This window comes from Erythrolamprus reginae, chromosome 3, assembly GCF_031021105.1.
Source record: "Erythrolamprus reginae isolate rEryReg1 chromosome 3, rEryReg1.hap1, whole genome shotgun sequence".
Lineage (NCBI taxonomy): Eukaryota > Metazoa > Chordata > Lepidosauria > Squamata > Dipsadidae > Erythrolamprus > Erythrolamprus reginae.
The window spans coordinates 227,203,741-227,492,098 of record NC_091952.1 but is presented as its reverse complement, the minus strand read 5'-3'; the positions used below and the strand labels follow the sequence as shown (position 1 = coordinate 227,492,098).

Sequence of the window (288,358 nt, the reverse complement as noted above, 5' to 3'; positions counted from 1 at the left end):
CGACTCCTAGTTAAAGCCTGGCGAAATTCCGGCAAGGATTACCACACGCAGATTGGCAGGTCCCTCAGCCACTGGGAGGGGCGCTCGCCGCGGCCTCGTTTTGGGCCTCTTGCGAAGAAAAAATAAAAATCCCTCCCCGGGACCCGCTTAACCCACCTCTCCTCCTCCTCCGCCTCCCTCCCTCCCGCTTCTTCGCCTCGTTGTCTGCCCGCCAGGCCGTCCGCCCGCCCGGCCTTCCCACCCGCTCTCTCGCGCCTGCTCCGTCGCATCCACCCTTGGGCTACCCCGGGCAAGCGCTCCGCCGCCCGGCTCTCCTCGCCCGCCAATGGGTCTAGAGACGCTTTTCTCGACACCGGCACTTCGTGCTTCTTCTGCCGGCGGGAAAAGGCCGGAGTTTTGAGGCAAGGGAGACAGAAGTGCCGGCGGATACTTAAAGAAGGCCCTCTTCGCTAATGGAAGGAGCATCTCGGTCCAATTTGAAGAAACACGTTAAAAACATAGAAGATTGACGGCAGAAAAAGACCTCATGGTCCATCTAGTCTGCCCTTATACTGTTTCCTGTATTTTATCTGAGGATGGATATACAGTATGTACATCTCAGACATGATTAAATTCAGTTACTGTGGGTTTACCAGCCACGTCTGCTGGAAGTTTGTTCCAAGCATCTACTACTCTTTCAGTAAAATTTGTACTGGATTTGTACTGTGTTTTTTGTTGTGAGCTGCTCCGAGTCTCCGGAGAGGGGTGGCATACAAATCTAATAAATAAATAAATAAAATAATATTTTTTCAATTCAATTTCAATTTATTAGATTTGTATGCCGCCCCTCTCCGAAGACTCAGGGCGGCTCACAACAATAATAAAAACAGTATAACAATGGAACAAATCTAATAATAAAATTATATTAAAAATACCCAACAATTTAAAAACCATACAGCACATATATACCAAACATAAAATATAAGAAAGCCTGGGGGAGATGTCTTAATTCCACCATGCCTGGCGATATAGGTGGGTCTTGAGTAACTTGCGAAAGACAAGGGTGGGGGCCGTTCTAATCTCCGGGGGGAGTTGATTCCAGAGGACCGGGGCTGCCACAGACAAGGCTCTTCCCCTAGGGCCTGCCAAACGACATTGTTTGGTCGATGGGACCCGGAGAAGGCCAACTGTGGGACCTAATTGGCCGCTGGGATTCGTGCGGTAGAAGGCGTTTCTGATCTTTCCCCCAACTAACCTCAGATTGTGCCCCCTTGTTCTTGTGTTCGCTTTCCTATTAAAAACACTTCCCTCCTTATTTAACTTTGGTTTGGCTGGGAGTGTTTATCCCATGCCCTATTGCAGAGGCATCTGTAGGGTTGAAGCTGTCCTGCGCTTTTTTGCTGGAGCATTTTTCATACACTGCTCTGAAAAAGTAACTTCCCCCTGTTTCTAGAGTGTATGCAGTCTTCGAGATGTGTGTTTTCTGCACATGTCTGCCAGTATTGGGTTCCTACCTGGAAGGGGGGGCATTCAGGTAGGGAAAATGGCGATGTACATGCAGCTCCAGGTGATTGGCGGGTGGGCGCACCCACCAGAGCGAGGTTTGGCTTCTGCGCATGCACAACGGAGCAAAATCTTGTGAGAGGACAAGTGCCCATTTGAGAGTTCAGCGATTTTGGGTGATTTTTTCCTTCTGCGCATGCATGAAAGCAGAAAAATGCGGAAATCTCACAAGTGCATGTATCGTATACGCAGAACCAAAATCTCACTCGGGCACATGTGCGCACCCGCCGAAGACGCAGAGCAGTGAGCAGAGCGCACTGGTAGCAGCAGGAGCCAGCAACCCTTCACTGATATCTGCCCAAGGGACCGTCTTCTGCCGCATACCTCACAGTGACAGGTTCGGGCCCACAGGGTTGGCTTTCTCCAAGTCCCGTCAACTAGATAGTGTCAGTTGGCGGGCCCACTTTTGAGGGCCTTCTCTGTGGTGGCTCCAGCTCTCTGGAACCAACTGCCCCCCAGAGGTCTATATTGCCCCCACCTTCCTAGCCTTCTGGAAAGCCGTGGAGACCTGGCTTTGCCGGCAAGATTAGGGCCGTTGAGCAATACCATCTAGCTCCAGCCAAGAGGAAATGACTGGTTTTACTTTTAGGGGTTTTAATTGTTTTGGATTGTTTTTAAATTGCACGCCACACAGAATCTGAAAGGAGTTGTGCAGCTTAGAAATCTCATAAATAAATAAATAAATAAATCTAATAAATAAAAGGTTGACCAAGCTTTCCATCCTTCCGAGGTGGGTAAAATGAGGACCAGAATTGGGGGTGGGCAGTATGATGGCTCTGTTAAAAAGTGCTATTGCTAACATGTTGTAAGCTGCCCTGAGTCTAAAGAGAAGGGCAGCAAATAAATAAATGAATAAAATGTGGCGGGACATTTCGTGCCCGTATAGGCTTTGCCAGCCACCTGCGGACATATCACCTACAGCCCACAACCCATCAGATGTCAAGATCCCCATTCGAACACGATGGACAAACATCATCATTAGTCTCCAAGAATAATCCCCACCCACCCAATAATGTGAATTCAAGTCAGTGTTGGCTGCTGGATAACTGCCTGCAGTGTCCTTGGCAAGGTTTTTGAGATGTGGTTTGCCATTGCTTCCTTGCTGGGGCAGAGAGAGAATGACTGGCCCAAGCTCACTTAGCTGACTTCCCACCTAAGACAAGATTCGAACTCATAGTCTCTCAGTTTCTATTCTGGTGCCTTCACCACCGTGTCAAACTGGTACTGACTCTGTTCCCTGATCACGGGCAATCTCCTGTAGGGAGTTAAGGAACTGCTTGACTACTGAAAACGGGCTTTTTTTGAGCCTATGGACTTTTTTCTTGTAATATTTGCACCTTTGGCTGATGTTCATCCATGTGTTCGAAGAGGACCTTGACATCTAATGGGTTGTGGGCTGTACGCAATGTGTCCGCAGGTGGCTGGTACAGGCACGAAATGTTCTGCCACATGTTGGGCAGAAATGTGTGGCCACCATTGTCGCAGCATTTGCAACTCTGGCTTTGCAGAGTGCTCGCTTCTCTTCTGCTATGAATGTTCTTCTGGCCTCAGATGTCTGGCAGCCTTGGTGGATCAGCATGCGCTATGTTTGGCTACCACCTTTGGCTACTATGATGGGTAAGCGTACAAGTCTGAATACTTCTCAGTATTAGTTGCTGGAGCAAAAACCAAGCTGGCTGTGCTATGGTTGTCATTTCCTATCAAATGCTTGGGGGTACACAATGGCTATTGTCTACCTCAGGGGTCCCCAAACTTTTTACACAGGGGGCCAGTTCACTGTCCCTTGGACTGTTGGAGGGCCGGACTATAAAAAAAACCCTATGAACAACCTCCCTATACACACTGCACATACTTTATTTTAAAGTAAAAAACAAAATGGGAACGTACTATTTAGAGGGGGGGGGAAAGAAGTCTGAAATTATATATGTTTATGTTTTGTTTTTAATTTTCTTTTGTTAACATCTGATTGGCTATACAAGGTTTTCTTGGCTTATAGAAAAATCTATAAAGAAAGAAGGAAGCACTTTTGCACAATGGTTAATAACTAAGAAATATAATTGGTGTTGTACTTTTTTGAGGAGGGAATTTAATTAAAAGAAAATGAATGTAACTGGATGACAAAATTAGAATTAAATTTTGCAACTTTTTGGATGATTGATATTAGTTACTAACAAAATACCACATTTTATTCATGGAAAATTAGATGTGCTCCTGTCACTCACCCATGGGCTGGATAAATGGCCTCAGCGGGCTGCATGCGGCCTGCAGGCCGTAGTTTGGGGACCGCTGTTCTACCTGATGTACTCAATATTATGCCCTTTGTGTAAATTAAACTGGGGCATCTTTTTGGCTTCTTCCAATTGGCATTTACATCAGGGGTGAGTTCTAACTTACTTTGCTGCCGGTTTGCTTTCTCCCATGTGGGCGCGTCTCATGAAGGTCCGCACATGTGCAATGCTACAAAGTAAAAAATTGTCTTCCCAAAAAGCTGAAAACAAGATGGAGCAGTCATTAGAGTGCAGTATTGCAAGCTACTTCTGCTGATCACCGGCTGCCAGCAGTTTCGCAGATCAAATCTCAGTAGGCTCAAGGTTGACTCAGCCTTCCATCCTTCCAAGGTCAGTAAAATGAGGACCCAGATTGTTGGGGGCAATATGCTTACTCTCTGTAAACTGCTTAGAAGGGGCTGTAAAGCACTATGAAGCTGTATATATAAGGCTAACTGCTATATGCTATACAGTGATCCCTCGATTTTCGCGGGGGTTGCGTTCCCAGACTGTCCGCGAAAGTCGAATTTCTGCGAAGTAGAGATGCGGAAGTAAAAACACCATTTTTGGCTATGGACAGGCCGCACAAGGAGACGGGCTTGAAATTGGGGGCGGGGAGTGATGAAAGTGTGGAGGCTGGCAAATATTGTTTTGAATGTCGACCGCCCCCACCCCCCAGCACCTCCGGCCCCCTTGCCACTACTCCCTGCCCGCCCGATCTGCCCCTCTCACCAGCTTTCTTGGGGCACGGGTCCTCCTGCAGCAATGCTGGTGGCTACGGCTTCTCATCCTCCTCATTCGGCCGCTAGCCGCTCTGAGTGCTTTGAGAATGCCTGCCCCACCCCTCTCGCAGTCCCTTAGCTGAGAGCGCTTTCGTCCCAGCTGTCAGCAAGGGGGCTGCAGGAGAGGCGGGGCAGGCGTTCTCACACAGAGAGAGCAACAGACAGAGTGAGATAGAAAGGTTAGAGGGAGAGAGAGATGGAGAAAGAGAGAGAGAGCAAGAGGGGGGAGAGTGGAAGGTAGAGAGAGAGAGAGAGAAATGATAGAAAAAAGGAGAGAAAAAAAGAGAAATGAGAAAATGATTGAAGCAGAGAATGACAGGAAAGAGAGAGAAAGAGAGAGAGAAGTGAGAGACTCTTGGTGATGACGTATGACGTCATCGGGTGGGGAAAACTGGTATAGAAAAAAAACTGCGGAGTATTTTTTTAATTAATATTTTTTTGAAAAACCGTGGTATGGCCGTTTCGTGAAATTTGTACCCGCGAAAATCGAGGGATCACTGTATATGCATGCACAGTGCCAGAAACTCACCTTCTGTGCTTGCGCAGAAGAAAAAACCCTGGGGGGGAAATTCCTTCGCAAATGTTTTTTAAATTAATTTTTTAAAAAAGAAAAAGATGGTGGCACCCATGGACTGGGACCAACCAAACCGGTTCCGTGACGCCATTGTGACATTGCCGGTATTTTGCTACCAGTTCGGGAAAACCGGTCCAAACCAGGGGAAACCCACCTCTGATTTACATCCTTAATACTGTCCCTAGAAAGTTGGTCAAATTCCAGAAGAAGCTATTATTGTGCCTTCGTCTATTGATCTAATTTCACAGAAGTGATGTGGAATCAAAGACAAAGCCTTTTACTGAAAATGACTCATTTTCTACTGCTCTATCATGACGTGAGTGGCATTTGTTTCTGGGGTGAACTTTTTCCTTTCTTCACTTTTTTTTCTAAATAAAAATTGAGATATCAGCTATATTAAATTAAATATTGACAGCCAGAGCAGACGTTATAAACACCCTGAATAAAAGGAAACCAAACTGATTAGAATTTTTTTATCTACAGCAATAAATCAGTTTCTGCCTATTTGGTTCCCATGGTATTGTATCGTAAAAAAATCCGAAAAGATATGACTTTAAATAAATGTTGCTATGCAATCCAAGGAGGAAGCATGTCCAACTCACAAATCATGGGGCACAAGGAGTCCTAAATAGTTAATTATGTGGCTCCACAAGAATGTAATATTTTTTTAAAATAAGGGAAATTTGCTGTTTGTGCACATTAATTACATTATGTATTTTATTAGCCAGGGTGGTGCAGCAGGTAGAGTGCTGTACTGCAGGGCACTGAAGTTGACTGTAGATCTGTAGGTCAGCAGTTCAAATCTCATCACCGGCTCAAGGTTGACTCAGCCTTCCATACTTCCGAGGTGGGTAAAATGAGGACCTGGAGTGTGGGTGCAATATGCTGGCTCTGTTAAATAGTGCTACTGATGTGTGTGTGTGTGTGTGTATGTATTGTGTGTGCATTACATTTTTGCTGATAATGACATTTTAAATAGTAGAATTATTAATGATGGTTATGACCTATAAAGCCCTTCATGGCATCAGACCGGAATATCTCTGGGACCGCCTTCTGCCGCACAAATCCCAGAGACCGTTTAGGTCCCACAGAGTTGGCCTTCTCCGGGTACCATCGTCGAAACAATGTCATCTGGCGGGACCCAGGGGAAGAGCCTTCTCTGTGGTGGCCCCTATCCTCTGGAATCAACTCCCCCTGGAGATTAGGATTGCCCCCACCCCCCTTGCCTTTTGCAAACTCCTCAAAATCCACCTCTGCTGTCAGGCACTGGGAAATTGATTCCCCCAGGCTGTTTCCCGTTTTACACAAGGTTTGTCTGAGATGTATGATTGTTTTTTATATGTAGGATTTAAATTGCTTTTTTATTGTTGGATTTGTATCATGTGTTACATTGTGAGCCGCTCCGAGTCTTCGGAGAGGGGCGGCATACAAATCGAATAAAACTAATCTAATCTAATCTAATCAATTACAGATTTTTAAAACAGCTGAAATTCAAGTTCCTGATTTCATAGTCGCTGTACTTGCCATGTGTCCACTCATGCTTTATTATTTATTTATTTATTTGTTTATTTATTTATTTATTTATTAGATTTCTATGCCCCCCCCTTCTCACAGCGACTCAGGGCAGCGTGGGAAAAAGACTCACTGAATTCAGCAGAACTTATTTTCACAAAGATATAGTAATATAACTGATTAGAAAGGTAGTGAAGTTTCTTTTTAAACCCATGAACAAGCTTTGAAATGTATTGGTCAGCAGCATCTAGAGCAGGGGTCTCCAACCTTAGCAACTTTAAGACTTGTGGACTTCATCTCCAAGATTCCTTAGCCAGCTTTGCTTGGAGTTGAAGTCCACAAGTCTTAAGGTTAGAGACACCTGATCTAAAGAACCATAAAGAGCAGGACTCAATGCCTTGCAACAACAGTAAAACCAGCACCACAAAAGTATTTGGCACTAGTCCACATTTGTTGTAGAAACCATCAATGGTTTTCTCTCCTCTGGAAATGGAAGAGAGCTAGAACTGGAATCACATGAAAAGCATTAAGAAATTATTAGTCCTCCTTCAGACCTTCAAAGAATCTCAACAAAGAACAAAGTGGGGGATAATTGATTTTTAGCAATTAGGAAAATCATTATCTTAAAGCCAGAAATTCAATTTCCTGTTGTGTATTATATATGTGCATGCACACAGGCATGTACTAGTAAAACAGGATTACAAATATGCATTTCAAAAATGATTAAACAGCCTAAATTTATTAGAACTCATGCTTTTACTTAATTGATCAATTACATGTCATCAAATTGTTTCAATTCCTAGCAACAGCATACAAATTGCAGTAGTTATTTCTTTTTAAAAAATATTTTGAAAACACATTTCTTTAGCTTATATAAGTGCCCACTCAACATGCTTCATAACACATCTCCTCTCCATGAGCATTTAAAATTGAATTAGTAATTGTGGAAAGGAAATATTCACTTAGCAAGACAAACATACCATGGACGTTTTCTGAATAGTAGCTCCCTAGATTTATTTTGCTCCAGGCAAGTTGGAACCAGAATACAATTAACTAATTGTTAATCCTGGAAAATGAAAGGAGTGTGTTTTTAAATGACTATCTGTATGGCAGATTGGCTCAGAAAGTTATTTGTGGTAGTTGGGGAGCTTTGATTCTTTTTCTGTGAGCTGCCCCGAGTCCTTGGAGAGGAGCGGCATACAAATACAATAAATAAAATAATAATATTACATAGGGGAAGGTTTAGTAGGGAAGGTTTGCCTATTTGCCGATGACTCTAAAGTGTGCAATAGGGTTGATATTCCTGGAGGCGTCTGTAATATGGTAAATGATTTAGCTTTACCAGATAAATGGTCAAAGCAATGGAAAGTGCAGTTTAATGTTTCCAAATGTAAAATAATGCACTTGGGGAAAAGGAATCCACAATCTGAGTATTGTATTGGCAGTTCTGTGTTAGCAAAAACTTCAGAAGAAAAGAATTTAGGGGTAGTGATTTCTGACAGTCTCAAAATGGGTGAACAGTGCAGTCAGGCAGTAGGGAAAGCAAGTAGGATGCTTGGCTGCATAGCAAGAGGTATAACAAGCAGGAAGAGGGAGATTATGATCCCGCTATATAGAGTGCTGGTGAGACCACATTTGGAATACTGTGTTCAGTTCTGGAGACCTCACCTACAAAAAGATATTGACAAAATTGAACGGGTCCAAAGACGGGCTACAAGAATGGTGGAAGTTCTTAAGCATAAAACGTATCAGGAAAGACTTAATGAACTCAATCTGTATAGTCTGGAGGACAGAAGGAAAAGGGGGGACATGACCGAAACATTTAAATATGTCAAAGGGTTAAATAAGGTCCAGGAGGGAAGTGTTTTTAATAGGAAAGTGAACACAAGAACAAGGGGACACAATCTGAAGTTAGTTGGGGGAAAGATCAAAAGCAACATGAGAAAATATTATTTTACTGAAAGAGTAGTAGATCCTTGGAACAAACTTCCAGCAGACATGATAGGTAAATCCACAGTAACTGAATTTAAACATGCCTGGGATAAACATACAGTGATCCCTCGAGTATCGCGAGGGTTACGTTCCAAGACCCCTCGCGATACTCGATTTTTCACGATATAGTGGTGCGGAAGTAAAAACACCATCTGCACATGCGTGCCCTTTTTCCATGGCCGCGCATGCGCAGATGGTGGAGTTTGCGTGGGCGGCGGGGAAGACCCAGGGAAGGTTTCTTCGGCCGCCCAGCAGCTGATCTGCTCAGCAGCGCCGCAGCAGCGAGGAGCCGAAGATCGGGGTTTCCCCTTTGCGTGGGCGGCAGGGAAGACCCAGGGAAGGTTTCTTCGGCCGCCCAGCAGCTGATCTGCTCGGCAGCGCCGCAGCAGCGAGGAGCCGAAGATCGGGGTTTCCCCGCCGCCCCTCTGTCTTTCATCATCTCCTTCAGATCCTCTATGGCAGTGTTGCCAAGGTTGGGAAACACTGCTCTATGGTCACCTGGTGTCCACCGTTTATAATGCCAGCCAATAGGTACTAAGGAAGTCCCTTCTCCTTTTTTCACTGATCACTTCCAGCATGATTGATTTTTCAGTTTGCATGACATGGCCAAAGTATGATAGCCTTTGGTGATCTTGGCTTCAATTGCCTTGGCTTGCAAAGTCCATTGTTGCTTAAGTGCATAATATGTTATGAATCTGTAGATAGATAACAATGCTTAGCTTCCATTGTAGCTGGAGCAGCCATCAAAGCCCCCACAGCTTTCTCCAAATGCTATCAAGTTCTTTATTAATATTGATTGTTTCCTGATTGTTTATTTCACCCCATGACAATTATTAAGTGTTGAATCTCATGATTGTTGACAAATGTATTTTCTTTTATGTACACTGAGAGCATATGCACCAAAGACAAATTCCTTGTGTGTCCAATCACACTTGGCCAATAAAGAATTCTATTGTAAAAAAAAGTTGTAATTTTTAATTGACTGAAAAAGAGTAAACATAAAAATAACATAATTGTACAATTTAGTTTTCTGTTGTCAATCTATATTATTTTAGTGTGCAACTCCTGGCATCAAGTGGCCCTTGTCTCTGTTCTGTCGGGCTCTCTGGTAGAATCCTCCCAAAAATTCACAGGTACAAATTTCAGACACACACACGTTTGAAAATTCAAAACAATGTTCTTTATAATGAAAATTCACTTAAACCAAGCCCTCTTTTGGTATAGCAAAGAGCACTCGTCTCCAAACAAACTGGTAATTTGTACAAGTCCCTTATCAGTTCTGTGATACTTAGCTTGCAGCTGTGAGGCAATTCACAGTCCTTCTTCTTTCACAAAGTGAAACACACTTTGCCCTGGTTTAGTTTCAAAGCGGGGGAAAAATCAGCACACAAAAGGTCAAAGTCAGTAAAGCAGTCAGGAAACACAATGATCAGATAATCCTCCTCAATGGCCAAACCCACAGGCTGCCATTTATAGCAGCCTCACTAATTACCACAGCCCTACCCAACCACAGGTGGCCTCATTTTCTTTGATAATAATCTCTCAGTTGTTGCTGCCTATGCATCGCTCTCCGCATGCGTGGCTGTATCATTAATTCTTGTTCTGAATCCAAGGAGGAGCTAGATAATTGATCTCCTTCTGAGCTGTCTGCCACACTCTCCTCCTCCCTGTCACTCATGTCTTCTTGGTCAGAGGAGCCTTCATCATCAGATTCCACCGAGGGGGCAAAACAGGCCTGCAGCATGTGGATGTGTGGACGTCTCCCCCACATCCACAGTCCTTGGGGCAGGAACTAACCACAACAGTCTCTAAATGTCTGCCTTAGAAAAACCTCACCCAATATCTGCCGAGGGCATACTTTTCACGTCTTTCTTTTTCTATTTTCCTTTTTCACATCTAAATCTATATAAGTTCTGTTTTGCATCTCAACAAAATTGTTAGATACATAGAGTGAGGGGCACCCTTTCTTCATATTTTAGCCCACTACCTTTTTAGCACAATCTATCCACTCTGAATGTGATCTCTCTCAACTAGAGACAATAGTCTATTTCAAGCTTTTTTGCTTTTTATTTTTGCATCCATTTGCCTTGTATCTGTCTCCCCGGTATGCATATCTACATAAATAAACATGTCAGCTATGGTGCTTTATGCATTTTTATGATTCTCAGATTGTGTTTTCAAAAGTAATCACAAAGTTTGAGGCATGGCTCAGAGCTCGCACTGCCTCTGCTGTTTTGAAATGTGTTGTCTTTTACTATTCAGCTCATTTCCTTTCTCTCTCTTTTTTTTACATGTACATATGCAGTAAATTTTCCTACTGTTACTGGATGAAACCCGTATGCTGAAGAGTGTCTCAGATGACATCTTTTTGAGATAAAGAGGCAGTTGCTACTTCTAACTACTAACTAAAAAGAAGGGAACTCTCAACGAAATGTTAGGCGGTGATGGTAATTATATTGATAGATATTACAATAGTATGTCCTGCAGAAGAAGCTATTCAAAGAAAATCAAAATGGTGGACACCATGGTTAGTGACTGAAGCCCTATTCCTTTTTAACATATATCACATGGATGTAAAATATGAGTGTTGGTTAGGTTTTCAGGTTGTATCTTCCATTTTAACACTGTTTACCACCCCCTGCTGACACCCACACTTATTTTCATATGGTATTTGTTTTGGAAATCAGATAAAATACTGTAATTATACAGTGTTCCCTCGATTTTCGCGGGTTCGAACTTAGTGAATAGCCTATACCACGGTTTTGCAAAAAATATTAATTAAAAAATACTTTGCGGGTTTTTTTCTATACCAGTTTTTCCCGCCCGATGATGTCATACATCATCACCAAACTAATATTTTTTGCAAATAAATAACAAAAAAATAATTATTGTTAATAAATAATTATGTTTATAAATATCAGGATCACTAAGTGTCTTATTCAATGGTGAGTACCAGTAATAATGGTGAGTAAATGGCTCTTAAGGGAATGGGAAATGGTAATTTAGGGGTTTAAAGTGTTAAGGGATGGCTTGTGATACTGTCCATAGCCAAAAATGGTGTATTTATTTCCGCATCTCTACTTCGCAGAAATTCGACTTTCGCGGGCGGTCTCAGAATGCATCCCCTGCGAAACTCGAGGGAACACTGTATCTTATTATTCTTTGCTCTATAATTTTTAAGCTCCTTGGACTGTTCCCTCATTTAATGAGCAAAATCAGAAGAGTAATTATTAGAATGACTTTGTAGCACAACAAATAAATTACAGTATAAAGATAGATATCACTTTTAAAAAATATTGTGTAAACGATGGAGGATTGCCATCTTGTAGTGACTTTATGCTTGGTGCCTAGATTCAGTGAAGTAATGATTGGTATGTTAGCAATGAAAGAGATAGACATGCAAATATATGCATGCACATCTCTTATATCAGCTTTCCTTCTTAAATTAAGAATGGAAATTTTTGCTAGGATTGCATTATTCGTAACAATCCATCTTGTTTTCCTGGTAATAACAACATAAAGGTGGTTGCCATCCCTTCCTTCAGGATATTTTTTTCATTGTCCTAGATTGGATATACAGTATACTAATTTGCTTAGCAATTCCAAATAAACCAAGGTCATCTAGTTGCTATTTTCTGAATGAAGGTTAACACAGGAGTATGTAAATGCATAAAGACTTCTGCCATTATAAGGATAACTAACCAGGTTTGTTTGTTTGCTTTCTTTTTGGACCTTCAGGTTGGTTTTGATTCCTGGCAATCGTCTGGACTGATTCCTGCAGTTTTCTTGGCAAAAATGTTCAAAAGCGCCTTCTTTCTAAACCCGATATACTTCCTCTAAATCTGAACTTTACTATTTCAACCAGCCCCTGGAGATGGATCTGGGACAATTTAGCCCATGGCCAAAATTTAACTTCCTATTTCTGATGTAAAGAAACAGTAACACGAATACTTCCCTCAAAATGGCATACACTGTAAATCAATATTTGAATAATGAATTATCACGTGGCTTCATTTAGGTTACTTCACAACTAAGTAACTTAGGCTGTATGTGATTCTAAAAGGCGCAAACCACATCAAGAAAGATCTACTGATGTGGTGACATAAAAGACAAGCGTCTGTACACCAGATTTGGTGCCTGAGTTGAAAGCTGTCTGATTTTGGATGTTTCTAATATTGTCTGCTTACTAAAACAAAAATAAAAGATTTTAAAAATCACATTATTGATACAATTTATGATTTGGGGGATTGTTGGTCGAAGGTGGGTTATAGTATGCTAGCTTGCAAGATAGTTTCTAAATTAAAAAACCCAAGTTGTGTAACATAATTTGAGCATGGTTGAGATAAAATGAGGTCGTGATTGAGTTTGTGGCATGCTGATCCAAATGCCAAAATAAACTGTACCAATTTTACCTCATAAATATTAAATTCAAGGCGATGAGAAAATATTAAACAAGATTCAATTAAAAACCTTGCAGATAGCTTCAAACACTTAGGAGGTTTGCCATTAGCCATAATTGAAGAGGGAAGGAAGTCCACAACCAAGTCATCTATACCAAAACTGTTGTCTTTCTGCTTGTGGTAAGACACTTTCTTCATAAATGTGACACCATTAAGAGTACATTCCTGCCACACTTCACCGATGGGGTTAGGTACATAAAGGAGAAAGCAATATTTTGTATATTCAGGTCCTAATTTATATAGGGCTAGAAATGTGAATATAAGCACCTTGTATTAGTTTGGAACAAAATGGCAGCTTATGTGACTCAGCAATTGGTGAGACAAACTGCTCTCTTTCCCAAGCTAGCCAAGATTTGATGAAAAGAAGGACTAGGGAAGATTTGGTAGTAGTGTTCCAATATCTCAGGAAGAAGAGAGAGTCAGGCTATTCTCCAAAGCATCTGAGAGTAGCACAAGAAGCAATGGGTGGAAACTAATCAAGGAGAGAAGCAACTTAGAAGTAAGAAGATATTTCCTGACAGTTAGAACAATTAATCAATGCAACAGCTTGCCTCCAGAAGTTGTAAGTGCTCCAACACTGGAAGTTTTTAAAAAGATGTTGGATAACTATTTGTCTGAAGTAGTGTAGGGTCTCCTGCCCAAGCACGGGGTTAGACTAGAAGACCTCTAAGGTCCCTTCCAACTCTGTTATTATTATTATTATGTGACTTTTGATAAATTGAAAGAATCTTCAAAGTTCTCCAGATCTGGGTTGGTGATATTCTGAATCTTGGAAAAAAAAGGTAAGTGAAGGAAGAAAAGTAAAACAATTGCCATGAAAATAATGACTGCCTGAGCAAAGTCCCATCATTGGCTATCTGCCACTCAACACCAGGTTTATTCTGGTATTCTATTTGCAAGCATAGTTCCCTCTAAGCTGAGCAGTGAGCAATCGCTCACTTAAAAATCATCATCAACTCAGAGTTTTCCAAACCTGCCCAGAAGCCGAGAGGGAAGGAGTGAGAGGGAAGGAGAGAGAGAGGAAGAGAGGAAGAGAGAGAAACAGAAAAAAGAGAGGAAGGAAAAGAGAAAGAAAAAGAATGGGAGTAAGGAAGTGAGAAAGAAAATCAAAATCTAGTTTGAAACTAGCCCAACTATTTAAGTGGCATTTTGATATTGATAGAGTTGCCCTATTATGAGCTCACTGTTATAGACACACAGTATTTATTTATTTATTTATTTATTTATTTACTTACTTACTTACTTACTTACTTACTTACTTACTTACTTACTTACTTATTTATTTATTATTTCTGTGCTGCCCAGTCCCGAAGGGACTGCCGCTCAGACACTATACTTTTCCGCCCACCCCCCCCCCCCCCAAAAAAAATTAGAGGGAACACTGTTTGCAAGTTCTGAATTGCAACAGTAATGAAATGTGTTTCCATTACATGTTTCTTAATATGTTCCAGCTGGTCATCATCCAGTGTCAAAACAAAAAGGCCATGCAAGCTCACAGGGTCACAAGGACTTTGATCTTAGCAGGACTTTGTAGTTGTGGAAAGAAATGGGAGAATATCAATAAAGGGCAGTGGGGCTGCAGAATGGAGAATGGTAAAGGAAAATAATCTTTCTGGGAGCAGAAAAGAAGCATTTTATTAAACATGAAAGAAGAGATAGGTATACGTCTCCTTGTTTTGTTTTTATGATGGTGACAATTGTCATCCCCCCCCCCCCCCAAATAAGGAAAAATGCCCAGCTGGTATTGAGAAAAGCCAGCATGCCTCAAAGAAAAAACTTGTATTGATAAACACAAAAACTCAACCATTTCATCCATGTATGCTAGTAAGGAAAATCAGAAAGGAAAGGAAAAGCTGATGCCATAAAATAAAGAAACATATTTCAACATCCTATCATTGCCATAAGGTCATGTTAAAGTAGCAGGACTGAGAAAAGATGCAATAGGGGGAAAAAAGCAAAATAAGACTTTATGCTATTCAGAGCACTGCAATGGCAGTTTAGGATCACAAATGAGTTGAAAACTAAAAAAATTTTTTTTCTAAAAAAGATCCTGCATTTCCAAAGGGGGAGAATAACAATTAGGTCATCTAGATCAGTGTTTCCCAACCTTGGCAACAGCATTCGCTGGCTGGGGAATTCTGGGAGTTGAAGTCCAGATATCTTCAAGTTGCCAAGGTTGGGAAACACTGATCTAGATTACAAATTCAAATCCAGAACTTCTGCCCCTGTGGAGATATTCACCCAGTGATCTTGCACTGTAAGAGAAATATTCAATAACTATCTGTAATGTGTGGTTCATAGACTTGTGAGCTCTGTTTAGCTTCAGCTCTCATCTAATTGTCAATATTTTCTTTTAGTGACCAAGCATGTATGAAAAACCATATTTGTAAGAAATGATTCACCATACTAAAATCTGGGGAAATGATGCCTTTCAGAGAGAGGGTAATAAACTCGGGGGAAAGAGAGAGAGACTCATTTTAGACAGGTGCTGAATTAGATGTAGCATCCCTGCTATATCTTCTTTTTAAGATATCAATTATTACAAAAACATACAAGAAATATAATTAAAATGGTGGGGTTTTATCTTCTGGTTTTGCTTTTCTTCATCCAATGATAGACTGTATTTTTAAAAAAATCATTGGCTGACAATTGCAGAGGTCATAGAAGTGACATGATGTAATCAGAGCAGGAAGTTGTAAACTATGGGTTCATTTTCTATCAAGTCAGGTGTAATTTCAATTTTAGGGAAAGGTTTGACAGGTGGTAGAGACTTACTTGATTTTCTCCCCTTGTTAAAAACAACAAAAAATTCACGTTTGCTCCTAAATTTTGTCAATGCACAATTGATGGCTGGGTTGCAAAAAAAAAGATGTTAAAGCAGGAATGAAATGTTCCCGGTTCACTCGTGCCTGTTGACTGTTGGAGAGCCAGTCGCAAAGGCAGTTCGAGGCTCTGCCTGCCCAACCCAGACGCCGTCACTTGGGTTCATTTACTCTCTATGCATGTGCAAAGCATTATTTTCATGCACAGAGGGTAAAAGAACCCAAATAGCAGTGTCTGGGCAGGTAACTTGAGTTAGAGTTTAAGTTTTGTCATTTTGAATTTGTTCATCCTTTTATCAATGATTCATAGTGTTATTTTATAGGTTTGTGGGATAATTGTTTGGGTGAAGGGTAAAAGGATCATGATGGAGTTGTATGTTGTCTTTTATCCAGCCAGATGTACCATTTATTCCACTCTTTGTAGAACTCTGATTCCTCTGTCCTATAGTTCAAAGGTCATTTTCATCAACTCAGCACATTAATGAGTTTTGTTAATGAAATTTAGGATAGATGGGGTGTGATTCAATTTCCAAGATTGGGTGAATGTTATTCTTGCAATAGTTAAAATGTTCAGCAGTAGGTATCTATCGTCTTTGTTTAATGGCTGTCTAATTATTCCTAGGAGGAATAATTCTGGTTTTAAGGGAATCGGTTTCTGTATAATTTGATCAGGGTATTTTTAATCTTTAGCCAAAAGGTTCTAACTTTGGGGCACGTCCACCAAAAGTGGTAGTAGGTCCCTATTTTTTGTTTGCATTTCCAACAGAAAGGAGTTGTAGTTGGAAACATTTTACATAGGTGGGCTGGAGAAAGCTGCTAATGGTAGAACATCTTATAGATGTTCTCTCTAAAGTTAGTGGCTATAGTTAGTTTGTAATTCTGGATCCAGATTTTATCCCATTCTGATAGATTTATTGTACAAAGTTTTGGGTCCAGGCTGTCACGCTGAGTATTGACAGCCCCAGAGACATTTAGAGACATTCAGAGTTATTCAGTAATTAAATAGTTAACTGTGTGTGTGCTTTATTAACTCCTCCTATTATGATGTAAAATCCTGCCACATCATTTATGCATCACATCCATCCTCCTGAGATTCTCCATTTTATATCGTTAGTTCTTTGTTAGCCGCCATCATGTGAAGATGTATTTTTATTTGCCTCTCATGGCATATTTTATTTTTTCTACTTTTATAATAAAAGAAACCTTGTTTGAATACAAATTCTCTCTTTCAATCCATTATTATGGTCCACACAGGCTGTAATTTATCGCCTATTTCTGACACAGGCAACCATATTTCCTTTAACCTGTTTTTCAAAAAGTTCATGTTGTAATAGAAATTTATAAAGGGTTGATATTATTTGTTTATCCGGACTGAGGATGATTTGATCTAAGATATTCAGTTTTTGAAAGGCTAGCATTGTTCTGTCTTTGTTGTATCTAGATTTGATTTGGAAGTATTGTAACCAGTCCAGATTAATACCTTTAAGATGTAGGGCCTCTTTAGAGCTTGGTTGGTTTTTTTCATCCAATAGGTCATCATAAGTTATCGCTTTACATGAGGGCAAGACATTTGGATAAGTTTCTGCTTCTCTCTATATATTGAAGTTTATCCCCCACAAGCCAATATGACCAGATACACAGTAACTCATGTAATACCTGGATAGGATAAAATGAGTTTGCCTAGATTGTTACCTGTTTGGGTCTCCAAGATGCAAACTACATTTCAGGCATACTTTAGCTATGGAGCAGCCAATTGTCTCAAAGCGCCATTTAATGTCATGACCAGATAATGTCATCTGGGCTTTGCTACCCAAAGGCCAGATCAGCCATGTACATTTGCCACAGCTAACTGTGGCAAGATCTAAGATGCAAGGACCTTTTGTCCTGAAACATTGACATTTCCAAACCCGTATGATGAAATACAAATGTTAAACCTATTGATTTTGGCTCAGGGGAAGGAAAACATAGCGGGACAGAAGCTACGGAGTGACTCAGAGAGCATTGGCAGCTGTGATTTCTGATTCAAGAGTGTTGCCCTCTGAAAACAGCATACTGGAATGTAGTGGAAACAGGACTTTTATTTGCTTGCTTGCTTGCTTGCTTCACTTTGGTTGAAAAGGGAAATGTCTGAATTTATTTTATTTTATTTATTTATTTATTAGATTTGTATGCCTCCCCTCCCCGAAGACTCGGGGCGGCTCACAGCAGTAATAAAAGCAATATAGTAGTGGAACAAATTTAATATTAAAAAACATATAAAACCTATCATTATTTTTAAAAAAACCAAACAGCACATTCATATCAAACATAAAACAAAGTATAAAAAAGCCTGGGGGAAAGGTGTCTTAACTCCCCCATGCCTGGCAGTATAAGTGAGTCTTGAGTAGTTTACGAAAGACAGGGAGGGTGGGGGCAGTTCTAATATACGGGGGGAGTTGGTTCCAGAGGGCCGGGGCCGCCACAGAGAAGGCTCTTCCCCCAGGGCCCACCAAACAACATTGTTTAGTCGACAGGACCCAGAGAAGGCCAACTCTGTGGGACCTTATCGGTCGCTGGGATTTGTGCAGTAGCAGGCAGTTCCAATGCCATGTAGGGCTTTAAAGGTCATGACCAACACTTTGAATAGTGACCAGAAACTGATCGGCAGCCAATGCAAGCCACGGAGTGTTGAAGGAACGTGGGCGAATCTTGGAAGCCCCATGATGGCTCTCGCGACTGTGTTCTGCACAATCTGAAGTTTCCGAACACTTTTCAAAGGTAGCCCCATGTAGAGAGCGTTGCAGTAATTGAACCTCGAGGTGATGAGGGCATGAGTGACTGTGAGCAATGACTCCCTGTCCAAACAGGAGGAATGTGAGCAACAGCTCTAAAAATATGAGAAGCAAACAGAAACATTTCACCATAAGAGTGTCTTCTTCAACGGAAAATGCCGCTTGATCCTTTATTTGTCAGGCACAGGAAATCAGATACCAGGATTGTTTAAATGAGTACACGTTTATCCCATGCTGTTTCTCAACAAGAATCTCAACTATTAATTGTCAAGGCAAATTGGCAGTAGATAAGACTGAACAGGACTCTTGAATGGCATTCAAGGAGTGTTGGACTTAGATCTCTTGTGGGCACGAGGAGACTCCAGACTGGTGACATGCTTGACCCCTCCCTCAGCTCAATCTGGTCATTTCCTCCAAAGATAAATAGCAGAAAAACAAAAGCCCAACAACCAATAGATTATAGGGAGAACTTAATACATGTACTTAATGTATTTTGGTATTGCATCCATATTTTGAAACATCTGAAACTAGTGCACACACGCAAAATAAAATCTGTAAGAGGAAAATGTATAATGATAGAATTACTATATATTTGTTAATTTAAACAATAACAAATTAACATTATGATCAGTTTAAACCATTCAATACATTATGATCAGTTTAAACCATTCTCCCCTTTCATGCATTACGCCTGGTGAAAAGGTGAATTTAACATCTTAAAAAAACGTTGACACCTTTCAACTCCAAGCTGTAGGAAGGGTGGGGGCGGCTGCAGTACCAGCAGCTTCGGGGGCCTCCTTTCCTCAGTGGTTTGTCTTCTTCCCTTTAAGCAGCTACACCAACTTTCTCCTTCCCGACGGCGGCAGCGGCTTTCCTTCAAGCAGCAGCAGCGCCAGGAACGTCACATGAGAAAGGGAAGCTGCTGATGTTCCCGGCGCTGCTGCTGCTCGAAGGAAAGCTGCCGCTGCCGCCGCCGGGAAGGAGAAAGTTGGTGTAGCTGCTTAAAGGGATCAAGACAAACCACTGAGCAAAGGAGCCCCCCTGAAACTGCCGGTATTGCAGCCGCCCCCACTCTTCCTACAGCTTGGAGCGCTTAGACTAGAGACTGGGAGGCTGTTTAGTGGGCGGCCAGGATGGGCGTGTCGGATTCCGACTCCCATTCCGTCTCACCCCGTCCCCTCAGATCTTGTAGCATTTCGGATAATAAACAAAATTTTCTGTGGCTGTTCGGTATCCGAATTTTTGTTCAGATACCGAAGCAAATTGTTGCCGAAAATTTTGTTCGGTATCCGAAATGTATGAGAGCCAAAGCGTTCGAGTACCGAGGTACCACTGTACTTGGAACACAGTGTCCTGTCCTCATCACCATGATATAAAAAATGCTGAGATCCTAGGAAGAATACAGAGAAACCATATGGTAAATGGTTGAGGATACTAGGCATATCTTGTCTAAAAAAGAGGATGATTAGAGGTGACATGATAGCAATCTTCTAGAATTTGAGGGACTGTCACAAAGAAGAAGAAATCAACCTCTTCTCCAAAGCACCCAAGGGCAAGAAGTAATGGGTAAAAGATCATTAAAGAGAAATCCAACCTAGAACTAATAAGAAATTTCCTGATAGTGAGAACAATTACTGTATTTTTGGAGTATAAGACATACCTTTTTCCTCCCTAAAAGAGGGTGAAAGTTTGGGTGCCTCTGAATGTAGCTCTTTAAGAAGCTTTTTCTTCAGGCCAAACCAGGTGCTAATGATCTTCCCAGCTCTTAGTGGCTTGCAAGCTCTTTCGTTGTTACTCTCTGTGAAGAATGTTTTCCAAGCTCTAGGTATTTGCAGTGGGGTTTTTTTCATTGCTTAACTTGCTCCGAATGTTTCTTTCCAGCCCTATCCAGGTTCTAACGATGTTCCCAGCTCTTACTGGCTTGCAAGCTCTTTCATTGTTACTCTCTCTAAATAAGGTTTTTTTAAAAGACCTAACCAGAGGATAAAATAATGTGCTGAAGGTGAACAGACTAAGGGTGCTAATCAGATGAATATCTAGTAGACAGATCCCCTCCCCCTATTTTCTTTATACAGTGGTACCTCGTCTTACGAACCCCTCTTCATACAAACCTTTTGTGATACGAACCTGGTGCTTAAGATTTTTTTGCCTCTTCTTCTGAACTATTTTCACCTTAAGTAGAGATTTGTTCATGCCAGATGATCATAATTAGATAACAAATGCTGGTATGTTTTCCATGAAAATTTGGATATCCAGTTACTGTGATGTATTTTTTTTACTTTGCTGGAATGTTATTTTCATTCACATAAATAACAACAGATAGTTTTGGAGAGATTCCTGCTTGAAGCAAAACCTGTGAGGCGTATATGTATTTTCCTGGCATTCTCCCAACTCTTTCCAAAGATAAAGTACATGTTGAACATCTGGTTCACACTATTAAAACCTTAATTAAAACTGAATTTCTTTTCCAGAATAACACCATCTGTCATAGCCCAAGCTCTTGCTTTCTAAACAGAGAACCATCTCTTCCCCCATCCCTTTATCCCATAGAACAATTCTCTAATTGTTTCTATCTGCAAAATATCTTTTCTTGAAGACCAAAATAGCAAGATAAGATCTTGCTGTTTTATTTTTTTGCTCGTTTCAAGGAGACATTGGATTTGATTTCGGAAAACCTAATTTTAATCATATTTATTGTATTCTGATGGCAAATTCTTAGGCCATTGTGAATAGATTTCTATTTTTCATTTTTTTAAAAATGGGGATCAGGAGCTAAATTACATTGGTGATTATCCTTTTAAATATTATATGTTTGCATGTGTCTCTCTGTGTATATATACACTGCATGCTTTTAGAAAGATATAGAAGACATTTTAAAAGTCTGCATGGCTTGAAAAAGAGATCTATAAGCTTACCCAGACAATTCACAGAAATGAAAAGATCACCATCTCCAATAATAACAAGTAATCTAAGAGCATATTTTCTTGATCAGTTCAACAAAGCCAAAATATTGCTCAAGCAGCCAACCTTTCTTTTTAGTGCTTCTGTTATCACCACAACACAATGAAAACACAGTTGGAATTTGAAGCAAATAGCCTGAAGAAATAATGTGAAGCTTTGTTGCTTTGTCAGTTTAATTCTACTTATAAATATTTTTAGTTATTTTATGTTTTTTATTGCCACTCCCATATTTCTTTTAGCTCTCTTTTCTCTCTTTAACTCCTTTTTTTTTACTATAGTCTCTATCTTTTTTTCCTTTTTGTTGTCTGATATTGCTTTCTTTTTTTCTATTTTTTTTCTTTCCTTCCCCTTTTAGCTTTCTTTTTGTTCCTTATCTTTCCCCTACCAGAGATTTTCCCCTTCTGCTTTGCTACCTTTTTCTGTATTTTCTATATTTCAATCATCCCTTTGTTGTGTTTTTTTCTTGTTGCTTGTTTCTTCTTTCCTCTGTTTCTTTCACTCTTCCAAAGTTCTCCAACTTTCCCTTGTTTGTTTGTCTGAACTGCATTTGTTATTTTTTCCATTATGTCTTCCCAGTTTCAGTTCTATAAGATCCGTATCTTGAAATATTCCTTTCGTTCCCACGCACTGCTTGTTTACAGTAGTCTTAATATCCTGGGTTATGCTTGACGGGAATAGGATCTCACTGAGAGAGCTGAAGTGAGGCTTCCCGGAGGTCGATGTAGGTAAGCAAGAAGCATTCATCTTAGAACAAAGTTAACTTTTATTAGAAAAAGTAAAAAAGGTTTTAATGCCGGAGCGGCATGAAAACATGTCTTCACATCTTAACAACTAAGAAAGAAGAGATGGCTGCCAGCGTCTCTTCCTGTGTAAGAAAGGAAGTGAGCAAAGCAGTATGACATCACAGAAAAGGAGGAGCTACGTTAACAAACAGAGTTAAGCATTTCACTACAGGATGTTTCTTAATGTCTTTGGAGGCTGTCAACCCACAGCGTGACAATGCTTTCCACATCTTCATTTCCACTTGGTATCATTTTGAAGCAAAGTTTAATCCACGTTATTTGTCCAACAAAAAGTTCCAGGAATTACACACTTTCTGCTTCAAATCAGGAATTCCTCTTCATTGCTGTGCACTCTCAGTTATATTTATCAATCCAGTATATATAATAGTCAATTTATATTAAGTCAAAGACAGCTTCCAGTTCAAATATCAATGTTTTTTTTCCTTCAAAATAGGGTATCATTCAAAAACCGCATCTTCTTTTAAATCTTCTACAAAAAAAATAAATCTTGTTGTTTTCCTCCTACTTTTCAAATGTCCCCCCCCCACACACAATTTTAGCATGTTTGACCTGCCACTAATCTTTAACTTCCTTATTTCTCCCACTTGGGGTTTTTTGGGTTGTTTTAAAAATCAAATAATCCATTTTATACCAGTTTGGAAATCACTCACTTTTCCTCCTGCTCAGTCTTATTAATTCTGGTCCTCCTTCAGCTTCATGGCAGCCATTTTTGCTGCCACAGCTCTGCTCAGCCATTGCCCTAGCTCAGTTTCAATGTGCATGTGTGTGCCGGCCAGCTGATTTTTGGCTCGCACAGAGGCTCTGGGAGGGCATTTTTGGCTTCCAGAGATCCTCTGTGGAGATGGGGAGGACGTTTCTACCCTCCCCTGGCTCCAGGGAAGCCTTTGGAGCCTGGGGAGGATGAAACATGAGTCTGCTGGGCCCACAGGGAGGGAAATGGGCCTTTTCTGGCTTCCAGAGGGCCTCCAGGGGGTGGGGGAAACTGTTTTTGCCCTCCCTAGGCATAGAATTATGGGTGTGGGCATTCACACATGCGTGATGGCACATGTTCACACTCTTTCGGCACCTGAGTGAAAAAAGGTTCGCCATCACTGGGCTAGGGGCTGGCCAGTTCAGGGAAGGGAGATGTGGCTCCCCTCTATCCTCCTGGCGGTCCCCCTTCACTTTGTCCCCTCTACGAGTAGGCTTAGGTCCAAATTCATACCCTCAGGTGCAGAGGGTTCAAAGCCAGCCGCAGAGGTTGTGGGCCCAGCTTCCAATTTCGCTGAGGGAGGAACTGGAAAAAAATACTATTTATCTGTTTTTAATATTCATGTTAGTGGCCCACAGGATTTAAAATGATGAATTTAGTGGTCCCTGAGGTCCGAAAGGTTGGTGACCCTTGCTTTAGGAGGAGCAATTGATGTGTCCCCCATCCCATCAATCATTGCACTTGAATTTGCCCTGTAGTAAACTGTTAGAATTGAACCTTTCCCTGGCCTTGTCACCAAAGCAGAGTACAGGCAGATCACGAAGAGAGAGAGAGAGCAAGTCTACTTTATGTTGCTTTCTAGACTGGAGGACAACATACCGGCTGCCTCAGTACGAACAAGGGATAACTTTCTGTGAGGCTAAACAAGATGAGGCAACGCTGATGGAAAGCCATTTGGCGTGTTTTATTTTGGCGCCAATAACTTCCCTTTTCATCTACCTTAAGGGAAATTGTCAGAGTTTAAGATCAGCAGCTAAACGCCGGTGCTGAAAAGGATAAGAGCAAACAAATCAAAGGTTAATCCAGACAAGAGAGAAATGTTCTCAATCCTGGAAAGGGCATCAGTCTGTGCTTGATTAGGTGATTATCCTTTGTTTAAATATCCAGCACTGTAGCTTGAATTTGAATGTTGAATACCTAGGTTTTTTGTTGTCCAAGATTCCATTTACAAAACTGCACACTTCCAAAAGATTTGAAACCAGACATATATAGCATTTGCCCTACTTTAACATGTTTAATGCTGGTGTTTATTTATTTGTTCATTTGTTGGTTTGTTTTGCCTAATTGTCTATCTCAAGTAGTTCTGAGGAAAAGGTTATTTGAAATTTAAGCTACTCCAAAAGGTTATATCCAGATTAGTGACCTAATTCATAGCCACTTATTTCTAACTATGATGATGCCAAAATGCCAAAATTTATAGTATGGTGTCTCATTTAAGGACATAAACGCAACTAGACGTACAGTCCTAGGTTTAGAAAGCTTAGAACTACATTGCCTTAAACACGACCTAAGCATAGCCCATAAAATCATCTGCTACAACGTCCTTCCTGTCAATGACTACTTCAGCTTCAACCACAACAATACATGAGCACACAACAGGTACAAACGTAAAGTAAACCACTCCAAACTCGACTGCAGGGAATACGATTTAGTAGCAGAGGAGCTAATGCATGGAACTCACCACTACCTGACTCTGTAGTATTAACACCTAACCTTCAAAACTTTACCCTTAGACTGTTGACCTTTCTCGATTCTTAAGAGGTCAGTAAGGGTCATGCATAAGTGCACCAGCATGCCTTCTGTCCTCTGTCCTAATGTTTCTCTCTTACTAGTATCACGTATATGAACATTGTTATGTCTTTGTATATTACCAATTCATACTTGACTAACTAACTAATTAACATAAATAAATAAATAAATAAATAAATAAATATCATGATGTTATAGCAATGTGATGTCACTCTCCCCTTATTCCCATTTCCTACAGATATCTACAATTTGATTCCCTTGTTCAAATAACTTTGCCTGGACACAAATCAAAATAAAACCCTATGTCGTATGGAGAAAAATTACTGCCTCTCAGATGTTCAACTACAAGTTTGGGCCTTCCTGATGACCTCAGATAACATGGTCAGTGGGGAAGATGGAAGCTATAGTTCAGTTTTTGTAGGGTATAGTGGTTAAGGTACCAGGCTAAAAACAGAGACCCCGTGAATTCTAGTCTCACCCTTGACCTGAAAGCCATTTGAGTGGACTGGTCACTCTCTCTCAAGCCAAACTCCTCACAGAGTTGTCTTTGTAGGGAAAATAGGAGGAGGGAGGAATATTAGATATGTTGTCTTCCTTATTTATAAAAATAATAAAGGCAGGAGGAAAAAAAATAAAATATGACCCAAGCAATCCACCCGGATTTTAAGATAATGGGACCTTGTAAGATGAAGTTCTGGATGATTTCTTCCAAGTCTTCCCAAAGAAAAGTTGTTGTCATTTGACCATTCAGAAAGGGTTATAATATCCATGCTGATTCGCTATTAAGCCTCAGTGGCACAGTGGTTAGAGTGCAGTACTGCAAGCTACTTCTGCTGATTACCGTCTGCCAGCAGTTTGTCAGATCAAATCTCAGTAGGCTCAAAATTGACTCATCCTTCCAAGGTCGGTAAAATGAGGACCCAGATTGTTGGAGGCAATTTGCTTACTCTCGGTAAACCACTTAGAAAGGGCTGTAAAACACTGTGAAACGGTATATAAATTTAAATGCTAAATGCTATTGGATTCTGTTTGTCACCTACCCTCCAATGCCATCTTGGTAAAGCTGAAGAAAAGAGATCGTGACTTGGGGACAATCAGACAAGCAAGGTTGGAGATGAAAGTTATTGAATGAGAAAGAAACTTGGGAAAGACCTGCCGTAATTAATCAGATGTTTAAAAGTAGCAATGGGAAGTTTATACCTTTAGACTTGTGGGAGTCTATTAATGCAGCTTTACAGTAAAGTAGATTTACCTTGTGTAGTCATGTATTCTGTCTGACTTACCTGGGAGGGCTGACAGTCTTATTGATTTTGAGTTTCTGAGGTTTAATATTTTAAGTATAATTAGATTTCATTGTAAGCCACCTGGAGCACTCTTTTTTACACTAAGTCAGGATAAAGTCTACCATTGTATCTGCAAGAGAGTGTGAAGCAACTTCCAACAGATAAATAAACTATATGCAGTATATATTTACACACATGGACACACACACACACACACACACACACACACAAACACACACACACACACACAGGTCCTGGTCCTTAAGGGTTTTCATCTAATGAGACCTAGGAAATATGTCTTTTATGTAGGATATTGACAAAATTGAATGGGTCCAAAGACGGGCTACAAGAATGGTGGAAGGTCTTAAGCATAAAACGTATCAGGAAAGACTTAATGAACTCAATCTGAAGGGCAGAAGGGAAAGGGGGGACATGATTGAAATATTTAAATATGTTAAAGGGTTAAATAAGGTTCAGGAGGGAAGTGTTTTTAATAGGAAAGTGAATATAAGAACAAGGGGACACAATCTGAAGTTAGTTGGGGGAAAGATCAAAAGCAACGTGAGAAAATATTATTTTACTGAAAGAGTAGTAGATCCTTGGAACAAACTTCCAGAAGACGTGGTTGGTAAATCCACAGTAACTGAATTTAAACATGCCTGGGATAAACATATATCCATTGTAAGATAAAATACAGGAAATAGTATAAGGGCAGACTAGATGGACCATGAGGTCTTTTTCTGCCGTCAGTCTTCTATGTTTCTATGATATTAAGAGTACCCTTTTTTTGCATTTATGTAACATCTGACAACCAAACCATGTGAGCAACTTCATGTACTGAACAATTTCTAGTACAACCAAATGTTATTTTCCCTGTTTTAGCAGTGGAAAGAAATGAAGGGCAAAGGAATCAGACATATGCCAATGCCAGGCTGTAATGACACTAATTTTAAATCCTGTGATTAATATAATTTTCCTTTTGCAACATGGTGGCAGGGCGGGGGAGATAATGTGTAGCAGTTAAACCTCATATGTCTTACTTGGTGATAAACACCATTTTGTTTCTGAAAACAGAAGAAAAATAATATCAGCATCTGTAACTTTTCTAAAAACAAAAAACACAAAACTTACATTCATATCTCTCTAGCTGTTCTCTGTTTGTAAAATCTATATTTATAAAGAAGAAACAGTGAGAACAGTATTAGTTTCAATGGGTTTCAACTAGCGTCAGTCCAGTTATGGAACCCAGAAAGAATTTCCTGCTACCCTGGGGTCTTATTAATTGAATAAAATAAATAAAAAGACTGAGAAACACAGGATTAAATTAAATCATACCACCATGCCTTTCAATGATGTCAGTGACTGATAGATTGCACAGGACTAAAAAGGTGAGACGTAGGAACAATTCAGTACCTTTTATTTCTCTCAATCAGAAAGCAATACAGAATGCTGGCAGGCTGCAGGGAAGCCACTTTTAAGGGCTTCCCTGTAGCCAGCTCGTTACTGACAGTTGTTTAATCTTCCTGCCGCTGGATGAACCAATCAGCAGCAGCTATGCAAATCTGGGTCACATACAGCCATACGTAACAGTGACTTTCCTTTGTATTGCAACTTTATGCTGTGGCTCTTCCTCCTGTCTTTCAAAGTTATTCTCCCATTAAATGGGGCAAAAAGATGTGTAAATATAAAATATGTACATGTAACCCTTTGCCTCCATTTTCTCTCTTTGAAAATCACTTTTGACCACCAGGATTCTTTCCATCCCATACATCCCATACAGTTGTAATGATAGCTTTTTAAATTAGAATTTTAAGGATTGTTTTTAATGTATTATTAATTGAATTGTTTATTACAGTTTTCTGTTTTTTGTATATGCTGTGATCCACCCCGAGTCCTCGGAAGAATACAAATCCAATTAAATCTAAATCTAATCTAATCTAATCCCATTCATGAAAGCTCTCCATGTTAGGGAAATAAGTATAATAGGTTTTTTCCCCACAGTTGTAAAGAAGGCAACAAGATTTGTGACGTAACAATCTATGTAGAAATGGAATGTTCTTTTGAGGAAATGCTGGTGGAACTTGCAAACATCAAATACTTATGAAATTTAAGACTATAAAAAGGTACCTTATCCAGTAGATTTCGCTTCCCATTGGTTAATCAGAGCCTATGAAAAGCTCAGGAGCAAGATACTAATGTGTGATGTTTTCCTTTCCAATAACTGGGAGAAGTATAGAGTAAATGGTACCAACAGTAATCCTGGGGGGGAATCATTGACCCCCTCAGAGAGGGTCCGCAACTTGGGCGTCCTCCTCGATCCACAGCTCACATTAGAGAACCACCTTTCAGCTGTGGCGAGGGGGGCGTTTGCCCAGGTTCGCCTGGTGCACCAGTTGCGGCCCTATCTGGACCGGGACTCATTACTCACAGTCACTCATGCCCTCATCACCTCGAGGTTCGACTACTGTAATGCTCTCTACATGGGGCTACCTTTGAAAAGTGTTCGGAAACTTCAGATCGTGCAGAATGCAGCTGCGAGAGCAGTCATGGTATGCCCATGTTTCACCATCACTCCGCAGTCTGCATTGGCTGCCGATCAGTTTCCGGTCACAATTCAAAGTGTTGGTTATGACCTTTAAAGCCCTTCATGGCACTGGACCAGAATATCTCCGAGACCGCCTTCTGCCGCACGAATCCCAGCGACCGATTCGGTCCCACAGAGTGGGCCTCCTCCGGGTCCCGTCAACTAAACAATGCCGGTTGGCGGGCCCCAGGGGGAGAGCCTTCTCTGTGGCGGCACCGGCCCTCTGGAACCAACTCCCCCCGGAGATCAGAACTGCCCCTACTCTTCCTGCCTTCCGTAAACTCCTCAAAACCCACCTTTGCCGTCAGGCATGGGGAAACTAAACATCTCCCCCTGGGCACGTTGAAGTTATATATGGTATGCCTGTATGTGTGTATGTTAGTATAGGGGATTTTCTTAAACTTATAATATTTTAATTAATTGGATTGTATTGGATTGTTTTTCACTTGTTGTGAGCCGCCCCGAGTCTTCGGAGAGGGGCGGCATACAAATCCAAATAATAAATAAATAAATAAATAAAATCAATACCCATGATGATTATTATTCTCCATCAAGTTGTCAAACCTCCTTTTGGCACAGCCAAATTGGTAGTCATTACTGACTCCTACTATAGTGAATTCCCAAATTCAGCTACGTACTCTATGTAGAAATACTTCACAAGGATTATTTTATAGTATCTCTTTTACAGGTAGTTTACCCAATAAATCTCTCCAGACCTTATATAGAGTTTTATTCATGTAACAGTTTTCTTTATCTACATCTCTTTCAGAAGTCTCTTTCTGTTGCTTTTTTCCTTTTTGAATTCCTTTATTCCTTAGAGAAAATGCTTTGAGGTATTATATTGCAAAAATATCAACAAAGAGAATCTATCACTCTTCACTTAGTTTTGTTGGACAATAAGGATTTTCCCTGGGAGAAAGAATATTGTCCCTATTCACTCTTCCAAATCATGCCAGTCTCTCTTTTTTCTTCTCCCCTCTACCCCCTTTTAATTTTTCTTCACCCATGGTGCTAATGCTCAAGGACAATTACTTAATGGTGTGGTTCTCTGCCCCTCCCACTTCTCTACACCTTTTTTGGGGGGGTGTTGTAAAATCTCAAATGCTTAGAAACCCATCAAGCAGTATTTTCCCCTGAAATGATAGGATGAAAATGGGTTATGTTTTATTTTTATTTTTATTTATTTATTAGATTTGTATTATTATTATTATTATTATTATTATTATTATTATTATTATTATTATTATTTATTGGATTTGTATGCCGCCCCTCTCCGCAGACTTGGGGCGGCTAACAACAATGATAAAAAACAACATGTAACAATCCAATTTAATAAAACAACTAAAAACCCTTATTATAAAAACCAAACATACACACAAACATACCATACATAACTTGTAATGGCCTAGGGGAAGGAATATCCTAACTCCCCCATGCCTGGCGACAAAGGTGGGTCTTCAGTAATTTGCGAAAGACAAGTAGGATGGGGGCCGTTCTAATCTCTGGGGGGAGTTGATTCCAGAGGGCTGGGGCCGCCACAGAGAAGGCTCTTCCCCTGGGGCCCGCCAAACGACATTGTTTGATCGACGGGACCCAGAGAAGGCCAACTCTGTGGGACCTTATCGGCCGCTGGGATTCATGGGGTAGAAGGCGGTTCTGGATGTATTCTGGCCCAATGCCATGTAGGGCTTTAAAGGTCATTACCAACACTTTGAATTGTGACCGGAAACCAATCGGCAGCCAGTGCAGGCCGCGGAGTGTTGCAGAAGCCCCTCTCCGCAGATATTTTCTTTTTGTCACTAAAATAGTATAAACTGCAGTTGGGATATTCTTACTATGATCATGCTATTAATATTATGACAGCTCATGGGGTATTATGTATGTATGTATGTATGTATGTATGTATGTATGTATGTATGTATGTATGTATGTATTATTTATTTGCTTGCTTGCTTGCTTGCTTGCTTGCTTGCTTGCTTGCTTGCTTGCTTGCTTGCTTGCTTGCTTGCTTGCTTGCTTGCTTGCTTGCTTGCTTGCTTGCTTGCTTGCTTGCTTGCTTGCTTGCTTGCTTATTTGACTTCTATGCCACCCAATCCCGAAGGACTATTCCTATCCTTGATAATATGGAAACAAAATTCAAACTGACTTTGTGCCATTTCATTTCTTGGTCTTTTATTAGCAGATATTTGGCATAGGTTAAATTCCTTGCAGGGGTCTCGGGTGCAAGTATCACTTTTAAATAGGCACGTTAAGAATTGTAAAGAAAAATAAAAAAAGGTGAAAATGATATTATGAAGGAAGAAAATGATGCAACTGTCTTGATGAAAGGAGCTAAAAATTATTTTATGCAAACGGTCCTTGAATTGTCCTACATTGAGATAGAATAGATAGAGTTCTTTATTGGCCAGGTGTGATTGGACACACAAGGAATTTGTGTTTGGTGCATATGCTCTCAGTGTACATAAAAGAAAATATACATTTGTCAAGAATCATGAGGTACAACACTTAATGATTGTCTCAGGGTACAAATAAGCAATGAGGAAACAATCAATATTGATAAAAATCTTAAGGACATAAGCAACAAGTTACAGTCGTACAGTGATAAGTGGGAGGAGGTAGGTGATAGGAATGATGGAAAAAAACTGGTAGTTATAGTAGTGCATACTTAGTAAATAGTTTGACAGGGTTGAGAGAATTATTTGTTTAGCAGAGTGATGGCATTTGGGGAAAAACTATTCTTGTGTCTAGCTGTCTTGGTGTGCAGTGCTCTGTAGTGAGGTTTTGAGGGTAGGAGTTGAAACAGTTTACGTCCAGGATGCATGGAGTCAGTAAATAATTTCACAGCCTTCTTTTTGACTTGTGCAGTATACAGGTCCTCAATGGAAGGCAGATTGGCAGCAATTGTTTTTTCTGCAGTTCTCATTATCCTCTGTGTCGGTTTTGTTGGGTTGCAGAACCAAACCCGACAGTTATAGAGGTGCAGATGACAGACTCAATGATTCCTCTGTAGAACTGTATCAGCAGCTCCTTGGGCAGTTGGAGCTTCTTGAGTTAGCGCAGAAAGAACATTCTTTGTTGTGCATTTTTGATGAGGTTTTTGATGTTAGGTGACCATTTTAGGTCTTGAGATATGATTGTACCAGGGGTGGGCTCCTGCCAGGACAGAGTGGAATGCAGTGGGGTAGTGAAAATGGAGCTCCACCTCAGAGCACCCGATTTGCACTGAAAAGTGATGGAAGAAAATGCAGGGTGAGCTGCATAAGCCATGCCCACAGTGTGGTAGTAAAAAGTTTGGTAGCCCTTCACTGGATAGTACCTAGAAATTTGAAAGTTTCTACTGGTGATACTGTGTTGTCTAGTATTGTGAGAGGTGGAAGGATGGGAGGGTTTCTCCTAACTTCTACCATCATTTCTACAGTTTTGAGTGTGTTAAGTTCTAGATTGTTCCGGTCCACCATGAGGTTATTTGTTCAACTTCCCGTCTGTATGCAGTTTCATCATTGTCTCGAATGAGTCCGATCACTGTTGTATCATCTGCAAACTTCAGTAGTTTAACAGATGGATCGTTTGAGATGCAGTCATTGATATATAGAGAGAAGAGAAGTGGTGAGAGTACACAGCCTTGTGGGGGGGGCTGTGCTAATTGTATAGGTATCTGATGTGATTTTTGCCTAGCTTCGCCTGATGCTTCTTGTCTGTTAGGAAGTTTGTGGTCCACTTACAGCTATGTTCAGGTATCACTAGTTGATTTAGTTTAGTTAAAGGAATGTCCAGTATGATGGTGTTGAATGCTGAACTAAAATTTATAAAGAGGAGGTTTTTGGAGATTCAAGATGCTGTACAAACATAGAAACATAGAAGACTGACGACAGAAAAAGACCTCATGGTCCATCTAGTCTGCCCTTATACTATTTCCTGTATTTTATCTTACAACGGATATATGTTTATCCCAGGCATGTTTAAATTCAGTGACTGTGGATTTACCAACCACGTCTGCTGGAAGTTTGTTCCAAGGATCTACTACTCTTTCAGTAAAATAATATTTTCTCATGTTGCTTTTGATCTTCCCCCAACTAACTTCAGATTGTGTCCTTCAGATTGTGTAGGATGTAGTGCAGAGCCATATTAATAGCACCATCTGTTGATCTATTTGCTCGGTATGCAAATTGCAGGGGATCTAAACAGTAGATCCATGACGGTTTTCCAGTGGGACATCACTAGCCTTTCAAAGGTTTTGTAGTCATTCAGTTCCTTGATGGAAGTCTTCAGCACATTTCTTAATTTAATAACTTTCCTTTGGAGAATGTTATTAAAAGCCTGATAGGTTTCGGCACATTTTGGTGATACAGTATTCTGAGATTAATTCGTGGCAAGAACCATTATATATATGAAAAGAAAATACTGTGGGCTTTAATCAAAATGGATAATTCCCAACCAGCCAGCCAACATAAATCTAACTGTAACTGTGGAAACATAGAGAATTTACATCTTGGTTTGGAAGATCTGATAACTGAAAGCACATATGTTCTCCACAGAGTTGCTGATTCCTGGAAATCCTTTCCCCATATTTTTTGATAGATCTAACTAGGCTCCATCCTGTTTTCCCCTGGTTTCCTGATCTTGCCTTTCTGTCTGTCAACATTTTAATCTCAGCTATGTTGTAAGACTGGAAGAAAATGTTCCGGTCATGTTGCTACATTTTAATTCTGTCTATCAGGGGTATATTTTTAGTTGGCAGGTACAAAAACGAGAAACATCTAATGAAGAGACATTCTCTTGATCTCAATATATTGGATAATTTCTGTCCCTCCTTCAATTTGTGATTCGGGGCAAAGGTGGCGGAGAGTGTGGTAGACTTTGGGGGTGGGTTCTACTTATCTCCCCACCAGTTCACATTGCGATGGAATTATATATTTCGTGTGTGTGCATCACTTCCCAGGAATGATCCTCTGCGCATGTGCAGTACTATTTTTAAAAAGCTGCTGTACATGCACAGAAGCAAAAACCAAGATGACGCCACCTATGTCGCCACCAAGAGAACTGGCTCGGGGCGTTGCAGGCCTGGGTTGCTGCTGGTTCCAGTGACCCACGTTGCCAAGTTACTACTGATTTTATAGAACCGGTCCGAACCAGGAGGAACCCACTTCCTGAATGAGACATTATATTTTGTGTCTTAGCAATAGCATTAGACTTATATACCGCTTCACAGTGCTTTACAGCCCTCTCTAAGTAGTTTACAGAGAGCAAGCATATTGCCCCCAACAATTTTAGATTCTCTACGGTTGACCTATCCAGATTCCTAAGAGGTCAGTAAGGGGCGAGTACAAGTGAACTAGAGTGCCTTCCATCCCCTGTCCTATTGCCCTCCTATATCTCCTATACCTTTCTTCTATTCCTATATCTCTTCTTCTATTCTTTCATTGATATGTTCTATTACTATATATTCTTTTCTATTCTTTCTTAGATATATCTTACTATGAGTATCTCCTCTATAACCTTCATCATGTATTTTACTATGTGTGTGTATATATATATATATACCCACTAAACCCCTCATTGTGTATTGGACAAAATAAATAAATAAATAAATAAAAATCTGGGTCCTCATTTTACCCATCTCAGAAGGATGGAAGGCTGAGTCAACCTTGATACTGGACAATCTGACTAATCTGAAAGAGGATTTTTTAAATTAAACCTACAAGAATAATTTGGAAAAAGATGCTACAATGGATATACAAAGGAAATTGGCTGATGTCTTAAACACTTAAAAAGGAAATATGAATAACAGACAAAAAGAGTTACCTGCATAATTTTCCTTTGTTGACTTTACAAAGCAGACTTGTTAAAATTTGAAGAATTTTGTGAAAAAGAAAAAGTTCTAGAACATTATTCGAAAGGATTAAAGTTCAAGATTATTAAAAATAATTTTAAAAAGGAATATGAGGTGGTTTATTTGTTCAAGGTTAAAATAGATATGTGGTTACCTCTAGTAACAGTTAATGAATTTTTAAGTACTGTATTATATTATAAGAGGCGTTTTTTAAAAAAACTTTATTGTATTTGTTATATTACAGGAGGTTTCCTCTTCCATGCTACAAACATAAGTCATGATACAATAGGATACCTTGAAATGTTGGCTTTCAGTTTACAACACTGAATTCAATTGGTAAGAAAATCAACAGAGTTGTTTTAAATCGCTGTTTGATGAGCACTGTTTTGGTGATGATTATATCTACATTAAGTTCTAAAGCTCCAGCACAGGTCAAGTTTATTTATTTTTAATTACGTAAAATGGATTATATCTGGTCAAGTGGATGTGTACAAAACAAGAAAAGCAAAATGATGATGATGATGAAGATGATGATGATGATGATGATGATGATGATGATAATAATAATAATAATAATAATAATTTATTAGATTTGTATGCCAACCCTCTCCGAAGACTATCACGCAGATAATCTACCCTAAAACAATCTAAAAACAATACAAAACTAAGCCGCCTTTCCCCAAAATACAATAGATCAACCACAGGCCTTGAACCAAAGATAGGTATGTTTTCTCATTCTTTACTTTACAACCATCTGCTGTATAAATCACAATATTTAATACCACTCCACCACCTTTCTTAATATGACAGAGATGTTTAATACATGTGCATGTTTTCATAAGAGCTCTTTATTTTTATTTAGGGGAGAAACTTCCATAAGGTTTTGGGGGATAAACTTCCTTACCTGACAAATATATATCCCTGTGTTTGGTTTTTTCTTACTTTATAATAAGCACTGTCAGTCTTATCTCCTCCTCCAATATCTCAGGGAGAATCTATCTCCAGATCATGCTCATATTATCTAATTTAGATTTAGTAAGCAGTTTCAAAGAAAAACTGTTAGCCTAATCAGAAAAATAAATAATGTGCTTCTATTTTGAACCAGAGCTTCACCTCCTACATATAAAATGCTGAAATTGTTTTTAAAAACCATTCTTGTTTAAACAGAATATTTAGTTTAGCTGACTTGGCAAAAGGAAATAACATGAACTCCCACTCCATTGGGGAAAGTGGAATAAATATATTATGTATAGATGCATCGTTTAATCTCCTGAAGGCAGTGAAGGTCATGTCTATGTTATTTGTTCAGTGAAACCAGGCATGCTTCCTTCCTTCTTTATTATTGGGTCTTTAATTCATCTGATGAATTAGATTTCATGCCTTTATGAACTAATGCTAAAGACAACTACTGGTACCTGTGCGTGCAGCTTAATGTGAGAAAGGTGACCCTATTCATTTATTAATTTGATTTATTTTCATGCGTTTCCATTGATAGCCAGACAGGAAAGGCAGTACACAGTGCATTACAAAAAATGAAGAACTAATATGCACAGAAGCCGAATCTTGTGTGAGGAAGCAAAAAGACCCGGAAACCGGACAAAACAAGGTAAGGCCTGCTCTGACTCTGCTCCCGTCCACTCGCCTGCAGAGGTCCGCTCATGGCAGCACTATCATGAGTGGCCTGACAGCTCCACCGTGAGCGGCAGTACTGTCTGCTCGCCCCTTCACAGCGCCACTGCCCGCCATGCCACAAATGGCCCACCCGGCCCTTACCTTGCTCTTCTGCGATCTCCTGCTCTGTGTTCTCCCATGTGCGCCAAGAGATGCCTGCGGTGCAGGAGGGAAGAAAGCAGGCCACGCGGATGAAGCTCGGGAATGCCTTTGTTGATATTGGGCCCAGCTGCCACTCTAGGCGCCGCAGCAAGATTCGGCTGCTGCACATGTGCAGCAGCCGAAATCTCATGCGGGCATCCTCGCGGCAGCAAGATTTGGGCAAAAATTGCCAAATTCTTTGCTTCTGCGCATGCAGAAAACCCGGTGTTCTGTCAGGCTCTCTGGTAGACTCCTCCCAAAAATTCACAGGTACAAATTTCAGACCCACACACGTTTGAAAATTCAAAACAATGTTCTTTATAATGGAAATTCACTTAAACTAAGCCCTCTTTTGGTATAGCAAAGAGCACTGTCTCCAAACAAACTGGTAATTTGTACAAGTCCCTTATCAGTTCTGTGATACTTAGCTTGCAGCTGTGAGGCAATTCACAGTCCTTCTTCTTTCACACAGTGAAACACACTTTGCTCTGGTTTAGTTTCAAAGAGGGGAAAAATCAGCACACAAAAAGTCAAAGTCAATAAACCAGTCATGAAACACAACAATCAGATAATCCTCCACAAAGGCCAAACTCACATGCTGCTATTTATAGCAGCCTCACTAATGACCACAGCCCCACCCAACCACAGGTGGCCTCATTTTCTTTGATAATAATCTCTCAGTTGTTGTTGCCTATGCATCGCTCTCCGCATGCGTGGCTGTATCATTAACTCTTGTTCTGAATCCAAGGAGGAGCTAGATAATTGATCTCCTTCTGAGCTGTCTGCCACACTCTCCTCCTCCCTGTCACTCATGTCTTCTTGGTCAGGGGAGCCTTCATCAGCAGATTCCACCAGGGGCAAAACAGGCCTGCAGCATGTGGATGTCTCCCCCACATCCACAGTCCTTGGGGCAGGAGCTGGGCCAGAGCTAACCACAACACCCGGTAATTTTTATCAGAATTGTGCCGGTTGTGTGCGCACAGCACATGCATGCTCAGCAGCAATGGAGAGAGGCTACATGCTCCATTTCCGCCACTGGGACAGCATTCCCCCCGTTCCAGCTCGTGGCCCACCCCTGATAGCAAGTATCTTTATGGAATTGGTGTTTTCCTTTCTGATTTGACCCTGGGTTTCTGGAGGGATTGGGGGGGGGGGGGTTACAAGAACTGTTGCTTTCTTTTTCTTCTTTTTAATTAATGGTACATTGTTTATCTAGCCACCTGTTCCAATTTATAATCTGACAGATGCGTTCTGAATTTGTTTTTAGTCTTCAAGGTTAAATGTATGCATTCATTAAGTTCAAACTTGGTCACTCTAGGCACACTACTGTAGTCTAAACTGCACTTAATACTACAGAGCATCTAAAGTATTAAGCTCTGGAACCTCAGCTCTGAAGCTGAGGTTCCAGACAAAGAAAGATTTCATCCAGTAGCAAACAGGGGTGGGTTCTAACTTACCTCGCTGCTGGTTCACTTTCTCACATATCGTGTGGGCACACACACACTGTGTGTATGTGCAAGCATGCACAATACCAAAATAAATCCCTCCCAAAAAAACTGAAAACAAGATGGCGACACATGTGCAGTGACGGGGACTTGGCTTCTGTGCAGAGAAAAAAACCAGAAAAATCCCCCCCCCCAAATAATTCAAAAAAGAGATGGCGTCATCCATGGACTGGCACTGATAGAACCAGTTCTGTGACATCATAGTGATGTCACCAGCAGTTTGCTACCGATTCGAGCAAACCGGTTTAAACTGGGAGGAAGCCACCCCAGGTAGCAACAGTAGTATTAGTTTTACAAGTAGCAGTAGAGTATTGAGGACGACAGTGGACATTTATATGCATATAATTATGTATCTTAGCGATCTAGAAAGTCCTGAAGGTTAAATTATTTAATACATGCTGTAGTAATTACTATACACCACCCTTAGTGTGCTCCTATGATTCTGTTTTTCATGGTTCCCTTAATGTATGTAGATTTCGCTGCAGGATTTCTCAACTGTTCTGTCGGGCTCTCTGGTAGACTCCTCCCAAAAATTCACAGGTACAAATTTCAGACACACACACGTTTGAAAATTCAAAACAATGTTCTTTATAATGAAAATTCGCTTAAACCAAGCCCTCTTTTGGTATAGCAAAGAGCACTTGTCTCCAAACAAACTGGTAATTTGTACAAGTCCCTTATCAGTTCTGTGATACTTAGCTTGCAGCTGTGAGGCAATTCACAGTCCTTCTTCTTTCACAAAGTGAAACACACTTTGCCCTGGTTTAGTTTCAAAGCGGGGAAAAATCAGCACACAAAAGGTCAAAGTCAGTAAAGCAGTCACGAAACACAATGATCAGATAATCCTCCACAATGGCCAAACCCACAGGCTGCTATTTATAGCAGCCTCACTAAGTACCACAGCCCCACCCAACCACAGGTGGCCTCATTTTCATTGATAATAATCTCTCAGTTGTTGTTGTCTATGCATCGCTCTCCGCATGCGTGGCTGTGTCATTAACTCTTGTTCTGAATCCAAGGAGGAGCTAGATAATTGATCTCCTTCTGAGCTGTCTGCCACACTCTCCTCCTCCCTGTCACTCATGTCTTCTTGGTCAGGGGAGCCTTCATCAGCAGATTCCACCAGGGGCAAAAGAGGCCTGCAGCATGTGGATGTCTCCCCCACATCCACAGTCCTTGGGGCAGGAGTTGGGCCAGAGCTAACCACAACATCAACATTTCAATAAAAGTTGTAGAACCAGTAGTAATTTGGTGACCCAGATCTACCATGCTCCCAAACTGGTTCTTTCGGTGGTGCCATAGATGCCGCCATCTTGTTTTTTGCTTCTGCGCATGTGCAACAGCTTTTTTTAGCATTGCGGACCTGCGTGGTACACCAATGAGTGAACTGGAAGCAAAGAAAGCCATTATTTTATGTATAGTTTAAGATCTGTTCTTTTTATTACGTAATGCTTTTCTTTCCCCTCCCCTTTATTCCTATTACCCTTCCCCACCCTTTTTAGCTATTTAAACTCAATAAACTCCTTTTTAACAAGGAAGCAAAGAAAACCAGAATCCACCCCTGCAATAAAGTCTATTAATGCCTCTATTTTTACTTAATTTCTCGGACTCTGACTCAGCTCTTTTATCTGGCCTTGCCCTGTTCTTATACTATGCTCAGCACTTGATCCAACAGACTTAAAAACCTCCTTCTGCTAGAGTTTGAAAATGTTTCTGGCCATTAAAAAATAAATAAATAAAACAGTTGTGGCAGGAATTGTACTGTAAAACAAGGAATAAGACATGCTAGGACAGAACTAAAATTGGTTCCATTTCATTTACATTTAAATTTAATTACAAATACAATTAAATATTTATTCTTGTAAGTCATCTGTGCTCTTGTAAATCCTCATATAAACAGAGAGGCATTGTTAATATTATTGAGTTGTGTACTTAATACTTTTTCACATCTGTCGTATGGAAAATTACCATTTTTTAATTGAATTGGTAGCTGTAATTGTAACTGGGGAGGTATTTAAAAGTATGGAAATTGCTTTACAAAAAGTACACATAACAATAGTATTTTGAAGACAGATTTATTCAAAGGCAGCCACCCTTTTTAATATGGCTAAAATAGAAATATTGAATTTGGATATTTAAAATATTGTCATTTGCCGTTAAAGTTATAAAAATATGACTACTGAGAGAGATAAATACATAAAGACTTTTAAAAGCCGGTATGCTTTTTTCTTCTTATATTTGATGTACTTTATACATCTAATAAGTCGACTGCTATTTATCCTTCCTCTTTTGTTAAACAGTTGGATTAATGGCTTCCAGAAGAGCAGCACATACAATTTCTAAAGAGAGCATGAAGCTCCAAAGCCAAGGTTATCCATCTCTAAAGCGGGAAGTGTTTAAACATTCCGTTCTGTTGTGCTGCAGTTGCAATATTCCATGCTCTCATTTAGCTAATTATCCTCTCATTGATACACACTTCCTAGTTCCCTTGTTGTTTTACAAGACATAGTGCTTTGTGGCATGCGGAGATAAGCTAAGACATTTGAAGTGGCTTCTGTCCCTATGGAGCCTAGAGTATTTTAACCAGCCTTCTCTAGGATGAAAAAGCATTGCTTTGCTTTCTTACATTTATTTATTTATTTATTTATTTGTTTGTTTGTTTGTTTGTTTGTTTAGTTAGTTAGTTGTTTGTTTCCTTGCTTCCTTCCTTGCTTCCTTGCTTCCTTGCTTCCTTCCTTGCTTCCTTCCTTGCTTCCTTCCTTGCTTCTTCCTTCCTTCCAGTCCATTTTGATTTCTGATGATTGCCTGGACAGCTTTTCTAACCAACATTTCTGAGGTGATTTGCCATTGCCTGCTCCCTAAGGCTCAAGGTCGCCCAGTTGACTTCATGCCTAAGGCCGGACAATCTTCTGGTTTCTAGCCTTCTTGCCTTAATCATTATGCTGCACGAGTCAAAAGGAGGGCAGTGAAAATATTTACTGACCCCTCGCATCCTAGACACAAATTGTTTCAACTCCTACCCTCAAAACGTTGCTACAGAGCACTGCACGCCAAGACAACTAGACACAAGGATAGTTTTTTCCCCGAACGCCATCACTGGACTAAACAAATAATTCCCTCAACACTGTCAAACTTTTTACTGTCTGTGCTTCTATTTCTACTAATTTTTTCTCATCATTCCTATCATCCTTTTCCTCCCGCTTAGGACTGTATGGCTGTAACTTATTGCTTGTATCCTAAGATTTATTAATATAGTGATCCCCCGAGTTTCGCGATCCCGATCATTGCGAATCACTATATCGCGATTTTTCCACCCGATGACGTCACTCCCTTCCTTTCTCATCTTTCTTTCTCTCTCTCTTTCTCTATCTTGCTTCTTCCTCTCTCACACTCTCTTCCTCCCTCTCTCATCTCTTTCTTTCCTTCTCTCTCTTTCTCTATCTCTCCCCCTCTTGCTCTCGAGCGGCGGGTGGCACCCAGGGAAGATTCCTTCGGCCGCCCACCAGCTGATCTGCTCGGCAGCGCGGCAGCAGCGAGGAGCCGAAGATGGGGTTTCCCCGTTGCGAGCGGCAAGCGAGCAGCCGGGCGGGGGCGGGCGAACGGGCAAGCGGCAAGCGATCTTGGGGTTTCCCCTTTGCCTGGGCAATGGGGAAACCCCATCTTCGGCTCCTCGCTGCTGCCGCGCTGCAAGCAAGCGGCAAGTGAGCGGCAAGCGAGCAGCCGGGCGGGCGGGGCGAACGGGCAAGCGGCAAGCGATCTTGGGGTTTCCCCTTTGCCTGGGCGGCGCCCAACAGCTGATCTGCTCCGCAGCGCGGCAGCAGCGAGGAGCCGAAGATGGGGTTTCCCCGTTGCCTGGGCAATGGGGAAACCCCATCTTCGGCTCCTCGCTGCTGCCGCGCTGCGGAGCAGATCAGCTGTTGGGCGGCCGAAGGGGTCTTCCCCGCCGCCCACACGCAAACTCCACCATCTGCGCATGTGCGGCCATGGAAAAAGGGGGCGCGCATGCGCAGATGGTGTTTTTACTTCCGTGCCGCTACATCGCGAGTTATCGATTATTGCGACGGGTCTTGGAACGGAACCCTCGCGATAATCGGGGGATCACTGTATTGATTGCTTCTTCATTGCTTTTTTGACCCCATAACAATCATTAAGTATTTTTCAACATGATTCTTGATAAATCTATATCTTCTTTTATGTACACTGAGAGCATATGCACCAAGACAAATTCCTTGTGTGTCCAATCACACTTGGCCAATAAAGAATTGTATTCTATTCTATTCTATTCCAAACTGACTTTGTCTTTTGATTTATTTGGCCGCCTAATTCAAAAGGACTATCATGAGTTGATACAACAGGCCACTTGACTTAGAAAAGAAACAAACAATTTGAATAGGTTTTTGCACTTAGTTCAGTTCATATGGTTCCTGTTTTTAACAATACCATTTTACAGATTGATTCCACATCTTCCTATGTTTCTAACTCTCAAACCTTTCTCTTTTTCTTCCAGTAGTTGACTGCTGGCCTATTTTGAATCCCATCAAGTGCTTATGGATTTTTAGAGTGTCATTCATATTGTACAGATGTGTGCCCTAGCTGATGGGGTTAGCTGTAGCTGAAATCTGTTCCAAGGAAACACATAAACCCAATGGAAATATATTTTAGATAAAACTGACAAATCAGAAGCAGTTGACCAAATAACTGTCTGGGATGGACTGCCATTTGTCTGTGATGGTGTAGGGTCTCCCGCACGAGCAGGGGGTTGGACTAGATGACCTGCAAGGTCCCTTCCAACTTTAATAAATAAAAGAAATAAATAAATCTGGAGGATCCTAGACCACAGTTAATGAAAATCCATATTTTTCACTTGGAATATAGTTTACTATTTGATCATTTGGATGTGATTAATAGATTTGTGCATTAAAGGGAGGAAAATGTTAAATGTGCAAATAACACATTTGCATTCCAGTTGGTCTTTTAACATTTTTCTGCTACAAAAGGGGATTTGAAAAAAATATGGATGCTAACAGAAAAATGGTTGGCATTGGCTACGGCAGTCTTTGTAAAATAGCCACTGATTTAATATGGTGGGCCAAAACAAGTTGAAAAGCTTCTCTCTCTCATTCTTACCATCAGCCAAGTAATATTTAGCCTCAAAAACAGGGTCTAATTAGACCTTCTACTTTAATTCATGATTCTAAGATGCCCTTGAGAGCTTGCATAATAAACGGGAGAAATATATGTCCAGGTTTAAAGCCGAATATTACCATAAACATAATGTGCTGGAAGGAAATGAGAAATATTTATTCAAGTTATATGTCTGCTCTGAATGGTAACTCTCAGGACAACTGTATTATTGGAAAGCACACTACCAAAATGAAACAAGCCTTTATCTGAATGGGAGGCTGGGAATTTTCCTCCTCAACTTGTGCCAAATATTTCTACAAATATATATATATTTGCAGAGCTGAAGGGATTGGATACTATAGCCTAGAGGATAATTCTCTGCCTTACAAGGCAAAGGTCCCTCCGGGTCCCATCGACCAAACAATGTCGTTTGGCGGGCTGCAGGGGAAGAGCCTTCTCTGTGGTGGCCCCGGCCCTCTGGAACCAACTCCCCCCGGAGATTAGAACGGCCCCCACCCTCCTTGTCTTTCGCAAGTTACTCAAGACCCACCTGTATCACCAGGCATGAGGGATACTAAGACATCTCCCCCAGGCTTTTTATATTTCATGTTTGGTATGTATGTGCTGTATGGTTTTTAAATTGTTGGGGTTTTTATATATTTTTATTATTAGATTTGTCCCATTGTTACACTGTTTCTTATTACTGTTGTGAGCTGCCCCGAGTCTTCAGAGAGGGGCGGCATACAAATCTAATAAATAATAATAATAATAATAATAATAATAATAATAATAATATTTGGCATTCCTGCCATTATTTTAAATTTCATTTAAAATAACCTTCTTTAAGTTTATGTCCATGAGATATGCAAGACTACTAATACCAGATTTCCCAGGTTAAGCAAACAGGCTGGATTTAATGGCACTAGGCTAAAAACCAGAATACTGTGAATTCTAATCCCACTTTAGGTATGAAAGTTGGTTGCGATACAAACTCAAAGTGACTCACCCGGAACCTGACTGTAGAAAATACAACTTTAGCAACAGTGGTTAATGACTGGAACTCACTACCTGACTCTGTGATTTTATCACAAAATCCCCAAAACTTTACCCTTAGATTGATTTCATCCAATTCCTAAGAGGTCAGTAAGGGGCATGCATAAATGTACCGGGGTGCCTACTGTGCCTGTCCTAATATTTCCTCTTATCAGTATCCATCTTTTGTATATAAGCAATGTTATATCTATGTATATTACAAATACATACTTGACAAATAAAATAAAGAAAAATAAACCATTTGTTACGAAGCAGTGTAGGATTTCCTGGCTAAGCAGGGGGTTGGACTACAAGACCTCCAAGATCCCTTCCAACTCTGTTATTCTATATTCTAATTCAATCTGATGCCTTTTAGATGTTACGCTTCAACTTCCCTATCTGGCCTTATTGATTAGGACATAGTGACCATTGCTGGCCAGATACAAGCACATCTGGAAAACATCAGGTCAGACCCACTTGGTGCATGCAATACTCTCTCCAAAATCATGGATCAACTTTTTTATCAGTTCTCTTTTGATGCCTGCATTAAATATTATGAAGAAGGTTAGCAATTTGCCACACACATTTTAACCGAGGATTAGTGTTTTTCTTTAACAAAGAGAACAAATAAATCCCTACCTAACAAGTCCCATTAGACCTTATTAAGCTACAAAGATTTAAATGAGTGGAGGGAGACAAAAGAGATTAATGGTTTGCAGCAAAGCCAGATTCAAAATATCCTGGAAAAAAAATAATATGCGCGACAAAAAATCTCAACGCAAATTAAGCTGAAGCCTTTAATTATTACCTGCTCCACGTTTGTTTGGCATCTGTAGCTATTTATACTGGATCAAAAAGGGAATTAATTTAATCACCATTAGAGTCAATGCAACAGTTGCATAGTGTTTGCTGCCAATAGATACTCCTTCAAGCCAGGCAGATAACTAATACTGGGAATGATATAGGTTAAAAACGCTCAACTTATATTGCCATTGCTAATGATGTTGTTATTAACACCAAAGTACTGTATTCACAAGATGTGTTGAACCACGGTCTGTTGAACAAACTGTTGTAGCCTGGTGGTTTATACTCAATGCTAAGCTCTTTAAGAGGGGGAGGATGATCTCTTGAGGTGGCTCTTACTTTAATGCTCTTACTTAGCTATTTTTAATAACCTCACTGTTCTTAATAATATTCTGTTTAAATATTTCTATTTTATTATTTTATTATATATTGCCCAGAATCACATTCCTTTAGATAGATGGCCATATAAATATGATTTATAAATACATGCATGTATAGCAGGATGGTGTTCTACTTAACCTTCCCCACCAGTTTGCATCATGATGTTTATACGTATACAGTGGTACCTCGACCACTTACAAATTAATTCGTTCTGTGACCAGGTTCTTAAGTAGAAAAGTTTGTAAGTAGAAGCAATTTTTCTTATAGAAATCAATGTAAAAGCAAATAATGCATATGATTGGGGCAACCACAGGGAAGGTGGAGGCCCTGTTTCCTCCCAGGAGATTCCTAGAGAGGCCCCATGGAGGCTTCTCCCCACCTTTTCCGGCCCTGTTTCCTCCCAGGAGATTCCTAGAGAGGCCCTATGGAGGCTTCTCCCCACCTTTTCTGGCCCTGTTTCCTCCCAGGAGATTCCTAGAGAGGCCCCATGGAGGCTTCTCCCCACCTTTTCCGGCCCTGTTTCCTCCCAGGAGATTCCTAGAGAGGCCCCATGGAGGCTTCTCCCCACCTTTTCCGGCCCTGTTTCCTCCCAGGAGATTCCTAGAGAGGCCGCATGGAGGCTTCTCCCCACCTTTTCCGGCCCTGTTTCCTCCAAGGAGATTCCTAGAGAGGCCCCACGGAGGCTTCTCCCTGCCTTTTCCAGCCCTGTTCCTCCCAGGAGATTCCTAGAGAGGCTGCATGGAGGCTTCTCCCCACCTTTTCCAGCCCTGTTTCCTCCCAGGAGATTCCTAGAGAGGCCCCACGGAGGCTTCTCCCTGCCTTTTCCAGCCCTGTTCCTCCCAGGAGATTCCTAGAGAGGCCCTATGGAGGCTTCTCCCCATCTTTTCTGGCCCTGTTTCCTCCCAGGAGATTCCTAGAGAGGCCCCATGGAGGCTTCTCCCCACCTTTTCCAGCCCTGTTTCCCCTCAGGAGATTCCTAGAGAGGCCCCACGGAGGCTTCTCCCTGCCTTTTCCGGTTACAGTTTCGGAGGCTCGGGTTTGTAAGTGGAAAATGGTTCTTGAGAAGAGGCAAAAAAATCTTGAACACCCAATTCTTATCTAGAAAAGTTAGTAAGTAGAGGCGTTCTTAGGTAGACTGTATATAAAGAATGACATTCTGTCCTTCCCTAGAAGATTTTTATATATTTTCTATAATGGTGAAGGCCTATAATGGTAGCTTAATGGGAGAAGCATTCCTGGCTATGATTTCCTAAGCACTAAGCTGAAATGTAAAAGACAAATGTGCACATTAGGAAATACTCCGTTTAAGCTTGCCTTAATCAATTAATCTACCATTTCCTTCTAAGTAGCAGTTCAATAAGGTCAGTATTATATCAGTTCCAAAACAGATGGTTAAATACCTAAGGAAACAAACAGATTAAGCCGGTAACCTGTTCTGATCTTAGTCTCATGGGGGCAGAACCAAGAAAAGGAACAGAAGCAATTGGAGAGTGGGGAAAAAGAGAATGGAAGTGAAAATTCAGTTGGAAATTGCAGTTGAAATTAGGGAGGTTATTATTGTGCATTTCCCTGCACTGCCTAGTCTGCAAAGCAGGAAAAAATGCACCTTTGATGTCAAGAATATTTTATTTCAATCACATAGATCTCAGCATGCTCAAAACCCCAAAACCAACTTAGAAAGGTTGTCTCAGCACTGTATGCCTTCATGTTTTGACAAAAAGGAGAAAATAAGATGATAAAATACTCTGAATTCAGTTCCGTTTAAACCCCCATCTGTAGAGAAATTTAATTGCTATATAAGCCCAGTTATTATAATATAATGTATGTGATTAATTTTAATTGGATTGTAATTGGGGTCACTGTTGGGTTTTGTCTTAGTATAGAATAGCTGTTTTCCAGTAGAGGGAATAGGCGAGTTCACCTGAGCATAAAAAAACTGGTGATGAATGAATGAATGTATGAAAAAAAACCCACCCTCACTTGAGAAACATTTCTATTTTGAAGTCACCCCAAAGGCAATGCTCTATAAATAATGTAAAATGAATATAATAATAAAAAGTCAAATAAAAAGCCCGTCAAGAAAATACATACAAAGAGGGGTCTAGGATAACTCACTGTGGACAACTCACCCCAGGACAAAAGTTACATAATGTCAAAGAAACGGCGGAATAGAATAATTATAGAAAGGATGCAAAAGGAGAGACAAAATAAAATGAGAATGACATTTTTTTTAAAAAAAAATTAAATTATTTTAAATAATTAAAATATAATTGTTGAATTGTCCCATGGTGCATTGCCCTACATTTTAGGCTTGGACAATCTGGAACTGCACTGCCTGTGGTCTGATCTAAGCATACAGTGATTTATTTATTTGTTTGTTTGTTTGTTTGTTTGTTTGTTTACTTACTTACTTACTTACTTACTTACTTACTTACTTACTTACTTACTTACTTATTTAATTTATTGGATTTGTATCCCTCCCCTCTCCGTGGACTCGGGGCGGCTAACAACAATAATTAAAACAGCATGTAAATCCAATACTACAACAACTAAAAAACCCTTATTTTAAAACCAATCATACCTACAAGCAAACATACCATGCATAAATTGTAAATGCCTAGGGGGAAAGAGTATCTCAGTTCCCCCATGCCTGACGGCAGAGGTGGGTTTTAAGGAGCTTACGAAAGGCGAGGAGGGTGGGAGTTGGTTCCAGAGGGCTGGGGCCGCCACAGAGAAGGCTCTTCCCCTGGGCCCCTCCAAACGACTTCTCCGGGACCGAGAGAAGGCCCATTCTGTGGGACCTTACTGGTCGCTGGGATTTGTGCAGCAGAAGGCGGTCCCTGAGATAATCCTTTGTTTTTTGCAGGGGATGTGTTCCAAGACCACCTGTGAAAAACGAATTTCTGTGAAGTAGAGGAAAGATATTTTTTTATGTATTTAATGAGTATTTGGACTTTTAAAACCCACCCTTTGCATTTAAACAGTCATTCTGTAATGTTTCTCAGCTGGAACTACATGTGATATCCTACCAGTTTCTTTAATAGAGTACAGTAGTACTGTAGAAGAATTTTATGAATTTTTAATGGATTTAAAATTTTCAATGCATTTAATGGATTTAAGGCCCCTTTGAAAACCTGTGAAGTAGCGAATCCGCGAAAGATGAACCGTGAAGTAGCGAGGGATTACTGTAGTATACGAAATTGTCGGCTACAATGTCTTACCCGTCAACAACTTCTTCAGCTTCAATCTCAATAATATATGGGCAAGTAATCAATACAAACTCAAGATAAACTGCTCCAAACTCGATTGCAGAAAATATGACTTCAGCAACACCTGGAATGCACTACACAACTCCATTGTTACATCCTCACAGCTTCAACCTTAAACTGTCTACTGCGGACCATGCCCAGTGAAGGGCTACCAACATTTTTACTACCACACTGTGGGCGTGGCTTATGCAGGACGCCCTGCATTTTCTTTCAACGTCTTTCAGTGCAAATTGTGTGTTCTGGGGTGGAGTTCCATTTTCACTACCCCACTGCATCCCCCCCCCCCCGTCCTGGCAGTAGCCCACCCCTTACCTTGCCTCATTCCTAAGAGGGTCGTTAAGAGAGAATGCATAAGCACACCAGCATGCCTATTGTCCCTGTCGTAGTCCCACTTGGTTGTATCTGTTTCCTTCATTCATACCTGCTATCTTGTACATGTTTGACCAAAAAATAAATAAAATAAATAAAATAATATAAAAAGTAAAGTAAATTGAAGTGAAGTGAAATGAAATGAAATGAAATAAAGGTGGGACTTGAACCCACGGTCTCCTATTTTCTAGCCTGGTGCCTTAACCATTGGATCAAGCTGACAAAATCTGTTGTTCAGTTTCAAGTCTCAGGAATCCCAAACTTCATGGCCAGTGATGAGAGATTTTGAGAGTTGTAGCTGAGCACCATTTTTGAGCGTTCCAAGTTATTTAGCCCTATTTTCAAGCATCCCAGAAATAATATGCTCCTGCTGTTTTAGCCCATAGGATTCACTTGGAACTATCCAAGATCTTGCTTTCTGCTGCTTTCAACACTAGAGTTCCTCCTTTGTCTTAGCTTTATAGTAATACTAGACTTCCCATATAAGCCCAGGTAAAAATTAGCACCAATGTGAAAGAAGGAACCCTTACCAAGATGCTCAAATAGCTGGCAGAAGGATGCTGCATCAGTGACAGGCAGCCTGTATGCAAACGGAACAATGAGTCTACAGAGAGGGGTGGCAAACAAATCTAATAAATAAATAAATAAATAAAAAATAAATAAATAAATAAATAAATAAAAATAAAAATAAAAATAGATAAAAATAAACAAAATAAAATAAAATAAAAATATTCCCTTCAGAGTTTCTTTCAGTAAACATGTGGGGGATTTAAGACATTCCAATAAGGTGTATGCATCCTTCAGTCTTAAAAGACCATAATTCCGTATAATAATAATAATAATAATAATAATAATAATAATAATAATAATAATAATAATTCCAATGGTTTTCAAATGATCTCAGCGAACATTTGAAAACCATTGGAATTGACAAAATCTCCATCTGTCAATTGCAAAAGGCCGCTTTACTGGGATTGGCAAACATAATTTGCCACTACATCACGCAGTCCTAGGTGCTTGGAAAGCGCCCGACTGGTGATGAAATACGAAATCCAGCATAGTGATCTCGTTTGCTGTGTTGTACTGACATGTATGCCGCCCCACTCCAAGGACTCGGAGCGGCTCACAACAGAATGCAATATCACAAATCCAATATTTTAAAAAAGCACATTAAAAACCCATTATTAAAACCATACATCTCAGTTGTAACTAGATGGGTGGGCATTGGATTTGGTATTATGTACTGTACTGTTTTTTATTATTGTTGTGAGCCGCCCCGAGTTTGCGGAGAGGGGCGGCATATAAATCCAATAAACCTAAACCTAACCTAACCTCAGTCATACCATACACAAATCTACAATAGCCTAAGGGTAACTCAGTTACCCCATGCCTGGCAACATACCTGGGTTTTAAGTAGTTTACGAAAGGCAAGGAGGGTGGGGGCGGTTCTAATCTCCGGGGGGAGTTGATTCCAGAGGGCCGTGGCCGCCACAGAGAAGGCTCTTCCCCTGGGTCCCGCCAGATGACATTGTTTACTCGACAGGACCCGGAGAAGGCCGACTCTGTGGGACCTTATCGGTCGCTGAGATTCGTGTGGCAGAAGACGGCCCCGAAGGTAATAATTCTGGATTCCCCAGAGCATGAAGCCTGGGTAGGTTAGTATGGAGGACAGACTGTTACCCAAGCAGCAGATCCTCCCTCTCCACATCTTTGAAATATTCCAATGGAATGGCAAAGGCCAATACAATCGGTTCCAGTTATGTCGCAGGAGTTATCAGAACATGGCTGTACACAGTCACGAACTGTCTCCGGGAATTTGGCTCCAGATTTTGTCTCAAGGTTTACTCCTGAAGCCTTTTCCAATGAGGGATATAGCCACAAGACAGTGGAGGTTTGCAGTCAGAGTTTCCCTTCTTCTAGTGGTTGACCAGGGCGTCTTTTGTGTCTTGCCATGCTCTTAGCTTGGACTTGCAGAGACTGCCTTCATGACCATTGACCTATTCGACCTATTCATCTGCTCAGTCCACGGGAATCTGTTTTCATATGCTCGGGATAGACAAGTCTCTATCTCACTGAAGGTCAATGACTCATCAGCTACTCTCAGCCTGGTTTGGCCAGCCTGTTGAAGCTGTTGCCTGGGATGTGGCCGCTGGGCATGCTACAGGTACTAGGAGCCACAGGTGAGAGCTGAATGACAGGTGGGGACCAAAGGTGAACAAGCTGCCCTAATTGAGCTACTGTACAAGGACACGACACGACTAAACAATGTCGTTTGGTGGGACCCAGGAGAAGAGCCTTCTCTGTGGTGGCCCTGACCCTCTGGAACCAGCTCCCCCGGACATCAGAACTGCCCCCACCCTCCTTGCTTTTCGTAAAGTTCTTAAGACCCATCTCTGCCATCAGGCATGGGGGAACTGAGACATCTCCCCCGGGCCTATGCAGTTTATACATGGTATGTTTGTGTGTATGTTTGCTTTTAATAATGGGGTTTTTAGTGTTTTTTAAATGATTAGGTCTGTTCTTACGTTGTCTTTGTTATTGTTGTGAGCCGCCCCGAGTCTACGGAGAGGGGCGGCATACAAATCTAATACTGTAAATAAAATAAAATAGATAATAAATAAATGCTCCTACACCAGAGGTGCGACCCTTCCCTGAGCACCCCATACACCCCTATAAGGCATATAACAATCAAATATCAACTAATCCAATAAATGCGTCTCCTTGTGTAAACCACTTAGTGTGAGCTTGTTATTAGGAAAGTATTTTCTATACTGATTTTTCCAAACTGTTAGGAAAGTTATGTATGACTTCAATTGTCAGATATCACTGTTTTATCTGTCAACCATATTGGTGTATAAATAATCTGATGTTAGTCAATACCAGATGGACCTAGAGCAATATCAAGCAACTGTTCAGTCATCTTTCCTTTTCTCTGACTGGTAATAGTTCTCAAGTGGCTTTTTAGATTGTCAGTTTCTTCATGAGAAGAAAATATTGGAATTTAATCATATTTCTGTCACATCCTTTCTTTTACAATTTCAGCCTGGGGGGGTGAAATTGTAAAATTTCATCCTGTAGCATTGCTTTCTTCAAAATAGCAAAGTATTTGGGAACTTACTCTTAGTGCACTTGTATTTGTTTAGTTAAGGGGTAGTTGGGGCATATTTGTGTGGACGACCTGTCTTTCATGCCGGCGATCTGAAGTATCCCTGAAGCATCCCTGACTTTCCACACTTCTGTAAATCAATTTTTATGCTTACTGTTCTGGTTTCTGGTAGAAGTTTAGTAATTACAAATAACTCTCATTAAATGCAACATTTCATGAATAAAGCAATTCCATTTATTTCTCTGCTCTCTTCTACTTCAACACATTTCCGACATCAATCAGTCGGTTATCTCTCTTCTAGCCGCATTCCTCACATTCCTTTTCCTGCTTAACTTAGACAAGATTTATTTCCTAACTACATAGCTATAAAAAACAGTCACACTGACTAAATACAATACAAAATACTTTGGCTTACATTAGCGTGGCGAGAAAACCCCCTCCATATTTCTTTTCGGCAACGTTGAAACTCCACCCTTCTTCTCCACTAGCCCCCTGACATGCCAATTACCTCACTACAATATTTAACCCATTCTTTCCTTAATATGTTCTTCCAGACCTTTGCTCTCTACGTTTCTGAATCCTTCTGAATTTAGGGTTAACCCAGCGAGCGTCTGATTCTCCCTCACTAGATCTTGAACTCATAGCCCCATCCTGTGGCTGGCCTCCCACCTGTTCTACTACTTGTAACGCCGGCCCCCCCACTACTTCATAAACACTATCTGAATCTGAGTCCTCAATATCTTCATCATCCTCCAACTGATCAAGAGCATGTACAACACTTACCACTTGATGAAGAATTTTGAAAGGCAACCTAGGCTCAGCTGCATTTCAAATTCTGTTTCCCTTTGCAGTATTTTTTTCACAAGCAAAGATTCACATTTCATGTCTGCTATCAAACTTTTCGTCTAGCCTTGACTTTTACTTGGGATCCCCCTACGTTGGAGTGCCATCTTCCTGGGCTGTATTTGCGGTCAAGGTCATTAAAAAAGTGCTGCCTTTCAAGTGAAACCACATTCAAAGAGCTTGTTTGCTATAATCCAGAAAATGCGGATTTCTATGGAGTGTAACCATGACTTTTCCTATAAACTGAAGTGTTGTTTGTTTAAGCTTTGTACCACTTCCAGGCTTTAAATATTATTATTAAAATATTAAATGTCCACATTTTCTATCGAGAGAGAGAATGGCTGATCTTTTTCATGCTACTACAAAAAATTAAAAAATAGCTCTATCGTCTCTTCTTAGTTATCATTATTCATATCTCCTTGCTTAGGAAGGTGAAGTTTCTATTTTAAGCAACTAAGGAATTAAATACAAAAGATGAGCAGAAGCTAAAAAGGATTGCTTTAAAACGTTCCCATCATTAAAAAAAAAAACCCTGCTATTCATTTTAAACACTCCTAAATGTTTGATGTAATTAGTGAATACTTTCAACAGCATTCTGCATGGCTTTGACTATGGACAGATAAAACATAATTCAAAAGAGTAATCTGCAAGTACTCGTGCCAAGAAATAAAGGCTGTTTTTTAAATTGCATAGAGTTTTTAAGGACAATAATGCGGTAGATGGTAACTGTCCCGCTTTTGATAATTATGTTTATATCCCAGCCTTCTTCATAGGATAGGATGGGATGGGATGGGATGGGATGGGATGGAATAGAATAGAATAGAATTCTTTATTGGCCAAGTGTGATTGGATACACAAGGAATTTTTCTTTAATTTGTCATATGCTCTCAGTGTACATGAAAGAAAAGATACATTTGTCAAGAATCATGAAGTACAACACTTAATGATTTTCATAGGGCAGGGGGTAGGCAAAGTTGGCTCTTCTATGACTAATGCACTTCAACTCCCAGAATTCCTGAGCCAATCATGCTAGCTCAGGAATTCTGGGAGTTGAAGTCCATATGTCATAGAAGAGCCAACTTTGCCTACCCCTGTCATAGGGGATAAATAAGCAATCAGGAAACAATCAATGTTAATATAAATTGTAAGGATACAAGCAACAAGTTACAGTCATACAGTTATAAGTGGAAGGAGATAGGAATGATGAGGAAAAAAATGTAGTCCCTCAGGCTATTACAATAATCTGAAATAAGAAATCCTTTAGCACAGGGATATCTAATTCTAATCCTCAGAATTCTGAAAGCTGAAGTCCAAAAGTCCTAAAGTTGTCAAAGTTTGACATCCCTGCTTTAAAGTAGTTAAAATGTAATATTCCACTTGTTTTATGGTTATCCTCGGGCAGGTTTTTGTAGCTACTATAATAGCTGAATAAATAACACCAATATTTTCTATTTCATCATAACCGAAAAAGCCTCTCAAATAATTTAGGTCAAATCCATGAGAACAGATGTTGTCCCATATTCAGCTCCAAAAAGAATTGATTGAGCCGTGACAAAAATCCTAAGAGTCTATTTTGGAATTTCCAGTTCCAATTTTTAGTCCTTTTAGGTCCAAAATCTAGCTCAATCTAATCCTCTGATGCATGCTCAAGTCTTCCAAATAGGAATGGTCTTTGAAAAATATAAAATTTTAATAATGGCATCTAGAACGGACAACTACTTATTTGATAGCTGTCAAAAGAGATTCAAGATAACCTCTCATCCAAAATAACTCTAATAAATCACAAGTATTGAATTTGTTCCAAATCTGATCATCATGTTGCCATTTAGGTTTCATTTCCTTGGGTTCCTGCCAGCTGTATTACAACTTTTAAGACAAGAAAAAGAGTCTTTGGATTCTGCCAGAAGTGTTTGATTGAAAATTATTGCCTTAATTGATAAAGTTTATTGTGTATCTGCTGACTTAATACTGCTGTGAAGCTTTTGGTGGTGTTTTAGCTTATTTTTGAGGTTCTTTTTAAATCATTTCTCACAGTATCTGAAATATTTCTCCGACGCTGTATATTCTTAACCTCTAATAATAAATAGTAAAAAAATAATACAATTAACAGATTTATCTTCCACAGAGAAAGTTAACTTGGGAGATAAAAGCTTTTTAAAAATAATTTTTATTTCTATCTATCTTCTAGAGAAATATACTTTGTAGATATAATAATTGTCAAATACTAAAGGACAGGTCCACAGTGCTCTGCTAGCAAAAATGAGGCACAGGGGCCACAGACGGTCCCCCAAATCCCATTTTTGCTAGCAAAGCCACCAGGTGAGCACCATGGGCCAGATTTAAGCTGGATCCAGCCCATAGGCCTTGACATAGATCTTTTGATTTGAGAGATCCTTTCCAAGAGCATATTTAAAATGTCAGCTCCACTCCTTCTGATATTAATGTCTTAACATTCATCTCATATATTCTGTAAATGCGGAGGCCATTCTATTATTGGTTGGTAGTAGTTCTCTGTGACAGGATCTGGTTCAGTTGCAAAATACAGTTCCAGTTTTAAATCATTATCTCAAGTGGATCCCCATGATAAAAACAATCTAGATAACCTTTGTTCTTTAACTAATATGTTTTCTGTTTTTTAGCACAAAATAACCAAAGGTCATAGAGTAATAGAAGGTGATATATATGATTTTATTAAATTACCAAACCACTGTCACATTTAGGGAAAATGTTCAACTTGAAAGGTGGATGGAATGGATTAGACCCAGAATTTGGTCAAAAAATAAAACTGTAAACAAGAGAGATATTTACAGAACAGATATTGAATAAATGTTTGCTTAAGATTACAATTATTAGCTAACATTTTTTCCTTCCAGCCTGAGTGCTGTTAATGATTATTGAGTCTGTTTTGGAAAAAAAATGATAAGAAAAGATTATTTTGACCCATGTTAAGCCCCGATGTCAAAAATTATTAACCAGATTCATGTAGGATGATCCCCAAGGGATCCGGCATGGGTAGCATGTAGCTTTGGTACAGCTGGATAATTATTATTAGTTTATATGGCTCTAATTTGCAGCTCAGCAGCAAATTTATGATCAAACATAAATGGATAGCCATTAATGGAATCTAATTTACTGCAGTTTTGTAATCTGCATTTCAATTCTTAAAGAGAGTCTGAATTAAGTGTGAGAAAACCATGAAATCGTGTTCCAAAATATTAAATGCAGATGGCCTGTTGCTGAGTCCTTGGCTGAGAATTCGTGTTATGACAGAGTTGCTGATGCCAGTTCCCAGAAGCAGCTCTGCCATCACGCAAGATGACATAGCCTCCTTAGACAAATTTTAGAGCAAGGGTGGGCAACCCTTTCAACATCTTTCAATTTGACTGGAAAAAACGGCTAACAACAATTTGGTCAAGTATGTATTGGTAGTGTACAAAGAAATAACACTGTTTATATACAGTCAGTACTAATAAGAGAGAAACTAAGGACATGTAAGGTAGGCACGCTGGTGCACTTATGCACGCCCTTTACTGGTCTCTAAGGAATTGGGTGAGGTCAACAGTGGATAGGATAAGGGTAAAGTTTTGGGGGTTTGGTGAGTCTAGTAGTGAGTGCCATGCATTAACAACTTGGTTTCTATAGTTTGGAGCAGTTCACTTTGAGTTTGTATCTGTTATGTGCTTGTAGTATTGTTGTAGTTGAAGCTGAAGTAGTTGTTACGACCCCTTAAACATGATCTAAGTATTGCCCACAAGATCATATGCTGCAACATCCTGCCTGTCAACAACTACTTCAGCTTCAACCGCAATAACACAAGAGCACGCAACAGGTTCAAACTTAATATCAACCGCTCCAAACTTGACTGTAAAAAATATGACTTTAGCAATCGAGTTGTTGAAGCATGGAACTCATTACCAGACTCCGTGGTGTCAATCCCCAACCCCCAACATTTTTCCCTTAGACTTTCCACGGTTGACTTCTCCAGATTCCTTAGAGGTCAGTAAGGGGCGAGCACAAGTGCACTAGTGCGCCTTCCGCCCCCTGTCCAATTGTCTCTCCTATATTTTATATATCTTTTCTCCCATCCATATATCCTTCCTCTACTCTTCATTGATGTATTCTATTCTCATATCTCTTCTTCTATCCCTTCCCTGATATTTATTACTACATGTTTTTATTCTCCTTAACTTTCAATTTGTATTGGACAAAATAAATAAAAAAATAAATAAATAAAAAAATAAAAATAAAAAAAATAAAAAAAAATAAAAAAATTAAAAAAAATAAAAAAATAAAAATGAATGAATGAATGAATGAATGAATGAATGAATGAATGAATGAATGAATGAATAAATGAATGAATAAATAAATAAATAAATAAATAAATAAATAAATAAATAAATAGGAAGGACGTTGTAGCAGATGATTTTATGGGCTATGCTTAGGTCGTGTTTAAGGCGACAAAGCTCCAAGTTTTCTAAGCCTAGGATTTCAAGTCTGGTTGTGTATGGTATTCCGTATAGAGGAGTGGAGAACTCTTCTCATAAAGTATTTCTGGATGCTTTCTGATGTTTTTATGTCCAAAATGTAGTGTGGGTTCCAAACATGCTTCCTTTGTCCCCCATGCGAACACTTTCCTTTAGACAGGTCACCATAGAGGAGCTGTTTAGGATGCGATGGTCTGGCATCCTAGCAACATGGCCTGCCCAGCGTGTCTGGGCTTTCATCAGCAGGGTGGGAATTGTTGGCAGGCCTGCTTTGGACAGGCAGGCCTCAGTGTCAGGCACCTTAACCTTAAATTGCTTCTTCTTACAAACTTTTCTACTTAAGAATCTGGTCATGGAACGAATTAAGTTCCCACAGAGTTGGCCTTCTCTGGGTCCCGTCAACTAAACAATGCCATCTGGTGGGGCCCAGGGGAAGAGCCTTCTCTGTGGCAGCCCCAGCCCTCTGGAATCAACTCCCCCCGGAGATTCAAATTGCCCCCACCCTCTCCATCTTCCGCAAGATAATAAAGACCCACTTATGTCGCAAGACATGGGGGGACTGTTTCCCCCCCATTTTGCTGATTATAGCACTTGAGAATGGTATGATTGTGTAGTACTGATTGTTTTTTAATATTAAGGGATTTTAACTTCAGTTTTATTAATATTAGATTTGTACCACTGTTTATTGTATTTTATTATTGTTGTGAGCTGCCCCAAGTCTTTGGAGAGGGGCAGCATACAAATCTAATAAATTATTATTATTATTATTATTATTATTATTATTATTATTATTATTATTATTATTATTATGTCACTACAACACAGCAAACGAGATCACTATGCTGGATTTCGTATTTCATCACCAGTCGGGCACTTCCCAAGCACCTAAGACTGCGTGATGTAGCAGCGAATTATGTTTGCCGATCCCAGTAAAGAGGCCTTCTGCAATTGACAGATGGAGATTTTGTCAATTCCGATGGTTTTCAAATGTCCGCTGAGATCCTTTGGCACTGCACCCAGCGTGCCAAGTACTTATAATTATTAATTATTATAAATTGTTGTTATTGCTATTGCTATTGTTATTGTTATTGTTATTAACCTGCCACCAGATTCTCAGGATTTTACACAGGCAGGTCATGTGGAAGTGGTTCAATTGCCTAGCATGTCTCCTGTATACAGTCCAAGTCTCTGGCATACAAAACAGGGTAGTTAGCACTATTACTCAGTAGATTTTGAGCTTTGTAGCAAGGCTTATTCCACGTTGGTTCCACATGTTGGAATAATTAATAAATAACACTTAATGTCACCCATTGTATGCACCAAAGACCAATTCCTTGTGCATCCAGTCACACTTGGCCAATAAAGAATTCTATTCTATTCTATTCTATTCTATTCTACTCTACTCTACTCTACACTACTCTACTCTACTCTACTCTATTCTAACAACTTATGATCTTCTGCCTTCTTAAGGAATTGATATTCAGCTACTAGAGCTGCTGACCTCCAAGCCCTGCCCTCTTAAATCATCCGTGAACAGATTTCTCTGATATACAGTACATGTTTTTTTCCCCTTATGAGCCCATCTCTTGATACACCGAGCCATCCTAATAAAGAACAGTTTTGTCCCTCGGCTTTGGTATCGAGGCAACTCTGCCCTTGAAATTCAAAGCAAGTTTTAAACTAAATCCTCACTTACACAAACCAGGCATGAAGCAAAATAAGTTTATAAGCCATCTAACAAGGCTGGCATCTGGAAAACCAATTCCTTCATAAAACTGTCATGGTGATTTGAAAAGCCCCTTTTACAATAAAAGGGACAAACGCCTAATTCACTACGCCGAGAAGGTTTTACTAAGCCAGCCAAAATTTGCGAGGACGTTCCCTTTCAATTATAATAGAACACAGATGCTTTAAGCAGACCCTCTTACAAGTCTAACAGCTCTAATTCCTAGGCAGAATCCTTCTCAGGGGCTAGGAACAATCCTTGTAACAAGCAGACGGAGTCCACCCAATTTGAATTGCGTCTCAACACAGAGAAATGTACTTTGGGAATGAATGAAGTGCCAAGGCTTGCTTGAACACTACCAATAATATTGAGAAGGAACACTGAGAAGAGAACATCCACTATTCCCATGATAGAAGAATGACAACACCATTAGGCTCCCTAGAGTGGCATAGAGTGTGTTGACACTTTCTCAGTGGGCCTGGGTATTTCTCCCCTTGCGTTCTTTTTTTCCTCCTTGAAAGGAAACAAAGGGGCAGAGTTCGGGGCTTGAAAATGTGTACACAGAGAGGTGCTCAGTTTTGCTAGTTGAAAAATGTGTATATGCAAACAAGGAGAAAGGACCATGTGCCCCAGAGTCTATTCCTGGATCATGGGTACCCAAGGGAGAGATAAAAGGGGACAAAAGATGACTCACGAAGGATGGAATTGTCGCACAGATGCTGTGACACAGTTACATCAACTCTATTGATGCAAAGTCAAATCATACTATTTGAACAAAGAGATCAGCACACCTATGTCAATATTTTGGCTTCATTGAGGTTTGGCCCAGTTAGCATATGGCCATTAACCTAATTCTACACAGATACCAAGCAGAATGCTTGGCTGCATAGCTAGAGGTATAACAAGCAGGAAGAGGGAGATTGTGATCCTGCTGTATAGAGCGCTGGTGATACCACATTTGGAATGCTGTGTTCGGTTCTGGAGACCTCACCTACAAAAAGATATTGATGAACTTGAACGTGTCAAAGACGGGCTACCAAAATGGTGGTTTTCCCTGAATGCCATCACTCTGCTAAACAAATAATTCCCGCAACACTATCAAACTACTTACTCAGTCTTGTCATCATCCCATCACCCATCTCCTCTCAGTAATGACTGTAACTTTGTTGCCTGTATCCTTACGATTTATATTGATTGGTTCCTAATATGATTTGATTTCTTATTTGTACCCAGACTATCATTAAGTCTTGCACCTTATTATTCGTGATGATCTCATCTTTTCTTTTATGGACACTGAGAGCATATGCTACGGAGAGGGGCGGCATACAAATTTAATAAATAAATAATAAATAAATATGCACCTAGACAAATTCCTTATGCGTCCAATCGCAATTGGCCAATAAAAATTCTAGCATTTCATGGTTCTACTTATTTATTATGACAATCATAAATTTGTACTCTGCACTTTAGCAGCAGCTCGGTGAGGATTGTTGCTGTGCTAGGATGAAGCTAATTTTGAGACAATCAGTTTCCTTTCCTTAAAACCCAACAAATGGGAATGAACCTTTATGTTATATCTCTCATTCTAGAGTCCTGTGTCATGGCTGGATCAAGAGCTAGCACAGTGTTTCTCAATTATTTTCTGTTACGCCCCCACCAGGAAGAAGTAAACATTTTGCGCGTCCCCCGACAATCTCCACCGGGACAATTGTTTGCAATTTTTGGCATGCTTTCGCTAAAAAAACTCAAGTGGTTTATCAGCGTGATTGGGGTGTAATGTGTTTAAGTGATGCCTTAATTTATTTGGCTCCATGCTGTCTGCTGCCAACATTTTCAGACACAGTAAATATACTGGTCTTTCCTCGCCTCCCACCGTAGTCACAGTGAAGCCAAGCACTACATACGCTTCATCTTATTTCCTCATCTTCGCTTTTGGGAGACTTACATTTGTCTCATTATCTCCGTCTCTCTCCTCCTTTCTTTTCATCCCTGTTAAATATTCTTCCACAGTGTCTCTTAAGGGTTTGTTATCTGCACTTCCTATCTCCTGAGTGCTGTGTGCTATTGTTCAGTGCAAAAAACCCCTACACGTCCCCCCAGCATTGCTTCACGCCCCCCCCAGGGGGGTCCGTCCCACTATTTGAGAAACACTGAGCTAGTATAATAGCAAAGTTAAGAAACTAAGCCAGAAAAAAGATCCCTTGTTTCCTCCTCCCCTTGTGCCATGAATTCATTACTTGGTCCTTCAACTGTGGAATGGGAATATTCTTACACAATAGCTGCAAAGATTATATCTACATAGCGCTTGGTGGAACACTTGAAAGCAACGTATAAATGTTAATTTTTTTTATTTTGGATTGGTATGGAGAGCTTTTGCTCCAAGTGCAGAATTCTGAAAACAGAGAGAGTAATGAGCAGGCTGACAGCTCTCAAACAGCAGGGAAGGCCAGCAAAGTGGTGCCCTGTGGACAAAAGAGGTCTTCAGTGCATTTGTCCCAGTTTTACTTGTAATGAAATGCATGTGTTTAAGCTCCAAAAACAAATGGTTCCTGGGAACTCCAAATACTTTGGTAGGAGGGATAACATTCTTAATTCCCAAATCTAACCCCTTTGTGGCAATTTAGGAAAAGTGGACACATCTGGACAACAGCTGATGACAACTCTGGAGACTTAATCAAAATATAGAATTCTAGACAATATTTCTGTATCTTGAATAGAACGACTCTTTCATGTGACTAAGGGAAAAAGAACTTCCAACAACTTCTTTACAAAGTTCACCCTCTCTTTTCTCTCTGAAAATTCAGTGAACAAAAGAAAGCCATGTTCTTCCCGTTTGGAGACAATGAAACTGAATTTTTTCAAATGTCTCTAACTTTAAATCAAGCAGTGCTTGTCATTCCAGAGGGGAAAAAATCCATAGATTGGGCAATTTGTATCCTTTTGTTTTCAGAAACAATAATAAAAGTGTTAAACTGAACACCTACAATCCTGTTTATTCCAGTCTAAATGCCTTTCTCCAAGAAAATGTGGGCAGCCCTTTTCTCACTTTTCTCCATGTGTTTCATCAACAGAGGAAAAAGGAAAGAAAACTGATCTTATTTTAGTTACTAGATTGTTTATGAATAAGAACCGAGATATCTCGATTTCCATGGGAAGGTCTTAAGAATAGACTTCTTAGTGGGCTAACCTCTAGAATAGAATAGAATAGAATAGAATAGAATAGAATAGAATTCTTTATTGGCCAAGTGTGATTGGACACACAAGGAATTTGTCTTTGGTGCATATGGTCTTAGTGTACATAAAACAAAAGATACATTTGTCAAGAATCATGTGGTACAACACTTAATGATTGTCATAGGGGTCAGATAAGCAATGAGGAAACAATCAATATTAATAAAAATCTTAGGATACAAGCAACAAGTTACAGCCATACAGTCATAAGTGGGAGGAAATGGGTGATAGAAATGAGAAAAAACTAGTAGTAATGGTAGCGCAGATTTAGTAAATAATTTGACAGTGTTGAGGGAATTACTTGCTTAACAGAGTGATGGCAATCGGGAAAAGGAAGAAAAAAGAAAAAGTTTATTTTATTTAGTTTATTTATTTGTCAAACCTGTATAGGATAGTTTGTATAATATAACATAAGCAAAAAATAACGATAAAAGAGGACAATAGGACAGTAAGACAGGGATAGTAGACACAGGGGAGAGGTTGACTGTAGACACTCTAAGATTAAAATTTTCGGGGTTTGGGGAAGAAACCACCAAGTCAGGTAGTGCATTCCAGACGTTGATCACTCTATTGCTGAAGTCGTATTTTCTACAGTCAAGTTTAGAACAGTTTACATTTAGTTTGAATCTATTACATGCTCTTGTATTGCTGTGGTTGAAGGTGCAGTAGTCAGTAACAGGAAGGACATTTTAGCATATGCTTTTATGAACTATAGTTAGATCACATCGGAGGCAATGTATTTATTTTTATTTATTTATTTATGTTGTCCAATACACAATGAGGGTTCTAGTAGATATATATCTATACTGTATACACATAGTAAAATACATGATGGTTATAGAGGAGATACTCATAGTAAAATATATCTAAGAAAGAATAGAAAAGAAGATATAGTAATAGAACACATCAATGAAAGAATAGAAGAAGAGATATAGGAATAGAAGAAAGGTATAGGAGATATAGGAGAGCAATAGGACATGGGACGGAAGGCACTCTAGTGCACTTGTACTCGCCCCTTACTGACCTCTTAGGAATCTGGATAGGTCAACCGTAGATAATCTAAGGGTAAAGTGTTGGGGGTTTGGGGATGACACTATGGAGTCCAGTAATGAGTTCCACGCTTCGACAACTCGGTTACTGAAGTCATATTTTTTACAGTCAAGTTTGGAGCGGTTAATATTAAGTTTAAATCTGTTGTGTGCTCTTGTGTTGTTGTGGTTGAATCTGAAGTAGTCGCCGACAGGCAGAACGTTGCAGCATATGATCTTGTGGGCAATACTTAGATCTTGTTTAAGGCGTCTTGAGTCTCCACAAAGAAACTCAATGGGGAACTGGCAGAAATCAGAGGTTGCTCTGGCTCCCACTGCTATTTTGCCCACCTGCGGTCATTCTGTCTCTCTTTTTAGGTAAGGAATTATCTATGGGGAAAAAAACCAAGACATAGATTGTTTAGTTGCATACAATTCTGAGGAGGGAAAGATGAATGTATAAGCAAACCAACAAATGCACTGGATCAGAAAATAACCCCCTTCCAAAGCAAAGAAAACCAGCCCTAACTATTTTGCATTATTGCCACACCCATTTTTATTGCCCTTCCCAAAAATAATGAAGTGTGTTCCTGGGGGATCGAAAACTTTCTCACTTCGTGATGGACTGTAATCACAGCTTCACTGAGGTTTATACAGCTTGGCCCATGACAAATGCTTCCTTTTTGAAGAGAGCCATGAATGTCAAGGAGTTGGGGGGAGGAAATGAATGAAGAAGAAAAAAAACCTCTCAGAAAACGGGTAATTCATCTCGGAAGAGTTTAGATTTTGATAATAACTCTATTTAGTTCAGGCCTGGCAATTTCCTGTGGTTTCAAATACTTTCCTAAAGAGGATATCTGCACTTTGTGCTGATAACCTGTCTTTCAGTTATTGCCCATCACCAGTAAGAAAAACACACATACATACACACACACGTGTGTGTGTGTGTGTATTTCAATCACTTTAAGATTCCCCAGCAATCAAGCCTCGTTCTACTGCCTGCCACTTATTATTCCAAGCGCCCTGCATGACACAGCTGAGAGCATTTCGTGGTTAGCATAAATCATTCCTGTTGCAAAATTGTCACCATTAGACAAGGGGGGGGGGAACTTTCTCTCTCTGGAGCACATTCAAGATTGCATTGTATCTTTCTTTTTTTTTTTAATGGGGAAAGTTAAGCTAATTTTCAATTGCAATAGAGTGAGACAAAATACCAATTGAACTGTGCATAAAAGTTGGGAGCTCAACCAAGGCTTTTAATACACCCTTAACTTCCTGTCTGAATGTGTACGTTTTGCTTCCGCGTTAAATTTTATTACGTTTCTACATCACCCACTGAAGAATTTAGAGCACTTTTATAGCCTTCCCTAAAGATAGATGGGTCTTTACCAATACCAAGGCATTGGTTCTCCATGACTAGCTGGTATGATATTACAGTCATGGTTCTGCATGATAATATCAGCTGCAGTAGGCTAATACAGTGGTACCTCTACCTAAGAACGCCTCCACTTATGAACTTTTCTAGATAAGAACCGTGTATCAGATATTTTTTTGCCTCTTCTCAAGAAGCATTTTCCACTTACAAACCAGAGCCCCCGAAACTGGAACCGGAAAAGGCAGGAAGAAGCCTCCATGGGGTCTCTCTAGGAATCTCTTGGGAGGAAATCTCCATGGGGCCTCTCTAGGAATCTCCTGGGAGGAAACAGGGCTGGAAAAAGTGGGCAGAAGCCTCCATGGGGCCTCTCTAGGAATATCCTGTGAGGAAACAGGTCCTCCACCCTCCCTGTGGTTTCCCCAATCACACGCATTATTTGCTTTTATATTGATTCCTATGGGAAAAATTGCTGCTTCTTACAAACTTTTCTACTTAAGAACCTGGTCACGGAGCGAATTTAACTTTGTAAGTAGAGGCACCATTGTAATTATATTCCCATTCAGGTTCCATTCATTCATTCCTTTCTGTGGTTACATGAGGTCCAGCAGAAGAGGCAAATGGTAGCTCTGAGGCCAAAGAAGAAATGTAGTTTGAGTAAATGTCTCTGACTAGACCGGTGATGGTGAACCTTTTTCAACTTGGGTGCCAAAAGGGTGTGCGTAGCATGCACGTGTATGTCCATACCCATAATGCAATGCTCTCCCCCGCACATGCGCACAATGCCCCGTATGCTGCCCAGAGTCCATCAGGAGTTGGGCAGCAATTAAATTAAATTAAATTAAATTAAATTAAATTAAATTAAATTAAATTAAATTAAATTAAATTAAATTAAATTAAATTAAATTAAATTAAATTAAATTAAATTAAATTAAATTAAATTAAATTAAATTAAATTAAATTAAATTAAATTAAATTAAATTAAATTAAATTAAATTAAATTAAATTAAATTAAATTAAATTAAATTAAATTAAATTAAATTTTAAATTATTAAATGAAAAAATTTAATTACATTACATTACATTACATTACATTAAATAATTATAATTTATTAGATTTGTATGCCGCCCCTCTCCAAAGACTCCAAATTAAATTATTAACTAACTAACTAACTAACTAACTAACTAACTAACTAACTAACTAACTAACTAAACAAACAAACAAACAAACAAACAAATAAACAAATCCACTGACTGGGCAAAACCCTGGTCATATGAAGTGCTTCAATCTGAAAATCTCTGGAGGGCAACATTGCCTTTGGAAATATTGGCAGGCCACGCTTTCTCTGGAAGGCAAGCAGGACACAAGTCGTCCTCTAATTTCCTAGTACTACAAGATTGTTCCATGATAAGTGACTTCCTTTGATTACTCTATGAAGTTGGCATGTGCTTTATTGACCGGGAAGTGTGTCAGTGTTCAAACTTTGCTCCTTGTAAACTCGGAGTTAGGGGAGAACAAGAAAAAGTTGTGCGCAGGGACTGAAACGTTAACAAGAGGCCGAGGCCATCTCATCGACAAATATTTAACCCTCATACAGAAGGGGAGAGCGAGTCATTCAGCAGAACAAGTCTCAAACAAAGGAAGCCAAATTCTCAGTTTTGCGATGAAATCATTGGGTGGGCTCCCTGTGTTCCTAGCAACTGGGTTTGTTTGTTTTACATCCATGGCACCATCCCATTAAGGAGAATGTAAACTGAAATTATGTAATTGTGAGCCACCTAAAATGATTTGTTTTTCGGTCTGTAGCCCTCTCTACCGAAAACTGCGGAGCTAATAGAAAAAGTTAAAACATACACACCCCACACACCAAAGGAACAAGCATCCTGCATGTGGAAACTATGACTTGATGGGGCAAAGGCCAAGATTCACAAATTAAGCCGGTAAAATCATCTGATAAAGCTATTGCCAGTTATTCCAGAAGTCCCTGCTTGTGGGTCTGGCCTGAAATATTGAATAATTGCAGTTGTTTTGAAGCATCAAAACAGGGATCAGTTCCTCCCAATTTGGACCAGATTGCCCGAACCAGTAGCAACCCGCTGGTGATGTCACGGTCAGTGCTGGTCCATGGATACCGCCATATTTTTTTTTGGAATTTTTTACAAATGTTTCCCTGTTTGGATGGCTTCTCCTCTTCTGCTGCTTAAAATAGGGCCTTCCTGTCCATTCCTGAGTTAATACTAACCTTTATTTCTTTGCCTGAAGCACAGCTGATCAGATCCTCAGCTGTGTTTTGGGCTGAGTCCTGCTACCGAGCAAGCACAGAGTCAAAACTGCATGAGGAGACACAAGTGTATGAAATGTCGCAATATGAATCAGTGGAGAAGGTAAGTGGGACCCACCCCTGGTTACAGAGGAATGCATAGCTGTGTTCAGTTCTGGAGACCTCACCTACAAAAAGATATTGATAAAATTAAACAGGTCCAAAGACGGGCTACAAGAATGGTGGAAGGTCTTAAGCATAAAACGTATCAGGAAAGACTTAATGAACTCAATCTGTATAGTCTGGAGGACAGAAGGAAAAGGGGGGACATAATCGAAACATTTAAATATATTAAAGGGTTAAATAAGGTTCAGGAGGGAAGTGTTTTTAATAGGAAAGTGAACACAAGAACAAGGGGACACAATCTGAAGTTAGTTGGGGGAAAGATCAAAAGCAACATGAGAAAATATTATTTTACTGAAAGAGTAGTAGATCCTTGGAACAAACTTCCAACAGACGTGGTTGGTAAATCCACAGTAACTGAATTGAAACATGCCTGGGATAAACATATATCCATCCTAAGATAAAATACAGAAAATAGTATAAGGGCAGACTAGATGGACCATGAGGTCTTTTTCTGCAGTCAGACTTCTATGTTTCTATGTTTCTAAATTATCTTCAGATGATTTGCCCAAACCTACCATATTTTGGGGATATGATGCACAGTTTGTGCAGCACTGAGAATGCACAGCAACTAGAAACATACTAAAAGTAAAGCATCTATTTCTCCCATCTCTGGGGTAAATATAACATTTCATATAACATATAACATTTCTGATCTTAAAATTAAAGTTTGGACCATAATCTATGTAAATTGTCAGAATTTTGAGCTCTTTCAACATCTTTCCTTACATTTCAATAGATATTCCCTTGCAAGTCCCATGTTTCTACTTTCGTTGCACAGCCGCTAACTGGAATTAATATTTAAATAGTAGTATAAACATTCTGTTCTCATTAGAGAAAGAGTTTAAGCAAAAGGTTAGAAAGCAAGACTTATACAGTGGTACCCTCTACTTACAAACTTAATTTGTTCCGTGACCAGGTTCTTAAGTAGAAAAGTTTGTAAGAAGCAGCAATTTTTCCCATAGGAATCAATGTAAAAGCTAATAATGTGTGTGATTGGGCAAACCACAGGGAGGGTAGAGGCCCTGTTTCCTCCCAGGAGATTCCTAGAGAGGCCCCACAGAGGCTTCTCCCTGCCTTCTCTGGCCCTGTTTTCCCCCAGGAGACTCTTAGAGAGGCCCCATGGAGGCTTCTCCCTGCCTTTTCCGGTTACAGTTTTGGAGGCTTGGGTTTGTAAGTGGAAAATGTTTCTTGAGAAGAGGCAAAAAAATCTTGAACACCCGGTTCTTATCTAGAAAAGTTCATAAGTAGAGGCGTTTGTAGGTAGAGGTACCACTGTACACTGCAAATCTGATAATTATGATAAGTTTTAATATGTATAGGTTAAAATAAGAGCCAGTGTAAACTCTTGAAAGAATTGGTTCATAATTTTGAGCCCAGAAATGTGCAAAAATGGAACTATGCACTTAGAATCTAGTGTGATAGAAAAACTAATGACTAAGCCAAGTTACTTCTAAATTAATAAATAACAATGAGCGAATATACGTATTTGTATTGGGAAGTTTTAATGGGAAAGCTTCAAAGAAGTAAATAAAAAGAGGCATCTATATCTGACTGAATGAAATAAATAACTGAAAATATCATAACAGGGACCATATTCTAAGTTGGGCTAAGGACAGTATCGCGTTCCTACCCGAAACGGTAGGGGACAGTAAAACTGAAGTTGCATTGGACAGCTAGCCAAATTGTTGCAACAAGTCCATTGCTAAACCTAGATTTGAACTGGGTATTTTCTGAAAGATCAAAGGCATTTAAAACAGTGACGTTTCATCTTAATAGGTTCTGGCTATTGTTTTCAAGAATTCAGTCACTCATGCTTCTAAGGTGCTACAATTATTGTACCCTGTCGGTATCTCTGTTTGTCTTTTGTCCTTGAAAACAACAAAACGAATTTACCAACAAAAAAAGAGAAAAGTGAGCAATTACAACAATTATAGAGTTAAGATTATTTATTGATGAATCCATTACTGTTCTAAGCCTTTCTAACACTGATATTTCAATGAATTAAATCCAGCTACTCCAAAATTAAAAGAAAAAAGAATAACATGCAGATTTCCCCCCCTTTATTTATAGGCACTGTAGCTTTTATATGATGAATAGATTTTCTATTGAAGACTGTTATGTCTTTATTAATCCTGTTCCACATTGATAAACGTCTATGCTTTTTAACATGAGGGTTTAATACTCTTCTGCATAAAATTGTCAAAAGCCTATTGAAAGCAAATTGTTTCCACCTTTGACTTCAAGATATTAATAATCTTACAGCACAACTCTATTCAGATTTTCTCAGAAGTACATTTATGTGCATATTTTTTAATTTTTTTAATTTTCCTTTTCATCTCTTATTTATTTTCCTTTTAACTTTGTAATGCTTTTAGTTTTGCATTTTTTTTCAATAACAAACAAAAGTTAAAGGAGGGGAAAACCTTAAAATTATTTCTTGGGTAAATGTGGATATTAAACATTATTTATTGGTTCTCCCGGAATTATCAATCTGAAGCTCAATAAAATACAGAGCACTATTATCCTGTTCTTAGAAGACAACTTAGTACATCTTCTGTGACAATCCTAAATATTCTTTTCTGGGATCCAAAGCACTTCTATATCAAAAGAATCAAAACTCCAAATACAAACTGAATCAACAAATTATCACAGATAATCCCCACTCGGTCAAGGACCTTGGCGTACTAATAACTAAAGACTTAAGTGCCAAAGCCCATTGCAACGACATCACCAAGAAGGCTTTAAGAGTTGTTAATCTAATCCTACGTAGCTTCCGCTCTGGCAATCTCACACTATAATAATAATTATTAATAATAATAATTTATTACATTTGTATGCTGCTTCTCTCTGAAAACTCGGGGCAGCATACAAATCTAATACATTATCATTATCATTATCATTATCATCATCAATAATAATAATAATAATAATAATAATAATAATAATAATAATAATCAATATCTGAACGGCATCCATATTGGAGCAGATTTTATTTATTTAATAAATGTATATGGCCACTTATCCCATATACATGATTCTGTGGGCTAACAAAAAATATTCCTAGGTTCTATCCAACTGTGTAGCACAGATAATCTTCAAACTTGGCAACTTTAAGACTTGTGGCCTTCAACTCCCAGAATTCTCTAGCCAGCTATTTTTTTCCACGCATGCACAGAAGCAAAAAATAGACAAAATCTTTCTCGTGCATGAGTTCTCTTACAAGATTTGGCTTCCCGCGCATTTGCAGAAGCAAAATCTTGCTAAGATGTGCACGCACACACGGCAGCAACACAGAAATGCGCACGCAGCTCCATTTTCACTACCGGTTCACAGTGTGACATGTACTGGATAGCAACCCAGGAAATGGAGCAACTCCCTTATGAAACCAGGTTGCAACGCCTTGGTCTCTTCAGCCTTGAAAGATGGCGTTTAAGAGGTGACTTGATCAAAGTGTATAAAATCATGCAATGGGATAGAAAAGGTAGAAAAAAATTCTTCTCTATAACACAATACTAAGACGAGAGGACACTCCCTAAAGCTCATAGGTAAGAAAGCGAGGACAAAGAAAGGGAAATATTTCTTCACCCAGAGGGTGTTTGGTTTATGGAATTCACTTCCAGAAAAGGTCGTGACAGCTGTCAGCCTTGGTAGCTTCAAGGCAGGATTAAACTGATTCATGGATGCCAAGTGTATTGGTGGTTATTGAAACGGATGTCCATGTGCCGCCTCTATGTTGGTTGAGGCAGGCAGGATTCCCTTGAGTACCATTTGTTGGGGGTCAAGGGAGGGTCTTGCCTTCTCTTTCTGCTCAAGATCTCCATGAACAATTGGTGGGCCACTGTGTGACACAGAATGCTGGACTCTATGGGCTTTGGCCTGATTCAGCATGGTAACAATAACAATAACAATAACAAATAATAACAATAACAAATAATAACAATAACAATAACAATAATAATAATAATAATAATAATAATAATAATAATAATAATAATAATAATTTATTAGATTTGTATGCCGCCCCTCTCCGGGGACTCGGAGCGGTTATGTTCTTATGTTAACCTGATACTGCATAAGATTAATAACTGCACCAACTCCGTATCCTCCTGGTCAAAATGCACTATCCGTGCTTTTTTCTGACCACACTTTCCGATCAGAATATTGGTGCTACTGCTGGTAATTATTTCACTGCTTCTGTGTGTCCTGAATCCATTTTACAGGCATTCTATACTATAGCAACAACATCCACTCTTTCGTTTTCATAGACCCTCCCGAGCTTCTTCCTGTGTGGCAATTGCCAAGTTATCATGGAGATAATCATCCAATTCAGTTGAACATAAGCTCAATGCCTTTGCACAAAAGCAATCCCATGTGTCCTACGACATGCTTTCTTTTCTGCACCACCAAAATGCAATAAAAGGAAGCATCACAGCAAATGAAAGATCCATGCATCTTTCCCATGATTTTCCCAATTCAACACTTCTTATATATGTCTGAGTTATTCATGATCAGGAGCAAAATAATAATAATTTGCAAGTTGTAAAGATGGTGAGTTTAACACAGAGACAAAAAGCACGCATGGGTTTTCTGTTTTTTCCCGCTGGCTTCTTGAGTCTCCCATGAATACAAATGCACAATCATTTTGGAGATGTGTTACTGGGGTAAAAATGGCTTACATAAAAATAAATGGGCCATCTTTGTGCTCAGCCTCTTTGTCTCCAAATGTTAGAATAGAGTTGAACTACTCTGGTTGGAAGACGCAGTTGCTCCTTCCAACCTCATTTTTGCGCTTTGAGGACATGTAGGGCAGTGATGGTGAACCTATGGCATGGGTGCCACAGGTGGCAAGTGGAGCTATATCTGCTAGCACGCAAGCTGTTGCCCTAGCTCAGCTCCAACGTGCATGTGTGTGCTGGCCAGCTGATTTTTGACTCACCACAGAGGCCCCAGGAGGGCGTTTTTGGCTTCCATAGAACCTCCAGGGGATGGGGGAGGGCATTTTTACCCTCCTCTGGCTGCAGGGAAGCCTTTGGAGCCTGGGGATGATGAAATACAAGTCTACTGGGCCCACCAGAAGTTGGAAAACAGTCCATTACTGGCCTCCAGGGGGCCTCCGGAGGGAGGGCGGGAAGCTGTTTTCAACCTTCCCAGCATTGAATTATGGGTGTGGCCATTTGCACATGTGCAACAGCGTGCACCATAGTTCCCTCTAAGCTGAGCAGTGAGCAATCGCTCACTTAAAAATCATCAACTCAGAGTTTTCCAAACCTGCCCAGAAGCCGAGAGGGAAAGAGTGAGAGGGAAGGAGAGAGAGAGGAAGAGAGGAAGAGAGAGAAACAGATAGAAAAAAGAGAGGAAGGAAAAGAGAAAGAAAAAGAATGGGAGTAAGGAAGAGAGAAAGAAAATCAAAATCTAGTTTGAAACTAGCTCAACTATTTAAGTGGCATTTTGATGTTGATAGAGTTGCCCTATTATGAGCTCACTGTTATAGACACACAGTACAGTATTTTATTTTGAAATTCTCTGAGGCAAAACAGGGTGGGTTTTTTGTTTGTTTGTTTGTTTGTTTGTTTGTTTATTTATTATTTCTGTGCCGCCCAGTCTCGAAGGGACTGCCGCTCAGACACTATACTTTTCTGCCCACCCCCCAAAAAAATTAGAGGGAACTCTGGCGTGCACCCATATTCTTTCACCACCCAAGGGAAAAAACGTTCACCATCACTGATGTAGGGTGTATGCAGGGATAATGTAGAGCATTATTGAGATAGATTCTGGGGCAAATCACAGTTTAGTGGCATAGTTTTTAGGGATTACCAGAGCTGCAAAAATCAAATTGGGTTGCCAATAATATAGAAGTTGCCCACCGCTGTGTTAAAAGTTTCCATAAACGAAAAAAAAGAATGATTCTTTGGACCCTAGTGCAAGAGAAAACTGTGACCATTCAAATAAGAAACACATCGATTGGGGTTAAGATTGTCTTGCTGACTACTAAAACAGTTTCCCCCCTTTTAAAATGCAATCTAGAAAACGTATGGTGGACATCAACCCTTATGAGTAGTGAAGGGCTACCAAAATTTTTACTACCATACTGTGGGCATGGCTTATGCATTTTCTTTCAACATCTTTCAGTGCAAATTGGGTGCTCTGGGCTGGAGCCAGTGTTCCCTCTATTTTTTGGGGGGGGGGGCGCGGAAAAGTATAGTGTCTGAGCGGCAGTCCCTTCGGGACTGGGCGGCACAGAAATAATAAATAAACAAACAAACAAACAAATAAAAAACCCACCCTGTTTTGCCTCAGAGAATTTCAAAATAAAACACTGTACTGTGTGTCTATAACAGTGAGCTCATAATAGGGCAACTCTATTAATATTAAAATGCCACTTAAATAGTTGAGCTAGTTTCAAACTAGATTTTGATTTTCTTTCTCTCTTCCTTACTCCCATTCTTTTTCTTTCTCTTTTCCTTCCTCTCTTTTCTATCTGTTTCTCTCTCTTCCTCTCTCTCTCCTTCCCTCTCACTCTTTCCCTCTCAGCTTCTGGGCAGGTTTGGAAAACTCTGAGTTGATGATGATTTTTAAATGGGCGATTGCTCACTGCTCAGCTTAGAGGGAACTATGGCTGGAGCTTCATTTTCGCTACCCCACTGTGTTCCCCCCTGTCCAGGCAAAGTAGCCCACCCCTGCTTTTGAGAGTTGACAATGATGAGAATTGAAAGTCAGCCTACAGAAGCTATCACTTGGAGCTACGGAAACTGATGCACTGTAGTAATACTCTTGAAATATACAAAGGGGGAGGGAGGGAGTCTGAAACTTGTTCTGTATTCCGGTAAACATATTGACCTTGGGGGAAAATCACTTAGCCCTTGTTTGCCTGGAATTCAGCCTATTTGTAAATTCAGTTGAAAGAAGCAAAGATCAGTTGCACTTTGTGTGTTTGTGTGTCTGTACACATGGGCTTAAATTGTATGTATGGCAAGTTGGGATCCCACCCAAACTGCAGACAGATGTAAAACTTTGCTGTAATCAAATGCCAGGAGGAAACGCACGCCACGCATGCAAACAGCAAACAGAATCTGTTTGTGAAGAACCATTTATAAGTCACGGAATTAATTGCAAGAAGGGAATCATTCATGCAATTTCTAAAGTGCCATGGACACAGGCCAATACATTTGTGAATTGCAATCTCTAATTCTGGGTTCAAATATGCCCGGGAGAGAGCTCAAAGGTAGTTAACTGAATGGCAGGGAGGTAATTTCTAAAAAGAGAAGTCAGAAGAAGTAAAATTTTCATGCTCACCTTTTCAAACATATTCCCTTGTCACAAAGTCAGACATGCCTTGCTTTCTCAATGCGATACATAAATGTCACTTCAAGAACAGCCCGAATAATCTGTTATGATTACAGAAACACTGTCTGGGCATCGGTATGTTGACATATAGACATTCCAAATCCATTTCTCTTTTTTTGCAACAGCGTTTTGCTTGTGCAAGGGAAAACTCAAAGAGAAATAAATCTATAGAGACACCACCAATTACAAAACCCTTTTGTGGGCACAATACAACTGGTTAAAAACTCCTATAAGCAATAATTACTTCAGCATGGGCAACATATAAACTATGGACTTTTGTATAAACACTTATTACACATTGACTTTACATATATTGCCTATTCATATTTATTTAAATCCAGATTAAACTGAAATTTGAGGGTTTCCAGACCCGGTAGATTCATTTCCAACTAGATTCTAAGAAGATTTCCTGCTAGGGATTCCGAGAGTAGAAGTCTAACTGTTCCGGAGATCTTTAGATTGGACGAAATCACTCCAGAGGTACAATGTTCAAAATGGGTTCCTCATAATCCCAGGATTCCATTTCTGTATACGTAATATGCAATGTATTATTGCTGGGTTGCAAAACACCAAGCTTTCTTTCTTTCTTTCTTTCTTTCTTTCTTTCCTTCCTTCCTTCCTTCCTTCTTTCTTTCTTTCTTATTTCGATTTTTAGACTGTCCTTCTCTGGAGACTCTGGGTGGCTTACAACATAAAGATAAATACATAAAGATAAAAAAGTAGAAATCAAAGATTAAAACTAAACCAATTTAAAACTAAAATATGCTAAAATCTAATTTAACAAACCTAAAAGCCCATGTCATTAAAATCATTCAATCACATTCATCCTTGTCCCTGTTATAATGTGGGTTGAAGCAGAGTGTCTATATTCAACAGCCCCAGGCCAGCCAAAAAGGTCAGGAGAATGAAAGCAGTGCAAATCTCTTGGGGGGGAGTTGATTCCAAAGAGACGGAGCCATCACAGAGAAGGCTCTTCCCCTAGGGTCCACCAGCCAGCATTGCTTAGCTGACAGGACCTGGAGAAGGCCAATTCAGTCAGCCCTGAATGGCCTCTGGGATACATAAGGTAATTCTAACATTTTATTCAAATAAAATCTATTTGAACAAAATTGAAAATTGATTCCATGGAAATACTTTTTCAGATTTCCGTTCCTTGTGTATCTCGAGTTTGAAGATCTCTAGATCTTCAAACTCGAAGATCAATAATGCACTTGGGGAAAAGAAATCCTCAATCTGAGTATTTTATTGGCAGTTCTGTGTTAGCAAAAACTTCAGAGGAGAAGGATTTAGGGGTAGTGATTTCTGACAGTCTCAAAATGGGTGAACAATGCAGTCAGGTGGTAGAGAAAGTGAGTAGAATGCTTGGCTGCATAGCTGAGGTATAACAAGCAGGAAGAGGGAGATTGGAATCCCACTGTATAGAGCACTGGTGAGACCACATTTGGAATACTGTGTTCAGTTCTGGACACCTCACCTACAAAAAGATATTGACAAAATTGAACGGGTCCAAAGATGGGCTACAAGAATGGTGGAAGGTCTTAAGCATAAAACGTATCTGGAAAGACTTAATGAACTCAATCTGTATAGTCTGGAGGACAGAAGGAAAAGTGGGGACATGATCGAAACATTTAAATATGTTAAAGGGTTAAATAAGGTTCAGGAGGGAAGTGTTTTTAATAGGAAAGTGAACACAAGGAACAAGGGAGCACAATCTGAGGTTAGTTGGGGGAAAGATCAAAAGCAATATGAGAAAATATTATTTTAATGAAAGAGTAGTAGATCCTTGGAACAAACTTCCAGGAGATGTGGTCGGTAAATCCACAGCAACTGAATTTAAACATGCCTGGGATAAACATATATCCATCCTAAGATAAAATATAAGAAATAGCATAAGGGCAGACTAGATGGACCATGAGGCCTTTTTCTGCCGTCAATCTTCTATGTTTCTATGTTACTACCCTAGAACAGTGTTTCTCAACTATTTAAGATGTGTGATCTTGCTGGGGATGCTGGCAAGTTAAGACCCACACACCCTAAAATGACTAAGGATGAGAAACACGGCTCTAATCCATCTGCATGGGCACGATAAGGCCATATTTGAAGGAATCTCTCTATGATATTGTTATCAATGGGTCACACTGCAGACAGTTCAGAAATATGGGGAAAATACACACTTAATCAGTTGTACTTTGCCAACTTTTGGATGAGCTGAAGACTTTTGCAAGCCTTTTGGTTATCCAAGTCTATTCCAATTACAGTAACCAAGTAGGAAACTTGGAGTTTAATAATACAGTGTGTACACTTTCTCAGAAGAACTATACATTGCCAGGATTCAAGTGCTGTATTTGGCGATCAGAGAATTTATCTGACATTAGGATAGTGATGGTGAACCTATGGCATAGGTGCCGCCCACCGCTGGCACATGGAGCTTGCTGGCACACAAGCCGTTGCCCTGGCTCAGCTCCAACGTGCATGTGTGTGCTGGCCAGCTGATTTTTGGCTTGCACAGAGGCTCTGGGAGGGCGTTTTTGGCTTCCAGAGAACCTCTGAGGGGTGGGGGAGGGCGTTTTTACTCTCTCCTGGCTCCAGGGAAGCCTTTGGAGCCTGGGGAGGGTGAAACACCAGCCTACTGGGCCCACCAAAAGTTGAGAAACAGGCCGTTTCCGGCCTCCAGAGGGGCTCCAGGGCTTGGGGGAAGCTGTTTTTGCATTGAATTGTGGGTGTGGGCATTTACGCATTTATGATAGTGTACATGCATGCTCTTTCGGCACCTGTGGGGAAAAAGGTTCCCCATCACTGACTTAGGATGTTATGTGAACCCAGGCATAATGGCTTTTCTAAATAATGCTTTGGATGATGCATGAACGTAGCCATAACAGGACAACATCATTTTCGAAGCCTTGTGCTTGTTTTGTTATATTAATCTTGCACAGAAAGAGACATGCATTGAAGGAAGCCTTTTAGATAGCCAGCACCTAACATGCTTTTCCCCCCTTTTTTGCCACATTAGTAAAAATAAGTGGCACTGATTTCCTGCCATTTAGAGGCATGAAACACTTAAGCATCCTTGACATTGAACTGATTTGCAATGAATCACTTGAAATTTTGCCTTCCCCCCCTACAGTTAGAATAACCACACTTTGGAAGTGCTGAAACACCTACCAGTTGAAGGATTGAAGAAGAAGGCCTGTACATACACAATTTGTAAGTTTGTATGGGGTTGTTTTCCTCAACCTTTTTACTTATTTTATATAGTTATCTATTTTTCCTCCTGTTGTTTTCTATATTTAATTTTATAGGAGGCTCGGTGGTGCAGTGGTTAGAGTGCAGTATGGCATGCTACTTATGCTGATCACCGGCTGCTAGCAGTTTGGCAGATCGAATAGCAGTAGCTTAAGGTTGACTCAGCCTTCCATCCTTCCAAGGTGGATAAAATGAGGACCCAGATTGTTGGGGGCAATATGCTTACTCTCTGTAAACCACTTAGAGAGGGCTGTAAAGCATTGTAATCGGTATATACGGTAAATCTAAATGCTATTGCTATCATGTCTGTCTGCCTGCCTGCCTGCTTGCCTGCCTGCTTGCCTGCCTGCTTGCCTGCCTATTGCCTCTCTCTCTCTCTCTCTCATCTCTTTCTCCATCCATCCATCCATCCATCCATCCATCCATCATCCATCTCTCTCTTTCTCTCATATATATCTCTCTCTATCCTGTCTGTCTGTCTGTCTGTCTGTCTGTCTGTCTGTCTGTCTGTCTGTCTGTCTGTCTGTCTGTCTGTCTATCTATCTATCTATCTATCTATCTATCTATCTATCTATCTATTTTTCTATCTATCTATCTATCATCTATCATAAGAACATAAGAAGAGCCATGCTGAATTAGGCCAAAGCCCATCGAGTCCAGCATTCTGTGTCACACAGTGGCCCACCAATTGTCCATGGGGATCTTGAGCAGAAAGAGAAGGCAAGACCCTCCCTTTCTCCTGATCCCCAACAAATGGTACTCAAGGGAATCCTGCCTGCCTCAACCAACATAGAGGTGGCACATGGACATCCGTTTCAATAACCACCGATACACTTGGCATCCATGAATCTGTCTAATCCTGCCTTGAAGCTCTCCAGGTTGACAGCTGTAATGACCTCTTCTGGAAGTGAATTCCATAAACCAACGACCCTCTGGGTGAAGAAATATTTCCCTTGATTTGTCCTCACTTTCTTACCTATGAGGTTTAGGGAGTGCCCCCTTGCCCTAGTATTCTGTGATTGAGAAAGTATTTTTTCTCTATCCACCTTTTCTATCCCATGCATGATTTTATACACTTTAATCAAGTCACCCCTTAAACGCCGTCTTTCAAGGCTGAAGAGACCAAGGCGTTGCAACCTGGTTTCATAAGGGAGGTGCTCCATTCCCTTGATCATTCTTGTTGCCCTTTTTTGCACCTTTTCCAGTTATATCCTTCTTGAGGTGCAGTGACCCGAACTGTACACAGTACTCCAAGTGTGGTCTAACCATCGATTTATCTATCAGTACTCATCTATCTATCTGTCTGTCTGTCTGTCTGTCCGTCCGTCTATCTATCATCTATCTATCTATCTATCTATCTATCTATCTATCTATCTATCTATCTATCTATCTATCTATCTATTTATCTATCTATCTATCTATCTATCTATCTATCTATCTCCATCATCCATCTATCTCTATCTCTCTCTATCATCTCTGTCTGTCTGTCTGTCTGTCTCCACCTATCTATCTATCTATCTATCTATCTATCTATCTATCTATCTATCTATCTATCTATCTATCTACCTACCTACCTACCTACCTACCTACCTACCTATCTATCTATCTATCTATCTATCTATCTATCTACCTATCTATCCACCCAGCTAGCTAGCTAGCTATCATCTATCTATCTACCTCTTCATCTCTCCACCTGTCTACCTATCTTCTTATCATAGCCTGCATTGACTACAGGGAATCTCTCAGTGTCACACACATGAACTGGCCCGAGAGACCAAACAAGGAGGATGGCTGAGGAAAGCAAGGGGGTGGATGATGCTCCCCTCCCAGTCCTGGGGCCAAAAATGCAGTCAGCCTCCAGCAGTGGTAAAGGATCTTGTGTTGTCACTGCAGTCTTAGAGTGTTATAACAAAACTAACTTCTGAGCATTTTCATGTACACAAGAATGAAAGGTAAGCAGAGTGCCCACTTATACTCATCATACATCATAGGGCTCCACTAATATTGCTGGCATCCAATTATTTAGTGCATTTCATACATCCAGAAAACATTATACAGCTAAGGAAATGCCATCTTCATTCTTCACCTTCTAGGCTAATCATAAATGCAAATGACCTTCCACAACGATTCTGTTATAAACTGACTGATTGCAGAAAACACCATCAAAGAAAAGGGTAACCTCTGCTTGTTTTGCTTCTTCTTTGAATTCTACTAGCAAATGTCATTAAATAACAGTAATACTTAACTTGAAAATCTTAGAAAGTGGCAGCATCTGTCCGACTGTTTCTGGGTGTGGAAGCTAGGCTTGCTGACTACTTGGATAGGAGATCAATAACTGCAAACCGTGTTGGCTATGCTGCCACCATAGTTCCCTCTAAGCTGAGCAGTGAGCAATCGCTCACTTAAAAATCATCATCAACTCAGAGTTTTCCAAACCTGCCCAGAAGCCGAGAGGGAAAGAGTGAGAGGGAAGGAGAGAGAGAGGAAGAGAGGAAGAGAGAGAAACAGATAGAAAAAAGAGAGGAAGGAAAAGAGAAAGAAAAAGAATGGGAGTAAGGAAGAGAGAAAGAAAATCAAAATCTAGTTTGAAACTAGCTCAACTATTTAAGTGGCATTTTGATATTGATAGAGTTGCCCTATTATGAGCTCACTGTTATAGACACACGGTATTTGTTTGTTTGTTTGTTTATTTATTTATTTATTTATTTATTTATTTATTTATTTATTCATTATTTCTGTGCCGCCCAGTCCTGAAGGGACTGCCGCTCAGACACTATACTTTTCCGCCCACCCCCCAAAAAAATTAGAGGGAACACTGGCTGCCACCATGAAAACTATATAGACACAATTATGAAATCACCAGAAATGAAGAGTAAGAGGAGGAAGACTGCGGTGCCGCAGTGGTTAGAAAGCAGTACTGCAGGCTACTACTTCTGATGACTGCCAGCTGCCTTTTTGAATCTCACCACTGGCTCAAGGTTGACTCGGGTTTCCATCCTTCTAAGGTGGGTCAAATGAGGACCCAGATTGTTGGGGGCAATATGCTGTCTCTGCAAACCACTTAGAGAGGGCTGTGAAGCACTGTGAAGCACTGTGAAGCGGTATATAAGTCTAAGTGACATTGCTATTGCTATTAATATGTGCAAATTACTTCATTCTCTTGTTGTACCAAAGAAAGGTCCTTAGTTGTCCTGGGATTCAGTAGAGGGCCCTGCTACTCCTCCATTGCACATCTCTTTGCCATTAGCCCCCCTCCTCCCACACAAAAACTTACAATCCACCCTTGAAAAGCTTCCTTATAGTTTTCATGACCCAAAGAGAATTATATTCACATATAGTCTTCTCTGTAGTTTTCATGATCCAAAGGCAACTCCATCGACTAAGCAATGCAGGGGCCTCGAGGGAAGGCCATCTCTGTTGCCGCCCCAGCTCTATGGAACCAACTCTCTCCCAATGTCCATATTGCTCCCACCCTAATGGCCTTCCAAAAGGCTGCGAAGACCTGGCTTTGCTGGCAGGCCAGGGAGCCATAAAATGGATATCCATCATGGGCGAATTGTAGTGAATGATATGTATATATGTTGCTTGGATTGTTGTTGTGGGTTTTCTAATAGGGGCTTATGGTTTAAGATATTCATATTTGACTTCTTTTTTTATTGTATTTGTATCTTTTTATATCGTTGTAAGCTACCCTGAGTCCTTCGGGATTGGGTGGCATAGAAGTCAAACAAACAAACAAACAAACAAACAAACAAATAAATAAATAAATTTAAAAACAAACAAACAAACAAACAAACATTTAAATATGTCTTCTCCAGTTTCCTGGGTGTTTCTTCAGTAGTGAAGCATACAACTAGCTTCTTCTCTCCATGTCCCAGTTCCTTCATCCCATCCCACGCTTTATCATCCTCTTTCCTTTCCTGATCTGTTGAGAGCAGAGGACTAGAGCCTTTGCTAAACATAGAAACATAGAAACATAGAAGTCTGACGGCAGAAAAAGACCTCATGATCCATCTAGTCTGCCCTTATACTATTTTCTGTATTTTATCTTAGGATGGATATATGTTTATCCCAGGCATGTTTAAATTCAGTTACTGTGGATTTATCTACCACGTCTGCTGGAAGTTTGTTCCAAGGATCTACTACTCTTTCAGTAAAATAATATTTTCTCATGTCGCTTTTGATCTTACCTAAAATTAGTTTCCAAATAATATCTGAGCACTCAGGAGTTTTCTATCTCCGAAACTTCACTCGCTGTTACAACTGCAGAAAAAGAAAGCCGGTGCAATCGTAATGGGGAATGCATTTTGTTATAGAAAAGGATGGAGGGTGCTTGAGAAGTCAAAGAATTAAAATGAGCCTCAGATTTTGTAAACATGTCTGTTTGCCTGTCTCCTGCATATACATTCTGTTTCAAAATTAGAAGGAAAATGGTTGAGAGGAAGTATGTCAGGGTTGAACTGGCTAGCCAAGCAGATCCCAATGTGTCAATTACAACTTTCTCTGACTCCTTGACCCCCACCTTCCGTTGCAGGGTCCTGGCATTCAGCCTCAAAATCCAGTTTAATAGCATCACTGAGGACTTTCTCCAATGCAGCGAGGCAAGTCAAAAGAGCTCCTTGATGGGTAGAAAGCATTGGTTAAAAAAAAAAAAAATCCACTTCGCTTTTGCTTTCTCCTCTGCATGACTTCACATTAGCCAGAGTTCAATCATCTTCGTTTCAGGTCACCCTTCAAAGGCTTCTCATAGCATATTCTGCAACAGAAGCTGCCCTTTACGGGAGTAGTTTAAGAACTTCCTCAAAGTAGTCAGTGAAGTGGCTTTCAAGGTGATTTCATTATCCAGGAGAAAACAAATGACCAAAGCCGCAACACGTTAGCAGCAATCAGAGCTTCACTGTCAAGTTTTCTTGACTTGGGAGCACTGATTAAACTCTAGAGCAGTGTTGCCCAACCGTGGCAACTTGCAGATATTTGGACTTCAACTCCCAGAATTCCACAGCCAGCGAATGCTGGCTGGGGAATTCTGGGAGTTGAAGTCCAGATATCTTCAAGTTGCCAAGGTTGGGAAACACTGCTCTAGAGCAGTGATTTTCAACCTTTTTTGAGCCGCGGCACATTTTTTTACATTTACAAAACCATGGGGCACATTGAGTGGGGGGGGGGGGCTGCTAAGAAAAGTTTGGACAAAAAAATTTTCTCTCTCTCTTTTCCTCCCTTTTGCTCTATTTCTCTCTCCCTCCCTCTTTTTCTCCCTTCCTCTTTTTTCTCTCACTCTCCATCCCTCTTTCTTTCTCTCTTCCTTCCTTCCTCTTTTTTGCTCTCTTTCTCTCTCCCTCCCTACCTCCCTCTGTCTTTCTCTCTCCCACCTTCCCTCCCTCCCTCTCTCTCTCTCTCTCTCTCTTTCTTTCTTTTTCTTTCTTTCTTTCTCTCTCTTGCTCTCTCTCTTGCTTGCTTTCTCTCTCTTGTTCTCTTTCTCTCTCTCTTGCTTTCTTTCTCTCTCTCTCCCTCATTCTCTTTCTTTTTCTCTCACTTGCTTTTCTCTCTCTCTCTCTCTCTTGCTTTCTTTCTTTCTCTTGTTTTCTTTCTCTCTTGCTTGCTTGCTTTCTCTCTCTCTTGCTCTTTCTTTCTCTCTTTCTCTCTCTTTCTCTCTATCTCTTGCTTTCTCTCTCTCTCTCTTGTTTTTTTCTCTCTCTGAGCTTCACGGCACGCCTGACCATGTCTCACGGCACACTAGTGTGCCGTGGCACACTGGTTGAAAAACACTGCTCTAGAGGACTGAAGAAATAACATCTAGGACAGTGAAGGCGAACCTTTTTTCCTTCGGGTGCCGAAAGCATGTGCGCACGGACTATCGTGCCTGCGTGAGGGCCCACACCCATAATTCAAACCTGGGGAGGGCAAAAATTGTCTCCCCTGCGCCTTCAAAGGCCCTCTGGAGGCCAGAAACAGCCTATTTCCCAACTTCTGGTGGGCCCAGTAGGCCCGTTTTTCACCCTCGCCAGGTTACAGAGGCTTCACTGGAGCCTGGGGAGGGCAAAAACGCCCTCCCCCATCTCCCCAGAGGCTCTCTGGAAGCTGAAAATCCCCTCCCAGAGCCTCTGTGCGAGCCAAAACTCATATAGCTGGAGCTGAGCTAGGGAAATGGCTCATGTGCCGGCAGAAATGGTTCTGTGTGCCACCTGTGGCACCTGTGCCATAGGTTCGCCATCACTGATCTAGGACAACTTGTCACCATGCAGGGATGGTAATGAATTGTCCCATTCTGGAAAAAAATCTACCGGAGATTCAATAGACTATTATTATTATTATTATTATTATTATTATTATTATTATTATTATTATTATTATTATTAGTAGTAGTAGTAGTAGTAGTAGTAGTAGTAGTTAGACTTGTATGCCACCCTTCTCCGAAGACTCGGAGTGGCTCACAGGGTACAATACAAAAAAATGTGTATACAAATCTAATTAATTACAACTATAAGCTAAGATCCCACTATGTTAAAAACAGTCAATCAACTCAGTCACAACCACACATCACATTTAATAGTCAGGGGGAGGCATGATCTAGCTGCCCCATGCCTGGTGACATAAGTGAGTCTTAAAACTCTTGTGAAAGGCAAGGAGGGTGGGGGCAGTGTGAATTTCTGGAGGGTGCTGATTCCAAAGGGCCGGGGCCGCCACAGAGAAGGCTCTTCCCCTAGGCCCTGCCAGACGACATTGTCTGGTCAACAAGACCTGGAGAAGTCTGACTCTGTGGGACTTAATTGGCGACTGGGATTTGTGCAACAGAAGGCGGTCCCGGAAGTAATCTGGTCCGAAGTCTTCCAGAGGCATAAAAGCAGGAAAAGGGACATTATATTTGTGAGGGGGGGGGAATCCATTTCAAAGGCTACAACTGCTGATTCATTCCAACGTTACCTAGAATTTAGATATTTGATTGCTTCTCAGGTTCATCTCCACTGCCATACCTTTATTTCCCTAAAAACCTTTAGATGAGGGAAGAGAGAAATTATTCCACTTGTGGTCAAGAGGAATCTGCTGATCCCAGCATATTCCGAAGGTGGTGAAACATACTAGATACACAAAAATTGGTATGAACCTACCACATTTCCCTTCTTGGGATTATTTATGTTGGTGACATCTGTAGCTTTTTCGGCACACATGGTTCTTATGTTCTTATAACAAGATTCTTTTGGTTGAGCATATCAATGCCATCTCTGTGGACACCAGCAATGACTGGAAGAGAGTGACTTCTACAGCCCACAAAATTCCCTTGTTGGGGAATGTGACCAGGTGACACACTTTGTGGGGAGGGGGAAACAGGATCAGAGGCAAGGCACGAAGGGGGGAGTCAGAGTTGGCTTCCCCTAGGTCAGTAATGGCGAACCTTTTTTTGGTTTGCATGCAGGGGAGGGCAGTGGGGTAGTGAAAATGGAGTTCCACACCCAGAATAGGAGAAATGCATGTGGGTAAATGTGTAGGAATGTGTTGGGAAAAAGACAAGCTAAATTAAATGAGGGAGTTAATAACTGGATATGCAAGAAACAGAGTAAGTGAACATAATTCCAGTTGGCTAACATTATTATGGCATTGTAAAATAGGTTTCCAAGTAACAAAAACAGGCTTCACAAAACAATTAGCACATTCATAAAGAAGCAAAACCAAGAGGTTACGGTTTGTACTTCATAAAGGCGGAAGGGTTGAATCAGAATAATGTTAGGTGTGCATAGAATTACAACTCACAGCAAAGCTGAACATTGTACACCTCCACAAATATTTGATGTGCCAAAGCACTATGCCAATGCCTCAGAACACTGAATCACAGTGATTCAGAACAATGAGTGTGCATTAATTATTGCCGTCATATCCTATTTTGTGATGAACCTTTTGAAGTTCAACTTGCTTTGAGAATATAAAACATAGTACTTTCGGATCTTCTGTGCACACAACCAACATATGAAGGTACAATGTGGTTTCTTTGCTGAGACATGGCAGGCTACATGAACATAATAGTGGTATCCATCCATCCATCCATCCATCTATCTCCATCATCCATCCATCTCTCTCTCTCTCTCATCTCTTTCTCTATCATCTCTGTCTGTCTGTCTATTTATCTATCATAAGAACATAAGAAGGGCCATGCTGAATCAGGCCAAAGCCCATAGAGTCCAGCATTCTGTGTCGCACAGTGGCCCACCAATTGTCCATGGGGATCTTGAGCAGAAGAAGGCAAAACCCTCCCTTTCCCTTGACCCCCAACAAATGGTACCCAAGGGAATCCTGCCTGCCTCAACCAACATAGAGGTGGCACTTGGACATCCATTTCAATAACCACCGATACACTTGGCATCCATGAATTTGTCTAATCCTGCCTTGAAGCTATCAAGGCTGACAGCTGTCACGACCTCTTCTGGAAGTGAATTCCATAAACCAACGACCCTCTGGGTGAAGAAATATTCCCCTTTATTTGTCATCCTAGTATTGTGTGATAGAGAAAAGAACCTTTCTCTATCCACCTTTTCTATCCCAGGCATGATTTTATAAACTTCGATCAAGTCACCTCTTAAACGTCATATTTCAAGGCTGAAGAGACCAAGGCGTTGCAATTTTGTTGTGGAGACCAATTTTGTTGTGGAGGTCAGTATTTTGCACATTCTATAAATCCATCTGCTGTTTTCACTCTTTAGTCCAGCAGAGGTAGATGTGCCTTCCCGGTCAAATTTCCACTTAGCTTCTTTTAGCCTCATTACTTCCTACAAAGTCTCTGCCTCTCCTTATTTTTCTAAAACTTGTTTTTTTACTTAGGCAGATCTGCCAAGGAGGGTAAGATTTCTTTTCTAGCCAGCTGGGCAGAATGCCACATTGAGCCCTAAAGCATCAGCTATCCCTGGGACAGATAATTGGAAGGCGACTGCACACTTACATTTTTGGACAATGTTTTGTTTGAACGAGTGATTAAAATCTATTGTCAATTATTGCACTGGTGTTCTGGGATTTGAAACCATAGTTTACCATTTGTGTAGACGCCTGTGTAATTCGCTTCAGTGTCCACAAAAGAGATTTATTCCCTCCTCCCATCTCGCATTCATGGTGTCAAATACAAACCATCCTGCAGCGGTAAGAGATTTGTTAACTTACACTGTCAACAAGAGCATTAAGAAAGGGATGAGGACTATATGTTATGTCCTCCATTCTAAATCAGGTTAAGTAAGGAGCATGGATTGGGCTGCAAAATCTGGACCACTCATCATGGAAGCTGCAACTCCTACCGGTCAATGACTACTTCAGCTTCAACCGCAACAACACAAGAGCACACAACAGATTCAAACTTAATATTAACCGCTCCAAACCTGACTGTAAAAAATATGACTTTAACAATCGAGTTGTCGAAGCGTGGAACTCATTACCGGACTCAATAGTGTCAACCCCTAACCCCCAACATTTCTCCCTCAGACTATCCACGATTGACCTCTCCAGGTTCCTAAGAGGTCAGTAAGGGGCGTACATAAGTGTACTAGTGTGCCCTTCGTCCCCTGTCCAATTGTCTTTCCTTTATCTCATTTATCATATATATATTTTCTTCCTTTCATATATCTTCTCCTCTATTTTTGCATATTATCTTTATATATATTACTTCATGTCTATTCTCTTCCATATGTATTGTGTATTGGACAAATGAATAAATAAATAAAATAAATAAAAATAAATAGTGGATCACCTGGTCAGCTGCTGCAAGAAGATCACACAGACGGTGTACAAACAACGGTATAGCAAAGTAACAACAATGTTGCATTGGAAGATCTGCAAGAAAATACCTCTACTTAAGAACTTAATCCGTTCTATGACCAGATTCTTAAGTAGAAAGGTTTGTACGTAGAAGCAATTTTTCCCATAGGAATCAATGTAAAAACAAATAATGCATGCAAACCCATTAGGAAAGAAATAAAAGCTCGGAATTTGGGTGGGAGGAGGAGAAGGAAGAAGAGGAGGACAGTCGGTGGGGTGAGGGGAATAAAAAAATCCAAAACTTTAAGGCTTAAAAAAAAAGGGACTCTGAGTTGGCGAGGAGGAGTATACGCCTCCCATACAACCAGCGCGAGGCTGCCTCTCATACACTGTGCCAGAGAGAGAAACCCAGGGGGAATGGCAGGAAACTGGTCGGGCCTTCATGCCTCTCTCAAATTTCCTGGGAAATTTCTCCAGGCTTGGGTTCTTAAGTAGTAACTGGTTCTTAAGAAGAGGCAAAAAAAATCTTGAACATCCGTTTCTTATCTAGAAGTTCTTAAGTAGAGGTGTTCCTAGGTAGAGGTACCACTGTACAGTACCATTTGCCTGCAAGCAGCGTTCCCCGTAAGCTGTGTGCGTGAGCATGCGCACGCCCCCAAATACCCCCCGCGCACCCTTTTCCACGGGCGTGCACTCCCCATCCCCCTGCCAGCCCGCAGGGGGGGGGCGGGAAGGCGCCGGCAGTAGAAGGAAAGGGAGCAGCGGCTGCCCCTGCCTCCCCACCATGCCTCTGGCCCCCTCATGCCCCTGGCCCCTTGGCGCTGCCCCCCGCCCGCCCCATCCACCCTCTCTCCTCCTCTTCCGCCAAAAGAAAAGCGCGGAGGCTGCCTGCTTGAGCCTCCCATTGCTCCACCCCACTTCGCCCTGCCTGTCATCCTGGACCTCCGTTGTGTTTTTGGGGGGGAGCGGCGGGAAAGCCCTGTGCCGGCCAGGAAAGCCAGCTTTCCAGGAAAGCAGTGCGCCTTTTAAACACGCTGCTTTCCTGCATCTCTTTCCTGGGGGGGGAAGTGGCCTCCTCCCTCCCCCCTGCCCAGGAAAGAGGTGCAGGAAACCAGCGTGTTTAAAAGGCGCACTGCTTTCCTGGAAAGCCGCCTTTCCTGGCTGGCACAGGGCTTTCCTGCCACTCCCCCCCCCCCGAAAACACAACGGAGGTCCAGGATGACAGGCAGGGTGAAGCGGGGTGGACCAACGGGAGGCTCAAGCTGCTGGCGGCAGACCTCCCTTGTGTTTTTGGCTGGGGGGGCCAGGAGGACCTTCCTGGCTTTCGCGGGCAGCTGGCTTGAGCCTTGTGCCGGTCAGCAAAACCAGCTGCTCACTGGAGACGTGGAGAGAAAGAAGGAGGGAGGGAGGGAAGGAAGGGAGAGAAAAGTGAACGAGAGGGAGAGAGAAAGGGAGGAAGAGAGGAAGGAAGGAAGGAAGAGATAAATATAAAGGGAGAGAGGGAGAAAGAGAGGGAGAGGGAGGGGAAGAGGGGAAGGAAGGAAAAGAGAGAAAGAGAAAAAAGTGGAAGAAAGAGAGAAGGAAAGGAAGGAAGGAAGGGAGAGAGAGAGAAAGAGAGAGAAGATAGGAAGGAAGAGAAAGAGTGAGAGAGAGCAAGAAAGAAAGAGTGAGAGAGGAGAGAGGAAGGAACAGAGTGAGAGAGGAGAGGAAGGAAGAGAGTGAGAGAGAGAGAGAGAGGAAGAAAGCAAGAGAGAGAGAGGAGTGGCAGGAAGAGAGAGAGAGAGAGAAATGATAGAAAAAGGGGAGAGAAAAAAGAGAAATGATTAAGGCAGAGAATGACAGGAAAGAGAGAGAAACAGAGGGAGAAGTGACTCTTAAAGCATATGATAAAAGCAAATAATAACAGAGAAAAAAACCCTCAGCCTTCACCTGTTTTTATTAATACTGTAGTTGTTTTTTGATTTGCTGGTTTTAGTTTTAATAGTAATAGAGTTTTGTTTTGTTTTATTATTAATTTCTTTTAATAAAAAAGAAGGGATTTATTTATTTATTTATTTATTCACTTATTTATTTATTTATTTATTTATTTATTTATACTTCTATGCTGCCCAGTCCCAAGGGGACTGCCGCTCAGACACTATACTTTTCCGCCCACCCCGAAAAAAAATTAGAGGGAACATTGCCTGCAAGCAAGTAGTGGTGGGACCACAAAATATCCAAAGTAATAGAAACAGAAAAAGCTAAAGCACTTCAGACATTTAAAATTCAAAGAGACAAGCACCTGTCATATAATCACCTTAACAATTGATTTTTGCTTTTTAAAAATGTTTTAAAAATAAAAAAAGAAATTCCAGTTCAATTTTTTGTTTGGCTTTTTTTTTTCTAGTGTTTTTTCCTCTACCAAATGTCTTCAGGTACTGCCCAGCTGCCAGTAAGGACTGAGCTTCTCATTAAGGGACTGAACCTACCTAGAAGTTCATTTTACTTCGCACCACATGGCAAATTAGCTTTCTTGCTAATTAAGGTTGAGTTTTATATGTGCTAATTGCCCTAGGTGTGCTTTAAAGTGCACGTTAAATCTTTGATTAAATGAAGGTAATATTCATAAATCATGCCATGGAAGACTTCCCTCTCCCCCACAAAATAGTGCGTTTGACTTTCATCATGTATATCAATATATAAGAAAAGATGTGAATGTAAGAAAAATAGCTTTAAAACAAAGAATGTTGTGGTCGACTAACAAAATTCTTGTTACTTAAGAGCAAGCTTCTCTAACTGGAATCCTCCGGTTATGTCAGAAAAGCAATTCACCAACATTTCAATTTAACATGGTCGAAATGCCAGCTGTCAACTTTGTCCTCTCTTGAAACTGGTCATGATTAGGATCATCTGCTAAGGTCAATTTGATGTCTCCAATTCATCCTACAAAAATGTAAGCCAAGTCTTAGGCAAGCCAAAACCTTCTATCACTCTTCTCAATACCAGATTATTTTTCTTAAAAAATTAATTTTTTAAATTGATTTTTATAATAACAATACAGTGATACCTCGTCTTACAAACGCCTCGTCATACAAACTTTTCGAGATACAAACCCGGGGTTTAAGATTTTTTTGCCTCTACTTACAAACTATTTTCACCTTACAAACCCAAGCCGATGCCACTGGGATGCCCCGCCTCCAGACTTCTGTTGCCAGCGAAGCACCCGTTTTTGCACTGCTGGGATTCCCCTGAGGCTCCCCTCCATGGGAAACACCACCTCCAGACTTCCGCGTTTTTGCAATGCTGCAGGGGAATCCCAGCAGTGCAAAAACAGGTGCTTCGCTGGCAACGGAAGTCTGGAGGTGGGGTTTCCCAGCGTGGGGAGCCTCAGCAAAATCACAGCATCACAAAAACACGGAAGTGCAGAGGTGGGATTTTGAAGACTTCCGTGTTTTTGCAATGCTGCAATTTCACTGATGCTCCCTTCATTGGGAAACCCCACCTCCGGACTTCCATTGCCAGCAAAGCGCTCGTTTTTGCGATGCTGGGATTCCCCTACAGCATCGCAAAAACACAGAAATCCAGAGGTGGGGTTTCCCATGGAGGGGAGCCTCAGGGGAAACCCATCAGCGCAAAAACGGGCGCTTCGGTTGGCAAAAGGGGTGAGTTTTGGGCTTGCACGCATTAATCGCTTTTCCATTGATTCCTATGTGAAACATTGTTTCGTCTTACAAACTTTTCACCTTAGGAACCTCATCCCGGAACCAATTAAGTTTGTAAGACGAAGTATCACTGTATATAAATAAAGCATTCACTCAACACATAACAATGTGCTCAGTGTTCAAAGTCCCCACCACCAAACAACATTCATACCCCTCCACCAAAATGGGGGCATATTTTCTCAATATCATTTTAACTCAAGAGCAATGTATCTATTTACATATTATAAAGTAATTCTAATTTATTCTTTATACCTTGGTCTCGAATTCTACTAACTACATGTCCTCTTACATTGTCCCATCGTCCCATCAGTTCCCGCAGATTAGTTTCATTGGCCAAATTCATCCTCTTATCCATAATCTCAAACTGAATATGCTCCACCATGTACCAATACCAATTTTGCATTGTCCATTTTGTCACATCCTTCCAGCCTAGGACTATTACTGCCTGAGCACTTTCTATCACTGCTTCTTTTATTTCTCTAAATTCTCCATCGTATATTTAACATCCTATTGGTATCCACTTGCACTTCTTTCCAAAAGTTCTGCACTACCGGACATTCCCAAAACATATGCATAAACACCCCCTTATCTTGACACCCGTGCCAACAAGTATTCTTAACATTCTGCTGAAAGTATGCAAGTTGAGCGGGTGTGTGGTACTACTTATAATAATAATAATTAATAATAATTTATTAGATTTGTATGCCGCCCCTCTCCGCAGACCCGGGGCGGCTCACAACAATAATAAAACAGTGTACAATGAACAAATCTAATATTTAAAAGAAAATATCTAAAACCCATTGTTTAAAAAACATACAACAAAAGCATGCCATACATAAAACTATATAAGCCTGGGGGAAATGTCTCAATTCCCCCATGCCTGGCGATATAGGTGGGTCTTAAGCAATTTACGAAAGACAAGGAGGTGGGGGCAGTTCTGATCTCTGGGGGGAGTTGATTCCAGAGAGCTAGGGCCGCCACAGAGAAGGCTCTTCCCCTGGGGCCTGCCAGATGACATTGTTTAGTCAACGGGACCCAGAGAAGGCCAACTCTGTGGGACCTTATCGGCCGCTGGGATTCGTGCAGCAGAAGACGATCTTATGTAGTATTTTCCTTCTCATTCCCTAAACCTTCTATTCTTAATTTTCCTTATATTCTCCACTATATTCTTCATCTTTTGCACATCTACTTGTAATTCACTTTGCCAGATTAATTATGTAAGATTTAGTAGAATGCTTAATTTTTAAGCATTTGTCTATTACTATTATTCGATAGGTGCCATTATAAATACATCAAGAAAGCAGTTTGAAACAAACCAGTCTAAATTCTATTGCATTTCTGTAGTTCCCTGGTAGTCATGGCATTTCAATTTTAAAAAAATCCCTTTTTATGTTGCAGGAACTACACTAAGAAACAAACCCTTCTGATTTACTATCAAGACTCATCCAGGGTTGTGTGTCCATCTTACTGCGCACTAAGTCTCATCATGTTCATTTTGTCTTAAAAGGCTACTTCCTGTCAGTTAATTATTTCTAATAGTTCAAAGCTAGCTCATGCTACTCAATGGTTCAGATAGCACCACAAAATAAACTCTTATTATGCTTTGGCAGGTTTGGCTCTAGCAGTGGTTGAGTGCCATCTAGAGGAGGAAAGGTGAACTAAGTCATACTAGAGAAAAAAAGAAAGACAGCACTTGAGAATACAGTGATACCTCATCTTATAAACTTAATTGGTTCCGGGATGAGATTCTTAAGGTGAAAAGTTTGTAAGACGAAACAATGTTTCCCATAGGAATCAATGGAAAAGCGATTAATGCGTGCAAGCCCAAAATTCACCCCTTTTGCCAGACAAAGCACCCGTTTTTGCAGTGCTGGGATTCCCCTGAGGCTGCCCTCCATGGGAAACCCCACCTCCAGACTTCTGTGTTTTTGCGATGCTGCAGGGGAATCCCAGCAGGGGAATCCCAGCATCACCAAAATGAGCGCTTCACTGGCAACAGAAGCCCAGAGGTGGGGTTTCCCAGCGAAGGGAGCATCAGTGAAATCGCAGCGTTGCAAAAACACCAAAGTCCTCGAAACCCCACCCTTGGACCTCTGTGTTTTTGCGATGCTGCGATTTCACTGAAGCTCCCCTCACTGGGAAACCCCACCTCTGGACTTCCGTTGCCAGCAATGTGACCGTTTAAACAGGTGCTTTGCTGGCAACGGAAGTCCGGAGGCGGGGCATCCCAGCGGCGGCGGTGGGTTTGTAAGGTGAAAATAGTTTGTAAGAGGCAAAAAAATCTTAAACCCCGGGTTTGTATCTCGAAAAGTTTGTATGATGAGGCGTTTGTAAGATGAGGTATCACTGTACTAGAAAAAAACAGAATTGAGTTGCAATATAGAGCTGCAACATTAAAACCGGTTGAATTTCTCAAATGTTAACAAGTCAACTGTGAACTATGTATCAAAGCTTTGGAATTTGTTTATCAGGAATTATGGTTCTATCCAGGGTGGAGGCAGCTGAAGGAAATATGTTGAGGAATTGGAATGTGGTCTTGTTCCAAGCTGTCAAGGAACGGTTGTCAAAATGGGTGATCTATCTCTTTTGGAAAAGGTAGCATGTTCCATAAATCAAAACAATACAGCAAATGTGATACTGTGGCAGACATATTGATATTATACAATCAGAATTTATTGTACTAGTCATTAATAAACTGATAATGACCAATAGTCTGAAAGGTTATTCTTTCTGAGATATTTCCGTACCAGATTCCTCAAAACCTTCAAAAATGACAAAAATTCTAACGTACTGACTTCACTGGAAAAACTGAGATACGTAGTCAGAAATGCATCCTTTTTGAAAAGAGCCAATGTTGAATTGGAGACTAGTCAAACATCCACAAAACATGTTTCATGACATTCTGTATTGTGTGATAAACTATTTTAAGATCATTGTTCTGTCATGAAATATTCTATTTTATAAAATTTAAATGCCACTGTCTCAACAATCCCAATTTTGGATCCATTGTGTAAATTACATCATTTGACATTCAATGTTCAAATGTTATTGCCTTATGATGCACCACTTTGCCCAGTTAATGGTTACAGAAATAAGAGTTTTAGTATTATATAGATAAGGTTTGAGATAAGTTTTTTAAAAAAAATAAAAATCAGTGCAAGAAAAGAAATAGACTAATTGAACTTCACTTACTTTAAGAATAAACATTTTTCAGAGGTACAAATCATTTGTCACGGGAATTTATAGAAGATTGTTTTTGCAATTATCTATTTACCTTAATGAGCAGAAAATAAACTTTTAGGGAAGACTTATTTGGGTGTGGAAATTGATATTCTACTTTATAAGACACGAAAAGTTATTCAATTATCATTCACACCGATAAGAAACAAATACTAAAAAACAGGGACAACAGCAATTTTCACAGCATTGTAACTTATTCCATGTTAATGTCCTTGATCTAAAATGTAATGTTAATAAAAGAAAACAGAAAAGTAATCCCAGGCAGTCCAAAGTTTATTTCTCATAAGTGAGAAACGAAAATATAATGGAAACCAAACTGCATGTATGGTATAGATTGTATGTAATCTTTGTATGTATTGCCTTCAACTCGGGTTGAATATCGACAGCAGCAAGGTTTGCTCATTCCTAGTCTATATCCTTCTTAGCCTTCATTCTCTTTGTAGAAATCACATCAGACTTTTCCTGCCCCCCAAAAGGCAATCCAGCATTTCTCTTCCAAAATAACAGGTAGAGCAATATAACAATGTCCACAGGAATAACACTTTTTAAAAACGAAAAATTCCACATTTAAAAAGTAATTCAAAAACAATCACAACAAACTGGATCTTATCCTAATCTAAAATCTTTTAAAATGCAGTGAGGCAACAAGGAAGTCAGGTGGCAAATCTAGAAAACTACAAATGGGAAGACCTCTGCGTCTTGCACAATTCTCAGCATAAATAGCAGTGTATCTCTTCGATTCAGCAGTAGTGAAAAAAATACTTGGATCGGACAGATCTGATCCAGAATACACAGCTTCCTTTATTTCTAGCAGTCTAAGTCTGTAGAGCACAAGTACATTATCCCTGCAGGCTAATGATGCTTCGAGGCAATATATTTCATTAAAGCTAACCAAATACAGAAAAGGCCAGGAATGAAGAGTTGCTTGGATTTCTGGAAAAGTGGAATGAATCTAACATGAAACTATCAGATCATAGGTATCTTTCCTGTCCTCAAAAAGAGTTAATTCAGGAGTGCTCATCTACTCACCTTAGTCATGCATCTTTTAACATACTATATTTATATATATATTTAAAAAATTTAGGCCAGAATCAAAGCTGCGCGCTGAAGCATTACAAGAATGTGGAGATGCAATCATTGTTGGTGGGCTTCCAAAGACATATAGAAACATAGAAGTGTGACGGCAGAAAAAGACCTCATGGTCCATCTAGTCTGCCCTTATACTATTTTCTGTATTTTATCTTAGGATGGATATATGTTTAGCCCAGGCATGTTTAAATTCAGTTACTGTGGATTTACCAACCACGTCTGCTGGAAGTTTGTTCCAAGGATCTACTACTCTTTCAGTAAAATAATATTTTCTCATGTTGCTTTTGATCTTTCCCCCAACTAACTTCAGATTGTGTCCCCTTGTTCTTGTGTTCACTTTCCTATTAAAAACACTTCCCTCCTGGACCTTATTTAACCCTTTAACATATTTAAATGTTTCGATCATGTCCCCCCCTTTTCCTTCGGTCCTCCAGATTATACAGATTGAGTTCATTAAGTCTTTCCTGATATGTTTTATGCTTAAGACCATCCACCATTCTTGTAGCCCGTCTTTGGACCCGTTCAATTTTGTCAATTTTATCCCCAGATCCAACATTGCAGGAATTACCAAGAGATTGGTATCCCCATTCATGGATGACTCCATCTCAATGTTATTAACACAAACTCTAGTTTTGCAAGATACCCACATACGTCATCTATACAGGAGGTGTGTCTGTGTGTTAAACTGTACTGTAAACCTAACACCTAATTCCAGCAAGGTGAATGGGAATCTTATTATTGGCTTTAGCAGAGCCATGATCCCGCATTTTCCAGTATCTGTAAAACAAGAAAGGCTCTTTGAAAAACTGAACATTATTAACGTCAAAATACGTTTTTTTGGAAAAGTTTCTAAGGAGAGTAAAATTGACCAGCTTTGGTCTTGAATATAAGGGAGGAAAACAATTGGCCGGTCTTTCTGCAACTGACAAACAACAAAGAAATGGAACTTGAGAATTATGTAGTAGATATTTCTGTATGGAATGATCAGTTCACAATTTTCAAAATATGAATGAGAAACCAGCTTCACTTGGCTCCCCCCTGCCCTGCCCCAACATGCACAGATTTAGCAGAGTTGCAGCAAATAGGTTAAAGCAATTTTTAATGCAAGGTTCACACATTTATGAGTTAGGGGGGAAAGGAGCTTTCCACAGCTTAGCAGCTGGAGTGTCGCTATTCAAAAAAAGTAGATCTTCTGTAGCACATAAGTGGTGGGGATTGTGGTGGCCTTTTTCTATGTACAGTCCTTCGATTTGTATGCTGAAGCCTTTACAACAGATCAGACCTTGGGTGCATAGCCGGTGGCACTCTCAAAGCTAGCAATACCTCTTGTTTAATCAATCACCTTGGACAAGACTCTTGGCATAAAAATGCAGAATTCATTTCACTTCTGACACCTTAACAGTTTAATACTTCGTTTCCTTTTCAGGGGAAGTCTAAGAATTGACATTGAAGGTTTATTCTACGATTATTTTCCCAAGAAACAAAAAAGGAAAAAAAATATCCAGGAAGACTCTGCGTGAGTTTGTATCGTGTTTCTTGTTTCCTTTTTAAATAGCAATGCTGAATGGTGCTTTCCAGAAACAAGCATTTTATCAGGCCAAAGGAATTGTTATAAAAGCGTCAGCATCTATTTGGCTTTAAATCTAAGGTCATGTTTTACTATTATTGGTCAGAAGGCCCACATGATACACTTCAAAGAAGGAACAGTCTTATATAAAATACTCTAGCCGCCAGAAAACAAAGGGGCTATATGCTTACATAAATACCTGTTCCTGTGTTAATAAGTACTGTATGGACACAATCCATATATAATAGGACTGTGAATTCAAGGCATTCAACAGAAGTAAATATTATTTTAAAAACACTACAAAAATTTGGAATACGTTTGTAATACTCAGCAGTTGGACTCAGAAAATGGAAGTGCTGTTTCCTAAAACTGAATATATCACAAAAGGGCTTAGTTACCAAAAAAAAGGCAAAGCAAAAGTAGTATAGCAACCAAAAAGTTATGCTGAAGAATGCAAAAATGCAAAACAAAGGTAAGAACACACAGCCACAGGCATATAAACCAACTGGCTGACAGTTAACTTTGGATCATACTTCTCAACCAACCCGAGATCTTCATAAGGCCTTGTCTCCCTACCATGGGGCTTCTCCAGAGGAAGCAATTGCCTTTGAAACCTTTTCAACTGTCTTGAGTGTCAAATGCAGAGAGTCAAGCCAATTAATGACAAGGGACAGGCAGCTAATGATTTGCAATACACAAATGAATTCCCTCTTAACAAAGTCCAAGGCCTGGGATGACTGAAGAGTTTGCTCCCTTCAATCTCCTCCTCATATCTTGTTGACCTTCAAGTAGGGAATTCAGATCCAGGGCCGGTCTTCTTTCTTTGCTCTCAGGCACGATTCTGGGAGAAATCTAGAAACTGACAGGCTCTCTCTCTCTCTCTCTCTCTCTCTTTTTCTCGGTCTCTTTCTTTATCTCTTGCCAACCCCATTCGTTACTTTTGTTTTTGAATGACGGTTTCTCCTCCTGGATGAATGGCTGTCATTGTTGCTCGAGTGTTTGGGTGGACTGTCTTCCGTTCCTAACAAGCAATTGGGCACATACACAAAAGCACATAAGAGATAATCACTTAATTTACTGTTTGGTTTCTCAGTCAAGGGAAATTCTGGATTACGAATGCATATTGAAAGTTTAGTTGAAACCAACATGCCATCTAGTGGTTAAGTTTCCTTCTGACTAATTTTACAAGTCATTAAGTGAGCTGATACTTTTGCGGCTAGCTTTTTTTTTTTTTTTAAGACTATTGGTTTTTCATAAAATTCACACACAAACATACAAACATTTAACACATAGTAGGGGTTACAATTGCCCCTCTCATCTTAGAAGTTAATTTTTAATGCAGAAAAAGAATATATTCTTAATTCATTAAGTCAACATTTGAATCTAAATGAAAAGAAGATTTTTATTCAAACATTATAATAATATAAAATTAAGTTAATAAAAAAAGAAAATATAAAATCATTTTGTTATATTCATATATTTCTCATAATATTCAAATTGTATTGTTCTTTTTTTCTATCCACTTGTAAACTTTATTCCAAATAATATAAAATTCAGATTCTTCTTGGTCATTCAACCTTCTTGTCATCATACCTATCTCTGCACAATGTAAATTTTTTTTATTACCTCTTCTTTCTTGGGGATATTTTCCCCCTTCCAATTTTGTGCATAAACTATTCTGGCTGCTGTTAAGATATGAAAAAGATATAAAATATCTTTTTTATAATTCCGCTTAGTTATGCCTAACAGATAAGGTCCCACAGAGTGGGCCTTCTTCAGGTCCCGTCAACTAAACAATGTCGGTTGGCGGGCCCCAGGGGAAGAGCCTTCTCTGTGGTGGCCCCGGCCCTCTGGAATCAACTCCCCCCGGAGATTAGAACTGCCCCTACTCTCCTTGCCTTTCATAAGCTCCTTAAGACCCACCTCTGTCGTCAGGCATGGGGGAACTGAGACATCTCCCCCGGGCATATACAATTTATGAATGGTATGTTTGTATGCATGTGTGTTTAGAAAATGGGGTCTTTTAAATATTTTTAAACAGTAATTTAGATTTGTTGTACATTGTTTTTTCACTTTGTTGTGAGCCGCCCCGAGTCTGCGGAGAGGGGCGGCATACAAATCTAAATAATAAAAATAATAAAAATAAATAAAATTCTGGGTTTTTTTCTTGTGGTACAATCTCTTTTAACATTTTTTCTATCATTTTCCAATACATCTTAACTTTATTACAGGTCCACCATTGATGGTAATAAGAACCTATTTCCTTTTTACACTTCCAGCATTTTGGGGATATATTTGGGAACATTTTGCGGCTAGCTTTTAAGCAACACCATGAAAGATCTGCTGAACTTTGAAAGGCCAAGCTCCTGCTGGACAGGTGTACTTGGTGTAATTTTATATATTACCAAATTTTATATAATTTTAAATATCATGTTAATCTACATAAATTTTAATTATCATCGCATTTTTGTAAGGTGCATGAAATAATACGTACATAACCTAGATATAATTTTCTGTTTTTGGACTTCTCACAGTTCTAGACAATTTTTTCTTTTATAGATGTATTTTAAATATATTAAGAATACAGTGTTCCCTCGATTTTTGCAGGTTCGAACTTTGCGAAAAGTCTATACCACGGTTTTCAAAAATATTAATTAAAAAATACTTTGTGGGTTTTTTCCCTATACTATGGTTTTTCCTGCCTGATGACGTCATATGTCATCGCCAAACTTTCATCCGACTTTAATAAATATTTTTTCAAATAAACTTTAATAAATAAACATGGTGAGTAACGCTCTAAATGGTTGCTAAGGGAATGGGAAATTGTAATTTAGAGGTTTAAAGTGTTAAGGGAAGGCTTGTGATACTGTTCATAGCCAAAAATAGTGTATTTACTTCCGCATCTCTACTTCGCGGAAATTCGACTTTCGCGGGCGGTCTCGGAACGCATCCCCGTGAAAATCGAGGGAACACTGTACATCAGTTCCATCACATATACAGGAGAACATTTTTGGAAAGATGCCACTGGCATCCTTCAACTATCCAGAAAGACTGAAACAAAAGGTGAATTCTGGTGCTCCCTTTCCTGCTCCTGTTAATGTAGATATGAAAAATGCTATGCTGTTGAGAAACCACTGTATTTTTCGGAGTATAAGATGCACCAGAGTATAAGACATGCCTTAGTTTTTGGGGAGGAAAATAGGGAAAAGAATCTGTTTACCACCAGGTATTCATCTGGCTAGTGTCCTTAGCCAGTACATTATTTTATCCCCTCGTTAGGGTTTCAAAAAAAAAATATTTGGAAAGAGTAACAATGAAAGAGCTTGCAAGCCAGTAAGAGCTGGGAACATCATTAGCACCTGGAAAGAAACATTTGGAGCAAATAGAGCAATGGAAAAAACCCTGCAAAGACTTAGGGTTTGGAAAACATTCTTTGCAGAGAGTAACAATGTAAGAGCTTGCAAGCTGGTAAGGGCTGGAAAGAAACTTATTCAGAGCAAGTTAGAGAAATGAAAAAAAAACCTGGAAAGTCTTATAGCTTGGAAAACATTTTTTGCAGAATAACAATGAAAGAGCTTGCAAGCAGGTAAGAGCTGGGAATAATGTTAGCACCTAGTTAGGGCTGGGGGGAAAAGGTTCAAAAAAAGTTTCATTCAGAATATAAGAGGCGCCCAAATTTTCAGCCACTTTTAAGTAGGAAAAAGGTGCATCTTATACTCCAAGAAATACGATACTTAGCTACAGGCCTACAGCTCTTGTTAAATCCCTTTAATTCTTGAGATAATTACAACAGACCCTAAGAATAATATAGAGATAATCATGCGGCAAAAGGTATGAAAACAGATTGTGTGAATTCACAAGTGATTCATGGAAGCTTGAACTAAATGGAATTTTGGTGTTATTGATATGACAAATAAATATACCAACAAATTGACAGTACCTTGCCAGGAAGCATCTGGGATGTACAAACTATCTTCACTTTCCGACAATGTCTGTTGAGATAAATATAAGATATGTTTGATAATACTTGTAGCAAAGAAACACTATAAGTTTAATAATTGAATTAACTAAGTTAATACAGAGGTACCTCGGTTCTCGAACGCCTTGGTTCTCGTACATTCCGGATACCAAACAAAATTTTCGGCAAAAATTTGCTTCGGTATCTGAACAAAAATTCGGATACCGAACAGCCACAGAAAATTTTGTTTATTATCCAAAATGCTACAAGATCTGAGGGGACGGGGTGAGACGGAATGGGAGTCGGAATCCGACACGCCCATCCTGGCCGCCCACTAAACAGCCTCCCAGTCTCTAGTCTAAGCGCTCCAAGCTGTAGGAGGGGTGGGGGCGGCTACAATACCGGCAGCTTCGGGGGGCTCCTTTCCTCAGTGGTTCGTCTTGTTACTTGCAGGCAGCTGCACCAACTTTCTCCTTCCCGACGGCGCCGGCGGCTTTCCATCGAGCAGCAGCAGCGCCGGGAAGGTCACATGAGGAAGGGAAGCTGCTGGAGCAGCAGCAACTGCTGAGATGGCTCCGGCAGCTTCCCTTCATCATGTGACATTCCCAGCGCTGCTGCTGCTCGACGGAAAGCCGCTGCCGGGAAGGAGAAAGTTGGTGCAGCTGCCTACAGGTACAAGACGAATCACTGAGGAAAGGAGCCCCTCCGAAACTGCCGGTATTGCAGCCGCCCCCACCCTTCCTACAGCTTGGAGTGCTTAGACTATAGAGCTCCTCAGATCTTTATCCCATAGGAAATAAAGGAAATAGGGCCTGGGAACCAATTAAATCCATTTCCATTATTTCCTATGGGATAAATTAATTTGGTACTCGACCAAATCGGTTCTCGACCACACTTCTAGAACGAATTGTGGTCGAGAACTGAGATACCACTGTATTTGGAATTCACTTTTTTATTTCTTCTTCAATTATATAAATTTAATCAACAAGTGAGAAAGGAACCCTTGTCTTCATCTCTAACTGTGTGCAGATGACTAGGTTGAGCTCCACTGAGGGAGAGGACAAGCACGTTGTAAGTCACGAGACCCTGCACTCCCGAAAGATCTAAATCCAGCCCAACTTGAATGTCTTAATTCCTGCTCATTTCCCTTGACCATTAATAGCTCAGATTCACGTAGAGAGCTTAAGCTTGCAATAAATCTTTATAATTTGAACTGCCTGAGTCTCCTCTTGACCACAATCCTTTTGGACATCACCTTTCGCCCTTCTGTCCAAACACAAATCCCTGATCATTTCCTCTCTAACTCTACTCTGCAAGAGAAAGTACCGATTTAGACCTAGGCATTCTGCCTCAATCACAGAAGGCAGCTCATAAATGGTGAATTTGCATGTTTGCACATCAACCAAATAATCATTTTCCTCCATTTCTGTAGTGAACCATAAGCCTTCAGGAAGTTGAAAGCAGAGAATGAGAGCAATAGCCCTCTAACTAATGCTCCTCTGTTGCATATTGTTGCTGAACATTTTTATTTAATGCACATATAATTTGGTCTCCCTTTTCCAAAATAGTAATAAAAATAAATTTAATTTAATCCCCAATTATGTATCTATATGAAAGTTCACCTAAAAGTCGACAAGTTGTGGCTAACATATTTTAACATGTTTACCCAGAGGACAACAGTCTATAATTGCAAGAAATCTCTTGGGCCAAGTTTAGCATTTCCATAGACATTACCTTTTCTCGTCCATAATGGTCTGCGTACCACACCATCCCATATAAACACAGAAAAGTAGTAACCGCCTATAACAGAAGAAAAAGAAGTTGGCCTTGAGTTGCTCTGTTAATACTTATTTTTAATAAGTACTCAATAAGTATTTAATAGGTCTTTCCCTGTTATGTTAGAGAATGACAGAATATGCCATTCTAATTGTTGGTCTATATTAAACATTTCAATCTTATTATGAATTTTTCATGTATTTAGGTAAAAACAACTAGTTATTTTGCTATTTAGCTGTCTTAATTAATGAAGGCAATTGAAAAAGATGCTATTGGGGGGGGGGAAGTGTTTCAGTGGAACAACATACCTATCTAAAATAGGTTATTGCTATCCTAGCAAAATTTGATGTAACATTTACCTATAGCAAGGGAATGAATAAACATAGAAACATAGAAGTCTGACGGCAGAAAAAGACCTCATGGTCCATCTAGTCTGCCCTTATACTATTTTCTGTATTTTATCTTAGGATGGATATATGTTTATCCCAGGCATGTTTAAATTCAGTTACTGTGGATTTACCTACTACGTCTGCTGGAAGTTTGTTTCAAGCATCTACTATGCTTTCAGTAAAATAATATTTTCTCATGTTGCTTTTGATCTTCCCCCCAACTAACCTCAGATTGTGTCCCCTTGTTCTTGTGTTCACTTTCCTATTAAAAACACTTCCCTCCTGGACCTTATTTAACCCTTTAACATATTTAAATGTTTCGATCATGTCCCCCCTTTTCCTTCTGTCCTCCAGACTATACAGATTGAGTTCATTAAGTCTTTCCTGATGCGTTTTATGCTTAAGACCTTCCACCATTCTTGTAGCTCGTCTTTGGACCCGTTCAATTTTGTCAATCTCTTTTTGTAGGTGAGGTCTCCAGAACTGAACACAGTATTCAAAATGTGGTCTCACCAGCGCTCTATATAGCGGGATCATAATCTCCCTCTTTCTGCTTGTTATACCTCTAGCTATGCAGAACATTTGTCATAATGATAACAACGAAGGAGTTAAAAATAATTTGTCTTAAATAGGCATGCGATTTCTGGGAGGTGTTATCCTAATAACCCTATAAGATGTCAAGTTAAGAAATTGGGTTAAAATATAAATATGTGTAATCTAAATGAAAAAAGATGCACTTACCACACAAAGAAGCCACAATATAACATACAGTATTTGTGTTTTTGAGAAGAGATCTTGACCAAATTTGATGCACACAATAGCTTCAAGGAAACCAATAACTCTGGAGGGATGACAAAATAAAAAATAAAATAAAAATATATTGAATTTCTGGTTCCAAAAAGAGAGCCAAATAGCACACTCTTGAAGCATATTTGGGAAACTAATTCTTTCCCAATGATAAAAGGGTGGGTTTTTAATTTTTTGCTGAAATCAAAATTCCGTTACAGTCCTCCTTATAAATGAGTACAGTACATAAAAGCTAACAACAGAAAACCTAAAGCTTGGGAATCATAAGCAGAAGTTTGATAACGGGGTCAAACGTTTCCCCACAGCCTCCTATAGACCTGGGACACCATATCTGGAGAATCCACTCGTAGGTCATACAGACACTACAAGATACATGCAAGAAGTAAATTAAATATCTACATGAAACCGCTGGGTGAGATCATCCAGGGGCATGGGGTGAGGTATCATCAGTATGCTGATGATACCCAGCTGTACATCTCCACTCCATGTCCAGTCAACGAAGCAGTGGAAGTGATGTGCCGGTGCCCGGAGGTTGTTGGGGTCTGGATGGGTGTCAACAGGCTCAAACTCAAACCTGACAAGACGGAGTGGCTGTGGGTTTTGACTCCTAAGGACAATTCCATCTGTCCGTCCATTACCCGGGGGGGGGGGAATCCCTGACCCCCTCGTAGCGGGTCCACAACTTGGGCGTCTTCCTCGATCCACAGCTAACATTAGAGAACCATCTTTCGGCTGTGGCAAGGAGGACGTTTGCCCATGTTTGCCTGGTGCATCAGTTGCGGCCCCACCTGGACCGGGAGTCACTGCTCACAGTCACTCATGCCCTCATCACCTCGAGGTTCGACTACTGTAATGCTCTCTACATGGGGCTACCTTTGAAGAGTGTTCAGAAACTTCAGATCGTGCAGAATGCAGCTGCGAGAGCAATCATGGGCTTTTCCAGATATGCCCATGTCACATCAACACTCCACAGTCTGCATTGGTTGCCGATCAGTTTCCGGTCACAATTCAAAGTGTTGGTTATGACCTATAAAGCCCTTCATGGCATTGGACCAGAATACCTTCGGGACCGCCTTCTGCCGCACGAATCCCAGCGACCGATTAGGTCCCACAGAGTTGGCCTTCTCCGGGTCCCATCGACAAAACAATGCCGTCTGGCGGGACCCAGGGAAGAGCCTTCTCTGTCGCGGCCCCGACCCCCTGGAATCAGCTCCCCCAGGAGATTAGGACTGCCCCCATCCTCCTTGCCTTTCGCAAACTCCTAAAAACCTACCTTTGCCGCCAGGCATGGGGAAATTGATTCCCCTTGGCTGCTCCGTTTTATGTATGGTTTGTTTGGGTTGTATGAGTGTTTTTAATCAAGGGTTTTTAACTGTTTTGCTTTTTAATCATTGGATTTGTATTTTGTATTGCTGTTGTATTGCTCCGAGTCTTCGGAGAGGGTCGGCATACAAATCTAATTAATAATAATAATAATAATAATAATAATAATAATAATGTGAAATATAGTGTGGTAAAATAACTTATTCACAAGAAGCTTTCTAACCACATGATTTGAAGGGAAATTTTTCCTCTTCTTAATTAAAAAGATTCACAGATCATGAATTATTTTTAATTATGGTATATTAAATAAACTACCATTAGTAGTTTATAAACTATGTTTTCCGATCTGGAATTACCAAGCTTAGACAAGATGCTAAGCCAAAGTATAATTAAATATTAAATAATAAATAAATATTAAATAAACTACCATTAGTAGTTTATAAACTATGTTTTCCGATCTGGAATGACCAAACTTACACAAGATGCTAATCAAAGTATAATTAAATATTAAATAATAAATAAATATTAACTAAACTACCATTAGTAGTTTATAAACTATGTTTTCCGATCTGGAATGACCAAGCTTACACAAGATGCTAAGCCAAAATCATCTGGTGGCTTAAAACAATTCTATATTCAACAACTTACCCAAATACCCAGCACTGAGTCCCCACTCTTTTGCACTGTGTGTCTGTGAGATAAGCGTAGTACTGCCTGTAACAACAAAAAATAATAACGCTTTAGGAAAATAGACAATGTCATATTAACTGAAAAGTATTTAACTGTGTTAGGGGATGACACATTTACATTGCAATAGGCCTCCTTGGCATTCTGGATATATATACTAAACCATCATTAATGTTTTTTTCTTCTTGCTTCCTTCTCTACATATGAAGGAACTAGGTAAAGATTTACAATGATGAATGTAAAACAGCCAAAAATTACCTCACAGTTGGTGCTGTAATGATTCCAATGAAGAGAATCCTACACCAGCTTAAAGCGTGACTTGCTTGAAAAACAAATATATGTTTCAAGAAAAAGGTGTTCAACTCTGTCAACTGAAAAGAAAGAGGCAGAAAGAGAAATCAATATATTCATCTGGATAAACAAGGCCAAAATGGAGCCATAGAACAAGTTTGGTTTGTTCCAGAACAATAATATATACTTAGATAATAAATGCATAGCAATTTAGTATTGTAATGACTTAGTTAGCTAATATTGTATGTGGTATACAGTAGTACCTCTAGATACCAGCTGCTCCACAAGCGAGTATTCCAAGTTACGAGCCGCAACGCGAGCAAAATTTCTGTTCGACACCCGAGCTCAAATTCGGGATACGAGACGAGCTTCTGCTAGGTGGCGCAAGAATCCTTGCTTCTGGTTATCTCAGCGCAAAAAACAAAGTCTAAAGGCATTCGTTCGAGATGCGAGTTGATTGACTTACGAGCTCGGGTCTGGAACGAATTAAACTCGTATGTCGAGGTACCACTGTATATGTATACAATATTTATGTAGCAGCGAATGAAGAATTTACATTGTATTTCTCTCCAATGAAATTTTAAACACTCCAGTTTTACTGATAAAAGAAAACACATTAAATTTTTCTGTTTTATTACTATGGAATTGTGAAATTATAATCTACTGAAACAATACAAAAATGGCTGGTATGGAGATGGGGTGGGATGGAGAGAGCACACAAAACCATGGCCCCTTCGGTACATGGAAAAACGAAGATTAAGAATATAAATCTTCAATTTATGTATAATAAAAGTAGGAATAAATACATGCTTGTGGAAAAAATAATAAATAATAATTTATTATTATAAATTTATTATATATACATTATTATATATTATATATTTATGATTATAATAATATATAATAAATAATAATACTAAATCACTTTAGGAAAATACTAAGTAGTTGCATGTATTACGTAAGTACAGTACTTAAGTACAGGTAGCATTGCTTCCTGTATGACCAAGTTAGCAAGTTATCTCACAAGGAGTTCATAATCTTATTATTTCTTTTGTAAATACAGTACATTTCCCTTTATATTTATCTGAAGAAAATTCTCAGGCTTGGATCATTCCTTATATGCACAACTTGTTTTGGCCCACCAGCAACCAACAGATTCAGACAGTGAGGAGGTTGGGGAGGGACATGGGCTAGTCCTGGAGACTGGGGGAAGGCTCTGATGAGTCCTCTGTGTTGGAGGCAGAGATGGGGCCAGGGCAGTCTGGCAGTTATCAGGTGCCTCCAGACAGTGTTGTGAATGCTCCTTGTCCACCTCAGATCATGTCAGATCCTGAGGAGGAAGAGCCAGGCCCCTCTGGATACCCTGGACCAGGGGGGTTGTCAGAGGAAACAGAGAGCAAGAGTGAGGCAGAAAGTGACTTGAGTGACCCTGAGGAACCACTAGGGGGGGCTGATGTGCCAATGGGTGAGTTGTCCCAGTCAGAGAGTGAGGAAGACATGAGAGTGGAAAGCCACTGGATAGACCCTCGCTATAGAAGACTGCTTCGAAGGCAAGAGGAGTTACAGAGTAAAAGGTATTATTAGCTTACAGCCTTAGCCTCTTTGAGGTGTGATATCACTTCCAGGCAGTATAAAGGAATGGGATTGTGGGAAATGGAGCGTGGAGACTCAACGTTGTTTCATGGAAGAGACGTGAGCCTGAGAGTTTGATTGAACAAGGCTTAAAAATCATGATTTCTGCTTCAAACAGACATTCTTTGTTGGATGCTAAACTGGGAAATGCTTTAGGGGAGCAAAAGCGTATGTTTACGTAAATGAATGGAATTTATCTAAAGAATGTTGATAAGATGAGTTTCTAGTGTTCTTCCCGGACATAGATTACAGCTAGCTCTAAAGAGAAAGTAACTTCTTCTGTGGTATTTTAAAAAACCTGTGCTTCATTATTTATGCTTGTTTTCAAAATTAACAGTGGATTTTATCATAAAATAAGTGATTTTTGAGCTGGGGTTCGATCCGAGGCAGAACAGACAGCAGTGAGGCAGACAGCCGGAGCCTGTTTCCAGTGTGTGCATGCCTAGAGCTTATGGAAGAAAGAACCACTGAGGAACAAGGGTCAACTTGGGAGTAAGGCCAAAGGTGGATAGTGAATGGTCCCTCCCATAGGAAAGAAAGAGGAGCGAAGGGGAGGGGAGTTTGCAAGAGACAATTAGTTCAATTCATGAGGGTGAAGATCTGTTCCTGACTTCTTGCCAAGTAATTGTTGCTGCAACGTGGCATTTGGAAGATATCGGCCTGGCACCACTCCAAGACTGAGAAAGGTTTGTAGTTGTGAAAGCTCATTGAAGACTGTTTGCCAGGACTTTGCTGGAGAGGAATTCTGTTTAACCTAAATAAAAGAGGCTTTATCGAAATGAGGAATCTGTTCTGTGGTTTGATACAGCCACACATGCGGAGAGCGATGCATAGGCAACAACAGCTGAGAGATTATCAAAGAAAATGAGGCCACCTGTGGTTGGGTGGGGCTGTGGTAATTAGTGAGGCTGCTATAAAGAGCAGCCTGTGGGTTTGACCATTGTGGAGGATTATCTGATCATTGTGTTTCCTGACTGCTTTACTGACTTTGACCTTTGTGTGCTGATTTTTCCTCACTTTGAAACTAAACCAGAGCAAAGTGTGTTTCACTTTGTGAAAGAAGGACTGTGAATTGCCTCACAGCTGCAAGCTAAGTATCACAGAACTGATAAGGGACTTGTACAAATTACCAGTTTATTTGGAGACCACTGCTCTTTGCTATACCACAAGAGGGCTTAGTTTAAGTGAATTTTCATTATAAAGAACATTGTTTTGAATTTTCAAACGTGTGTGTGTCTGAAATTTGTACCTATATCATTTCCCTGGAATACAAGCCAGCAAATGATATTGTTTCATTTGGTTATGCATTAACAAAACAAATATAATCTGCTCCCCCACAAAACATCAAATAAGATGCCCTAAGTCAGTCATGGCAAACCTATGGCATGCCCTAACTCAGATCTGGGCAAGGGGTGGCTCACGGGCCGCATCCGTCCCACCCACTGTTTGTGACCAGCCCGCCCGCCCGCCCGCTACCTGTGACTGGTCCGCAGAAGTCGGGGTCTGCTCCAGTGCGCGTCTGCCGCGACTTCTCCGGTTCCTGCTTTCCTGATGAATCATGAGGAAAGCAGGAACCGGAGGAGTCCTGCCAGATGTGGTGAGCTCTTTCATCGTCACACTGGAGCAGATCCCATCCTCCTACCGATAGCGGCCGAGCACAGAAACCACGCAAACACTTCAGCGCAGTGACTGTGGTGCACCGTGTTGCCATAAAGCAAAAAATTAGGGGTCTGTAGAGTGGGTATGGGTGTTTAGGTTAGGCCAGGGTCTGGGTCTTTACAGTATTGGGTAGAACTGAATTAATTATATTAGTCCGGCCCTCTAAGACCATCCCAATTTCTCATGCAGCCCCATGGTCAAATTAATTGCCCACCCCTACCCTAGCTCTTTGGCCAGCTGATTTTCAGATTGCACAGAGGCTCTGGGAGGGCGTTTTCAGCTTCCTGGAGATCTCCAGGGGGATGGGGGAGGGCATTTTTGTCCTCCTCAGACTCTAGGGAAGCTACTAGAGCCTGGGGAGGGTAAAAAACAGGCCTACTGGACCCACCAGAAGTTTGAAGTTGGGAAACCGGCCATTTCTGTCCTCCAGGCGGGTGGAGGAGGCAGTTATAACCCTCCCCAGGCATTGAGTTATGGATGTGGGCACAGGCTTTTAGCACCTGAGGAGAAAAAAGCTGGCCATCACTGCCCTAAGTCTTCAGTTGTATTTTACCTGCCATATGATCATGAAAAGGTATATCCCAGCAACTCGTTGAAAGGAGGATTTGGGATCAAACCAGCGAACGTAGGTCCAGCTTGCAGGAGTAAACTGCAAAACAGCTCTCTTGATTTTACCTGTGGTGGTGTGAATGTCCCTAAAAGCAAATTATAATAATAATAATTAATAATAATAATAATTTATTAGATTTGTATGCCACCCCTCTCCGAAGACTCGGGGCGGCTCACAACAACGATAAAACAATATTATACTGGCACAAATCTAATATTAAAACAAAAAACAAAAACAAAACCCTAAAAACCCTATCATAATTAAAAACCAAACAGCACATACATACCAAACATAAATTATAATAAGCCTGGGGGAAAGGTGTCTCAAATCCCCCATGCCTGGCGGTATAGGTGGGTCTTAAGTAGTTTACAGAAACAAGGAGGGTGGGAGCAGTTCTAATCTCCAGAGGGAGTTGATTCCAGAGGGCCGGGGCCGCCACAGAGAAGGCTCTTCCCCTGAGGCCCGCCAGACGACATTGTTTAGTCGACGGGACCCGGAGAAGGCCAACTCTGTGGGACTTTATCGGCCGCTAGGATTCGTGCGGTAGCAGGCGGTTCCGGAGGTACTCTGGTCCAATGCCATGTAGGGCTTTAAAGGTCATGACCAACACTTTGAATTGTGACCGGAAACTGATCGGCAGCCAACGCAGGCCACGGAGTGTTGTAGATACGTGGGCGAATCTGGGAAGCCTCACGATGGCTCTCGCGGCCGCGTTCTGCACGATCTGGAGTTTCCGAACACTTTTCAAAGGTAGCCCCATGTAGAGAGCGTTGCAGTAATAAGGAGACCAATGTTGCATTTTTACTTAACAATCATAATTCAAAATGATGTTATATATTGTGATATTGCGGCAGATTTAGGTCCTTTAATCCAGGGATCTCCAACCTTGACAACTTTCAGCTTGGCAGACTTCAACTCTGCAAAGGTGGCTGGGGAATTTTGGGAGATAAAGTCCAGCAGGCTTAAAGTTGCATTAAGCATGCAAACATTTTTTCAATGCAATAAAATGCTCATTCACACAAAGGCTTTACTCCCTAAATGTTTCAAAGCTGAATGAACAATTCCCTATGTTACTCAAACAGATACTTTTACTAAACAATACCACTTTTTAAAAAATTGCTTTCAAAAAAGGATTTGAAAATTCTAGGCTTTCCGACACTATTTTTTATCATTTGACAGATGTTTTTAGAATTAAGAATTAAGGATAAGTTTAGTGATTGTATCAATGCAAATGATAGCATTTGCAGAAATTTCTACTTGCTTTTAATGTACGCAAACAGTTTCCAAGCACATTTTAAAAAGAGCCATATGTGATGTCCCATTTCTATTCTATTACAGTGACTTCCACTCTAGCCTCTTCCAATTCTATAGGACTTACCAGTCTGGCATTCATATCGTATTCATATCATTTCTGGGGCACAACAATAGCTAAGAATATCCACTATTATTTTTGTATTTGTCACAATGGCATTGCGGGGAATTTCTCCCTTACTTTTAGCAGGACACAATCAATAATAAAACTTCAGACACTAATTTAAAAATCATCTTTCTGCATTCTAGCAACTACAACATGAAATCAATTTTACTTCAAGCTCTATGGATTTACTGTTACATGGGTAAATGATTGTGTACATAGTTGAGAAGTATATCAAGAAAGACAGACCTGTTCTACTCATTCTATTGCCAGGATAAAATACAAAGATTGTAACCAGAAAAGAAAATAGATAAAACAAAGGATCATATACAGTATATGGACACCATTTTTTCAGGCACAGCTCTCAGAAAATAGCACTAACTCGTTTTTAAAAAAATACACCAATTCAACATGGAAAGAAACAAGAAACATGTGAAACCATTTCCTAATGTCACCCTTCAATGGTATACTTAACAACAAGCAATATGAAACAATTCATTTTCATGCTCCTGCAATAATTTTTAATTTCTCAATGTAGCCTATATTTCTAAGATGTTCTGGCTGTCTCACATCCAAGTTCTGTTCAGGTTTCACATCTATTTATCTTTTACCAGGACCAGACTCAATCAGCTAAATTCTAATAAATTAAAAACTAATAACAATTTTTTTTAACTCATGCAAATGAATCTGTAGGTGAGTCCATATCTCAACACCCACTGGTAGTTATACCTGGAAAACGATTCCAAACTCTTAGACGGATACCCATGCTTCGCTACGAAACTATGTGATCAGGCTTGATAAATTGACAGTTAAAACTTGAAAATTAATGAGTAGTTACGATCAGGCTTGATTACTGATAAATTGATACTTAAAACTTGAAAATTTATGTAGAATGTGTAAGCATCAAAACGTTTTAATATAAAGCAACCGGCAGTTGGAACAGAGTTCTTCTCAGGTGGGGAGGGGGAGTAGAACGTTTAACCCCTTAGCATTAGAGACTTAATATAAGAGACTGTATAAGAAATACCTAATGATCTGATGGTCATTTAGAAAAATCTTTTCTTAGCGAGCACCTAGAAGCCAAGAGGAACATATGTGCCAAGTTTCAAGTTTGCAGGTTTTATAGTTTTGGAGATTTCATGAGTGAGTGAGTGATATATGACTTTTATATACTGCTCAAAAGAATAAAGGGAACACTCAAACAACACATCCTAGATCTGAATGAATGAAATATTCTCATTGAATACTTTGTTCTGTACAAAGTTGAATGTGCACAACAGCATGTGAAATTGATTGTCAATCAGTTCCAACTGCCATTTGCTTCCTAAGTGGACAGTTTGATTTCATGGAAGTTTGATTTATTTGGAGTTATATTGTCTTAAGTGTTCCCTTTATTTTTTTGAGCAGTGTATATATTATATATTACAATTCCTAGTGCAAGTACATGTAGTATTTTCAATAATACAAAGAACATAAATATGACCTTGATTTAATCTATTTAAGTGGCCTATAATTAAATTATCTCTCTAATAGGCAAGATTCACTATACAGGTAGTCCTAGATTTACAACAGTTCAATCACCATTCAAAGATACAACAGCCCTGAAAAAAGTGACTTATGATTGTTTTTCACACTTACGACTATTGCAGCATCCCTATGGTCACATGATCAAAATCTAGACATTTGGCAACTGGTTCATATTTAAGGTAGTTGTAGTGTCCTGGGGTCTTTTTGAACACTTTTTGTGAGCTTCTGACAAGCAAAATCAATGGGGAAGACAACTCCAGTGATTCACTAAACAACTGTGGGAAGAAAAGTCAGAAAATGGGGCAAACTCATGTAAGAAATGTCTCATTTAGCAACATAATTTTGGACTCAATTATGGTCATAAGTCGAGGACTACCTGTATTCCTATGAAACTCTGCAATATAATACATATCTCATTAAGACAATGTTTATTAAAGATAGTACTTAAGACCTACTTGAAGCTTGCCCAGTGATAAGTCCTCATCTCCAACCAACGACAGACCACCATGCCCAACCAGATGCCACCTCCGTTACATAACAGGATGTCCAAAATTACTTGATCCCACCAGCATTCAGCAAAATTCGGCAGCAGATGCATGAAGAACAGCTACAGAATACAACAGAAATTTTGATAAGAAATTCATTTTGACTCCTGTTCAACGTTAAAAAAAACCCAAAACCAAACAAGTTTTGAAAATATGGGAAAGATTTTAATACAATAAATGAATGTGACTAGGAGGCCAGCCTAGGATTTCAGAAATAGAAACTTTATTACTTTATTATATTTGAATTTTAAAGACCCACTACGTTCAACAAAGAAGACAACAATAATATATTGAGTGATGCATTGATTTTCTGGTAGAATCAGTGGGTACAAAATAAAGTTAAAGATTTACACACACACACACACACACACACACACACACACACACACACACACTAAAGTATCTATACAAACACACACATTTAGTCTTGCCATAAATTATTATGTGGTAGTGATAGTTTATTTATTTAATGCCTTAAAGACAAACATATTGTATTTTCAACAGTGTTCTATCCTTCTATCCATGGCACACCAGTAATTCACTGAATACTATGGAAAAGGTTTGACAGCTAGCATCTGTATTAATTTATACAGATAAATTATCAATTAATTTAATACGCAGATGAATAATATAGAATATAATACTGTAGCAGTTAACATTGCACCTCCTGTTTTAAGTTTCAATATGCTCTAGAAAATAAGATTTTAACAAGTATTCAGAAGAAAATATTGGACACTTGGAAAGAATATATCAGAAATCCTTCTAATCTAAAGAACCATTTAGATTGTTTTAAGACCTCTGTTGGTGTTGTGGTTAGTTCTGGCCCAGCTCCTGCCCCAAGGAATGTGCAGGTGGATGTGGGGGAAACATCCACATGCCGCAGGCCTGTTTTGCTCCCGATGGAATCTGCCGACGAAGTCTCCTCTGATCAAGGAAGCGTGAATGACAGGGAAGAGGGGAGTTTGGCAGACAGACCAGAAGGAGATCAATCATCTGTATCATCCCTGGATTCTGAACAAGAATTAATGATACATCCACGCATGCATAGAGTGATGCATAGGAGACAACAACTGAAGGATTATTACAAGAGAAAATGAGGCCACCTGTGGTTGGGTGGGGCTGCTGTAATTAGTGCTACAGATAAAAGTGCAACCTGGTGTTTTAGCCTCATGGCAGTTTATCTGATTCATTGTTTCGTCAAGATCATGGTTTTTGTGCTGTTCAAGATTGTGTGTGGACTCTCTGGACTTTAAAATTGGACTCAATTTCCCAGTTATTGGGTGAGCAATTGGATTACATTTAACCTGTGCCTTGTGTGTACCAGAAAACCCCTTTGACATTTAAAAAGGGAGCTGTTTCTGTTTTTCTGTTTATAAAAACTTTTTGGTTTTCCTTTTATTGTGTGGTGTGTGTCTTCCTAGACTAATTACCCTGTAATTACGGGCGATTGAAACATGCCCGGCAGAACAGTTGGATAAATTCACTTGGAGCTAGACTATTGAGTTCAAGAATTAACCTGCTGAGTTGGCTTTGGTGTGATTTACTGGACTACACTAAGGCACTTTAGCATAGGGCTGGCACTGAAGAGTTTTCAAGATCTGCAGCTGAGCCAATTCTACAGAAAAGAATTATTTATTTGCCATATAAACTAGCTGTAGAGACTTCGCATTTACATCACATACATGCACAGGTATCATATAGGAATGTCTTTCCTTTATAAATGAAAAGGTGGACACATTTTACCAAATCTGACTCAGGCAAAACTGGCAAACTGGAAAAGACTAGTCTACAGCAGGGATCCCCAAACTTGGCAACTTTAAGACTTGTTGACTTCAACTCCCAATTCTGGAAGATGAAGCCCACAAGTCTTAAAGTTGTCAAGTTTGAAGACCTCTGGTCTACAGTCTCAGTTGCAATGCAGTTTTCAGGATTCTTTGGCACATCCAAATATCAAGCCATGGCATTGGCAACTGTCCCGTGCATTCAACTTTTTTTAGTGCCTATTACCCAACCTACCTCTGTCAGTTCCCAGGTGATGCTAATAGTCCAACACAATCCATAGCTGCGAATCAACAAAGCCTTCATCGCCCAGCCCCAGAAATGTCCAAAAGCAAATATGTCAAAATGACTTAGGATTCGTTCCCAGGTAATAACATGGCAATTCACAGCATATTCCTGTTGATGATTACAGAGAAAGGATCCAGGGAAGAGAGACAAATAAGGCAACAGACACCAACATTTTTTAAAAGAATACTTTTAGATGAAATAGAATGCACTATTAAAATACATTCTTTTCTGTAGCTCAGCCTTGTTCAGAAGCTCAAATATGTATTAGGATAACATCACGAGCAACTAGACAAAACTGACTAAGATGCCTTGCACATTTGCTCATAAAATAGAAAAATGACTTTAAAAGGAAAAAGTGTGAGGATTAATCAAAATAATTCTGGCTATGACTAATACAATTCACCCAAAGATAAACTTGAGTCTCAACCAAAAATAATTATTCTTATTCTCAGATTAGATTAGATTGCAAGTCAACCTTGACGAGGCTTGGAGATTTTCCATCTTTGGTCCTGGATGGATAATGCTGCCCTGTTCAGATTCAGTATGCAATCTGAGGTCCTCCTGGACTCACGACTCCTGCACAAAGCTCTTTTTTGGAGGGGGGCTTTACACAACTGCATCATATGCACCAGTTGTACCTAGTAGCAACTCCCCTCCGATGACCGGACTGTTCCCACCCTACTGGCCTTCTGAAAGGCTACAAAGACCTGGCTTTGCCAGCAAGCCTAGGGGCCATGAACTAACATCTGTCATGGCCAAATTATACTGAATGTTATGTATGTGTGTTGCTTGATTGATTGAGTTATGGGTTTTTAATTGGGATTATAGTTTTAGATTTTTTTCATATTTGACTTCTTTTTTTAATGTACAGTGATCCCCCGTTTATTGCGTCCCCAACCATTGCGAACAGGGTACTTCGCGATTTTTCAACCCGGAAGTCAAAATACCATCTACGCATGCGTGCCCGTTTTTTCTATGGGCACGCATGCGTAGATGGCAACCGGCTTCCCTGGGTCTTCCCCCTCTTGCTGGCGTCAGCGAGGAGTTTCCCCACCGCCCACGCAAACTCCTCGCTGCCGCCCGCCCTTCGCCCGCCCACGCGGTTCATTCTCGCTGCTTTTGAGCTGAGTCCGGAAGAGAATTCGCTCCCGGACTCAGCTCGAAAGCGCCGAGAGCCAGCGTGGACAAGCCGTTCGCTAGCGCTGGCTATCGGCGCTTTTGAGCTGAGTCCGGAAGAGAATTCGCTCCCGGACTCAGCTCGAAAGCGCCGATAGCCAGCGTGGACAAGCCGTTCGCTAGCGCTGGCTATCGGCGCTTTTGAGCTGAGTCCGGAAGAGAATTCGCTCCCGGACTCAGCTCGAAAGCGCCGAGAGCCAGCGTGGACAAGCCGTTCGCTAGCGCTGGCTATCGGCGCTTTTGAGCTGAGTCCGGAAGAGAATTCGCTCCCGGACTCAGCTCGAAAGCGCCGAGAGCCAGCGTGGACAAGCCGTTCGCTAGCGCTGGCTATCGGCGCTTTTGAGCTGAGTCCGGAAGAGAATTCGCTCCCGGACTCAGCTCGAAAGCGCCGATAGCCAGCGTGGACAAGCCGTTCGCTAGCGCTGGCTATCGGCGCTTTTGAGCTGAGTCCTGGAGCGAATTCGCTCCCGGACTCAGCTCGAAAGCGCCGAGAGCCAGCGCGGAGGAGCCGAAGATTGGGGGCGGCGCGGCTATTTTAAAATGTCGCCGCCGGCATGGGGGGCTTGCCAGCACCCCCCGGACCCCCAACCCGGGTTTGGGGGGCGGCTAGGAAGCCCCCCATGCCGGCGGCAAACAGCCGCGCCGCCCCCAATCTTCGGTTCCTCGCTAGCGCTGTGGGAGTAAAAACACCATCTGCACATGCGCAGATGGTGTTTTTACTTCCGCAGCGCTACTTCGCGAAAACCCGCTCGTTGCGGGGGGTCCTGGAACGGAACCCTCGCAACGAGCGGGGGATCACTGTATTTGTATTTTTATTTTGTTATAAGCTGCCCTGAGTCCTTTGGAATTGGGTGGCATAGAAGTATGTATGTTTGTATGTATGTATGTATGTATGTATGTATGTATGTATGTATGTATGCATGCATGCATGAATGAATGAATAAATAAATAAATAAATAAATAGTCATGACCTGCAAGGCCTTGCTTATGATCACTCTTGCCTAAGTCTTCTCCTGATTGGACTATTACAATGCACTCCACGTGGAGCTGCTCTTAAGGATCATCCAGAATTTCAGCTAGTTTTAAAGGCATCGGCACAGGTACTGATAGTAATGGGCCCAGTTTCTACACTCGTGTGGCACTGATACTCCATGAGCTGCATCGACTCCCAAAAGACTTCAGAGTGAAATTTAAGGTGCTGATCACCTTTTCAATCCTTATATGGCAGAGCTATCAAACTTCTGGCCCATGGGCCGGATGTGTCATGCACTGGCCACGCCCATGCCCGGTTTAGCAAAGGGGGGGGAAACTCCTAATAAGTCACATGACACCGCCGAGACGCCGTGAGTTTGTCATCCCTACTATATCGCATAGGACCAAATTACAAGCAGGATCACCTGCTCCCAAGAACATCTGCCCAGCTTTATGCTCCCGTAGAGAGGGCATATTTCTCATTTGAGCATTGCTGTTTAATGGGACCTATGGAATGGGACATCTTAGTGGCTGTCCTGGAGCATGCAAGAATGGGCAGGAAAGGGGAAAGGGAAAGAGGAAGGGAAAAAAAAGAAGGAAAAATGGGAAAGAAGAAAAAAGGAGAAGGGCAGGGGAGAGAGGGAAGGAGGGAGGGAGGGAGGGAGGAAAGGAAGGGAGGAAGGAAGGAAGGTAGAAAGGAAGGAAGGAAGGTGGGAAGGAAGGAGGGAAGGAAGGAAGGAAGGAATATTATAATGAGAGTGAAGGAGGGTCTCAGGAAAGTCCTGTTTTAGCACTTGGCCCCCAACATGAGTCCATGTCACACCCACCTGAGCCCACACCCACCCCTGTCCCTCAAATACAACCATGATGAGGCCCTCAATGAAATTGAGTTCAACACCTCTGGTCTAGAGCGTCTAAACCTTCCAGTACTTTTTCTTAATCAATTGATCAAAAGTCAATATGTGATGTATAAGCTGTTATGAGGATTCTGAATTATTTTTCTAATCCTTTCAAACGATTCCTGCATATTTTGCTGCTTATACAACTCTAGGATCATAGAGTTGGAAGAACTGGAAAGTCTTCTATCCAAAGACCTGCTGAGTACAGGATCCAGTCTTGCAGATGATCGTTCAACTTCTATTTGAAGAGATTTCACCACTTTAGATGTGGCCTGACAGCTCACGCAGTCAAGATGTTCCTCCTAATTCTAGCCTGATCTTGTTTCTTTGTAGTTTTAATACATGGGTTCTGACTGCCTTTTGGGGAAATTAAGAATAATTCCTACTTCTGTGCAGCAACATTTCAGATATTTCAAGACTGCTATGATTTCTATTCCTTAGTAATGGTGTTTTTTTTTTTTTTGTAAACTAAACAATCACAAAACCTCTAACCATTCCTCATAAGTCTTGGTTCCTAGCCCTCCTCTGAATGTGATGCAATTTGTGACCATCCGGTTTGAATGGTGATGCTGCCAATGGAGTTTCACCGTGGCAGAGTAGAATAGAATAATTACTTCCTGTAATTGGGACTCCATGTTCTTGTTAATTATCCAGAAATAGTACAGTGATACCTTGTCTTACAAACTTAATTGGTTCCGGGACAAGGTTCTTAAGATGAAAAGTTTGTAAGATGAAACAATGTTTCCCATAGGAATCAATTGAAAAGCGATTAATGCGTGCAAGCCCAAAATTCACCCCTTTTGCCAGTCGAAGCGCCCGTTTTTGCACTGCTGGGATTTCACTGAGGCTCCCCTCGCTGGAAAACCCCACCTCCGGACTTCCATTGCCAGTGAAGTGCCCGTTTTTACGCTGCTGGGATTCCCCTGCTGGGATCCCCCTGCAGCATCACAAAAACATGAAAGTCCAGAGGTGGGGTTTCCCCTGGAGGGGAGCCTCAGGGGGATCCCAGCAGCGCAAAAACGGGTGCTTCGCTGGCAACGGAAGTCCAGAGGCAGGGCATCCCAGCGGCGGCGGTGGGTTTGTAAGGTGAAAATAGTTTGTAAGAAGAGGCAAAAAAATCTTAAACCCCGGGTTTGTATCTCGAAAGGTTTGTATGACGAGGCGTTTGTAAAACGAGGTATCACTGTATTTGCCTTTTTTGGCAGCAACTTCAAACTGCCGAGTCATGTCTGTCTACTGCTGCTAACTCACATGGTACTACAAAGATCAAGACACCAAAATGTTCATTACACACTATCAGTGTACACACCATAATGTCTGCTTCTCTTGTCGCATATCGTAGGTTGGGATCCAGCCAGTACATCACCGATTTCACTTGTTCAAAGTTAAGGAAGAGCAGGAATACCAGAAACAGGAAATAAAGTACGCTCAAACCTAAAAGATAATAATACTTGTGGTGAATGCAAAAGTAATATGAAAGCATACACAATCAAAGTTCATCAGGAGAAAAAAATATTTTTTTACTGTCTTAAGTCTTTTAGAATATCTCTGGGGACCGCCTTCTGCCGCACGAATCCCAGCGACCAGTTAGGTCCCACAGAGTTGGCCTTCTCCGGGTCCCGTTGACAAAACAATATCGATTGGCGGGACCCAGGGGAAAAGCCTTCTCTGTGGCGGCCCCGGCCCTCTGGAACCAGCTCCCCCCAGAGATCAGAATTGCCCCCACCCTCCTCGCCTTTCGTAAGCTCCTTAAAACCCACCTCTGTCGTCAGGCATGGGGGAACTGAGATATCCTTTCCTCCTAGGCCTATACATTTTATACATGGTATGTTTGTATGTGTGCACGTTTGGTTTTTAATAATTTATTATTATTATTATTATTATTATTATTATTATTATTATTATTATTATTATTATTAATTGGATTTGTATGCCGCCCCTCTCCGCAGACTCGGGGCGGCTAATAACAGCAGTAAAACAGTACAACAAAATCCAATACTAAAAAACAGTTAAAAACCCATTAAATAAAAACCAATCATACATACAAACATACCATACATAAAATTGTGAAGGCCTAGGGGGAAAGTGTATCTTAGTTCCCCCATGCCCGGCGACAGAGGTGGGTTTTAAGCAGCTTACGAAAGGCAAGGAGGGTGGGGGCAATTCTAATCTAAGGTTTTTTTTAGTTATTTTAAATATTAGATTTTTTATATGCTGTTTTTATTATTTTTGTTAGCCGTCCTGAGTCTACGGAGAGGGGGGGCATACAAATCTAATAAATAAATAAATAAATAAAATAAATAAATTAAGATTCTGTATTTTTATACCAACTCTCAAGGTCACAGATTTTCTTTTCAATCTCTATGCCATGTGAAAAGAAAATAAGAAAGAAAAGGGAGCGTAGCAAAACATACAGAAGTATGAATACTAAGAGAAGAAAAAAGAAAGGGGAAAAGAAAATATGAGATACAAGGTAAGAAAGGAAAAGGCATTACTTCTGACTTTTTAGCACAGTATAAGATAACAGCATTACAACCTCAACTTTTTTGGTTTTACACATTAGTAAATAACTAGCCATTTCTATAACAACGGCTCTATCTAATCGGCAAAATCAAAGTCAAAGTTTCATATTTTTTTAATCACAAATAAAATCCAGAAGTGATATCCAAGTAAAAAACATAAATGTATTCTTCTGTTTGATTAGAACAGTCAATTTAACCATTACTCCTATTTTTATTTTTGTCTGTATTTAATCTATTGATAAAACCATAAAAAGTTGTATAAGGAAAAGAAATATGAGTAATACTCAATCTGAGTATTGTATTGGCAGTTCTGTGTTAGCAAATACTTCAAAAGAAAAGGATTTAGGGGTAGTGATTTCTGACAGTCTCAAAATGGGTGAACAGTGCAGTCAGGCGGTAGGGAAAGCAAGTAGGATGCTTGGCTGCATAGCTAGAGATGTAACAAGCAGGAAGAGGGAGATTATGATCCCGCTATATAGAATGCTGGTGAGACCACATTTGGAATACTGTGTTCAGTTCTGGAGACCTCACCTACAAAAAGATATTGACAAAATTGAACGGGTCCAAAGACGGGCTACAAGAATGGTGGAAGGTCTTAAGTATAAAACGTATCAGGAAAGACTTAATGAACTCAATCTGTATAGTCTGGAGGACAGAAGGAAAAGGGGGGACATGATCGAAACATTTAAATATATTAAAGGGTTAAATAAGGTCCAGGAGGGAAGTGTTTTTAATAGGAAAGTGAACACAAGAACAAGGGGACACAATCTTTTTTTTTTTTTAAATTTTTTTTAATTGATTTTATAAGTTTACAAAAAACAAACGTATAACAGTGCACAGTGCATGTGCCCATCACCAAACAACACACACCCCCCATCACCCCCACCACCCCTATAGAAGGATTCAAAGACTTTTGAATTATTTGTCTATCTATTAATCCTTGGCTCTATCTTGAACGCTTTTTTTTTACTAAAAGAGTGATTGTAGTTTATTTTTCGTATTTACATCACAGATTCTACTTAACATATAATCTTTTACCTTGTTCCATCGCACCATCAGCTTCTCTAGTTTATTCTCATCAAAATTATTTAATCTTATTTCCATAATTTCAAAGTGTATGTAATCCACCATGTACCAATACCAATTCTGTAGTGTCCATTTTGTAGAGTCTTTCCATCCTAATACTATCACCGCTTGAGCACTTTCCAATGCTACAGTTTTAATTTCTTTAGATTCTCCTAGTTCCCTATATTTAATTAAGATTGCTGTTTCTTTTGTAATTATCCAATTAATATTTAACATTTTATTAATTTCATTCTGGATTAGCTTCCAGAATTTCTGTATTTCTATACATTCCCAGATCATGTGCATAAAAATTCCTTTTTTCTGGCATCCATGCCAGCATTTACCTTTCTCTTTCCCCTGGTAATGTGCAAGTTGTGCAGGTGTATAATACCACTTATGTAAGATTTTTCTTCTCATCTCTTTAACTCTCGTATTTTTAATCTTATATATATTTACTATTATTTCTTCCATTTCTCTTTCGTCTATTTTTAAGTCATCCTGCCAACATCTTGTTAGACTTTTAACTACCTCTTCTTGCCTCTGCAATAGCATTCTATATATGTTACTGGCTTGTCCTTTACTTTCATTTATCTTTACCCTTATTATTTTTTCCAAGTTATTTTCTTCTCGTAAGAAGGTTTCTTTATTCTCCCTTTTATTTAAACATGTACATATTGCATTAATCTGCAACCATTGCTGTTTACCGATCAGCCATTCCAATCTAGTTCTACTAACTCTTCCATCTTTCTCATATAGCTGTTCCATTCTCATTACCCCTTTACTATTTAATATTTTAATGATTCTAATTAAATTAGCCTCATCCCCTATATTCAGTGCATGCAACGTTGATAGCTTGGATAACTTTATTCCACTTGTCCTCTGCCATTTAAGCCATATTTCTAAACATGCTTTAAAAGAATCACTTAGGGTACTGATTTCAATTCTATTCCAATTTTTAAATAATAATTCTTTATTATTTATATTATTAATTTCTCTTTCTAATTCTACCCATTTCTTTTCCCCCCATAGCTGTAGCTCGATTAACCTTTCAATTTGAAATGCATTTCTATATATTACTAGAGATGGGCTTCCCCAACCTCCTTCTTTTTCTTGTGCATACTGCCAATGCTTCCTTATTCTAGATTTTTTCTCTCCTTCAATCCAAAAGTTTAGTCTATTATCCCATTCTCTTAATTTTGCCTCAGGAAAGCTGCCCGGTAAAACTTGAAACAAATACATCATCTTTGGTATTATCATCATCTTAAGGGCCCTTATCTTAGCCATTCTTCCTAAATTTTTTCCCTTCCAATTTTTGATCTGCTTCTGGATTTTTTTCCATATTAAGTTATAATTGGCCATTGTTATTTTGGATGGATTTTTAAATAACCAAATTCCCAAATATTTCATTTTTTTACAACCTAGTTTCAATCCTGAAATTTTTTGAATTTCAATTTGCTCTTTGGGGCCAGTATTTAAGCATATTATCTCTGACTTTTCTATATTAACCTTGAGCCCAGATTGATCTTTAAATTCTTGAAGTAATATCATTATTTTTTTCATCATTTCAATTGGGGTTTGAGACATTACTATAGCATCATCTGCAAATAAGTTTAATTTCAATTCAAGTTCCCCTATTTGATAGCCTCTCCATTCCTTATCATTTCTAATTTTATTTGCTAAGGTCTCAATTGCTAATGCAAATAGCTTTGGGGATAATGGGCATCCCTGTTTAGTTCCATTTTGAATTTTAATCATTTCTGTTCTATTGCCATTTACTCTAATTTGAGCTACATTATCCTTATATATTGTTTCTATAACTTTACAAAATTTATTTCCCATATTTAAATCTTTACATAGTTGAAATAGGTATTCATGATTAACTTTATCAAAGGCCTTATAAACATCTAATTTTAAAATGCTTAATTTCCTTTTGGTACTGGTAGCATGATGTAGAACATTAATCACGTTTCTTATTGGTTCAAAGATTTTCCTTCCTTTCACAAATCCATATTGATCTTCTCCAATTATTTTTGGTAATATATTCTCCACCCTATTTGCCAATATTTTCATAAATATTTTATAGTCCTGATTTAACAAGCTAATAGGGCGATAGGAACTAGGATCCATTAAATCACGATCTGGTTTTGGGACTGTTATAATTTCTGACATTTTCCACGTTTGTGGAGTTTCAAAAGTTTCCATTACATTATTGAACAATTTCTCCATATACGGTAATAATTCGTTCATATACACTTTATAATATTCAGCTGTAAAACCATCTGGACCAGGAGCTTTAGCAGGTTTCAATCCCTTAATAACTCTAGATATCTCCTCACTTGTAATTTTTGCATTTAACATTTGACTGTCCTCTTTCTTTAATTGCTTTTTAACCTCTGAAGTTTGTGAAACAACATACTCTTTTTTATATAATTCCCCATAAAAGTCTCTCATTATTTTTTCCATTTCTACAGTATTACGTTTTATTAGACCATCCTTATCTTTTAAAGCAGAGATAACAGATTTCTCTTTTCTTTTTTTTAAATAATATACCATTTGCTTCATGGATTTCTTATTCCAGCTACTAATTCTATGTTTCATAATCATCTTCATTTTATTCCAATTTTCCTCATCAAGTAATTGCAATTGCTTTTTCTTAAATGATAGTAATAAATTCCATTCTCTGTTTCTTGTAATTTTTAAAGTTTCTTGGATTAATTCTATCTCTTTTAATAGATTATTCCTCTTAACATTCCAGGATTTCCTAAGGAAAGCTTCCGTACTAATGCAATTACCTCTCATCACTGCTTTATGTGTATCCCAGACTATTGTTTCTTTAACCTCGCCTGTTGCATTAATACTAAAAAATCCATTGAGTTCCTTTTGTAATTTAGTTCTGCTCTCCTCATTTGCAGAGACAATGGGGTTATACCTCCAAATTCTTTGTTTGTTAGAAATCCCTATTTCTAACACAACTAACATAGGAGCATGATCTGATAGCCATATGGCTTTCACTTCCGCTTTCTTCAACTTAACCTTATCTGTTTTATTAATTAACATATAATCTATACAGCTAAATTTATTATGTCTAGCAGAATAGAAAGTGTCTCTTTTAACCACATTTTGATGGAGGTCCATCATATTAATTTTATTTAAATGTAACTTTTTCTTATCCCCCTTCCCTGTTGTTAGTTCCAAATTAAAATCACCTGCTAAAACCACTATACCTTCCGCAAAGTTATCTAATTTCCGTTTTACATTTATTATAAATTGTTTTGCATTTACGTTAGGGGCATAAATAACCGCTAAAGTTACTAGATTATTTCTTATTTTCCCCTTAATAAATAACATTCTACCATCCTTGTCTCTCTTAATATTGCTTAACTGAAAATCCACTCTTCTATGAACCATTATAGCCACCCCTCTGGATTTATTCGTTCCTTTCGAATGATAAGTTTTTTCCCATTCAATATTTTTTACTAATTTGTTTGTTTTTTCCCTTCCCTTGTGGGTCTCCGACAAGAATAAAATATCTGCATAACAGTCTTTAGCCAGCTTCATGATTCTACATCGCTTCTTCTGTGATGAAAGACCATTTACATTGAGAGATAGAAGGCTTAGATCACCCATCTGCATAAACTAAATGCATTTCCTCTTTCAACAAAACAGAGCCTACCGGAGAATTGTTTATTTTCCCAAAGAATCCCCACCCTGTGCCCCTCCCCTGACCCTCCCACAGGGGAAGGCAACGGAAAAAAAATCTTCCGTTACTGAGAGGCACTCTTAGATCTACGTTCCCTCTGAAAGCCCTCCCTTCTCCCCCATTTTACAAAACAATAAAAGATTCCCCCCTCCTTCCCTCCTTTCCCTTTCTTAACTAACGTGAACCCCCAACAAGAAGTACAAAAGTATGGAAAAAAAGAAGTTAATTAGTTGAAAAACTTAATACCATATTAGCACGACAACTCAGTTCAGTTTATTATTTTTTCTTCTGTCTGGTCACACGAGGCTGATCACGCTTCTCCGATTGCAGTGAGGCCAATTCTCTTTGAAGTTCGGCAATCTTCTCCTCCTTGGTTTGTTCTGGCTCGCGAAAATGTTCTGCTGCGTCAGGCTGGTCGATCGGTGCCTGGATCTGCATTGCTTCCTCTGGATTTAATCCCAATTGTAAAAGCATCTTCCTTCCTTCTTCTAATGACTTTGCCTGGAAAAATTTAGTATCTTTAAACACAATAATGGTGGCAGGATATCTCCAAGAAAATTTTATCCCATTTTCATACAGCTGAGAAGAAATCTCTCTCATCTGGTTCCTCATCTTGAGAGTCTCGGCAGATAAATCTTTTAAAACACGTATTGGAAAGGCTTTGTAGCGTAAGTTTAAAATCTGTTTGAGTTCTTTAAAAATCTCTGTAGCTCTTCTTTCTGAAAGAAATCTGATAACAATGTCTTTTGAATCACCCCTGCGAGGACCAAAAGCCCAATGCGCTCTTTCAAATTCTTGCAACTCACATGTAACTTTGTTCTCAAAGAACCACTGGTGGATTTCTTGAATAAGTTGTTTGCCCCCCCCCAAAATCTTTGGGGAAGCCTCTCAAGCGTATGTTAGCACGACGCTGTCTATCTTCAAGATTAATGATACGAATTTCCTGGCGAGATTTCCCCGCTTCCAGTTTTCCAATCCTTTGATCTTGAGTTTTTGTTTGTTGTTTCAGTTCCGCCATTCCGGTTCCCAGTGCCGATAAATCTTTTTTCATCTCTTGGAGCAATTTGCCCATGTCAGCAAAACCTTTAAGCAGCGGGTCCATCTTCTCCTCCAGCTCCACAGCAGACGCCATCTTCGCTTTGTTCTTACTTCTTCACCCAACCGCGTCAAAAAGAGTTGTTTACTTCAACTTTTAACTCCTTCTGGTGAAGTTTTTCGACAGTTTATCCAGTTCACTCTCCTCTCAATCCACTTTTAGTAAGCTAGAGAGGGTAGTTAAGGGTTAAAATATTATTTTACTGAAAGAGTAGTAGATCCTTGGAAGAAACTTCCAGCAGACGTGGTAGATAAATCCACAGTAACTGAATTTAAACATGCCTGGGATAAACATATATCCATCCTAAGATAAAATACAGAAAATAGTATAAGGGCAGACTAGATGGACCATGAGGTCTTTTTCTGCCGTCAGACTTCTGTTTCTATGTTTCTACTCTGATTATTTGTATAGCTTACTCATAGTCTTCAATTATACCACAATTCTGCTAGGTTGCTACCCAACTAATCGCCAAGGAGAAACTGGACGAGGTGAGAAGAATCAGATAGGAATAGAAAGGCAAACATTTGCAAAGAAAGAAGTCAACAGCTATAATCCAGCTATAGTTGTTTCATTTGCCTGAAGATTATGTTCTTTCAAAAGGAACTTGACACTCAACAGGTCAAGTCCTATTTTCCAATGTCCATTGCAAAATTCTCACTGAAGTGGCAATAAAAGCCTTCCTCTGCCATCTCTCTATCCAACACTAATCCGGTATCATGTCCACTCTCTTATTATTTCATGCTCAATGTTCCTTTTTAAGAAATCCAACACACTCACGTACGGCGATGCTTAAAACTTTGTGACTCCTTCTGAATTTGAATTTGACAAAATTGAAAGACCTAAAAGCGAATAATGTTTAAGAAGGATCTTAAATTTAAAAAGATCAATTATAATTTAAAAAAACCCATCAATGTATAAATTTATCTCCATTTTTTTTAACCCTTGCTACTCTTGGAGCTGAGTTTTTATTTTAAACATTGGCTATATTATGAACCACTTTTAAACATTTTTTACACTTAAGAGTTTAAGAAATTATGTTATGTTTCAATGATAATATTGCATGCCATTCAGTGAACTTTTGGAAGAACCAAGTACAGTAGTCCCTCGCTATACCGCGCTTCACCTACTGCGGCTTCACTTCAACGCGGGTTTCTGAGGAAGTCGATCGGCAGATTTAAACAGCCCGCCGAACTTGATCGGCAGGTTTTTCAAAAAAAATATATCTAAAATTGTAAATACTGTATTTAAATACTGTATCTAAAATAAATACTGTGTGGGAAGGGTTTATAAACACTTAAAACAATGAAAACTTACCAAACAATTACAATATAAATACTTAAATAAGTACTATCAGTCGATAAATTCCCCATCGCGGATTTCACCTATCGCGGCCAGGTCTGGAACGTAACACCAGCGATAGGTGAGGGACTACTGTACTATACAAGTAAATTATTATTGTAATCTGTAAAAATATTCAATAGAAATTAATGTGTACAGTATTTTTTGGAGTATAAGAGGCACCTTTTTCCTTCTTAAAAGAGGGTGAAAACTTGTGTCTTATACACTGAATGTAGCCCTGCCCAGCCACCTCTACACTTTGGCTTCTGCCTCTCAGCAATTTGCCTCCTTGCAGCAAACAATGCAAAGCCTGATTAGCACAAGCAACTGATTATCGCCTCCTGACCATCAGCTGACTCAGGCTGCAATAGGTTATGGTAATCCCTGCAGCCTGAAACTATTAGCTGCTTGTGCTAAAACTGAAAGTGAAAGTAAAACGGCAAGGAGGCAAATTCCTGGGAGGTAGAGGCAGAGGCACATTTTAATTTTCTTGTGCTAATCAGGCTGTGCTGAAACTGGCTGTTTGTTGTTTGCTGCAAGGAGTCTTTGGAGAGGGGCGGCATACAAATCTAATAAATTGAATTGAATAACTATATATGCCGATAGAATGTTCAAATTATTAGACTTATTTTTTAAAGACTGCTTTATTATTGTCTAGACCAGTGTTTCCCAAGCTTGGCAACTTGTAGATATTTGGACTTCAACTCCCAGATATCTTCAAGTTGCCAAGCTTGGGAAACACTGGTCTAGACAACTTAACAAAATGAAGAAGATTATTTAAGATTATTTAAATAGGATTCTTTAAATTTAAATTCTTTAAAATAAATGCTTGATCCTAAGAGGCCCAGTGCTATTATATTTTCTTTTAAATAGCAGAAAATAATGTTTACTTCAAGAAAGCCACATCAATTTTAGCCGCACCTGTACACGTACAGTCTGAAATGTAACAGTGTCCTGTTGAAGTATTAAAATAAGGCAGCTGAGTTAGACTCTGACCTAGTCCTGTTTGGAGTAGATCTATTTAAATAATTGGGAGGAGTTACTACATACTCGCACTACATTTAAGAAAAACTTTCTGGCATTAATATACTTGCATAATGTACATTTCTCCAATTCTTTGCTATTTCTGTGGGTCAGGCACACAGGCACAGAAATACACAGCAAACAATGTATATAATCTGTATTGTGTGCTGTGAGACAAATTGCAGGGAGACAGAGGCAGAATTTTTCCTCCTTGTTTTCATCCCCCAAAACTAAGGTGCATCTTTTATTCCGGTGCGTCTTATACTCAAAAAAATACAGTAAGTACCATTACAGTTTGAGCCTGCAAATTGTATTATATGATGAATTATTCTAAAGCTTATTCCAAAAATTCTAATTGGTTTTATTTATTTATTAAACTAATTTATATAGCCACCAAACTCACACATTGGTGACTTCTTTTCTTCAGAACATTAAAATTTTAAAAAGAATAGAATAGAATAGAATAGAATAGAATTTTTATTGGCCAAGTGTGATTGGACACACAAGAAAAAGTTTCTCACGATATCTTGAGATTATAACATACCTCTATCGTAACACAGAGAACTAAATAAAGTATTATAACATACATTATAAAATATTATAACATACCTCTGCAGTAATATGGAGGATAAAATATATTCTACCACAAAATGGATTGTTGAAAGAAGATACTCAGAGATCTGTAACAATTGAAAATTATACCTTGAAAATGACTTACCAAATACCATGCGCCATATTGCAGGGTGTGGACGGGTAAAAGGGCCTATAAAAAGAAAAATGTGGTTACTGAAAATGATCTGATGGTTAAGCATTGAAATAATGCATCTAACATTAAGGCTTAACATCACAGCTTGATTGTCTTGGTGCAACTAATCATTTTGCAGTGATGTACGCACATGATATCACTTCAATCTCATTTTCAGCTCATTGCTGAGGTACCCTAAGGTTATTGATCATATTTAAATATAATATAATATAATATAATATAATATAATATAATATAATATAATATAATATAATATAATATAATATAATATAATATAATATAATATAATATAATATAATATAATATAATATAATATAATATAATATAATATAATATAATATAATATAATATAATATAATATAATATAATATAATATAATATAATATAATATAATATAATATACAGTGTTCCCTTGATTTCCGCGGGGGATGCGTTCCAAGACCGCCCGCGAAAGTCGAATTTCCGCGAAGTAGAGATGCGGAAGTAAATACAGTACAGTGAACCCTCGATCATCGCGAGGGTTCCGTTCCAGGACCCCAAGCGATGATCGATTTTTCACGAAGTAGAGGTGCGGAAGTAAAAACACCATCTGCGCATGTGCAGATGGTGTTTTTACTTCCACCGCCGCAGCGCGTTGCTGGGGCCGCTCCCCAGCTGGGGAGCGGATCTGGGGTTTCCCCAAGCGCGCGCGAGTTGCTGGGGCCGCTTCCCAGCTGGGGAGCGGATCTGGGGTTTCCCCAAGCGCGCGCGAGTTGCTGGGGCCGCTTCCCAGCTGGGGAGCGGATCTGGGGTTTCCCCAAGTGCGCGCGCGTTGCCGGCTCCGCTTCCCAGCTGGGAAGCGAAGCTAGGCTGCCCCAAGCTCGCGCGCGTTGCTAGGGCTGCTCCCCAGCTGGGGAGCGGATCTGGGGTTTCCCCAAGCGCGCGCGCGTTGCCGGCTCTGCTTCCCAGCTGGGAAGCGAAGCTAGGCTGCCCCAAGCGCGCGCGCGTTGCTGGGGCTGCTCCCCAGCTGGGGAGCGGATCTGGGGTTTCCCCAAGCGCGCGCGCGTTGCCGGCTCCGCTTCCCAGCTGGGAAGCGAAGCTAGGCTGCCCCAAGCGCGCGCGCGTTGCTGGGGCTGCTCCCCAGCTGGGGAGCGGATCTGGGGTTTCCCCAAGCGCGCGCGCGTTGCCGGCTCCGCTTCCCAGCTGGGAAGCGAAGCTAGGCTGCCCCAAGCTCGCGCGCGCCGCCCGCCCGCCCACGCTGTTGCCGGCTCCGCTTCCCAGCTGGGAAGCGGAGCTAGGCTGCCCCAAGCTCGCGCTCCAGCCCACCGCCGCTGGGGTCTTACCGGGGCAAGAGGGGGAAGACCCAGGGAAGCCTCTGCCCGGCGGGGAAACTCCACCATCTACGCATGCGTGGAAGGGCACGCATGCGCAGATGGTGGAGTTTACTTCCGGGTTGAAAACTAGCGAAATAGCCCTTTTGCGATCCTTGAGGACGCGAAACTCGAGGGTTCACTGTACACCATTTTTGGCTATGGACAGTATCACAAGCCTTCCCTTAACGCTTTAAACCCCTAAATTACCATTTCCCATTCCCTTAACAATCATTTACTCACCATGATTACTGGTACTCACCATTGACCACTTAGTGATCCTGATATTTATAAACATAACTATTTATTAACAATAATTATTTTTTTTGTTATTTATTTGCAAAAATTATTAGTTTGGCGATGACATATGACATCATTGGGTGGGAAAAACCGTGGTATAGGAAAAAACCAGCGAAGTATTTTTTAATTAATATTTTTTGAAAAACCGTGGTATTAGCTATTCGCGAAGTTCGAACCCGCGAAAATCGAGGGAACACTGTAATATAATATAATATAATATAATTTGATTTTGATTTTATTGGATTTGTATGCCGCCCCTCTCCGTAGACTCGGGCGGGTCTATAGAATAGAATAGAATAGAATAAAATAGAATAGAATAAAATAGAATTTTATTGGCCAAGTGTGACTGGACACACAAGGAATGTGTCTTGGTGCAGATGCTCTCAGCGTACATAAAAGAAAAAGATACATTTGTCAAGAATCATGTGGTACAACAGTTATGACAATCATTAAGCTGACCATCTCACCAAATGTGACTCTTGATAATGCATATTAAATAATGGAATGGGCAGCATATAAATATAACAAACAAACAAATAATGGAGATACCTAGAAAAATCTCTAATTGTCTCCAAGATTCCATGGCAACAATCTAAGATGCCCAGGAGAGGAATCTACAGGTGATAGACCCACGAACAATAATCTGTTCACTTACATTTGGCCAAACAATTGCTGTGGGTTCACTGCTTTCCTTTCTTACTCAATTTCTGGTCACTGTATTCCTATTGCCGTTTTGTCTTGGTTACACAAATGTTGGGCAGTAAAATCCCACATTTAGAGTTTCCAATCAGCGGTCATTTCTCACCTCCCTTTTTTTTTCTTCTTTTGACAAAGGGACAAGAGCAAATATATCAAGCATAGGGATGGAGAAATAGCAGCCAAGATAATCAGGAACAGTTTTATAAGGAGCAACCCTCAAATCTAAAGTTAGGAAGGTCAGGTCCGGGCTCGAAATCTTTCTGGATTTTCAAACATCTAGACCAGTGATGGCGAACCTATGGCACAGGTGCCACAGGTGGCACACGGAGGTATATATGCTGGCAAGCTAGTTATTGCCCTAGCTCAGCTTCAACATACATGTGTGTGCCTGCCAGCTGATTTTTGGCTCACACAGAGGCTCTGGGAGGGTGTTTTTTGCTTCCAGAGAGCCTCCAGGAAGATGGGGGAAGCCTTTGTAACCTGGGGAAGACAAAACATGAGCCTAGTGGACCCATCAGAAGTTGGGAAACCTACTGGGCCCACCAGTGGTTGGGCCTCCGCGGGGGAGAGGGAAGCTGTGAGCCGGGGTGGCGCAGCAGGTAGAGTGCTGTACTGCAAGCCACTGAAGCTGACTGTAGATCTGAAGGTCAGCGGTTCAAATCTCATCACCGGCTCAAGGTTGACTCAGCCTTCCATCCTTCCGAGGTGGGTAAAATGAGGACCCGGATTGTGGGGGCAATAGCCTAGCTCTGTTAAAAAGTGCTATTGCTAACATGTTGTAAGCCGCCCTGAGTCTAAGGAGAAGGGAGGCATAAAAATCGAATGAATGAATGAATGAATGAATCAATGAATCAATCAATCAATCAATCAATCAATCAATCAATCAATAAGTTGGGCCCACCAGTGGTTGGGCCTCCGGGGGGGGGTGAGAGAAGCTGTTTTCACCCCTCCCCAGGCATTGAATTATGGGTGTGGGCACTTGCATATGTGCGATAGTGTGCACACATGCTCTTTTGGCACCCGAGGAAAAAAAGGTTCACCATCACTGATCTGGACAAATACATAGATGGTTCCAATTATGGGGTGAGAAATTGGTATGCCTGCATTATACTTTAATGTGGTGCACTTCCCTTGAAGAGGTTTCTATTCACTCCTGGCAGAAACCCATGCTGATTTTGAATGACTTAATATTTGACCTTGATCTTCATCTCTGGTAACTCTATTACTCAAACTTTCATTATCTTCCAGAAGACTGGGATTTTGATATTCCAACAGGAAGAAAGTAAACAAATGGGTAGTTTCCCAGAATCAGCTCACTGCGTTTCATAGATAGAACTTGGCGGGGGATTCTGCAAAAAGGTGACACGGGGAATAGACCACTTATCACCAATTGCTTTCAGTGTCATGCACTAAAATTTTATGGGCACAGCCTATTCCTGAGAATTAATAAAGACAGTGGCGGCAACACAATTTATGGCGATACTCCTTCGTTATGACTCAAGGATGGGAGGAAATTATTATTAAAGCATATTAAAGAAGCTGCCTGGACAAGCCCTTAGTTTGAAACTAGGGCAAACTTTAATAGCCTGTAAGATTCTCACCAAAGTCATTTTAAAAAAATCTATGGTTGCTAGCATGTTCTTAAAATATGTCAAAGACCTCTCAGAATTATTATGGTAACGAAATCCAAGACTTTTGGATCTTCAGAATAATCATTAATAAGTAAAGATCTCCTTCTCTTCCACAAATGAGGCAATAATCTGCAAAGAAGTGAATATTTATTGGAGAAGATTGGAATGTCTATGGAGAGGGGCGGCATACACATTTAATAAATAATAATATTAATAATAATAATGATGATGATGATGATAATAATAATAATAATAATAATGCAGACGAGATAGCTATAGTAATACATTTAATGGTTGATCAGGCTAAACCATAAAAACAATCTTATTAATGAAGCATCCTGGGGCGGATTGTATTACTGGCTGCTACCGGTGCGCTGCGCGTGAAGCTTGGGTTGTCCTACATATGCGCACACGTCCACAGTGTGAGTTTGCTTCCACGTATGCACAGGAAGCAAAAACGCACTGAAATCTTGTGAGGGGTCATGCACGCATGTGAGGTTTTGGTGATTTTGTTTCTACGCATATGCAAGAAGCAAAAACTCCAAAAAATTAAAGAAAAAAGATGGCGGCACCCATAGGACTGGCACTGGAGCAGTTGCATGCAAATTGCACAATCTGGCGGCCGCTACCAGTGTGCAATCGCCGAGCGCACTGGTAGCAATCTATCCCTGAAGCATCCATAACTACATTGAGGTTCATACGCATTGATTGAGGTAAGATGTGCACTAAAAGATTCCTGCATATATATGCGAGCACCAACATATATATCTACTACTGTATACATCTCGGTATTTTTCATAGAAAAATACATTTACGAATCTATATACTGTGGTACCTCTACTTAAGAATGCCTCTACTTAAGAACTTTTCTAGATAAGAACCGGGTTTTCAAGATTTTTTTGCCTCTTCTTAAGAATCATTTTCTACTTAAGAACCCGAGCCCGGAAACATTTCCCAGGAAAGGCCCAGCCAGTTTCCTGCCATTCCCGCTTCAATCTCGGCCATCTCAAGCTTTTCTGGGCTGCCAGAGGAGCCTTTCGGTGGCGCTTAAGGAGGTTTTGGCAGCCCAGAGCGAACAGAGGGAGGCACGTGCTCCCCCTCACCGCCTCAGAGTCCCTCTTTTTTTTTTTTAAGCCTTAAAGTTTTGGATTTTTTTGATTCCCCTCATCCCACCTTCTTCCTTCGGCACCGACTGTCCTCCTCCTCTTCTTCCTCCTCCTCCCACCCAAATTCCGAGCTTTTATTTCTTTCCTAATAGGTTTGCACGCATTATTTGCTTTTCCATTGATCCCTATGGGAAAAATTGCTTCTACTTAAGAACTTTCCTACTTAAGAACCTGGTCACGGAACAAATTAAGTTCTTAAGTAGAAGTACCACTGTATATATAAAGCCCTAGCCAAGATTTCCATTGCTAAAGCGATATGGTCATTTATCAGTCTTATACTTGTCTCTACAAATGGCACATTAACCTTTTTATAACCTGTTACATTCCATATATGTTTGGAACTCTACTTAGATAAAATTGTTGAGAAGTGCAATCCCAACCCATTTGGAGAATGCTAGGCTCAAAAAGGCTGTGCCTTATTTTACTTTTGCCACAGTCATTCACTCACATGCTTGTCGAAGTAGTTTTTTTAAAACAATGGTCAGCTTTTGACCTTGTTGTATCAAAGCAATAGCTTGACCAGTCTACTCATTTTGTCCTAGGGAACTTCTTTAAAACACAACTATCCCTTATACTGTACATTTAGTCAGCATGATTAAAGCTAAGGAATGTCAGAAATAAGATTTCTGTGATATCTGTAGGACATAGATTCTCTACTCCTACTCCAAACATTCCCTTTCTTTCTATAAAGATAGGTTACTTCTACTATACAGTGTTCCCTTGATTTTCGCGGGGGATGTGTTCTGAGACCGCCCGCGAAAGTTGAATTTCCGCGAAGTAGAGATGCGGAAGTAAATACACAATTTTTGGCTATGGACAGTATCACAAGCCTTCCCTTAACACTTTAAACCCCTAAATTACCATTTCCCATTCCCTTAACAACCATTTACTCACCATTATTACTGGTACTCACCATTGAATAAGACACTTAGTGATCTTGATATTTATAAACATAATTATTTATTAACAATTATTATTATTTGTTATTTATTTGCAAAAATTATTAGCTTGGCGATGATGTATGACATCATCAGGCGGGAAAAACCATGGTATAGGAAAAAAAACGCAAAGTATTTTTTAATTAATATCTTTTGAAAAACCGTGGTATAGGCTATTCGCAAAGTTCGAACCCGCGAAAATCGAGGGAACACTGTATACTACAGTATACGAATCCAAAACTTGTATACATACTACAGTGGTTCTTATCAGTTTGTGAATCCTTTGGATTCCAATACTTACACATAAATATGATTTACATTTTGCCATACCTTTAAGAATACCAAACAATATGCATCGCAATCACTCCTTTTTTTTCCCACAGTAATCATACAAAGGTTGGGCTGAGTGAAATTGGCCCAGAGTCACCCAGTGAGCTTTTATAACAAGGGTGGATGTGATTCTGAGTTTTCCTGATGTTAGTTACAAAGTTAGAGCACTGCCCAAGCTCTAAAACTGCACTTTCTAAGCAGATTGGAACCTGCTAAGAACTAAGGGAAAGGAACAAGCCATTACAAAACAAAAACAATGAGGGCAGTTCTTTGCAAATTACTCAGCTGTGTCTCTCAGCAGGAACCAGAAAACCTTTTGATGTGATCATAGCATTATATACTAGTTGAAGATTGAAATCCTGAACATAATTTACTTAATGAACAAACAAACCTCTTAGACACATTGGGGCTAAACTGTGAGAAAACCATAGGATTGCGTAGTAAAGGAAACAGCAATTTCATGCCAAGCTAATTTCATTATTACTTGTTCCCTTGGGTTTATTTTCAAGCCATTTTTATTTTTTCTTAATTTTCTTTGTCCCAGTAATAGGAAAAGAACCAAGAGATTGGTGCTATTGACTGAAGGGCAGGAGAGTCAAATGGACCAGGTAAACTCTCAATAAACTGGACATAAGATATCCACTGGACTATCAAATAGCAGGCACATAGGCCAAATTTATATGGAAAACAATTCCTCTTGGCTGCAGAACTGAAATCAATATCTTTTGGACATACCACCAAGATCAGACATAAATCTAGATTGTGTGGCTCAAAATAATTAATTTAAATTTTGAAAGAGTTCCTGACCTACAAATACCCTGAACTGCTGAAAGAACACATCTACTTAATTTTATAATCTTGCCTTTTGTTTGATTTATGTCTGCCATGATCAGGCATCTGGTTTTGCAACATATACTTCAGAGGTCTCCTGTACAAAGAGATAGCGTGCAATTCCATCCAGACATGATTTAATGACCAATAATTTGAACAACAGCTAATGCTTCTATAAACCACAGCTCTATCCTGAGGAAGTATTGCAAAGTGCTTATGCTGCAACTTAATTACCAAAGTACCAACCATCATAGCAAGGGATCCCAGCCAATTTTAGAGGAATTGGAACAAGGGCACTTAATAGCAACCACATTTTCCATAGGAAACATCATCTGGAATTCAGTCCCTTCCCAAGAACAAACAGCTATAGTTTTTAGTCAGAAAAAAACAATATAAACTGTTTTGGGTTTTGTTTTTTTTAATAAAGACCAATAATCACCCACCATAATGGCTGAAAATCTACCCATTCCTATACTAAATACAATTAGATTGTGAGTCAAAGAAGGACTGGAATTTTAAAACATTGAACAGCAAATGGAGCAAGACTTGCTGATTTATTGATTGTATGTTCCTTCCAAATCTGAGTTCCTGACCACAAAACACTCTCAAAATATGCTAAATTATTCTTCAGGCACTGTCCCCAAAATGTAAGGGCTACAATTAGGTTCAAGTCTCCAATCACATAAAGTCATCTGGGCATTCAAGCATATGTGGACAAACTGTCCTTCCACTCAGGGTGGAAGGCAATTGGTATGCATGCCTCCATCCTGTGTTTTAGCACAATTCATTCGGGTGAACACATGAACAGGGTTTTTATTTAGTGATAATAAGCAAAAGCCAAAAAATATTAAACCTCCCAAGAAGAAAACAGCTTTAAACAAAAGCATTTTCATTGGGAGATACAGAAATACTAATTGATCAATTAAATTACTGTATAATAAAAAAGGAAAATAAAATATTAAAAAACATTAAATCAATATTCATGAAAGTCACATACAGTGATAGTACTTACCATTGGGAAAAGCTAGAACACTGATGATTAGAAAGAAAAATATCACACAGAGGATGCCTTTCCAAATGTTATCTTCAGGGGTTGAATCATCTCTTTAGAAAAAAAAAGATAAAGTAAAACATACAATGAAAACATTGTTCATTTAAATTACTGTATTTTCAAGCCCGGTATCTTGTTTTGCCTTTTTGTATAAGAAACAAAAGCTAATTCATACAATCAATATATACCGGTACATAGAAACATAGAAACATAGAAACATAGAAGTCTGACGGCAGAAAAAGACCTCATGGTCCATCTAGTCCAGTGATGGCGAACCTATGACACGCGTGTCAGCACTGACACGCGTAGCCATTTTCGGTGACACGCGGCCGCCGGAGAAACAGGGAGCTTTAGGGAGTGCAATTGCAACCGCAATTATTATTATTATTTTTCCTCTCCCCTTAATTAAGAGGCCGGGCGATTTTCGCCCGGCCGATATTTGCGATCGCTGGGAGGGGCGAGAACACTGCCTCCCAGCTGGGCGCGCCTGTGCAGAGCGCAGGCTCGCCCACACGCTGCCTTTGGCAGCACAAGCATGCCTGTCCGGCTGGGGGAAGAATCGCCCCGGCCGGACGTCAGTTTCAGCTGGGGGGGTGGCGCCGCCTCCCAACTGATTGGCACGGCGCCAAGCGTCGGAGCCCACCACGAACGGTGGTGGGCTCGCACGGGCCGCTGGGAGCGAGGGGAGGGGTTGCAGGCCTATTTCAGGGTCTGCACCCCTCGCCCTCGCCCCTCTGCTCCCTGCTCACCTTCCAGAACGGTGTTATAAAGGGAGAGAGGGAGAGAGAGAGGGAGGGGAAGAGGGGAAGGAAGGAAAAGAGAGAGAGAAAGAGAAAAAAGTGGAAGGAAGAGAAAGAAAGGAAGGGAGAGAGAGAGAAAGAGAAAAAAGTGGAAGGAAGAGAGAAGGAAAGAAAGGAAGGGAGAGATAGAGAAAGAGTGAGAGAGAAGATAGGAAGAGAGAGAGAGAGAAATGATAGAATAAAGGGGAGAAAAAAAAGAGAAATGAGAAAATGATTGAGGCAGAGAATGACAGGAAAGAGAGAGAAAGAGAGAGAGAAGTGACTCTTGATTTAAAGCATATGGTAAAATCACTTAAATAATAACAGAGAGAAAAAAACCCACCCCTCACCTGTTTTTATTAATAGTTATGTTTTTGGTTTTGCTGGTTATTTTAGTTTTAATAGTAATAGAGTTTGGTTTTGTTTTATTATTAATTTCTTTTAATAAAAAAGAAGGGATTTATTATTTATTTATATTTATATTTATTTATTTGTTTGTTTATCTACCTATGTACAAAATACCAACCTTCAATTGAAGATTTAGCCAATGAAATTCAGCAACAAAAAAGTCACTAAATCAGTGATGGTGAACCTGTGGCAATCCAGCTGGACTGCCACAGGTTCGCCATCACTAGAAGAATTCCCCCTCCCCCTCACTTATCTTAGTTCATGGCACCCCACACAAGTTAAATAACAGCAAGACCAACAAAAGAAACCAACTGACAGATTAACAAAGAAGTCACTAAGTAGGTAAGTTAAATAATTATGCATATTTGTTATTTAAACTATAAATATCACAAAATTATGTTTTTTTCTCAAGGTGACACACCACCCGAGTTATGCTCAGTTTTTCGGCGAATTTTGACACACCAAGCTCAAAAGGTTGCCCATCACTGATCTAGTCTGCCCTTATACTATTTTCTGTATTTTATCTTAGGATGGATATATGTTTATCACAGGCATGTTTAAATTCAGTTACTGTGGATTTATCTACCACATCTGCTGGAAGTTTGTTCCAAGGATCTACTACTCTTTCAGTAAAATAACATTTTCTCATGTTGCTTTTGATCTTTCCCCCAACTAACTTCAGATTGTGTCCCCTTGTTCTTGTGTTCACTTTCCTATTAAATATAATATTTAATATATTTTTAGTTCTTCAGCCATCCAGTTCTGAGTTGTCCTACAGATATTTTTGAAAAAACAACTGCCCTTCTTTTAAGAATTAAACTGGAACTTGGGAACAACTTAGATTGAGCTTGGAGAATAGTTTAATACAGGTATATTTCCCAAACTTGTTTCTTTGGAAGCTCTATTCAGACATTTAAATTCATTCCCGTTAAATCGCTTTTGCTTTTCCTACAAAAGTTCAAGAGAAAAGGCAAACCAACAAAGTCCAGTTGCCTTTTGAAAAGCACCTTTGGACAATCATACTTTCTACTCAATTAATAGGTAGAGAAGTAAAGAATTTCTGACCAAAATAAAGATATTGACTGTAATATCCAATCTAAAAACAGGGAACCATCTTAAGAGTCTTCGGAGAGGGGCGGCATACAAATCTAATAAATTATTATTATTATTATTATTATTATTATTATTATTATTATTATTATTATTATTATGAACACTATAATCCGCTAACCTTGTTTAAAAAAAAGTTGTTTATATTGCCCTCCTATTTCAGACAAATTAAAACTGAAGCTTTCTCCTAAATAAAAAGTTAGGTTTAATGTAGATGTCTGTGACAAAGGATGGATTAGCTTTTTTAACAATTTCATTGTAGATAAAAGGATGCTTTTTCTCTCTGCCTCAGTTCAAAGGTATGAAAGATTTGCACTGTAATTATCAATGATGTAATGACTGCATTCTGGTACCTTGAATCATTGTGCTAGGAGACATGAATGAAAGCTAAAATAATTAATTTAAGTAATTCTATGCCAGATTATGTGTAAGAGCAAGCAACAATATTTAAATGAGGAAAACCCAATGAAATAATTATGATACACAAAGCTAGAATTAAGAGTAGAGCGTCCTTGAGTTGGTGCATTATGGTTGAGGCAAATGGAACTTATATTCCTTAAAGCCAATGGCAGAAAAATCCAAAACTCCAGCTCCTGTAAACTAGGCAATATTTCTGTAGACATAAGAGCCTTCGTATGTACAATTCTGTGCATTTAAAAGTAACTCTTTCTTACATATTGGATTGATCACACTATTGTTAGAATCAGCACCTCAGCACATGGAATTTGACTTTGTATCTTCCGCTAATTATTTTTCGATAGTTTGCATTATTGTTTAACTGTTCTATTTTGTATAGTTAGCATTTCTATTTTCTATAGAAATAAAGCAGACCACTGTGTGGATTTAGTTTTTTCCAATTCGCCAAAAAACTTTATCACTTACAGTCACTTCACTACAACAATGATACACTAAAGAGATTAATAATTAATAAATAATAATAATAATAATAATAATTTATTAGATTTGTATGCCTAGATGATGTGAATTTATGGATATGTGCAACAAAATGCATCAGTGAAAATCTCTGCAAGACTAACAATTTATGATACTTGCACATCTGTAAACACATGCATAATCGTGTAAATTATCAATTAAATACAATTCATGCTAGTATGGAATGTATTTTGCATAAGAATTTGTAAAATTATAAGGGCAATGACAATATTCATAAGTTATATTTTTTTAAGACAAAGGTTTCCCCTGTCAGTCATGTTCAACTCTAGAAGTTGCTCATCTCCATGAGTTGAGGGAGCCAATGTTGTCCAATCATGTGGCCAGCATAACTATACAGCTGAAGGCACATGGAACACTGTTACCTTCCCACCATAAATGTACCTATTTACAGTAGTCCCTCACCTATCGCTGGTGTTACGTTCCAGACTTGGCCACGATAGGTGAAATCCGCGATGGGGAATTTATCGACTGATAGTACTTATTTAAGTATTTATATTGTAATTGTTTGGTAAGTTTTCATTGTTTTAAGTGTTTATAAACCCTTCCCACACAGTATTTATTTTAGATTATTTAAATACAGTATTCACAATTTTAGATTTTTTTATTTTTTTTAAAAAAACCTGCCGATCGAGTTTGGCGGGCTGTTTAAATCTGCCGATCGACTTCCTCAGAAACCCGCAATGAAGTGAAGCCGCAGTAGGTGAAGTGCGGTATAGCGAGGGACTACTGTATATACTTGCATTTGCATGCTTTGAAACTGCTAGGTTGGCAGAAAAATTAAAACAACAAAGAATAAGAATAAATCCAGCAAATGCATTGAATTAGAAGAGATCTACTAGGGAAACAGACCAATATACAGTATTTGCTGGATGCTATCAGCAACTTGTTCCTTTTTTCCACCAATAGTGAGGTTATCTTTATTTTAGCTGCCTCATACTTTCCCCCTCCAAATGAATTAAGGTTATTGATCAATAGTTGACAGTTACCTCTATAAATGTATGTCATCACAAGAAGGATATTGCACCAAATAATTACATCTGCAGCAGATAAAACTTTTGGAAGATGAGAATTTAACATTACTTGCAACCAAAATAGGAACAGGTTCATTTTCCCAGAAGAACTATTCCATAACATCTGGAGACTGATGTTGTCAAGACTTTTAGAACAAAAATGTCTTTATGAACCCAGGAAAAGCTAATTGTTAACAGAAATTTCTGATAAGAAAAGAGTAGGAAGAAAAATTCCAGGTAGCCTCTCCTTCATTATTTTTGTTATCTTAAAATATTATCTGAGCGTGATATATATATTAACCAACTAGGCATCGATGTGAGATCACATTAACTCGTTCTCCCTTTCATTTCTCTTCCAAACTCCCTTTTATCTTTCCCCATTGATTTTAGCTGTTATCATTTCTAAAACATCGCGATAGCAGCTCCACCCTACTTGTCCACTAGAGAGAACAGAACTTCTCATTCTTTTGTTTGACAGTAGAATGAGTCACAAAAAATAAATATACACATCTTGACTTCCCACAAAAAAAAGTAAAGCATAGGTCTGTGACTCTCTACTCTGAAGTACATGGATATCCAAATATTGTTTGACATGTTGTTCTTGCAGCTAAGGAAAATAAGGCCTATAAACATTAACAAAGATGCTACTTACTCAGTAGGGTGCTTTTAGAGAAAGCACTTCTGTTTTTTACTACTGTTGCACCCTTCTCTGATGAAAATCAAAACCAATAATTCAGGGTCTCCTAAGTTGCATTAGCCAGATCTAAAGCACATCACTTCTGCAAGGCTGAAACACCTTGTGTTTCTTTCAACTTTTTGCTCTCACCTTCCTACTTTTAAAAATTATGAAAATTATGGAGGACCCTACCCCAAGAGCTTATGTTTGCATAGATTCTCTTGATCAACATTTTACCCTTATTCAGAATAACACTGACACATTTATGTTTATTCAATGAATCATGTAAAAGCAACTATATCAACTTATTAAATATGAATTAATATTCTTTCATGGAAAAACACCTGTATTTTTCAACATTTTTTTTAAATGAAAAGACATTATTTTATTTTATTTGCAAATTTCTTCAGCAGATAGAGAAATAGAAGATTGACGACAGAAAAACACCTCATGGTCCATCTAATCTGCCCTTATACTATTTTCTGTATTTTTATCTTAGGATGGATTTATGTTTATCCCAGGCATGTTTAAATTCAGTTACTGTGGATTTACCAACCACATCTGGTGGAAGTTTGCTCCAAGCATCTACTACTCTTTCAGTAAAAATAATATTTTCTCACGTTGCTTCTGATCTTTTCCCCAACTAACCTCAGATTGTGCCCCCTTGTTCTTGTGTTCGCTTTCCTATTAAAAACATTTCCTTCCTGAACTTTAGATGGCAACTAATTTTGATTTTTGCAGACACCTAAGAGAGTTATCAGGGGGATTCCCTAACGTGGAATCGCACCTTAGGAAATTATATACTGTACAGTATTTAGAAAGATGCAACCCTGTAATTTTAACAGGATTATGCTCCCCACATAGCAGCAGGACTGGTGCAGCAGAGCACTTGTACACATGCGGTCCATCTCCAGCATCCAAACTGGGCTGGTAGATAGGTCGGTAGGTAGGTAGGTAGGTAGATGATAGATAGAAGATAGATAAAGATGATAGATAGATAGATAGATAGATAGATGATAGATAGATAGATAGATAGATAGATAGATAGATAGATAGATAGATGATAGATAGATAGTAGATAGATAGATAGATAGATAGATAGATAGATAGATAGATAGATAGATAGATAGATAGATAGATAGATAGATAGATAGATAGATAGATAGATAGATAGATAGATAGATAGCTGTGCAGGTTTAAGGATCGCCCATCCTGTGCCGAGCAGACCAAGCAGGTGGTCTCGCTTTCTCGCTTTCTCTGCGGCGGGCTTGTCCTCGCTCCACAGCCAAGCTGCCGCCGCGCCCTTGCCCCCCGAAAGGGATCGCTGGGGTCCCGCCGATACCTGGTGAAGGCGAAGGCCATGAGGCTGAGGATGGTGAAGCTGAGCAGGGTGATGGTGTGGGGCCGGTAGAAGAACTCCAGCGTGATGTCCTCCACTTGCTGCTCGTTGATCATGCGGAAGTGCAGCCGGTAGTTCACGTCGTCCTTGCTCAGAGTGCGGCTCCCCACATACGACGCCATGGTGGCAGCGCCTGCCTTTCTCCTCCTCCTCTTCCTCGGCGGCGATAGCGGGCCCGCTCCCGCCGCTCCCCAACCCTCGCGGCTCGGCCAAAGGGAGGAAGGGAGAAGCAGAAGGAGGCGCGCCAGCGGGCAGCGAGGGAGGCGCAGCCGGGTAGAGGAGCGAAGGGGCGGCGCGTCGCTTTAGACGTAGAGCCGGCCGCCGCCGCCTCCACCCACGAGGAAGAGCTTGCTCGGGGCCTCGCCTCCCGCTCGTGGCGTCAGGCGGAGTGCCGGGGAAGGCGACCCTCGGGAAGGCCGGGAGGGCTTCGCGGCTGTCGGGCTCCTTCAGGCGCAATTCCGAGCTGCGGGTCCAGCGGGTACTCGAAGAAAAAATTTAAAAACCTGATTTTCTCCCGAGGACGAGAGCTGCAGCGTTCCCTGGCCCAGGGTGCAGCCGGGTGAGTTGTTTGTTTCTTTTTATTTTCTCCAATATTTTTTTTATTTTAATTCTTTATTGGCCAAGTGTGATTGGACACACACAAGGGATTTGTCTTTGGTGCATATGCACTCAGTGTACATAAAAGAAAATATACATTTGTCAAACATCATTTGGTACAACACTTAATGATTGTCATATGGATCAAATAAGAAATCAGGAAACAATATTAATAAAAATCTTAAGGATACAAGCAACAAGTTACAGTCATACAGTCATAAATGGGAGGAGATGGGTAATAAGATGATAGGAGATGAGAAAGAACTACTAGTAATAGTAGTGCAGACTTAGTAAATAGTTTGACAGTGTTGAGGGAATTATTTGTTTAGCAGAGTGATGGTGTTTGAGGAAAAACTGTTCTTGTGTCTTATATTTCCTCATCTGCACCTCTATCATATTAATAAATTTGTCAGTCTGTATTCTTCTTTTTCTTTCTCATTCCCCTTTCACTCTCTACAACTCTTCCATCTACAGTGTTCCCTCGCTTTTCGCGGGGGATGTGTTCCGAGACTGCCCGCGAAAGTCGAATTTCCGCGAAGTAGAGATGCGGAAGTAAATACACTATTTTTGCCTATGAACAGTGTCACAAGCTTTCCCTTAACACTTTAAACTCCTAAATTGCAATTTTCCATTCCCTTAGCAACCATTCATATTATTACTCACTATGTTTATTTATTAAAGTTTATTTAAATTTTTTTTTATTAAAGGCAGAGAAAAGTTTGGCGATGACATATGACGTCATCAGATGGGAAAAACCGTGGTATAGGGGAAAAACCCACGAAGTATTTTTTAATTAATATTTTTGAAAAATCGTGGTAGAGACTTTTCGTGAAGTTCGAACCCGCGAAAATCGAGGAAACACTGTACTTTCCTTCCCTGCTCTCCTTCCTTCCTTCCTTCCATCTAGACTAGAACTTGGACTTAGAATAACTTTGTTACTTTGAATGTATATTTTCAACATACATTAAAATGAAATTTAGTTGCGTACAGCTCCTCAAAGGGTCTCCACCTCCAAAGTGACCCTTCAAAGTTATAATGGCACTGAAAAAAGTGACTTATGACCCCTCTTTACACTTAACAGCCGCTGTAACATCCCATGGTCATGTGATTAAAATTCAGATGCTTGACAACTGACTCACATTTTATGATGGTCATAGTGTTGTGTGTGTGGGGGGGGGTGTCATGTGGTCACCTTTTGCAACCATCTTGTATGGTAATGCTCTATTCAAGAATCTGAACTACTCTATACAAGAATCTGAACTACTCTGTACAAGAATCTGAACTACTCTATACAAGAATCTGAACTAGGAAGGAATTCAAAGTGGGCTGAACTTAGATCTCTTGTGGGCATAAAGGGATCGGAACTAATGACGTGTTTGACCTCTCCCTCAAGCTGAGCCTGGTCATCTACATTGTCACTGCAAACCAACATTACAGATCCTTATTCTAACAAATAAATGTAAATGTTCCCTTTGTCTTTTTTTTACAGATCTTAATCAGTAAGATGCCTTTGTGGACTCGACAGTTATCCAGATGTTGCTCTTTGTTAAATACACCCAATATTATAAAGAATGCAAAGCTGAGAAAGCAATCAGTAAAAATGTGGACACGTTTTCTTGAACCATCTAAGTTGCAGCACCTTTGTCCTTATGGATATTATTGCCAAATGCTGTTAAAGAACTTTAGAACTTTGCATCTGGAGACTCACAGGCAGTTCTGCAGCTCAAGTACTGAAACCCAGCAGACTTCACTTTCTTTAATTGACAAACCAAAACCTGAGGTGGTACCTACTTTAGATACTGAAGAATTGCTTCAAGGTAAGTGACAAATTTATAAGATGTTGAACAAGGTGTATTGCAGCACTAGGTCTAAAACTTTTCAACTTTTTCAATTTTTTCAACTGCGCTGGCTGCCGATTAGTCCCTGAACACAATTCAGTGTTGGTTATGACCTATAAAGCCCTATATGGCACCGGACCAGATTATTTATGGGACCATCCTCTGCCTTATGCATCCCAGCGACCGGTCAGATCCCACAGAGTCGGCCTTCTCCAGGTCCCATCAGCCAGACAATCAGTGCCTGATCTCAGCTTTGAGGAAGCCACAGTATACTATTTTATCTAAATTAGCAATAATATTGCTTATACAGCTATAAATATGGCTTTAATATAATTATACTCCATTTCAAACCTAAATCTAAATCTCCAATTGGCTTCACACTTTACCCTAATGTATAATATGACTTGTTTGATTTTATTGTGTTATATAATCCCAGGCGGTTAACAGTTTAATACAGTGTGTGGGAACCTAACATGTGTCTTTGTGTGTCTGTGTGTGTAGGAGCAAATATGCAAGCATGAAACTTGTGATACTACCTGATTGTAAAAGCAAATTTGTAGAATATTTTCTAGGTTTATAACTTTCAGAAATGAATTATAAGTTTCTTCTGCAGAGCCACAAAATTTTGAGGTGAAGTGGTGTGTGCGTGTTATTGTTTTGGGGTTTCTCATTTTTAAAAGGCAAAATCTGCCTTCCCCTTTATTTTGAAAACTGTAATGAAACTGAAGGAATAATAATCAATTTAATCCAAAGTAATAAAAGAATTCTCATTAGGTTATTTATCAGTATCCTAAGATAGCTCAGCTCTGCTCACCATATAAAAGCCACACGTTTGGTATTCTATCACTTCCTTAACTTCTGTTGGTTTTTTTCTCTTTCGTGAATTTAAGATTTGGATGATGACTTGCCTATATCTCCCTTTGAGAAAATTTCAGAAGATGAGTCTCTTCAAATCAAAGCTGCACCACCACCTCCGTTAGAATCTTTCTCACTTAAAGATTATGTTGACCATTCGGAAACATTGCGCAAATTGGTGCTTCTAGGTAAGTATAGCTCCACTTGCTAGACACTTTGTGATATGCGGGATCCAGGGGTCCAGTGGACCCCCAAATCCCATTCCTGGGTGGCCCTGCCCACCCTGCCTCTCCCAGGAGTGTCCGTGCAGCCTGTTTTGGATGCCAGGTAAGTGCAGGGCCTGCGTGGAGGCTCAAGGAGGGTGAAAAACAGGCTTCCTGGTGGCTCCAAAAGGCCCGAAACAGGCCCATTTCCAGCTTCCAGAGGACCTCTGGACCCCAGTACAGGCCGTTTTTGGCCTCCAGAGCAAAAAACAAGCCTCTCAGAAGTTCCGGAAATGGCCCATTTCTGGCCTCCGGAGCCCGGGGAAGGCAAAAATGCCCCTCCCCACCCCGTGATGCAGGAGGCGGACTAGGCCATGCCCATCATGGCCATGCCCACCCAGCAACTGGGCAGAGAACCAATTACTAAAATTTTTGAAACCCACCCTGCTGGAACTTTGCCACAACCATTTTTACCATATAACCAGTCGTGTTTTTGAATACGCAACAAATTCATCTTTGCAGAATATATTTCTCTCGTAAAATGGTTGATGGGAGGTGTACTCTATTGCAGAAATATAATTGAGGGCAGCAACCACTTTCTTTTGCACAATTTGTTTCTTTGTTTGTTTGTTTGTTTGGATTTGTATGCCGCCCCTCTCCGAGGACTCGGGGTGGCTAACAGCATGTACAAAACCAGAACGAATAATATGTTTGTGAGTGACATAGGGGAAGGTTTGGTAGGGAAGGTTTGCCTATTTGCGATGACTCTAAAGTGTGCAATAGGGTTGATATTCCTGGAGGGGTCTGTAATATGGTAAATGATTTAGCTTTACTAGATAAATGGTCAAAGCAATGGAAACTGCAGTTTAATGTTTCCAAATGTAAAATAATGCACTTGGGGGAAAGGAATCCTCAATCTGAGTATTGCATTGGCAGTTCTATGTTAGCAAAAACTTCAGAAGAGAAGGATTTAGGGGTAGTGATTTCTGACAGTCTCAAAATGGGTGAGCAGTGTGGTCGGGCAGTAGGAAAAACAAGTAGGATGCTTGGCTGCATAGCTAGAGGTATAACAAGCAGGAAGAGGGAGATTGTGATCCCCTTATATAGAGCGCTGGTGAGACCACATTTGGAATACTGTGTTCAGTTCTGGAGACCTCACCTACAAAAAGATATTGACAAAATTGAACGGGTCCAAAGACGGGCTACAAGAATGGTGGAAGGTCTTAAGCATAAAACGTATCAGGAAAGACTTCATGAACTCAATCTGTATAGTCTGGAGGACAGAAGGAAAAGGGGGGACATGATCGAAACATTTAAATATGTTAAAGGGTTAAATAAGGTTCAGGAGGGAAGTGTTTTTTAATAGGAAAGTGAACACAAGAACAAGGGGACACAATCTGAAGTTAGTTGGGGGAAAGATCAAAAGCAACGTGAGGAAATATTATTTCACTGAAAGAGTAGTAGATCCTTGGAACAAACTTCCAACACATGTGGTTGGTAAATCCACAGTAACTGAATTTAAACATGCCTGGGATAAACATATATCCATCCTAAGATAAAACACAGGAAATAGTATAAGGGCAGACTAGATGGACCATGACGTCTTTTTCTGCCGTCAGTCTTCTTTCTATGTTTCTATGTTTCTATATGACTCCAATTAATAGTACATTAAATAAAACAACCATTACATTCAGTTAAAAAGAAAACCTATCAAGCCAATCATTCAACAATCATACTTAAAACATTCATTGGTCAGGGAGAAGATCTAAAAGTCCCAAGCCTCGCGGCAAAGATAGGTTTTTAAGCTCTTTCGGAAGGCAAGGAGGGTGGGGGCAATGCGAATTTCCGTGGGATCGAAGGGTTCTTAAATGTAAGAAATTCATGAAGAATTTGGAAAATAACTGATTTAGAACTATTATTTATCTACATCTACTTCAGGATGTATACAATCAATATCATATTCAAATTTGAGTGTGGTGTATCATATTAAATTATTTGGTGTCAATAATCAATATTGTTCTGAGACCTTTAGAGAATGAAGCTGATATGTTGATTTTACCAGAATGATAGGAATCTATGAAGCTTGAGCTCTTTCTAACACAATCCTTAAGGATTTAGAGTTGCTATCTATGTTTATTCACATTAAAATGACTATAAATGAAAGATTCTGCAGTGGAACTCAAAATTGTTAAACGTAAAGGGTGGATTCAGGCATAATCAGACTTAAAACAAAACTGTTGATGTCAGTGTGATTTAAGATAGTAAATGTGTACCTTAAAGTTGACTGATTCCAGTGGGGTTGTTCCGAGTATAATCATATTTATATCTAAAGGAAAACACATAGCTCTTAGTGTTTGCATGTACAAAATTTGGCCGTGCTGCAGGACAAATATTTATTTTCACTGAATGGCTATTTAATCTGGTTTTGAATTTCTTGCAGGAGTGAACTTGTCCGAAGTGGAAAAATATCCAAATGCAGGCCAGATTCTTGTAAAACTCGATTTTGAAACTGATATTAAAAAAATCCTTCTATTTCTTAATGATATTGGTTTGAAGGATACACAATTTGGGTCATTTCTCACTAAAAATCCTTATATTTTCAACGAAGAGTTGGAAGATCTAAAAGCAAGGTAAGGACATCTGGACATTCCAACTCCCTCATCCACTAAACCTCAGATATTTAAACCTGGATTGGGTTGGAAGTCCTTGGATTTTTTGTTTGCTCCAGTGTCACCACTTTAGAATGGTAGGTTTGGTATGGTGAGAGGAGCTAAGAAGTTCTAAACAGCACTGCTGGTATGAAGAATAAAAGCTGATGAGAAAAGGAGAAATACAAAAATTCTTAAATCCGTATTGGATAGTAGATGATCCATATCATTGTACACGTACATAGGTACCTCTACTTAAGAACTTAATTCATTCTGTGGCCAGGTTCTTAAGTAGAAATGTTTTAAGAAGAAGCAACTTTTATTTATTTATTTATTTATTGGATTTGTATGCCGCCCCTCTGCGTAGACTCGGGGCGGCTAACAACAGTAATAAAAACAGCATATAACAATCCAATATTAAAACAGTTAAAAACCCTTATTATAAAACCAAACATACATACAGACATACCATGCATAAAATTGTAAAGGCCTAGGGGGAAAGGGTATCTCAGTTCCCCCATGCCTGGTGGCAGAGGTGGGTTTTAAGAAGCTTACGAAAGGCAAGGAGGGTGGGGGCAATTCTAATCTCTGGAGGGAGTTGGTTCCAGAGGACCGGGGCCGCCACAGAGAAGGCTCTTCCCCTGGGTCCCACCAAGCGACATTGTTTAGTTGACGGGACCCCGAGAAGACCCACTCTGTGGGACCTAACTGGTCGCTGGGATTCGTGCAGCAGAAGGCGGTCCCTGAGATAATCTGGTCCGGTGCCATGAAGGGCTTTATAGAATTGTGACCGGAAACTGATCAGCAACCAATGCAGACTGCGTAGTGTTGGTGTAACATGGGCATATTTGGGAAAGCCCATGACTGCTCTTGCAGCTGCGTTCTGCACGACCTGAAGTTTCTGAACACTTTTCAAAGGTAGCCCCATGTAGAGAGCATTACAGTAGTCGAGCCTCGAGGTGATGAGGGCATGAGTGACTGTGAGCAGTGACTCCTGGTCCAAATAGGGCCACAACTGGTGCACCAGGCGAACCTGGGCAAACACCCCCCTCGCCACAGCCGAAAGATGATTCCCATAGGAATCAATGTAAAAGCAAATAATGCATGCAAACCCATTAGGAAAGAAATAAAAGCTTGGAATTTGGGTGGGAGGAGGAGGAGGAAGAAGAGGAGGACAGTTGCTGCTGAAAGAAGGAGGTGAGGTGAGGGGAATAAAATAATCCAAAACTTTAAGGCTTAAAAAGGAAAAAGAGGGATTCTGAGGCAGCGAGGAGGAGCACGCGCCTTTCATATACCCGGCGCAAGGCTGCCTCCCATACACTGCGCCAGAGAGAGAAACCCAGGGGGAATGGCAAGAAACTGGGCGGGCCTTCGTGCTGCTCTCAAATTTCCTGGGAAATTTTTCTGGGCTCGGGTTCTTAAGTAGAAAGTGGTTCTTGAGAAGAGGCAAAAAAAATCTTGAACACCCGGTTCTTATCTAGAAACGTTCTTAAGTAGAGGTGTTCTTAAGTAGAGGTACCACTTATAGTCTTTTGGGTCAGTAGGTTACTAGGCTTGCTATTTTCTAAATGGATTTTGTGGCCAAAGTTTTTCCAGGCACAAACTGAACATACCAATAGTCCTCATTTAGCAACTGGTTCATTTAACAATCATTCACAGCTGTAGTGGTGACAAAAAGGTAATTTTGTGATCAATCCTCGCATTTACAACATTCATGTGTCTGTAAACCAAAGGAAAGCTGATGTAAGATCATAAACGCAATCATGGTTTCACTTATCAACCAATTCATTTAACAACCAAGTCACCAGTCTCAATTGTGGTTGCTCAAATAAGGGCTATTTGTAATTTCAGCTGATTGACATAAACAAGTATAGCAGCTGCTGTTTAGAAAGAATGCCAAGTTCTGTTCATTATTACACGATTTCTTCCCAAATAGAGTCCAATAAAATGCATGCATTGAATTTTCATGGAGGTTTTCCTGAAGTTGGAAAAAAGAGATTTTTGTTCATTTTCAGTAAAATTGGTGATGCATTCTGAATTGTAGAGACAGAATTCGATTATTGAGATTTGACTGAACACAGACATATGTTTTTCATTATAGAGCAAAATTAAAATTCCTTGTCAATAGATTGAAATGAAAAAAATAGAAGGTTAATTAGATATTCAATTCGTTTTATTTACCATTTTCTTAAAGGCTTATTATTATTCACATATTCTGGTTGAAGGGAAAATCTAACCTTTAATCAACAGAAGAAATATTTCAGTAGTTACTCCTTAAGAATAATATAATTAAAATGGGATGAAAAGAGGTTTTGTATACAATAACACCCTTGAAGTTGAAAATATCTAAGAAAATTAAAATTTAAGTATTGCTAAAAGTTATATTTATGATCAAAAAGGAATTCTGTAAACCTCATGCAGTCTTTTTGTGGTAGCCCTTCATGGCATCGGACCAGAATATCTCCGGGACCGCCTTCTGCCGCATGAATCCCAGCGACCGGTTAAGTCCCACAGAGTTGGCCTTCTCCGGGTCCCGTCAACTAAGCAATGTCGTTTGGCGGGACCCAGGAGAAGAGCCTTCTCTGTGACGGCCCCGGCCCTCTGGAACCAGCTCGCCCCAGATATCAGAGTTGCCCCCACCCTCCTTGCCTTTCGCGAGCTCCTTAAAACCCACCTCTGTCGTCAGGCATGGGGGAATTGAAATTTCACTTCCCCCTAGGCTTATAGAATTTATACATGGTATGCTTGTATGTATGAGTGGTTCTTTAAATTGGGGTTTTTAAGATTATTTTTAATATTAGATTTGTTTACATTCTTTTTATACTGTGGTTAGCCGCCCCGAGTCTTCGGAGAGGGGCAGCATACAAATCTAATAAATAAAATAAATAAATAAATAAAATAAAATAAACCTGCTCAAGGGAAATGATTACTTCTAACAGATATTAAAATTATTTTTAAAAACATGGACTCTGGAGTGCCATAGCAGCCCATTGAAGATGGAAAATTCTTAATAGGCCTACAGTGCTGGTTGGCTGTTGGTGGCAGAGAAATTGAAACACTACAATCTTTAAACCTTGATTAATTTTATTAATGAAAGATGTAAAAATGACCTGGATTTTTAATCGATTCAAGTGCAAGACCAGTATCTCTTAAGTCCCCAGAGACTTTATATAGCAGTGTTTTTAAAAGGCACCCAAAAATTAACAGTCACCTCAGTTGCTGCTGAATTATGACTTTAAACCCTAAGTCATTTGCTAGTGTGCAAAGAATGCATAATTAAAAAACTAATTTTTCAGATTTCTCAGCATCACAAGGGAATGTTAAAATCAAAGGAAACACACACACACACACACACCTTGTAGCACACAAAAGAGAAGAAAGGTTAAACTGCAATTGCTAAAAACATGGTTTCGGTTATATCTAAATGGAACCAGATTGTGAATGCTATTAAAGCAGTTTCTGGTGAAATGGTAGATTCAGAAATGGGATAAAAGTTAAGTAATTATAAGACTGTTTCAACATAACATTGGTTTTAAAAAAACCAGGAGAATGGGGAAAAAATAATATATATATTTTAAAAAACCAATTCCCTTATATAATTATCCTTCTCCCAATCTTCAAATTTTGATGAGCATGAAAAGCCTGTACAGTGGAACCCCGACATAAGAGCTGCTCTACTTAAGAGCAACTCGAGATAAGAGCTGGGAGGGAAGAGATATTTTTGTTCTACTTACAAGCCCAAATTCGAGATACAAGCGCCAAGGAGCTGTCTCCTGAAGCCAAACGCTAACTTCCGCGTTCGGCTTCAGGAGACAGCTGCGAAGCGGCGCGCGTGTTTTAAAAGGTTGCAGCCGGCCTGGGGGGCTCGGGGGGGTGCTTGCAGCTTTCTTTCTTGCTCTTTTTCTTTCTCTCTTTTACCTTCCCTTCCTCTATTTCTTCTTTTCTTTCTCCTTCCCACCTTCTTCCCTCCCACCCTCCCTTCACTCATTCCTCTCTTACTCTCCCCTTTCATAAGTTTCCTTCCTTCCTTCCTCTGTTCCTGTCCCTTCCCCCTTTCTTTCTTTCTTTCTTTCTTTCTTTTTTGCTTTCTTTCTTGCTCTTTTTCTTTCTCTCTTTTACCTTCCCTTCCTCTATTTCTTCTTTTCTTTCTCCTTCCCACCTTCTTCCCTCCCTCCCTCCCTTCACTCATTCCTCTCTTACTCTCCCCTTTCATAAGTTTCCTTGCTTCCTTCCTCTGTTCCTGTCCCTTCCCTCTTTCCTTCCTTCCTTCCCACCCTCCGTCCATTCATTCACCCATTCCTCTCTTGATCGCTTAAAGCCGGTCCCTGGTGCAAAAAGGGTTGGGGACTTCTGTCCTACAGGATTGGGTGGCAGAGAAGTTGAACATATGTAAATTTAAAAGTTTAAGAAAGTTTACAAGTTAAGTGAAAGAAACTTCATTATTCATTTATATGTACATGTACATTTCTTCATTAAAAACATGTCTTTCTGCATAATTTAGACTAACTTTGTGAGTTTTTTGAGGGCTGGAACCAATTAAAATTATTTACATTAATTCCTATGGGGAAAAGTCGTTCGAGATAAGAGCTGCTCGACTTAAGAGCCCAGGTCCAGAACGAATTAAACTCGTATCTCGAGGTACCACTGTACATTGTTTCTGTGTAATATTTGGAGAATACGCTACCTACATTTGGGGGAGGTTAACTAAAATAAAACAATGAGAACATTACAGTTGGTTCTTTATGGGTCAGTTGGCAATGCCAAGAGCATGTTAATTTTGGGTTCCTTTTCAAGTTAATTCTTTTTTACTGTGCCTTTGTAAACTACAACATTATAGTGGAAGTGTTTATCCAAGTCTGTTTGGCCAGTTTGCCCTCAATGCTTTCTGAGATTCACAATTGCCCTTCTGTCCAGAAAGCCTGCCTCCCCAGCAAACAGGTTTTCATGAACTGAATAGTATTAAGGCTTCTATTCTAAGAAATAGGCTGGAAGAACAATGAATGTCCAACATGAATTTCCAGCACTTTTTCTATGGTTATGTCTTTTCGACAGAGAAAGAATGTAAATCTTTAGAGCCACTGTTTGATGTTTCTTGATTTATTTAAACATGCCATTTAAGTTCATTAAGAGCTTTTCCTTAGAATCAAAATGTATTTGCATTCAGTTGCAAAAAAATATTTTTGCATGTTTATTTTAGTGTGTCATATGAAATATTAAGATCACATTGCAAAACCTGGCAAGTATTGACAGAATTTTTATTTAAAATGCAGCTGGAAATAGTTAACTAATTCTTTAACGTTTTTACGTTGTGGTTTTATTCTCATTAATTGGAAATTATAGGTTTGTTTTACCATTGTTGTTAGCCGCCCCGAGTCTGCGGAGAGGGGCGGCTTACAAATCCAATAAATAAATAAAATAAATAAATAAATTATGGTATTTTGCTTTAGTCAAAACTTTTCAACACTTCATTTTAGCTGCTTTGCTTGTTACTATTATTGAAATATCTGCTTTGATAGATAATGCCAAGGAATGTGGTCATTTGGATAAATGGTTGCTTTGCTTTCTTTCATTATAAATGAATGTATGTCCCTATTTTCCAGGGTTGAGTATCTAATATCAAAACAATTTCCCAAAGAAGCAGTTACACAAATGGTCTTAAGGGCTCCATCTTTACTCCTCTTTTCTGTGGAAAATCTGGATGATAGATTGGGTTTCTTCCAAAATGTACTTGGACTAAATCCAAGAAAGGTACCTTTTCCTTTTCTTTTAAAGACCACTTTAGATTGAAATGAGAACTATGTAGCATTCCATTTGTTTTGAATTTAGCAACAACTGGAGAGATGGTGAAAATTTCTATTTTTATTACAGTATATATTTGCCCGCAATATGTGAATATGTAGTTGAAAAAAATAATCAAAAATCATAAACAGATAGTAAGAAATTTAAAAATTTTCTATGTACATTTATCTAGATGACAGAGAATAGCCATTAGACCCATTTTTCTGAAAAAAAATGTATATAGTATTGTCATAGGTTAGCCCAAAAAAATCCATTGCCATGGAAATTGAAGTAATTGAGTCATGATGTTCAACATATGTGTATAAATTGTTGAACCTAAAATTCTGTTGAGATCTTATCTATGTTATAAAATACATTCCTATATTATTCACACTGTAGATTGTATACTGTATTTTTTTCTTACATAACCATAACATCCAAATAAGAAAATCTGTGTCTGTAATTCCATACCTGAGGCACAATAGCTTCCCATGAATACAGATGCCTTTCCAAGCAGATGCATGAGCAAAAATATCATTGCTTGCTTTTAAAATTACTTATGTATGGAAACTGCCAATATATTAAAATAAATTGTCTTCCAATGCAATTTTACCATATTATATATGTCCCTATTTTTTCAACTAGAATAATATTGCCTATATATCAGTATAAATAGACTCTGCCAAAGAAATACAAATGTTTGTTTTAACCTAAATGTATATTATTTAATACATATTGATATGTTTTTGAATGTAGACTAGAAATCTGATAACCCGTCTTCCAAGATTGCTGACTGGTGAACTTGAACCAATTGAAGAAAATCTTGCAGTAAGTCTCCTTTTAGCAATTATTGTAAAATCTTTATTTTAATTCATAAAGGTTGTTAAGAGTCATGCAAGATAGCAGCTGGACCAATTTCACAGGTTCCAATTCTACTTTAAACTTAACATATACAGTAGTCCCTCACCTAGCGCTGGTGTTACGTTCCAGACCCGGCCGCAATAGGTGAAATCCGCGATGGGGAATTTATCGACTGATAGTACTTATTTAAGTATTTATATTGTAATTGTTTGGTAAGTTTTCATTGTTTTAAGTGTTTATAAACCCTTCCCACCCAGTATTTATTTTAGATACAGTATTTAAATACAGTATTTACAATTTTTTTGAAAAACCTGCCGATCAAGTTCGGCAGGCTGTTTAAATCTGCCGATCGACTTCCTCAGAAACCCGCGAACCAGCGAAGATCCGCGAATGATTTTTCTCATTAATATTTCTTGAAAACCCGCGATGAAGTGAAGCCGCATTAGGTGAAGTGCGGTATAGCGAGGGACTACTGTAACAGGAATAGTACCCTAGTACATATAAAGTGTTTTGCACAAGCCCTGTGACTTTGAAACTGGAATGTTTCCAAATGTAAAATAATGCACTCAGGGAAAAGAAATCCTCAATCTGAGTATTGTATTGGCTGTTCTGTGTTAGCAAAAACTTCAGAAGAGAAGGATTTAGGGGTAGTGATTTCTGACAGTCTCAAAATGGGTGAACATTATGGTCCGGTGGTAGGGAAAACAAGTAGAATACTTGGCTGCATAGCTAGAGGTATAACAAGCAGGAAGAGGGAGATTGTTATCCCACTGTATAGAGCGCTGGTGAGACCACATTTGGTGTACTGTGTTCAGTTCTGGAGCCCTCACCTACAAAAAGATATTGATAAAATTGAACGGGTCCAAAGACGGGCTACAAAAATGGTGGAAGGTCTTCAGCATAAATCTTATCAGGAAAGACTTCATGAACTCAATCTGAAGGGAAGAAGGGAAAGAGGGGACATGATCGAGACATTTAAATATGTTAAAGAGTTAAATAAGGTTCAGGAGAGAAGTGTTTTTAATAGGAAAGTGAACACAAGAACAAGGGGGCACAATCTGAGGTTAGTTGGGGGAAAGATCAGAAGCAACATGAGAAAATATTTTACTGAAAGCATAGTAGATACTTGGAACAAACTTCCAGCAGACGTGGTTGAGTCTTCGAAGAGGGGTGGCATACAAATCTAATAAATAAATAAATAAGTCCACAGTAACTGAATTTAAACATGCCTGGGATAAACATATATCCATCGTAAGATAAAATATAGGAAATAGTATAAGGGCAGACTAGATGGACCATGAGGTCTTTTTCTGCCGTCAATCTTCTATGTTTCTATGTAGTAAGTTTCTTTAAGTTCTTTATAAATACAGAAATATGATGAAAAACTAATGTGAGGTAGTGCTTTGTATACTAACTTGTGTGTTGCTACTTAACAAGCCAAAAATATTGGAGTGTCTGTATGTTTAATGTGATGTGTGAATCTCATTATGGGTTAGGTTTGTATGGAATAGGCTAATTTTTTTACTTTTTAAAACACGGCATTGTGTTATGTCCAGCAATATATATAGTATTCAAGTGAAATCAATTAATGTTAGAAAAACTTTTGAATGCTCAATAACAGTAGTTAACATTGTGTGTCTGTTGAAAGGTGAGACTTTCTTTTTTGTTTCAGTATTTTAAAGCAGAGGTCCCCAACCTTTTTTGCACCAGGGACCGGCTTTAAGCTAGACCAGTTTTCCATGGCCCGGTGGGGGGGGGGGGGGAGCTAGCTGTCAGCGGCGCCGTAAAAGGGGCGATCAAGAGAGGAATGGGTGAATGAATGGACGGAGGGTGGGAAGGAAGGAAGGAAAGAGGAAAGGGACAGGAACAGAAGAAGGGTGCAAAGGAAGAAAGGAAAGGTGTGAAAGGGGAGAGTAAGAGAGGAAGGAGTGAAAGAAGGGAATGAGGGAGGAAAGAAGGGAGGAAGGAAAAGGAAAGCAAGAAATGGAGGGAGGAAAGGAAGGAAGGAAAGAAAGAAAGAAGGGGGGAAGGGACAGGAACAGAGGAAGGAAGCAAGGAAACTTATGAAAGGGGAGAGTAAGGGAAGAAGGTAGGAAGGAGAAAGAAAAGAAGAAATAGAGGAAGGGAAGGTAAAAGAGAGAAAGAAAAAGAGCAAGAAAGAAAGAAAGAGAAAGAAAGAAAGAGAAAGAAAGAAAGAAAGGCAACTTCAAAGAAAGGCTCACTGAGCATCTCTCACTCTCTCTTTCTATCCCTCTTTCTTTCTTTCTCTTCCTTTCTCTCTCTCCTCTTCCTTTATCTCCTCTCTCTCTCCCTCTCTCTTTCTCTCCCCCCTCTCTCCCCTTTCCCTCTCTCTTTCTCTCTCTCCCTCTCTTGCTATCTCTCCCCCCTTTCCCTCTCTCTTTCTCTCTCTCCCTCTCTTGCTCTCTCCCCCCTCTCCCTCTCTCTTTCTCCCTCTCCCTCTCTTTCTCTCTCTCCCCCCCTCTTTCTCTCTCTTCTTCTCACTTTCTCTCTCTTGTTTTCTTTCTGTCTCTTTTGCTTTCTCTCTCACTCTTTCTTGTTTTCTTTCTCACGCTCTTTCTCTCTTGTTCTCTCTCTTGCTATCTCTTTCTCCCCCCCTTTCTCTCACTCTCTCTTTCTCACTTTCTCTCTATCTTGCTGTCTGTTGCTATCACTCACTCTCGTTCTCCGTTCTTCTCAGCGGTGACGCGCGCACGCCCTGCCCGCCTCACCTTTGCGAGAGCACTTTCGCCCCGGGCTCTCAGCAAGGGGGTTTGCAGGAGAGGTGGGGCCGGCGAAGGTGATATTCAATGTCGGGGGCGCACGGGCGGTTGCACGCGCTCCCTATCTCCCTGCTAGCCCACTCGGAATATTCAAAATAAGAAAAGCCTTCGCCGGCAAAGGTTTTTCTTATTTTGAATACTCCGAGTGGGCTAGCAGGGAGATAGGGAGCGCGTGCAACCGCCCGTGCGCCCCCGACATTGAAGACCTCCGCTGAGAAAAGCCTTTGCCGGCATTTCCTCTTGGCATCAAGGAGGCGCAGCGGCGGGCGGAGAGAGGGAAGGGGGGGGCAGCGGCGTCCCTCCTGGCCTTGGCGGGCCGCCCGACCCTCCCCACCTCCTGCAAACGTGGCGGGCGGCGGGGGGGGAGAGCGAGGAGCCGGTTCTGGCGGGCGCGGGGCTTGGCTGGCTGGCGGGGGGAGCGCCGCTGGTGGTGCGGAAAGGCCGAGGGGGCCCTGGCGCCGCGGACCGGCTAAAAACCCCCAACGGCCCGGTGCCGGTCCGCGGACCGGCGGTTGGGGACCTCTGTTTTAAAGCATGAGAATACAAATCACGCAAGGATTGTGGAAAGATATTGTAACTTGTTTTATTTTGGCCGCTCCACAGAATGTGTTGAACATGTAATATTTTAAAAATTTGAGGAAGAAAATAATATTTTTTTCTGAAAATATTGTTCCAATTTCATCTGTTTTTCTGGCTTCTTTCAAATTTCAAAATGGATTCATAGCAATCACTCTCTTTTTCAGGTGTATGAGGAAGAACTTGGATTTAGTAAGAATGAAATCCGCCATATTGCACACACAGTCCCTAAAAACTTAAGTATGGGCAAAAAGAAGTTAACACAGATCTTTGATTATGTGCATAATGTAATGGGCATTCCCCACAGACTTATGGTACATTTTCCTCAGGTAAGAATTTTGAAATGTATGTAATTACTAGTCATTGTGTCAGGATTCGAAAGAAAACTCCACGACATAGATTTCCTCTAAGTTCCATTTTATTATAGACAGTCATATTGGCACATCTGGGAAAACCCAAATCTGAAAGCTTCCAGTTTTCCACACCCAAAATAAAGTTCAAGTCCCTGCTCTAGCACTCACATGTCCCTCACATTGTCCAATCAATGCACCATCCCAACTAGAGATGCCCCCCAGGCACATACCTCCAGGTGCAGGGCAGAGTGACACTGACTCTCGGAGAAAAGAATGTTATTTTGACTATATATTAGTCAAAATATTTATATTTGCTATTTTAACAAACTCAAACTCAACCCAGACAAGACCGAGTGGTTGTGGGTCTTGCTTCCCAAGGACAATTCCATCTGTCCATCCATTACCCTGGAGGGGGGAACTACTGACCCCCTCAGAGAGGGTTCGCAACTTGGGCGTCCTCCTCGATCCACAGCTGACATTGGAACATCATCTTTCAGCTGTGGCAAGGAGGGCGTTTGCCCAGGTTCGCCTGGTGCACCAGTTGCGGCCCTATTTGGACAGGGAGTCATTGCTCACAGTCACTCATGCCCTCATCACCTCGAGGTTCGATTACTGCAACGCTCTCTACATGGGGCTACCTTTGAAAAGTGTTCAGAAACTTCAGATCGTGCAGAACGCAGCCACGAGAGCCATCATGGGGCTTCCAAGATTCGCCCACGTTTCCACAACACTCCGTGGCTTGCATTGGCTGCCGATCAGTTTCCGGTCACAATTCAAAGTGTTGGTTATGACCTTTAAAGCCCTACGTGGCATTGGACCAGAGTACCTCCGGAACCGCCTGCTACCGCACGAATCCCAGCGACCGATAAGGTCCCACAGAGTTGGCCTTCTCCGGGTCCCGTCGACTAAACAATGTTGTTTAGCGGGCCCCAGGGGAAGAGGCTTCTCTGTGGTGGCCCCGGCCCTCTGGAATCAACTCCCCCCGGAGATTAGAACTGCCCCCACCCTCTCTTTCGTAAACTACTCAAGACTCACTTACACCGCCAGGCATGGGGGGGTTGAGACACCTTTCCCCCAGGCTCTTTTATACTTTGTTTTATGTTTGGTATGAATGTGTTGTTTGGTTTTTTAAATAATGATAGGGTTTTATATGTTTTTTAATATTAGATTTGTTCTACTATAATATTGTTTTTATTATTGTTGTGAGCCGCCCCGAGTCTTCGGAGAGGGGCGGCATACAACTCTAATAAATTATTATTATTATTATTATTATTATTATTATTATTATTATTATTATTATTATTATATCCCCACTCACAAAATCCCCCCTCCCAGGTTCCCTTAGCACTAAATGCGGGGAACCTGAAGATCCAACTCCCAAGATGGTTTCCAGGCCTGACACATTGGAGCACAAAATGGGAAAAGTAGCTTAAGGGGAACTCATGAAGATTGTAGACCAGTGATTCTTGACCTTTCTGATGCCACGACCCCTTAATACAGTTCCTCATGTTGTGGTCACCCCCAACCACAAGTCTAGCACCAATTCTCGCAACAGAGCTTTAATCTGATTGGCAGGAAGGTCAGAGGGACACTCCCACTTTAAACGCCTGATTGGTCGGATTTGTAAAAATATGTTTCAAGGCACCAGACTAGAAGCTTTAGTTCCTAACATCATGGGAAATTTGTATTTTCCCATAGTCTTAGGCAATCCCTGTGAAACAGTTGTTCAACCCCCAAAGGGAAATAATTATAAAATAGCATATCAGCCAAAAACATTCAGTTAACATAACCACTACCAAAAAAACAGGCTCATCCAATTCCCAAGATGTAAAGATATTGATCAATTTATTTTAAAACATAAGTGAAATTATCCATATTTAGGAAAATTACTTGCACACATCAGTAGTTTTAATGACCTGTTGCTCAATACCATGTTTGCTCAGAACTGTATGCCACTGATTTCAGTATGACTTTTTTCCAAATAAGATACATTTCATTTTTTTTCTATTTTAGATTTTTAATACAAAGTTATTACGAATCAAAGAAAGACATCTATTTCTTAAGTTCCTGGGAAGGGCCCAATATGATCCAGAGCAACCAAGCTACATCTCTTTGGAAAAACTGATTGCCTTGCCAGATAATATGTTTTGTGCTGAAGTTGCTAAAGCAGACGTAACAGACTTTGAAAATTTTTTGAAAACGCTGTAAAGAAGAAATATAAACACGTCTGGTAATTGTTCTGCCGGGCTCAACGGCACGACCCCCAAATTAGGTACAAAGGCATGAATTCAAACACACACTTGAAAAGTCAAGAACAAAGTTTTTATCAAAAATAAAAGGAAAGCAAAACACCCTTTTTGCAGTCAAAGGGCACACTTTCAAAACGACAGACTTGAAGGCAGTGAAAAGTAATAAACACAAACCAATTAGCAAGCAGCTGTGAAAACATCACAGCTACCCTTCTTCAACCGTTGGCAACTCACACAAAGTCCTGGGATCGATGCAAAGAGAGTCCTTGAGACTAAAGCCACTTCCTCTTTCTCTGAATAGTTAATCTTCCATACTGAGAGGCTGGCACGCTGCCCATTTAACAGCATCCCTAATTAGTTGAACCACACCCAACCACAGGTGAACTCTCTTATCTCTTGTAATACCTATGTAGCTGCTCCTTTCTATTCATTGCCCTGCGCCAGCGTACGTCAATGAATGCTTCTTCATCTGAGTCCAGTGAAGACGATAAGGAGGAGGATGAAGTGCTTCCTAATTGGCTGTCTGCCAGGCCCTCCTCTGAGGATCCCAGTTCACATTCACTCCCTGTGTCGCTGTCAGCAGCAGACGGCAGTAACACTGGCCTCTGACACTGCGAAGATTCATCCACATCCACCCCCACAGTCCATGGGGCAGGAGCCAGAGCCAACCACAACTTTCTTACTGCACATTTTGGCAAAACTTTGTCAATAAGCAAAATGTCTGCTCAATAAGCAAACAAATTTAGAAATAAGATGCAACTTATATCCAAGTGTGCTGATAAATGTTAAAGAAGAAAACCAAACATCATAAACCAAATAAAAGGATGATAGTGTCATGAGTGAAGCCACTAGTGTTTTCCACCAATGCCTTAAAATGTAATGTTTACCTAACAGTATCTGGTTTTAGATTTATTCCACGGTGAATAAATCAATATTATATACAACAGAGAATTCTAGTAGCATCATTTTAGACGAACATAAATGTGAGATACAGCTCACTTTATCAGACACTTCATCAAGAGCCTCGGTGGTGCAATGGTTAGAGTGCAGTACTGCAAGCTACTTCTGCTAATCACCAGCTGTCAGTAGTTTGGCAGATCAAATTTCAGTAGGCACAAAGTTGAGTCAGCCTTCCATTCTTCCAAGGTCGGTAAAATGAGGATCCAGATTGTTGGGGGCAATATGCTTACCATCTGTAAACTGCTTAGAGCCAGCTGTAAAGCACTGAAGCAGTATACAAGTCTAAATGCTATTGCTAATGCTAGATACAGCAGAGTTATTAGACTGATACAAGATTTAAACTGGGAAGAGATGGAGGAAGGAGTTGTTATGCCACGTACAGGTTATCTTCGAGACAAATTAAAATTTTCCTATTAAATATACTGTGTAACCGTAATAACTATAAATAACTTCAAACCAAGAGTCTGTTTTTCATCCATTTTAGAGGCTATATTCACCCCATGATAATGTTTTTGCATAACTGCATTCTACAATTGCATAATTTTGTGGCATATTCCAACCCCTATTGCAGAATTTTTTTTAACGGGGGGAAAAAAGGGTTGATTATTAGAGTTTTTCATTGCAGTGAATATAAATGATATATTTTATTTAACATTTAAGCATTGAACAATATGAAAATTAAAAATTTGTAGAGATAAGAGTATGTCACCAAAAATGACATGGTGTGGCACACATCTTAGAGGTTTGTCTCAATGGTCTAGACACAATGGATTTTATACGCTTTCATTCTACTCTCAACTTTTGCATTGCAAGGAATTGTAGTGATTTACTGACCTTGGTCTTTATGCAAGTGAGTTTTGTATCGACAGCTCTATTCTAGGACATATTTGATATGATCTTAGGATCATAACAGATCCAGTGAAGATTTGATCTACATTTCCAATGCAGAAATTATTAACTGCAGGGAGGTTGCTTCCTGGGGTATCCATGATGTACAAAGTCAGCATTTGTATTTTAAATGGAAAAGCAGAATTTTCAAGAAACTTTTTTTCCTTAATTCTTATATCCCTTACTCCTTCCCAATTAAGTAATCAAATTTCCTGAAGTTCTTAGAATTTTCTCTGCACTACTATTAGTCTGAGAGGAGGCAAGCTAATGTGCTTCCTAAAGCTGGTGTACATCCTTTTTTGCTGGTATATAAATGACAGTAAAAGTTAGGTGTCTTGTGGTAAATGTTCTTGCTGCTTTGTTTTGCTGTGTGATTGGATTTACTCCCTAAAGAAGCGTGGATGCAAAATGGAAACATTTCCATATATAATTTAAGAAATCAAGTTCAACTAAAGAACTTGGAATGTTATTGTGTGAGCTACACCATGAAAAGAGATTCTGCGCCTTACAGGCAATCCGATTTGACTTGTAATTCCAAAATACATATTCACATTAAACTATTTAATAAACAGTAATACAAATTATGGAGGTTAATTCAGAAGGAAAGGAGAAACCTAATATTTGGATATGATACTTTCTAAAATATAGCATGATGTCATAATTGACAATTTACTTGTATACCACCCAGGGTCCCTCTGTGAGGGAGATGGGCAATTTCTATATTTGATAAATAATAAATATTTTATGAAAAGTTATGGATTTGTTTTAAAATATTGGCATTAGTTCATAGTGCAAAGAGGCACAAAGGAATCTGTATTTTGTTCAGTCTGCTCATTTACTCTGGGAATTCAGTGCTTTGCCAGCATTCAACTTGATTATAATTTAGATCATTTGTAAACACATACTTGGTAATTATTCTATGATTGAGGAATATTTTATTCATTTATTAGGTTTTTATCCCACTTTTATCACTTTATAAATAACTCTTTACATACATATGCATTGATATATAAAACAACAACACTGAGGATCTAAAAGCGGGAAGCAACTTGAATTTGATCTCAAAAGATATTCAATATATAGTGTGAGATGTATATCACTGAATTTTTTTTAGAATAGAATAAAATTATTTATTGGCCAGGCGTGACTGGACACAAGGAATGTCGGTGCATATGCTCTCAATGTACATAAAAAGATACATTTGTCAAGCATGAGGTACAACACTTAATGTATTATTTATTAATTGGATTTCTATGCCGCCCCTCTCTGAGGACTCGGGGCGGCTCAGAACATATAAAATATATAGTACACAATATCTTAATCCAATTAACTAATTAAAAATCTAACTCCCAGACCCCAACCCAAAAAAAGACTTAATGATTGTCATAGGGTAGAAATAAGCAATATAAATTGTAAGTATACAAGCAACAAATTAGTCATACAGTCATTAGTGGGAGAAAATGGGTGGTTGGAATAATGAGAAGACTAATAGTAATAGTCTTAGTAATAGTAATGCAGCCTTAGTGAATATTTTGACAGTGATGAGCTGACACAACTGTTCTTGTGTCAGTTGACTTGCTGAAATATTCAGCCTTTTATCAATTTTCATAGTATTTACAGCATGACAGGATCTTTTCCTGCTTTCAACAAACAGATTGAACGGAGATTCATCAAAAGATAATACTTGAAATTTTTCTGAACGTTTAAACATTCTTAAGATCTGTAACGCATACCACTTTTGACAAAAACGTTTAAAGGCTTTTTTCTACCCTGTGCCAGAAAAAAATATCTTAAAGGAATATTTATTTGCTTGGGGTTTTTTTGTCCAATATACAATAATACACAACGAGGGTTCTAAAGGATATAATCCGGTAGAATGTATTAAAGGGAGAATAGAGGAGAAAATAAAGGAGTATTAGAGAATAGCAGAAAAAGATATAGGGAAGATATAGGAGAGACAATAGGACAGGGGACGGTAGGCTTTCATTTTAGAGAAACCTCCGTTTCTTCATCTGCCAAATTTAGTACCCAATTTTTAAAAGTCCTTTTGACCAGGGATCTGCAACCTTGGCGACTACTTGTGGACTTCAACTCCCAGAATTCCTCAGCCAGCAATTCCTCAGCAAACCTGGCTGAGGAATTCTGGGAGTTGAAGTCCACAAGTCTTAAAAGTTGCCAAGGTTCCAGACTTCCAGGTCTTGACTACCCATTTCCTACTGTCGGCGGCAGCTGACACTGTTCATTGTCAGAAAACGATGAAGCGCAATTCCTTTTGCAACACATGTCATTGCTTTTCCCACCCATATTTCTTGTACAAAAGAAAATTTGCCCTTCACGCTTCGATTGTAAGCGGCAGGAAAAAGAAGCATCACGCTGAGGACCGACCAAAGCGTTAAACCATTTTTGAATCGGGCACAGAATAACATCGCCGGTAACGTCAACGTCACGTGACCATGCGCGTGAGCACGTGGCTTAAAGACGTCGCTTCTTTTTCCCAGGAGGCAGCGCGGCTGTTTGCAGAGGTGAAAATGGCAGGCAGGGCACCCGGTACGTAAGTAAAAGGGTCATGTTAGTCCGGCCAGTTTAACCGTCGAAGAAGGCGGCGTATTTTGAGGTTGTGTGTCGTTTTGTGAGCCAGAAAAGGCCTGGTTTAATCGGTAACGATGGTAAGAGGACGCAGACACCATAAGGGGCTTAAGGAAGGTTCTCGACCACTTCGTCTGTGTGTGCGCGTTTGTGTGTGTGTGTGTGTGTGTGTCTGTATGTGTAGCATTGCTTTTGTACGTGACTCCTTTGAAGAAAAAAGCTCTTTGAATTTAGGATAGGATTAGAATAGAATAGAATTCTTTATTGGCCAAGTGTGATTGGACACAAGGAATTGGTCTTCGGTGCATATGTTCTCAGTGTACATAAAATAAAATATATCATTTGTCAAGTATCATGAGGTACAACAATGATCGTCAAATTAGCAATCAGGAAATGATCAATATTAATATAAAGCATAAGAATAAAAGCAATAAGTTGCAGTCATACAGCCATAAGTGGGAGGAAATGAGTGATAGGAACGATGAGAAGACTAATACTAATAGTAATGCAGCCTTAGTGAATAGTTTGACAATGTTGAGGGAATTATTTGTTTAGCAGAATGATGGTGTTTGAGAAAAAACTGTTCTTGTATCTATTTGTCTTTCTTTTTGCGGCGCTCTGTAGGGATGTTTTGAGGGTAGGAGTTGAAACAGTTTATGTCTAGGATGAACATAAACAAGAACAGTTTTTCCCAAACGCCATCACTCTGCTAAACAAATAATTCCCTCAGCACTGTCAAATTATTTTCTAAGTCTGCACTACTATTACTACTAGTTTTTTCATTATTCCTATCACCTATTTCCTCCCACTTATGACTGTATGACTAACTTGTTGCTTGTATCCTTAAGTTTTTCATTATTGTTTCCTCATTGCTTATTTGATCCCTATGATAATTATTAAGTGTTGTACCTTACGATTCTCCACAAATGTATCATTTTCTTTTATGTACATTCCTTGTATGTGCAATCGCACTTGGCCAATAAAGAATTCCATTCTATTCTATTCTTGTGTCTAGTTGTCTTGGTGTGCAGTTCTCTATAGTGACATTTTGAGGGTAGGAGTTGAAGCAGTTTGTGTCCACGATGTGAGGAGTCAGTAAATATTTTCACAGTCCTCTTTTTGACTTGAACAGTATACAGGTACTCAGTGGAAGGCAGGTTGGCAGTAATTGTTTTTTCTGCAGTTCTGATTATCCTCTGAAGTCTGTGTCAATCTTGTTGGATTGCAGAACCAAACCAGACCGTTATAGACGTGCAGATCACAGACTCAATGATTCCTCTGTAGAACTGTATCAGCAGCTCCTTGGGTAGTTGGAGCTTCCTGAGTTGGTGCTTTTTTGATGACGTTTTTGATGTTAGGTGTCCCTTTCAGATATTGCGATATGGTCGAACTTAGAAATTTGAAGGTCTCTATTGTTTATGCTGTGTTGTCTAATATTGTAAGAGTATTACAGTATTGTAACTTAGTTGTGCTTTGAACTCTGGCAGGAGAGCATATAGAAAAGGCAGGCATGCTGCCTCCTCCCCCTCCCTCCTCCAGATGATAATATCTGTTACCAATATCTGACCCCAAAGGATTCTTCTGTCAAGCAATTTTTTTAAAGGTTTTGATGAAAAGATAACTTTGGGACTTTATTGGGATTCTCCTCCTTGGATGTGAAAAGGAACTCTAAAAAGATCTTTAGAACAGCAAATAATAGCACATATTTCTTCCCTGTCCTTTTCAACTGTCAAGTTTCTGTCTTCTCCTCTGGTCAGAATATATGACAGTGTTGATAGTCATCTATGAAGCTTTTAGTGGTTTCTGAAGGCTATATGGCTGCTTAGTTGGGGGGGGTAGTTTGAAAAAAAGGCATGCCATATATCCGTCATAGGAGAAGAGGAGGAGGAGGGTAGAAATATAAGATTTGTTTCTGTTCTCTTGAACTTGACATTGGTGTTAGTGGCAACAGGAATTTTCAAGGTAGGAGAAGAAATTGATAACTCATCAATTTTATCAGTATGTAATCAAAGGGCCTTTTCCCCCATCACTGTTTTGTATCTGTTTCTTAAATTTGAGAATACAAAAATGCTGCCAGATTTATTTGGTTCCTAAAGTTTTCCCCTTTTTTAATTTTAACTTTATCCTGTACAGTTTTAAAATAAATATTCTGCAGTATTGCCAGTGGTTAGTGTATGGGCACAAAAATATAATAACTAATATATAATAACTATAATACTGTGGGATTATATAAGAGTCTGACAAGAGAATGCATTATTCTATATACTAATTAATATACATTAGTTATGGTGTGTGTATGTCACATGTTTTTTTGCTGAATTTGAAAATTAAGAGAGACTAGGATAGATCTATTTCGGCCTTATTTTGCTAGCCATACCCACTGGGATTTGAACCTGCAACCTTTGCCTTGTAAGGCAGAGAATTATCCTGTAGGCTACAGTATCCAATCCCTTATACAGTATATACACATCAAAGTAAATATTCAGTACTTTTATTTATTTCAGAATCAAGCATGGGTGCTTGAGTATGTACCTCACAGCTTTTAGAATAGTGTTGATCTTAGCTCATTGTGAATCTGGACGATTCACACATATTTTAATTTTAGGATAAAGGGATAAGGAAGTAGAACAACAATATTGAGTTTGGAATACAGTAAAAGCATTACAGGAGGTTATGTAGAATTTTACATTACTAGGTTTTTAAAAAATATTTTGTAGTACTATAAGTGGAATATTTACCATATATCTGCACATCCTTAATGCACTCCAATCCTTTGAATTATTGGTCTTCATCTGTAATCACTAATACATTTAAAATTATATGGCACAAAGTGGAAGAAAATATTTTTATCTATAAAATGTTTTAACTAGCAGTTGTCTAATGGAGCCAACAGTTTTATTCTTCTGAATACAGCTAAAACTATGATACATTAAAAGTAATGATCATAAATGTAACTAAGTTTATTAATAGTATTCTGTCTGAACTTGTATATTGAAAGGTCTTTTTACTTACGCCCAAATATGATATATATGTATGCAAATTCTTCTTTCTCAGAGATATTGTACTCATTGTTTTACTGTTGATTTTTTCTGGGCTGACAGTCCTATTTTCTAGGATTGAAAATGTTGCAGCTCTACAACTGCATCTTACTGTATTTGTAGTTCTGACAGTGTTGTAGTCTGGATATGGAACAGGTGTACCGTCTTAAGTTAACTGATTCCTACTTCTAGTTTCAGCTGGCAGTCGTCTGTTTGAGGGACTTCGCAAATGGTATTACAGTGCACAAGGATTCAACAAATATGGTAGGCATTTTCTGTGAATATTTTTAAACTTTATCTGCTAATGTGCTACTGGTGTATGAGTGTTTTAGTGAATTGAAACAGAATATGAAAACATTTTAAGGGGTGTTTTGGTTATGCTGGAGTTGGAGGTAGGATGCTGGAGTGACTCATCTATGATCCATTGCCCAGGCATTTTTAACAAAGCTACAAAAATTAATTTATTGATTTCTTATTCTTCAGTTATTTGCACAGTGATTTGCCAAACACCAACTTCAAAACATTAGTATATTTTAAATGCTAAATACTTTTTTCATCTAAATGATTGACTGGTATTTTAGCAAATGTGAGAAATATTTTTCTGTTCCAGGATTAAGGCGTGATGATATACTGGATGAAAATGATGTGGTTAAAGAAGCCATAAAGAGACTTCCAGAAGATGAATACTATGAGAGAATATATCGCATCAAGAGAGCAGTCCATTTGAGTCTGACACATGACATCCTTCCTAAAGATCAGTGGACAAAATATGAAGAGGTATGAATTCTTGCATTCATATTAATAAAAGGAATCCATTGTATATAGAACATTGTTTCAAAGCAGGCAGCACATGCACGAGTGCTCACACACATAATGCAATGCCCCTTGCACATGCCCCACCCCTGCATATGCACACACACCTCTCTGTTTTGGCCTCATATCCAAAAACCGCGGTGGGAAGTGGGAAAGCCTCCCATCCCCAAACAGAGCTGGGAGGGGTGGGATGCCTCTTTTCCCTAAATGGAGTGGAGGGGAACCTCCTTACCCCAACCGGAGCTGGGAGGGGGGGGGGGAAGCGTTCTATCCCCAAATGGAGATGAGAGGGGAGAAAGCTTCCCATCCCAAATGGAGCTATGAGGAGGGGGAAGGTCCCATCCCTATACCGAGCTGGGGGGGGAGCCCCCAATCCGCAAACAGAGCTGGGGGGGAAGCCTTGCATGCCCTAACTGCGAAGGGGTTGAAACTCTAGAGATCTGGAAAAGCACAGGCCACAGAAAGTAAGGAGAAAGCATGCACATGTCTGACCTGAAAATCACTGCCCGGCGGGAGGCACGGGGCACATGCGCAGTGGAGCTGAGCTGGTCAGTGGCTCGCGTGCCTGCAGAGTGGGCTCCATGTGCCACAGGTTTGTCACCACGAGTAGGCTATTCTGGAAAATGAAGTTCACGCATCTTAAAATTGTTGAGATGATTGGGAAACATTGCTGTAGTACATGAGGTCTCTCTATTCTACTTATTGGTTAATGTTCCTCATTTCTAAGAAGTTTCATCCTTCTTAGGGAAGACATTGAGGTGAAGACATTCTTTACTCTCCATAGTCATGGCTGTATCTAGCTGTTTTGAATTCTTCCAGTACTGTAATCAATAAATCAAGATCAAGACAAGCTAAGATGCAATGCAGTGTGTGAAGCCAGTCACAGAATGGTTTGACCCCAGAAAAATGTTGGGGGGAAAGGATTCCACCATTAGCATCATTAGAAGCTAACAGTTTCAATAAGCTTCCCTAGGGTAGAGTTAAGTGCAAATTAATAAAATCTATGTTATATATAGAATAACAATATCATGCTTAAAACAAATGAACTGCAGAATGCTGATATAAAGCTTTGTGGATAAAAGCAAAAATTTGGTCATTTTGCTTTTCATTTTGTGAATTAAACAATTTTCTCAGATGAAGGAACAAAAGATCTACTTTATATCCTGGAATTGCTGGAGATGAAAAGCAAAGCTGGCCCTAAACAGCGACACCCTATATAAACAGCGAACCTTTTTTCCCTCGAGTGCTGAAAGAGAATGGGCACGTGTTATCGTGCATGCGTGAGTGCCCACACCCATAAGCCAATGCCCGGGGAAGGCGAAAACAGCTTTCTCTGTCCCCCAGAGGCCCTCTGGAGGCCAAAAATGGCCTGTTTCCCAACTTCTGGTGGGCCCAGTAGGCTTGTGTTTCACCCTTCCCAGGCTTCAAAGGCTTTCCTGGAGCCCGGGGGGGAGGATAAAATTGCCCTCCCTCGTCTTCACAGAGGCTCCCTGGAAGCCAAAAACGCCCTCCCAGAGCCTCTGTGTGAGCCAAAAATCAGTTGGCTGGCACACACATGCACGTTGGAGGTAAGCTAGAGCAACAGCTCAGGTGCCAGCAGATATGGCTCTGTGTGCCACCTGTGGCACCCATGCCATAGGTTCGCCATCACTGCCACAGGTGGCACGCGGAGCTATATCGGAGGGCATGCAAGACATTGCCCTATGTCAGCTCCAGTGTACATGCGTGTGCTGGCAAGCTAATTTTCAGCTTGGGGAAGGCTGTTTTACGAAGCTTCCCTGAAGCCCCAGAGTGCAAAAAAACCATCCAACGGACAAACTGGGAGTTTGAAAAACTATTATAACCACAAAAGTGGAAAGGTTTGATACTGGAGTGATTTGATTGGAGATAAACCAGTATCTAACATTTATGGTTGACTGGAAACTCCTTATAGACTTTTTGCATGAAATAGAAAATAATGCACTTATGACATGTAATTTTATGAATTGGGGAAAAAATGGATACTAGAAAAAAGTGAGGATTTTTTCCTAATCATAGAGTAAGACAACTTTGTAAATGTATTTATATATGCTAAAAAGGAAATTCTAATTAGAAGCTTCTTTTTTTAATTCTTTCTTTCTGCATGTTTCATTTGTTTCTTTACTGCTTCTGCATTAGCTTGCATTAATGTTTATGTGTTTTGTAAAAGTTTAATAAAATACCTTCTGTCTTAATTTTTTAGGATAAGCCTTATCTATGGCCACATGTGGTGGAAGTCATGCGTGAAAGACGTGAAAAAAAAGAATTCAGAGATAAATAATTTTCTGTCATTTATTTAAGCAAATATTTTTCTTAGAATGTAATTTGGGCAGAGATTTTGAATACTAAGCAAGAATTCTTTGCTTAGTAATACTTGGTTATCCAATTCAAATAAACGTTACCAAATCTTTTTGGAATCCTGTTTCCTAAGGTGCAAAGAACTGGTTACAACCTTTTCAGCCACATTACATGTCAATATGATTAGCTGCAATCTTCATTCCAGTTGTTTGAGTAATTCTTTTTGTCATAATACAGATGTTTCCTGCAGTTGGGAGAATAGATAAGCAACTATCCCTTTCTGTTTCTGCTATTCCAACTCTTCAAAAAAGAGGTGTTCATGTGCATAATGACTGTATATATTTAGCTCTTGGAGATGGAAATTGAGGCATAAAAATTATGTCAGTGATGCAAAATCAGGATCACATACTTTCCAACATATCTTCCCAGAAAATGGAATGTTCTGTTGATATGTTTTTGAAATTTATAGTTCCTGCCAAATTTCAAATCAAATCATATCACATAATCTGAATTAGTCATTTGATGAATTTACTAAATAGTTGAATGTAACTTCAGTCTTGACAGATTACTTAAACATACCATCTTGGGTTCATTTGGCAGAAAGATCCCATTAAACTCAGTCCATGTTGGCATTCAAAAATTTTCAAAATTTGTTTATTAAAGTTGAAACTTGTACTGTATAAAAGATTGGTCTCTCACTGGCAGTAAGTTATTATCTGCATTGGGGTAAACTAAACATGAATGAAAATATTTGTTTTCTGTTCAGATTCCTTGTAAATGGGGAAAAAACAGGAATGCATTTCCCCACTTTTTCTAATGTCTACATTATAATTTGCAAACTCTGATGGAATTTGGTATTTACATATCTATTGAACATTCCTTCAACTGACTCAATGAAATTGTCAAAGCAAAAATGCAAATTAAGTATGTGTTCCCTGGTTAAGAAATGAATTTATTATGCAAAAAGCCATTTCAGATATCTCCTTTTATTTATTTTTTTAAAAATTGAGTATTCTGTCAAATTAGGGCCTAGTTCTATAATAAACAGGGTATAGATTTTCATCCAGTGGGTTACACATAAATCCATCAGAATCAATCTCTGAACTACAAAACAGCTTGTTTAAAAGTGGGAATTAGGTACTGCTATATGCTTCCAAAGGTTATCTAGGTTATGAAATCATCTTTATTTTTTGGAGAAATATATGATACTACTTAGCTATAAAAATAAAGTATTGTTATTTTAAGTTTATATTAATTGGATTTTATTTTTCTAAGTAAAGGACTTGCTTGTTAATGTGTTGTATTACTATAATCAACCTAGCTTTAATAATAATTGACCATAATTTAATAATTATGGAATGTAATAATTATTGACCAGAAGTTCCAAAGTTATTGTTGCTCCAGATATTTATTCAGTTCTGTTACATCTAGTTTAGAATAGGTTTTGCTGCACTATAACCACTTACTCAGAGTTTCTTGGCAAGAAAAAGGAGGAAAAAATAGTTAAGTGATGTCAGTGGGAAAGTAAATACAGAGAATATAGGTGTTACTAATTTCCTTAGTAGGGGTCATTCACCAAACATGAACATACTCTGCTGGTTTTTCATATTGCTAATATGGATATCAACTTTGTGGTTCTTTATTTTTTGACACCTAATTCTTTATCCTATAAAGAGGGGAATAATTAGATCCTGCAATAGAGTTACCAGAGTACATATGAAGGTATATTTATAATATTGAATCAGATAACAAAACCTCAGCTCAAATCTTCAAAAATAAGACCATCCTCCCAACAGCTTTTGTATTTCAAGCCTTCAAAGCAAAATTACTCTGATATGAAGAAGTCCACCTAAGATTTTTCTTTTCAAATGTCCAAGATAGCATAATTCTTCACAAAATGATCTGTATGTTAGAAAATACTTCAATTATGTGTGCATTGCTGGAAGACTTGAATGGCCAGGTAATTGACATTGATTTGATGGCCTCTAATTAAAATCTGTTAATGCAATCAAAAGCTGTACTTGCCTTTTCTTCAGCCACGTCAACTTCTTGCTTATAGTTTGTGAACAATCATAATTTTAAGATTATATCATCCAGCTATCCCCCTATTCTATAGCTAAGCATTTCTTTTGCTAGGGGAGGAACTTTGTATCTGTCACTTAGATTTCTTCTTGTTTTGTTCTCGGTTGTTTTCTGTAAAATATCAAGAACATTTTCAAACTTTGTTTCTGTCTTTTAAGGAGCTTAGCCTAAGCTGTTACCCATCCAGAATTCTATTGAGAAATAAAGTCCCTGTATCCATAGAGCAATTTGAGTTGGGAAAGCTATTCTTTGTATATGAAATCTGCCACCAAATAGGACTTTCCTTCTAATTCAAGAGACTAGAGGCCAAGCATAATTAAACCAAGAGATTTTTTTTTTACATGGATGTTTTATTAATACAGTACTCTCAATTTAAAGGTAGAATATATAATGGTGACCCAGGATATTAATTAATTGGATTCTTCAATGCAAGGAAGAGTTTGATTGTTGCAAGTTTCTTGTAACAGAATTTGAAAGCCTGTCAGAGAAATTCCCCAGTGCTCCAGAGCAGGGATGCTGGCTAAGGAAATTGGGGAGTTGAAGTTTACAAATTGCTAAAATTGAACACTCCTGATCCAAAAAGCGGAAACGAGCTCACCAAAGGAAAGAAAGGAGTCTGATAAATTTTTTAAATTTCTTTCAAAATTATAACCTTCTGAGTTATGCTCTGATAACCAGGTTGTGTTGTTCCTTCTTCCTTTTTTAATCAAGGAACTTGTTTCATTTTTACATGAGTGTTTCATTTATCTTCTGTCCACAAGATGGAGATATAATTCCATCAATCTGTAATAACTCCTTCAGATTGAAAAAAAATGTCACCCAATAGAGGTTGCATAGTTGCTATTGAAAAATAAAATCTGTGTCCAGATGAGACACACTTGAGACAACCCCTCTGAAATTTGGGGATCACTGATGAAACAAATCCATATAACATTTCTAATTTGTAAAATAATTATGAATCACAGTGCTTGTGCCATCTGTAAAAAGAGCAGCTAATCACATGATCCCTACATAGATTAGCCAGTGAATATATTTTCGGCTCCTTTTCCTCAGTGTTGGATTTTTAAAATACATAGAAACATAGAAGTCTGACGGCAGAAAAAGACCTCATGGTCCATCTAGTCTGCCCTTATACTATTTTCTGTATTTTATCTTAGGATGGATCTATGTTTATCCCAGGCATGTTTAAATTCAGCTACTGTGGATTTATCTACCACGTCTGCTGGAAGTTTGTTCCAAGGATCTACTCCTCTTTCAGTAAAATAATATTTTCTCATGTTGCTTTTGATCTTTCCCCCAACTAACTTCAGATTGTGTCCCCTTGTTCTTGTGTTCACTTTCCTATTAAAAACACTTCCCTCCTGGACCTTATTTAACCCTTTAATATATTTAAATGTTTCGATCATGTCCCCTCTTTTCCTTCTGTCCTCCAGACTATACAGATTGAGTTCATTAAGTCTTTCCTGATACGTTTTATGCTTAAGACCTTCCACCATTCTTGTGGCCCGTCTTTGGACCCATTCAATTTTGTCAATATCTTTTTGTAGGTGAGGTCTCCAGAACTGAACACAGTATTCCAAATGTGGTCTCACCAGCATTCTATATAGCGGGATCATAACCTCCCTCTTCCTGCTTGTTATACCTCTAGCTATGCAGCCAAGCATCCTACTTGCTTTACGTGATGAAATTTGATACTGTAAAACTCCTTATTTTATTAAAAAGAAGATCTTACAAAGAATGTTCTTCCTGAGCCAACTCAAAAAGCTCAGACTGCCCGAGGATAAAGTTCTACAAGGGAATTATTGAGTCCCTCATTTGCACCTCTATAACTTGTCTGGTCTGGCACAGCAACCAAACAAGACAGACACAGACTTCAATAGATAAACAGGACTGCAGAAAAAAAAAAAACAATCGCAACCAGCAAGCCTTTCATTGAGGACCTGTATACTGCATGAGCTAGAAAGAGAGCTGTGAAAATATAGATCCCATTCATCCTGGACATACCTAGTTTCAACTTCTTGCCTCAAAAAGATGCTACAGAGCATCACACACCAAAACGGCTAGATCCAAGTACAACCTCCCCCCCCCACCCAATACTATCACTCTGCTAAACAACTAATTCCCACAACACTACCTTATCTCTCTGGGATGTCAAACCACCTAGTAGGGCTACATTAACTTATCCTCATCTTTCCTACTACCAATTTCATTAGCTTCTTGTGACTGTAATTTTGTTGTTTGTATCTTAAGATTTATGTTGTCTTATTTAGTATCATATTATGATTTATATTGATTGCTTATGACCGTCTTTCAGTGTTTATTATGATTTATGATGCTTATGTTTTATTTATTTATTTATTCAATTTTTATGCCGCCCTTCTCCTTAGACTCAGGGCGGCTTACAACATGTTAGCAATAGCACTTTTTAACAGAGCCAGCATATTGCCCCCACAATCCGGGTCCTCATTTTACCCACCTCGGAAGGATGGAACACTGAGTCAACCTTGAGCCGGTGATGAGATTTGAACCGCTGACCTACAGATCTACAAGTCAGCTTCAGTGGCCTGCAGTACAGCACTCTACCTGCTGTGCCACCCCGGCTCATGATGATAATGATAATGATTCATGTGTGCCCAATTACACTTGGCCAATAAAGAATTATATTTTACTCTACTGTACTTAAATCACTTTTGGAATGCAGTTGGGGATATGATGCCCAAAACTAGATGTGGCCTTCAAATTAATTTGTGTTATACACTTCTTATATCGATCACAAGAAGCTAGTCATATCAGGTTACTGTCCATCTCTAGTTCAATCATTTTTTTCCTGTTTGAAGATAGTCATGGAAATAACTTTCCTGAAAATAAAGATGATCCTAGTGGCTTCGTAGTGACCCAAACAAGTTCTATGGATACATTGAAGCTTCTGGGCACCATGCTGACTAGCCCTCATTAGCTTGTCATTGTCTCAGCAAACATATTCTGAAGCAAAGGTTTGTTAGGTCACCTATTTCTTGATTCTTTGAACTGGAGAAGCAAGAGATTGATTGATCCAGGAGTTTTCTTCATGCAAAAAGTGGTAGCTCCCATTTCCCCAGAGAAAAACCTGGTAAGCACTTTTCTGGACTCTTTAACTGCCATTAATTCTTCATTCTCTGTCACAATATTTATCAGAAATATTCAGATGGAGGTTGGGGCAAGATATTGGTGTTAGGATCCAGATATCCTGAAAACCCAAATTGTATTTCATATGCAATCCTATATACAAAGCTTTGAATCAGGGGTGGGTCCTAACCAGTGGTGGGCTCCTACAGGTACGGTCAGCTATGCAGTACCAGTAGCAAAATTTTGATTTCCCCCCCCCCCCCCTTCTGGGCTCTGGGTATGTTTTTCCTATCACGGTAAATGAGGTTGAATGTGTACCATTTTAGAAGAGCAGTTTGTGCATGTGTGTACATACACTTTATATAGTAGATAATCAGGAGTGGGGGGGAAATGCAGCTCCATCCCAGAACACCCAATTGTTGTACGTCGCCCTGAGTCGCCTCGAGAAGGGCAGCATAGAAATGTAATAAATAAATAAAAATAAATAAATAAATATGCACTGAAAGATGTTGAAACAAAATGCATAAGCCACACCCACAGTTTGGTAGTAAAGATTTTGGTAGCCCATCACTGGTTCTAATTTACCTTGCTACCAGTTTGCTTCCTCTCATGCCGGGTGGCAGTGGCGTATGGGTACACGCGCATGTGCTGTGCTGAAAACCAAAACTTTCTGTACATGTACAGTAGCTGAAAACAAGATGGCAGTGCCTACAGACCAACAATGAAAGAGCCGCTCTGTGACATCATCACCAATTTACTAATGGTTCTAAAAAACCACTTAGAACTGCTAGGAACTCACCTCTGCCTTGATTTCAGTGGAGATCAACGGCATTGAATTTATGGACCAACCTTACTCTTAAACCAACTTGGTGTCCTCTAGCTGTATTGTGACTACAACTTGCAGATTTCCCAGCCATTGGCCATCCCTTGGTGGAATTCTGGGCAGCATGGTTACAATCCATCTGGATAACATCAGTCTGCAGGAAGCTATCAGGAATTTTCCAGACTCTGCGTGCCTCTTACATTCTATTAAAGCCAAGTAACTCAATTGGATAGCTTTAAAACATTGTTTCTTGTTCTATTTATGGGTGGGAAGAAAAACAAATCCATCATGTTGCAAAAGACTGCCAACCAATATCTGCTGGATCATCTGAGAATTTCTGTCACTGGGAACTGTAAAAAGAATGCTGGCCCTAATAAAAATTTTTTACTGCCCACGGACTTTTAAAGAAGTCTATGATCTCAGAAGGATCATTTAAAATCAACAGTTGAAAAGTGAGATTAAATGTGTTTTAAAAACTCTGCACTTCTTTTGCTAATTTAGCAGAACCTTTTTCTTTAAAAAAATTTGAAAAGTGTAAAACACAAGAAGCCATTCTTGCTATATGATGAAGTGACTGTTATCAAATAATGTAATGTAAAAATCAAACCTGAGAGTCAGGTGTGATGATTAAGGTGCCAGCATAGAAACTGGAAAACTGAATTATAGTCTTGGTTTAGGTATGAACCCAGCTGGCCAATCACTCTCTTTCAGCCCTAGGAAGAAAGCAATGACAAAACACCTCCAAACAACCCTTAGTTAATTTTATTTATTCTTTCATTAGCTTGTCTCAATCTAACTCACTCTGGGTAGAACCTGTCCAAGAAAACGTAATGGAGTAGTCTAGGCAGTCACCAGGTGTCAACATTTACTCAAAGCCTCAGAAACATACACAAGTACAAACAAATTATTAAACCTGGAGCTGAAATCCTATAAACAAAGCATCGATCTATTTTTAACTCTTGGATTATATTAGTCTATCAATAACATTTAATTTAAGCCTTAGATCAGAATTTTGTATCTTACTGAAAATTAAAATTCAATGACATCAACGCTTTCTCCTTCATTTATTCATTTAATTAACTGCTGCATGCAATATATTTTGCATTACTACACAGTTTTAAAAGAGAAAAGAACATTAAATTGTTCCTTTCAATTGTAGGCACGTATTACTTGTAGCATCTGACCTTGTACTAAAGGTGCTTTTTCAAAAGGCAATTGGACTTTCTGTGAATTTCCTTGAAGATGTTTCGCTTCTCATTCAGGAAGCTCCTTCCGTTCTGATTGAATGGTGGGGAATGGTAGGATTTAAATTCCTTCAAGAAAAACCCAAAGATAGTCAGATGCCTTTTGAAAGAGTACCTTTGGGACAACATGACCAGGATGTCTGAGAATCTCCATAGACATCTGACTTTGCATTAGCCTGTAGTTTCCCTAGAGCGGTAGAACCAACTCCAAATTTTATTTATTTATTTAGATTTCATGCTTCTAGGCTGCTCATTTCCCTCAAGAAAAGCTCTTGGATTTATGATTTTGGCAACTAGACAACAAGGTGAAAAGCCACCTGTATTTGAAAGCAAATCTAGAAACTAAACTCTACTTCATATTACTTTTAATATCTGACTTATCACTCTCCCTCTGTATGCATGTATGTGTGTATGTATTATAATTTGAAATGAAAATTTCAGCTGCAAGCGTCAGTTTTAAGATTACAGTTTTAAACACTGAGCTAGACATTCATACATTTAGATTTTGAAGATTCAGGTCAAGAAGTCTCTTTATCCCTCTTCAAATGGTGTTTTCTGAGAATGGCTCATCAAAGGCCTTATATTTGAAAACAAAATTTTATTTTAAAATTGGAGTTAATTTGAAAAACCATTAGAAAGCTTAATGATCCATGAATTCAAGAGAATTGCCATCTATGTTTTGCAAATAAAATATTTTAAATATATATATATATATATCATGAATTAGATTAGATTGAAGGCATAGTTTATACATTGGATTTGAAGCTTGTTTGTAGCTATTCATCAGAGCAAGTAGATTTTTGGGTCTGACCTAATGGTTGGGTTGGCTGCATTGATATTTCACTAGGCAAAAAAATCTGTTTATTTTTCTGGCGTTTTGAATGATAATCTGCCAGATTTCAGCCTTAGTTGGATAACAGGTTGGGAACTGTTGAGCTGCAGTCCAATAATATAGAGAGATCAAAGTTTGGGAAAGGATTCACTGAATTATGCTTTGTGTATCTCATACCAATACAAAAGAGGAGAATAATGTTCAGATTATTTATTCCAAGAATCTTTATAAAAACAGAAAATGGCTCTTATCTTGCGATTTCTGCTTGTTCCCAAACATTTATGTGTTCTTGTTGGTCCTCCAAGTCCACCTCCACCAAGATGTTCTAATAAACATCTATAAAATGTTTTATTCATACAAACATGAAAGTATCTATAAAATGTTTTATTGAAACACAATAAGCATCTCTAAACTGATTTATCTATAAAAATGTAATTTGAAAGTTTTTTTTCTCTTTTTATTTTTACAAATGTCAATGCTAAGTACTTCAAAGTTAACCCAAGCATATAAATATTTTTGTTTTATTTTTAGGAGGCTCATTTTGTTCCAGATATTTCTTCTATCTGAAGCTGCTATTAGAGGAAATGATATTTTCTAAACCATTTTTCAAAATTATTAAAATTCCAACAATTATATTGGAGGACAGAAGGGAAAGGGGGAGACATCATGGAAACATTTAAATATGTTAAGGGGTTAAATAAGGTTCAGGAGGGAAGTGTTTTTAATTGGAAAGTGAACACAAGAACAAGGGGGCACAATCTGAGGTTATCTGGGGGAAAGATCAGAAGCAACGTGAGAAAATATTATTTTACTGAAAGAGTAGTAGATGCTTGGAACAAACTTCCAGCAGACGTGGTTGGTAAATCCACAGTAAATGAATTTAAACATTGAAATAAACATATATCCATCCTAAGATAAAATACAGGAAATAGTACACGGGCAGACTAGATGGACCATGAGATCTTTTTCTGCCGTCAATCTCCTATGTTTCTATGTTTCTATATCTTTGTAGTATTTAAACCGATACCTTGTATGTTAAATATTGGCTCTAAACATGCATTTAAAATGAGGGAGATTGTTTATCTGAAAAGTAGGATTTTTTTTAATGTGAGCAGATCAGTATAGATAAACCTAAGATGATATTTCAGCAATGAAAAGTTTAAGAATGTTAGGAGATAAAGCAGAATGTCTACTAAACTTTATTAAATATTTGGGTGTAAGTATTTTAAAATAATTATTAAATGTTCAAAATAAACCCTTTAGAAATATGGCAATATTGAGATCTTTCAAGGTTTTGGAAAGAAAATAGTCTACTATGAATTAATATAGGTGTACATTAAATGATACATAAATTAAATGATATACAATGGTACCTCTACCTAAGAATGCCTCCACTTAAGAACTTTTCTAGATAAGAACTGGCTGTTCAAGATTTTTTTGCCTCTTCTTAAGAACCATTTTCTTCTTAAGAACCCAAGCCCGGAAAAATTTCCCAGAAAATTTGAAAGCGGCACGAAGGTCCAACCAGTTTCCTGCCATTTCCCCTTTAATCCCGGCCATCTCGGGCCTTTCTGGGCTGCCAGAGGAGCCTTTCGGTGGCGCTTAAGAAGGCTTTGGCAGTCCAGAATGAAGGAAACATTTTCCTTTTTCTGGGTGCTTGGAGAGGGAATAAACTTCTGCCAGCGCGCAAAGAAATAAATGCTCCCTTCTCTTTGAGCAGCCCAGAGCAAACGGAGCTTTTTCCTTTCTCTGGGCGCTTGGAGAGGGAATGAACCATTTAACTGTGGTTACTCCCTCGCGCTGCTTCCCATACACCCAGCACAAGGTTGCCTCCCGGAGCATCTGTGCGTGGAAAGGAAAAGGGGGTGCTTCGCCCCAGCCGGATCAACTCGGCTTCAGCCAAACCAAGGGGTCACCACGCTGAAGGAAAGGTACCAGCTACAAAGCGAGTGAGCGAGAGGAGCCCTTCAGCATGGGAAGGAAGAGGAAGCAGGTAGAAGCAGCAGTAGCCATGCCTTTTGGTCAAAGGAGCAGGAGGTTCCCCCCTCGCCCGCCTGGGTTTCTCTCTCTGGCGCAGTGTATGGGAGGCAGCCTCGCGCCGGGTGTATGGGAGACACATGCTCCTCCTCGCCACTTCAGGGTCCCTCTTTTTTTTTAAGCCTTAACGTTTCGGATTTTTTGATTCCCCTCACCTCACCTTCCTTCGGCAGCGACTGTCCTCCTCTTCTTCCTCCTCCTCCACCCAAATTCTGAGCTTTTATTTCTTTCCTAATGGGTTTGCCCACATTATTTGCTTTTACATTGATTCCTATGGGAAAAATTGCTTCTACTTACAAACCTTTCTACTTAAGAACCTGGTCACGGAACAAATTAAATTCTTAAGTAGAGGTACCACTGTATTGGATATTTTATATTTATCATTTATTTGGGATTGAATCACTTCTTTACCAACACCGAATCACTTTGTCCAAGTGCACATTAATTATAATTTATTCTGATTCATTGTAATACAAGTTTTATGTCAATAAATTAGTGGAGAATTCAGTACATGCAGATCTAAATTTCTCTCACTTCTTTCATTTTCTGGAATGTGTTCTTTGTAAATAAAGTAATCTGTTCCAGATTAATTAATTAAGTATGATGTCACAAACTTTGGGAATTTTAAGGGACTATTCCATGCCAGCATATCACATGACACATTTGTTTAGAAATGTTTACATTTCAGAAAGATGTAGTTGTCAGTGTGTTGTTTTGTGGGATCACTTATTCACCCAGTGGGCAATTTATCATCCACGATTGAGGAATATACTTGCAATATATGGAGATGTATTCACTCAGTACATATGTATACACCAAGGATGGTTTTAACTTATCTCGCCACCGGTTCTCTTCCTCCCATGCTGCCTGGCCTCATCGCGCATGCGCAGTGCTAAAAATTTGTAAAAAAAAAAAAAAAGTCCCCCCCCAAAAAGCTAAAAACAAGATGGAGGAAATTTGCCTTTTGAACATATGCAGAAGAAAAAATCAGCAAAACCATCAGTTTGCTACTGGTTCCATAGAACCAGTGCGAATCAGAAGGAACCCACTTCTGATATACACCACTAAATTTAATCTCTAAGTGGTCCATAAAATATTAAATATTATATTTAGAAAATCGACTATAATAAAAATGAAAAACTGTAAATGGCTTTGATGAAGTTCTTTCCCCCCTTAATCTGCAAGGATAATTTATTCCACATTATAGATGGCCGTATCAGTCAATTTGGTAAGCTGATTAAAGGTACTGAATCAGAAGGGGAAACTGCCCACGAAAAAAAAATTGTGAATTTTTTGGTCAGAACCCAATTTGGTCATGGTCAGAAGTTTTCATGACCAGAGGTTCTACTGTAGATGCTATCTTATAGCCACAATTCCCTATAAATATATCAAGGTTCTGTGGGACTTTCTCTTTTATAAGTGCATATAGAAAAGATGAAGAATATGTGGTTCTCTGGATGTTGCTAAACTACAGGTCTCAAAGGGTCTAGCTATTAAAACCACTGGCCAGAATTACTGACAGTACAGTAGTCATTTTGGACAGCTGAAATACCAGATTTGTTTACTTGTACCCGGACTATCATTAAGTGTTGTACCTTATGATTCTTGACGAACTTTTCTTTTCTTTTATGTACACTGAGAGCTTATGCACCAAGACAAGTTCCTTGTGTGTCCAATTACACTTGGCCAATAAAATTCTATTCTATTCTACGAAAGACTAGAGATTGCCATATTTGGTGCCTAAAATTACAGTGAGAATCTAGTTTATGCTATAATCATTAATGGTATGTGGCTCAATAGAATCTGTATAATCATTTCCTGGATTTTCTGCAGCAAAAAGAGGGTTATAAATTTATTACTTTGGAGCTAACTTCCGTCTGTACTTTATACATTTTGATAAGACCATACAATAGAGAGAGAAAGTAGGGGTGAGATAGGCATGGAAATCTAAATTGATGAACAGCTATGGAACCCCTTGGAATAGATGACCATTGACAAAAGCAATAACAAAATTGCTTCTAGTTTCAGACATAGAGTCTTTCTTTCTTTCTTTTTTTCTTCCTTCCTTCCTTCCTTCCTTCCTTCCTTCATTCATTCATTCATTCATTCATTCAAAAGTGTGTAGATGATCGTAAATCAAGGGGCCAAAACCAGTATCCCTAATTAATTAAGAAGCTATGGCCTCAGAAACAAATTCAAGAGAAGAGATTACACCATAATTTTACAGATAATGCTTTATTTGGGGAATTGAATAGAGGAAAAGTACACTGCTTCTAGAGTTAGCTGAACTCTAAGTTAAATTGGGTAAGTCACAAATAATAGTAAAACCATGGGTTGAATTTATGTAACTATTATGTATTTATCTAAGCAGAAATATGAATTATGGCAAATTAATTGATTTTTTTAATTTTTAATTTTCTGCTCTTGTAAATCAACTCTGAATCTAAAAAGTTCTCTTTCCCAAAAATATTAATAAATAAGAGTATATAGGAGATCTGGTGCAAAGTAATCACATACTTATAATTTTCCAGTTTGTAAATCCACTAGGTAACATATCCTGTTTATATTGCTTCTTTAAAGTTTGCAAAGTAGATAAAATAAAATGACATTTCCATTATAGGTTTATTATAGATCCAAAACTTCTTCCCCAGAAGAAAATGGGTGGGTTAAGGATAGTAGGGAGGGCTTTCTTTAGTCTACTGCATCTCTAGAACTGCAGGGAAAAAAACAATTGCTGCCAATCTGCCTTCCATTGAGGATCTGTACAAGTTAAAAAGGGAGCTATGAAAATATTTACTGACCCCATGCATCCTGAACATAAACTGTTTCAACTCCTACCCTCAAAACGGCGCTACAGAGCACTGCACACCAAGACAACTATACACAAGAACAGTTTTTTCCCCCCAAACTCCATCAGTCTGCTAAACAAATAATTCCCTCAACACTGTCAAACTATTTACTAAGTCTGAACTACTATTACTACTATTTTTTCCTCATCATTCGTATCACCCATTTCCTCCCACTTATGGCTATATGACTATAACTTGTTGCTTGTATTCTTAAGATTTTTATTAATATTGTTTCCTTCTTGCTTATTTGTCCCCTATGACAATCATTAAGTGTTTTACCTTATGATTCTTGACAAATGTATCTTTCCTTTTATGTACACTGAGAGCTTATGCACCAAAGACAAAGTCCTTGTGCGTCCAATCACACTTGGCCAATAAAGAATTCTATTCTATTCTGTTCTGTTCTGTTCTATTCTATTCTCTCTTCTCTTCTCTGCTCTGCTCTCATCTCCCCTCCTTCGCTCCCCTCCCCTCCTCTCCCCTCTCCTTGTGTTCTGTTCTGTTCTCTGCTCTCCTCTTGTCTCCCCTCCTTCTCTTCCCTCCTCTCCTCTGCTCTCCTCTCCCCTCTCCTTCTGTTGTTATCTCCTCTCCTCTCCTTCTCTCCTCTCCTCTCCCCTCTCCCTCTCTGCCCTCCTTCTCTCCACTCCTCTTGTCTCCCCTCCTTCCCTCCCCTCCTCTCCCCTCTCCTTGTGTTCTGTTCTGTTCTCTCCTCTCCTCTTGTCTCCCCTCCTTCTCTTCCCTCCTCTCCTCTGCTCTCCTCTCCCCTCTCCTTCTGTTGTTATCTCCTCTCTTTCTCTCCTCTCCTCTCCCCTCTCCCTCTCTGCCCTCCTTCTCTCCACTCCTCTTGTCTCCCCTCCTTCTCTCCTCTCCTCTCCCCTCCCTTTCTTCTCTTCTCTCCTCTCCTCCTCCTCTGCTCTCCTCGTGTCCTGTCCTGTTATCCTGTCTCCTCTCCTCGTGCAGCCCCTGCTCTAGCTTACGGTAGATTTGGACCCCGGCCTCCAGCTCCCCGCCCCCCCCCCCAAATCCCAACCCCATCCTTTCCCCCTTTCTGGGCGGGCGGGAGCCGTGACCGCAGGCAAGGCCAGGGGCGTGTCCGGGGGCGGGGCGAGGAGCGGGGGGGCGTGTCCCGCCCGGGCTCTGGCCTCTGGCGCTGGGGCAGCGGTGCCGCAGACGGCCGGCGGGAGCGTGGCCGGGCTGGGCTGGGCGGGAGGCGCTAGTGGGGCTGGCCGCGGGGCGCCGGGCGAGGAGGCAGCCGCTCGCTCGCTATGAATGCGGCCCGGGCTCTGCTCTCCGCCGTGTTCCTCGCGGGTTTCTTCTGGGGGCAGCTGCCCTGTTGCCAGCAGGCCACCATCCCGGCCGCCGCCGCGCCCTCTCTCCGGGAGTCCGGCAAGGGCAAGCGGAGCTGCCGGGAGAGCGGAACGTCCCGATCGGCCGGAGCGGCGGCGGCCAAGAAGGGAGCGGCGGCGAGCCAGCCCCGCGTGGAGCCCCACGAGTACATGCTCTCCCTCTACCGGACCTATTCCATCGCCGAGAAACTGGGCATCAACGCCAGCTTCTTCCAGTCCTCCAAGGCAGCCAACACCATCACCAGCTTTGTGGACCGGGGGAGAGGTATTTTATCTTCATTTTCACTTCATTTCACTTCATTTCATTTTATTATTTATTTATTTTACTTATTTTATTATTTTATTATTTCATTTCATTGTTTTATTTCGTTTTATTTTATTTTATTTTATTTATTTATTTATTACTTGCTTGCTTATTTATTTATTATTATTTTATTATTACTTACTTACTTACTTACTTACTTACTTACTTACTTACTTACTTACTTACTTACTTACTTACTTACTTACTTACTTACTTACTTACTTAGTCAAAACATGTACAAGGTAGCAGGGATTGGTATGACCTTAAACATTAGCAAAGTAGATACAGGTAATTTTTTATTTCTATTTATTACTTACTTATGTACTCACATATTTATTTATTTATGTACAAGATAGGTATTGGTATGAACTTAAACATTAACAAAGTAGGTACAGGCAATTTTTTATTTCTATTCCTTCCTTCCTTCCTTCCTTCCTTCCTTCCCTCCCTCCTCCCTCCCTCCCTCCCTCCCTTCCTTCCTCCCTTCCTTCCTTCTTTAGTCAAAACATGTACAAGACAGGTATTGGTGTGAACATAAAACATTAGCAAAGTGAGTACTGGTCTATTAGGACAATGAGGACAGTAGGACAGGGACGGTAGGCACAATGGGGCGCTTATGCACGCCCCTTACAGACCTCTTAGGAATGGGGTGAGGTCGATTGTATCCTACCCACCATATGCATTCTTTGTGTCCCATCATCCCCAGACAGAAGTGGTGGCGGAGGGATGGGAGTTACAGTCCAAGGAAGAGGTTCCCCAAACTTGGCAACTTTTAAGACTTGTGGACTTCCACTCCCAGAATTCTCCAGCCAGCTTTAGCTTCGTTCCTTTAGCTTTAGCTGGCTGGAGAATTCTGGGAGTGGAAGTCCACAAGTCTTAAACATTGCCAAGTTTGAAGACCTCTGATTCTAAGATAAAAGTTTTGGGGGGTAAACGGCTCAGCACCGCGGCCGGGAGTCTTTCCACCCCAATCCTGCCCATCCCGGCCAGGCGGCTGAACGAGCGGTTGATCCGCGGTCTCTCCCACCGGTCTCCTGCACTGGACTTGGGCGCACTTGAGGGTGCTTCCAGGCGTCGCGTCCGCCGGCACCTCTGGTCCACCTTGACCCGACCTCAGGTTCTTATGCCCCGCCACCCCCGCAGGTTCTTTCCCTTATGAGGGCTGGCTCGCTGACAGCTTGCTCTCTGGCCGCTTTTGTCATGGGGTGGGTAGTACCACAGCGCCCATACGTGAGCGATGGGAGTCGTGGCGTAACGCGAATTAGGAAAGCTTCTGTTCGGGGGTGGGGCGTTTGTGCGATAAGGTTCCTGTTTGGGAGTAAACTTTAGGATTGCTTGGGAGCAAACGTGCGCCAGAAATGGGGCACCCTGAGTAGACCCATTGCCTTTCTTTTTCCTTCCTTCCTTCCTTCCTTCCTTCCTTCCTTCCTTCCTTCCTTCCTTGGATGAGTAAGCCATCTTCCTTCCTTCCTTCCTTCTTTCTTTCCTTCTTTCCTTCTTTCCTTGGATGAGTAAGCTATCTTTCTTCCTTCCTTCCTTCCTTCCTTCCTTCCTTCCTTCCTTCCTTCCTCCCTTTATCTCACTTTCGGAATAAGCGCTTAGGTGAGCGATTCTGGCGCTTGGTCCTACAATTTGAGCAGCACCTTCTTAGCTGACTTGTTCATGATGGGGAAAAAAACAGCGCTAGAGTTTTGGGGGGGGGGGGGGTTACACGCGGAAACTTTAATCTGGCTCGAGGGCGCACTTCCCAGCCCCGCTTCCTTATTTTTTACTAAGCCTGGTGGCACATTCACTTAGTAACGGCAACGGCAGGGGCGGCGAGGAGTAGTAATAATACAACTCTTTCGACTGGCGCGTTGGGTGTTGAGCGGGAGTCGGAGAAGGTGCTGCTTCGCCTTAGCCGCGGAAGGGTCCCAGGTTTCCGACCTCTTTTCTTCCTTCTCCTGCCCCCAACCCGACGCCCGCCACCCCTTTCTTCCCTATTCCCTTCGGCAATTGGACTTCGGCCCTTCCGACTTCGAAGGTTATGCCCTAGCAAGAAGGAGTCGAAAAGCGCTTCTTTTTGGACAGATGTTGGGGGTCCCGGGTTGTTTCCGGGATTTATTTATTTATCTATCTATCTATCTATCTATCTATCTATCTATCTATCTATCTATCTATCTATCTATCTATCTATCCTCCCTCCCTCTTTCTTTCCCTCCCTCCCTTCTTTTTCTCCTCTCCTCTCCCGTCCCTTCACTGAATTGCGGAGATCAGGCGCAGGGAGGGCGAGAAAGTCCGCGCAGATCACACCAAAATTTAGGATCGCGCCGTTAGAGCGCTTGACTCGCGCCTTCCCTTCCTTTTTTTTTTTTGTGCTTCGCCATTCGGTTTCTCCTGGGTAGGGGAAAATTAAGAGATTTCTGTTCAGAAACCCTCCGGCGATCTTTTGGGGCTCTACTCCTGCGTTGCTTTGCAGCGCCGACTATCAATTGTCGGTAAATGTAACTCTCCCACGGAGTTGCGATTTCGAATCTCTCTCTCTCTCTCTCTTCCTCCCTCCCTCTACCTACCTATCCATAAGCAATAGCTGTGTCTGGTTGTCTTCGTTGTTTAGAAATAGGAACCCATCTCTTTGTCTCTCTGTCTCTGTCTCTGTCTCCCTATCCATAAGCAATAGCTGTGTGTGGTTGTCTTTGTTGTTTAAAAAGAGGAACCCATCTCTCTGTCTGTCTGTCTCTGTCTCTCTCTCTCTCTCTCTAACACACACACACAAACAAGCACCCTTTTCTTACCTCTTACCCATCTCCCCGTTCTGATCTACGCCCTTTTAGACCTAAGCGAGATCCATCAGCTGTCCCGGAGGCTGAAGTTCATAATAACAAATCAAAGGAAACCAGCGCTCAAGTTCCAAAAATATCAATTATTTTAGGTTTCTGTGAACCGTTGAGTCTCCTAGGTCAGTGTTTCCCAATCTTGGCAACTTGGAGTTTATCTGGACTCCAACTCCCAGAATTCCCCAGCCGTGGGGAATTCTGGGAGTTGAAGTCCAAATGTCTTCAGGTTGCCAAGGTTGGGAAACACTGTCCTAGCTTGGTGGTATCCTATAATGGAAGGGGGCGGAGAGGCAGAGGCGGCTTTGAAACAACCCTTAAATCATGGAATGGGGCGGGGGAGAGAGACGGGCCTCTGCTCCTTTGAGACTAGGCTTCTTAGGTGCCTTTATGGGACTCAATCGGCGATCCTTGCTGCTACTTCCCCACAACGTTAATTTTACACCACTGCCTCGCGAGTGTCCATAATGCTTCTACCACGCAGTTCCAAAAATTGGAGCGCGGTAATCCAGGGGAAAAAATTGAGGAAGAATCCATGACATTAACTTTGTCCACGGAGGCCTCGGTGTACCGCAAATTTTTGGGGGGCAATGGATTTGAATTTCATCTCCTTGAAGATCCGTAAGGGGGAAAAATGTGTTCTGGGTGGGATGGAGGGAAAATTGGGACTTTGGAAGTGTTGGTTTTGCCTTCTCCTGGGGGGGCGGGGGGGAGAGTTCAGCCCCTGCGGGGCCCGCAAACCTAAAATTTGGTGGCGATGGCACCATCAGTGGCATTTTAAGAATATTGTATGCACACACACACACACACATATACACTGCTCATAAAAAATAAAAGGAACACTTAAACAACTCAATATAATTCCAAGTAAATCAAACTTCTGTGAAATCAAACTGTCCACTTAGGAAGCGACAATCATTTTACATGCTGTTGTGCACATTCAACTTTGTACAGAACAAAGTATTCAATGAGAATATTCATTCATTCAGATCTAGGATGTGTTATTTGAGTGCTCCCTTTATTTTAATTTTTTAAAGCAGTGTATATATATATATATTTGCAGGACTTCATAGGAAGGTCGTTAAAAGCTTTGGTGCGCTCCCAGGCTCTTCTAGGCTGGAATGAACCGAGAAGAAATCGGGCCCGTTTCTCTAGATCTGCAAGGAGCCTGGCCCTTGCTTTTAAATTAATTTAATTTTCCTTCCATCTCTCTCTCTCTCTCTCTCTCTCTCTCTCTCTCTCTCTCTCTCTCTCTCTCTCTCTCTCTCTCTCTCTCTCTCTCTCTCTCTCTCCATCTCTACATACCTACCTGCCTACCTACCTACCTATCTATTTCCTTGCCTCTTCCTCGGGAAGTCTAGGACCTAACAAACATCTTCCATTTGTTTTATTTATTAAGAGAGCCCGGGTGTCGCAATGGCTAAAGTACAGCACTGCAGGCTACTTCAGGTAACTGCTGGCTGTAGTTCAGCAGTTCAAATCTCACCACCGGCTCAAGGTTGACTCAGCCTTCCATCCTTCTGAGGTGGGTAAAATGAGGACCCGGATTGTTGGGGGCCATATGCTGATTCTGTAAACAGCTTAGAGAGAGGGTTAATAAAAGCAGTATATGTCTAAAATGCTATAGCTATTGACACTATTTTTGAACGCTTGTTTTCATTCTTGCTTGCATTAATCGCGCCCGTTCCCAGCGCCGTTTCTTGTGAATAAAACAAGATGGGACGGCCGGGATCTTCAGGACTGGGAAACTTTGTGTGTGGGAGGGTGGGGGGGGGGGGTGTTGTTTGAGTAGGGAGGGAGGGAATGAGGGAGGGAAGGCGTCGCGTCCAAGCCTCCTGGTTGGACGGAGAGAAAGGCCTCCTCCCGCCCCCCTGATTTTGATTTGATGTGTCAAGGCTGTGACCTGGCGCTTGGGACTTCAGAGCGTTAAGTTCCCTCGTTGGAGGGGTTCAGCAACGCGATCTAATTGAGCTCCGCTGTCATAACAGATCAAATAGTGTCTGGTCTCTCCTAATGAAGCGGGAGTTGCCGACAGCTCCGGATCAGTCCGACCGAGACTCCAGGGTCCCTCCGAAGGGGAAGACGCCCCCCCTCCTCCAACGCTTCCACAGCTTGGCTGTTTTGAAAGCTCGTCCCCCTCCAGACTAGCCGTCTTAGTTCTCATCTCTCTCTCTCTCTCCATCATATCTATCTCTATCTATCTCTATCTATCTTATCTATCTTATCTATGTTATCTATCTTATCTACCTACCTACCTATCTACCTATATATCTTATATATCCTATCCTATCCATCCTATCCATCTATCCATCCATCATCTCTATCTCTATCTATCTGTCTATCTGTCTGTCTGTCTATCTATCTATCTATCTATCTATCTATCTATCTATCTATCTATCTATCTATCTATCTATCTATCTATCTATCTATCTATCATCTTCCCTCCCTCCCTCTCTTCCTTCCTTCCTTCCTGCAAATTCTCCAACATGCCTCTCTTTGGGGCTGCGAGAAAAGCCATTGCGGAGAATGGCTGAAGTGCACTTCAAGAGACAAAGAAAAGGGCGCAAACTCGATATCCGGCGTCGGGTCCAGCTTTTTGGCAGGCGCTCTCCCCCTTCCCCCCCTATAAAAAGCGTCTTTTCCCCTTTCCCAAAGTTTTCGAAGAGAAGAGGCGGCTTTGCTGAAATCGCAATGTCGCGATAAAGAGCCTAGTGCTTATATATTGCTTCAGCAGGTGGCAGCACCTGGCTGGCATTTGTCTGCGTTGGGAAGCTAAAGGGGGGAAAGGGCGGAGGAGGCAGATTTAGTTAGCAGTTGGATAGGAGACCTCTAAGCGATCCCGGGGTTCTGGCTAAAGCGGGAAGGCTGTCTGTGCAGGCAAAGACTTCAACTTGTGGACTTGAACTCCAGCCAACTATGCTATCCACAAGTCTTAAAGTGGCCAAGTTTGGGGGGGGGGCTGCAATAAAGGCTCCACAGGACAGGTAGCGATTGGGAGCCGCGTTGAGTCATATCCCCCATTGAAAGGTTGAAAGTTCGCTTCAAATGGGGAGGGGGGCACAGGAGGGGGGGAGAAGCTATGCTAGGGGAGATCTCCTCAAAGGCCTTTGGAGAAAATCCCAAGGGTCCACTGCATCCTATTCCATTCTACTCTGTTCCCTTCCCTTCCACTCCATTCTACTCTATTCTATTCCATTCTACTATATTCCATTCCACTCCACTCCACTCCATTCTTTTAAACTCAGCCTGAAGGACCCCCTTCTCCAGAGTCTCTAACCCAGCTCAATCCAAAAGGATCACCCGCTTCTTAATAGGCTCCGGGTGGCAGGCTTCCTTGGCTGAAAGTGCCGTAGCTGCCAGGGTCTTCAACCCGCCTCACCCGTTACCCAAAGACTCTAAGGTGTGCAAGGGTTTGGCGGTGCCTTTAAAAATAGCAGGTGGCACCAAAACAAGTGTATGTGCGTTTGTGTGTGCGTACGTTCGTGTGTAATCGAGGGAAAGAGCTGAAAACCGATGCTAAACTTCAGCAATTGGTCGGGGTGGGTGGGTTGTAAACTGCAAGCTTCCAATTTACCCCCGGCCAATTGGGTTCCTACAGTCCTCTAGTCTAGTCCAGGGCTCTACAACTTTAAGCTTGGCGGACTTCAACTCTTAGAATTCCCCAGCCAGCTTTGCCCTCTTTTCCTCCGCGAGTCGAGATTATTTGAAAGTAAAAGCACTTGATTCCCAACTTCCACCCCACCCCTTCGTGGAAGTGAGCCCGGAGTTTCTGGAGTCCATGGGGTGACGTCTGAAGAAACCCGAGGCTGGTTTGGGGGTTCTCATATGAGCAAAAGCAGGTTGAAACCTTTGGTAGGCTACAATAAACCAACCTTTTCCAGGGGCGTATCCATTATCGGCTGGGTTGGATTTCAGTCCCATTATTGCCAGACCGTTGAATGCATCTTTCTTTCTTTCTTTCTTTCTTTCTTTCTTTCCTTCTTTCTTTCTCTGCCTGCCTGCCTTCCTTCTTTCTTTCTCTGCCTGCCTTCTTTCTTTCTTTCCTTCCTTCCTTCCTCCCCCTCCCCTCAATCTATTTGGATTTCTAGATATCCCCCCCCTTTCCCGCAGACTCAGGGTGGCTATATATTCATACATACGTACGTACGTATGTATGTATGTATGTATGTATGTATGTATGTATGTACTGTGAGTGTGTGTGTGTGCGTGTAACTCCTTTTTTTTGCTGATAACCAAGAGGAAGGGAGACTAGTATAGATCTACACTGCTCAAAAAAATCAAGGGGAAAATCAAGGGAACACTTAAACAGTGTTCCCTCTAATTTTTTTTGGGGGGGTGGGCGGAAAAGTATAGTGTCTGAGCGGCAGTCCCCTTGGGACTGGGCGGCACAGAAATAATAAACAAACAAACAAACAAACAAACAAACAAACAGATAAATAAAAAACCCACCCTGTTTTGCTTCAGAGAATTTCAAAATAAAATACTGTACTGTGTGTCTATAACAGTGAGCTCATAATAGGGCAACTCTATTAATATCAAAATGCCACTTAAATAGTTGAGCTAGTTTCAAACTAGATTTTGATTTTCTTTCTCTCTTCCTTACTCCCATTCTTTTTCTTTCTCTTTTCCTTCCTTTCTTTTTTCTATCTGTTTCTCTCTCTTCCTCTGTCTCTCCTTCCCTCTCACTCTTTCCCTCTCAGCTTCTGGGCAGGTTTGGAAAACTCTGAGTTGATGATGATTTTTAAGTGAGCGATTGCTCACTGCTCAGCTTAGAGGGAACTATGCACTTAACCCTGCTGTTCTGTTTAAGAAAAGTAACAAATCTTCTGTTCCCGGGTCACCCTGACCCGGACCGAAAACTCTTCATTTGCAGTGCTTATGTTTGGTCTTTTTGAAAGCTTTTTTCACTTGGAAAGTAGTCTGAACATTTCTGCACACAATGATATGAAAATTGAAATGAAAAAAGTAAATCTTATTGGTTTATTTTGCGGATATAATGCACGCCCCCCCCATTTTTGTGAAATTTTTTTCAATTTATGGATAGTTTTGCTTGCAAAATGCATTCTATTTTACTAAAGTTGGTATGGGATTGGTAGCTTGAACATTTCTGAACATAATGATATGAAAATTGAACTTGAAAAATTGATGCATATTGGTTTATTTTGTTGATGAAATGCATGCCCCCCCGTTTTTTTAAAATAGTCTTCACTTTATGGATAGTTTTGCTAGCAAAATACATTCTATTTTACTAAAGTTTGTGTGGGATTGGTAGCTTGAACATTTCTGAACATAATGATATGAAAATTGAACTGGAAAAATTGATGCATATTGGTTTATTTTGCACATAAATGTATGCCTCCCCCCGTGTTCAATTATTTCAATTTATATAAAAATTATGCTGTTAATTTCAAACTTACATACTTTTTTTTAGTAAAATGGATTTGTTTCATAAAATTAGTCCTCTGGCTACAATGTGGTTGATTTTCAAAAGGATATTCCAAATATTTCTAGACAAATATGTATAAACAGTGACAATAATGGCACATAGCAAGGCCGGGGGTGGGGGGTGGCCTTTTTGTGGCAAAAATAAACCAATAAGAACCATTTTTTTCAGTTCATTTATATTTTTCTTATATTCAGAAATGTTCAATTTAGTATATCAAACCTTTTGGGGGGAAATTCCTTAGGGATTTGTAGCCTTAAAAAAATAGAAATTGACACGAAATTAAAAAAGGATGGGGGGGGAGGGGCTTTTTGATCAAAATAAAAATATAAGTCTCAATTTTTCCAGTTCAATTTTCATATCATTATGTTCATAAATGTTCAAACTAGTTTTCCAGTTGAAAAAGTTTTCAAAAAGATCAAATTCAAGTACCTAAAAAAATTATTTTTGGTCCGGTCATATACGAACAGAAACAGACTCGAAGTTATGATTTTTTTTTGCCCAGAAAACAATTAGCCACCACCCCAAAAATATTTTTTGATGATCAGCATTGTTAAATTGAGTAAATGAATGCCTAAGATTTTAAAGAATATTTCGGATTTGGAGGATAAAAAAATAAAAAGTGAAAATGGTTGCAAGCAGCCGAGGGGGGGGGGAGGCCTTATTTCTGATATTAAAAAACCAATAAGAATCATTTTTTTCAGTTCCTTTATATTTTTCTTATATTCAGAAATGTTCAAGCTACCAATCCCACACCAACTTTAGTAAAATAGAATGCATTTTGCAAGCAAAACTATCCATAAATTGAAAAAAAAATCACAAAAACGGGGGGGCGTGCATTATATCCGCAAAATAAACCAATAAGATTTACTTTTTTCATTTCAATTTTCATATCATTGTGTGCAGAAATGTTCAGACTACTTTCCAAGTGAAAAAAGTTTTCAAATTGACCAAACATAAGCACTTCAAATGAAGAGTTTTCGGTCCGGGTCGTATGTGACCCGAACAGAAGATTTGTAACTTTTTTTGCCCAGCAAAAACTAAGCCCCCCACCCCCCAAAAAAAATTCTCATAGAGAGAACCCCTGAAATGATGAACCAGCATGAAATTTCAAGTTTCAGATATGCAGGGAAAATTTTTTACAGGGACTCAAACTTGGCTTCGGGTCGCATACGACCCGAACAGAACAGCATTAAACCAGTCTTTCCCAACCTTGGCAACTTGAAGATATTTGGACTTCAACTCCCAGAATTCTCCAGCCAGAATTCCAAATGTATGTTCAAGTTGCCAAGGTTGGGAAACACTTACTTAAACAACACAATATAACTCCGAGTAAATCAAACGTCTGTGAAATCAAACTGTCCACTTAGGAAGCAACCCTGATTGAAAATAAATTTCGCATGTCGTCAGCACATTCATCTTTGTACAGGACAAAGTATTCAAGGAGCACATTTCATTCATTCAGATCTAGGGTGTGTTCTTTGAGGGCTCCCTTTATTTTCTTGAGTACTGTAGTATATTTCGAGCTTATTATGCTCTCATCAGCTAGCCATACCCTTACTGGGATTGAAGTCTGCCTTGTAAGTATGCCTCTGTGTGTGTGTGTGTGTGTATATACGTGTGTGTGAGCACATGATTTGAATACATGAAATGAATATTGTGTATTATTGTGTAATGGACAAAATAAATAAATAAATAAATAAATAAATAAATAAATAAATAAATAAATAAATAAATAAATAAATAAATAAATAAATAAGAATAAAAGGGAACAATAGGACAGGGAAGGTAGTGGGTGTATTGATGCAGGCCGCTAGGAGATCAATCTATAACCGACGGTGAACAGTCAATTGAAATCGAAATTATCAATTACTCTCGGACATCCTGGTATCCTTCCCGGGGTCGCATTGCGGGCAATTGTCCTTGGGAGCAAGTGATGTGACTCCGCCTACATTTTTGGGCAGGGAGGAGGGCAAAAAGAATTTGCCAAGCGGCCGGCGTGTTCAGACTTGCCAGGAATTAGGGTCGGGGGTGCCCTGGGCTCGTTCTCGGGTGGGGACTTCCGGAGCGGCCTTTGGGGGCGGTGAGTGGACCGAGATTTGTCCATTGGGACAATCTCATCCCTTTTCTTTCTTTTCCACTTCCTTTTAAGCTCCCCTCCTCCTTTCTTTCCCTCTTTTTTTCCGTGACTCTGGAAATATGGAGCTCCGACGTCTGGTGTGTGTGTTTTCCAAAAGTGGCAGCTTTAAGAAGTGTGGCAATTTTGAGAGTCCCTCGGGAGTTGAGCGTCATATTAGATAGATAGATAGATAGACGGATGGATGGATGGATGGATGGATGGATGGATAGATAATAAATAAAAATAGATATAAATAGATAGATAATAAATAAATAATAAAAATAGAGCTAGATAAATAGCTAGCTAGCTAGCTAATAAATAAATAATAAAAATAGAGCTAGATAGATGATAGATAGATAGATAATAAATAAATAATAAAAATAGAGATAGCTAGCTAGCTAGATAATAAATAATAAAAATAGATAGAGATAGCTAGATAGCTAGATAATAAATAAATAAAAATAGCGATACATACCGTAGGTAGATAATAAATAAAAACAGATAAATAGATAATAAATAAATAAGAGAGAGCGAGAGAGCGAGAGAGCGAGAGAGCGAGAGAGAGAGAGAATCCCAGAATTTCCCAGTGGATATTTTTACAAAGTCTTAAAAGGGGCCACCTTTGGAAAAACTGGTGTGACCTGCCTAGACCCAGAATCAGTCTTATTGTCGTGTGGCAAGGGCTCCCTTCGATTTCCAGGCCTGGCTTTCACCTCGGGAATTAGTTCGGGAAGCCTCGATAACCAGGGCCAACGTTCAGAAGGTTGTGCAGGGAAGCCAGCGCTTTGCAAAGGGAGCCTCTTCCAAGCCGCGGTCCTACCTCCAGACTTCTCTCCCTCCCTCCCCCCCTCTCTCTTTCTTTCTTTCTTTCTCTTTCTTTCCTTCCTTGCTTTCTTCTTATCTTCTTTCCTTTTGGGATTTTCCGGTCGGAGCAATCCCACCCCGTCGCTCTTCTCTTCTGGGATTCCCTCCCGCCCCTTTCCCTTAAACGCGGGGCGAGGGGGTAGCTGAGCCGGAGGGGGAGATCTTTAGCGGCGCCCACCCCACCGCTCGTCTCCGGGAGCCGCCGATCCGCGAGTACCGTACATAAGAGAAAAGGACCTTCCCCAATATACTGTATTTGGAGATAGAAACGAGTTTAAAAACCACGAAGGGAACGAGGGTGGATTTTGATTTTATTTTACCAGAATAGGGCTACAATAACCCGGTCTGAATAAATTAAAACAAACAAACAAACAAACAAACAGATAAATGGGATTGAAAAAGAAGGCGCCGCCGCCCTTTCGCTCTCAGAGGAGGGGAAAAAAGACTTGGCGGAGAGAGCGGTGTTGGTGGATGGCGAAGCACCCGCTTCCGACCAAACGCTGCGCTTTAGAGTCAAACTCCAGCTCAACCCCATCTCTTTAGAGCAGTGTTTCCCAACCTTAGCAACTTGAAGATATCTGGACTTCAACTCCCAGAATTCCCCAGCCAGCATTCGCTGGCTGGGGAATTCTGGGAGTTGAAGTCCAAATATCTTCAAGTTGCTAAGTCTGGGAAACACTGCTTTAGAGTCAAACTCCAACTCAAGCTTCCCTCAAGGTTGCATCCGAGGCTCTCTTCCTGGGGTAGCGGGCATTTCCTTGAAAGGCCGCCCCGGCTTCTCTTCTTAAACTGGAGGAGGACAGCTCAAGAACCCCCATCCATCTTCCCAACGCTGCGCCCCGCTCGATCCCCTCCGCGCCTTGAAGCCGCCTTGAGGCTGCGTTTTAAACACTTTGGGCATCGTTTTTGTGGGCTGCAATTTTCCGACGAGATCTTATACTCTTCTTTCCCCAGAGTAAGCGCGCTCGAAGTGGGTGGGCTTTCTTTCTAAAGAGTCTATCAGGAGTTGGATGGCTTATAAATCTAATAAAATAAAATAAATATAACAGGGTGGTTTCCTCCCCCTAACTTCTTGTGCAAACTGCTTAGGCAATTGCTTCCGACCGATAACCCAATTCGAATTTCGAATTCCTCCGCCTTCCTCCTTTCTTATGCTCCTTCCTTTCTCTTTCCCAAAGGTGTAGTAAGACCAACGCGGAGCTACTCCAACTGCCTTTGGTGATTCCTATTAGAGAAACTGAATTCGTTGGGACCCCGTTTGTCCTCTTTTCGTTGGCTCGCGCTGGTTGAACCCGCGGGGATTTGGGACGCTTTGGCCTCAGGCTGGACTGAGCCAGGATTTTACTATTTGATGCCTCTACTTGTTTTGCTTGGGCGTCTCTGGTATCAATTGGAGCCGGTGTGTTGTGATTAGCGGGAAGGTATCAATAAAGAGCCTCTTCGTCTAAAAGAAGCGACCCCATACATCCCCCTCCGCCAGCGTCAGTTCCTGGCGCGCACCCACATACCACATTAAAGGAATATACAGTTTAACGACGTGGAAAACTTGGGGAAGGTGTTTTTGATATAGTACATTGAATTTCTTCGTAAACCTTCAGTTTCTCTACTGCGGGCACAAGATGAAGAAGTTGGAGGGAGGGAGGGAGGAAGAAAGGAAGGAAGGAAAGAAAGGGGGAAGGAGGGAGGGAGGAAAGAAAAGAAGAGGGAAAGAGGGAGGGAGGAGGAAGGAAGGGAAGAAGATAGGGAGGAAACAAAGGAAAGAATGAGAAAAGAAGGACGGAAGGAAGGAAGGAAGGAGCCAAACGGGTTGCAAAGAAGAAACGCTGCATGTTTTTTCTGTCGTCGCTTCAGCTTTTAAATTCATGGACATCGTTCAAACCCTCCGTGATCCATCCACCCACCCCTCCTTTTTGTTTTTTTGTGTGTCCTGCTTTGGAAAATGACAGTGGTGCGGGAGAAGGAAGAGCCTTCCCGAGAGAACAGAGGCATCCCTTGGATAGCTTTGCGCTTTGCTTCCCTGGAGAAGGGCCCGGCGGACCTGTTCTCCTTTTCGTCCACCCTCCTGTGGCTGGGGGAAAAGTTCCCCAGCCGTCCTGCTCCATCCGAAGGCCCGCCGGAGAAGGAGACTCGGATCAATCAGCTCCCGGGTGCTGGTGCGTTTCCTTCTTTTGAGATTTCTGTCCGGAGAGGTGTCAGTCCAGAAGTTTGGTGTCTTCAGGGGGCTGGAGCGAACCGGTCTCTTTCAGTGAGTCTTAAGGGGTGGGGAGAAAGCAGAGGTGGGCTGCTAAGGTGGAGCGGTGAGGTGGGCTCGTACCCGTGGCCCTGAGTGCTAGCGGAGTCCAGCGCCATTCTGCTACTGCACCTGGGCAGGTAGTGAAATCGCGCGGGGACACACAGGTGCGACCTTCTTTCCTTCCTTCCTTCCTCCTCTCTTTCCTCCCTCCTTCTTTCCTCCTTCCCTTTCTCATTTCTTTTTTTCCTTCCTCCCTTCCTTCATCTTTCCTTCCTTCTTTCCTCCCTCACTTCTTTCTTTCCTTCCCTCGGGTCCGCGCGCGATTTCGCTACCTGCCCAGGTGCAGTAGCAGAATTGCGCTGGACTCCGTTAGCCTCAGACCCACGAGAGCGAGCCCACCTCTGGAAAAAAGGAAACGCTTTCTACCAGGCGTCCCCGCGGAGATAGAAAGGATCCCTCCGTCGCCTTCGTACACCACGAGTGGAATGTTTTAAATCCCCTAGGCATTGGTCTTCTACTTTGTCAAGCCCTTGAGAGAGAGAGAGAGAGAGAGAGGTCTGCGTAATTGTAGAGCTGATGCGCTAGTCTTTTAGGCGCGGGGAATAAATAGGCTCTTGGCTCTGGAAAAAATAATAATCCGATTTTCCCTAGTTTTACAGGCTGCCTTAGATCGGCGATCCTCCTCCTTCTCCACCTCCAAATATGAAATATACCTCCTAAGCTTTTCTTCCATTGAAGCTCCGCCAAGATTTTTACTGGCAGGAAGGGCGTGAATTGGGGGAAAGGGAAGGAAGGAAGGTGGAGAAGATTCCTTTCCAACAAGGCGACGGTTCTACGTAGAGCAGAGAAAAACAGCATTGGGGGATAGAACCAACAGCAACCCTCGGAATCTAGGAAAAGCCCCATAGTGGAGGGTTTTTCTTCTTTTTTCTCTGAATAACTGGAGAAGGTGGGATCTGGGGAGGCTAAGAGAGGAACAGGGCTGACCGTTGCTACGTATTTGCAGAGATTTTTAGAAAGAGGAAAGAGTTTGAGATGGACGTGGTTTCCTATTCCCGGGAATTCTTTTTCTCTTTTCTTTTTCTCCTTTCTCCTTTCTCTGCCTGTCTATCTTTTCTTTTTTTCTTTCTTTCTGTTTCTTTTTTACTTTCTTTTTTGTTCTTTTTCTTTTTTGTTCTTTCTGTGTGTGTCTGTCTTTTCTTTTTCTGTCTTTCTTTCTCTTTTTCTTCTCTTTGTGTCTGTCTTTTCATTTTCTTTTCTTTCCCTTTTTCTTTCTTTTCCCTTTCTTCCTTTCTCCTTCTCTGCCTGTCTATCTGCCTTCCTCTCCCTCCCTCCCTCCTATTTATCACTCACCTATCTATCTCATCTACCATCATTTTATCTGTGGGTGGACGGGAGGAAAAACATTTCTAAGCTTTTCTTCCCTTGAACGTCTCTTCGTTCGTCTCAAAGTTTCCGCAGCTTTGCCAGAGGAGAAAATGTACTTCGTAGTGATTCCTGTTAGAAGATATTCTGTGCGTCTCTCGTGAAAAAAAACAACAGCCCAGCTTTCGCTCGCTATCCCCCGTCCCCCGGGGCCTTTCTGCTCATGCGCCACACCAGAAAGGGCCGTTTGTTGTCGCTCCATTCCCTCGGAATACCTGTTTTGCTTGCCCCCCCCCCCCCGCCTTGTGCCAGTCTCCTTACTTTCAAAATGGCATTTTAAATCGTGTTTTTTTGAGGGGTGGGGAGGAGGGGGAAGATTTCCATTTAGCGTGACGGAACACAGATTTTACAGCAGCTTGCAAACGGGGAGGAAAAATGCGCCCTCCTTGTGTCTTTTCTTTGCTAGATAAATATAGCACTACTTAATTTAAAAAAAAGAAATCCAATTAATAGTTCACTTTTTCTTGAGGCCAGTGTCATCCAAGGTGGAAATATTCGGGGGCTCTCGGGCTCAGCAATTGGGGGGGGGGGGCGGACTCACCTCCCAACTTTTTCCTGTCTGGGCTGTTACTGTAGGTCTTCAAACTTGAACTTTTGAAGGTCTTCAAACTTGGCAACTTGAAGGCTGGAGAATTGTGGGAATTGAAGTCCACAAGTCCTAAAGTTGCCAAGTTTGTTGACCACTGATTTAGCAAGCAAGCAAGCAGCCAAGCCAAGGCAAGCCAAGGCAAGCAAGCAAGCCATCCAGCAAGCCATCCAGCAAGCCATCCAGCCATCCAGCCATCCAGCAAGCAAGCAAACACAAGCCCATTCCAAGCTCTCAATATTGTGATTAATAAAAATTACACTATAAATTGGGTAAGGAGTTGAACTCCATGAAGTGCCTTCATTTTTTTGCTGGCTGGAGAATTCTGGGAGTTGAAGTCCACAAGTCTTTAAATTGCTAAGTTTGAAGGCCTAGATTAGAACGAAGTCAAGTTGGCGGAGGGATGAGCTAGGCAAGAAACGTTGCTTTGCCACCCAGTGATCAAGGATAAAGTTATCCCAAGCCTTTCCTTTCCTTGAGAAAAAGCAAGCAAGCCTCGGGAATGAGATGGCTTGCCAACTAGGCTCTCAGCCAGTTGTGGTGAGGCCCCTCAAGGTACAAGGAAACCCTGCAAATTAACTCAGCAGAGAAATGCAGCTAATATATTTTAAATGGTTTAATTGTAGTGCTGGGGCAAAATACCGCCTGCAGGCACCTCCTCTGTAAAGGAAAAACAAAACAGATCAGAAACTACCAGTGGAATTTTGTATTTTATAGATAGATAGATAGATAGATAGATAGATAGATAGATAGATAGATAGATAGATAGATAGATAGATAGAGATAGACAGAGATATAAAGATAGATAATGATAGATATAAAGATAGCAATAGATATAAAGTTATAGATATAAAGATAGATAGATAGATAGATAGATATAGATATAAAACAGATAGATTGGAGGGATGGATGAATAGAGATATATAGCTATAGATAGGTAGGTAGGTAGGTATAGACCCACACACTAAGTTCAATAAGGCTTTTTCTCAGGCTGCTGTGTATAGAGGACTAAAAAACAACAATTCTTCCTTTTTAGTAGTTGAAAATTTAGGAGTGGACTGGAACATCTCACAGAAGACAGTTTGGAGAAGTTTTGCTAAGGAGTAATTTCTTCAGGAAATATTGTTAAAGAAATATGATTTCTTTTATCCCCACCCTTCCATTAACCATAAGCTTGCCTTGCGTTGGAAAGCAGAAACAATTATGCAGACAAAAGGGATTCCAGTAGGGAATTGGGGGAAAAAAAACATTCCAGCTTCACCCTTGAGATGTTCAAGATGTTCAAGGAATGAAGAGATTTGCCCACAGTTAATATATCCATGGAGCAACTTCAATTGTAATTGATGCTGCTATCTCAACGGGTATTAAAGGCTCTATTCTATGATCTATTGGGAGAATGAAGCCAGGAGTTCACTCTTCATTGAGTTTATGGAGAATTAAGTTTCATCCAACAAAGCATGATTGACTTTCTCTGTTCTCACAATGTGTAGGGGGAACAGTTGTTAGCAGGTCATTGCTTATGGCATCTGTCTGAAAAGTTTTTGGAGAGAGAGGAGAAAAAACAGGAGGGAGACATAAGGTTGGAAATGTAGCTCATGAAAAATTAAATGTCTATGGCTTGTTTAAAACATTTCTCTCCAAATTATCCAAGGAAGGGCCACAAATATAAATACAAATTGTCCCAAACATGCTTCCTTGAAATTAAGCTTCATTTCCATCACTGAATTGAATTTGGTTGAAACTCTGCTTAGTTTACAGATTTGTGTCTCTATTATTACTAGCTGGAAGATGGTGGTGATGGTGGATATGCAGCGAAATAAAATGCTGGCATAAAACAATATTCTGCATAGAAATTGGGCATCTTCACTCTTAGGATTAAGGAGTATTCACGCTCACTCAGAAGGAACAATGTTGGCTTTCTTTGCGATAGTATGAAACCTTAGCTAGAGTTTGAAAAAACAGGATAGAAAGTATGTCGATGCTTTTGAAACTTAAAATTAGAGAAGATTCCTGGGAATACTATGAATGGAAAGAAAGAAGGAAAGAAAGAAAGAAAGAGAGAGAGAGAGAGAGAGAGAGAGAGAGAGAGAAAGAAAGAAAGAAAGAAAGAAAGAAAGAAAGAACCAGAGCTCTTACTTGAAGCTTCAACTATCTTATTTTGGATACATTACATACATACATTATGGATAAATGCTGGGAGAGGTAGAAGGAAACAGAAGAAAAGGAGAACCAAAAGCAAGGTAGCTAGGCTTGATTGCAGCAAAAACGGGTGCTCTATTGGAAGATTTGATGAGCCAGATTGGAGACAAATCACCCCAGGGAAGGTCTATTTACAAGGTCAACCTCAACCCAATGGTACCTATTCAACCAGCAATCAATCCATCAATTGCAATGCTGAGTTTAGAGTCTGACTGCTGATTTAATCTTGAGTAGGATCAGATTACAAAACTGGTAGGTAGGAAAAATTGCACCAAATTAAGGAGGAATTAATTTTTTTATTTATTTGTTTTGTCAAGTATGTGTTGGTGGTATACAAAGATACAATAGTGTTTATATACATGAGAGAAACAATAGGACAGGGGACGGAAGGCATGCTGGTGCATTTATGCACATATTACTTCAGATTAAACCTATAAAGGGTGAAAACAAACCAGCATCCTTCGATTTCCCCCGTGGGAAGAAGGCCAGTCTAAATTTACCAGAATGAAGTGTTTCACAACTTCAGAAAAAATCCCGGGTATCCAAAGAAGTTGAACGAAGGAGGGTGGGAGTGCAGCGGGGAGCAAGGCAGGGTGGGGAGGGAGAGACTGGCCAAGGCGAGAATTATGGCATGATGTCATTTCAACATGTTAACTAGGATTCCACCAAATAAATCATATGTATTTCCAGCCGCCCTCAAGCTACTTTCTTGCAAGCAGGGTCAACTGAAATAAATGGAATGTAATTCTGCCTTAGTGGATTTAGGAATAAAAGAGTAGAGATCTGTTTTTTACACACACACTCACTCACTCTCTCTCTCTCTCTCTCACACACAACACTTTTAAAGGAAGAGCCACAATGGTATTACACCCAAGGGCTGAGTTTTAGATCCATGTATGAATAATCACAGTAATGAAAACAGAGGCCAGACCAACCTGCTTTCAAATTGATGCCCTCCAGATGTTTTGAACTACATGTACCAGAATCACCAACCCTGGGATTTTCTTGCTGAGAATTCTGGGATTTGCAGTCTCAACCAGGCCCCTTTTAAGTTTCTGGCCTTAGGAAAACCAGAAACAGAATGTCCATCATGCCTTCCTCACCTTATTTTTTTTGGACCCTATCCCATTTTGTTTCTCCGTTGTCACCACAAATTCTACAGGATGTACAGTGGTACCTCTACCTAAGAACACCTCTACTTATGAAGTTTTCTAGATAAGAACCGGGTGTTCAAATTTTTTGCCTCTTTTCAAGAACCATTTTCCACTTACAAACCCAAGACTCCGTAACCGGAAAAGGCAGGGAGAAGCCTCCGTGTGGCCTCTTTAGGAATCTCCTGGGAGGAAACAGGGCCTCCACCCTCCCTGTGTTTTCCCCAGTTGCACGCATTATTCGCTTTTACATTGATTCCTTTGGGGAAAATTGCTGCTTCTTACAAATTTTCCTACTTAAGAACCTGGTTACGGAACAAATTAAGTTTGTAAGAAGAGGTACCACTATACATATATTTTCAAAAATTGCAATGTATGTAAGATGTTTGTATGGTTGCTAACCAGGATCCTGCGATGCCCTTTATTTTTTTTACTCATCACAAGGTAAAGTGTTGCTATTTGGCTCTCTGGGAATTTACAAAATCAGACACAATTTTCCTCAAGCTTTTACTTATCCATGGTTTTAGCTTACTTTTTACATTTGAAATATGGTAGTTTGCATTGAGATAAGTGCTTGTTTGAGCAGAAGGGCAGAGAGTAAATAAAAATAAATATTTTTAATTTAATTTCATAATTTCAAATAAATAATTTTAATTTAATTAATAATTTCTGCTAAACAAATAATTCCCTCAACACTGTCAAACTATTTATTAAGTCTGCACTACTATTACTACTAGTTTTTTTCTCATCATTGTTATCACTCATTTCCTCCCACTTATGACTGTAAGACTGTAACTTGTTGCTTGTATCCTTAAGATTTTTATTAATATTGATTTTTATTGCTTATTTGACCCCTATGACAATCATTAAGTATTGTATCTAATGATTCTTGAAAAATGTATATTTTCTTTTATGTACACTGAGAGCATGTGCACCAAAGACAAATTCCTTGTGTCTAATCACACATGGCCAATAAAGAATTCTATTCTATTCTATAAGTAAAAGTCTTTCATTAGATTTATCCACCGAATACAATAATTTAATAAAAAGGGAGCTTGAAGGGATTCCCACAAGACTGAAATTGCACCAGTGAGCCTGTTTTAACTTATTGCTTTTCTAGCCCTGAATGAAAATTTAAAATCCATCAGACCATGTCAAATATTGAACCCAAATTTAGATTCCTCTCTGGGGTAAAGGTCTGGGGCCTGAGCCATTGGTCCCTCTATAAATATAACATTTTAGAAAATCTAAATCCAGTTTCTGAGAATAGCAATAAACCAGTTCAATGATTTGATTTTTTCTTTGGTGCTATATATTGGCATTCCTTTTAGTATTGTTTCTCAACTGCTTTATTTTTTTAAAAAACCCTCTTATTTTGGGGGTGGGGTGGGGGTTTATTCTGAGATAATGTGATGAATTAAAATGTACAAGGGAGCCACATAGTAGAAGGTTTTTGCACTAAACCTAGCAAAAATCCCTGTCTTCCAATATTGAGCTATTTTATTCAAGTCATGTGTCCATATGGTAGGAACCACAATTCCAAAGTTTTAAGGGACTAGTGTTCTCCTTATCATCAAAACATGTCAAAGAAAAATAAACCAACCCCAGCAAAAAAGTTAAATTATTACCAAAGCTTTTGCCCTACATCTTTAAACAAACATCTTGTTTCATTTATGGATTTAGCTATGAATCTTAGCACATGAGAGAACCAAACTCAGATTAGTCCAGCTGGATGCAAAACAGGTTATCAGAAACATTACTGGAATTTGAGACAGACTAAAAAAAAAATTCAGTGGGGTTTTTTTTTTTTTAGTGAATGTTATGTTGTTTTAATCAATCTGCCTACTTAACCACTGATCTCAGTCCTGGTCAGCCACAGGGTGGGGCAAAGTTACAGAAAATGGCAGGACGCTGCATCCATGTCACCATCTTGACCTAACCTTGGTTCACTACAGATGCCAATGGTTTCGGCCTTTATAATCTGCTGTAAAAACACTGAACTTCCTTAAGCCAAAGGAATGAATTAATGAGGATAGATGAGGCCAATCAAAGGCAATCCAAGAGTAAGGCCCTTGCTTCATTTTCAGTTTACATTGGCATCAAAGTGTCCTGGCAACCCTTCACATGACTCCAGCTTTATTTTGCTCTGAGCCAAAAACTAAAGCAGTTGTGTGCCATTTCTCCACATTCTCAATTTAACTAGTTTTTCCTGCTTGAGCTGGCAGAATCTCACGACAGTTACAAGCTGTGCAAAATCCGCAAAACGCCACTCCTTTCTGGGAAGTGAGGTCAGATGACCTGCTCCTGGGAGTTACCACTAATGTACCTTCTCCGCGTGAGGAAATGTGGTCATGTTCTCTAACCTCTGGGCTGTCAGACTACCACAAGTCAGCATTTGACCTGGATCTAATTGGGGATTTGGCTAATTATTATTATTATTATTTATTGGATTTGTATGCCGCCCCTCTCCGCAGACTCGGGGCGGCTAACAACAGTGGTAAAACAACATGAACAATCCAATTAATAAAAACAACTAAAAAACCCTTATTATAAAAACATACACACAAACATACCATGCATAACTTGTAATAGCCTAGGGGGAAAGGATAACTTAACTCCCCCATGCCTGGCGACAAAGGTGGGTCTTAAGTAATTTGCGAAAGACAAGGAGGGTGAGGGCCGTTCTAATCTCTGGGGGGAATTGGTTCCAGAGGGCCGGGGCCGCCACAGAGAAGGCTCTTCCCCTGGATCCCGCCAAACGACATTGTTTGGTCGACGGGACCCGGAGAAAGCCAACTCTGTGGGACCTTATCGGCTGCTGGGATTCGTGCGGTAGAAGGCGGTTCCGGATATATTCTGGCCCAATTCCATGTAGGGCTTTAAAGGTCATTACCAACACTTTGAATTGTGACCGGAAACCGATCGGCAGCCACTGCAGGCTGCGGAGTGTTGCAGAAACGTGGGCGAATCTAGGAAGCCCCACGATGGCTCTCGCGGCCGCATTCTGCACGATCTGAAGTTTCCGAACACTTTTCAAAGGTAGCCCCATGTAGAGAGCATTGCAGTAATCGAACCTCGAGGTGATGAGGGCATGAGTGACTGTGAGCAGTGACTCCCTGACCAAATAGGGCCGCAACTGGTGCACCAGGCGAACCTGGGCAAACGCCTAATGCCTCCTTTTTCTACGGTTCTCCCACCATTTGGGTATTATTGATTGACCCATTTCTGCAATGGGGTTTCTAGTAGGTTTGCTCTAAGGTGAATTGGGTGGGCAATGACACAATTATTGTGTCTTGCTGTCACTGCACAATCACCTGTGAGTTTGAAACACATTTATAAACAGCTGTTGCTTTCCAAGCATCTTAGACCAAGGATCTCCAACCTTGGCAATTTTTAAGACTTGGACTTCAACTCCCAGAGTTCTTCAGCCAGTTTTGCTGGCTGAGGAACTCTGGGAGTTGAAGTCCACAAGTCTTAAAGTTGCCAAGGTCGGAGACCCCTGTCTTTGACTATAACTCCCATCACTCTACCGCTACCTATCTGGGGATAATGGGACATAAAGAATGCATATTGTGGATATGAAGTTCAGAAAACTGAGAGGCTTAAAAACAGAGCAGGAGAGAAAAAACACCATTGCTTCTCCTGCTCATATAGGGGCAGGGGTAGGCAAAGTTAGCTCTTCTATGACTTGTGGACTTCAACTCCCAGAATTCCTGAGCCAATCATGCTACTCAGGAATTCTGGGGGTTGAAGTCCACATGTCATAGGAGAGTCAACTTTGCCTACCCCTGATATAGAGGAATGGAAGAAGAACTGTAAAATGGCATCAGGACAGATGCATTGTCCTACAATTTCTTGTCATAAAGATCCTGATTTGTGTATATTTTCATGCCAACAGGTAATTTCATCTCAGGGGAAGAGTGGCAGAATTGAAGAGAGATTAATATATACTAGCAAGATACTGATGAATTATTCTCCAATGTCAGCCATGTTACACATGCTAATGAGGGTAGCATAGGTAGGCACTGAATTGTTACAGGTGTTATAGATACAGAATTAATCCATCTTTTTCAAACAATCAGAGGTGTATGTAATACTGTATATGATGTTCTTCATTCACAGGCACCAAGGCCAGACTGCTCTAAGTATGAGAGAGCCAGTATTTATTACTTATTTATGGTATTATTATTTCGATTTCTAGGCCGCCCTTCTCTGGAGACTCGGGGTGGCTTACAACATAAAATGGATACATACAAATAGACAGTAAAAATAAAAAATTAAAACTAAATCCCTTAAACATGCTAAAAGCTAATTTACCAAACCTGCAGTATATACAGTACTTACATAATTGTACATATTTTGCATTTTTACTTTGATAATTAGATACATGAAGTGAGCCGTCTATTAATCCTTCAAAACCAGGCCACATAAGACTTTCCAATTTGTATAATAACTATTACTACCTGTCCCTTCCTAATACATTGTTTGTAAATACCCCCAGTCTCAGGTGAAAACCTAACATACATGCATATACATTACATCTATCTCTAATTTTAAATCAAAGACCACTGCATACATTACCAAATCAACTGTCAGATTCATGGGATCTACTAGGATTTAGATGATTTAGACCAAATGTTCAGGTTAATGCGGAATCAATACAAGGTTCAATTTTCAAAAATGAGACAAAGGAAGTTTACGGTAAAATATATGTCAGTATGCAGGTGGAAAGGAGGAGTCCTCCCTGGTCAGAACAAGAGTTAGCAAATATTTTGTAGGAATCTTATGCAAACTGAAATCTTTGTGCTTACAGAGATTGCACATCTGTAGGAGAGAAAATTCATTGGGACTTTTGAAGTAAGATCAGGGCACAGAATCATACAATTGGAAGAGACCTTGGAGATCTTGCCGTCAAACCTCTTCTCAGAATCCTCATATCATCTCACACAAATGACTATCCAACCTTTTCTTTAAAATGTCCAATGATGAAGTGGCCAGAATTTCAGGAAGAAGGCGGTTCTATTTACTAATTCTCAAAATCAAGAAATTCTCCCTTGTTTTTAGATTGGTTGCTTATTTTAGCAGCTGAGCAGAAGGCACTGCCCAACAATCATGGGGTCCTTTTTCACAGAGCAGGATTATGAAAACAAGAACTTTTATCTTTTGATTTCTTAACCTCACTTCCAAGCATTGGTTTAGATCCAACAGCAGCAAGGGTTGGGAGCAGTAGTGTGTTCTAAAACCCATCATTACCGGTTTGCAGGCTTGCACATAACACTTTTGCGAATGAGCAGAAGTGTCCCAGTCAGGCCTGGTTCTGCAAACCAGTAGCCTCCCGCCACTGCTACTGGTTTGCAGAACCAGGCCTGACTGTGAACAACCCAACGCTGGTTGGGAATCTCTGTTAATCTATATTAAATGAGAGGGATAATGGGAGTTGCAATCCAACACATTTGGAAAGCCTGAGTTTGTGAAAAGGATGAGCTAGCAAAGTAAGGTTTAGAACAGGAATAAAAGAGGTTCTTATTGAACAGGTTTGGGCCAAATACTCTCTCTTAACCCAGAGAAGTTACTCACTTTTGGCAATACAGTATCCAGATGTGTGAACTTCTACTCACAGAATTCTCAGTAACCACTCTGCTGACTGGCTGGGGAATTCTGTGAGTTGGCCCACACACCTGGAAGTTGCAAAGATTGGGGAAATACTAATCTAACACCTTAATTTTGTTAAGCTACAGCCTGGTGATGACATTATTCTGAACTTTTTACACAGTATGGAATACTTTAAAAAGGCATTAGATAAGAAACTCTGCAGGATTCTTTCTTCCTCTAGTTTATATTCTAAAACTTACTTTGCATATATGAGATCACTCAGTATCCAAAACAAAATTCTTCTTTGGTAGTATTTTTAATATTATATTAAAGGTGACAAGAGGTGCTATTATTGGTATTACTTGTTATGCATGTCTATGTAATTCTGAAACTTTCATGGTTCTAAGTCAGAAAAAAGCCCCTTGGGAGAGCTTACTCATGTCATTCCTTGGAAATGAAGTGTGAGAAGCCAGAGAAACTACAGACAGCTGTAGAGAAGACTATGTAAAGGAACATAATTCTCTTGGCCATCTCTGAGCATTTTTTTAAAAATAGTCTTGTCCTTGGAAAGAATTTCTAACGCTAATTCATTGCTGAGAATACAAAGAAATACCCAGCATTAAACTCAAGTGGCCTAATTTGAATCCTAATTTTATATAAGAAATGTGGTGCTCAGACATGAAAATATATCAATATTTCATGCAACAATTCCTCTGTTACCATAATGGCAGTATTGAGCATTTAATAGAAGCCATTAAGAATCTTCGATACGTTTTCTCAGAAATCTGCTTCAATGAGGATCAATGGGTTTTTGACAAAGGCATGACTTCATTCAACATTCATTCTACTTAATTCAATTGTTTCTTGTATTTATATTTTTAATACAGTTTTAATGCAATCATTGATTTCAAATATAATTAAACAATAATTTCATATCTACACAATAAAATAGGTATCCAGTAATCTGGACTGAGTAATCCCTACTCATTTCAGCACTATACAAGTGTGGTAACTATATTTTATTGGAAAAAATAAAGGACAAATCAGAAAAGGGGACAAATCTAAAACAAGTTCATAAGGATTTTAAAAAATAACTTTTCTTTACAAAGACAATTCAAGAACAAAACCAAGAAAAACTATTCAAAATGCATAAAAAGATATCTAAAATCAAACAGTATATGTAAATTAATATTTTAAAGATAATTCAATTTCTGTATGTTTCACATAAATGTAAGTAAAATGTACTATTTATACAGTAAAAGTTAAAATTACCAAAATAAAGGGGGAAAGTGAATTTTAAAAAATCTGATAGCTTTCTGAAATAATGGACTGTCCTTTATATCAGGAATCTCCAACCTTGGCAACTTTAAGACTCGTGGACTTAAAGTCTGCAAGTCTTAAATTTGCCAAGGTTGGAGCCTTTGCTTTATATAATAAAGGAGGTATGGTCACTGTATATATAAAGCCAGATTTTTTTTTAAAAAAAAAGTCTAGAACTGCCACTGAGATCACAAATATGAACATTATATTGACGTTTGGGCCCAGATACTTTTCAGGGTTCTTCTGAGAATAACATGGAGAAACTACCTTGGAGGAATCCTCAAAACATCAGCCTAAGAATATTACACATCTCAGTGTATTTATTCCAAGCTACATTTGCAAGGGAACAAGTACAGAGTTGCAATTAAAATATGTTAGAAAAGAACTGGCAGTCAAGATTTATTAAAATATATGGAACAGGGCCTCCAGATTCCAAAGGGTGTAATTCCCATTAGAATTCACATCAGATTTCAAAGAAAGACCGCAAAGCTCTTTGCACCAGTTGGAAGGAAGCCCCATGTAATTTGATAAGATACTCATAGGATCACAAAAGCTGCACTGCCACCTATGCATGCATAACCTGGGCATTTGTCAACTTGTCAAACAACCACATGCAAGACTTTCTAAGACATTTAAAACAACCCCTGAACCACTGCCAAGGATTAAACGGATGACATTGCCACCCAACCATTAGATATATCCTTGCCTAATAGACATGACAGATTTAATCACTCCAACAACTTAAAGGTAATACAGTATCTGGTCTGCTTTGCCTCGGTGTTGGTAAAGTGGCTCTTTGTTCAGCACAATGCAACAGTCCTCAATGTCTCTGAAGCCCCTTTAATTATGTACCGAGGGATCAGTGTGGCAGCCAAAAATCTAGTCTGCAAATATTATTTATCTTTATTATTTGGATTTGTATGCCGCCCCTCTCCGAAGACTCGCAGGCGGTGTCTCTTTCTTAATAAAAGACATAGCATCAAGCACATAAAGCACACAATCTTAGGACAGGCGTCAAGGCCTATTTCAAAGGTGCTGATTGTGGAATTCAAAACAAAGCATCAAATTGCAGGGATGGATAAAATTCACAAGCCAAAGAAAAGAACTGCAGAACACTTTTATATCCTTAAAAGAGCAGCATTATTATCCCCATGTTTTTAAACAGGGGGCACTATTAGGTGACCAACATATTTGCTACTGGTAATTTGGTTGAATTTGTACATAGCATTAAAATCACAAACTGCTGATGAAGTCAACAGTGTTTGGGTTCACATTTGCAAAGTCAGAACCAAGTAAAATAAATGACAGATTAGCAGTGTGTGTGAAATCATTTTTTCTCTTTCTACCTTACATGAAGATATCCTGGTTCCCATCCTAAGCATCCTTTTGATATTCTATTCTCATTTTTCCAAGTCCTCTTTAAATGTATATATTGATTAGGAATATTACTGGGGACCTGTATCAATAAATGATCAAGACTATTTCAGTTGCATCCCAGCAGGAGATTCTCGGTTGCAATATTTGTTGGCTGTAGTATTCCCAAAAGACATACAAGATTTACTAGCTCTTGAGGGAAACCCCAGAGAAAGGGAGAATTTCTGTCTTTACCAACTTATAAAGCTTTGTATTGGTAAATAGAAAAATAGAGGTGATTTGATTTGTTTTTCCTAGCCTGCATTTTATACACAAATGTTTTAAAATAATAAAAAAATATTCCAATACGATTACACTAGCTTCCTGCAACCCACAAAGAGGAACTCAGATTTTTAAGCAATGAAAAGGGAACTTACATTGCCCCAAAGATGCTGTCATTGTGTGTTTCTTTTAACTCTCCATTATTCCAGTTGGGAAAAGGATGCTTCACCTTAAAAACACACAATTAAGAAATGGATTCATCCTTTAATATCTGTATTAATATACAGTAATGCAATTTGAATAACAAATGTAAAAAGATTGAGAATAGAATAGAATTTTATTGGCCAAGTGTTATTGGACACACAAAGAATTTGTCTTGGTGCATATGCTCTCAATGTATATAAAAGAAAAGATAAGTTTGTCAAGGTATAACACTTAATAATAGTCTGGGTACAAATAAGCAACCAAATAATGTCAGATAAACTTATTTATTTATTTAGTTCAATTTGTATGCTGCCCAACTCCCCAAGAATTTTTACAGAGCCAAGTGAGTACAGCATGAATGTACACTGCTCAAAATAAATAAAGGGAACACTCAAAGAACACATCCTAGATTTGAATGAATGAAATAGTCTCATTGAATACTTTGTTCTGTACAAAGTTGAATGTGCACAACAGCAGGTGAAATGGATTGTCAATCAGTATTGCTTCCTAAGTGGACAGTTTGATTTCACAGCCCTTTAATTTACTTGGAGTTATATTGTGTTGTTTAAGTGTTCCCTTAATTTTTATTAAGCAGTATATTTTGCACTTTGCATTAAAAAGGCACCAAATATTAGATATAACCCCCTCCATTTGGAAACCTTTGCGTTGCATGCTACTTGTATTCTAGGGCAGTATTTCCCAACCTTGGCAGCTTGAAGATATTTGGACTTCAACTCCCAGAATTCCCCAGCCAGCATTTGAAGTCCAAGTATCTTCAAGTTGCCAAGGTTGGGAAACACTGTTCTAGGGAGTCCCAGGGCTTTTATAGGCTCCCTGTTTCAGTAAACTGCTGGGAGAAGAGCCCTGTTTCTGGAGTCCCTTCCCTTGTCCCTTCTTAAAGGGAACCAGAAAATGTGCTCCACACCTGGACAAGGGATCTCCCCCATTCATCCTCCCATCTGCCATCGAAGTTCTCCCTTTAAGTGGTATAACTGACTGCAATTATGTGTTTTTTCCCCTTTTTTATCTTGCAGACGATCTTTCGCCCAGCGCTCTGAGGAGACAAAAATATTTGTTTGATGTATCGACCCTCTCAGACAAAGAGGAGCTGGTGGGGGCCGAGCTCCGTCTCTTTCGGAAAGCCCCCGGCGATCCTTTCTCCAAAGCTCAGACAGGCCTGGCCCGTCTGCAGGTCTCGCCCTGTCTTTCGGGCCGCCGCTTGGACTCCCGGACTCTGGATTTACAGGAAGCGGCGCCCCTCCGGCCCGGTGGCGACTGGGAGGTGTTCGACGTGGGCCAAGCGTTACCTCCCCTCCGCGGGGCCTGGAAGAAGCGGCAGCATCACCAGCTTTGTCTGGAGCTGAGGGCCGTCGGGGGGACTCGGTCTCAGCCCCACCCGCAGCTGCTGGACCTGCGGCCCTTAGGCCTGGGCCGAGGCGCCCGGGCCCAGCAGGAGAAGGCGCTGCTGGTGGTCTTCAGCAAGTCCAGGCGGAAGAACCTCTTCGCGGAGTTGCGTCAGGAAACGGGAGCCCGGCCTGCTCCTTACCCTCCGCCGCCGCCTCCAAACGCGGCCGCGCTACCCTGGGAAGCGCCGGCCGTCGTGCCGCTCCGTTTACAGGCCCGCCGTCTGAAGCGCGCCGCTTATAACACTCGGCACGGCAAGCGGCACGGCAAGAAGGCGCGGCTACGGTGCACCAAGAAGGCGCTGCACGTGAACTTCAAGGACCTGGGTTGGGACGACTGGATCATCGCCCCGCTCGAGTACGAGGCCTACCACTGCGAGGGCGTGTGCGACTTCCCGCTCCGCTCCCACCTCGAGCCCACCAACCACGCCATCATCCAGACCCTCATGAACTCCATGGACCCGGGCGCTACGCCGCCCAGCTGCTGCGTGCCGGCCAAGCTGACGCCCATCAGCATCCTCTACACCGACGCCGGGAACAACGTGGTGTACAAACAATACGAGGACATGGTGGTCGAGTCCTGCGGGTGCAGGTAGCGCCGCGCCCACCGTCCCTCCGGCCGCCCTCTCGGACCCAGGCGAGGAAAAGTTCCTCGGGGGGGAGCTTCCAGCTCGCGTCGAGAGAGACAAGACACGCGAGGGAAAGCGGACCGAAGTCCACCACGTGCGAACCCTCGGGGAGGGGAAAAGAATGGGCGGGCCGGACTGCGCTTGCGCCATGTCTGCTTCGGGGGAGTTCCAAGTCCTAAAAAAAGCCGGGAATGTGTGAGGGGGAAAAAAAAAGTACAATGGCTGTGACGCCGTTTGAGGGAACGGCGTCCATGTTTCCGCGTCCAGAGGGCAAAGCCGCCTCCCCTCTAGGATGGGAGATTTGACTCCGAAAACAATATGGCGAAAGTTGCCCTTGTAGGCTGGTGTCTCTCCTCGACTAGCCAGAGAGGCTGGAACTAACTACCCAGAAGAGGGGCAGGCAAAGATGGCTCTTCTATGACGTGGATTTTAACTCCCAGAATTCCTGAGCTAAGCGTGATTGCCTCAGGAATTCTGGGAGTTGAAGTCCACAAGTAATAGAAGAGCCAACTTTGCCTACCCCTGACCCAGAAGAGTTAGTGCCATATATATATATTTGGAACCCGGAAACACAACATTGTCTGGGTCAGTAGGCATAGTTGGCTCTTCGGGGTCTTGTGGACTTCAACTCCCAGAATTCCTGAGCCAATCATGCTAGTTCAGGAATTCTGGGAGTTGAAGTCCACATGTCATAGAAGAGCCAACTTTACTTACCCCTGGCTCTAGGTGTAATCCAAGTCTTTTTAAAGGGAGGCGACGTGGGGAGTAGCAGAGGGGTCAGAAATTGAATTGTGGGAACCAGGCAAAAGACACGTGTTGTCGGTCACTTTCGTAACCGGTGCTGACTTCGTGCACTCCTCTCGTTGGTAGAACTTTGGCCTTTACATTCAGGTTTTAACACGGATTTTTTTTACTCCACACCCCCATGTCGATCATCTGTGCTATGCGGACAATCTGCGTTGAAGCAACAATGGGCGGTTTCTAAATTTCTTGACTTGAAGGCAAGGAAGAAACAGATTGAGGCAAACCGCATCACTTCCAATGCAGGATTTCATTCCAAGAATGTAATAATCATGGTATTCTCTTTCTAGGCTCTCTCTCAAGAGAAAAGTATGAGGAAAAGCAAGTGTGGAGAAAGTTCAGTTTTGACAATCCTTGGATCCATAATTGTTTCCCTCATGAATGTTTCCACCCTGAAACTGATTCAAGACCATGAGAAAATACAAATGTCCCCTGGTGTTAGGAACTAAAGCTTCTATTCTGGCATCTTGCAGCATATTTTTACAATCTGACCAATCAACATTTACAGTGGGAGTGTCCCTCTGACCTTCCTGCCAATCAGCTTAAAGCTCTGTTGGGAGAATTGGTGCTAGACTTATGGTTGGGGGTCACCACAACATGAAGAACTGTATTAAGGGGTTGCAGCATTAGGAAGCTTGAGAACCACTGCTTTAGAGGGTTATGAAAACAGCTTAATTTCAAAATGTTCAACATTCAAAAGTTCCAGGTTGGCCGGCTGCAGTGGTGGTTTATAGTTAATGCAGATGTGATGCTGAGAGAGAGAATAATTCAACACTGCTCCACAAATCAGCCTCTGCACCCCACAAGGTGTATTCCTAAGGCATTTCCTTCTTTTTGTGGATTCAGGATTTCATAGGACTTCAGAAAGGTGGGGAAAAGTTGAGGAAAGACGGTATTGGTGTATAAATAAACAGATAAATAATATAAAATGCTAATAAAGGAAAGCCTTCACCCAGGAGCAATTATTTAAAAGAAAGTGCACACTTTGGTTTGCATACAATGTTGTTCATATTGAAGCTGTAAATATTTATTTAAAACAGACTGCAAAGTACAAAAATGGAGGTGAACAATGTACATTTCCCTTAATGCCCAGAGCATTATATGCACTCAAGTGTCCAATATTTTTTTAAAATAGATTTTACCTGTATAGATTTAAGCATTAACCAAATGTTTCATTTGTCCGTCTGCAATGTTACAGTTTTTTCCACTCTAAAATGTTCCTGCAAGATTTAAAATTACGTGATAATGAAGAATTCTTCGTTTCTACTGTCTACCTCACTGTGTTGCGAAGGCTTGATCTTGCAAAGACACACCAATCAGGCCTGGTTCCCATTCGTTTCAGTGATGCTCTGAACAGGACATTTTGCTGGGTTGTATTTCAAATGTATAGCATAGCATGCATAGCAATCCTCTGCGCACTCACCCGGGAATAAATGCCATTAAATAATTAGAGCTTATCTCTTGAGTTAGAATGGATGGGATTGCTGTGTAATGTCCTCTTAAGATCAATTTATGCCTAGAACAATTTTTACGGTATACTTTTACTGGATGGTATTAAAACGATGACTGTATTATTAAACTTTTTGCATAAAAATGTTGCTTTTCTGTTATACTTAAAATAGTCTCATATATTTATTTTACCAGAATGTTGACTATAAATTCTAAAAATGCTCTCAGAAAGTTTGAAACAATCGACACCTCAAGACACTTCTGTCTGTATTTTATACAACTTTTTGAAATAGCTATGGATTATTTTTTTATTAAGAGTAGTGTAACATTTAGTAGAGTCTTTAATAGAGTCTTCGGAGAGGGGCGGCATACAAGTCTAATAAATTATTATTAAATTATTATTATTTCTAAATTTAGGATGCTTTGATCTATTTAAGAGATGCCACTGTTCAGTAAAATTTAAAGATGTGTTAGATCTGGATTTGTACAAAAAATATTTTATGGGAAAGAATAGCTGTAAACAGTGTTGATACCCAATTCTGTTTTAGGGTTGATTGTCCATGGCAATGATTTTTTGTGAAAATGAACCAGCACTCATATTTGAAACACAGACGCCTTGATTGCATAGTCTTGTACTCAAACATGGAACTCTTATACATAAATGTTGTGCCAGAATAAAGTAGACATCTTTGAAGTGAAGCAATATCTGCCCCACACTCACAAACCCATTTTTTTTTAGCATTTTAATAATGGAAAGATGAGTTTGGCTCAACCATTTAAAATAGGCCAGAGTAGAAAACTAATGTCATGTAGATCAGTTGCTACTTTTATTATAAATAGAAACAGAAGCTTCCAAGATTGAACATGCTTCCTTCTGTCTCCCTTTATCCTCCTGTGAACTTAGGTAAGAGCTTGTCTGAGATATTTACTCACATTTGACCAGTGATGGCAAACCTTTTTTTTCTCAGGTGCCGAAAGAGCGTGCATGGATGCTATTGCTCATGTGCAAGTGTCCACACCCATAATTCAATGCCTGGGGAGGGTGAAAACGCCCTCCTTCATCTCTTCGGAGGCTGTCTGGAAGCCAAATGCGCCCTCCCAGAGCCGCTGTGCGAGCCAAAAATCAGCTGGCTGGCACAAACATGTACATTGGAGCTGAACTAGGCCAACGGCTCATGTGCCAGCAGATATGGCTCTACGTGCCACCTGTGGCACCCATGCCACAGGTTCACCATCACTGACATAGACAATCTCTGTTCCTCAAGGCCATTCCCTCTTCACATTACAGCTTGTGATATCCCTGTTAAGCTGGACTGGCTTTTTTCTATGATTTGTGGGGAAAGCTTCTATGTTGATTTGGCAACAATCAACTTTTAGTGGCAAAATCTTGGGGAATTGTACAAGAGAGGAAGTTTGTAAGTTACTGACAACTTACCTTATTTTTGGAGTACAAGATGCACCTTAGTTTTGGGGGAGAAAAATAGTGGGGGGAAATCTACCTCCCAGGTATTCATCTGGCTAGCATCCTTAGTCTGGTCAGCTTCCACATATTATTTTATCCCCTGGTTAGGGCTGAAAAAGATGTTTTTCAGAGGGAGTAACAATGAAAGGAAGCCTGCATAGATTTAGGGTTGGAAAAAAAACTTCTTCAAAGGGAGTAGGAATGAAAAAAATCCTACAAGTCTGGAAGATAGGGCTGGGGGAAAAAGCTTCAAAAAGGGGCTACATTCTCATCCTCTTTTTGGGGAGGTGAGGTGAGTCCTATACTCTGAAACATGTGGTATCTTTGGAGTGGACCTTTGAATAAACATATTTATGGAACCAAGTGGAGAATCCCTGGAGTTGGGTTAGCACTGATTCACAGCAAAACCTGCATGTGTTGATGGGGTACAACATAAGGATGACTAATCACGCCAGTTTGCGAAAATAGAATAGGTTAAGCAGATGTGTCAAGCATGTGACCTGCAGACTGGATCTCGCTCGTGATAGGCCCATCACTGTATCAGCAGCTCCTTGGACAGTTTGAGCTTCCTGAGCTGGCGCAGAAAGAACATTCTTTGTTGTGCTTTTTTGATGATGTTTTTGATCTTAGGTGACCATTTTAGGTCTTGAGATATGATAGAACCTAGAAATTTCATGGTCTTTAATGTTGATACTGTGTTTCCTAGTATTGTGGGAGGTAGAAGGATGGAAGAGTTTATATTCTGTATACTGTATTTGAATAGATAAAATACTATTTGAATATAGATCAAATACTATTCCACAAAGGCAAGGCCTTTTTTCATACTGTCTCTGCAGCTGCACCTGGTAAAATTATGTGGAAGATCTTTCTCCAATTAAAGCAAACAGCGGCAGGCTAGATAAATGAATCACCTGATACAATAATATAAAGCAGCTTATGTAGCACAGCATGAATCAAACCAAGTCAAAATGATGATAGCTAGAAGGAACTATCCATGCTCAGTGCTAAATACTGACCCCATACACCAGAATTCTCCAACATGGATACTTCCCAGATGTAGGAGGCTCGTGTCAGCAGTATATTTTGGAAGCTGAAATCCACTTATCTACAGTGGAGCTGTGCTGGGAATGGTTGCCATATGTCTGGAGTCTCCAAACCTGGCAACTTTAAGACTTGTGGACTTCAACTCCCAGAGTTCTCCAGCCAGCATAGCTTCAACTCTGGGAGTTGAAGTCCACGTCTTAAAGTTGCAAAGTTTGAAGACCTCTGCCAGATGTTAATAAAAAACTGACGTAGACATAGGTGCTGGTTCTTAATGCAAAGATGTGTTACTATCCAGTCAAAATTAAATATTTTTTAAGCCCAACTGATTCCTATGGTAAAAATAAACATTTTAATTAAGAAAGTAAGGCTTTACATTGGTTGGATTGTGTCTTTTTTTTCATTTTAAAGAAATGAAACCGGTCAATTTACCTAGCTGGAGGACAAAAAGAGATGCCAAAGTAAAAATTAATCATTCTAGGACCTTTTGTTAAGGCTAAATGCAAAAAGCTAGAAGTCGCTTCCAGGTTTTGCGCTAAGAAAACCAAATAATGTTTCTATACATATAGAAATTTTTTAAAAGAAAATATTGAATTTATACCAAATGTAAGAATTCTGAAATGAGATTGTCACCTCTGTCTGATCTTCTGGTCAGTATACATTCCCTTTTACAAGCGTCGCCCAGAAAATAAGGCACCATATTTTTTTTCTCAGTCTATATAATGGTACAAATGCAAAACTTGTGGTCTCTGGTCAGTTGCTGGGAGTTTTGTGCCAAAATTCGGTCCCGTAGATAGTCTGGTCCTATGCCATATATGGCTTTATAGGTGATAACCAACACCTTGAATTGCATCTGGAGACCAATCGGTAGCTAGTGCAGCTCGCGGACTGATGGAGTTATGTAGGTGTATATGGCAAATTTCTAATACCAACTCATCCTTGTCTACACTTCTGCTGGTTTGCCTCTTAGGCCCTGAAGTATTTATGAAGGTAGTAACAAAGATAAGATAAGAAGTCTCATTCTGTGATTGTTTAAAAGTTTGTGTTTGTTCCTTAGATTCAATATGTGGAGACCACCCTAATTTCAATGTATTGGCACAGTCAAAAGCTTTATAATAGAAAACTCCCTAAGGGACACAAAAGCAAGATACTTTTTCTATATCTGATGTAATTTTTTGCAATTCATATGGAATCCACATGCAGACACTTAATTGAATTTTGCAGAATTAGAAAAGAAAGCAAAAGTTACCAAGCTCTAAACTTCTAAAAACACACAAAGGGGAGAAGAGATGATGCTATTTAATTATTTCACTCAAGGTAAGATTGATCTTCATTTAGGCAGTGACACATTCCTTGCAGTTAGACTTTTGTATGATAAACAGGCTGAGGTTATAGATTGATTTAGAAGCAATGTGATTTTTCTGCCTATCTCTAAGTTGGATGTCTGCTTTTGATTTTAAAAAGCAGCTCCCTCTGTTAAAAATTCTGATAAAGTAATAAGATGGTATGAGGGCTGAATTATTTCTGAAATGTAAGGATCATGTTCCATTGAAACCAAATGTAACATTGGAGGCACACCTAGAAAACATTCAGCTGTTGATTCTGGACGCTCACATATGGGCCTATGAGTCAGTATGCACTGACATGCATACGATAGAACAAATGCATGTGGTCTTCATAATGTTCTATTTGGCACCTTGGAGGCTGAAACCAAATAATTTGATTGTTACAATAGAAGTAGGTAATGTTAGTACAGGGTGTTTTTCAAAATGGATTTAAAATGCCTTCCAACATTAAATGAAATGGAATATACTGTATGTTGTGTCTAGGAAATAGTTAATAAATGAGGCCCGCCCTTATTTTGGGGGTGGGAAAAATATATAGATTGGCTGGCTCAGCCTGACAGCAGTGGATATAATACAGCTGCCAGGCGTGGCCGGACATGCGTTGTTGTTAGCAGTTCCAGTTGTTTTTAACGTAGCCTTCTTGCAATAAACCTTTTAAGAGTTCCTGGCTTATCGGTGTTTAATCGGCGGATTTTACACTGTATAGGTCCGCGATGGGGAACCATCCGGAACCGCCTTCTACTGCATGAATCACAGCGGCCTATAAGGTCCCACAGAGTTGGCCTTTTCCGGGTCCCGTCAACCAAACAATGTCGTTTGGCGGGCCCCAGGGGAAGAGCCTTCTCTGTGGTGGCCCCGGCCCTCTGGAATCAACTCCCCCCAGAGATTAGAATGGCCCCCACCCTCCTTGTCTTTCGCAAATTACTCAAGACCCACCTTTATCGCCAGGCATGGGGGAGTTAAGACATTCCTTCCCCCTAGGCCATTACAAGTTATGCATGGTATGTTTGTGTGTATGTTTGGTTTTTATAATAAGGGTTTTTAGTTGTTTTATTAATTGGATTGTACATGCTGTTTTTATCGTTGTTGTTAGCCGCCCCGAGTCTGCGGAGAGGGGCAGCATACAAATCCAATAAATAATAATAATAATAATAATAATAATAATAATAATAATAACCTATGGCAACAAAGGTGGGATTCAGCAACTTCTGACCAGTTCTGGAGAACCAGTAGCAGAAGTTTAGATTAGTTTGGAGAACCAGTAAATGCCATCTCTGACTGGCCCATGTATTCTCTGCCTTCCGAGTCTCAGCTGATTGGGAGGAAATGGGGGTTTTGCAGTAAGCTTCCCCTGGAGTGGGGAGGGAATGGAGATTTTACAATATCCCACCAAGCCATGCCACACCCACCAAACTATACCCACAGAACCGGAAGTATAAATATTTGAATCCCACCACTGTATGGTACGTGGGCCAGAGGTGACACTCAGACAGGGGTGGGCTGCAAGCCGGAATGCCTAATTGGGCTTGCCTCCACGGCTCTGGAGGTATCGTGAGTTCGAGCAGAATTATGCCCTCTCTGCCCATGCAGGTAGAAAAATCATGCACAGAGACACAGGTGTGCCCGCGTTCCGGTGTGTTCGGCATGCGTGGAAGCAAAAAACCTTGCCGGAACATGGACGTACCTGTGTCTCCATGTGCGATTTTGCAATGTGCATGGGTGCAGAAGCATAATTCCGCTCAAACTCACGGTACCTCCAGAGCCATGGAGACGAGGCCAGTTAGGCATTCCGGCCAGCAGCCCACCACTGTATGCAGACCTCTCTCTGTAGGCACATGCACTGTCACCAGCTGCTTTTCTGGTTTCCACATACACATGATTGCTGGCTAGCTGGCTTTCTCGGGTGCTGGAGTGCTGGAAAATGGGCTGAAAGCCCGGCCATTTATAGGCCACTTTTCCAGCCAATTTCCAGGCTGTTTTTGAGCTGTTTTCAGGCCATTTTTGTAGTGCTTTCAGGGCATTTTTCAGGGTGTTTCTCAGGTGTTTTCAGGCCATGATTAGACCATTTTCCAGGCCATTTTCATCCCACAAACAGTCCAGAAAATAGCCTTTAAATGCCCCCCCAAACAGCCTGGAAAATGGCCTGAAGAAAGGCCTGGTTTTAGCTGTTTTTCAGGCTGTTTTCAGACTGTTTTGTGGGCCATTTTCAGGCATTTTGCAGGCCATTTTAAACTTCAAAATGGCCTAAAATTCCCCAAAAATGAAGTGGTGGGTTCCTACTGGTGCACCCCGGAGCTCTGTTCCACTAGTACCCCACAGGTTGCACAATTTGCGTGTGATGGCTCTGGTGCTGTCTTCACTGGTCCATTGCGTGACACCATCTTTTTTTACTTTATTTTTCTTCTGTGCATGCGCAAGAAAAAAATTGTGAGGAGACGCTTACGCATGTGATTTTGGCGATTGTTTACATCTGCAGATGTGCGGAGTTAAAAATTCACCCAAATCACCTGTGCTCAAGTGTCCCCTCGGGATATTTGGGCACTTTTTTGCTTCCTGCACATACACAGAAGCAAAACTATGCGAGGGAATGCGCACAAGTGCAGTGAGCATGCACGAGCCTGTATACTCATGATACGAGCGCAACGCCCTGGTAAGCAGGTAAGAGCAACCCATCTCTGCAAAAATGGCCTGAAAACAGCCCAAAAATGGCCCAGAAATATGACCTGAAAATGGTCCAAAAAGAGCTTGAAAAATGGCTTGAAAACAGCTTGAAAAATAACCTGAAAACAGCAACAAAACACCCAAAAAACAAGCATGGGCATACCGGCCACCAGGTCTTTGTGTTTGCAGTGCTCCAGCATGAGTACTTGCATACACATGTGTTTTGGTTTGGGCACAAAGTGCCAAAAAACTCCGCCATCATGGATATAGATTATGAAACCAGAAATTATATTTTATCAAATTCACCATTTGGGTGGACAATTTGAATTGAAGGCATCGTAATCCCAATCTAGAATACACCACTCAAAACTCAGCAGGGCTAATCTTTGCCTCTTATACAGGTTTCTAATGAAATGGAGATTATAGATTTTTAGCTATGTCCTAATCCTATGCGTTATGTCCCAGGTTTCTGGCGGGAAAATACAGACTGTTAATTTGTTGGCTGTGCCTGGCATCAGTGTGTGTGTGTGTGTATACATACATACACACACACACACACACACACATATATATATATTTAGATAGATAGATAGATAGATAGATAGATAGATAGATACGTAGATACGTAGATACGTAGATACGTAGATACGTAGATACGTAGATACGTAGATACGTAGATACGTAGATACGTAGATACGTAGATACGTAGATACGTAGATACGTAGATACGTAGATACATAGATAGAGATAGAGATATTTGTTTTCGTAGATTTTCACGGGTACAGGTATGAAGGTATATACAGTATATAGACAGAAGGTATGGGTATGAAGGTAGCCAAATTTATGCTTGGTATTTCTGTATATATGATTGGTTTCTTAAATTAGGGTTTTTTAATTTAACTTAAACTTAAATATTAGATTTGTCTATATTGTCTTATTATTGTTGTTAGCCGCCCCAAGTCTACGGAGAGGGGCGGCATACAAATCTAATTAATAAATTAATAAATAAATAAATAAATAAATAAATAAATAAATATAGATTGATAGATTGATTGATAGATTGATAGATTGATAGATTGATAGATTGATAGATTGATAGATTGATAGATTGATAGATTGATAGATTGATAGATTGATAGATTGATAGATTGATAGATTGATTGATTGATTGATAGATAGATTGATAGATTGATTGATTGATTGATTGATTGATTGATTGATTGATTGATTGATTGATTGATTGATTGATTGATTGATTGATTGATAGATTGATTGATAGATTGATTGATAGATTGATTGATAGATTGATTGATAGATTGATTGATAGATTGATTGATAGATTAATAGATATGTTTTCGTAGATTTTCACAGGTACAGGTATGAAGGTGTTGGCATATTCGGGTTTCTTCCTGTGTAGGATTCAGAGATTTCTGGCGACATTCCGATGAGGTCCCACTCGTCATCATGAGCATGCAATAGATTCAAACGAAATGTAAACTGTTCTAAACTTAACTGCAGAAAATACGACTTCAGCAATAGAATGATCGATGCCTGGAATGCATTCCTGACTCTGGTTTCTTCCCTAAACCCCAAAATCTTTAACCATAGATTGTCTACAGTTCACCTCTCCCTGTTTCTAAGAGGTCTGTAAGGGGCGTGTCCCATTGTCCTGTTGTCCTCTTTTTTCATTACTTTTTTCTTATCTTAGGTTTATGCAAACTACTATCCTATATATGTTTGATAAATAAATAAAATAAATAAAAATAAGACAGGGACCATTTCCCAAAACAATTTGTTGACACCTGTTTGGACATTGATTGATAACCATGGGGTTGGCTGCAAACAAGCGAAAGTTAATTGTATCTTTTATGCATGAAAATCTCAGACCCAGCTTTGCCTCTTCTGTAACCACTTGGGCTTTAGTAAAGTATACTTTTGGCTAATCATGAGCCAGGAATCTTTCTTTCCGAACTGATCAAGTTGGGATGGTTGACAATACCTATTAGACTGGCCCTACCATTAAGTAAGAGTGGTGTCATGCTGTAGGTATTTAATTTATTGTTATTACAATTACTGCTGACATATGTTTACTTTCAGAGAGAGAGAAATTTGGAATCTTCTGTCTCATCATTCCAAAATTATTTGCTCAGCTTTGAACATTATGTATGTTTTTCAGAGTGGGAGAAATGGGTTGGAGGAATTGGAGGGAGCGAAACTGCTATGGTCCTTCCTTCTTAGGCAGCCAAATTGCTTGGCCACGCTCTGTGAGGAAATGAGGTAGACAAACCACTTTACTTGCCAGTCACATTAATGCATTCATACCGAGTGCCAAGACTTCAAGAAAGAGGTTTAATTTATCCTAGAATTATTATGCATTGCAATGTTTAATTTATCCTAGAATTATTATGCATTGCAATGTTTCAGTAATACTGTATGTGCTCTTGAATTATCCTCAGAAATGAAGAATACTTCTTTCTCTACGAGAATCCTACCTCCTTTGATGAAAATTTTGCAGAAAAACCCTCAACTATTCCAGGAAAGCAACTCTACCATCTTACTATACTTGCACCTCCAAATTGAATACTTCTGGAATTACTGAGCTATATTCAGGAATAAAGTACTGTATTTTTCAGAGTATAAGATGTACCTTTTTCTCCCTAAAAGAGGCTGAAAATTCAGGTGCGTCTTATACTCTGAACGTAGGTTTTTTTTTTAAGCTTTTTTCCCCTAGCCCTAACTAGGTGCTAATGGTCTTCCCAGCTCTTACCTTGCAGGTTCTTTCATTGTTACTCTTTGCAAAGAATGTTTTCCAAGCCCTAAGTCTTTGCAGGGTTTTTTTCATTGCTCTAACATGCTCCAAATGTAACTCTCCAGCCCTAACCAGGTGCTAACAATGTCCCCAGCTCTTACCGGTTTGCAAACTCTTTCACTGTTACTCTTTGCGAATAATGTTTTCCAAGCCGTAAGTCTTTGCAGGTTTTTTTTTTCATTGCTCTAACTTGCTCTGAATATTTCTTTCTAGCCCTAACCAGGTGCTAATGATTTTCCCAGCTCTTACTGACTTGCAAGCTTTTTCATTGTTACTCTTTCCGAATAAGGTTTTTAAAAAATCCATAACCAGGGGATAAAATAATGTATTGAAGCTGACCAGACTAAGGATGCTAGCCAGAGGAATATCTGGTAAGCAGATTCTTTTCCCTATTTTCCTCCGCAAAAACTAAGGTCCCGCCTTCTCTGTGGCAGCCCTGGCCCTCTGGAATCAACTCCCCCCAGAGATTAGGACTGCCCCCACCCTCCTTGCTTTTCGAAAGCTCCTAAAAACCCACCCGTGTCACCAGGCATGGAGAAACTGATGCACCCCTTTTTTATGTATGGTTCATTAGGTTGTGTGACTGTTTTTTATTAGAAGGGTTTTAAATTGCTTTTAATATTAGATTTTGTTCTGCCGGCATGCCCCAACCACCTGTAATTACAGGGTAATTAGTTCAGAAAGACACACACCACACGATAGAAGGAAAACCAAAAATCTTTATCAACAGAAAAGCAGAAAAAACTCCCTTTTTAAATGTCAAAGGGATTTTCTGGTACACACAAGGCACAGGTTAAATGCAATCCAATTTCTCACCCAGTAACTGGGAAATTGAGTCCAAATTCCAAAGTCCAGAAAGTCCACACACAGTCTTGAACAGGGAAACAGCAAAACCACGATCTTGATGAACTATGAATCAGATAAACTTCCACAAGGCTGCTCTTTTTATCTATAGCACTAATTACAGCAGCTCCACCCAACCACAGGTGGCCTCACTTATCTCCTGTAATAATTCTTCAGTTGTTCTCTCCTATGCATCACTCTCCGCATGTGTGGGTCTGTCATAAGTTCTTGTTCAGAATCCAGGGATAATAAGAAAGATTGATCTCCTCCTGGGCCGTCTACCAAACTCCCCTCTTCCCAATCACTCAGACTTCCTTGGTCAGAGGAGACTTCGTCAGCATATTCTATTGGGAGCAAAACAGGCCTGTGGCATGTGGATGTTTCCCCCACATCCACCTCCACATTCCTTGGGGCAGGAGCTGGGCCAGAGCTAACCACAACAAGATTTGTACATTGTGTTTTGCTGTTGTGAGCCGCTCCTAGTCCTCTGAGAGAGACGGCATAGAAATCTAATAATAATAAAAAATTATTATTATTATTATTATTATTATTATTATTATTATTATTATTACTACTACTACTACTACTACTACTACTACTACTACTACTACTACTATTATTATTATATCAGTACAACACAGCAAACGAGATCACTATGCTGGATTTCGTATTTCATCACCAGTCGGGCGCTTCCCAAGCACCTAGAACTGCGTGATGTAGTGGCGAATTATGTTTGCCGATCCCAGTAAAGCGGCCTTTTGCAATTGACAGATGGAGATTTTGTCAATTACGATGGTTTTCAAATGTCCGCTGAGATCCTTTGGCACTGTGCCCAGCATGCCAAGTACCACTGGGACCACTTTCACGGGCTTATGCCAGAGTCGTTGCAGCTCGATTTTTAGATCTTCGTATTTCACTAATTTATCTAACTGCTTCTCCTCAATTCTGCTGTCTCCTGGGATTGCGATGTCGATGATCCATACTTTCTTTTTCTCCACGATCACAATGTCTGGTGTGTTATGCTTCAGAATTCGGTCAGTCTGAAGTCAGAAGTCCCACAGTAGTTTTGCTTGCTCATTTTCAACCACTTTTTCGGGCTTATGATCCCACCAGTTCTTTGCCACTGGTAAATGGTAGTTCCGGCACAAGTTCCAGTGGATCATCTGTGCCACAGCATCATGTCTATGCTTGTAGTCAGTCTGTGCGATCTTTTTGCAGCAGCTGAGTATGTGATCGATTGTTTCATCTGTTTCTTTACAGAGTCTGCACTTTGGATCGTCTGTTGATTTTTCAATTCTGGCTTTGACAGCATTTGTTCTAATGGCCTGTCCTTGTGCCGCCAGTATTAGTCCTTCTGTCTCCTTTTTGAGTGTTCCACTTGTAAGCCATGACCAGGTCTTTTCTTTATCCACTTTGCCTTCAATCTTCTCCAAGAACTGTCCATGCAATGCTTTGTTCCGCCAACTGTTCATATGACATTATTATTATTATTATTATTATTATTATTATTATTATTATTATAATACTGCATCGTATACTCGAAAAAATACGGTAGTATCCAAAACTCTTGAAAGCCAGGATGGTTGTATCTGAGGTTTTAGAGAAGTAGATAATAGAGTATTATTTCCTGAGCTTGGTCAAAGAGATGGAGCAATGTATTGAACTAAGAGGTTTTCAGACATACCAGAAGGGCTATTATCTGACCTAGCCTGACACAGCTTGCAGAACATAATTGTCCACCCGTCCTCTTTTCTCCAAATCAAAGAGACTCTCCCCTTTTAAGGCAGTCAAAAGCAATGGTTTCAGAAATATGTGTGTAACCTGAGGGAAGAGACAGGTGGCTCCACACTGTATGATCTCTGGCATGTTTCTATGGGTGTGACAGAATGCCATGTAGTCCAGAGAAAGCAAGGCAGGCGGATTTTTGAGAAGCTTTCATCCTCACATAAACACTATCCATATTAATTGCATAACAGGAAAACCCCTTTGATGCAGGGTTTGTTAGAAAAAACATTTTAAAAAGCAGTGTCGACTTTTTGATTTGATTTTCTTTAAAGCAAGCTTCTAGTCCTTACTTTGGCAGATGCGTGAGCTACGCTACCTGAATGTAAGAAACTGAAAAGAATCCAGTATGTTTTAGAATAGAATAGAATTTTATTGGCCAAGTGTGATTGGACACACAAGGAATTTGTCTTGGTGCATATGCTTTCAGCATACATAAAATAAAATATACATTTCTCAAGAATCATGTCATAGGGGTCAAATAAGCCATAAACAATGATTGTCATAGGGGTCAAATAAGCCATGAAGAAGCAATATTAATAAAAATCTTAGGATATAAGCAACAAGTTACAGCCATACAGTCAACATGGGAGGAAATGGGTGAAAGGAATGATGAGAAAAACTAGTAGAATAGAAGTGCAAATTTAGTAGAAAGTCTGACAGTGTTGAGGGAATTATTTCTTTAGTAGAGTGATGGCGTTCAGAAAAAAACTGTTTTTGTGTCTAGTTGTCTTGGTTTGCAGTGCTCTGTAGCGACGTTTTGAGGGTAGGAGTTGAAACAATTTGTGTCCAGGATGTGAGGGGTCAGTAAATATTTTCCCCGCCCTCTTTTTACAGAAACCTTTTTCCATTCCTTTCTTTTCACTCTCACATAAAGACAGATGACTTGGAAACGCTGCTCCCAGTTAGAGTGCCATTAAATGGGAAATTGATTTTTAATCCTACGCTCAGTGATAAAAGAAAACTCACTGCCATTCTAGTTGTGTAGAATGTTAATACAGTACATTGCAGCCTGGGAAAAACGGAATAGTACTCTTTCTGGTCTTGGTGATTGGTAATGCAATGCATTTTCGAAAAATTGTTCCTATCTTTTTCAATAATCTCCCCAGATTTGAAAAATTAGGTAGAAAATCAGCACAGGTATTTTTAAAAACGTACTTAAAAGTCCACTCACTGTTTTAGAATTGCTGAACTCTAAAGAAATTAAAAGAGAATTAAGCTGTAAAATGCAAACGTGAATTGTGCATGAAAGATACTTCAGTTGGTTTCTGTGCGCTCAGTATTTGAATGTTTTATTTATTTATTTATTTATTTAGTTAGTTAGTTAGTTAGTTAGTTAGTTAGTTAGTTAGTCCAATACACAATGAGGGTTTTAGTGGGTATATATCTATATACACACAGTAAAATAAATGATGAAGGTTATAGAGGAGATACTCATAGTAAAATACATCTAAGAAATAATAGAAAAAAAGGTATAGTAATAGAACATATCAATGGAAGAATAGAAGAAGAGATGTAGGAATAGAAGAAAGGTATAGGAGATATAGGAGAACAATAGGACAGGGGACAGAAGGCACTCTAGTGCACTTGTACTCACCCCTTACTGACCTCTTAGGAATCTGGATAGGTCAACCGTAGATAATCTAAGGGTAAAGTGTTGGGGGTTTGGGGATGACACTATGGAGTCCGGTAATGAGTTCCACGCTTCGATAACTCGGTTACTGAAGTCATATTTTTTACAGTCAAGTTTGGAGCGGTTAATGTTAAGTTTAAATCTGTTGTGTGCTCTTGTGTTGTTGTGGTTGAAGGTAATAAAAGCATTTCTTTTCTTTTTTCTTTTCTTTTTAAAGTAAAATTTCCTTGGATTTGAGTGACCTATTAGTACCATTGTTATATAGGATTCTGTCTCTAAGCTTTAAAATCTAAGGGAATTATTCAATCCATTATTACAGATGTTGACAAGTTAACTGAAATTAGTTAGCCCAAATGACTACGGTATATTTCAAGTTCTTTCTAATAGATAACACCTTGGTTTTGGTTGCCAGAGTCACAATTTCACAAATGAGGTTTTATTTGGATTTGGATTAATGTGCTGTCTCAATCCACCTATTATAATTTATGATGTATATCTTAAGATGGTGACCCATCCATCTTAAGCTAAGATGGATGGGTCACTACTACTAGCTACTAGCTAGTAGTAGCTACTACTACTACTAGCTCAGCTAATAGTAGTTTATTATAAGGTATGAACCTAATTAGTAGTCTCTAAAAGTTTGTACTACTCAAATGACTTACTTATGGGAGAACTGCAGAGTCCTATATTCATAAATATTTGATAACATAGTTTGGGGTAAATACTTTGCACATTTTTGATGTGATAATATTTTCCTATTAATATTTTCAAGAGCTGTGGTGGTGCAGTGGTTAGAACGCAGTATTGCAGGCTGCTTCTGCTGACTGCCAGAGTTCGGTTCCCACAGGCACAAGGTTGAATCAGCCTTCCAGTAAAATGAGGACGCAGATTGTTGGGGGGGGGCATATGCTGACTCTGTAAACCACTTAGAGATGACTGTAAAACATTGTGAAATGGTATATAAGCAGTGAAGGGCTACCAAAATTTTTACTTCCACTCTGTGGGCGTGGCTTGTGCAGGACGCCCTGCATTTTCGTCCAACATCTTTCAGTGCAAATTGGGTGTCTGGGGTGGAGCTCCTTTTTCACTACCTCACTGCGTTTCCCCCCCATCTGGGCAGTAACCCACCCTTGTATATAAGTCTAAGTGATACTGCTATTAATTCTACTTGGATATAATCCACAGGAAGTGCAAAATTTGAGCAAAACGTATGGGATAGTTTCTTCCAAAGAAACATTATTTATTTATTTTATTTTTATTTATTTATGTTGTCCAATACAAATTGAAAGTTAAAGAGAATAAAAACATGTAGTAGTAAATACCAGGGAAGGGATAGAAGAAGAGATATGAGAAGAGAATACATCAATGAAGAGTAGGGGAAAGGATATATGAATGGGAGAAAAGATATATAAAATATAGGGGAGACAATGGGACAGGGGACGGAAGGCACACTAGTGCATTTATGCTCGCCCCTTACTGACCTCTAAGGAATCTGGAGAGGTCAACTGTGGAAAGTCTAAGGGAAAAATGTTGGGGGTTGACACCGCGGAGTCTGGTAATAAGTTCCATGCTTCAACAACTTGATTGCTAAAGTCATATTTTTTACAGTAAAGTTTGGAGCGGTTGATATTAAGTTTGAATCTGTTGCGTGCTCTTGTGTTATTGCGGTTGACGCTGAAGTAGTCATTGACAGGCAGGATGTTGCAGCATATGATCTTGTGGGCAATACTTAGATCATGTTTAAGGCGTCGTAGTTCTAAGTTCTAATAAATTATAGCTTTATTTGGTCCTTTAATCAATTAATTTACAGTTCCATTGATCAATAGATAGATTCTAAATTTAGTATTTATTTTATTTATTACAGGTAAATTTATGCAATATCATGTGATCCTCAGGGGTAAAAAAGTGAAATATGTAATGTAATAAATAACATGATATGTTATGGTAATAAATTCCATTTTAATTTCCATAATACCATAATATGTAATAATGTCATCTATAGTACATTCTAAATATCTAATTATCACTTCTTTAATCTCCAAATGCCTACTTAAGAACATTTGAATGCTGCCCCGAGTCTACGGAGAGGGGCGGCATACAAATCCAATAAATAATAAAATAATAATAATTTTTACCAACTTTCTCAATATTAATTGAGAGAATTAATTAATATGAATTAATTCTCTGTAAGTTTGTCCTGACAGAAACTGCTCTGTATAAATTAGTGGTACATTTTAACTGGAAGATTTATGATTTCAAAAACATTTATTCAGATATAATAATTTGGTTAACTGATTATAATTAAAATATAATGTTATGCAGTCAACCCCAAAAATATCAGGACACAGCTTTGAGTTCAGTCTTTTTGTATTGATACAGAAGGAAAGATTGTGTGTAGGCTTCTATTTTTTGATTCCTCTTTTGTTCCTCTAGAAGGGATACAGGAATTTTGTATTTAATTTCGAAGTATTATCTCTGGTGAATTCTCCACCATTATCCTTCTTTCTGCTCTCTTTTATGTATCGCCGCTGACTTGATCCAATAAAAGTATCATACCTCATACATCACGCTCTGTAAGACAGAGCTAGCACAAATCTCACCAGCTTCTCCTGGTACCAAATAGTTCTTTTATCAGCTTCACAAAATTGCTGTGCCCACTTCAGCGCTTTTTCAAGGCAGGATCCCACTGACGTTTTTGCCTGGTGACAGAAGTCAAATGCTTCCTGCTTTAATGTTTATTCAGTTAAACATTTTGCATTCCTGAAGAGATACCAGGCTGTCATTAATGGATTGTTGGCTTTCTGCCAGCAGCTAATAGTTTTTGGGGGTTGGATTGATGGCGTGTGGTGGATATTTTTTTTTTTGTATGGAGGGGTGGGGGGTTGGAGAAGTTCCTTGCAACACAGCTGCTGCGTTTATGTGGCCATTTGGAGGTTTCCTTTCCCTGGGTTATTTGTCAGAACAGTTGAGATACGCTGGGACATTATCCCAGTATTTAAAACAAACGTCTGCAACTTGAAGCTGCCTTCCTCTACTCTAACTCTAACTCTACTATAACTATAATTCCTAAAATTTGCATCCAGAATCCTTGAATATTCTAGATATCACCCTTTTGTCATAATTTTTTTTACTTTTTTCTCCAACATAAAGTAAAAAACAATAGATAGTTTCCAAAACAAAATCAAGTTTATTATCAAACATATACATTTTTCCCCTTTTTCCTTTGTAATCATTCAATGGAGCCTCTTATATCTCTTTCTTTCATAAAAGGACTGTAGAAACATATAATATCTTATATCTTCAAAAACCTCTTGAAATATAGCTTTTCTCCATCTAATACTAAAACATTACTATAGCCTTTACATTAATCGCTGGTCATCAAATTCACATCTTATTTGAGTCTTTCAAATCTATTGAGCTAATTGTCCCCAAAAGCAGTTTTCTTATAATCATCGAAGCAAAGTAGATTATATATAAAATAATTCTTCATATTGCAACAAAAAGTTTTTCTATAAAGCTGCATAGGCATTTTAGATTATTGTTAATATTTATTAGATTTGTAAGCTGGGACAGCATGCAAATCTAATAAATTTTGCTTTTGCTCTTCTCTGTGGTCAAACATTCCAGCACTTTTAAGCATCAGTCCTGCAGTCATGAATTTGTATTATAATTTGGGGCATTTCTATGAAGCCAAACATATAATGATATTATTCCCTACTACTAAGGGGTTAACAAATACTTTAAAATGACAAAAGCAAAGTAAAAGAGGGAAAACAGTGACTTTTCGGGGCTGTAGGCCAGAAAATAGGAGTTACAGATAATTGGAGCGCATGTACTTCTGGAGCTGAGATTTGGATTCCTCTTCCCAGATAATGATCACCGTGGTTTCAAACTTGCATCCAGTTCTTATTTCTTCCAGGCAATTATCATGGCTTTTCTTGCTATTTCAGTCTCGGCTTTGAGAGGCAAGAGGCAAGGCCGAATGGCCTAATTATTTTTAAAATCCTCTGCATTTGGTTTTTTTTTTTAAAGTGAGGAATGGGATATACATCTTTGAATACACTGACTATACACACCTATGCATTTGTTGCGATATGGCTGAACAAAAGGGGAATTAAAAAATGAATTGTACTTTCATGCCTTGGGTCAAGTTAATTTAACCCTGCAGCAGGATGAAGCTCACTGCAACAATATCGCCAAAAAGGCTTCTAGAGTTGTTAACCTGATCCTACATAGCTTCTCTCACACTACTCACAAGAGCCTACAAAACCTTTGCCAGACCCATCCTAGAATCTGTTTGGAATCCATACCACATCTCGGACGTCAACACCCTTGAAAACGTCCAAAAATATTTCACCAGAAGAGCCCTTCACTCCTCCACTAGAAACAGAATACCCTACGAAACTAGACTAACAATCCTGGGTCTAGAAAGCTTAGAACTACGACGCCTAAAACACAATTTAAGTATTGCCCACAAGATAATATGCTGCAACGTCCTACCTGTCAATGACTACTTCAGCTTCAACCGCAACAACACAAGAGCACGCAACGGATTCAAACTTAATATGAACCGCTACAAACTTGACTGTAAAAAATATGACTTTAACAATCGAGTTGTCGAAGCGTGGAACTCATTACCAGACTCAATAGTGTCAACCCCTAACCCCCAACATTTCTCCCTTAGACTATCCACAATTGACCTCTCCAGGTTCCTAAGAGGCCAGTAAGGGGCATACATAAGTGCACTAGTGTGCCTTTCGTCCCCTGTCCAATTGTCTTTCCTTTATCTCATATATCATATATCTTTTCTTCCTTCCATATACTGTATCTTCTCCTTTATTTTATATTTTTCTTTATATATATTATCTCATGTCTATTCTCTTCTATATGTATTGTGTATTGGACAAAATAAACAAAAAAAAATATGATACCATTTTAGTGAAACGTTCCAGAATAATGCTTTGTGGGGTTGTTGGTTTTTTTTGTTTTTTGTTTAAGTATTCAGAGCAACTGCTACAAATCAAACTGAACAAGTGCTGGGAAAAAAATGTGTTAGAAAAACGAAGGCGAGGGAGATGGTTAGAAAGGAAGCAGCAATATCCTTTTCTTCTTGGCCAAACTTTTCAAATGTGTGACAGCATACTTTTAAAACAAATCTGCAGTTACAGCCCAATCCATTTTCCTTTTGAAATATTAGTTCTTGTATGTCTTGGAGCAAGCGCCGGATATGCAAACAATGAAACAAGAAAAAGACCAAGAATGACTAAAGTGTTTGCATAGAGTGAGGGAGAGGGAGAGAGGCAAGCAAGGGAAGGAGGGAGGGAGAGTAAGAGAGGGAGAGAGGGGAAGAGAGAGAAGCAAGCAAGGGAGGGAGGGAGGGAGGGAGAGGGGTGGAGAGAGAGAACAAATGTGAAATTACCTCCCTGATCATTCGTCCTACGCTTGTTTTTTCACCATCCCTTTTGGGACTGGGTTGATGCCATTCCTGGGACATTAGACAGCACCTCTGAATAGATAATCCTCCAAAACAATGAAAAACTTTAAGGCAAAATGGACCAGAAGGTTCTGCTCTGTGAATCTCTCTTTAAAAAAAAACAAACCTAGGAGAACATGCAGCTCATCCTTATTTAGCAACTGCTTCCTTCCGGCAACCATTCATAGTAACAACAGGGATAAAGCAGCAGCATTGCAACCAATCTTTGCATTTATGACCTTTGGAAGTTTCAAAGCAAAGGGGAGCTGAAGTAAGAACATGAGCACAATAGCGGTTTCAGTTAGCGACCGCTTCGCTTAGTGACCAAGTTGCTAGTCCCAATTGTAGGCAGTTAAATGAGGACTACCTATATATTCTCTTTTCCTGCCATTCTATTGGAAAGAACCATGTCCCAACTAAAATGCTCTCCCCCTGAATGCTGTCGTTCCATAGTGTGCTGTGGGAAGAACTTAGAAACATAGAAGATTGACGGCAGAAAAAGACCTCATGGTTAATCTAGTCTGCCCTTATACTATTTCCTGTATTTTATCTTAGGATGGATATATGTTTATCCCAGGCATGTTTAAATTCAGTTACTGAATTTGAGTCTTCGGAGAGGGGCGGCATATAAATCCAATTAATAATAATAATAATAATAATAATAATAATAATAATAATAATTTATCTACCACGTCTGCTGGAAGTTTGTTCCAAGGATCTACTACTCTTTCAGTAAAATAATATTTTCTTACATTGCTTCTAATCTTTCCCCCAACTAGCCTCAGATTGTGCCCCATTGTTCTTGTGTTCACTTTCCTATTAAAAACACTTCTCTCCTGAACCTTATTTAACCCTTTAACATATTTAAATGTTTCAATCATGTCCCCACTTTCCCTTCTGTCCTCCAGACTATACAGATTAAGTTCATGAAGTCTTTCCTGATAAGTTTTATGCTTAAGACCTTCCACCATTTTTGTAGCCCATCTTTGGACCCATTCAATTTTGTCAATATCTTTTTGTAGGGGAGGTCTCCAGAACTGAACACAGTATTCCAAATATGGTCTCACCAGCGCTCCATACAGTGGGATCACAATCTCCCTCTTCCTGCTTGTTATACCTCTAGCTATGCAGCCAAGCATCCTACTTGCTTTTCCTACCACCTGACCGCACTGTTCACCCATTTTGAGACCGTCAGAAATCACTACCACTAACTCCTTCTCTTCTGAAGATTTTGCTAACACAAAACTGCCAATACAATACTCAGATTGAGGATTCCTTTTGCCAAGTGCATTATTTTACATTTGGAAACATTAAACTGCAGTTCCCATTGCTTTGACCACTTATCTAGTAAAGCTAAATCAACTTTAATCTAAAATAAACAAACAAACAAATCTCCCTCAAGGGTAGCTCTCTTCCATTGCTATTCTCTACAACTGGCAGTCCTTGTTAGTGACCACAGTTGGAATCTGAACGTGGTGTCCAAGTGAAACTGAGCCCATACTTATGGACTAAGTTCAGCTTTTAAAATTTTTGCTTTGCAGACTTGCAAAGGTTTTAAATGTGCGGATTGGTTGTAAAGTTATTTTTTTCATGACTATTGTAACTGAATAATCATTGTATGAAGCAGTGTTCAGTAGGGATATGCAACACCTATGATTTTGCATCTAAAATATTATGAACTACTTCCTGTGCTTGAACATTTACTTCCAGAAAATTTCTGGGTCACATTTTGAATGGCTACCATGTTTTGGTCCGGAAGCAAAATAGAATGCTTGGGATTTTCCCAGAACTTTCTATCTCTGGAATGAAAGATTTTGTACATCCCCAGCTATATAGTTAGCTTTCTAAACAACTAAACAATGTCGTCTGGCGGGCCCCAGGGGAAGAGCCTTCTCGATGGCGGCCCTGGCCCTCTGGAATCAACTCCCCCCGGAGATTAGAACTGCTCCCACCCTCCTTGTCTTTTGTAAACTACTCAAGACCCACCTATGCCGCCAGGCATAGGGGATTTGAGACATCTTTCCCCCAGGCTCCTTATAATTTATGTTTGGTATGTATGTGTTGCTTGGTTTTAATATGATAGGGTTTTAGTTATTTCTTTTAATATTAGATTTGTGCTACTATAATATTGTTTTTATCATTGTTGTGAGCGGCCCCGAGTCTTCGGAGAGGGACGGCATACAAATCTAATAAATTATTATTATTATTATTATTATTATTATTATTATTATTACTAGAAGTAATTATTCTGAAATGCAAATATAATACAGCATACCTGACAATAGTAAAAAAAAGTTGTGACAAAAGGGATATGTGTGCCTGCTAAGTTCTTTTGTAGGTATTGGTCAAAGATCCCTTAAAATTCTACCAACCTATCTGGTGGAACAGTGAGTATCCACTTCAATATTGCACAGTATATGTGAATGGGAATTATGGGAAATTTTAATGGCAGCTCAGCACTGGTGTACCCACTAATTAATTGTTCTAACTGTCAGGAAACTTCTTCATTCTAGGTTGCTTGCTTCCTTGATTAGTTTCCATTCATTGCGCTTTGGAGAATAGTTTGACTCCCTCTTCTTTGAGGCAGCCCCTGAGATATTGGAACACTGCTATCCTGTCATCCCAGTCCTTCTTTTCATCAGACTGGACATACCCAGTTCCAGTAACGATTCTTTATATGTTTTAGCCTCCAAACCCCTAATCAACTTTGTTGCTCTTCTCTGTACTCTTTCTAGAGTCTCAACATCTTTTTTTAGGGACAGACAGTCAAAGTGCTTTATTATAAACATTTATTTCAGTGTTTCCCAACCTTGGCAACTTAAAGATGTCTGGACTTCAACTCCCAGAATTCCCCAGCTAGCTTTGACATATCCAGTGACATTTTACATGAAAAAAATACTTTGAGATCTATTCCAACTTATGAAAAAAGAGCTACAAACATGTAAGGTATGCACAGTTTCACTGTAATACTTACATGGTTTTAGCGACTGTTTTTTTCCTGATAAACGTATGTTTGTTTTTAAATGCACTTGTATTAGACAAATTTACACAAAATGTTTTTTTTTAAATATCTTTATTGTATTTTTTAAAAAGACAAACAAAGACGTACCACATTAAACACACAAGGAGCTGCCATTGCTTCGCTTATCTTAGAAGTCTAACTACTACAAAAAGTAAAAACCTAACTGTAATCAGATCAATACAGAAATAGCACACATTTATATTAGATACTTGTTGAATTTAACTCTATATTCTTATGTTAATTAAATTTCTTTATCTATAAAATACTTATTCAAAAAATATAATATAATGAATAACACATCTAACTTTATCATACTATAAACATTTTTAAACTGTTTTACTCTATCTTATAAAATTTCAAAACAGTTCAATTTACCCAGGTTAAATAAGGTCCAGGAGGGAAGTGTTTTTAATAGGAAAGTGAACACAAGAACAAGGAGACACAATCTGAAGTTAGTTGGGGGAAAGATCAAAAGCAACATGAGAAAATATTATTTTACTGAAAGAATAGTAGATCCTTGGAACAAACTTCCAGCAGACGTGGTAGATAAATCCACAGTAACTGAATTTAAACATGCCTGGGATAAACATATATCCATCCTAAGATAAAATACAGAAAATAGTATAAGGGCAGACTAGATGGACCATGAGGTCTTTTTCTGCCGTCAGACTTCTGTTTCTATGTTTCAAAAAGTTCTAAATTCTTGTTACTTTAACTTTTAATACTATTTTTAAAGTTCCACCATTCGTAGACTTTATCCCATATTTTATAAAATTCTGTTTCTGCTTGATTATTCAAGTGTTTTGTCATCATGTCTAATTCTGCACATTCCATAATTTTTTTTATAAACTTCTGCATCCTTTGGTATTTCCTTTTCTTTCCATTTCTGCGCAAATGCAATTCTTGCCGTAACCAGTATATGTATTGTTAAGTAATAAATTTCATTTTTATACTTAATGTTTGAAATACCCAATAAGAAAAATTTTAGCGACTGTTTATTTCCTGATAAACTTATGGTTTGTTTGTTTTTAAATGCACTTGTATTAGACAAATGTACACAAAATGTTTAAAGGACAAACAGATTGCATTGCTTCATTTAGAGAAATTCAGTTATTTTGCTGTAGGTTTGAGCTGGAGTAGGTGGAATTGGTTGGTGATCTTCATAAATTCTGCCTTTTCCATTTGCTTATTTTAACACCTGGCATCTGCTTGGCTCTTCCACATGGCTTCTGAGTTACTCTGTCACTCCTGTGGCTCCTGTCAAAGACAAACCAGTTTGGGACTTCATTAAATGAGCAAAGGTGTTTCCCGTTACGGCGGGATACAAATAAAACCAGGATCTTGCTGATCACTGTGCATATTTCCCTGAGGCTGGAAATTAATGACCAGTAAGTGAAGAGAAAAGAAATGCTTGGAACCGTTTCTCTCACTCAGCATGGAATCAGTCCTAGGAATGTTGCTAACTAGAAGAGGCCACTGAGTCAAACACTGAAGCAGGGTGTGAAAAGATTTACAACAATTTATCATCTCCGGAGCTGCTGTGCAATTAAGATGGAGGCTGTTTAAATCTGTTCTTCCTAATGTTTGGCTGTGATTTGATGTTGTTTTTCATTTCTTGCCTCAGTTGTTGTTGTTGTTGTTGTTATTATTATTATTATTATTATTATTATTATTATTTATTGGATTTGTATGCCGCCCCTCTCCACAGACTCGGAGCGGCTAACAACAGTGGTAAAGCAACATGAACAATCCAATTAATAAAAACAACTAAAAATCCCTTATTATAAAAAACCAAACATACACACAAACATACCATGCATAACTTGTAATAGCCTAGGGGGAAAGGATAACTTAACTCCCCCATGCCTGGCGACAAAGGTGGGTCTTAAGTAATTTGCGACAGACAAGGAGGTTGGGGGCCGTTCTAATCTCTGGGGGGAGCTGGTTCCAGAGGGCCAGGGCTGCCACAGAGAAGGCTCTTCCCCTGGGGCCCGCCAAACGACATTGTTTGGTCGACGGGACCCGGAGAAGGCCAACTCTGTTGGACCTTATCGGCCGCTGGGATTCGTGCGGTAGAAGGCGGTTCCGGATGTATTCTGGCCCAATGCCATGAAGGGTTTTAAAGGTCATTACCAACACTTTGAATTGTGACCGGAAACCGATCGGCAGCCAGTGCAGGCCATGGAGTGTTGCAGAAACGTGGGTGAATCTAGGAAGCCCCACGATGGCTCTCGCGGCCGCATTCTAGTTAGATCATCAGGCCAGAAATGTACCAGCAAGAGAGATTAGAGCAGCAAAAGGAAGCTACTCTGAAAAGCTAAAGAACCAATTCTCAACAAATGAACCAGCAAATATGTGGAGTTATTCTAATTCCAATGATTAATAATCTTCCTAACAGACAGGAAGCAGCAGGTGAAGCTAGGCAAAATCACATCAGATACCTGTACAATTAGCACCCCACCCCCAAGGCTATGTGCTCTCTCCACTTCTCTTCTCTCTATACCAATGACTATCCATCTGTTAAACTACTGGCGTTCACTGATGATACAACAGTGATTGGACTCATTCGAGACAATGATGATCGAGCATATAGACTGGAGGTTGAACAACTAATCTTGTGGTGCGACCAGAACAATCTGGAACAATTGCTACTAACCTGCCTTCCATTGAAGACCTGCATACTGCACAAGTCAAAAAGAGGGCTGTGAAAATATTTACAGACATCTCACATCCTGGACACAAAGTGCTTCTACTCCTACCCTCAAAACAATGCTATAGAGCACTGCACACCAGAAGAGCTAGACACAAGAACAATTTTTCCCGAACATCATCACTCTGCTAAACAAATAATTCCCTCAACACTCTCAGACTATTTGCTAAGTCTGCACTACTATTAATCTTCTCATCTTTCCTATCACCCATCCTCCCTCAAATGTCTATAACTTTGTTGCTTGTATCCTTACAATTTATATTGACTGGTTCCTAATATGATTTGATTGTTTATTTGTACCTGGACTATTGTTAAGTGTTGTATCTTATGATTCTTTACGAACTTATATTTTCTTTATGCACACTGAGAGCATATGCACCAAAGACAAATTCCTTGTGTGTCCAATCACACTTGGCCAATAAAATTCTATTCTATTCTATTCTATTCTATTCTATTCTATTCTACTCTTTCTTCTGGAACTGGCCCTTCTCTTCCCTCCCCAGTTTGATGGACTTCTCAAAGGAAATGGGTCTTTTCATAATACACTCAAAATAGGATAATTTGAACTTGATCATTTCTATCTTGAGTGATAAAAATGAATTTAGATTTTCTTTGGGCGATATATGAAAGATGAAAGGATGATTTTGTGCTAGTCACCCTTTCTCAACTAAACTTACCTCACAGAGTTCTTGCTGTGGGAGTTTTAGATATGTTTTCCACATAAAATCAAGGTGGGATAAAAAGAGACTCTAAGGAAGGACTTGGAAAATATATTACACAGTCCAGAGGTTGAAAAAGGTAGGAGAAATAAACATAACCCTTCCTTCATTTTGTTTAGTAGTGAACCTTGGAGTGGCTTTCAGGATTGTTATTATTCCTTATATCAATAACTCTCCTGGAATTCATTCTGTTCCTTGTTCTGGCCTACCTCAAATGGCTGACAAATGAGAACTCTGGATTGATTTGTTCAATGACCCTTTTGTTTGCTTTCTTGGCTACCATGACATTCTCAAGAGTCATCCCCAACACTGAAGTTCAACAGCATTAATATTCTTCCTATCCTGCTTGTTCAATGCCTAATTTTCACAACCAAAGAGTATCACAGGGAAAAAGCCATTGACTATGTGATTTGGCTTCCTTCTGAGATACTGTACATTCCATGTATACTTTTGCAAGACTTTCATAGCTACTCTACCAAGTGCTTGCCTGGTGTGTTTTTCTTGAAGCTGGTTCCTAAAAGTCCAAATTTTTTCACTTTGCCTTGATGCCTGCTGATATTTGTTGATGCTTTAATTAAACTAAATGTGTATATCAATGACTTATATATCAGTGATTGCATGATCTCTGTAAATGCCATACATAAAATAAATTTTATTAAGGACACCCCACAATTTGACAGCCTATACCAGGGGTAGGCAAAGGTGGCTCTTCTATGACATATGGACTTCAACCCCCTGAATTCCTGAGCTAGCATGACTGTCTCAGGAATTCTGGGAATTGAAGTCCACAAATCAGAGAAGAGCCAACTTTGCCTACCCCTGGCCTATACAATCAAAAGCTTTTTCTAAATTAAGTGAAATACATATTAGCTTAAAGCAACAATACTTTTTGGGTGGGGTTGGTTTTTTTTTTGCCTTTTCTTAAAACAAGACAGAATAGCTGGAATCTCCCTTTCCATGAAGTCCTCTAATCTGTGTTGGATAATCCTAAACCTTACTTTACTATCATGTTTGTACACTGTGTTAAGTCTTCTTTCTTTGAAACTGATAAATAGATTGACCTCTTCCCATCTGTTGTCCACTCTGTCATTCTTCAGATTTCCTGTAATAATTTGGTTAGAGCTTTTGCTGATTCTTTTGTTGTTTACCATACATCTGTCAATAATTCATCAATCCCTTCATATCTAGGGAGCTTTTCAGTTATCCAGTTACGGTTGTCTCTGGACTTTCTCGAGGGCTTTTTCCCCCTTCGGATTTTCATTCATGAATTTTCGTCAGTTCTAACTAGTAAGAAATATAACTGGGACTTACATTTTTTCCAGTCATTTGGTCATTAGTACTCTGAAGGCCTGTCAACTCTGAGAGTTAGCCATTACTTGGGAGGTTATATGTATTCTCAAAGTCACCTGAATCAGAGTGCAAATGAGTATAGAACTTTCTTGGAACTACTGGGAGGACTATGTTTTAATAGGAGATAGGTAGTATCATATCCTCCCCTACTATTTATATTATTTATATTATTTATATTATTTATATTATTTATATTATTTATATTATTTGTATTATTTGTATTATTTGTATTATTTGTATTATTTGTATTATTTGTATTATTTGTATTATTTGTATTATTCGTATTATTCGTATTATTCGTATTATTCGTATTATTCATATTATTCGTATTATTTGTATAATTTATATTATTTATATTACTTATTTTTTGATGGATTAATTGATTTCTATGCCACCTGTCTCCGAGGGCTTGGGGTGGCTTACAACATATGAAAAAGAAACTTTTAATCTTTTAATCTTTTCAGTTAGTTGGTTTTGTTCTATAACTCTAATTTTATGTTTAATTACGTTTATTTCTGTCTTTAGATCTCTATTCTTAGTATGTTGCTGCGATAAGGATTCTAATTGTTTTAGTTCGTTTGTTAATTGTAAATACTCTAATTTCTTTTCCTTATTGTATTTTGCTGTATAAGATATTGTTAAACCTCTTATGTACGCTTTAACTGTATCCCATAAGTTCTGTGGAGTAGTGTCTGATGTTTTATTAATTTCAAAAAATATTTTTAATTCCTTTTCAATCCAATCCTTATATTTCTTGTCGTTTAATATATACCTGTTCATCCGCCAATTGTTCTGTTTATTATTCATCGTCATATAGACCACTATTGGGTTGTGATCGGCCCATGTATTAACGTCTATCTCAACTTCTCTTATTTGTTCTGCCACCGTTTTTGGTGCCCATAACATGTCAATTCTCGTCCAAATTTTGTGAGGATTGGAATAAAAGGTAAATTGCCTTTTGAGAGGGTGTCTTTCCCTCCAAATATCGCTTAATAATAGTTCCGCTTTCATTTTTTGAAAAGTACTGGGTAGCAAGTTTCTTCTTGTTTTTTTACCTTTTCCCCTTTTTTTATTACCTCCCCCTCCTGAGTGGTCTAATTGTCTATTCGCGATAGCATTAAAATCACCTATTATCAATAGATTATCAATAGCTAAATCTGTTATTATTTGGTGTAAATTTTTATAGAATGTCATTTGGTCTTCATTGGGGGCATAAATAGAAACAACCACTAGAGGTCTGGGTTCAATGTCTACTTGTACAATCAATATCCTACCCTCTTTATCCTTATATATTTGTTTGGAATTTATAGAATTCTTGACATACATCACTACACCTCTTTTTTTTTGGTCTGCTAATGCAGCATACATTTTTCCAATTTTGGGATTCAACAGTAATTTTTGGTTATCTTTTTTAATATGAACTTCTTGTAGTATTGCAATCTGAACATTTTGGTTTCTGATTTTGGAAAAAATTTGCTTCCTTTTTCTTGGTTCGTTAAGTCCATTAACATTTACGGAAAAGATTTTCAAGTCTTTATTCGTTGTCATTTAATAGGTTTTTTGGTTTCTCGCTGAGGTTGAACTCTTCTAGAGCCTTGGTCCTGCTCTATTACTTGGGCAGTTGCCCCCAGGTTTTCTTCTTGCTGAGTTAGTGATTTTTCCCCTGGTTGCTGTTGAGCTGGTTGTAATTGGACCACTAGTTGCTTACTTGCATGGTCGGAGTGGCCCAAACCACTCTGTTCAAGAAAGAACATAGCTTGATCTACGTTTTCCAGTTTGTACCTTGTAGAGCGCCATGTCAGAGAAAGTCCTTGTGGAATAAGCCAACGGTAAGTGATATTTTCTTTAATCAAGATTTTGGTTAAAAAGTGGTAATCTCTTCTGTTTTCTCTGACACTTCTTGGAACTTGTTTTAATATCTTTATTTCTACTCCATGTCGTTGAGGCGGGGAGTTTCTTGAATAATGAAGTATCTCATCTCGCAACGCCTTTCTTGTAAATTTAATATGTATCTCTCTTGGGAGGTTGTGTCGACGGATATAGCTATTCGAAATTCGGTATACTTCATCGATTTCTTTCTGTAAAGCCATGGGGTCCTCTTGAAGTATACCTCCAATGATTTCCGCCATAGTCGTTTTTAAGTCTTCATCTTTTTCCTCTTTTATATTCTGAAATCGAAGTCCGTACGAAGCTCGTTGCATCTCCAGCTGGATGATAGATTCATCATATCTTTTGTATCTTTCATCAGCTCTCCCTTCAAGATACTCCATTCTTTTCTCATTTTTGTCAGCTTGCTCTTCAACTTTTTTAACTCGGTCATCACTTTCTTGAAAAGTTTGTTGGATCTGCTTTATCTGATCTTTCATCTCGCCCATATCAGCTTTCATTTGAGCCATCTCCACTTTAAATTCTGCCAAGTCAGCTTTTATGGCTTCTCTTTGTTGTGTTGCCTCCTCCTTTATGGCTTCTCTTTGTTGTGTTGCCTCCTCCTTTATGGCCTCTCTTTGTTGAGTGGCATCTTCTTGTGATTTGACCATAAAGTCCTTCAAAGCATTCAAAGTCTCATGAATAGTTGCAAGATTGGACTGCATTGTTTTGTCTTTGTCTTTGTCTTTGGTAGACATGGTTAGCACTTGATGCGAAGGAGAAGAATGCGGTGACACTTGTGGAGATAGGGTAGTTGGTGTTGTTTGTTTCTTTGTTGTTTTAACAAGAGTTGAGGTGTGGGACATTATCAAATTAGAATCCACTATTTCAAATTTTAAGGTTAGTTTCAATTTTATATATAGTGAAAAGGAAAAGAAATTACTATAAATTCCAAATCTATTCAATATATTTTGTTTCCCTTATAATATGACTATACCAATTCAATAGCAATTCAATTAATAACAGAGTTCAAAAGAAGAAGAGAAAAAAAAATATTATTGTTTAGTGCCACAGGGAAAAAAAAACAAGTATTAGCCTTTTCAAGTAAAAGGAGGACAGAAAATGAAAGAAGAGAAGGAATATCAACTATATATAGAAGACAAAAGAAAGAAAAGAAAAAAAAATTTTTTTGGAGGAAAAGACTTTAGGAGGAGGGAAGAAAAAAGAAAAGGGGAAAAAGTGAAGTAAAAAGAATTGTTCAAAAAGAAAAAGAAGGAGGGTGATATTTTAGTTCAACTATTTAGAATAGAGCAGGAACCCAAGGTTTATTAACAATGCATGTAGTTCAAACCAAACTTCTTCTAGTAATAAAAATGTAAGGAAGAAAGTCAAAGAAAAATCAGGAAAAAAAAACCAGATAATTATTCAAAGACACAATAACAGTATTGTATACTTAAGTTCTTCTTATAGATCCTGTAATTTTGCTAGGAAGTAGAAATGAAAATCCAAATCTCAAAGGGTAAAGTTATATTTGATTTCAATTCAAAATTCAAGGAGTAAAGCAATTCCAAAGCTTGCTTGTGTTCAAGATGGAGTCAGTTTATTTTCCAAATTCAAGACAGGAACAAAGAACAAAGAAAGAGATCCCAAGATGGAGTCAAGTTAATTTTCGTGCAGCAGGCAGATGTTAAACCAAAGAGTTCTCAGCAAATAATCCAAAAGGTGTCAGCAAATAGTCCAAAAGGCTCAGCAAGTATTCCAAATAGGTTAATCCAACAATAAGTAATCCAAGAAAGAAGTGATTTCAATCTCTTCTAGATTCCATTTAATTCATGATTATTAAGTTATTCATGTTGTGAAAATAGGCAGCAAGAAAGAAAAAAAAAAGGCAGCAAGACTGTGTTCCTCCGCTTCAAAAATTAAGTCCAGAAGATTATGATTTTAAAAGTCTATCAAGAACAGATTCTGATCATCACTAGAAATTTTCTTTAGCAGTTAAAATTTTCTAAATAGTCATGTCAAATTTAAACTATTTTGTTAAAGCATAAAGTCAGAAAATTATTTTGTAGATTCCCAAGTTCACGTTCAAAATGGAAAAGTAAAAGTGAAGAAAAAAAATTAGGTCCGGCTGTTATTTGCGGATGTGTTTAAACAAGAAAAAACTTTCACTTTCGCCCTGGAAAAAAAAACTTTTACTTAAAAGTTTTACGATCTTCTGACTTAAAAACGAAACACAATGGAGATTTTTACCTTAAGTCCTTTCTCTGCTATATTCTTTTTCTATGTAGATGTAGATATTTTTACTTTCGCTTCTTTGCTTTTATTCTTCCCGCTGAGTGAGGGGAGAAAGCGCTGGCCGGTCCTCTTAAGCAAAGAGGAGCGGTTCTCCCGTCTCCGAAGCTGCGGGGCGAACCGCTGCCTCTGGAGTCCTGGCGATGGGTCCTCGGGCAGAGGAGAGCCCCCTGTTCATGGATCGGGCCATCCGGGCCCGATCCGATCGCAAGTGCGACCTTCGGAGGGGGTAGAAGAGATTCGCCTGGCAGAGCCCTGCCAGACACGTCTCGCCGCGATCTCCACCAAACCGGAAAGAGCAAAGCAACAATACTTTGAATATGCAAATAAACCTGGCAGATGGCTAGCGTATAAACTTAGAAAACAGAGTCAATCAAAATTAATCCAAAAATTAGAAGATAAAGATGGTAAAATAAAATACGATACAGAAGGTAAGGCAGACATTGTGTATAATTTTTATAAGGAATTATATGCTAAAGATCATGTCATTGAAGATGAAGTTTTTAACTATTTAGAGGCTTCAAATCTACCACAAATAACAGAAGATCAACAGGCTACCATGGATGGACCAATAACAATGGAGGAACTCCTAATAACAATTAAAAAACAGAAAAGCAACAAGGCCACAGGCCCAGATGCCATACCTGCAGAATGGTATAAGATAGATAATGAAACAATAAGAAACCATATGTTAGAAACTTTTAATTCCTGTAGACTTGACGGAAAAATTCCTAAATCTTGGTCAGAATCACTGACAACCTTAATACATAAACAGGGTACAGAACCAGAAAAAATCAAAAATTATAGGCCTATATCACTATTAAATGTAGACTATAAGATTTTTATTGCCATTTATGCAGAGAGACTCAAAGGAGTTATAAATGGAATAATACACCAAGACCAAAATGGGTTTCTTCCAGGGAGACAAATTAAAAATAATATTAGAACTGTAATAAATACACTAGAGTACTATGAACAACACCCAGATAAGATGGCATCTTTAATGTTTTTGGATGCTCAAAAAGCCTTCGACAACGTTAATTGGATATTTATAAAAATGCAATTAAATAAAATGAGATTTGGCCCAAAATTTGTTAATCTAATAGATACCATATATTCAAAACAAACAACGAATATAATATTGAATAACAGTCAATTACCAATACTTGATATAAATAAGGGAGTTCGCCAAGGATGTCCTATATCACCATTGTTATTTATTATGACCCTTGAAACCTTATTAATTAAAATAAGAGCGGACCCCAGAATAAAAGGTTTAACCGTAGGAGATGAAATCTATAAACTCCAGGCCTTTGCAGATGATCTAATGTTTATAATTGAAGAACCGACTACAACAGTTCCTACTTTATTACAAACCATTGAACAATATGGAAATGTAGCAGGTTTAAAGATAAACAAAAACAAAACACATTACTTGACTAAAAATATGAACAAAACACTAGAAACTAAATTAGAAACTATTTCTGGAATAAAGACTGTAAAAAAGGTAAAATATTTAGGAATAAATTTAACAGCGAAAACAATAACATTAAAAAATGATAATTATATGAAATTGTTAGCAGAAATTAAAAAAGACTTAGCAACCTGGAACAATTTGAAAATATCTTTCTTAGGAAGAATTGCAACAATTAAGATGAACATTTTACCCAAGGTCTTATTTCTTTTTCAGACAATACCAATAAACCCAGGGGGTATCTTTTTAAAAACTTTAACCAACTTAGTTAAAAAATTTATATGGCAAGGTAAAAAAGCAAGGATAAAAATGAATTGTTTAGAAGATATCAAAGAAAGAGGAGGATTTGGCCTTCCAAATTGGAAATTATACTATCAGGCCGCTGCACTAACATGGCTTAGAGATTGGATAATCTTAGATAATAAAAGAACACTCGAACTAGAAGGACATGATTTAATGCTTGGATGGCACGCATTTTTATGGTATGATAAGGACAAAAACCATTCATATTTTAAAAGGCATACATTAAGGAAATACTTACTAGAAGTATGGAAAGATATAAAGAAGAATCATTTCTTAAGCATCCCAGATTGGTTAGCTCCCTTAGAAGCAATAACGCATCCAAAGTCTATAAAGGACAAGAAAATGACTCATAGATATAAAGAACTATTAAATGATCAGATGAAGCTTAAATCTAGAATTGAACTACAAGAAGAAGGGATAATAATAGATTGGTGGCACTATGCCCAGATCCGATCTAGATATCAGAAGGATAAAACTCTTTACATTTTTAATAAAAGTAAGAATTCTTTAACTACCTTAATAACCACTAACTCTACAAAAATGATAGGGAAAATATATAAACTACTTATTGCTCATAAAAATATAGAGTTGACTTTAAAAGATACTATGATAAGATGGTGTAGAAATATTGGTAAGGAAATAGATATAGACACATGGGAGAAAGTGTGGATTAATAATTGGAAAATGACTAAATCAGTTTCCTTAAAAGAAAACCAAATCAAAATGTTCTATAGATGGCATCTCCCACCAAATAGGATAGCAAAAATGTTTCCCAAAACATCCCCAATATGTTGGAAATGTAAGAAGGATATAGGAACTTACTATCATCAATGGTGGACATGTAGCAAAGCAAAACTATATTGGAAGATGATTGAAAAAATATTAAAAGAAATAATAAAACAAGATATAGATAATACCCCGGAATTTTATTTATTAGGTGTCACAACCCAGATCTATAAGAAAGAAATTTTTTATTTAATCATACATATATTAACTGCGGCTAGAATAATATATGCGCAAAACTGGAAAGGGGAGGAAATCCCCAAGGAAGAAGAGGTTATAGCTAAGATATTAGATTGCGCTGAAATGGATATGATGACAAGAAGATTAAACGATCAAGAGGATACTAAATTTTACGAAACATGGAACAACGTTTACAAATGGATAGATAAGAAAAAATAAGATATATCGTTAGTGGTTGTTTTTTCTTTCTCTTTATTTTGTATTAGTTTTTATCTAGATGATAATAATAGTAATATTAGTTTAAAAGGATTTTTTGATGATTATGATATAGCTATGTATGTATAAGTATAAACAATATATTAAGATTTTTGAAGTATAATAGTTGAATTTAGTCTTACTGTTTAGATTGAAGGTTTAACACTATTTTATTATAGTAATTAGGATTATATTAAAGGTATCTTTCCTTTTTGGTAACTATGTTATACTAACCTTAATACCCACATTAAGATTTGTAAACTTCAACTCAAATTTATTAATTTTTTCTTTTTTTTATAATAGTTAACACATATGTATTCTTTTTCTATATTTGAATTTATACTTTCATAAGAAGCGGGGGAAATACACCCCCACTTTATGTTCATTGTTTGTTTGTATTTGTTTGTCTTTTTATGAAAAATAATAAAAAAATTGAAAAAAAAAAAAAAAAGAAAAAGAAAAAGAAACCAATACAATATAGTAGCCTAAATCCAATTAAGTTAAAACTAAATATATTAATCTATAATCCCAAACTTTATTTTAAAAAAACCCTGACCAGTCCTACCCACTTGGACAGCAACCTTATGTGACATTCATTAGCCAGGGGGGTAGAGTCTAATCACCCCAATCTTGGTGACATAGGTGAGTCTTAAGACGCTTGCAGAAGGTGAGGAGGGTGGGGGCAGGACGAAGCACTGAAGAACTTCAACAGTCTCGTGTGTCCTGACTTAACAGTGGCGATGAAGGAGCTCAAACTCTCGTAGCAACAATCTCGCCATGCAAATGTCCATGGCTCAAGCTCCCGCATTTTTCAACTCAGAATAAAATATTCTCATTGAGTACTTTGTTCTGTACAAAGTTGAATGTGCACAACAGCATATGAAATTGATTGTCAATCAGTGTTGCTTCCTAAGTGGACAGTTTGATTTCACAGAAGTTTGATTACTTGGAGTTATATTGTGTTGTTTAAGTTTTCTGAGCAGTGTATATTCTTGTCATACCCTTCCAGAATGAACTATTCTTAATTTGGCCTTCCCAGGAAGAACCATAGTGAAACTGTTTGTTTAGGTTTATTGGTCTTCCAATTCTAGTGGACTTTCGATAGTATAGTATAGCAAGATTGGGAGGAAAGTAGTTTACATTTGGATTTCATTTCCTTGAAGTCTTTACATTGGTTATTCATTCCCCACAAGTTATAAAATGAAGACATGGTCTCTCCATTGTATTCACCATCTGCAGCTCTTCAATGCTTTCAATGTGATGGTGTCTGCTGTATGCTGTGAATCTGAGCTTGCAGAAAGAGTTTTCATCCATTTGCTTAATCCGAGTCAGCTGATACAGTGGTACCTCTAATTACGAATTTAATTCGTTCCGTGACCAGGTTCTTAAGTAGAAAAGTTTGTAAGAAAAAGCAGTTTTCTTACAGAGCAATTGGCTGAGCAACTGGCTGAGAACTGTGAGTCTGAGTAAGAAAAGGAGGAGAAAGGAGGGAATAAGCCATCCTCCAATCAGTTTGAATCTACAGAATCGACTTGTTCTTTAAAGACTTTTTGCTTCTCATCCAAGAAGCTTCTGAAGCTTATCCAAGCAGCATCTTCCAAGAAAAAACGAAGTCCAGTTCCCTTTTGAAAAAGCACTTTTGGGTCTTCTGCAAATCATTAAGAATTGTACCTCTTGAAAAAGGATGTTTATTGTACATTTGTTAACTTAGAGAAAGAATTTAGCATAATGAATAAGTCTGAAGTAAAAAGTGAGTAGAGGAATTTCGCATAATGAATAAGTCTGAATTACAGAGTGAGTAGAGGCCAAAGTACTTCACTTATCTATCTATCTATCTATCTATCTATCTATCTATCTATCTATCTATCTATCTATCTATCTATCTATCTATCTATCTATCTGTCTATCTATTCTGCCAGCGTGTTTCAACCACCCGTAATTACAGGGTAATTAGTCCAGGAAGACACACACCACACAATAAAAGGAAAACCCAAAAGTTTTTATAAACAGAAAAACAGAAACAGCTCCCTGTTTAAATGTCAAAGGGATTTTCTGGTACACACAAGGCACAGGTTAAATGCAGTCCAATTGCTCACCCAATAACTGGGAAATTGAGTCCAATTCTAAAGTCCAGAGAGTCCACACACACAATCCTGAAGAGCAAAAATAACGATCTTGACGAAACAATGAATCAGATAAACTGCCATGAGGCTAAAACACCAGGCTGCACTTTTATCTATAGCACTAATTACAGCAGCCCCACCCAACCACAGGTGGACTCATTTTCTCTTGTAATAATCCTTCAGTTGTTGTCTCCTATGCATCAGTCTCCGCATGCCTGGATGTGTCATTAATTCTTGTTCAGAATCCAGGGATGATACAGATGACTAATCTCCTCCTGGGCTGTCTGCCAAACTCCCCTCTTCCCTGTCACTCACGCTTCCTTGGTCAGAGGAGACTTTGTTGGCAGATTCTACTGGGAGCAAAACAGGCCTGCGGCATGTGGATGTCTCCCTCACATCCACCTCCACATTCCTTGGGGCAGGAACTGGGCCAGAGCTAACTACAACACTATCTATCTATCCATCCATCCACCCACCCACCCACTCACCTATCCACCTATCCACATTCCCCAGTGCTTCCATGGTATTGCTTAGATTTAAATGTTCACATTTATTTTCCATTTTCTTTCATAAAGAGATCACATAGAAAAACACAAAATATTACCAGATCTGGAAAGATTTCTCTATATGGCTGAATAAAAGAACAAATACTAGTAGTGCTGCGTGATAAGGAAACAAGTTAAAAATTCTTAAAGACTTAAATATAACTTTTTCTCTACCTATTATGTCTATATAAGTTATAGAGTAAGAAATTAAAATCTAGTATTATGGATTATATATTACAGATAAAACCAATGGTAACAATACTGTAAAAGAATATAAAAGGAGGCTGTTGATGAGACAGTCAAAGGGGGGAGGAGATGTATACTGTGTCTCTTTCTTTTTGTATATGAATTGTGTGTTTGTATTGTCTATATGTAAATTTAAAAAAAATTAAAAAAAAGAAAGGAAAACTTCTGGCTCCTTTTGTAGATGTTTCTAGTCCACTTTTTTTGGTTTGCTGCTTCTGGTTATAGCAATCCCCCTGTCTTTCAGACAAGCACCCAGCCTTTGAGAAAGAATTGTGAGATGTCCTAGATAATGAAATAAAGACATGCATGAATGCCGATCATATCATGATAATAAAGCTCTGCATAGATTCAGTTCTTTGGATCTATCTATAGCATTTAATTCTACTTAATCCTTCACTCTCTGCCCACGCCATTTAAAAATCAAAACAAAACTGTAACTATTTTCTGCTCAGCTGGACATCTTAACGGTGAAGATAATCTATGTACTAGAGTCTCTGGGGAGACATTGATCACTGATCTCATTAATCAATCATCATGAAGGACTCTAGCTGGGGTAGTTCTTCACTGGAATTGTCAGTACTGCAGCCTCTGGGGTCACTTTTACAGAGATGTTGTCCATGTTGCATCTTCTGTCTTCTGGATTTGCGAGAAGCTCTCTGTGACCTCTGTGAATTTTCAAATGTGATTCATCTTGCAGTCTAGAATACCTTCTCCTCTGAGCAGTGATCCAGAGACCTTTGATGTGGGTCATGGTCTAAGACTAAGGGACAGAATCTGTATCATCTTGTTCTCCTGGTGGTGGTTCAACTTTTGCAGTAATCTTCTGCTTCATTTTAACTTCTTTGCATGAAGAACCAAGATTGCAAAATACATTTTTCTTCTTTTCTCCTATCGTGCTGTTGCCTATATTGAAATTTATTTATTTATTTTTATTTATTTATTTTGTCCAATACAGAATGAGGGTTTTAGTGGGTATATATATATATATACACACAGTAAAATACATGATGAAGGTTATAGAGGAGATACTCATAGTAAAATATATCTAAGAAAGAATAGAAAAGACGGTATAGTAATAGAACATATCAATGAACAATAGAAGAAGAGATATAGGAATAGAAGAACTGTATAGGAGATATAGGAGAGCAATAGGACAGGGGACGGAAGGCACTGTAGTGCACTTATGCTCGCCCCTTACTGACCTCTTAGGAATCTGGATAGGTCAACCGTGGATAATCTAAGGGTAAAGTGTTGGGGGTTTGGGGATGACACTATGGAGTCCGGTAATGAGTTCCACGCTTCAACAACTCGGTTACTGAAGTCATATTTTTTACAGTCAAGTTTGGAGCAGTTAATATTAAGTTTAAATCTGTTGTGTGCTCTTGTGTTGTTGTGGTTGAAGCTGAAGTAGTTGCCGACAGGCAGGATGTTGCAGCATATGATCTTGTGGGCGATACTTAGATATTGTTTAAGGCGTCTTAGTTTTAACTTTCTAGGCCAAATGAGGTGAGCATTTCCATAAGAGCTGAGGAACAGGCTACAAATATATTCATTTTCCCCAATATATATCTGTAGACAGAACATGTTGGTTTCAGAGCATCATTTCCCTGGACTATTCCAAACAAGGGGACTTTTATTGTCATCTCCCAGGACTTGACTATTTTTATTCAGACATAGTCAGGATGAAGCCATCATTGGCTTGGAGACTTTGGCCTGCCACACTTTATGCTTTAGAATGTATTCTTGCTGTGGGAACTTGGGAGGGGCTGTTGCATGAGGGATGTAGAGATGTAGCCCTAACAAATTCCTTCTAGATTCTCAAGGTCATGCTTTGTTCAGTACATGACCGGAAGTTGATAGGAGTAGCAGACATGTTGATGACGTGTCCGTGAAGATGACTGGTCATTGTGATGAACTTGTGGGTATGGGAGCTGGGAAATAGATTTTAAACTGGGTGGAGAAATCCTCATAGCTTTAGATTTGGGTTTCTCACAGAGGTGCCAATATGGCTCTGTTAATAAATTGGAGCTTTGAGGAATGCTATGCTTTGGACTCTGATTTGATTTAGGATGCTATTTGGAACCCTGACAGACATTGTCATAGTTTGTGTTCAGGCATGTTTATACATTTGCAAGACAGAACTTGCAGCCAGTCAACAGTTGTCATTTCTGTCCAGTACCTGTCCAGTAACTATTAGCTAGGAAGGATATCCATTGCAGACGTTGGGTGAGGAGAGAGGAGGTGGAGTCCAGGTTATGATTGAATTATGGCTATCATCTTAAAAACATACAACACACACATACACACACACATGCACACACACTGCAGATGACCATGTAGTTAGCCAAGCATTGTTCATTTGCCCACTGATAACTTAGTTTCTTTCTCCAAACTACTTAGATACTTCAGTCTAATATCTAAACACAAATTATAATATTCTTTCCTCCAGGAAGGAAAGTAAATATATTGGTAGCATTTACTATGATTCTGTACACCCACACTCCATAAATGTAATAGACTTCTATTTGTTTTCAAACATAATGGCAGTTCTTATTTGGTCTCCTTCACCTTATAAAGCTAGCATGATACTGGGGACTAAATCAGTCTAAGAGAAGACAGCCTGTCCGTCATACATAAGGTAGCTGAAATAACCTTTCCTCCATCCTTCCATCCCCACCTCTCTCCAGGGGTGTTGCATCACCTCCATTCAGTGTTAACTTTAACTGAGAGGGGCTCATTTCTGAGGTTATGACTCTAGAACAGAGGTCTTCAAACTTGGCAACTTTTAAGACTTGTTGACTTCAACTCCCAGGATTCTCTAGCTGGCTCCAACTGGAGTGTAATCTCCAAAAGTTCTTGGCTAACACATTCCTCCAGGGTGCTGCCAAATTCAATCATAGTCCGAGCAATTTTTACCATACAAACTTCAGTGTCACTGGACAACCCTTGCTTTATGAAACAAGGCAGTCTAGTGGAATGCTTGCTCCATCAGCCCAGATCCAGCTGCACCAAGGGTGGTGAGAGCTTCCGCCGGGCAAGAAAAGAAGCTGCCATGGCACTCCAAACTTCTTGAGGTGTTGATTCCTGATTAACCTAATGGTTGATAGAGCTTTTGGGATTCATCATTTTAAGAAATGTCACTGCAACATGGAATAAATGGAGCTCAAATGATCCATATTATATGTTGGCTTGTCTCGGTTAGCTAGGCTATGAAACCTTCGACAACACCGAGCAGAGAATTTTAACAGAGTGTGGATGTGTGATAAAGCCAAGACACAGACTTAGTTAAATAAGTATTATTTACATATAAACAAAATATAAACAATCCAGAATAAGCACGAAGCAAATACAGAATAATACGCACTGAGCAATTACAAGATTAGCACGAAGCTAAAATACAATATAGATAATAAGCCCGAAGCTTATACAAGCATGGAGCTTGGACACAACTCCCCCTTCTCTCAGGCAAAAGTAAAGGAAGTGACCGAGCAAAATAATGAGCTTTTATAGCTTCAATGAGGAAGTGACGAAAACAGCCTCGAATATTAACTCTTCAAGTACAAGTTAACTCTTTGAGTGCACATTAACTCTTTAAGTACAAGCTTGGTACAGTTTACAATATGCAGTTTACAATGGCAATCCCTAACAACCATGTACCCTGTACTAACAATATAAATCAGAAGCCTCCAACCTTGGCAACTTTAAGCTGGCTGAGGAACTCTGGGAATTGAAGTCCACAAGTCTTAAAATTGCCAAGGTAGGAGACCCCTGTTATAAATGACTGTACTGAGCAGGACGTGATTTCTTCAGTTGTACTGAAGAGCTATCTCCCTTGATGACTTAACAACTAAAGAGCAAATCTAGATTCCTTACCTATGTATTATGGCATGCTCTAATTACAGCAAGGGTAGTTCTATAAAGCAGTAGAAGGAAGGAAGGATGGAAGGAAGGAAGGAAGGAAGGAGGGAGGGAGGGAAGGAAGGAAGGAAGGAAGGAAGGAAGGAAGGAAGGAAGGAAGGAAGGAAGGAGAAACAGAGAAAGAGAAAAGTAGTTAAGTAGGAATGGCTTGGATGCCTTCAGAAATGCCCCAACCTTCAATCATTACTTCATGTGATTCTAAGGGCTAAAAAGTTGACTACATTGATATGTTGGATGAAAAATAATTAAAATGGAAAGATCTTAGACAAAAGCCCCCAAAAATCACATTCATAATTTTTCTTATAAAACTTTATTAGAAGAGCAATGTAACTGGTCTTTTGTTGCCCATGATAAATAGAAGCATATAAAGAAATTGATCACACGCACCCTACATGTGATAATAAAAGGAATTTAAAGATGGAGATCTATTTATTTATTATTTATTTATTATTTAGATTTGTATGCCGCCCCTCTCCGAAGACTCGGGGCGGCTCACAACAGAATAGAACAAATCATAAATAATCAGAAAACTTTAAAATTTATACAAGCTTTAAAAGAACCCCATAAACTAACAGACGCACACACAAACATACCATGCATAAATTAAACATGCCCGGGGGAGGTGTTTCAGTTCCCCCATGCCTGACGGCAGAGGTGGGTTTTAAGGAGTTTACGGAAGGCAGGGAGAGTAGGGGCAGTTCTAATCTCTGGGGGGAGTTGGTTCCAGAGAGTCGGTGCCGCCACAGAGAAGGCTCTTCCCCTGGGGCACGCCAACCGACATTGTTTAGTTGACGGGACCCGGAGAAGGCCCACTCTGTGGGACCTAATTGGCCGCTGGGATTCGTGCGGCAGTAGGCGGTCTCGGAGATATTCTGGTCCAGTGCCATGAAGGGCTTTAAAGGTCATAACCAACACTTTGAATTGTGACCGGAAATTGATCGGCAGCCAATGCAGACTGCGGAGTGATGGTGAAAGATGGGCATACCTGGGTAAGCCCATGACTGCTCTCGCAGCTGCATTCTGCACGATCTGAAGTTTCCGAACACTTTTCAAAGGTAGCCCCATGTAGAGAGCATTACAGTAGTCGAACCTCGAGGTGATGAGGGCATGAGTGACTGTGAGCATTGTTTTTAATCCAATCTGACCAAATATTTATACATTTATTTTAAACTACACAAATTTAATGTTACTTGGAATCATTGCATGTTTTCTGGACCGGAGAGCAAGTAATAATATTTTATTTTTGCTCATATTGTAACCACATTTTCCTGCTCAAATAACTGTAAAATTCAGTAAGTGTTAATGGGGTGAATTCACAAAGTGTTAATGTGACAGTAATTATAGACATATTTCAAAAGCTTGTTTTTGCTTACAGAAATATACTAGTTAACAGTTAATCATTCTGTGACTACTGTCACTCGGTTAAAGAACAAGGTTGACATATTTTTGAGTCACACCACAAAAAGATATGCTATTCTTCTTTATTTTTAAATAATAGGTTTTCATTTCTGTATGTGGCAATTGTTATTTTAATAGACAACTTAAATTCTATAATTCTTTTGCAATATCCTGACCTAAATATACACTTTAATATACACTTTAAAAAATATAAAGTGGAATATACACTTTTAAAAAAAGTATTGCCATATTTCTTCCATGAGGGTGAGTCAAAAAGTAATGCCATTTTATTTAGGACAGGTATAATTACCAGCACAGGAACATGTAACATACGTCAAAATGAAGCTTGTCTTCTGTGGATCACACCCCTACTTCTCAACATAGTCACCATTTCTCTCAGTAGCAATGTTCCACCTTCGGATGAGAGCATGTATCCCTGCCTCGTAAAATTTTGTTGACTGTTCTTTGAGTCCCTTCTTCACTGCAGTTTTCATTTTCTCGTCACTGGAATAATGTTTGTCCCTCAAACCCTCTTTCATACGTTGCTATAATCTAAAATATTGTCCCCAAACACATTTTGTAATTGTTTGTGAATGTTTACAGGGGATTCCCCTCAGCAACAAGGAATTCAATCACTACTCTTTGTTTTTGACGCCACTCCAAGGGGGAAGCCATTTTGAATTTTCCTTGCGAGTCTACAAAGCTGAAAAGTAAGAAACAAAATATTTCTGAATGTAAATGATATAATCATTTATAACTGGGAAAATTTTCAGGTATTTTTATCAAAAACTTCACCTGGCATTACTTTTTGACTCACCCTTCTATATTATGATACATATGGGTTTAAAAACCATAGCTTCATGTACAGTGGTACCTCTACCTAAGAACGCCTCTACTTACAAACTTTTCTAGATCCGAATTGGGTGTTCAAGATTTTTTTGCCTCTTCCCAAGAACCATTTTTTATTTACAAACCCGAGCCTCCGATGTTTCTGTCATTTCACTGTTCTATAGCTGCTCACTTCTAGGATGTAGGGTGAATTTGATGACCTGCTTGTTTTGAGTCCATTGATATGGGTATTGTTTTAAGGTTCTTGGAAAATCCTTGGTCAAGTCACATGGCCGGCAAGCCATTCCTACCTGGTCACTTGACCATCAAGCCACACCCACAAAATAAGCCACACCCACATTGTTGTAGTAAAAATTTTGGTAGCCCTTCACTGATTATAACTATTATTATAAAGAATCTTATAGATTCAGTTCCCATCATCTCTCAGGCTGTATGGCTATTAATAGCAATAGCACCATCATTTAGACCTATTTACGTATAGGTTTGCAACTAGCAGAATAATATCTGCAATGTTAAGCATGAAAAGCCATCAGTAAATCATTTGATTGTCTACCTATGGAGATTATGATTCACATCTGTGTTAGAACTTCCATCGTTACCAAAGTGGAGAAGGAGCAGAGCCCCCTTCATAGATACTTATGTTTCTGAACCTCTCTTAATATAGTAGTGATTATGAGCTATAAGTGTGAGCAATCCCTGACATTTATCTTGCTGCTGAGACTGCAGGAATTTGTAGCTCAGTAACATTTAGAGGTTCCCATTTATCTGTTGTATTGTATATGGGTGTAGTATAAATGAATTCTACTATTCTAAAATATCTTCTAGTAGTAGCTGGATATCCGTGCTTCACTATGAAATGGAACTCCTTAGTATGGAGTATAATGTTTAAGCTCTCAGGCCAGATGACTCACGTGCTGGCCACACCCACTGGAGTTGGAACAGAGTTCTTTTCAGGTGGGGAGGGGGAGTAGAATGTCTAACTCCTTAGCATCAGAGCGTGTTAAAAATAATATAAGACATGACTAATGATCTGATGGTCATTTTGAAAAATCCTTTCTTAGCCAGCACCTAGAAACAAGAGGAACTTCCATACTACATTTCAAGTTTGTAGGTTTTACACTTTTAGAAATTCGTGATGATGCATGAGTGCCATTTGGCTTTTATATAGATAGATTATTAAATCTACAATCCTAGTTCTTTTCTTGTCTTGGATCCTTACGAATATATTTATTTATTCAAGCATGCAGAATACCAAAGAGGAAGAGAGACAGAAAGGGATGCTCAAGAATCCAAATGTGGTTCAAAATCCAAAGACTCCATCTTTAAACAATTAAGACTCTCTATATGTACCTGGAAATAAGCCCACTGATCTTGGTGGGCTATATTTCTGAGCAGATATTTGTGCTGCTGTTTCTAAAGGAGTCTTTTTTTTCCAAGCTGTAACATAACTCTGGATAGGATACAGACCATCAAACTCCAGTAAGTCACAAGGCTTAGTGTAATTTTAAAAACATGGAGGTAGACATTGCTTAGCAGCTGTTTCAAATAGCAACCCAATAGCAGCTTGACTTTCAATGTCTCCATTTTTAATGGATTGAATTATGAGAAGGGCTCACATTATCATTTGGATGGAATTCAGTTATTTGCAGATGGAATGATATCCCGAGTCCTTCCTGTATTTCAGGGTTCCCCCCCCCCGCCTCCTAAGTAGACCTGATGTTGATTTGCAAAAGGCACAGGGCTCTCTTCCCGCTACCTGACACACTGCATAAGGGTGATTCACAACTGCTAATTAAAAAAAGAATCCAGAATGACAAGCAGAAAGGTTTGCCTGCGACTACTTTGTACACAAGCAGGGTACTATCTGAGTTCATGAATGGTTCATTGATAGTGCACTTTAACTTATCTGCATTTCTTGACTGCTCCCAGTTGGTGAAAAAAAAATGCTGGATACATTTGCATCGGATACTCGCCAGACTGCACCTCAAATTGATTATCAGCATCAGATCCCAAAATAGCTTGATTCCGTGAAAGGTTAGCTGTTGTTTTCTATTACACTGTACAGTACTCTATTGTCCTTCCTTTTTCCCCTCCCTGTGGTTTGGAGGACTGGACCCGAAGTGCAGAAGGTCACTTGGAGCTTTCTGATGAGATGACAAGGGATCTAAACACTTCCTGTGCGGTGCATTTTCCAAACAATCAGACTCAATAGGAAATACACTAAAAAAAAAGGGTAGAGGCAAGTAAAATTTGGAAACCGCATTTTTGCCAGTTACAAATGGAAGTTGCTAGTATTAAGCTTGTTACAAATCTGGCACAGTGTATACAGATGGAAGGAAAGCAAGCATCATCTTGTGGAATGCCTGAGTTGAGGGAAGAATTTAAAGTTATTTTATTTGTTTTACTGATTCATAGCCCATTTGATAGGTTTGCATGCAAGCATGAATTTTCCAGCCATGACTATATGTTATTGGAGATAGTTTTTATTGGATGGATAGCCAAATGCATATGTAAATATAAAGTTCGGCAAGAAATGATAGATAGGGCTTTGAACATGATTGTTACTTGTTATCTGCTGTCCAGGCAACTTAGGCACTTTGTCTGAATAGATCAGTGATGGCGAACCTATGGCACAGGTGCCACAGGTGGCACGTGGAGCCAAATCTGCTGGCATGCAAGCTGTTGCCCTAGATCAGCTCCAACGTGCATGTTTGTGCCACCCAGCTGATTTTTGGCTCACACAGAGGCTCTGGGAGGTCATTTTTGGCTTCAGGAGAGTATCCAGAGGGGGGAGGGCATTTTTACCTTCCCCCAGTTCCAGGGAAACTTTTGGAGCCTGGATAAGGTGAAACATGAGCCTATTAGGCCCACCAGAAGTTGGGAAACAGGCTATTTAATTATATAATTAATGCAGACTCTGTAAAGAAACAGATGAAACAATCAATCACATACTCAGCTGCTGCAAAAAGATCACACAGACTGACTACAAGCATAGACATGATGCTGTGGCACAGATGATCCACTGGAACTTGTGCCAGAACTACCATTTACCAGTGGCAAAGAACTGGTGGGAAAATAAGCCCGAAAAAGTGGTCAAAAATGAGCAAGCAAAACTACTGTGGGACTTCCGACTTCAGACTGACCGAATTCTGAAGCATAACACACCAGACATTGTGATCGTGGAGAAAAAGAAAGTATGGATCATCAACATTGCAATCCCAGGGGACAGCAGAATTGAGGAGAAGCAGCTAGAGAAATTAGTGAAATACAAAGATCTAAAAATCGAGCTGCAACGACTCTGGCATAAGCCAGTGAAAGTGGTCCCAGTGGTACTTTGCACGCTGGGCGCAGTGCCAAAGGATCTCAGCGGACATTTGAAAAGCATCGGAATTCACAAAATCTTATCTGTCAATTGCAAAAGGCCGCTTTACTGGGATCGGCAAACATAATTCACTGCTACATCAGGCAGTCCTAGGTGCTTGGGAAGCGGTCAACTGGTGATGAAATACGAAATCTAGCATAGTGATCTGGTTTGCTGTGTTGTATCGACATAATAATAATAATAATAATAATAATAATAATAATAATAATAATAAATAAAATTATTCATAATAAAATATAAATAACAGTTATAAATAACATTTTTTGGATCAATGAGAAGGATGAAATTGTTTGTACTGAGATGACAGATCGTTTCCACGTCCAATAGTCTGTTCCTTTTTTCCGACTTAATGTCTACAAATACTGAAAAAGCAACTTCACATAAGTATGAAGTTGGAAAAGGCAAGATGTATTTCAGAACTTTTTCTGAATGCGTACCCCCACCAAACTCTTCCCATATCCCTGGGGGTATGCGTACCACACTTTGGGAAACACTTATTTAGGTCATGGTTGTCCCAAAGATGCTTTTTCAGGAGGCAACTGGACTTTCTTGTTTTTTCTTTGAACAAAGTTAGTCCCTGTTGAAATAGTCACCTCTGTATGTCTGGACTTTGGGAAAAGGTGTCATGTTTATTTAAATGGTTACCTTTTTTTTGTTCCCTTTCTGTCCCAGCTAAAATTCCTGCCACCTGGATTACTGTATTTAAATTTAATTCACTGTCTTTGTTATTGTTTTTCTCTCTCTCTTTTCTTTCTTAAGGCACACATGCGATGGCGCATTATGTGTCCACTTGTTTAGAATGTTTTTATTGTTGGGAAAGGAACCCTTTTCTTTGCATAGTTACTTTGGTGTTGAACCAGAAAGGTAATGTGTATTTTGTGGGTTTGCTTTTGATTAAAAACTGTTTCTTTTAACTTTTACATTGAGAGCTTGAATTATTAACAATCTCTTTGTGTTACATACAATCGCAAGTTATTGCATTGCTTTCTAAAGGTCCAGCCATGTTCTTGAATAAGCAGTTGGCAGTCTCCATTCTATTTTGCACTGCACTGAGCTTGAATTCAGCTTCTGAAATCTCTACCCATTCAAACCCCATCTCTCTCCCCCCACTCTTCCCATCTTTTCCCAGAAATTCTAGTACTCAAAGTAGCACCAAACTCAGAGTCTTCCCTCAATCTACAACTCAGAACATGAATCCAGATATTAATTATCTATGCAAAGTCATCCAAATCCCTTTGTAAAATACAAGCATTTTAGATGGCCACATTTAAGGGCTGCTTTTGTTTGTGTAAGCAGTGAGCAGAACCTCGCCCTGCTTGCTAGTCCACAGCTGTTCATTTTAGTTCTCTTTTCAGGAACAGTATGCAGGGTACACACCCAATGCCTGTACAAAAATCCTGTGAAGATGGCACACCCTCATATATCACATTTTATTTAACCAGTGCCCAGAAAGATCTTGTTTATTGTATCACTCTTGTTAGACTTGTGGCTCCTCTGTGCCAAGGGAAATTAAACAGAGCTTGCAGAACTGCAGTAATTCTTAAAATAAGGCCATCGATGATGGAGTGGGAGCAAGGGAGAATCATAGCTTTTAACTACAGTATGGAAAGGTAGTCCTCAACTTGCAACATTTCATTTGGTGGCTGTTCAAAGCTGAACAATTTTCTGCATAGCTATGGCTGCATAGCTAGAGGTATAACAAGCAGGAAGAGGGAGACTGTGATCCCGCTGTATGGAGCGCTGATGAAACCACATTTGGAATAATGTGCTCAGTTCTGGAGACCTCACCTACAAAAAGATATTGATAAAATCAATATCAAAAATGGTGGAAGGTCTTAAGCATAAAACTTATCAGGAAAGACTTCATGAACTCAATCTATATAGTCTGGAGGACAGACGGGAAAGGGGGGACATGATCGAAACATTTAAATATGTTAAAGGGTTAAATAAGGTCCAGGAGGAAAGTGTTTTTAATAGGAAAGTGAACATAAGAACAAGTGGACACAATCTGAGGTTAGTTTGGGGAAAGATCAGAAGTAACTTGAGAAAATATTATTTTACTGAAAGAATAGTAGATGCTTGGGACAAACTTCCACCAGACGTGATTGGTAAGTCCATAGTAACTGAATTTAAACATGCCTGGGACAAACATATATCCATCCTAAGATAAAATACAGGAAATAGTATAAGGGCAGACTAGATGGACCATGAGGTCTTTTTTTGTGCCTCTATGTTTCTAATTTTCCATTTAAAAAAATCCTTCTTAAAGTCCACTACTCAGAATTGCACACTTTTCAAGGTGGGGGGTTTGGTCAATGAAGAATATGGAAAAGATTGTTTTATCATCTTAAAAACTATCACTGATGAAATAAATTAGTTTTTTAAAAGTACAATTTTCTATGGATATCTGCAAAAAGTCTCACAATACCAAAATCTCTTTCTTGCTTTGTACTGCTATTCACAAAATGTTTGAAGACCTAGGACTTCATTGCATGAATTGCTGGGCTCCATTTTCAAAAATATAAACAACTTCTTAAAAATATTCTTTCACATCTCTAGCACAGCACATATGATGTCACCTTTGATTTATTCATTTAGCTGACTTAATTTATGACTTTGTTTAGGGAATGTAGATTTTGAAAGATTACATGTTTGTACTTATGACCTATGAGTAGCGTGTGGAAAGTTATATCTGTTGCATTGGAACTCTTAAATTAGTATGTTTCACTTGCCACTTGGAATTCAGGGGTCAGGCCTTTTTTGGTATGAAAACTGAAAGCTAGTAGAGTTTTTGCTCCAGTCTTTCGAAACAAAAAGGCCAAAGTTTCCTTTATAAAACTCATCTCCCCAAACATAGTCAAAGATGGAAAGCTTTATAATACAGTGTTCCCTTGACTTTCGCAGGTCCGACATTCGTGAAAAGTCTATACCACGGTTTTTCAAAAAATATTAATTAAAAAATACTTCGCTGCTTTTTTTCTACACCATGGTTTTTCCCACCCGTGACGTCATACGTCATTGCCAAATTATTGTTAATAAATAATTATGTTAATAAATATCAGGATCATTAAGTATCTTCTTCAATGGTGAGTACCAGTAATAATGGTGAGTAATAATCTAAAGGTTGTTAAGGAATGAGAAATTGTAATTTAGGGGTTTAAAGTGCTAGGGGATGTCCTGTGATACTGTTCATAGCCAAAAATAGTGTAATTACTTCCGCATCTCTACTTCGCGGAAATTTGACTTTCACGGGCGGTCTTGGAACGCATCCCCCCTGAAAATCAAGGGAACACTGTACCACTATTGAACCAACTGGCTGAAAATCCTACCAATTTCCTTGGAAAACGTACCCCACAGAACATATAGTAGATGTCAATATTTTGGACATTGATTATTTCTAGTAGTGTTAAGCTTACATGTCTCTATCTCTGTGGCTTAGACTTTGAATGTGGAGAACTATTTACTCAGAGGAGAAGAAAGTCACAGTAGTGTTTAGCAAAAACAATCCTAAGAACTGTGAAGGAAAGCCAGAACTATTTGCAGATTCTACTTTCAAGAGCACTTCAGTAGTTCTCTATAATTCAGCAGTGCAGCCAAATTCTGAACCTGCCTTCTTTGCTTTGGACCTTTGAAACAGGAGCAATTATAATCCATGCTGTAACTCATACCTGGCAAAGCAATGTTCATTCAGCAGTCTAAAACTTATCCTCCATTTTGCCATCAAGGCAACACCTGATCATAGCCTGCCTCACTCTTCTAGGACCCTTCTACTTTTGCAGTTTTTGAGAATACAATTGAGAGCTAGACTTTCTCAGTAAGTGTTCTGCCAGCGTGTTTCAACCGCCCGTAATTGCAGGGTAATTAGTCCAGAAAGACACACACCACACGATAAAAGGAAAACCAAAAGTTTTTATAAACAGAAAAACAGAAACAGCTCCCTTTTTAAATGTCAAAGGGATTTTATGGTACACACAAGGCACAGGTGAAATGCAATCCAATTGCTCACCCAATAACTGGGAAATTGAGTCAAATTCTAAAGTCCAGAGTGTCCACACACAATCTTGAACAGCACAAAAATCACAATCTTGACGAAACAATGAATCAGATAAACTGCCATGGGGCTAAAACTCTTTTATCTGTAGCACTAATTACAGCAGCCCCATCCAACCACAGGTGGCCTCATTTTCTCTTGTAATAATCCTTCAATTGTTGTCTCCTATGCATCACTCTAAGCATGCGTGGATGTGTCATTAATTCTTGTTCAGAATCCAAGGATGATACAGATGATTGATCTCCTCCTGGGCTGTCTGCCAAACTCCCCTCTTCCCTGTCACTCACAGTTCCTTGGTCAGAGGAGGCTTTGTCGGCAGATTCCATCGGGAGCAAAACAGGCCTGCGGCATGTGGTTGTTTCCCCCACATCCATCTGCACATTCCTTGGGGCAGGAGCTGGGCCAGAGCTAACCACAACAGTAAGGAGATGTGAGTTATGTCAACTACCAACAGTTGCCCAACTTCAAGCCAGGAAATAGCAAGAGCACTCAGACTTATATACCACTTCATATTGTTTTACAGAACTCTATAAGTAGTTTACAGAGTTCACATATGGCCCCCAACAATCTGGGTCCTCATTTTACTGACCTTAGAAGGATGAAAGGATGAATCAACCTTGAGCTTTTTAGGATCAAACTCTTGGCCGCGGGCAGAGTCAGCTTGCAATACTGCATTCTAATCAATGCACCACCCCCACCATGGCTCCTTTTACAAGGCAAAATGTTAATTAAACTATTAGAGAGTGGGGGAAATAGTTAAACAGCAATGAACGAAGGAGGGAATTTCCACATTGACAGAGGGCAAAAACAATGGCTTCATCCTTGTAAAAAAAGATATCGACAAAATTGAAGGGGTCCAAAGACGGGCTACAAGAATGCTGGAAGGTCTTAAGCATAAAACGTATCAGGAAAGACTTAATGAACTCAATCTGTATAGTCTGGAGGACAGAAGGAAAAGGGGGGGCATTTAAATATGTTAAAGGGTTAAATAAGGTTCAGGAGGGAAGTGTTTTTAATAGGAAAGTGAACACAAGAACAAGGGGACACAATCTGAAGTTAGTTGGGGGAAAGATCAAAAGCAACATGAGAAAATATTATTTTACTGAAAGAGTAGTAGATCCTTGGAACAAACTTCCAGGAGACGTGGTTGGTAAATCCACAGTAACTGAATTTAAGCATGCCTGGGATAAACATATATCCATCCTAAGATAAAATACAGGAAATAGTATAAGGGCAGACTAGATGGATCATGAGGTCTTTTTCTGCCATCAGTCTTCTATGTTTCTATGTAGTCTGCCATAACATGTGTTTCAGAACTTTAAGCTAGGTACATGTCTACAGTTTAGTCAAGCTGTGATTGATCAAGTATCCCAGAAATTCTGCTGAGATCTTGCCATGAGTCCAATAGCAATCATGGCCATCTCTGTGGCCCATCCGACCTATCTCACTAGTAACTTCTTGTGGCAAAACTAAACCCTGATGTAGCTTATTTCCAAACTAAGCCCTTGGATTCACATTGTCTATTCTCGCCTTCAATCAATTAAACTAATCCCATTAAAGTAGCAGCTGTAGCAGTGAGTGGGAACACAAGAATGGCACCATTTGGACAGCTGTCCTTTCCCGTGTCTTCTGAATAGTACAGAGTTTAGGGGCAAATATTTGTGGGGCAAATACTTGAAAAGGAATTTTAACACATAATAAGTAAAGTGTGGATGATGTTTGATCCATCTTTCCCCAATCTGGTATTGTCTATTCTATCATCCACAGCTAACAGCCTAACTAAGCCGAAATTGGGCTGTTTGGGGAAGTCAATATCAGGTATATAGGTGAAAGCCTAAGTGGCTACGTTAATGGGCAAGGGTCAAGATTATTTGGCACCATTTGCAAAATCTATGAATAAGTGCTTCTCAGTTTTAGCTTTGTGTGGTCTGTCGATCAACTAGCAACAGGAAGCTGACTCAGGCAAAAAATCTGACCAGTTCAACTGCTTAGAAGAATCTTATTTGCTTATGAATAGTGATGGGCGAACTGAATCCGCACAATTCGGGTCCATACTGAATTTTGCGGTGTTCGGTATGCCAAACACGAACCCGAAATTTTTTCAAACTTCGGGCAAAGTTCGGGGTCGTGTTCGATGTTTGGAGCTTTGACGTCACCAGCAGGTTGCTAAGGACGCCAAGGTGATCACTTCCTGGATTCCATGGAATCCAGGAAGTGATCACCTTGGCATCCTTAGCAACCTGCCGGTGACGTGAAAGCTCTGCCCTTGGAATCTCTTCATGGGAGGGATTTCCCATTCGGGTTCGAGTTCGGGTTCGGTTCAGGTTCGGCCGAATTTTGCGTAAAGTTCGTCCAAACTTGCCGAACCCGAACACCGTTGGGTTCGCCCATCACTACTTATGAAGTTCTTCCATGACAAGCATATTCTTCTTAGCTTATTCTCCTCTTCCAATTAAAAAACAGCCCTGGCCAATTTTGAAGCATCTCTTCTTGTCCTGCCAACCATACAAACACACCTTCGCTTTTACCTCAAAGCAACTGAGTGCTCACAATGAAGGTTATCCCCATGTGAATTGTAACCTATGCAGGAATGTCTACAGGAAATGTGGTGGATGAATCAATACAGCACTCTTTATTGTTTGGTTACAACTGCTTTATTGATTTGTTTTTTACATCTCTCTCCAAACGACAAACTCTGTCCAATTTAACAAATTAAAAGTTTTATTGGTTCCTTGAATCAAGAGTGAGGACATTTATTTCTTAATAACAAAGCTAGATAACTTTTTGTAAATGGCTGACATCTACATATATTTGGTCCTCTCACAAAATGGATACTTGAGTAGCCATAACCAATGGCAAAACAACCATTTACTGGAAGATAAACCAGAAACGCTTATCCTAGTAAATACTCATGGGATGCTTGTAATTATAACAATTAATATTTATGATTGTAATAATAAGAATAATAATTTTAGTCTTGACACCAAATAATTTTAGTCTTGACACCAATTAATTTATTCTGGATCAAAAGCAATACCACCCTTAGTTTTATATAATGCATTCTCCAAAATATTTAGTGTAAAAAGTCTTCTCCATTTTATTTTTGCATCAACATTGTGAGGAAAACATATATTATTTTCCAAAGATTATTTTGTGAATTTTCTGGCCAGAGCATGGCTTAAAGCCACTTTTTCCTAGTTTGTGTTAACATTCTAACACTTACAATTTAATTGCTTTAATATGGTTTTATTCAAATAGATTCCAAAAGGTTTCAGCAGGGCCATGATCCAAAACTTTAGCAACTGGTGCTCTGCCAGGTTGCTGGGTGGGCGTGGCCATGGTGGGTGTGGCTTACTCAGCCTCCTGCAGGGAAGGCGCCCTCCCTAGGCTCCAGAGGTTTCCCTTGAGCCTCCAGGAGAGTGAAAATGACTGCGGAGGCCCTCTGGAGGCAGAAAACTGGCCCATTTCTGGAATTTTGGACCTTCTAAGAGGCATGTTTTTCACCTTCCCAGGCTCCAGAGGCGTTCTTCAAGCCTCTGGGACAAAAACATCCTTCCCCAGGCTCCAGAGGCCCTCCGGAGGCTGGAAATGGGCTCATTTCTGGACTTCAGGAACTTCTGGGAGGCCTGTTTTCATTCTGCCAGATCCTCTGTGTGGACCCTGTACTTACCTGGCATCCAAAACGAGCTATGTGGAGAGTGTTGGGAAAGGAGGGGCAGAGTGAGCAGGGCCAACCAGTCCTTGCAACTACTAGTTCAGTGAACCAGATGTAAAATTAGCATCCGTTTCACGGGAACTAGTCCGAACCTCCTGAATCCCACCTCTGTTTCAGAGATAAAGATACATCTGTGAAAATTTGGCAATTTTGGCAGATCCAAAAAGGTCTTTATTTATACAATTTATATTAAGTCTTTCGCAAGTTACTCAAGACCCACCTATATCGCAAGGCATGGGGGAACTAAGACATCTCCCCCAGGCTTTTTATATTTCATGTTTGGTATGTATGTGCTGTATGGTTTTCAATTATTGGGGTTTATATATATTTTTATTATTAGATTTGTCCCATTGTTATACTGTTTTTATTACTGTTGTGAGCCGCCCCGAGTCTTCGGAGAGGGGCGGCATACAAATCTAATAAATTATTATTATTATTATTATTATTATTATTATTATTATTATTAATATTGATTGTTTCCTGATTGCTTATTTGCACCCTATGACAATCATTAAGTGTTGTACATCATAATTCTTGACAAATGTATCTTTTCTTTTATGTACACTGAGAGCATATGCATCAAAGACAAATTCCTTGTGTGTCCAATCTGTTCTGCTTTGCTCTGCTCTACCCTACTTCATATGCTATAGACAATATGTTCTCAACATTTTCTTCCCCTGGACCCCCCTTTAAATACTTGTGTGGCCATTGACCATGGCCATGGGTTCCCAAGACTTAACTCAAGATTTAAATCACAACATGCCTTCAAGCCTTCATGGACTTCCTGTGACAACATCACAACCCCACAGGGGTCCAGGGACCACAGGTTGAGAATCACTGCCCACAGGAGATGACCAAATTGAGCCTGTGGGAAGGGTCAAATCATCATCAGTAATGAATCCTTGTGCATCCAAAAGAGATCTAAGTCCAGTCCATGTTGAATTTCTTTCTATTCTTAATTCCCGCTAATTTCCCTTGACCATTAATAGTTCACATTCTTGTAGAGAACTTAAGTTTACAATAAATCTTTATACACATTTGAATTGCCTGGATCTCCTGATTCTCTAGTGGTTGACATAACTTTTCACATCCACATGCAGAAAACAGGGTAACATAACCTAATAGTAATAACGGAAGGGATTGAAATGCAGTATAAATTGACCAAAACAGTGGAAGGTGATTTGCAACAAACTGTAACACATTCAGCAGAATAAATAAATGGCACTAATTGTAGCTCACTTACAGATTTAGAAGTTCCAGCACATTTTGTTAAAAAGTATGCTGAAATGACATCAAAACTGGATACAACAGAGTAGCAAAGTTGTTAATCACTTGCTGGAAAGGATCTAAGCACACAAACAGACTCTATTAGCACATCTGTTGCAAAACATCACATTTTCCTAGCACTCATATTATAATATTTTGTCTCCGGGGACATATAATTTCACTCCTCTCTATATTCATCTACTGCAATAGATGTTTTTACACTTATTAGATTGCATTCAGAGTTACTAAAAACAGAGTTTTACTCCTAATATGATTCCCATCAATCGCTCCTAGAGGGGTTCAGACCCTTCTGAACTATCAGCACTCAATTCCCCCCGCACCACACTTCTGTACTTTTTCGGCCATTCTCAGTCTTATTTTAGAAAGGAATAGTTTTCATTTTATTTTCACAAGGGTAGTTTTAGTTTAATTTCCTTTCCCGCTAAGGAGTTCCATGCAATATACACAGACTCATCTTGGATTCTCAATTCTAGGGGAAGGTTTGGTAGGGAAGGTTTGCCTATTTGCCAATGACTCTAAAGTGTGCAATAGGGTTGATATTCCTGGAGGCGTCTGTAATATGGCAAATGATTTAGCTTTACTAGATGAGTGATCAAAGCAATGGAAACTGCAGTTTAATGTTTCCAAATGTAAAATAATGCACTTGGGTGAAAGGAATTCTCAATCTGAGTATTGTATTGGCAGTTCTGTGCTAGCAAAAACTTCAGAAGAGAAGGATTTAGGGGTAGTGATTTCTGACAGTATCAAAATGAGTGAACAGTATAGTCAGGCGGTAGGGAAAGCAAGTAGTATGCTTGGCTGCATAGCTAGAGGTATAACAAGCAGGAAGAGGGACATTGTGATCCCACTGTATGGAGCGCTGGTGAGACCATATTTGGAATACTGTGTTCAGTTCTGGAGACCTCATCTACAAAAAGATATTGATAAAATTGAATGGGTCCAAAGACGGGCTACAAAAATGGTGGAAGGTCTTAAGCATAAAACATATCAGGAAAGACTTAATTAACTCAATCTGTATAGTCCGGAGTACAGAAGGGAAAGGGGGGACATGATCGAAACATATAAATATGTTAGAGGGTTAAATAAGGTTCAGGAGGGAAGTGTTTTCAATAGGAAAGTGAACACAAGAACAAGGGGGCACAATCTGAAGTTAGTTGGGGGAAAGATCAGAAGCATCGTGAGAAAATATTATTTTACTGAAAGAGTAGTAGATGCTTGGAACAAACTTCCAGCAGACGTGGCTGGTCAATCCACAGTAACTAAATTTAAACATGCCTGGGATAAACATATATCCATCCTAAGATAAAATACAAGAAATAGTATAAGGGTAGACTAGATGGATCATGAGGTCTTTTTCTGCCGTCAATCTTCTATGCTTCTATGTTTAATTATCCAGGTCATGTTTGTCCCAAAGATGCTTTTCCAAAAGTCGACTGAATCTTGTTAGTTTATCTCCTTCAAAACATTTTGCTTCTCATCCAAGAAGCTTCTTCTGTTCTCTTAGCAATAAATTATGAACACATTACAATGCACTGGGGTAGAAAAATGAGAAGCCTCTTCTTTTTTCCTGAAGAAGAAGATGTCAGAAATTGAACAACTAATTTCAGGAGAATAATATTTGAAATGGCAAGGAGGCAGAGCCTGGGCTATCAAGGAGAAGTAGAAATCAGTACAAATCACACCGTCACTTCCCCCAGGGGATCTGCTGGTGGAAGGACAGCAATAAATGGACAATCCAGAATTGGTACTGGTACGTGGTGGACCACATCCACTTTGAAATTATGGAAATAAGATTAAATAACTTTGATGAAAATAAATCGGAGAAGCTGATGGCACGATGGAATAAGGTGAAAGATTGTATCTTAAGTAGAATATATGACGACAGTGTGAAAAATAAACTCCAATCACTTTTTGTATGTAAAGAAATGTAAACCGGAGCCAAGGAAGAAATTGAAATTTACTGTAAATAATTTAACCCCCTAAATGGTGGAGGGGTTATTGGTGTTGGGCACTTTTTCTTTAAGATTTTTTGTTTGTTTGTTGTGATAAAAATTTAATTAAAAAAATATTATTATTTTTTTAAAAAAAACCCTTCCCCCAGGGGATCTGCTGAATCCAAATCTCAAAACCTTTGTGCAAATTCAGTTGTGTATCTTTGGGGCTATAAGAATAGCACTCTTTAGACAGAACAATAATAATTTTTTTTCAAAATCATGTTTAAAATCCCCATTAACTCCTGAGATGAAAATATAGTGATCTAATAATTATCTGTTCATAAGACAAAGTCAGTAAATGTAGGTGGTTCTACATTGTTGTCCTTTCCCATAAAACATAGCCTAGAAATATTTGAAATGCATCCACAAAATGAGTAAGTAATATCATATTGAGTGACTTTCTGCTGATGAGGCTATTTAAAAAAAGAACTAATAAGAGATGCAAGGGACAGCCGGTAAAGATATTTTTATTTTAGATTTCAAGTTGAGCCTTGTTTTCAGTGTCTTTGCCATCAAGAGCCTATGTGTCAATAGATCCTTTGCATTCACCATGACTACAAAGTTCAATCGTGGCTTAAAACAGTGTTTTTCAACCTTGGCAAACCTAAGATGCATGGACTGCAATGCCTAGAATTCCCCAGCCAGTACACATTTCTGGGAATTGAAATCCATGTGTTTTAAAGTTGCCAAGATTGAGAAACAGTGGGTATGTCTCATTAAAATTAAAATTTCATTAAAATTTCATTAAAAGATGATTAGAGGACTGGAGGCTAAAACATTTGAAAAATGGTTGCAAGAACTGGGCATGGCTAGTTTAATGAAAAGAAGGACCAGGGGAGACATGATAGAAGTGTTCCAATATCTCATGGGTTGCCATAAAGAAGAGGGAGTCAAATTATTCTCCAAAGCTCCTGAGGAGTTCAGATTCATATTGCCCCCAACAATCTGTGTCCTCATTTTACCCACCTCTGAAGGATGGAATGGGAGGCTGAGTCAACCTTGAGCCTGGTGAGATTCGAACTGCCAAATTGCAGGCAGCCAGAAGTAGCCTAGAGCAGTGTTTCGCTGGCTGGGGAATTCTGGCAGTTGAAGTCCAGATAGCTTCAAGTTGCCAAGGTTGGGAAACACTGGCCTAGAGTACTGCACCACCAGACCTCGTAAAATAATACACATGTGTTCATGAAGTCCCCAGGAGTTTCACTTCAAATGAGACTTTACCATCTCGTAAGCATCAGACTTACACTTAGTGAGGGGAAGTTGGGGTGCATTGCCAAGCTGCAGGTTTCCCTGGCTTTTAGAATACGTGAAGAAGATCTTGATGGCCACTGATCATAGTAGACTTCTATACATCGTTCCATCAGTGAAGCTGTCAAGACTTTCTCCCCTAATCCATTTTTCCCATTTAAGAACTGTTCTGTCTGGGTGCCCCCAGACTTCAACACCAACTGGAAAAAGCAGCCAGACACGCTGGTAAAAACAAAAGCACTTTATAGTTTGAAACATAAACACAGAGAAAAACCTGTTCTTCCCAACAGGCAGGCTATGAGGCTTCACAGCAAAGTCCTGACGGCCAGACAATACAGCAGACTTCTTCCTGGCACACACACCACTGTAGAGAATAAGCCCCCACGCCTTTTCCCCCAAGGTTTCAGCCTTCAAGGCCACAAGCCAGAATCAGAGACGCCAAAGATCACAGCCAGGTCCCAGGACTCCCAAAGATAATACTCCACAATACAGGAAGGGTGGGTCTGCCTTTTCAGCCTTTCTGGGGAGAACCACACCCAAACCCAGCTGTTACCAATTTAGGACTGGAAGTACCTGGCTAATTGTCCCCTTCGTTGTGCTGCTCTTCTCTGCCTGTGATCGATGATGGCTTGAGCATTTTCATCTAAGGACTCCAGGCTGCTTGCTGGGGAGAGCTCCACCCCGGGGAATTCTGGCTGTTCTCCCTCTCCCTCGGCCTGATATTCCTCCTCCCCTTCTGCCTGGGCCTCCTCCTCCTCCTCCTGTTCCTCATCCTCCCCCTCTGAGCAGGGAGCCGGCAGAGGTTCAGCCGTTCCCTGAGGAGCCTCAGACGGAATCACAACAAGAACTGAACAGTTTCCATGAAACAAATGTTGCAAACATTGGCAGTTCAAGACCTCTGCAAGTAAGCACCTGCTTACCCTCCTCTTTGTGTTTTGAAGTTAGGGCAAAAGTAAATAAGCAGGTGAAGAGGTTAAGATGATGAAAGACAATAGACCATTACCAGGGGCTTAATGGGGTTGTAACAGAGATAAATGTCTTTGAAGTGCCACCCTCCTAAAACCATGACCTCTGGGATGACCCTTTCTTTCTGATTATAGCATACAGATTATTGTACACTGACCTGTGCAAGGGAAACAGAGAGTAAATTCCTGGCATGGCAAACAATCTACATGAACTTTGTCGATAGCCCTTCAATTATTGATTTTAATAGTGGGACATCAGTCTTTGTAGCATTTCCTTTCTCCCCAAAAGGCCATTCCATTTGATCTGATTTTCAATGTTGCAAGACCACAAGCCCTGTTTTTTCTTTCTATAAATGATTTCCTATAGCATAATTTTTCATTCTTCTAATCCATGGTAACCAGGTCTTTTTATTGCAGAACTTTGTGTATTGAATAACTCAATGCACTAAGTTATTTGCCAGGGAAGCATTTCCATAAATGCTTTGGTTTCTGTCTTTATATATTTCTGAAATTACTTGTAGTAGCATTGTTTCTTTTCTGTCTCAGTGATTTGGTGGGAAGTCTGAATTCATCAGAAGTCTTCTGAGTTTCTAAATTTCAAGTTTGGTGTCCACATGAGCAGATTTTGCATGAAAGTTTTCAGTTTAACGTATCGTCATAATGCTTCCAAAAAAGAAACATAGAAACATAGAAGACTGAAGGCAGAAAAAGACCTCATTGTCCATCTAGTCTGCCCTTATACCATTTCCTGTATTTTATCTTAGGATGGATCTATGTTTATCCCAGGCATGTTTAAATTCAGTTACAGTACTGTGGATTTACCAACCACGTCTGCTGGAAGTTATACAACATTAAAGAACACCCACATGCTAATTCTGTATGTATCCATTGGTACTCCATATCATATAGCAGTAGTAGTGAGTAAGAGTGGCACGGTGGCCTAGGGGTGAAAATGCTCGCCTCCCACTTGGAAGGTTGAGCATTCAGTCCTAGGTAGCAACAGGTGTTTCTCTCCTAGGTGCAAAGAAAAAATATCTACTGTGAACTCCACATGGCATCAGGAAAGGCATCCAGCCAGTAAACTCTCAGTTCCATTCAGCCATTCTGACTCTACCCCAGGGATTACTTAAAAAGTTAATAATAGTAACAGTGAGTAGTAGTTGCAAAGCTGGATTGATATTGAAGGACATTTTTCTCCTATTTTTAAAGCTGGTTTAAACTTCTGCTATTGTATGACAGTGTTCCCTCGATTTTCGTGGGTTCAAACTTCGCGGAACGTCTATACCACGGTTTTTCAAAAATATTAATTAAAAAATACTTTGCGGTTTTTTCCCCTATACCACGGTTTTTCCCGCCCAATGACATCATATGTCATTGCCAAACTTTTGTCTGCCTTTAAAAAACATTTTTTTAAATAAGCTTTAATAAATAAACATGGTGAGTAATAATCTAAATGGTTGCTAAGGGAATGGGAAATTGTAATTTAGGGGTTTAAAGTGTTAAGGGAAGGCTTGGGATACTGTTCATAGCCAAAAATAGTGTATTTATTTATTTATTTATTACTTAGATTTGTATGCCGCCCCTCTCTACTTCGCGGAAATTCTACTTTCGTGGGCGGTCTAGGAACGCATCCCCCGTGAAAATCGAGCAAACACTGTATACTTCTTTATTTGCCATATAAGTCTCAGGCACTAACCGTCAATCTTTTCTGTAACTGAAAATGTATACACTATTTTTCTGCAATAGAATAGATAGAATAGAATAAAATGGAATTCTTTATTGGCCAAGTGTGATTGGACACACAAGGAATTTGTCTTGGTGCATATGCTCTCAGTGTACATAAAAGAAAAAGATACATTTGTCAAGAATCATGTGGTACAACACTTAATGTCAATAAGCAATTAGGAAACCAGCAATATTAATAAAAATCTTAGGATATAAGCAACAAGTTACAGTCCTACAGTCCTAAGTGGGAGGAAAAGGATGATAGGAATGACGAGAAAAAACTAGTAGAAATAGAAGTGCAGACTTAGTCAAAAGTTTGACAGTGTTGAGGGAATTATTTGTTTAGTAGAGTGATGGCGTTCGGGGAAAAAACTGTTCTTGTGTCTAATTGTCTTGGTGTGCAGTGCTCTATAGTGTCCTTTTGAGGGGTAGGAATTGAAACAGTTTGTGTCCAGGATGCGAGGGGTCAGTAAATATTTTCACCGCCCTCTTTTTGACTCGTTCAATATACAGGTCCTCAGTGGAAGGCAGGTTGGCCGCAATTGTTTTTTTCTGCTATTCTGATTATCCTCTGAAGTCTGTGTCGGTCTTGTTGGGTTGCAGAACCAAACCAGACAGTTATAGAGGTGCAGATGACAGACGCAATGATTCCTCTGTAGAACTGTATCACAACACACAACACGCAGAGATAGGCACAATGCTTGCACTGTGAGAGTCAAGATTTCTGTGAATATCCAGTATTTGGGGCTCTACTCCATGCTTATTTTCAGATGTTTACTTTAAACCAGTGTTTCCCAACCTTGGCAACTTGAAGATATTTGGACTTCATCTCCCAGAATTCCCCAGCCAGCGAATGCTGGCTGGGGAATTCTGGGAGTTGAAGTCCAGATATCTTCAAGTTGCCAAAGTTGGGAAACACTGCTTTAAACACAGTTGTAGGTCAATGCTTTGGCAGCAGATACCTTTTGACTGTGGCTGCTTGAGAAAATAAAGTTAATTGTTAATTCACCGACTGGCACAAGAATGTCCTACTAACCAGGTACAAATTGAGAAAACATGTCCGTATTTCCCCCCTGTAAATGGGAGCTTTTATTGACTTCATAAATATTTAATCTTTGGTGTACATTTGGAACAAATCAAAAAATAAAAGCCCACACAATCTGACTTCGCTAAATGGAATCCAGCGTTCTCAGAAGTAGAGAATATTCTTTTAAATCAATGGCTTCGGGGAAAACACCAGCAATGTTTTTGTAGTTTAGGCATGTTTGTTTGGTGGAAAACAAATGAGCAAGGCAATTGCACTAATTCACTATATAAACTGAAAGTTCACCACATCAATCTTCACATTATACATACGGTAAGTGGGCTGATTGCTTCCCTTCTATTGCTACTTCCACTCATTATAGGGACTTGCTCAGGAAGTGAAGACATTTCCTTTGTGAATCAATTGTTGGTTATGAGTAGAATAACTGCCCATTCATGTTTTAAAGTAAATGTAGACATTGAGCTAACCAATAATTCTATATTTAGTTTGAAACAACCTGAAATCTGCTCTGTAAGACTATTTAATCTGGATATATGTAGTCCTTGATTACAATGGGGATTGCTGGCCTTTGCATCACCAACACTCCGTAGTCTGCATTGGTTGCCGATCAGTTTCCAGTCACAATTCAAAATGTTGGTTATGCCCCTTAAAGCCCTTCATGGCACCGGATGAGGATATCTGCGAGACCGCCTTCTGCCACACGAATCCCAGCGGCCGGTTAGGTCCCACAGAGTTGGTCTTCTCCGGGTCCCGTCGACTAAACAATGTCGTCTAGCGGGACCCAGGGGAAGAGCCTTCTCTGTGGCAGCTCCAACCCTCTGTAATCAACTCCCCCCAGAGATTAAGACTGCCCCCACCCTCCTTGCCTTTTATAAACTCCTTAAAACCCACCTCTGTCGTCAGGCTTGAGGGAACTGAGACATCCCCCCCTTGCCTGTGTAATTTTGTGCATGATATGACTGTGTGTATGTATTTTATCTATTGGGGTTTTTTTTGCTTTTTAGACTTTTTAATGTAAAACTGTTATTTTAGATTTTAATTATTATATTTGTTACCATGTATTGTTTTTATCACTGTTGTGAGCCACCCCGAGTCTACGGAGAGGGGCGGCATACAAATCTAGTAAATAATTAATAATAATAATAATAATAATAATAATAATAATAATAATAATTTTTAAAAAATGCTATGGTAGTTAAGCAGGAGATAACACGTGACCACATTGCTTAATGATGACAATCCCAGGAATCCTGGTTGCTGTCATTTAGCTGGAAACGGAGGGAGTCCTGGTAAAGAGTATGGCGGTGCTGCAGGAGAGGGTGGAGGAGGCCCTGGGAAACTTGAGGCTGGCTGTAGAAATCACTGACAGGGAGACAAATTTCTAGGATTGCACTATTTCAGCCTTGTTCCCGAAATAGAATATATATATATTTTCTGTCGGATCACACTGGTATATTTAAGGAGCTTCACAGCTTCCTCTTTGCTTCTCGGCCCAACCCAGGGCCATTTCCAAGGATGTTAATTTTGTTTATAGCCGACAAACTATATTCTGTATGTATCACATGGGGTGGGGATGGGGGTTGCTGAATTTTTAGGATAGCAATATTTAGGCCTTGTTCTGGCCTCATCAGCTAGTCATACCCTTACTGGGATTTGATCCTGCAGCTTCAGCAAAAAAAAATCAGCAAAACAAACAAACACGCACACACATATATTCATTCATTCATTCATTCATTCATTCATTCATTCATTCATTCATTCATTCATTCATTTGACTTCTATGCCACCCAGTCCCGAAGGACTCACAGCGGCTTACAATAATAATATAAATACAAATAGATACAGAACAATAATAATAAGTTGAATACAATATCTAAAACTATAAAACCCCATAATAAAAAGAGCCCATTAATTATTAAACAGTCATAATCACATGCCTACATTCCATTCATATATATCTCTTTGGGATGAGCAGTTTCTGAAGCGAAGCTCTTTCCTAGTCTTGCCATTTTATTATTTATAACCAGTTTTCTTGTGTACACAAGTATAAAACATTAATTCTTCACTTAACCTAGTTACATATAGCTAATTTGTAACATATAGCAAGCATACATAATCCTGTCACAGCCAGGATGGCTAAATAAACAGAAGAGCATCTAATTAAATTTTTACCTTAGACAAACAAGGGTCCAAACAAGGCTTTCAATTTCCTTAGGTCAACGGAAGCCTAAACGGAGTAATGGTTTCCAATGAAAAGGTGCATTCTCTCTTGCGACTTCCACTCTTCCCTAATATCCATTTGAAATCACCTTCCTATAATTTTCTTTCTTTTTTTAAATTATATATATTTATTGATTTTTTTGAATATTTACATTTTTGTACTTACAGGTGGGTCAGCATCCATATATTTACATTCATATTGATATTTTCTATATTTATACATTTGTACATATAATTCTTTGTAGCGTTCCATCTCTTACTGTGAATTTGCATTTCTTTTTTGTGTCCATACGTACTGCTTTGTCCAGATTGAATAATAATCAGAGTCCTTTTGATCATTTAACTCCATAGTTAATCTGTCCATTTCTGTGCATTCATACAGGGTGTGTTCCAAAAGTAATGCAATTGAATTTCCCGCGCCGCTCCTATTGGTCAGAGTGGGGCCGAAGCACTTGGAATAGGTGGGGGGGGGACGCTAAGCTTTGTCATGAAACCGGTCTCAGTGCTCTCCAAGCTGTGGAAACAGCAGGACGTCACTTATTGTAAACCTCTGCACGCCGACCGTGTCATGAAAAAAATGGAATCGGAAATTTCAGGTGAACTTTTGCAATGTATAGAAATTGTACCTGATTATTTGGACAATGTCATTGCTGGTGATGAAACCTGGGTTTTTGAATATGACCCAGAAACTCTGAGTGGCACACCGACCAGTACGCCAAGCCAAAAAGACAAGAATGAGCGAATCAAAATGAAAACAATGCTCATTGTCTTTTTCAACAGTAAAGGAGTGGTCCATAAGGAGTTTGTTAACAGACAGTTAACGCTGCTTAGTACGTGGATGTGCTGCAAAGACTCCGAAAAAGGGTCATCAGGATGAGAAAAGACATCTCCATTACCTTGCAACTCCATCACGACAACACGCCTTGCCACAACGCACTACGAGTCCGCGAGTTCCTGGCCAAACACCAGGTGCCAACGCTGCCCCTATAGTCCTGACATCACTCCAGAAGACTTCTTTTTGTTCCCTCAGATTAAGGCAGCCCTGAAAGGAACCCATTTTTCATCCATAGAAGAGATCCAATCGACCGTGACAAAGACCTTGCGAGAGGTCCCTGAAGACGCCTTCCAGGGCGCGTACCGGTCATGGCAGAGTCACTGCAAAAAATGTGTAGAGGCCCAAGGACAATACTTGGAAGAATTTTAAATGTTTGTGCAAATCTCTTCAATAAATTACTTTAAAAAAAATAATTGCATTACTTTTGGAACGCACCCTGCATATTTTTTTGATTATTTCCTTATTGTCGGGTATCTGTGGGTTCTTCCATTTTTGCACATAAGCAACTCTTGCAGCTGTTTCAATGTGTAGTATTAGATATTTTACATTTTTAACCAATATCCATTTGGAATCACCTTCCTATAACTCACCTTCCTATAGTTCACTTTCCGATTACTCATCTTCCTATAACTTCCTCCCTCTCCCTCTCCACCCCCCCCTCAGAGGATTTAATGGCGTTATTTTGCAGTAGCCAAACCTGAACCTGGATCTTGCAACATTAACTTCCTGTGGAAGATGCAGTGACTAACATTTCTTCTGAAAACTTGAGTTGAGCAGCAATATTGACATATAACTTCAGTGAGAACTTGCATATTTGTATCTAATTTCCTAGGGCTCTGATTCATAGGTTTCAAATGTTCCTGGGAAATGGAAGGAACAGGTAGGGGGGAAATACAGGAGGATTTATTAGTAGAGAGACTGAGTATCAGACCCCAGAAAGTTCCATTTCCCTCTAAATTTTGCCAAACCTCTTAAATCCTTCCAAAGCCAATAACATTTATAGCATTCGTTTGAGTTCCACCCTTTCACATGTCACTGTCAGTCTCGTACAAATCTCTAAATTATTCCCCCAGCTTTCCTAAAAATATTTTATTTCCATCAAAGCAGCTGTATCCTAACTCTTCTTTGTGCTCTGATTTTATTTTTAAACTATATTTTTCTCTATATACACACTTATATCCTGCACTTTCTCTTAGTTTCATAGACACATCGTGCATCTATACTGACATATCCTTTCATTTACTAATTCTTGGTTTTCATGCTTTAATTTTGTTATGTTTTAAGTTTCGGTTTTATTTACACCATCTTCATTACCAGATTGGTTTATAGAGGCCTTCTGTTGTGACTAGTCAATAGAAGTTGCCTCTCAGTAACATTGACAAAGTTACCGTATGTTTTGATAGTTTGGATTTTTAGCCTTAGCTATCCTTATGCCACATGCATCATCACATTTAAATATGTCAAAGGGTTAAATAAGGTTCAGGAGGGAAGTGTTTTTAATAGGAAAGTGAACACAAGAACAAGGGGACACAATCTGAAGTTAGTTGGGGGAAAGATCAAAAGCAACATGAGAAAATATTATTTTACTGAAAGAGTAGTGGATCCTTGGAACAAACTTCCAGCAGACGTGGTGGATAAATCCACAGTAACTGAATTTAAACATGCCTGGGATAAACATATGTCCATCCTAAGATAGAATACAGAAAATAGTATAAGGGCAGACTAGATGGACCATGAGGTCTTTTTCTGCCGTCAGACTTCTATGTTTCTATGTTTCTATCACTGTGTTAATAAAAATGCTAATTAGCTTTAACACACTATGGCCAATATTTGCAACCAGTCCATTGTTAACCCAAATGTGGCACTGTATGCAACCTGGTATCTTGAATCCAGAAATTATCTTGCAAACTATCAGGTAAAATGATTTAGCTTAGACACTTGAGGCAATACATTGCAAAGACAAGATCCATACCTTGGGTTTT

At 39.7% G+C, this 288,358-nt stretch overlaps 5 protein-coding genes across 5 annotated transcripts in view; 3 read left to right on the top strand and 2 right to left on the bottom strand.

Annotated features, from left to right (window-relative positions):
• Positions 1-287, bottom strand: part of SDC2 (syndecan 2) — a 122,183-nt gene extending 121,896 nt beyond the window's left edge. The window contains exon 1 of the mRNA XM_070748082.1: positions 1-287. This exon is cut by the window's left edge and continues 657 nt beyond it. The gene's annotated coding sequence lies outside the window, so the exon portion shown is untranslated.
• A 96,357-nt stretch (positions 288-96,644) lies between these two features.
• On the bottom strand, positions 96,645-145,496 carry PTDSS1 (phosphatidylserine synthase 1). The gene is made up of 13 exons (XM_070748080.1): positions 144,946-145,496; positions 138,628-138,719; positions 130,324-130,368; positions 120,171-120,295; positions 115,764-115,922; positions 113,658-113,809; positions 110,205-110,346; positions 106,328-106,440; positions 106,031-106,096; positions 103,994-104,093; positions 102,822-102,887; positions 101,070-101,121; positions 96,645-98,150 (listed from the first exon to the last, which is right to left on the bottom strand). Exons 1-13 carry the CDS (start codon positions 145,122-145,124, stop codon positions 98,041-98,043), a joined length of 1,401 nt encoding a protein of 466 aa, XP_070604181.1. The 5' UTR covers positions 145,125-145,496; the 3' UTR covers positions 96,645-98,040.
• MTERF3 (mitochondrial transcription termination factor 3) lies at positions 145,286-165,162 on the top strand. The gene is made up of 8 exons (XM_070748081.1): positions 145,286-145,561; positions 147,089-147,416; positions 148,328-148,480; positions 150,936-151,125; positions 156,744-156,891; positions 157,678-157,749; positions 161,306-161,467; positions 163,505-165,162. Exons 2-8 carry the CDS (start codon positions 147,104-147,106, stop codon positions 163,697-163,699), a joined length of 1,233 nt encoding a protein of 410 aa, XP_070604182.1. The 5' UTR covers positions 145,286-145,561; positions 147,089-147,103; the 3' UTR covers positions 163,700-165,162.
• Positions 165,163-168,023: 2,861 nt separating this feature from the next.
• UQCRB (ubiquinol-cytochrome c reductase binding protein) lies at positions 168,024-176,349 on the top strand. Its single transcript, XM_070748056.1, has 4 exons — positions 168,024-168,135; positions 171,405-171,476; positions 171,823-171,989; positions 174,247-176,349. Exons 1-4 carry the CDS (start codon positions 168,042-168,044, stop codon positions 174,322-174,324), a joined length of 411 nt encoding a protein of 136 aa, XP_070604157.1. The 5' UTR covers positions 168,024-168,041; the 3' UTR covers positions 174,325-176,349.
• A 12,155-nt stretch (positions 176,350-188,504) lies between these two features.
• On the top strand, positions 188,505-219,169 carry GDF6 (growth differentiation factor 6). The gene is made up of 2 exons (XM_070748055.1): positions 188,505-188,924; positions 217,582-219,169. Exons 1-2 carry the CDS (start codon positions 188,579-188,581, stop codon positions 218,544-218,546), a joined length of 1,311 nt encoding a protein of 436 aa, XP_070604156.1. The 5' UTR covers positions 188,505-188,578; the 3' UTR covers positions 218,547-219,169.
• Positions 219,170-288,358: the final 69,189 nt, after the last annotated feature.

Bases quoted from the DNA above. Each gene is read 5' to 3' on its own strand.
- PTDSS1 (XM_070748080.1), bottom strand. From the start codon at position 145,124: ATGGCGTCGTATGTGGGGAGCCGCACTCTGAGCAAGGACGACGTGAAC. The intron at 120,296-130,323 runs GTAAGTCATTTT...ATTATCTTTTAG, and splicing joins AATATGGCGCATGGTATTTG to GTTTGAGCGTACTTTATTTC. The intron at 101,122-102,821 runs GTAATGTCTATG...TTATCTCAACAG, and splicing joins ACCATTATGGACGAGAAAAG to ACATTGTCGGAAAGTGAAGA.
- MTERF3 (XM_070748081.1), top strand. From the start codon at position 147,104: ATGCCTTTGTGGACTCGACAGTTATCCAGATGTTGCTCTTTGTTAAAT. The intron at 156,892-157,677 runs GTACCTTTTCCT...TTTTGAATGTAG, and splicing joins TTGGACTAAATCCAAGAAAG to ACTAGAAATCTGATAACCCG. The intron at 161,468-163,504 runs GTAAGAATTTTG...TTTCTATTTTAG, and splicing joins TTATGGTACATTTTCCTCAG to ATTTTTAATACAAAGTTATT.
- UQCRB (XM_070748056.1), top strand. From the start codon at position 168,042: ATGCGCGTGAGCACGTGGCTTAAAGACGTCGCTTCTTTTTCCCAGGAG. The intron at 171,477-171,822 runs GTAGGCATTTTC...TTTCTGTTCCAG, and splicing joins ACAAGGATTCAACAAATATG to GATTAAGGCGTGATGATATA. The intron at 171,990-174,246 runs GTATGAATTCTT...TTAATTTTTTAG, and splicing joins AGTGGACAAAATATGAAGAG to GATAAGCCTTATCTATGGCC.
- GDF6 (XM_070748055.1), top strand. From the start codon at position 188,579: ATGAATGCGGCCCGGGCTCTGCTCTCCGCCGTGTTCCTCGCGGGTTTC. The intron at 188,925-217,581 runs GTATTTTATCTT...TTTATCTTGCAG, and splicing joins CTTTGTGGACCGGGGGAGAG to ACGATCTTTCGCCCAGCGCT.